Source organism: Neocloeon triangulifer, unplaced genomic scaffold (genome assembly GCF_031216515.1).
Source record: "Neocloeon triangulifer isolate White Clay Creek 2 clone unplaced genomic scaffold, ASM3121651v1 ptg000022l, whole genome shotgun sequence".
NCBI classification, from domain to species: domain Eukaryota; kingdom Metazoa; phylum Arthropoda; class Insecta; order Ephemeroptera; family Baetidae; genus Neocloeon; species Neocloeon triangulifer.
Genome location: NW_026775562.1, coordinates 6,428,024 through 6,664,621, shown reverse-complemented (window position 1 = coordinate 6,664,621; position 236,598 = coordinate 6,428,024). Strand labels below are relative to the sequence as shown.

General features: G+C 36.8%; 18 protein-coding genes and 2 long non-coding RNA genes across 30 annotated transcripts in view; 13 read left to right on the top strand and 7 right to left on the bottom strand.

Annotated features, from left to right (window-relative positions):
• Positions 1–5,978, bottom strand: part of LOC132204281 (tubby-related protein 4) — a 6,532-nt gene extending 554 nt beyond the window's left edge. Inside the window, exons 1-16 of one of the 2 annotated variants that reach the window (XM_059632682.1) lie at positions 5,774–5,978; positions 5,390–5,554; positions 4,928–5,110; positions 4,435–4,705; positions 3,954–4,213; positions 3,659–3,892; positions 3,125–3,353; positions 2,857–3,074; positions 2,706–2,798; positions 2,512–2,647; positions 2,049–2,381; positions 1,451–1,869; positions 794–1,020; positions 464–647; positions 176–364; positions 1–111 (exon numbers count right to left, since the gene is read on the bottom strand). The exon at positions 1–111 is cut by the window's left edge and continues 554 nt beyond it. In XM_059632682.1, the coding sequence (XP_059488665.1) occupies positions 1–111; positions 176–364; positions 464–647; positions 794–1,020; positions 1,451–1,869; positions 2,049–2,381; positions 2,512–2,647; positions 2,706–2,798; positions 2,857–3,074; positions 3,125–3,353; positions 3,659–3,892; positions 3,954–4,213; positions 4,435–4,705; positions 4,928–5,110; positions 5,390–5,554; positions 5,774–5,869 (3,348 nt within the window). In that variant the 5' untranslated portion in view covers positions 5,870–5,978. The remainder of the gene's footprint in view (positions 112–175; positions 365–463; positions 648–793; positions 1,021–1,450; positions 1,870–2,048; positions 2,382–2,511; positions 2,648–2,705; positions 2,799–2,856; positions 3,075–3,124; positions 3,354–3,658; positions 3,893–3,953; positions 4,214–4,434; positions 4,706–4,927; positions 5,111–5,389; positions 5,555–5,773) is intronic. The other variant, XM_059632683.1, reaches the window with a different exon arrangement.
• A 2,935-nt stretch (positions 5,979–8,913) lies between these two features.
• Positions 8,914–11,437, bottom strand: LOC132204816 (zinc finger protein 226-like). The gene is made up of 7 exons (XM_059633606.1): positions 11,034–11,437; positions 10,817–10,961; positions 10,417–10,754; positions 10,200–10,352; positions 9,698–10,082; positions 9,318–9,646; positions 8,914–9,227 (listed from the first exon to the last, which is right to left on the bottom strand). Coding segments are annotated over exons 1-6 (1,296 nt in total). The 5' UTR covers positions 11,036–11,437; the 3' UTR covers positions 8,914–9,227; positions 9,318–9,373.
• A 246-nt stretch (positions 11,438–11,683) lies between these two features.
• LOC132204815 (5-phosphohydroxy-L-lysine phospho-lyase) lies at positions 11,684–16,670 on the bottom strand. The gene is made up of 11 exons (XM_059633605.1): positions 16,443–16,670; positions 15,142–15,260; positions 14,626–14,860; positions 13,805–13,898; positions 13,339–13,547; positions 13,160–13,287; positions 13,015–13,112; positions 12,554–12,798; positions 12,352–12,499; positions 12,194–12,301; positions 11,684–12,145 (listed from the first exon to the last, which is right to left on the bottom strand). The coding sequence occupies exons 1-11, from the start codon at positions 16,505–16,507 to the stop codon at positions 12,122–12,124; spliced, it is 1,473 nt and encodes a 490-aa protein (XP_059489588.1). The 5' UTR covers positions 16,508–16,670; the 3' UTR covers positions 11,684–12,121.
• Positions 16,671–16,781: 111 nt separating this feature from the next.
• Positions 16,782–18,356, top strand: LOC132204817 (ras-related protein Rab-18-B-like). The gene is made up of 6 exons (XM_059633607.1): positions 16,782–16,937; positions 17,067–17,177; positions 17,239–17,356; positions 17,416–17,607; positions 17,664–17,789; positions 17,842–18,356. Exons 1-6 carry the CDS (start codon positions 16,933–16,935, stop codon positions 17,965–17,967), a joined length of 678 nt encoding a protein of 225 aa, XP_059489590.1. The 5' UTR covers positions 16,782–16,932; the 3' UTR covers positions 17,968–18,356.
• On the bottom strand, positions 18,309–85,726 carry LOC132204814 (probable cytochrome P450 303a1). Of its 2 annotated transcripts, XM_059633603.1 has the most exons (10): positions 85,548–85,726; positions 38,638–38,677; positions 21,182–21,269; positions 20,865–21,122; positions 20,632–20,795; positions 20,041–20,416; positions 19,575–19,755; positions 19,400–19,517; positions 19,205–19,346; positions 18,309–19,107 (listed from the first exon to the last, which is right to left on the bottom strand). In XM_059633603.1, exons 3-10 carry the CDS (start codon positions 21,264–21,266, stop codon positions 18,926–18,928), a joined length of 1,506 nt encoding a protein of 501 aa, XP_059489586.1. In that variant the 5' UTR covers positions 21,267–21,269; positions 38,638–38,677; positions 85,548–85,726; the 3' UTR covers positions 18,309–18,925. The 2 variants fall into 2 exon arrangements, with proteins under 2 accessions (XP_059489586.1, XP_059489585.1); XM_059633602.1 differs by lacking the exons at positions 38,638–38,677; positions 85,548–85,726 and adding an exon at positions 22,856–23,027.
• On the top strand, positions 27,612–54,854 carry LOC132204810 (plasma membrane calcium-transporting ATPase 3). 6 transcript variants are annotated; one of them, XM_059633593.1, is made up of 21 exons: positions 27,613–27,902; positions 35,169–35,233; positions 35,537–35,909; positions 36,161–36,390; positions 36,458–36,593; positions 36,644–36,778; positions 37,448–37,483; positions 37,654–37,815; positions 37,876–38,078; positions 38,137–38,243; positions 38,305–38,440; positions 38,941–39,179; positions 39,231–39,495; positions 39,701–40,075; positions 40,182–40,388; positions 40,554–40,752; positions 40,964–41,172; positions 41,275–41,426; positions 41,632–41,758; positions 50,432–50,500; positions 51,547–54,854. In XM_059633593.1, the coding sequence occupies exons 3-21, from the start codon at positions 35,558–35,560 to the stop codon at positions 51,766–51,768; spliced, it is 3,561 nt and encodes a 1,186-aa protein (XP_059489576.1). In that variant the 5' UTR covers positions 27,613–27,902; positions 35,169–35,233; positions 35,537–35,557; the 3' UTR covers positions 51,769–54,854. The 6 variants fall into 6 exon arrangements, with proteins under 6 accessions (XP_059489573.1, XP_059489575.1, XP_059489576.1 ...); XM_059633590.1 differs by lacking the exons at positions 50,432–50,500; positions 51,547–54,854 and adding an exon at positions 46,769–48,382 and having other exon boundaries at positions 27,612–27,902; XM_059633594.1 differs by lacking the exon at positions 50,432–50,500.
• Positions 69,350–70,869, top strand: LOC132204525 (uncharacterized). Its single transcript, XM_059633071.1, has 5 exons — positions 69,350–69,816; positions 69,871–70,086; positions 70,138–70,194; positions 70,320–70,451; positions 70,548–70,869. The coding sequence occupies exons 1-5, from the start codon at positions 69,394–69,396 to the stop codon at positions 70,650–70,652; spliced, it is 933 nt and encodes a 310-aa protein (XP_059489054.1). The 5' UTR covers positions 69,350–69,393; the 3' UTR covers positions 70,653–70,869.
• Positions 73,237–74,791, top strand: LOC132204454 (uncharacterized). The gene is made up of 5 exons (XM_059632966.1): positions 73,237–73,364; positions 73,422–73,524; positions 73,580–73,708; positions 74,212–74,456; positions 74,515–74,791. Exons 1-5 carry the CDS (start codon positions 73,310–73,312, stop codon positions 74,706–74,708), a joined length of 726 nt encoding a protein of 241 aa, XP_059488949.1. The 5' UTR covers positions 73,237–73,309; the 3' UTR covers positions 74,709–74,791.
• Positions 75,426–79,951, top strand: LOC132204811 (chitooligosaccharidolytic beta-N-acetylglucosaminidase). The gene is made up of 8 exons (XM_059633597.1): positions 75,426–75,501; positions 76,133–76,450; positions 76,870–77,015; positions 77,449–77,795; positions 77,921–78,014; positions 78,344–78,777; positions 79,002–79,259; positions 79,642–79,951. Exons 1-8 carry the CDS (start codon positions 75,455–75,457, stop codon positions 79,855–79,857), a joined length of 1,860 nt encoding a protein of 619 aa, XP_059489580.1. The 5' UTR covers positions 75,426–75,454; the 3' UTR covers positions 79,858–79,951.
• On the top strand, positions 80,058–83,030 carry LOC132204813 (cytochrome P450 9e2-like). Its single transcript, XM_059633601.1, has 7 exons — positions 80,058–80,483; positions 80,640–80,797; positions 80,851–81,057; positions 81,375–81,724; positions 81,816–82,040; positions 82,159–82,410; positions 82,531–83,030. Exons 1-7 carry the CDS (start codon positions 80,307–80,309, stop codon positions 82,731–82,733), a joined length of 1,572 nt encoding a protein of 523 aa, XP_059489584.1. The 5' UTR covers positions 80,058–80,306; the 3' UTR covers positions 82,734–83,030.
• A 4,213-nt stretch (positions 85,727–89,939) lies between the features above and the next one.
• On the bottom strand, positions 89,940–93,492 carry LOC132204328 (ankyrin repeat domain-containing protein 13C-B). Its single transcript, XM_059632783.1, has 9 exons — positions 93,337–93,492; positions 93,136–93,177; positions 92,906–93,010; positions 92,712–92,843; positions 92,349–92,560; positions 91,993–92,289; positions 91,512–91,661; positions 91,329–91,458; positions 89,940–91,270 (listed from the first exon to the last, which is right to left on the bottom strand). The coding sequence occupies exons 1-9, from the start codon at positions 93,449–93,451 to the stop codon at positions 91,137–91,139; spliced, it is 1,317 nt and encodes a 438-aa protein (XP_059488766.1). The 5' UTR covers positions 93,452–93,492; the 3' UTR covers positions 89,940–91,136.
• A 1,425-nt stretch (positions 93,493–94,917) lies between these two features.
• Positions 94,918–109,035, top strand: LOC132204327 (adenylate cyclase type 2). Its single transcript, XM_059632782.1, has 23 exons — positions 94,918–95,035; positions 98,909–98,979; positions 99,532–99,664; positions 100,320–100,487; positions 101,749–101,910; positions 102,485–102,685; positions 102,746–102,849; positions 103,379–103,490; positions 103,567–103,694; positions 104,252–104,410; positions 104,956–105,088; positions 105,145–105,285; positions 105,458–105,675; positions 105,731–105,935; positions 106,081–106,209; positions 106,260–106,429; positions 106,477–106,606; positions 106,659–106,769; positions 107,029–107,178; positions 107,235–107,342; positions 107,907–108,021; positions 108,179–108,303; positions 108,353–109,035. The coding sequence occupies exons 2-23, from the start codon at positions 98,951–98,953 to the stop codon at positions 108,482–108,484; spliced, it is 3,063 nt and encodes a 1,020-aa protein (XP_059488765.1). The 5' UTR covers positions 94,918–95,035; positions 98,909–98,950; the 3' UTR covers positions 108,485–109,035.
• Positions 109,036–110,729: 1,694 nt separating this feature from the next.
• LOC132204280 (uncharacterized) lies at positions 110,730–111,571 on the top strand. The gene is made up of 2 exons (XR_009442516.1): positions 110,730–110,794; positions 110,914–111,571. It is a non-coding gene; the product is annotated as an uncharacterized LOC132204280 (long non-coding RNA).
• A 1,747-nt stretch (positions 111,572–113,318) lies between these two features.
• LOC132204514 (high-affinity choline transporter 1) lies at positions 113,319–130,713 on the top strand. Its single transcript, XM_059633054.1, has 11 exons — positions 113,319–113,778; positions 121,965–122,138; positions 122,578–122,685; positions 122,854–123,009; positions 123,522–123,670; positions 124,309–124,458; positions 124,521–124,650; positions 124,883–125,100; positions 126,558–126,661; positions 126,790–127,047; positions 127,372–130,713. The coding sequence occupies exons 2-11, from the start codon at positions 121,973–121,975 to the stop codon at positions 127,682–127,684; spliced, it is 1,752 nt and encodes a 583-aa protein (XP_059489037.1). The 5' UTR covers positions 113,319–113,778; positions 121,965–121,972; the 3' UTR covers positions 127,685–130,713.
• Positions 130,714–132,489: 1,776 nt separating this feature from the next.
• LOC132204812 (vesicular acetylcholine transporter) lies at positions 132,490–146,537 on the top strand. Of its 3 annotated transcripts, XM_059633599.1 has the most exons (12): positions 132,490–132,732; positions 136,900–137,006; positions 138,944–139,135; positions 141,263–141,435; positions 141,490–141,667; positions 142,318–142,504; positions 144,244–144,464; positions 144,736–144,950; positions 145,065–145,187; positions 145,416–145,575; positions 145,638–145,832; positions 145,915–146,537. In XM_059633599.1, exons 4-12 carry the CDS (start codon positions 141,287–141,289, stop codon positions 146,122–146,124), a joined length of 1,638 nt encoding a protein of 545 aa, XP_059489582.1. In that variant the 5' UTR covers positions 132,490–132,732; positions 136,900–137,006; positions 138,944–139,135; positions 141,263–141,286; the 3' UTR covers positions 146,125–146,537. The 3 variants fall into 3 exon arrangements, with proteins under 3 accessions (XP_059489582.1, XP_059489581.1, XP_059489583.1); XM_059633600.1 differs by lacking the exons at positions 132,490–132,732; positions 136,900–137,006; positions 145,065–145,187 and having other exon boundaries at positions 139,000–139,135; XM_059633598.1 differs by lacking the exons at positions 136,900–137,006; positions 138,944–139,135; positions 141,263–141,435; ... (6 more) ...; positions 145,638–145,832; positions 145,915–146,537 and adding an exon at positions 133,009–136,806 and having other exon boundaries at positions 132,593–132,732.
• Positions 146,538–147,025: 488 nt separating this feature from the next.
• Positions 147,026–150,152, top strand: LOC132204247 (ubiquitin-conjugating enzyme E2-24 kDa-like). Its single transcript, XM_059632627.1, has 5 exons — positions 147,026–147,268; positions 147,667–147,811; positions 147,871–148,054; positions 148,110–148,257; positions 149,371–150,152. Exons 2-5 carry the CDS (start codon positions 147,669–147,671, stop codon positions 149,466–149,468), a joined length of 573 nt encoding a protein of 190 aa, XP_059488610.1. The 5' UTR covers positions 147,026–147,268; positions 147,667–147,668; the 3' UTR covers positions 149,469–150,152.
• A 325-nt stretch (positions 150,153–150,477) lies between these two features.
• On the bottom strand, positions 150,478–157,165 carry LOC132204504 (zygotic gap protein knirps-like). Its single transcript, XM_059633041.1, has 4 exons — positions 156,899–157,165; positions 155,472–155,549; positions 151,350–151,819; positions 150,478–151,059 (listed from the first exon to the last, which is right to left on the bottom strand). The coding sequence occupies exons 2-4, from the start codon at positions 155,547–155,549 to the stop codon at positions 150,795–150,797; spliced, it is 813 nt and encodes a 270-aa protein (XP_059489024.1). The 5' UTR covers positions 156,899–157,165; the 3' UTR covers positions 150,478–150,794.
• Positions 157,166–165,696: 8,531 nt separating this feature from the next.
• LOC132204660 (uncharacterized) lies at positions 165,697–171,173 on the top strand. Its single transcript, XM_059633286.1, has 10 exons — positions 165,697–165,831; positions 165,887–166,035; positions 166,092–166,328; positions 166,387–166,528; positions 166,645–166,838; positions 166,910–166,997; positions 167,067–167,288; positions 170,520–170,678; positions 170,735–170,978; positions 171,033–171,173. Exons 1-10 carry the CDS (start codon positions 165,797–165,799, stop codon positions 171,171–171,173), a joined length of 1,611 nt encoding a protein of 536 aa, XP_059489269.1. The 5' UTR covers positions 165,697–165,796.
• A 2,137-nt stretch (positions 171,174–173,310) lies between these two features.
• On the bottom strand, positions 173,311–200,610 carry LOC132204503 (nuclear receptor subfamily 1 group D member 2-like). 2 transcript variants are annotated; one of them, XM_059633039.1, is made up of 4 exons: positions 200,470–200,610; positions 200,197–200,348; positions 182,434–182,513; positions 173,311–175,476 (listed from the first exon to the last, which is right to left on the bottom strand). In XM_059633039.1, the coding sequence occupies exons 2-4, from the start codon at positions 200,297–200,299 to the stop codon at positions 174,817–174,819; spliced, it is 843 nt and encodes a 280-aa protein (XP_059489022.1). In that variant the 5' UTR covers positions 200,300–200,348; positions 200,470–200,610; the 3' UTR covers positions 173,311–174,816. The 2 variants fall into 2 exon arrangements, with proteins under 2 accessions (XP_059489022.1, XP_059489023.1); XM_059633040.1 differs by lacking the exons at positions 200,197–200,348; positions 200,470–200,610 and adding an exon at positions 191,070–191,351.
• A 923-nt stretch (positions 200,611–201,533) lies between these two features.
• Positions 201,534–236,104, top strand: LOC132204739 (uncharacterized). Its single transcript, XR_009442551.1, has 3 exons — positions 201,534–201,644; positions 201,776–201,937; positions 235,942–236,104. It is a non-coding gene; the product is annotated as an uncharacterized LOC132204739 (long non-coding RNA).
• Positions 236,105–236,598: the final 494 nt, after the last annotated feature.

Below are 236,598 nucleotides of genomic sequence, written 5' to 3'. Positions count from 1 at the left end.
GAGACGCTGAGTGACGTTTGCCAGGGCGACTGCAAAAGCTTGGAGAGCTGAGAACGGATATTGGAAATCAAGCGTGTAAGCGTTGCCGTCGATTCGGCCAAACTGCATGACCTGCGAGTCAAATTTTGCAATTTAAATTATTGTTCAGCAAATAATAATAATATTTTTTTTTCACCTGCTTGCCGCGGAATTCAATTTGGAAATTCTTGGCCGATTCTTGAGTGACCCTCCCGCCGAAATCCAGTTGATACACCTGACTGTTCTCATTCCACATAGGGGCCTTATTATGCATCACAAACTCCCTGTGCCTTGCAGCGGCAACTGGCACAGAAGGCGGCGGAGGGTCATTTTTTCCTTTTCTTAACTGAAAAAATAAAAAAAAGCAGTCAGAAAAGAATTAAATTCAAATTTTGCGCGATAGGCCAAGAACAATTAAAAAGTCAAATTATATATTTTCAATTACTTTCTGTCTGAGCTGAGCTTTTTGGAAGGTTTCAAGATCTTTGAAGTTGCGTCCATTGGTGATCTCCTCGTTGGTAGTGGCAACTTCGTCATCAGAACTCTCATTTGTGTTTCGATTTTTCCACACCCGCCTGGACAGAAGGGGCGAGTTGAGGAGATGTCGCCTGCAATCCAAAGCAAAGCTTCTAAAACAAAGCAAGGAGGAGAAAGAAAGTGTTAATCAAGAGTAAAGGTGCGTCTCAGAGGTGCGGTGAAATGTACAGAATAGCTCAAGGTGAGGAGTTATATAAGCAGCAAAATAAAAAGAGAGACAAATCAAATCAATACAAACCTGAGAGGCGATTGATTTCTCTTCTTCTTGCCCAGGGCCGGACTGGCTGGGGTGCTGTGCGGAAGACGAGTCGCAATGGCGTTTCGCTCCACGGCACTACTTGGCAAGCCGTCGTTTTGGTTGACAAAGACTTCAGTCTTCAAGTCCTTGATGGGCTCAGCTCGATCCGAGAGAGTGGTGGTGTTGGCTGGAGGCTTTTTGGTTGCTTGAGACTTTTGAAAGCTTTGCTGAAAGTATAAAAAATAAGTGTTGAGAAATTCGACCAAATTTATTAAAAAAAATAAAAAAATTAATGAAATACTTTTATAGTGATTGAAACTTCAATTATGGGTCAAACGAGCGTAAAACGTAAAAAGTGTAAATACTTTACTTTATTAATTTATTTTATCTTTCGTCAAACTCAGCGCATCACACACCATCGCACATCGAGGTAAAACCATTTTTTGCTCTTTTAATAAAAAAATTTTAATTTGTAATTAAAATGTAAAATGTCCATTATATACTGGTAATGCTGCTGAAGCCAATTAACCAGTTTTGTGAAATTTTTACATCATCAATTAATGACAATTTATTATTGTTTTCTTTAAAATTCGAATTAAAAATTTATTTTGAATACTCATCCAAATTGGGTCAATCGAATGAAAAATATGTAAATACCAAGTTAGCGGTTTGGTTTGCTCTGGTCTGCTTCTTCTTAGCCTCAGCCGAGGGGAAAATCTCGCTCGAGTCAAAGCTCTTGCTCTTGCCGCAGTGGGTGAGTTTTGGCTTGGGTTGCTCCTTCTTATGCACTAGGACTAGTCTTTTGGGCGGTGCAGAGTCGCTCAGGTCGCCGAGAGGGCCGTGCGAGTTGAGCGTCAGGTCCACGAGGTCCAGGTAGCCGACGCTGCACGATCGCACCATCGGGTCGAGCAGAATGCTATACGAGGACGGGTTGACCACTGTGGGCCCGCGACTGCACCCTAGCGAAAGCGCTGCCGCCACCGCAGCGGCGGACGGAGGCGCCTCCTCTTCCTTGGACAACGAGGAAACCACCTGTTTGTGGCCAGAACTTTTCTCTCTCCTCTTTGTTCTACAACCTGATCAGAAAATCAAAAATTTTAAGTAAGAATATTTTTTTTTAAAGGTGCGAAAATATTCCTAATTTTTTTTTTACTTAAAAAATTATGCCAAATATAGTTTTAGTTTAAACACTTTAGAGCGCCCATGATCACGTCATATTAAAAGAAAAGGAAAAATTGATTTTGTTTAAACAGACCTGAGTAAATCTCCTTAGCCTCGTCGGACTGGCTGGCGACCTTAATTGACGACTTGACCCTCATGCTGGTGCTAGGCTCAGTGGGCAGATCCTCTCTAGGCGCCACCGTGTGCTTTGGGGTCTGAGGCTCCCCGCCGCACAGAGGGGGCAACGAACTGGGGGCCCTCTGAAGTTGCCCAGGGGGATCGTTGGCCTTGGCACTCAGCCGAGAACTCCGCGAGTTCTGCTGCTGAAGGCGCCTCGACTCGTGAGCTGCAGGGCGCGGGGTCATCGGGGCAATGGGCAGGGCAAGGTCAGTCATTGGCAGGTTTCTGGTCTCCACTTCACTCACCACTTCAATTAAAATTTAATTTTTATTTTTTATAATTCAATTAAAAAATGATATGAACATCAAGAATTTCCAATCTCGATTTTTTTTAAAATTTATTCCATCTTTAGGGGATTTTATATAGATTTATAATACCTTCATCTTCATCTTCAGAAAAAAGATGGGGATTAAAATTAGGATCTGGCCCTAGGACGACGTCGTCGCCGAGCTCAGTCATTACAAGAGTCATTTGTCTCGGCTGGAGGTGCAACAGTGACGTTTTGTAAGTGATCTGCAATGTAGATTAAAATAAATATGCAAACGAGGCCACAAATAGAAAGATCGCTCACGTGTCCTAAATTTTCAGGCAACGAAGATGCAAGACCGTGTATTTTAAATTTCGTGCCCCAGATGTTGGACGTAACTTGAACTAGCCGAGCATACTGAAAATTTAATTAAATACTTATAAAAATTATAATTTCTCAATAAGTAAATAAAAACCTCTGGCAGAATATCTAAGTAAGTCAGATCGTCAATTTCCAGCAGTTCTCTTTTCTCCTGAGCCCTTCTCTTTCTGCACCTCTTTTGTCTCCTTTGCACCCTTGGACTGGCACAACCATCGTCCATGTCCGATTCCGACGAGTCTGTGGTCAACTGGCCATTCGGAGAAGTGTCCGAGCCGTGAGAATTCGCCTTCGAAGTCTCCAGCAAATCTTGTTCTTTAAAATTTAAAATTAATTTTGATTTCAAAGTTCATTTGACTTTCTACCCTCAACCTGAGGGTCAAATATCACAAATTCTGGTTTGATTTTGCTTGTTCTCTTCCCCTTGAGCAGAGGGACTAGTCCGCCTAGAAATTCCAAATAAAGAGTGTAACAAGTGCCAGCGGTCAGGTTTGTGTCTTCGTCGTGTCTGATCATAGTGCAGTAGAGCCGGAAGTTTTTGCTAGGTGGTCTGCTCACAAAGTCGCGCATTTGATTGATTTCTGGCAAGTAGCACTAAAATCAAATTCACCATTTTATTTTAATTAAAAACATTTTCTGTAGGTCAGTCAAAAAAAATCATTTAAGTCAGAACTAGGAAAAAAATAACAAAATATTATTATTCGCTGAACTTTATGTGCCAAAAAAAAGTGTCCAAATCCGGAAAAAGAAAGTTTCCGAAAATAATCTGTCATAATAACTTTCGGACAAAAGTTTTCGCACAAATTCCTAAGCGCACTTTTGGACTCAATTTTTTTCATTCGATATAAAAATGCACGGTGCATGCGTTCAGTTTTGCTATTTAAAATGGTGAAATTTACCTCACTGACCCTGATAGTCTGAGCAAACAAATTGGACACGAGGACCCTGATGCGCGGAGGCAGCGGCAGGGCGGCGACGTGGCTCTCGGACTTAAGCTGCGTGTGAGTCTTAAGACCGCTTAACAACTGCAGACTCGCAATGCGCCGTGAGACCCAGGCGATGTGCATTTGGCACCCGGTGGCGATGAAAAGGCGCTTGTCGTTGTGGCCCCACGTCAGGGCAGTTACGTTCGACTTGAGAATGGACGAAATATAAACTTAGAAGAAATATAAACAAAGTTAAGAAAAGACAAACCTGCTTGTAAGGGATTAAAGTGGAGTAGACGAGGGTGCCTGACTCTGAGTAAAACTGAAGGACGTTGGTTTGGCCGTCGGAAGGCGAGGTCGCCGGCCTGGTGCCTGCCACGGCCAGTAGGTGCCTTGAGTTGCTCCACTCGATGCACAAGCCGACCAGACCGGTCTGCAGCTGCACCGGGGACACGTCGTCGAAGCTTTTCATCAGCAGAATGTTGCCGTTTTTCAAACAAACGGCCAGTACAAAGCCGCGATTGTGATCTGCGAAAAACATAAATACGTGCAAATGATCAGTTCCAAAAATTTGAAAAAGATCAAACACCACAGTATATTATCAAGACCTGGTTTTCAGATGGAGATCGAGTCTAAAAATATTTTAAGGTGTATTTTTATTTGTTTTTAATGTGTAGAATTAATTCTAATTTACGAATTTTTATTAAAAAAAAATGGCAGAATTCCTAACAAGTGTTAAATTATCTTACATGGACTAGCTCCGTCAGACTCGTTCTCTTCCATTTTGAACTTCTCGCAGCTCCAGGCCATGGACACGATGGGACCGTAGTCCTGGCACAACTGGATTTGCGAAACCATGGCTCCGTGGACGTCCATCACTATCAAGCGGCCGGAAGTTGTGCCAAAGTAGACTTGCTGGTCGTCCGGTGTCCACAGTCCGCAGGTGATGGTCGACTCGAGACTCAGCATTGATGACCAGTATCTCTGACCCGCCACCGAACCCACCAAGACAAAACCGTCCTACAATTTGATTTTACAATTTTTAAGCCCAAAGAGTTTTGAAAACGGAACAAATTTTTAGTTTTTGGCGTTTAAAGGTTTGTGGTAATTATTGTGATGATCGCAAATCGCAAGGTGTCAAAACCCCTGCAAACGACTGGTTATGCAACCGGCGCGTCACATATAATTGGCAAGTTGCATAAGCCGCCTGCTGTATTGTGCAAACAAATTGATTGTTCGTACCTGGTAGCAAATGAGGGCCATCCGGCCGTCGTGCGACCACGAAAAGTGGGTAACCGGGGTGTTGCGGTCGTTGATCAGTTCGATGCTCCACCGGCCGTCGTATTTGATCCACACAAAGATGATGCCCGAGCTGTCGCAAGAGGCCAACTTCTGATACGGCTCGTTCCATTTCACTAATATTATCTATGGAAAAGAGAGCAAAATTAGTCCATTTCATGAGAAAAAAGTTCATATTCAGTACTTGTCACTGATGACTTTGATTTTAAAAATTTGTAATTTGAATTTCTTTAATTTCCAAGATCAGTAAGGTTTCTTAAGCAGAAATTGGATAATTTAATTGATCAAAGGGCAAATCATTAATTTAACAATAAAAAAATTTTTACTGGCAATATCCCGTATGAATATTTTAAGAATTTGTGGGCTCAAAATTTATATTTTCCTTTTGAAAAAAGTTATGCCAACCTCAGATCGGTGTCCTCGTAGGTTGTAGTTGGTCCGTAGAGGAAACTCTGAGTTCTTGCGCCAGTGGGACGTTGTGAAGGTGACGCCGACGATTCCACGAACATTTCCAGCAGCCAGCCACCCTTCTTGATAGTAATTTGTCCTGCTCAACTTCCATCCTTCATCCTAATGAATTATTTCCACAATAAAAAATTTAAAATAAAAATACCCTATTAACAATAAATTGCTTCGAATTTTTAGATGCCAAGGGATAAAAATTTTATTTACAAAAAAAATCTGCCTTTAGAAGTTTTGTCCTCAATTTTTGCTGTTGTGAGAATTAGGTTAAGGATATGTGTGGCATTGGTCATGCGAGTGAGGCGCAAAAGTTGAGTGTTTTGTTACCTCCGGCAGCTCATCAGGTACTTTTCCCATCCATGTCAGGGAAAGGATGGAGCAGTCGCACTTGGCGTTCAGGTTGCGCTCGAAGTGCAGGTGCATCTCGTGTCTCCGCGCCTAGTTCATTTTCGTGCAGCGGCTGTGTGTAGGCAACCCGTTTGCCAAAACATTTTACTACCGAGTACTGACGAGAGTAGAGCAAGCTGGCTGGCAGGCTCACACCTCCTCGGCTCAGCGCGGAAAATCAATATCGTCGTTATTTCCCGAGAAAGCTGCTGGAGGGAGAGACCTAGACCGTGAACACGCGCTCTCCTCCCTCGCCAGCAATTGCCAAAACGCAGCGCCGCACTTTCTCCCTCACACACACGCCCTTTACACGAACCAAATATTTGCCAATCGCCCTTGATGAATTTTGCAGTGCTGCGGGAATATCAATTTATCTAACTGACGCTTTGATCCTTCAGTTGTCCATAAGCGTCTCTTTAATAGTGCTAAAAATCATAATTTCTGAAAGCCATTAGAAATTCCGTTTGGAGCTCATCAAAGTCACGGAATTTACAATAATTTTTAAAGATTTCAAAAATTTTAGATTTTAAAATTATTTTTTTAATTTTGTATAAATATAGGAACAAAATTTTAATTAAGAACAAACAAATGAATTTAATAAATAAAGACAAATGCTGGGAAATCAATATGGATCCAGACGCCTAAATTTTTAAAATCATATCTTCAATATTATTATTTATTAAATTTATTTCTTCTTCACAGTCAATACAAAAAATTTTCGCACTTTAACTAAAATAAAAATAAAAATATCGTGTATCAAAATATATTTCATTTTATGCACACTGAGTATTTTGGAATACCAGTGCAATAATTATTTTTTCATTTTTTTCTCTATTTTATATCAACTTCACCTTAAGTATGTAATTAATATTTTATTTATATAAATTAGAATATTAGTAAGTTCTGAAATTCTATTTTCAGAAAAATAAAATCGAATTTCATAAACAGTTCTCTCTAGTTTTTGATTTGATTATATCGTAGAAAGAATATGTACTATTAAATTTTCAAAGCAAATTACGTGGTGCGACTCATCCTCTGCGCAATCCAGGGCAATACAAATGCAGGCTCAGGTGTTGCTATAGTAACGACGTCCCTGATTTAGAAGTTAAGCAATCATCCGAGAAACATGAGCAGCCACCAAGTACACGTTTTTTTATTCATAAACTAATCTAAACTTCACTTAATTTAATTTAGGTCGATCTGAACACGGCGGGATTCTTTCGTGACCAATTTTTCTCGCTTTTCAAAAGCGAGCAGAAACTCTTAAAAAAATTCAACAAAGATGACTACATTAGCGAACAGGTCCGCTCTTCCCTTTGCCAGGTATAAAAAGGGATTTCAATTTTCAAATATAAAATTTTATTGATGAAATTAGGAACTTGGGGTCCAGAGAAACTATGAGTTTTCAGCGCCAGAAATGGCTGCTAACGTGGAGCACATTAAAAGCCACGTGCTGCCGACGAGTTTTGTGGAGAAATTTCAAAAGCCGACCACCAGCCTACTGGACAGGCGAGATTTTACACTTCATTCTGTTAATTTTGGGATTGAACGCAATTTCAACAGGGCAATCGAGTTGGCCGAGCAGAAGGATGCGACGGAGAAGCGAGTGGCGCAGCTCGAGTTGGCGCACGTCGAGGCGCTCGCCAGGATGGTCAGCACCCTGAACAAGTGGATGTTCCACTTTCAGGTCAAGCAGATGGTCTGCAAATTGCTAAACAGGCACCACGATTCGCCTAAAGTAAAAAATCGACCGTCGGAGCAGCTTGCAGTGCTGCCGTCGACAAAACTTATGGCCCTTTACTGTGAGCTAAAGAATTTTTTCGGTGAAAAAAACGGTAAGTTTTGGAATTTTTTAATGACATGTGTGCAGATTTAAGTAGAAATACAGTAAAATTTAATATATGAATTTAATTTTAAAGATTGTGAGTTGGGAGATTCAAAGAGATTCTTCGATCTGATGCTGAATTACGAGTCCGAAGCCCGCGTGCGGTGCGTTCAGGCAAACAATTTGAAGCACAAGTTAGAGCAACTTGAGGGCCAATTTGCGGCAGACAAGGTATACAGAACGCTGATTATCGACAAGTTTTATCCTAATCAAATTAATGTAATTAGGTTAAAACTAAATTACTGATACGAAAATACGAGGAGGAGTTGAAGGAACTCAAATACGAGTCGAAAAATCTTGGAAAGATTACGACGAGTAAAAATATAATGAATAGGTGGAGATTAAAAAAATATTCTTTTTCATTGATGCTTTAACAGAGGTAATTTTAAGCAAATCAAAATCCATGACACATCAAGAGATTGAATCGCTGGTCACAGTAACCTCTCTATTTGAAAATGTCATGCACACCAAGTGGCAGGTATGAAAATATAATTTTATTATAAAAATCCGGGTCCATTGATTTTCTGTGTTTAATGTGTCCCATGGTTCATTCCAGACTCTGCGCCCAACAGAAATGGCAAATCTGATAGAGAGAAAAATCGGAGCTCTGCACAATGAAATATTTTGCCTTCGCAGAGGCGTCACCGCTACTGACCAAATTTTATTAGAAAAAGTAATTTCTGACTGTTCAAAATTTCCAAGAACTTAATATTCCCCTTAAGGAGTGGATTCAGAGAGAAAGCAGTCGTATGAAATTCTTAATCAAGACGCAGAGCATAAAACTGCGGGCCAAACGTTTGGAAAAGAAGTCCAAGTTGGCCTTGCTCCCAAGACCAGAAAAAGTACATTGGGATTTATTTTGTAAATTATTTATTATATATAAATGTTTATTCTAGATAATTATTGACCGAAAAGTAAGCTACAAAAGAAAAGAGAAAAGATCAAAAGAAGAGCCGAGTCCGTTGCTCGATGTCAAGCAGGTGGAAGATGTTGTCTGTTTCCAACCGGATATAAGCGAAAGGTGGATCGTCAAAAACTATAATCCTCGGCAGAAAGGTACCGAAGACAAATCACATCATGGCCCACAGTTTGCCGAGTGGATTGAAACCTCTTCTTCATTAATTTAAGGGTCACTCTCAAATATTTTAAAATTCATGCAGTACATAGGAATGATTTATTGTTTCAAAATTCACGAAGTTTAGGTAACACCGTTTGTTAGAAAAGAAAATCTGTCAATCGTTATTATAAATTTGTATTGCAAAAAAAATCGTTATTTGCTTTGCGCACAAGTCGAGTATTTCAGGAAAGTTTCCATATCACGCTGCTACGGGGGCAAATGTTTTTTCAACGTAGAACCAAACTGATGTTTCAAGGCGAAAAACACCAATATTCCACGAAATAAAAAAACTACTGGTACACAGTTTTTTCCAAGTTCATAATGTCAGTAATTCAAAGAGTGACCGTCGAGTTGATCTTCTTTTAGGCTGGTTGGATCTGACGAGATCGCATCTGGAGACAAAATTATTACGCAAATAATATTGCATTTATATTTTTTCCCATCAATCACGTAGTAATAATTTAAAAAATGAGAAAACTCACAGGCCAAGCAATTTTGGCAGAGGCGATCAGTGAACTGAAATGAGGACTAGCAGCCACTATAAGGGCTTGTCGTCCTCGGGTGGCCGCTGGCAGCCTGGGAACGCCACTTGGCCCACCTCGCATTTGTACAGGTCGACCAGACTCGGGCCTGAAGGTTCTTCAGGGTCGTGGTTGCTGTTGCTGCTGCTGCCGCCGCCGTTGGGCACAGCGCCGTGCACATTCCTGTGCCTCTTCAGCGTGAACCGGTCGCTGAAGCCAACGTCGCAGATGTCGCAACGAAAGGGTCGTTCCCCCGTGTGTACTTTTCGGTGGTTTTTCAGGTGTGTACCCTGCAAATTTAACCTTTGGACTCCGGCCAAAATTGTTAGATTTTACTGTACCTGAGAGAAGGCTGAACCACATATGTCGCAGCGGTACGGCTTCTCGCCTGTGTGGATGCGACGGTGGTTCCACAGGGTTGAGTGTCTTGAAAACCTTTTCTGACACACCTCACACACGTAAGGTCGCTCACCGGTGTGGATGCGCTCGTGGTTCTTGAGGTGAGGCCCCTGGCTGAACTCCTGGCCGCACGTGTTGCATTTGAAGGGCTTCTCGCCCGAGTGAACTCGCTTGTGATTCTTGAGGTACGCCTGTTTGGCAAAGGACGCGTCGCACTGGTCGCAGGTGTACGGCTTGTCGCCCGAATGGAGGCGTTTGTGGCTCCACAATGACGAGTACCGCGAGAATGAGTTGTTGCACAGCGTGCAGTGGAATGGTTTTTCATCCCTGGAAGAACAAGTTTACAACTAATTTAAAATTATTACTTTGAAATAAATATAAACTTTCCAATCTGAAAGTTGAATTCTCAATTTTGATATTTTAGCAATAATCTTTGGTCCTCACCTTCCTTCAAAAATAACACCTGATCCATTGCAGTTTTTACATTTTTGGGGGCAAGCTGGCCTTCTCTGGTACCGGCTTTTCACACCCTGAGCGGCCAAACAGTCGTCGATGCAATTCTGGCATCGGGTTCTATTTTGGAACCTTTTCTTGTTTCTATTCGAATTTTTAAATTGGTCACCATAAAAATTACTAATTATCAAACATGCTAGCGGCAAACCTGTTGTGAATTTCGCCACCACAGAGGTCGCAGCCCTTGCGAGTTGCGACTCCCGTGGAGGCCTCCAGCTCCTTGTGGTGAGCATGGCTGTGGTGCGCTTTGAGCTCGGAGCTATTGCCGAAGGCGGCGCCGCACTTGCACAGGTGCACGCCCTTGCCACTGGACTTTTTGCTGCCGCTGCTGGCTCCGCCAACCAACTCGCACTTGTATCCAGAGGGGTACATCTGGTTCATCAGGGAGTAATTGTAGCTGAAATGCTGGCTGGCGGCTGCTGCAAGATCGGCCGTCGTCGAACTTGAGGCCAGCAGCCCTGGAGCGGGAATGGACACGGGAATCGCCTGCTGGGACAAAGTTTCAGATTAGAAAGTTGGCAGATGGACAATGCGGAGATGGGCTGGACCTTGGGGTTCATTTCAACCGGGTGCGGGATTTTGAGCAAAGGGTTTTCGGCGGCAGGGGTCTTCAACACCCACGGCGGGTCCCCGTTGCGGTAAACAGGCCGCACATTGCTGCTGTTCGTGCTACCATGGGAGAGGTGAGAGTACCTGCCGACATTTGACACAGTTAATGATGTACACTTTCCCGTCACATTCTCTTTACTGTTTTTATATACGTACATAAGTGCCGAACATTAATGCCACTTGGTTGATGAAGACTTCTGCCAAGAGCAGATTCCTCGCAAATTCGGGCCCGCGAGTCTCGAAATGAAGAAAACAATCGGTGATTGAGATTAGTGAAAGAGGCAAGCTGGACCCTTTTGAGGCAGATGTACAACTAGCGAAAAAATCGACTCGACCCGAAGATCGATGTTGCGACTTTTTGTTTTCTTCAGAAAAGCAGCCCTTGAATTCAAAAAGACGAGTTGCAACTTAATCTGTTTGTTAAATAAATTTTGATACGAAGGAGATAAATTTGGTGAAATATTTTTTTAAAGGAACGGCTTAAAATAGTAAATAAAAATAAATCGAATTTGGTGATCGGGAGTAACAAAGCAAGTCCTTCGTACGCGATGTTTATTTACATCGACGTCACCGACAGCTACGCCCCCTTCGGAACGACCTTGAAACACTAGTTCTTAATTGGGCCGCAAAGAGGCGCCTCAAAGCGCAAAAAATTTTATTCTTTAATTTCTTTTAATAGTTCTCTGTATAAAATTCTTCGTAGGAGGAATTTATAATAAAATTTTGTAAAATTGTACAACTTTTAATTTGCTTTTCATTACATTTTCATTTTTGCGGGAAGAAAATTCAAACCCGTTCAAACCAAGTATTTTTTAGACAGTTTTTACCGCTTTATACCTTTTATATTTTATTTTTTTTTATCAACAAGACAATGGCTTAATAATAATAATTATATAGAACGTGAACTTGACCCCCAACCCACAATACAAAACAGTAATCTTTAAAAAAATCTAATCTTTAATTTTTTTTTAGGAAATGAGGATTATCTCATCAACCTCTAACGGTCTCGTCTTTCAAAAATCTCATTGTGCAACAAACAGAACAGGCTGTCAAATACTTTAACCTGGCCCCTCTCATAATAGAAATCATTTAACAAATAAACTATGATTAATATTTAAGGATATTGTGGGTCTAAATTTTAATATAAAATATATCTCTTCTTCGCACCAGCAAAAAGGATTATGTAGCCACAAAGTTGCTCGGTAGAGTTTATGGGAATGCAGGATTATTACGCCAGTAGCAAATCAATTGCTCATCATGCTCTCAGCCTAAAAACATATTATTATTTTTTTTTTAAATAAAAAAATTTAATCTACTTCATCGATGCTGATTTTATGCTCCAGAGGACCATTGAGGTACTGGTCGTGTAGATTTTTTGACATTTCCCTCATGTTTTTGCTTGCCATTATGTTGTCCGACGGAACCTATATAATAAGGGTTTGGACTGCAAAATAACTTCTAATGAATAACACACCTCTCCATTTTTAACCTCAGGTAGAAGTTCATCCAGGACCTTCACAAAGTGGTCCGCATTGTCCATGTTGAACACCATAGGTGGCTTTAGTTTTAAGACATTGTTGTGCGGACCATCAGCACTCAGAAGAATGAAGTTTTCTTTCATCCTAATCATGAAATTCACATTAAATGTATAAATGATTAGGTGTGTTTAAAAATACCTCTTGACAATGTAGAGAGCTGCTTCAGTTGCCGGTTCTCTGGTGTTCTGATCTTTGACCAACTCGATTCCGACAAAGAGGCCGATTCCTCGAACGTCTCCGACAACAGGATGCTTCTTGCTCATGATTTTAAGCGAGTTGATCAGGTGGTTTCCGACCCTAGTTGCGTTTTCACGCAAGTTCTGCTTCTCGATGGTTTCAATAACCGCAAGGGCAACAGCACAGGACACAGGGTTGCCTCCGTACTGAAAGGTTGACACTTGTATTAATATGTCTGATAGTAATATTTGTAACCGTAAAATATAAAAAAAGCCTTTTTTCAAATACAATCAAATTTTTAAACTTGGTTCCGTGCAGGTTTTTTTATTTAACATTTGCACCCTTGGTCCCTATTGACACTGCATTAACTTTTGGGGATAAAGAGCAAGCACCAGGTGGAAATGATTTTTTTTTACACATACTGTGTTGAAGTATTCAACTCCAGTGTTTTTAAAACTTTGTGCAATTTCCCTGGTTGTGATCACTGCCGCCACTGGATGTCCATTCCCCATTGGCTTGCCTGGCAATGTGTGATGAGCGTTTATAAGTATTGCAATCAATCCTTACCAACTGTCACTATGTCTGGAATAATGTCGTCGCCCTGCAGCTGGAAGGCCCACCAGTACTTCCCTACTCGCCCGAAGCCAGTCTGCACCTCGTCGGCAATACAGACACCTCCGGCTTCTCTGATGATCCTGCAGACAATTTAAGTTTAATACTGAAGTAAAATTGATAGCAAAAAGTACTTGTAAACGTTTCTGAAGTAGTTGGCGGGAGGAATGATTTGCCCACCGCAGCTTTGCATACTCTCAGCAATGAATCCAGCCACAGATCGGCCACTGTTTTTAGCCTCCTTGCAAAGGGCTCTGACTTCTTCAGAGTACAGAGAGCCCAAATCTTCTCCAGGATAGTTTTCCTTGGTGTACTGGCCTCGGTAGCCGTCAGGACTCGGAGCCTACAGAAAATAAAATTTAATTTTATAAGCTTTTTTTAATGAAACTTTATGTCTATTAATAACTATGTATCTACATCCAATTTAAAAATTTAATGTGTGGTTCGAAAAGCTTAATTTTAAATAAAAATTTTAAGAATTTTCGTCTTATAAGAATGACATTTAAACACTGGTAAATAAAGCCAGCTGTTACTTGGCTAAAATACATTAACAAGTCAAAGTAGGATCGAGTTCAAAGTTTAAAGTTCATAGGGCCTTACCACATGGACCCATTCCTGTTTCCCATCGCCACCGGGCAAATTAAACTTATACGGCGAAATGTCAATCAAAGTGGAGAGATGACCATGGTAAGCACTGTGAAAAAAAAAAAACAATCAATTAGACAAAAATTTATAATTACGCAGTAAAAAAAATTACATATTTTTTTTGTTACTTGAAAATTTGAGAAATTTTACTGCTGATATTCCCCAAAATTAATGAAAAAGAAAAAAAAACAATCAAAACATCTACTAGAGAGTTTGAAACATAAAATGCAAATTTTTGGATGGACTTATTTTATGAAATTGAAATAGAACGTATATTAAATAAAGTAAATTTACAACCACAATTTTAAAAGTATAAATAATAATTAAACTGTGCTGGTTATAATTAAGTTTTGAATTTTGTTTTTTAACTTATTAATATTTTATCAAAGTTGCCATTTTTTATTTGCAATAATATATTCTTGAAAATCGCTTATTCAGTTTCCCAGGCGGCGGCACAATTTGACCCCATGACGCGGCAATGGGAGGGCAATCGCCTTTTGCTGCCGCATGTCTTCTCTTCCAATTTTTTTTTCGAGATGTATATAAAAAATCATACAGAATTAATGTAATCTACAAACAAAAAAATCATAATATTCCCTTTGGAATACACATTCAAATTTGAAAGTTGAAATAATAAAATAATCGTTGGCATCAAATCATTTAAATTAGAACAATCAACTCGTCAGTCTTGTTAAAAGTCGGCCAAGCATACTTTCTATGGCAAGCCTATTTGCAGAGCTTTCTCATTATTTACAATTAGGGTCGTTACAACTTACTGGTCGAGAATGACGATGTCGTTGTTTTTGGTGTAGGTTCGCGCCAGCCGCAGGGCAAGGTCGTTGGCCTCTGAGCCCGAGTTGACGAAGAAGCAGACGGAAAGGGGCTCAGGCAGCAAACTGGTCAGTTTTTGGGCGCACACAACCAGGTTGTCATGGAGGAAGCGGTTGTTGGTGTTCAGGGTGGCCATTTGGTCGCACCCCGCCTTCACAACCTCAGGGTGACAGTGTCCAACTAAAACATACATAAATTGATTTCGATCAAATTCTACCGTAACTGTTTGCAATAATAATAATAATTTTAAGTATGGAAATTACAATAAAAAGAGAGAAGAATTTGTCACTGAAAGGACAAGGCTTATTTAAGTTGGAATGATGCAGTGTGAAATTTGTTATTATTTTCAGAACAAGTCAAACAATTGCTGGGATGAAATACAAATTGATGATTGTCATTTTTATAATTAATTGGTGAATTTATTTTTGCACATCTATGAAAAAATATATTTATTTAGTTACCATGGGCGACGTTGTTGATACAATCCAAGTATTTTTGGCCTCTTTCGTCGTACATGTACTGACCCTCTGCTCGCATAATTTTCAGAGGGTCCGATTTAAAGAAAAGTGTGCACGATGGACTGGAAACAAAGAATTCAATTTATTATATTTACAATTACAAAAAGATTGAGATAATTTACAATTATTTTCAAAAACAAAATAGCTCGGAAAAAAATTAATTTTTTTCTACAGCCTGTGATGGCTGTTTTTCACATTTTGTAAATACGGCTTGACTTTGAAAACAAGTGCATTTGCGAAATGTACTGCGAGTCCTTTCGTATTATTACTTTTATCAGTTCGCTTCCAATCTCTTTACCCACACGAACTTTGCTCGCAGAAAAGTCGTTGATTCTTATTATTTATTCTTTTCTTGTTTTTCGATTCACGGCACTCATCAAATATTTTTGCTTTGCAACAATCACCAAATATGAAATATTCCATTCATAGAAGGCTTTGTGAAAATTACAATCTTATCAGCCAAATAAACTGGGTGTTTTCTGACGCATTTGGCTAGACGTTGTTGGTCCTTTGAACGTCCGAAACCAAACAATCTCATCAATAAATAATATTACTCAGAAATGTATTTCTTTCTTACAAAAAAGTGATCACTCAAAAGTCATAAAAGCAATCAATCATTTCAGTTTTTCAATGAATGGAAAAATATTTGGCAAGCGCATATATTTTTAAACTTACTAATTACATGGTCATAGAAATACTAACTCATTATCTTCTAACTTTCCTTGTTAATTATTCTGTGCTTAAAAATAGCAGGAAGGAAAAAACAGCTCTTAATCAAGAAAGACAATGTCAAAATTACCTCTTTAGTATTTTTTATTAATTTTTTTGCCGCGGCTTAGGTCACTGGGTCCAATGAGGGGAGCGGTTTTGTCGTAAATAAAAATATTAATATATTGATGATAATAAATAAAAAGATGCAAAACAAAAATCGTCAAAGGTTTACTTCTCAGGGTTAACAGAGGAATTATTAACGGTTTAAACGAGTTTTGCAATTCAAGACTATATTTAAATATTGTGGGTCGTAGAAAAAAAGGTCGCTTCCGCTGACGCAAATCAGAAGGTGATGGTCTCTGTGTCAACGCAGCGAAAACTAGTTTGGCAAACAACGCACGGCCCTAGCCCGAGATTGCCCAATCAAAATTTGCATAAATGCGGCTCGGCTCTGCAATTTATGCACTGCGTCATTAAAAAATTCATTCAAATCCGAGTGGAATTTTAAATAATGAAAAAATCATTTTTCTCACCCCACGTATTTCTGCCGGAGGTTGATGGTGTCCGACTTGCACAATTGCTCAAGAGGATCCTGCATGTTTGATTCGAGAGAGACGGCCCGAATCGGAGGTGCCCTGTGCAGATGCCCTTCAACGACCTTCGATGTGTCGTGACCGTCCGCGGCAGTGCGAATGATTCGATTGCCTCTGCTATGATCAGCTTAAACGCATCTTTTTGGCACTCTCGCGACTCGCAGACTCGCACTCTCGCCCCACTGCCGTGCCGAAAAGGAGGAGGGGCCCGATCCAAGTCGCGAATTTTAAATTTCCCGCCCTATGTGGCGCTGATGTACAGGACAGGCAAGGCAGGAGACGCCCCCGTCCCCACTCCCCATCGCAACGGATGAGCAAAGATTTTGTTTTTAGTGCGTAAATTCGTATTTTTTTGCAATTTTGCAAGCGTAATTTGCGGATTTTGTGGAGCCACTCAAATCGGCCGGAAGAACGAAAACTTGATCTTGCGATGGTGTGAGTGGCCTTGATTGTTCGTTCTTTGGGAACGCGTGTTTCTTTTGTGTCTCTAAAGAAATGACTAATTGTTCAATACACACATAATTTCAAATTTCAAGGTTGGTCTTATGTTTTAATTAATTGCAGACGGCAAATGGCCAAAAGAGTGGACGACTACGAGGACGAGGAACCAAGGCAGCAGCCCATCACCAGCCTGAAAATTCTCGTCATTGGCGAGAGCAATGTGGGAAAATCTAGGTAATTAATTAAAAACAAAAGCAAAAGATCTAAAAATTTTATCTCAATTTTTTGTCATCAGCCTAATGAATCGTTTCATTGATGACGTTTTTGACCCGAATGTTGCCAACACAATCGGTGTGGACTACAGGAACAGGATCATCACTGTTGACGGACAATGTGTCCAACTAGGAATTTGGGTTTGCTTTTTATAGAGTATTTGAAAATTGACCTATTATGTATTATCTTAAATATCAAGGACACTGCGGGTCAAGAAAGGTTTCGGACGCTGACCCCCACCTATTACCGCAACGCCCAAGGCGCAATTATTGTTTACGATGTTACCAGGAGACAAACTTTCGAAAGGGTGGAGCAGTGGCTGCAGGAATTGGACGCCTACGTAAACAGAACGGATGTTGTCAAAATGATTGTGGGCAACAAGATTGACCTTGTAACATATACAAAATTTAAATTTGTTCAATAAATAGTAATTATTTGGTTTTGTAGAAAAATCGAGAAGTTTCTCGAGAAGAAGGCCAGCAGCTGGCTCGTAGGCACTCGACCCTGTTCATCGAAGCCAGCGCCCTTGAAAACGCCAACGTCCAAGTCTGTTTTGAGGATTTAGTCTATCACGTAAATTTTCATCTTAGAAAACTGAAATGTTATAAAAGTTTTTCCCAAACAGATCTTACAAACCCCTGGTTTGTGGGAGGCCAGAGAGCAGCCTGGCCGCATTCAGCTCGGAGAGGAGAGCCCCTCCTTATGTTCACAAGCGTGGAACTGTATCAGCCCCAACTGCAGCCTTTTGTAAGACTTGATGAATTTTGCAAGGGTCTTCTGTGATTCAAGTGCTGAAGGGCGAACATTACTTTTATAAGGGGGTCGGGGGGATTGAGAAATAGAAAGCATTGAGCGCACTAATATTATGTAATTGTCAGGAAACAAAATGCTACCATAGATTTTAAAAGCAGTAATAATTTCAAGATGGCCATTTTGGGCCTTATTTAATTCTCTCATATCTGTTTTGTTGCTTGTTTGTTTCTTTGTGTAATTTTACCTATGTGGTGCCTAAAGATAATTAAGGGGATTCTTTGAATAATTTCATAACTTTATCTGCTGTCTCATAATGTAAAAGTTCCTGATAATTAAATCAAATTTCTTATAAAAAAAACTAAATTGTTCACCCGTTCTTTATTTTGATAAAATAACAAAAAATCGCTTTCTACATGCTGCTTAATCTTGATTCAATTAAAATACCTAAATTGTTAAGAGCGGCATCAATACAAAAATAAAATTTATCTTAATTATATCATATAAATGGGCGCTTTTTAAAGTGCCTTGGTCTGATCCGGAGAGATTAAGATTGATAAAAAATATCCCACTTAAATTTAAAAAAAAAAGCATTTTGACCAAATATCAAAGAGATATTATTATTATGCCTATTTGAAAGGCATTGTATTGTTTCAGTCAAAGGCCGCATAAGGACAAATCCTTCCCTTCGCATTTAGGGTGCCTTTCAGCGTTTAGAATGTTATGGTGGGAGTAGACAATTTTAATGATCACAATTGGTCAGCAGTTCTTCTCGTATCTACTGAGCTAGGTCATATTACATCTGTTTGCTAACATGTTTGTAAAAACTCTAAGCACACTATCACACAGGCGGTAAAAAAGTAAATAACAAATTTCTATACAAATTCAATTAACTTAAATTTTGGCTCATGCCACACAGGTCCAATTATCCTTTTAAATTAAAGAGAAAATGAAAATAATTAAACTCGAAGGGAAATCTGTCCTTCATAGGGTTGGGTGAAAGGAGTGATTCCTTCGATAGGGAAGGGGTCGGGTAAAGGGCGTCCTTTGGGGTTCTCAAAATTGAACGTCTGCAGGAGATTTGCAATGAATAGGAAAATGTTCGTTTTGGCAAGAGTGTCACCAATGCACCTCCTTCGCCCTGAAAACACAAATTTTATGTTTGTCAGAGATATAAAAATTAAAAATTGATTTTTTTTTAATTCTATGCAAATAATAATATTCTGACAAGTACATACCAACTCCAAATGGGATGAAGTGCTCAGGTATGGTCACCTCGTTCTTTTCATTCAAGAATCTTTCTGGGTTGAAAGTCCAAGGATCTTCATACAAATCCTCGTTCATGAACAACCCGTTGAAATTTATTGCCAAAATTGTGTCCTAAATCAGGGATTTGTTACAAAGGCATCATTTTTACTGTCGAATTTAATTACTTTTGGAATAAAGTAGCCCATCAGAGTTGAATCAGCCATTGCTCTGTGCGGCACCGCAAGAGCATGTCCGGCAAAAACCCTGATCGCCTCGTTTACTGCCGCTGCAGTGTAAGGCATGCTTAAAAATGAAAAATGATTTAATTTTTTTTATCCTCGCCAAACACAATTAAACTACTTTGGTTTGTCTTCCATGGTAACTACTTTTCCTTTTCCAACAACTCTGTCGATTTCATCCTGAATTTTCTTGACAACGTGAGGTTGACGCAAAAAGTGAAGAAAGGCGAAACTCAGTGATTTGTTGGTAGTGTCCGAACCGGCCATGAACAAGTCGACGCATATTGCCATCAATTGTAACTCTGAAATTTAAATTTTTGTCATCTTAAAATAATATGCCAGTTTATGAGAACAACACATACTGGTTATTTCTATTTGATTTTATCAAATTCTGATCATGAGAAATTTAAAAAAATGTAGGAAACTCTAATTCTTCAAAAGAAATGAAAGTATATAACCGTAAATTGAATGCAAACACTCGAGGTGGATTTTATGAAAAATAAAACCCTAAAATTATAGTTTTTAGGGGTTGTTTTCCAATTTGTCCATTTTTAATAATAACAATGTTAAAAAAAATAAAATAATACCAGAATAGTAGGAGTTCTGATCGCCTCTGCTCTTGAGCTCCTTAATATAAACGTCCATGAAGTCCCTGGCAGAGCCCTCCATGTAGGTGGCCTCGTGGCGGAGGAGCTCTTCGTGCAGAAAAGCCCATAGTTTCTGGTGACACAGCATGTAGTAGTTGTAGCCAGAGGCCTCGGGCAGTACATAACGCAGCAGTGGGAAGTGGTTGAACAGGCAGCCGGTCATGTCCATGCTGGCGAACATGTCAGCCAAGATTTTCTGCAACTTGCGCAACTCGACGTCGTCAGGGTCGTACCTGATTCCGGCCAGCATCGCCCAAATTGTGTTCAACATGGACACGCCGAAAGCGTCATGCAGAGGTAAAGTTGCTTTGCCGTCCTTTACAACACAATTTCGATCATTAACAAAATATATGCATTTTTTTTTTATGCAAAATTAAAATCAACAGTAATTTAAGAAAGTATTAGAATTCTAGGTATAGTTTATTATTTCTCCCAAGGGTTCACTTTAGTTCTGCATATTCATTGAATGTTGAAAAAAGAAAAAAAATTACAAGTTCCATCATTAATGCGGTGAAAATTTTTTTAACCTACAATTGTATTGCTGATGGCCGTTTTGAAGTAATCCGTGAGTGCGTGCACCTCCCTCATGATAATCGATTCCATCTGACTAGATTTTCCCAAGCCAAAGTCCTTGAGGTGGCGCATCAGGAAGCGCCTCTGCTCGCGCCAGAAATCATCGTCCGTCAATAAAATACCTTTTTGTGTATGCAAAAGAAAATTAAAAATTATAAAAAGTTCTATTAAAGAGACAGGTTGAAATTGACCTCTGCGGAGGTTCCAGGTGCGGTAGCGGTAGAAGGGTCCCTTGGGACGGCCGTCCAGTTCCGGCTTGGTGGCCATTTCCTTGACGGCCTCGGCGCAGTTCAGCACCACCTGGACGTCGTTGCCGACACGCAGACCGACCAATTTGCCGTCGCAGTGCGTCTTGGCCAGGAAGGTTGTTGCCATGCATAGATTTCCGAGCTTTTTTCGCAGTCGCGACACGTCTGGAAGGCTGCCCAACACCGGCCACCAGGGGGGACCTTCCATGAATGGTTATTTTTGTGGCAAAATTAAAAAAGATGTTGGGCATGCAAGGTACCTGGTGGGAAGTTTTTGGGCTTCCTGGCATCTAGGTATAGGTAAAGACTAACCACAAATATGAAGAGCAATGGAGCCAGCCACATAGCCTAAAATAGTTGAAAAAAATTATTTGTATTATTTTTATAACGACCATATACGGAAGATAACGTGTGTGTAGAAATAAATTCCTTAAAAGTTTTGAAATTTATTTTGCATTTAAAAAATCCATCTTTTCCTGAGAAAGTGTGAGTTCATTGATCTCAAAATCCTCCGAGTTTTAATTTTTTTTTATTCTCTTGACAGATTTTTCGAGATAATTAGCCTCTCTACTAATCTTTTTTTGGGTGAAACATCGGTTACGTTAGGCCTTTCACTGCTCTCTCCGTTTCCCAAACAACACCACAAACAAATGTATCTCTCGATTTTTGAGTGCGTACGTGAGTTGGTCAAAGTCTTTACGTTAATATAGAAAGTGCAAGGAAAAAAGGGTTCCGTTTTGCACACAAAACTTACTAACGCAATAACGACGAGAGAGCTAGTCGCGCTGGGTAAATATTTGCAGGAATTCCCGACGAGGAGATGCATAGTGGATCATTTGGAAAGAGAAAGAAAAGTGAAATTTTAATGGGCCGTCTATTTAATAAGGTGGTCCAGTTTCAACAGAATTACTCATTGTTCCCGAAAAGAACGTGACGTTTCCAAATGATTTAGAATTTCATGAGCTTTAATGAAGTTTAGTAATGACTCCAGGAGTTTTGTAAATTTTATAACAGCGCTGATTGCAAAAACAATAGCACTGCCGAGAAACTTCTGGCAAAAAATGTTGCGGTGAGAAGAAAAAAAAGGGTTTTTACTTTAAATAAGTGAAATATCTAGAAATAAGTGTGAAACAAAGTTTGCTACTAAAATCAAAGCAATTAAGTGAAAAATACATCATAAAAGCGTAGTCATCGTTGAAAAATGGTTTTTGGTCTGAAAATAAATGGCTCTGCCAATTTCAGTCACGATTTTTTATGAGCAAGAATTCTTTTTTAAATCATTTAAATTCAAAAAACCGCTATAAAAAAATGAGATCTTTAAACTAACAAAATATCCTCAACCAGGTTATCTTTATGATCGTGTCCGCGAGTGCCAATTTCTCTATTTGACTTAAATAAAAATATTTTTTGTAAATAAATCCTAATTTTAAAATTCACAAACAAAAATTCAACAATAAAAAATCTACCAAATCTTTCTCCTAAAGAATATGTACTGTGATGCACTTCCTAAAAATAGTTTTTGTAATTTTGATACAAGCCGCATTATAAATTTTAGCTCTTAATTGTGCTCATTGTAAGAGCAAAAAATTTTCCAACAGACATGCTGGAAAAACAGTTCTTTGAAATGGACGAATTTTTCACCCAAAGTCATATAATTTCTCCCTTTCTGACTTGTTTTGCAAAAGCTTGAATGGTAAAATGTAGACGCAGACCAAAAAGGAAGTTCAGAAGAATATTGACTATTGTGTTATTAAAATTTATTCTGCTTCTACATGCAGCAAACAAAAAATGGTCTGATATTTTTGTATCTTTTTTCACATGTATTATTTTACATTAAACTTGATTGAATTCAATATCTTTTGCATTTTTCAATTTAAAAGAAAAGAACTGGAAAGTCTTTTATTCCTAATGAAAAAGTGAATTTTGTATAATACCTTTGGAGCTAGGGGCCTGTTTGTTGAGGATAGAGTGGCTGATGGTCCACGCAAAGAGTCGGGCGATTTGAAAAGGTGAACTCAACAGGTGCTTTCACAAAATGCTGCGTGCGTGATTTTGGGCGCGGGTAGACCACGGCCAGTCCTTTCTTCAGGCAGCACTGCATCAATATGAGAGAGACACAAAAAGGCTGCTGCTGCTGCTCGCCGGATCAACAAAAAGCAGTGCGGTTGGGCGTAGTGGGAAAAATCATATATGCAGGAACCGAAATTCGTCTCTAAATGTGTAACGTAATAAGCGGAAGAACTCGAAACCGGTGCGCAGTTCCCAGACCCAAAATCTCGCCTCACCATTTTTCCATTATGTAATTGTGACGTGACTGAGCTTAAAAGAAATTTGAGCAGCTCAATTAAGGCTTAGAAATTTTGTATTTTGCGGCAACCAAAGAATTATTTACATGCTTCCAATTCATTTCGTTATTTTCCTACAATGAAACCAATAATAAATGAGCAAAATAATTTAAATGATAAATTCCATGTCAAATTTGATAAAAGAGCTTTTGCTTTTGTGTTTAGATTGTACTTTGTTAAATTATTTTGTTTAATTTACTTACTAATTTCCTAAGTTGAAATAGGGAATATCGATTTATAAGGTCTTAACTGATTCATTATTGTTATTTCTCTGATACGAAGAATATTTATTTTTTTAATTAAAATTGCAAAGAAATATAGCAAGAGCTTATCCAGTTGAATGTGATTAAAAAAAATTTGTGTGCTAACTTTTTCACTTGCATAAAACAACTTTCTGAAATTTCTCCTTGCTCTAGTGAATAAATTTGTTTTAATTTTTTATTTTAAAATTTATCCGTGGAATCTCATCTTTTTTTATACATTCTTCTCATGTTTTGATTTAAATTCGATCTTGATGCATTTATGAAAGATATCGTGATATTTGTATGTATGCTAATGGAGAATTAATAAATAAAAGTAATTTTATGTATTTATGCAGTGATTTTAATCTCATAGATTGACACAAAAATCGTGTAAAAAAATTGCACAAGCAAAAAATATATGTATTAAAACAGAATCAATTTCGTAATGATGTTTATCTTTGCTTTTAAGAGTACCTTGAGGACGCAACTCAAAATACACATGTTACAGCACACGCGGGCGGCGCTTGGATGACGCGTGGGCACATAAAAACACAGAGTCGGAGATAGACATGACCGGGAGGAGGACCAAAAGTAATTAGCGTGCACCAAGGCTAAGGTGCTGCTGCTCCGAATGAGAGAAAGTATCACGCGGCACTTTCACTAGGAAGTTCAATCCCATCACCGGCCACTGCGCCTAATTGCCATCTCGGCCGTTTTTTCTCTCTCCTTTTAGGCACCCAATGGCCCCCTAAAAAAATAACCAGCGATGAGTTTTTTTCTTGTATTGTTTCCTAAGTTGAAAAGAAATCTGATTCACATAAACAGGGTCGTGTGTCGCATTAAATGATTTAATTGATGGTGTTTTTATTTTGAGAGAGAGATGAAATTCTTCGTTCCGGACCAGTTTTGGGCTGAAGAGGCTGCGGTTTCACTTTTTGGCACGTTATCCTCAGGCTGGGGAAAACGCGAACGATTACATAAAACAGAGGCTCCTGTGTAAATGTTTGTTTTTTCGCACAGCTCATCGGCCAATTTGAACGCGGCCCTGCACGCTGTTTACTCTTTAAATGTTATTAATATTTCTCTTGTTGAGCTCGCGGTTATGCAAAAGCTGCATACACTGTGGGAAAATTCCTATAGATTTGAGATACGACCATTTAATTCTTTATTTGCATCAAAACGGAAGTTCAATTTCAATAATTTTCAATTAATGTAAAATAAAAAATATTTATTTTCTAAATTTTGTATCACTTTTTAAAAGCTCACAAATATTAATGGATTTTTCCTTAAAATGTAATATTCAAAAACGAATTTTCAGCGAAAATTATACAAATTATTATTCTTGCGCTGGAAATTGATTATCATTCATAAAACATGAAAATTAAATATTTTTGACAATTGTAGAGCTTGTGAAAAAAATTCATCTGCTTTTGTGGAATATTTTTAAACTATTTAAATTGAGCTTTGCCAATTGAACTAATCTTCATGTTTTTCCTATGAACTTGGGAAAGCAGAGAAAAAATTTTATCGAGAATTTTAATATTTTTCTCCTAAATACATGCAACTTAATTTTAAAGCCGCTAATCTTAAATAATCTCAAATTTGCTAGTTAAAACAATTTTCACTATAAAAAAAATGATTTTTCAGAATCACAGAAGGAATAGAAATTCCATAGTTAGTGTGGAATTTGAATTATTTACCCTTTTGACCACACGAAAAGATTGCTATATATTTGAAAATTTTGATTTGTCATTTCATTGTGTATTGATGAAGGGTGTTGATGAATTTTTCAAATTCTTTCCCGTCGCCGAAATTTGTATTCCCGACTAGCGCGCAACAAATTAAGCGGCACGCGGCGAACGGGGCCACATAAATCAAGCGCGTTTGTGTGCGCCGTCGATTTTACGCCACAGAAAACAATCGCGCGCGCGACTGCATCATCGGACGACCCCACTGGTCGCGCTCCCCCCTGACAGCGAAATGTGCCTTTTGCATCTCTTTTTTTCGCATTAAAAGCCTCGGCTCGCAGTAGGGCGTGTTTGACCCAAAAGAAATAAAGAAAGAGCTTTATGGCGACGCGCAAAGGCAAAGGGGAATTTTTTGTTCTGCGTGGAAATAGATTTGATTTACTGATGACAAAACAGAATTGGAAATTTTCCAGAAGGGAATCAACACCGCAGCGCGCTCAACAAGAATCCATCCGAGCTCTCTGCAGAAACAGAGAGAGACACGGAGACGAGATGCTTTGCCAAAAGACACTCCAACAATAAAAGAAAAAGTATTCCCCGCTGGAAATTCAATTTTGGTTCACTTACGGAAAGCAGAAAAAATGCTCCAGACTAACTGTGTAACTCGTCGTAATGGTTATTTTGTTTAAATTAATTTGCGAAAAAATTGTTTCCTTGGGAAATCAATAAAATAGCTTGGAATTTTAAAAATATTTTGATCTTTTGGGGAAATTATTATCAATTAAATAAATATATACATCTCTAATATAGTAATTTATTCAAACTAGTTTTGTAGAATAAAACAGTACTATGGATTTTGATTACTGTGGGTAATTATTTTGCGTTAAAAATGAGCTCAAACACGATCGAGGTGGAGCGTTCATAAAGATCACAATTGAACTTTAAATAGAGATCTATATGTAATGGATATTCTCAAATTTTGCAAGTTTGATTTATTTTTCATCACATTGCATAATAATAGTACATAAAAAATTTGATTCTTCATGCAAAATTTAAAAAATTGAAAATTAAAATGCAATTGTGCTTGTGTGAAAAAATAAGGGATTTTGAATATTAAAAATTTGTTACGGAAACTGCGCGAAATAAATGGCTTAAATAATGGAATGAAGAGCCAAAATTTTGAGCTTTCAATTTTGCAATAATTATATCCACCACACATTTACTAATTATTAATTGAATTGAATTACTGGACCAGTGCTGGACAAATAATTAAAAATTTAAAGCCTCCTTTAATTATTATTTTGAGGGCCGTGTTTTTGATGAGTGTTATTTTTTAATAGAGATACTTAAAGAAAATGGTGGTTTGAATTTCGGCTTTTCCTCGATGGGTATTTGTGGTTTTGATTGTTTAAGAAAAAACAATATCCTGCTCTACATGTTTTGGCTGCGGGCTGCAGCCATAATTCATGAGCTGTGAAAACATTTTGACAATGTAGAGCAGGATATTTGTTTTTTACTAAACAATAAAAACTCACAAAAGACCCATCGAGGAAAAGTCGAATTTAAATTCAAATCACCATGAATCAACCCTCGAACTGTGAACTTCTACTGCAAAACTTAAAAAAAAAATTTGTCCGCACTTTTAATTTAAATAGGAATTTGCAATCAAATTGAAGTTAATCGATTCAAAAGATTTCCTGCTGTGACTTTTTCGTCCAACTTTATATGGCGGCACATTTGCCCCCGGAGCGCAGACCTTGAGAATTTATATCATTTTCCTTAACAGGCACACCGGCATCTGACACGAAAATGCAAATAAGCCCGGTGCTGTCGCACGCACGCTGAAATTGTTGGTGCTCGTCGTGCATTCGGTGCTGGTGGTTGAAGTGAGGCCGGGGTGCAAGAATGACGTCACGGTCAGCAAGAGTGACGTGCGTCGCTTTATGGATGTGCGGCGGCGGCGGCGGCTGCCGAGGGGCGGCGGCGGGGGCAAGGGCGGCGCACTACAAAAGTGGCTCTTTGGTGCTCACTTCGGCGCACCAGTCCTGCGTAAAATCGATCCGAGCACCAAGGCTGCCTCGGTCAGTGCTGCCCCTAGCTGCGAGCCACCCTCACTCTCCTAGGGCCCCAAATTGGGTCCCTGAACGTATTAGAAAAAATAAAAGGAAAATCCTCAAATAAAACAATTTATTTTGTGCAAAAATTTTCCGGCAGTTGAAAAATCCGAATTTGTCAATTTTTCCTGGGTTGATAATTATATCATTTCCTTTCGGACGAACTTTCCCGTTTTTGGGGGGCGAGTCTGTGAGGTTGGTTGCTAATTTTGGGCACCGGCGGTTTTTCGGTTTCGGGTCGGTCGGCGGGTTGCCAGGGGTGGGCGCATGCGCGCATGGGGGCCAGAGCGGTGCGAGAGAGTCGGTCTCTTTCTCTCGCTCTCTAGCTGTGCTTCTTTTGGCCTGGTTTAATGTACACACCCACGTACTAAAGCAAGTCTCATCCCTTGCTTTCTGGCGATCGGCGGCCGACTCGCTGCGAACCAAAACTGGGACGCATGGTTCCAATTGCGGTGCTTTTCTGACTGAGACGCTTTTCTGTGCGGCGCCGAGAACGCGTGCGAGAGACCGTAGTGTGCTGTGCTGTGCGGAGCCCCTGCTTGCCCTCGTCGTCCCGACCAGCACCAGGCAGCCGACCGACCCCGGCCCTGAGGTACGTCTCTTGCGGACAGAAACTTGACCAAAATCTGCTAAATCTCTCGATCCAGTTTGTTAGCAATTTTTTAATTATTCTCCGTTGCATTTTCTTTAATTCTCCTTCTTATTTTAATCAAAGGAGAAAATAATGAGTTGTGATGGAAAAGAATGAGATGAAAGCCGACTTGTGCCTCCACAGACATTATTATCGATTTTTAAAAGGGGCTGTTTCCACTCGTCGATCCTCAAAGCGAGGGCTCAAAGAACGGGGTCGAACGCTGCTCTCTCTCTTTCTTTCTTTCTTTGCTTGGTTCTCTCTCTTGGAGCCGCTCCCGTTTCATTTCTCTTCTGAATGATCTCCAAGTTTGCAGTTTAACTTGCCAAATTTTGTATTTCTTTTGCGTCATAATTGGACTCTGCGATTATAAGAGGGAGGTCTGTCTATCCCTCTCTCTCTCTCTGCCACATCAAAGCGCGAGTTTTTCCGATTCCGCCAGGGCGGAGTTCCAATAATTGCACGCCCGAGCTGCAGACTTGAGGCCCGCCGCTGACCGCCAGCCTCCAAAGTCAGGGCACCCTTCCAAAAACTAGAGAGGATTTAATTAAATGTGGATTCTATTAGATTTTAATAATTTTTAAAAAAATATATGCACTGCAAATGTGTCATTGAAAAATTATGTTCGTAACATTAATTTTTTTCAAAAATCTGAAAATAAATTTGTAATTTTGATTATACTTTGAAGAAATTTTGAGCATTATTTAAGTTTCACCAAAATAATTATTGGAAAAATTTCAACTCAAATTTTCTATTTTCATTTCATTTATTTTTTAGTTTAATTATCCACCTAAAAGCGTTTTCTGAAAATATTTATTCAAACGAAATTTAAAGAAAATTGGTAAAATTTCCAACTAATAAAAATACTCAAATTTTTTCTTTCCTTTTCTGTTACTTTTTATCCAACACAAGTGATTTTGATTGGAGTTGGTTGTGTGTGGCGTGAGATTGAAATTTTATGTGAGGATATTTTGGGATGCTTTGGCAGCACTGCCCGTTGCAAGTTACGGTTCGCATTGTCAAAATTTCTGGATTTTATTTTTGTACGTTTGATGGCTACGAGAGGCAGGTGAACGATTCCTCCTAAATTGAGTGGCAGCCGCCGCAACAAGAGAAGCCTTTACAAATCCATTCTCAAACTTATTATTGCACACATAAATCGTCGACCTCTCGTACATACGAACGAAGAGCCCGCGCCGGCCGAACGAACCAACCGAGTCGGGCACCGCGCGCGCTATTGATTGCCAGGCTCGTTCCGTGAAAACGCGCGCCACTTAAAGCGCCTGCCTGCCTGCCTTGCCTCCTTTGCCCGCCTGCCGAACGACCGATATTCTCTCAATCACAGGCGAATTTCAATTCAAAAATCAAAATCCGTTGAACGTTCACATTGAACGTCAAAAGCAGAATAACAAATACCGAGATTTCTTAATTTGGGTTCAAAATTATTATTGTTGGCAAGAATTTTATTTGAATTGAAACCTGAAACCGGTTATGCATGAAGGTTTTTTTTAATACTTTTTTTTAATTTAAGATACTAGATTGAAATTTTTTCTTAGTTTTGATTTTAGATTTCAATCAAACAAGTCACGTCGAGCAGAATCGATTTAGGAGCAACTGAAGATTCAAAGAATATTCTCCTCAATTTCATTGGCCGATAGCTATGTAATTTGCAGGTTCACCAACTTGGATTTAAATTGATAATTATCCGCTTTAAAGTTGTCCTGCGCACGCAGAAACGAGCCCGGCAGGTCGATGTCAAGTAAAAGAAGTCTCTGACTGTGTCACGGCTGAAAAATGTAGATGAAATCTCGTGGCCCCTGTTTTCTGACACACAAGCAAAAAGGGGAAGGGGTGTTTTAAGTTGGACTGACACGTTCACGTGGTGCTCTATTTCGAGAAATCTTTCTTCTGCGAGAGATAAATGGTCCCGCTTGTGCACGTCAATGGATTTATGAACTGTAAATTTCCGTCGGTTTCGCGTGGAAATCCCCAAAACAATCGGCCGAGATTTTACTACAGGCAGGGCCAAGACACGCGGGGGCAAGCGGTGCTCAAAAGTGCAGCGGTTTACATTGGAATCCGCGGCAGAAAGCGCAAATTGGATCATTTAAGTTAAAAGCCGGTTTATACACCCGCGAAACCATAGGAGTTTTCCATGTTATGAGTCTAATTTGTCCAGCTCCAATCTGCCCTCTGCTGTGTGTTGAAAGAAAATCGACGACACTCTCGTGCATAGGGTTGCTCTTTCGACTCAAGGGTTGCTCTTAATGTCAATCAAATTTTTTCAATAATTTAATTAACAAAGTGCATTTATTTATTTATTTGAAAACGAGTTTTACCAGTGGAGATATTGCCATGCTGATTTGATGATTTGAAATATACAAATATTGAATTTAATCAAATTCAAGAAGACATTTTCTTCTGATTTCGGGAAAAGTACAACCGCAATTTTTTAAATTAACCTAATTGCTTTTTTATCTGACATATTTTTTTAATAAAAAATTAGCATCACCATTATTTGTTTAAGAAATTTACTCTTGAAGTGGTTTGGGTATTAATTATGTCATTAATTCGGTAGGAATCCATAAAGAATTAATCGCATTATTCTAGAGTCGTTTTTTAAGACGTGTTAAAATAACTTGTTAATTAGGGTGAAATTTGGAAGGAGAATTATTCATCGGCGCGAGCTAATAATGATTATGAGCTGGTGTCGCGAGTGGCTGGGCTAGTGCATCAGTGTTGCTAGATCGATAAAGCCAATAAGTTGCATTAGTCACAGAGCAGAACAGCGTGATTCGAGGATACGAGACTTGGCCGGTACTCGAAGCTGTTTACACTTCGGTGAAATTGTTATGCAAGAGCATCTCAAACGGTGTCGCCCATGTGTCCGATTTGCCAGGCCATACATTAGGAACGTGGAAATTTTGTTTATATATGTGTTGTTAATTCTGCTGAGACATTTCACGATAAAAAGTTTCATGATATAATTACTTCGTGGTCAAATTTTTTTCCTATTTCGGGTGGATTACGTAACTTTTAAAATGTTTTGCAGTCTCTATTTTGCTCATAAGAAACTTTTTATTTGACTTGAAAAAATAAAAAAAATCACCTCTCCCTCTAATTATGAAAAGAGAACTCTAAAATACTGAAAATTTCCAATTATCAAAACCGGTAAAAATTGACAAAGAATAACAATTTTGAATTGAAATTATTTTTTGTGAAAAACTAGGGGTTTTAGTTAAATTTCATTTTCTAATATAACTGATTTCTGATTTGCAGACACAGCTCTTAATTATTTACTTTTGAAGTTTAAAACGTACTGCAAATTTTTTAAACCGAATTCCAATTTTCAGTTTTGGTTATTTTATTTTAGGGCTGTTTCTTGTGAAGACTTGAAAACTATCTAAATGTTTTCAAACATCAATTGCTACGAGAATAATGTTATTTCACCTGAAATTTTTACTGCAGAATCGATTTGACGGCAGAGAGGGCAGTTTCGTAGGGTTATTACCGCAGACCGAAATGAGCCCTTTCTGTTCTTTCCTGCTTCTGACGATTTTTCAACACGAACCGGGCAAATTTACAATTCATCGATCGCCTTGTAGTCCGGCGGTCATGCCGATATTCGTGCCTCGCGTTTGGCTGCTGGAGAGAAAGAGGCAATTTGGACGTGGCGCGGCTTAGTCAGCAAAGCTGCAAGCAGGTTGAGTGGCCTGAAGAATGTGTGCACTTGATCTGATGCAGCGCGCCAGGCGCAAACCGAATTAATAGAGAATCATCAGGAATTATCGCTGAGCAGCGTAGTCTCTCTCGAACTCTCTCAGCGCCAAGGAAGAAGAGCTTAATCGCGATTTAAGTAGTGTGTGTTGTGTAATGTGCGCCCGTTGATGCTGCAAAACACAATGGCCCCTCTCGAGGGCCGATCAATTAGAGATAGCACGGTTTTTTTTTCAATGAGAAATATTCAAGTAGTCTCTGACGAGAGCGCCACTTTAATATACATACTTAACAATATCCATGGATGAAAAATCTGTCCCAATTAATTTTTAAATTTGTTTTCCCGCAAATATAATTGGTTAATTAATTTATTAATTTTTAATTCCAGACACAAAATAAAATTATGGTTGTAGTTCTCTTTGTACAAGTTATGACGAAAACAGACGAAAATCGTATATTGAAAATTGAAAGGAAAACAATTTTTGGGACTAAATGCTGATGCATTTTAAAAAAAAAAAAAAAATTTAATCATTTCATAATTAGATTACTATCAAATTTTCTCCTCTGGTGGTGTTTAATATTTTTTCCAGTGTTGAAAGTTCAAATACAATATATTTGTAGAGAATTTAGAGGTGAATAGTCTATATAGGAACTAATTACAAATTAAGGAATCAGAAAAAAATTGTATATCTCGATTAGAAAATTCTATTCAATTGAATTATATTGAAGTTTAGATCCAAAATTCACAACGATCTTCAGCCTTAATAAAACAAAATAAAATTAAACACCATTATTCAAATTTCCACTTAACAAATGTTTGAAATTACCAAAAATATGTTGCTCATTTTTATATTTTTGTCTAATTTTATGTAAGAAATATGAATTAATTAAAAAAAACTATTCTTATATTGCAAGTAGGAACTTATTTTTCTTGCTCACTCCCTCTGAAAAGTGGCGTGCAAGCAGCCTTAAGTGAATTTATTTAATAATATTTTAAAAGTCCTTTTGTGTATTACTATTATTGTTTATTTTACTCAAGTCATGAGATGGAACGTGGTGTCTGTTTTATACAATTTATGTTTTCTTTATTTTTTCAAAAAATAAAAAAAATTAAAAAAAAAATACGGTGTGCTTCTGAATTTTGTTTCTTTAAAAAAATACAATAATTTTATAGAAACTCAAAATACTCGATGAGCGAACCATAATAGATGCCTTTTCATTGCTGAAAATGTCCTTTTCATAAATAAAATTGAATTCATTAAATTTTCAAAAAAAAGTCAAAACATACATAATATATCTAAGCAAAATTCTGAACTATGAAAGCTACAGATCATTTATCAGAATTTGAAAATAATAAGAAAAAACCAAAGTAAAAAACGAAATGAAGTGTGCTTAGTTAAAATTATAAAGGTTTTTTAACATATATTTTTACTTTTGACATTCAATTTTTATTATATACGTGAAAATTCTCACTTTCCGATATTGAAAATAATTAATAATAATGATTACACAATAGTTTCAATTCAAGCCGTGAATTTGAACCAGTTTTTGCATATATTTTAAGAATGGGAAGCTTCGGAAGCTCTTTGCCAATTTTGAATTTGTATGTATGAAACTAGCGATGATCGTTGGCAGGAAATTGAGCCACATATGAAATTTAATCTGATGGCGGCAAAACAAACAACAGGGGTGCTGTTGAATCCTCAGAGGTCCACACCACTTATTATGCAAAAATCTTACTTTGTGGCAACGGAAAGAAATTGGAACCGGCAACTTTCACCTGCTGTGTCCCGAAAGAACGACATTTCATTACGGCGAAAAAGTTTTCTTTTTTAGCAGAATACATACAATTAAATAAATTCCAAGCTGTTGGGGAAGGTCCTTTAAGATTTGTAACCCGTTTAGCCGCGGCGTGAGAACAATAATAAAAGAAAGAGAGAGAAAGAGCCGAAACGGCGGCGGCGACTGCATAAGCCCTTTTCGCTAGCAGCTAGGCGGCAAATATTGACCCAGTTTGTGGTGGGTGGACTCTCTCTCTCTCTCTCTCTCTCTCTCGCGCTCTCTCTCTCTCTCGTTACTTGCCAAAGGGATAAGCGGGGTACGAGGTGATTGCAGCCACTGCTGCCGCGCGCAGAGGTGAATCAATACTGCCTGCCTGCTCACTGCTTGCCAGTGCACGCCACTCGCTTTGTGTTCCTCTCGGCAGCCATAGCCTTCCGACCTACATCCATCCGTCCTCCCTCGCACTCAAACTTCTTCCTCCCTGCGCGCTGCTTCAAAGGGCAAAAAAATCTTCCCGAAAAGTTCGCCACTCTGAGGACAAAAATCAAACAGAAATCCAATCAATTATTGTTGTTGAGCTTCACCGACGCAAGTAGGAATTACATACGGAATTTGAAAATCCCAAATGGGTCAGCCGTACTCTGTACACACATTATTTGGATTTCCCCCAAAGATAGGAACGGATGACGAAATACAGTTTAAAAAGTAGAAAAAAGCGCAATAGTTTTTTTTCTAGGTATCATTAAATACAAATTTCTATTAATAAACTCGATAATAAAACAAATTTGATGAGTATTTAGAGACTCATATGGAGTTTTAAAAGCCTTTTATTTAAACCTACACCACAATGCTTGATTTTTTAATTTCTTTCATCTCAACAGCTTAAATTGGGTCAGGTCAAAGCAATTTGTATGGTGATTTTTATCTATCATTTTTGAATTTCTAATTTGATCTAACTAAATACAAATTCGTATTGTTGTTATTATATTTTATACATTATTTTTCCTGAAAATTTACCAATATTTCACATCAATAATTAATTTATTTTCAATCATCCCAGTAAGTACAGCAATCATTGTATGACTTAGCCTTAAAATATAAATTTATCTTCCGAATCATTTCCGCGCAAACACGTAAATCCAATGATATTATTTGCTGCTGTTTTGGAATAAAATTGCATTTCAAAATCCTGAACCACGAGATAATTAATAAAAAAATAGATGCATATAAACTGCAATATACTATCTTTAAATCTGATATACATTTGTTCCACAATAAATATTTTATATATTGACACTAGAAGACGATTTTGCAATTTTACACTTTATCAAATAAAGTGGCTTTTTGTTCATTTTCTTCTCCCCCCTTTGATTTTTTTTTACTTTGGCACTCTGCTCATTGAGAGTCAACACTGCTCCGGCCCCTCGTCCTCGATGCGGCCTGTTGAAAGATGTTGCGACTAGGTATGCAACACGCTCGACACCCGAGAGGCGCAGGTTGCTTTATTCTTCTTCGTCCTCCACCAACTATTAAAAATCGGCCCCGTCAGTCATAATTCAAGTGAGGCACCGCTCTCCGTTCCCAAAATAAGAATCGAGCCCGTAATTATTCGAAGCTGCCAACTGTCATTTCAAATCACCACATGCCCCTTTGTCGCGCGGCCTTTTTCGCCACGTGTGTTTCAAACTCTCTGACACGTTTCCAATCGTGATTTGCTTTCTGTTGCAGAGTGGCATTTTCAACCTTTTCAATGGCACTTAGATAAAAATTGGAAGCCGTGTCCACGGTAGAAGGTAAGCAACGCTCGTTTTTAATTGGTTAAAATATATGTTTTATATTTTATTTGTACAAATAATTTCAACGAATTGTTTGGGAAAAATTAACAAACAATTTTTCTTGTAAATTTAAGGTTGAAAATATATCAGATTTATCTTTGAAACTTTTTGAAATCCAAACTGTTTTAAAGAGTAAAAAAAACTTAATCCAAAGGTTTTTTTACTCTTTCTCTAAATAAATTCATCTTCGCTTGAGTAAAATGCCCAGTTTAAAGGTGAAAAAATTAGAACATATATTTGGGAACTTTGAACGTTTTGCAGCGACTGGTGGTAGGAGAGGACATGGCGACTATAGACGGGAGACCTGCCATGTACGGGGTCACCCTCAAGCACCTGCGGGAGCTCATGGAGCACCGCGGTCGCGAGGGGGTGGCCAAGCTGGAGGACTTTGGCGGTGTACAGGACATCTGCAGGAAGCTGTACACGTCGACCAGCGAAGGCCTGAGCGGCACGGAAAATGACCTCGAGCACAGAAGAGAGACTTTTGGCTCAAACACCATACCTCCCAAACCACCCAAAACGTTCCTACAGCTTATCTGGGAGGCGTTGCAAGATGTCACACTGATCATCTTGGAAATAGCTGCGTTAGTATCGTTAGGCCTATCCTTTTACCAACCAGCAGACGAACTGGAAGGTGAGTTCAAAGTTAATAATTACACTATTTTTTTAAAACTTTATTTTCAATTAAAATTAATTTACAATTTTGATGGTACAACTTCTAATTATGGAGTTGCAAAACTTTTGATTCGCTCTGTAATTCGAAGTAAAAATTTTTACATTGAAGATTTTCATTGTAACAAAGTAGAAAATTAAAAATATGTTTGATGTTGATGGATTTTTTGTTTGACATTAGTTGAATCAATTAATTATAAATAAATTTGACAGCCGGGCCGCTAGACGACGAAGAAGCCCACCATGGTTGGATAGAAGGGTTAGCGATTCTCATCTCTGTTATTGTTGTTGTGATTGTGACCGCCTTCAATGACTACACCAAAGAACGGCAGTTCCGCGGCTTACAGAGCCAAATTGAGGGAGAACACAAATTTTCTGTGATCAGAGGAGGGGAAGTGAAACAAATATTCGTGGGAGACATCGTTGTTGGAGACATCTGCCAGGTTTTTTTATTTACAAAAATAAAAATAAAATATAATTAAAAAATTTATATATTTAAAATTCAAACAGATAAAGTACGGAGACCTTTTACCGGCGGATGGAATCCTTATTCAAAGCAATGACTTAAAAGTGGATGAGTCTTCGCTCACCGGCGAATCAGACCATGTAAAAAAGGGCGAAAATTTAGATCCTATGGTGCTCTCAGGTAGAAATTTTTTTCTTCAATCAATTGCACAATTAATTAATTTTCGACAGGCACGCACGTGATGGAGGGTAGTGGGAAAATGTTGGTTGCTGCGGTGGGTGTCAACTCGCAGGCCGGCATCATTTTCACGTTGCTCGGAGCTGCCGTGGACGAGCAAGAGGCAGAAGCGAAGAAGCGCAAAAAAGGTGAGAAAAAACATGCAGCAACCAGAGTAAGATCGCAGGTCGGTGTGGTCGATGTAAAAAAATTTGTAAATAACATTATGCTGTGTCACTCATTTTACCACTCACTGTAGATTAATCGACCCACCTAATCAAAAAATGACACAAAAAAACTAAATAATAATAATAAATATACAACAGAGGATAAAAAACGACGAAAACGTATTGTTTTAACATTGTATAATTTTGATCCAGTTTTTTTAGATAGTAAAAATGAAAAGAACTTTAAACTCCAAATAAGTTATAATTCATGCACTTACTTTTAAAGTGTACAGCACAAACATTTAACTAAATAAATTGAAAAATATCAGGTGAAATAAAAAAAGGGATATAAACTCGCCGAATATTTAAAACAATGTTGAAAATTTACATTTCCAGCAAGTACAGAGCGGCTTTTTTGGCTTTTTGTGTGTTCCGGCTTGAATAGATTTACTGATTGTTTTTGGAAACAGAGCAATATTATGTATCAATGTGCTTCAAACACATTAAATCTCAAGAAATTGACAAGTTTAAACAAGCGGAATTGCATTTTCTAAATCATGTTTGGAAATTTTGATCTAATAACACCCCTAGGCAAAAAATAATCAGCTCTTCCCATCTCATTACTCCCTTGTTGCATGCCACCCTTCGCAGAAGAAAAAAAACAGAGGAGCAAGAAGAGTTTGACAGGTGACTATGATCAAACACGTTCATTTCCTTCTCATCCTCCTTGCATGCTTTCAATAAGAATTTTCTTATATAAAACTCTCTTTGTATTATTATAATATATACTTTTTGATGTTTAATTATATGCATTTTTTGTGCTTAATTTAATTAAATTCTGAATGGTCGGGGTGCAGGTGAAGAGAAAGCGGCGGCCATGGACAGCAGAAGCACTGCAGCTAAAAGCGAGCCTGTGGAAAGCGTTGTGGTGCCTAAAGAGGCGGAAGAAAGCCACAAAAAGGAAAAGTCGGTCTTGCAAGCCAAGCTGACCAAGTTGGCCATCCAAATTGGCTATGCTGGTGAGTTAAAAAATTCAATTAAATTGCAAATAATCCACGACGAAACTCTTCTCTTTGCAGGTTCTACAATTGCTGTGCTTACAGTGGTGCTGCTTGTGATTCAGTTTTGTGTACAAACTTTTATTATCGAGGGAAAATCATGGAAGAACTCGTATGCCAATCAGCTTGTGAAGCATCTAATTATTGGTGTTACCGTGCTGGTGGTCGCAGTGCCTGAAGGACTTCCATTGGCTGTCACCCTCTCCTTAGCATATTCCGTCAAAGTACAAATTAACTCGATTTGATGACAATTTTAAATGCAAATCGCCTTTTTTTTTACAGAAAATGATGAAAGATAACAACTTAGTACGGCATTTAGATGCCTGCGAAACAATGGGAAATGCCACTGCCATTTGCTCTGATAAAACAGGAACATTAACTACAAACAGGTACTTATAATAATTAATATTTATTTCCGAAATGATTCTAATTGGCCGAGTTTAATTACAGAATGACTGTTGTGCAGTCTTATATATGTGAGAAATTATGCAAAACCACCCCGAAGTATTCAGAATACCCCGAGGCAGTCATGAAATTGTTGATCCACGCTATCGCCATTAACTGCGCTTATACGTCGCGAGTCATGGTAATTTAAATTTTTTAATTATGAATTACGAACGGAGAAAATATATCAGCTTCAAGATCAATCTAAAGAAAAAAAGCATGTAAATTTTGTTTGTGTTTGCATTATTATCTAATTTGCACACAATTTGCAACTAATTTACTATTTGCTCAATGAGCGCCATTTCATAATTGTAATTAGTAAAATAATTATGTTCCTACCTTGATAATTAGACAGTCATAGCAGTTCTCAGGATCCCTCCTGAAATCAGAAATCGAGAAATTACTAAATTTTTTTACAAGTCAACCGTTAAAGGGAAATCAAACTTGATTATAATTTTCAATTGTGAATTTAAAAAGTGGTAGATTTGGTAAAAAAATTGAAGCCTATGAAATCAGCAACTCCCAAAGGATTTATATTCTCCATTCACTGAAAAAAAATTTGCATGAGCAAACTACACAAAAGAATACATAAATATGCTTTGATAAATGGAGAAATTTTTCAACTGGTTTTTTTTTGCACAGGCCGCAGATCCGGGCGAGCTTCCCAAGCAAGTGGGCAACAAGACTGAGTGCTCTTTGCTGGGATTCGTGCAAGCGATGGGCAAAAACTACGAGGCCATCAGAGAGACTCAGCCCGAGGAGTCGTTTACCAGGGTGTACACCTTCAACTCGGTGCGCAAGTCCATGAGTACGGTTGTTCCGAGGCCAGAGGGTGGTTACCGTCTCTTCGCCAAGGGCGCCTCCGAAATCCTCATGAAAAAGTATGTCCTCGCTTTTTATTAGTTACAAGCAATAAAAATTACAAATGGCAGGTGCGCTTTCATCTACGGCAAAGACGGCCACCTGGAGAAGTTCACGCGCGAAATGCAGGACCGATTGGTGCGGCAGGTGATCGAGCCGATGGCCTGCGACGGCCTGCGAACCATTTCGGTCGCTTACAGGGACTTTGTGCCCGGAAAGGCCGAGATCAACCAGGTGCACATTGACAACGAGCCCAACTGGGATGACGAGGAGAACATCTGCAGCAACCTGACCTGCCTCTGCGTCGTTGGCATTGAAGATCCTGTGCGACCTGAGGTGCGTTTTTCAACTCGTATTTGAGAAAATAAAAGAGTGTTTAAAGATGAGTTATTTAAAATTAAATTAAATTAATGGAAAAGAGGAAAATTACAGAACAAGTGATTCAAATTGCGCGAATATTAGCTTTCAAAATCGACCTTGTTAAATAAAAAGTGCCAAAACCCAAAACTAAAATAAAAACTATAAATTTTTACTTCTTCAGGTTCCTGATGCAATTCGCAAATGTCAGCGGGCGGGCATCACGGTGCGCATGGTGACCGGCGACAACATAAACACGGCGAGGTCCATCTCGATGAAGTGCGGCATCGTCAAGCCCGGGGACGACTTCCTCATCCTCGAGGGCAAAGAGTTCAACCGACGCATCCGGGACAGCAACGGCGAGGTTCAGCAGCACCTCTTGGACAAGGTGTGGCCCAAGTTGCGCGTGCTGGCGCGGTCTTCGCCAACTGACAAATACATCCTCGTCAAAGGCATCATCGACAGCAGAGTCACCGAGAGCCGCGAGGTGGTGGCCGTCACCGGTGACGGCACCAACGACGGCCCTGCTCTCAAGAAGGCCGACGTCGGATTCGCCATGGTAAGGCATAAAATGCATACCATTATCTAGTTTTAAGTAAATGGATAATTCCTTTTTGAAGCAATAATATTTAGGGAAATTATGTAAAAAATTTAATTTTTTCTAGGGCATTGCTGGCACTGATGTGGCCAAGGAGGCGTCTGATATCATTTTGACTGATGACAACTTCAGCAGCATCGTCAAGGCGGTCATGTGGGGAAGAAACGTGTACGACAGCATTGCAAAATTTCTGCAGTTCCAGTTGACTGTGAACGTCGTCGCTGTCATTGTCGCCTTCATTGGTGCTTGCGCGGTTCAGGATAGTCCTTTGAAGGTAGTCGCAGAGGGAATAATAATTGTGGACAAATAATTTATGAAAAAAAATGTGAAATTTTTGACAACTTTGATATATTTTAATTTTTTAAATGAAGTTGAATTTTGGAAGGTTTTTTATAATTTTTATTCTGATAAAATAATTCCACTGAATTAAATTTATTAGGCGGTTCAAATGCTGTGGGTGAACCTGATCATGGACACTTTGGCTTCGCTGGCCTTGGCTACCGAGATGCCAACCCCCGACCTCTTGATGCGAAAACCGTACGGACGAACCAAGCCATTGATTTCCAGAACGATGATGAAGAACATCCTTGGCCAAGCCATCTACCAACTTGTTGTCATTTTCACCCTGCTTTTCTTCGGTAAGGAAATTTAATTTTAGACCTTTTGGTAGAAGTCCAGCTCAGAAATTAGATTAAAATTGAAAGCCTCATTTACTTCATGAATTTTTTGCAAGACTAGAGCTTCCTTTCAGTTTTCTTTCAATGTGCGCAATTTTTAATCAATCTTTAATTTTCATTAAATTTCTTATTTTGTATTTAAATAACTCTGGTTCTATTTATCCATTCAAAGGTGACAAAATACTGGATCTTGAGTCGGGACGATCACTGCCGGACGGTGTCCCGGGCGAGCATTTCACCATCATCTTCAACACGTTCGTCATGATGACCCTGTTCAATGAAATCAACGCCAGGAAAATTCACGGCCAGAGAAACGTCTTTCAGGGGATTTTCACAAATCCCATCTTCTATTCCATTTGGATCACTACAATGCTCTCCCAGGTACACAAAGAAAGTTGTGAAAATAATTGCTAAAAAATAATGCATGCAAATTCTTATTCATGTATGAAAACGGAGATTGATTAACCCATTTTCCGTGTAAAGGTCTTCATTGTTCAATTTGGTGGAGTCGCATTTTCATGCAAGAGTTTGACCCTGGAACAGTGGCTGTGGTGTCTCTTCTTTGGGGTAGGAACCCTGCTCTGGGGCCAGCTCGTCACAACCATTCCCACCAGAACGATACCAAAAATATTCTCGTGAGTATGCAAAAAAAGTATCTCATTCTCCTGCCGACCAGAAACTGTGTCACATTCTCTCATTTGGACGTTTTACTAATCTAGTCGGTAGAGTAAATTCGCTAGAAAATCATTATTAAGCCAGAATTATATACATATTCTAACAAAGAAAGAGAGAAAAAAGAATGTTGGCGAACGAGCTGGTATGAGAGGAAATGAATTGCAGCTGGGGTCGCGGACATCCGGAGGAGACAATAGCATTGGGCGATGAGGGACTCGATTCTGACTCTGATAAGAAGCCCAGGGCGGGTCAGATCTTGTGGATCCGCGGTCTAACCAGACTTCAAACTCAGGTATTGAAAAGCGCTGCTGTTTTTTCGTGTCATTTTTCTTTTGTTTTTCCGTACGTGTCTCGACATGAACAAAGACTACTTTTTGCTACTTTTTGTTTTTCCAACTGAACTCTATTAACCAAAAAACAGTTCTCACAGTATTTTTGACTAAACTAAAAGTATCTTATTATTTTTGATTGGTATATTTGAAAAAAAAAACTCACAACTTTCTATACCCCCGGTTTTCCTCCTATGCTCCCTCGTATACTTCTTGTAGAGCTATATGCGTGGAAATAAGGCCAGGTGTGTGTATGTGTGTGACTAAAAGCGCTCGGAAATCAGTCTGTCGTCCTTTATTTGTCTCGCTCGTCATGCGCACGGATTTGTGTCTACTTGATTATTCCAAAATCCGTGCGACTTTGAATAATTGAAGGATATATCTCTCATGAATTTTTAAGGGCAGATTGATTCCGTCCGCACTAGGTCGTCGCTCGCAAACACACATTCAACATAAACGTTTCCGTGCATATCAAACATTTTTCTTGTGTTCTTTTCTCAAAGTGCAAAACTACATTACTGTGATTATTAAGTAAAAATCAGGCAAGGATCTGTAGCCTCTCTTCTCTTTACTCACTCTGTCTTCTGAAACGGCATTTGGCTGACCCCACTGGTTGGTTTAGTGCTTCTTATCGTTTAGTTTGTCACACTCACTTTAAGAGAAACCCCAAAATATGAATTTCAAAATAAATCCAAATTAAATTAATTGATATAGACCAGAGAAGAGCTTTTATTGATTAAATTTGATAATATTAGTCAAAAATTAGTGTTAAATTTCGTAATGAAAAGTAAATTAATTATTTTACTGCTCTCTCTCTCTCAAGCTTTTCTTGGCCCCAGAATGTTGAATTTTTCGAAAAACTCAATCTTTTTTGTAAATACATTTGTACATAATTTGCTGCCATGTGAACATCTCTTACCCTGATTCTCATTTTGACTTTCTCTCCTTTAATTATTACGAACAGCAACAATCGAATTAGTTTGAAACTTGCACGCGCGTATCTGTACATAAAAACTAACATTTACAACTATTCACTTATTCCTGAGTAGGACCCCGCGACAAACTAATTATATTGCTGCCATTCAACTTTTCTTAAACGTATCCTTTATTCTTTCTGAAGAAACTTGGAAAAAAAAAACACAATTAGAGCTCTGATCCTCTTTAGATTACAAAAATATTTTTCAAACTTCACTCTTCTTTGATTCTTCTCCCTGTTTCGATTCTTTCTATATTCTTTCTGACATGCGTTTTCTCGACAACACACCCTATTGAGAAGAGAACAATCGAGAGAAAATTTTACAGCGAACCGACTCACACGGTCCGAATTGATTTTTATTTGGAAAATAATTTTCGAACCATCCCTTTTTACATTGTGGTGCTATTGAATTTATGTATGAAAAGTGCGCAGGAAGTTAACACCTTGCCTGGTTTTTTGACCACTGCAGCGTCAAACTCACAAAACTTTAGATTTGGTGCAAACAAAAACAAAAAAAGAGAGAAAAACACCAAGCTAGTTATTTGTGGCCAACGTGGTTGTTTGTGCCTGCAAAGCCAGAAAAGTGACACAATCACGCAAATTTGTCTTATCAAGCCGCTGCTTTTAGTTTCCATTATTTGTATGGTGTGGGAGAGGCAAGCGCCCTCGTTGTATTAGATTCGTACTGCAAAATAATTAAAAAGGCACCTATATTTTTTATGCAATCAACAATATCTGAGTGTGTCTTTTAGTTCCATTGTCACCGCATATACATATTTGTGTTGCAGGCAAGTAGTTGATCGGACATTCCTCATTGTGCTAAAATGTTTCCCACACAAAGTCCTCAATCAATTTATGTCTCAATTATTCTACAACAGTATTGTATAACGATAAATGTGTTCCATATCCAAAGGTGTACACATACAATTAATATCAATTTACATATAACGAGAAGAAGCAACAGCATGAAACTCAAAACGTGTGTACAATTGTTTAGTGAATATTATCGCTATATAGCCAATGAGGATGACATTTTTTCTTCAAAAAAATATTAATAATGGATGCGTACATCTGCTAAAGAGACTTGAAATTTACAGTGGATTTGGATTTTTTTGTTTAATTTTAGTACTTCGTTTTTTTAATGAACACTCCATTTCAAGGAAAAAGAAATTAAATTAAATTCACAAAGTTTACATTAAAATGAAATAATTTACTTGGAATTTCGATCCACTTAAGCAAATAATTCACAAAAACACTTAGCTCTAATATACAGCGGAGGTGGCTGCTTTTAACCGTCAACCATAATAAATAAACCAAAATGATATATAAATAAATTTCTTTACTCGTCGCACGGATTTTGAAGCATGATTCAGTCATAACGTGTCTCTATCATTATTTGGCTAACTCACAAAATTAAACCTCTGTGTTAATTGCTCTGACACCGATCGCATACGTACATAAATGCTTCCATTTCCTGGTATGCAGACTAATAAACAAGTAGGTGTTATTGATATTTCAAAAAATTTTGTTCTCTGAGCAAAGCAAAACATCTATCTTTCAGTGCAAAAGTATCGGTGGCAACTGCGAATTAAAAAAAGCGGATGATAACGGGACGATTGTTGTTTTGTGCAACCCCTACTTGGATTTAAATTGCGAGTCGGCGGCGGCGACGGCCGCATCGTCGGAGCCTCTTCCCCCCGTGACCACCTCGCAGCCGCCTCAACTGCCATTCCCAACCTCCACTTGGGCGAGAGAAACTGCATTATGAAAAAAAAAAACACTATTTGCTATTTGCTGTGCAAACAAGCAAAAATATTTTAGAAAAAAAAAAACACGCACTGGTTGCTCACTGACGGCAGAGAGATTTTGCGTGTGCTTTAAAGGAGCTTTTTCTATCCTAGACTTTATTAAAATGGGTTTTGTCAGCCTTGAAAACTGTCCAAACTTTATCATATCACCCCTTTTTTGTTGTTGATTCTCTTTCTTTTTTTATATAAATTTAAAACCACACAATTTACAAGAAAAACTTGAATCATGAAAATTAAATTCACGGCTTTAATTTTTTGGCATGCTGCTTCAACATGAACGATTTGGTTTAGTTATTTGAAAATGCTCAAAAACGTTTAGTTTTACATTTCTTGGATGCCTATACATATATTTTGTTGGAATATATTTAATTGTACATTAAATTTGTCTTTATGGACACAATTATTTATTATTATATTTTAATTTTTAAAATATATTACATTATATTGCTGTTGGTTGCTTCTTAGCTGTTATTATATACACTGATATGGCAATAATTGTCCATCATCTATCATAAATATGGTGATTTGATGTTAATTACAATATATATTTTACTACAATATTGCTTTTTCCTCATTTTTGCTTCCGTACCTCAAAACCCCTGTCGCCAGAGCAGTGAAACTGTTCTCTATCAGAATTGTATGTGAACGCTTTTTTATGGGACACACACGCAGACCCGAGCGAAAACGGTTCATCTCAATCATACTGTAACATACAAAATTATCTCACATCGACACGCTTACTTTAAAATTAGTTTCATCACCGGGCAATCAAAATTCGTTCATTTTCAAACCAAAATCGAGCGTCCTTCCTCGTGCTATACTGCTTGAATTGTACAGACGATGTCAAGAACAAAAATGCTTCTCTAATTGTCACCGTCCGGAAATTTTTCAGCATCAATATGGGTGTGTGATTTATTTGTTTGTACTGCAACTTGCATAACTAAAATTGATTCTCAGCTGCTTTTGTCCATGCCGCTTAGTTTCGTTTGCCTTTTTTGATGTGCATCTCTCCTCTTTATTTTCTCCTTTCATCTCTATACATTTCTCTGTGTAGCAACAATCTTTCACTCTTTTGTCAAATAACCACCTCTCTCTCACATATATCATTGTTTCCACTCACTCTCCTTTTAACTGCTGCTTGCATACTTGCCTGTTTATACATATAATGTATTTAAAAAATTGCTATATAGCTGGTTATTTTCAGGAAAGTTATTTGTTCGAAAAGTCTCTAATTATATACATATTACTTTCGTTAACCCGACTTTAACCCAAAAATCCAATCAGAGATCGCTATATAGCTGTCATCCTTGATGATCTATGCAAGCTGGTAAGGAATCTCACCATATGAGACCATCCGAGATTCCTGATCAGTGAGTGACCCGTGGATTCCGTCAGATCGTTGCATGCAAGTGTGATTACCACTAAAAAATTGCGATCAAAATGGCATTTCAAAATTAGAAGAAAATCCTAAAAAATAGGGATGTGCACGCTCCTTTTAGAGAGTTTCCTGTTTTTAGTGAGAAGATCAAGAAGTGCTTTAATTCCAGACGCAAAATTTTTAGTTCAATTTAAAGAGATCAAAATAATAATCTTGTAAATAACACGAAAGAAATTGAGGCTGATAAAAAATTATTGAGGGACATCCACTACAGATATCCTCCCGGGCTAGCTATACTTATAACATGGACATCCCGGGAGGATTTCTCTAGTAAATGTCCACCGTGATTTTTTTTAGATTTTTATCGTTTCTGTTGCTTTACCTTTTTCATTAATAATCTTTCAGTTATTATTTTTGTTTATTTTATTCTACTTTCCGTCTGTAAAAACATTTAACTGTAATTATGTAAAAATCGTTTTAAGCAGAAGATATGGATCAATTTTGTATTATAAAAACAGTAAAAATACAGCTTAAGTTTATTGAGGCTTCGATGATGCGGAAATTTTGGGTTACTTTGTCATCAAGGACGGCGGCTATTTCTCTGAAAAACAAACCTAGACAACCCCGAGACGCAAACAAATCTCATCTCTCTCTTTTTCAACCGAAACCTTCTTTCAAGTCTGGATGAATCCCATTGAGCTCCTTCACAAAATCTAAAAAAAAAATATTAATAATTAACGAGACCGACCAACAAATGATCCAACCAGGCCCGGTGTGTGTTGAAATGTTTTGCTTGCCTCTGTGATTGCAGCTGCGCGTAATACGGGCGTTCAAATCGACATTAGAAGATCTCGAGGAACGCCGCTCGGTTCACAGTTTGCACAGTCTGCGAAATTCGCGCAGCATGACCGGCGGGCAGCGGCCGCTGTCGGACGGCGGCTCGTACGTCGACGACGCCGACCAGCTGTCGCCACTGTTCAGCACCAAGCTGACGGCCGACCGCAACAACCACTACCTGAGCACCTCGATGACCGGCGGCGGCAGCGTCGCCAAAACCATATCGCCCGTCGAGCATCCGGCAAACACAAGTTCGTCGGACCCCGCTGACGCTTCTTCGACCCAGCATGCCGGCCTGCCTGACTTTAGCCACGTAATCGCTGCCAATGCACCCCGCGTTCTCGTCACCGCCCCGCTTAACGGCAACCAGCAGCAATCGCCACCCGAAAACGATCAGAAAATTAAGCAACCCGTTAGGGCCTCGCCCGTCGGCGTCGTGCAGAAACCGCGAGTTCCGCCGCCCCCGCCCAGAAAAGCCTTATACCAGTCACTCAACACTTCGCCCCAGCCGGAACGAGCCGCTCAGCCGCAACCACCACCGGAACTGCCCGACCTGCCGAAACTCGTTCACGAAACTAGCATATAATTCCAAGGACTAGTTTTTTTCCGATTCGTATTTTCCTTCGTCGATTTTAGCCCTCATGTCTTTCACTATATATTGTTGATGGGTGTGTATATTTAAAACGAGCAAATCAAGTATAGCACACACTATACACTTATTTGTCTCTCCGAACGCAAGCCGAAATCGTGTACATATATGAAAAATTTCCTCGTTGCTCCGTGTTGTTACTGAAAATAATATTCGGCTGTTGAAAATGGACCTATATATCAGATTTAAATACGATTTCCCGAGACGAATCTTCGGGCATTTCGGGAAAGAGCTAGAGACTCGTCTTTTATTGGAACGTCTGTCCGCGCTAGACAGATCCCGAGGCAATATCTTCAAATACGCTTCCATGCCTTTTCTGGCTCCAAACTTGTAGATACTCTTCAGGGCGACTGTCAATCCTATTAGAGATAATTTAACAAAAGACACAACTTGGATTTGTTCTCTCAATATTATATAATATTTCTAGTCATCAATTCCAAAGTTTGACGTTCATGATCTTATTCAATTAGCTTTAAAAGCGTAAGTTCACTCCGTATTAATAAAAATTATGGAATATATATATTTGAACATTACATTTGTATGCATATATATATTAATTGAAGAAAGATTTTGATCAGCTGCAGGCCTCAGATAATGGATGATCGTTGCAAAACGGTTTTTTTTTTCAAGCATAATCAATCAAATTATTTTCTTTTTACTCTTACTCATTATTTATTTGGCCAAAACATTTCGCTTCTGAATTTGTCAAAAAAACAAATTTAGTAACGAAATTCTGAAATCTGATGAGAAACGCGTATTATAGGAAATGAATTTGTTCGAACGATCATCCTGTAAGTTAACGGCTCCAGAGCTTTAAATTTACTAGGCGGTCATGGGAATCGCTCGCTTTTTCAATCCCCTGACGATTTATTGAAAATTATTCAGTCCTGATTTTACAACTAAAAGTAAATTTCTAAATACAATTTACATAAATAGAGATTTTAATGTTAATAAGACTGTACTGGACGTGTTGTAAAAGAAATTTTCATTCACAGGGGAAACCCAGTGAACTGGCAAGATTAGCAATTGAGAGGGAACTTTTGCGATTTCACGGTGGTTGTATAGATAAGAGTAAGAAACGGATTTTCAGCTATGAGAATTTGAAAAAAAGGAGCTCATTGCGCATGCCCAGTGTGCGGGCATCACCACACTCCTATTTCACATTCCGAAAACAGTTTTTCTTATAGAAGACGTCCATTCCGTGTTTAATAGCTAAAGAAGTTTACTGTGTCGCACTTTTGCCGCAATAATTCAGTATTTTACATTTTTGACCAGTTGATAGATTTTTTATCCTCTCTTTCTCTCGCGCCCTCAACCGACGTTGGTGCTCGCGCGTGCGTGTTTTTGAACTACGAAAGACATTTTTATTTTCTAGTGGATTACAGTGTATAACACGTGCTCGGACAGTTACGGCAGGTCTGGTGTTTAGTGATAGTAGTGCAGGTGGTGACGGCTGAGTTTTAACTTTTCGAAATTAATTGATGTACGATCTGGATAATCGCGCTAAATTCCCGCGCTAATAAGAATAAGCAATCCCGAACTCGTCCGTGGAATCAAGCGTTAGAGAACAATATTTGCCCGGACTTTTCCCCCTCAAACGCCCGTTTGTTTTCATGTTAATTTTTTATTAACAAATGAATTATAATAGACATAGTGTGTTATTGTGTAGCTGAAAAAGACATTCTCCTCATTGTTCAGATTGGATTGACACCGATCGCGAATAACTATTAATTTCTGGAAAATCACCGAAGTAGCTAATAAAAATTAAATCGAGATAATAATAATAAAATATATATTGTTATTCAAGCGTTGCTACACTTGTCACATATATACAAAAACACACACACTCGCTCGCTATTACTTTTTTATTTGTAGTAGCAGTTGACGGTCACTTTTGGCAGTAAGCTCAAATTTTATCAATTTTGCTGCTAGCCACAAAAAGGACACCTTGGATTGGAAAAGAGCTGGTGCCAAAATTGACCTTGGAGGAAATTGTCCTTCTCTCACTGTAGAAAATTAAGAGTATTGAAACTAGCACTGCATGAATGCTATATAAAGGGACAAAAAAAACACAAAAGTGTGCCAAATGATATACTGCTTGCCAACTGGCTCTCCCCTCGCAGTGGAAACGTAATATTCTGTTTATTTTGAATCTCAACTCAAATTTTAACCCATTATTATTCCACTCATGAAATGGGGCGCATCATAACATGCAACAAAAAATTGAATTGATGAATGTCTTGCATTTTTGACGCGCTCTTCAATGTAATTAGCTGCGGGATATTCATTTTCAAGACGCTAAAGGTGTTATTTATTCCAATTCGTTAAAACAGTATATGACGTAAATAGGTTTGCAAAATATTTTGAGGCTCTTTAATAAAGGTTGTTAACCCATTTGCCTGGCACAAACACTACTTTCAGCAGTTTTGTTTCTCAATAAAAAATCCGCCTCCTCTCTTATTACCATTTCTATCTAATATAAGAAACTATTTCTAGAATGGGCTGAAAATAAATATACCTTGTTTTCCCTTTGGATATTAAATATACTTACTCTTTAAAGTATTATAAATCATATCCATGTATTTTACCTTGGACCTTATCTGGAACACCCGACCCTGAAAAATAAACGCATTCTGCTAAGTAGCCCCTGCTGCGTACGACCGCGTAATTTGCTGTTGCATTACATATTATATTTAACTCTCTTTCTCTCTCTTCACGCACTTTTCTCTATTCATTATGGTAGACTGATTGATTATTTGCTGCAGAAAAACCTTCAATCATTGATTATCATGTACCGAGCACCACAAATTTATGTAATTTGACGAAATTTCGGACCTTGATTGCGACCCCTAATCGTAAAAATTTGCTTATTATGTTTTGGTTGTTTTATTGGAAGTCGATCCGTATATATACTTAACAAACAAACAAAACAATCTATTTGGCTTTCTCCTTACCAACGTATTATACAGTTGCCATTTGCATTTAAAGGTGATAGGTGGTGAATTGCAAGAACGGTTGATTCCGGTGCCGTACAGCAAGAGCTCCACTGATCAAGCTGTAAGCTGCTCTCTTTGATACTTAATTGATTGGTTTAATTTAATTGTCTCGGCAATGTTTCAGTTTTTATATTTCTTTTTGTCGCCGTTCAGTGTCTCTGTTCTATATTTGTATGGCTTGCATTTTCACACAAAAGGTACGGCGGGAAAGGTTTTTTTTAACATAAAACATTCACCACTAAAAATTTCTAAAAATTTGGCAAATTACGCAAGTTTTTTGGTGAAATTAATTTATTTATATCTGAGGATTTTAAAAATAATTAACTTCCTTACAACAAGATGGATAATTAATTCACAAGCCGTACATTTCTCGGTGTTTAGGCACCTCTAGTGGTGGTTATATTGCTCGTTTCAACACAAATTTATGTGGCCAAACGCTTTTTTGATAAGTGTTATTTTTCCCATAAACGTGTAGCGTCGCCTTGTTTCACTTTATCGCTTCATCAGGGGTGAGAAGCATCCATAAATGCTTTTCACTCCCTTTAAATGTTCTTTGTACCTTACAGTAGGCGTAGTTAATCAACTTGTATGTCCCCACGTTGACCTGAATGCTTTCTTTCTTGTTGCTGGTGTATGTATTGTAGATGGTAGGTAACTTACTGTGTATCATATGTACATGCACTGTTAGAAAAATCCGCTTCACACAGACACTTCCCTCCCTCTTCTCTTTCATATCTTTACATAGCACAATCAAAATCCAGCAGGTTAATTTTTACGCGTGGAAACACCTTACCTCGTTCTCTCACACCTCTTTTCGATCAATAAAATCTGATTGTGCTTATTTTGATATTAAAATCCTCCTTCTCAAGTGCACTGCCGTTGACAATTTTGAAAACGAATTTCAGCTTTTTGCCAAATCACACAGTAAGTATATAAATGAGCGAGCATGAATATTTTGATTAATATCAATGACGGCGTCACCGAGGCGCATGCGGTGCCGCGGCCGAAATTAGCATGAATTTTTTCTCACGTGTTTTATTGGAAACACTATATATCGAAATGTGAGCGGTGTTGGTTATACAGATTGGCTCTGTGTGTTCTTTGCAGATCCGAGTAGTTAATGCTTTCCGACAAGGTCTAGACGCTCGTTATTGCGAGAGAAGCAATCCATCCCTGGCCGCGGTGCTGCAAAAGCAGTCGTCGCTCAGCAAGAGACTTTCACAGACATCTTCCATAGAGTACGCGGACAACGTGCCTGACGAACTCACCATTCCTGAGATCGACGTCGAGCGCCTGTCCTCGCACAGCCACACTGAAACCGCTGTCTAATGTTATGAATTGAAAATTATACCCCAAAAAAAGAAACACTATACCGCGACTATGTATAAAAATCACTCGTTTGAGAGCAGTCGAATGTGGTACATTACTCTCGCAATTGTATGCACAAACGCCCGGGGCGTTCGTTCGGTTCAATATATAAACTATAGCCTGCATGAGTTTGGTTGTGTCCGATTAGAACTAACTGCAATTGCGGCTCTCAAAAGACGCTCCTCGCTCGAGTGCTCAAAAATTTCCTCTCCACAATTTGTTGCCCGTTGCGTGGAAAATGATTTTTTTCACATATAATTGAATAATATATCTGGTCTTCGTCGGGTCGAGTTTTCCCGAATTGTGAGATTCGGCGGCCCTTTCTCTCTATCTCTCTCTGTGAGTGAAAATTCGAATTGCAATTAAAGACGCATGGACAACTATAATAGATGAATACAAGACCAATTCTGCCATGCTTTTCAAGTCTATTTTCTACTGCAATAGTAGATATTCTTGGTAAAAAAATAAACAATTATAATAATGAATAAATGGAACAAAAAACTCTATTCACACTAATTCTATTGTGCAGTAGAGAAACGGCGCATTTTTCTATTTTATCTTAAATAATATATTTTTCACTACTTGTTTCAACTTTCGATGGTTTCCTCTGGTGGTTCAACAAGGAAGAGTGAAAGAAACTTCAGGCTAGTGCATTTTGGCCGGTTTGAAGAGTCGTTATAGCTGTGAATTTGCATATTCTCCTTGGGCGACCGATATTATGCGATATTTACGTGTTTTGAAATCTATTTGCAATACTTGGTCTAGTAACAGGCCTTCCGATGAGATTGCGTTTGTGTTCCCAAATGGCCTTCAATTGGTGAAATGAATTTGAAAGATGTAATCAAAAAACATGAAAGATCAATTAAATTTAAGTAACGAAATTGGCTTCAAACGTGAACAGTCAGAAAAATGACGCCGTCCGTTACTACGAGAATTTGAAAATTTGGGAGTAAAAATTCATTAGATTTTCCCAGAACTTTTTCGATTTAATCAGAAGTGGACTATGACAAAATAAATTAATTAAAAACTTTCCGTAAACAGAGAGCAATACTTTCAGCGCTTTTATTCTAATTGGTGTATGTCTCGTGTTTGATGAATTAATATAATAATGCATTTTTTTTATTTATCATAAAATTCTATATTTAATTCCCTATATCCGATGAATGGATTTAAAGGCTTATTTAAACTCCAATGATGAAGAATATATGAACGGATGCCTCAATTGCAATTCAAGCAAAAGCACTCATACTAAATCTAAAAATTGTACCAATTGATACAAATATTAGCTAAATTGTTCATTATAAACCTCTTGCGCCAATTGATTAACGACAAAAAAATATGTAACTTTATAAGTCGCGATCTTAGCCTATTTCTAATTAACAATTTTTTTTACATTTCATAGTCGTTTCCTATGTAGATTCATATATAATTTTATAATAAATAGCTGCTACTTGATGAAAAAGTATGGAAGTCTGCTGATAAGAAAGGTGCAAAAAAAAAATAGATTTCATTTTTGTAAGAAATCAAAATTTTCAAAGAGAGTTCCTTTAAAAAAATCGTGAGTGTGCTAAAATTGAAAATTACAACGAATATTTGGCGGGTTCGGAAAAATTCTATGTAATTTAAATGTGTATGGATTTTTTTCGCTGTGCATGATTTATGGTTAAGTAAGTAAAATGACAAAAAAAAAGCATTATTTCCAATGAAGATGCAATATCTTGTGCTCAATGAGTGTTGTTTTTACCTTTTACTAAGAAGAATAGTGCCTTGAACCGATTGTTTTAAATATGAAATTTCCATCTGGACGGCGGACTTGGCGAAAATAATTTGAGCGAAAGAAAGGGATGAAATCAAGTTCGCCGGCCGAGATGCGAAATGCCGCGACTTTTCTTTGCAGTTTTGCATTTGGATATTGACGAACGAAAAATTGAACTTTCCGAACCCAAGTTGCGTCTCGCGGGAACTGCATTATTGGACTAACGTTTTAAAAATAACTAAAAAATGAAATCTATTTTAATCGCACCTTTCAAGTGGAATGCGTGTTACCTCTTCTTCTAACAATTTGAATATATATCGGTTGCCTATAGGAGTGTCTGTATATCCTTTCTACAAATATAAATTTTGCAAATTTACATCAAGTTGTTGCGGAAAAGCAAGTTAACTATCCAGTCGAATGGTGGAATGAAGTGCACAAAAGTGTTGTAATGTAAAATTCACATAAGAATTCCTCGCTACCACCGCTCACTAACTACTACTCTTGTTGACAAATTTATAAAAAAACTCACTTGTATCGTTTCGTTGTTTCAAAGGTAAACAAAAAAAATTAACTCTGTGTGCTGCATTCGATTGTAGATATCAAAGAAACTACTCCTTTTAGCGGAAAAGAAAAGGAAGTCTTTAGAAAGTTATTAAAAATATCCTCAGAAACTCACAAATGTAAAGATTATTGAAATTTGAGAGCGAAACATTACGCAGAAAAATCATCTCTTGCACGTGCTATATTTGAACAAACAACCATATTGTTGTATATAGTTACGGGAGAGTGCTTTTTCAAGACTCATATAGGCGAGTTGACTGTGTAGAGGAAGAATGATTAACAAAAGAGTAATACCCATCAGCGCAGCAGCATTTTCAATTTCCAAATGCGATTTGAATTTGGCCATGTATTGCACCTACAAGCACTATTTCAATAAATAATTAAAAGAATACGGTAGATTACGACTTACAAACTAAATTTACGGCATTGGCCTGCGCAAGAAAGGCTAAAATCGAAAATTTAGCAGGAGACAGAAAATCAAATTTCGTATAATAAGCAATTGATTAGTTTATTTGTTGGTCACAGGCCGTAATCTACTGCTTTTGTATGCATATAATAGTGTGTTTCCAAGAGAAAAGTTATGAAATAAAATTCACACAAACACACTGCTGCATACTCACAACATATGAAATCTCATTGTGTGAATAAGAAAGGCAAAGAAATCTCACAAACACTTACCCTATAACATTTAGCCCTTAATAAGACATATGAAGAAAAAAAAAACACATAATGATCCAATCTCTTATGTAAAATCCACACGACTGCAAGTAGAATATGTATTGAATTGTGTCTTGTCAACATGACACTTAAAACTTACACTTGTATTGCGCATTTTTATTTTCCATCAAGAATGAAAGCACTCAGCTAAAAAATTTCAAAATAATTGAAAGAAAGTATTAATTCTGGTAGTCCCAAAAAAAGGGCGGTTCAAATGATATGCTGGATCAAAATAGGAAAATTTGGAAAATGTTACTTATGTTTGCAGGAAATAGTAAAAATCCCAACCTATTTATCCAAATTCCATCAGCGGCACGATTCTGTTATCCAAAATAAAATAGTTTCTAATATTTTTACAGGCAAATCAAGTAATTTGCAAAAAGTGTTCTATAAAAAGCACGGCCAACCATCAGAGATTTTCAAAATCCCAGTCGTGTAAAAATGATCCTTACTTGGCCATCTTGAAGAAAGAAGGAATGACCTGGAAAAAGTATTAGCAAAAACTCACTTAGTGTCAAAAGGAAGATAAATTATTATATGCTTGTCCTTTCTTTCCACTCTCACTCTAAAAATTATGCTGCAGTTCAATAGGACAAATGTTATATTATCTCTTTGGTAATAATTTCCACGACAGTACGACAATGACTCTTATAAACAAAAAGCTCTCTGGCGCAACAGTTTATTGTATATCGTAAAATACACTCACTGCAAGATACGTTGTATAATAATAATTATAATGATAAAAAAAGTATTGAAAAAGTGAAGAAAGAAAGTAAGAAAGGAAAACGCTATGAGATAAACACGAAATATTTTTTTGTGTATGATGCCTTTTCGTTTGAAATACATAATGAAGATATATGTTCATAGCCACCATTATTAACCGTTTTTACAAAAATAAAATTTTTAATGTCTCAAATAAATACCTTGTTGAAAATCCAACTGAATTTCATTTCAATAATTTAAAACTTTTGTAAAAATTTTTGTATGATCAAGAAGAAAATTTTGCAACCATTCAGTGCGATGAGAGCAACACCAAGTTTTGCTGAAAATTGGCACCTTGGAGATTTTTTCATATTTTTTGTGTTTTTTTTTTGTTCGGCGTAACGGAACATTTTATTAGGAGAAAGGTTATTAGAAATATAAATTTGTTAGTACCGGTTTTTGTCCATGAAAATTTTCCACCTGGAAGCCATCAATGATTTTTGTTTCTGATTGCTGATTAATTTCTAGTATTTAAAATTCTAAAGGCAATTTCATATTTCCAAAAGAGTCGCGGCGACTTAATAGCGTTTCTTCGATACAAATTTTTATCCCCGGCCGAGTCAAGTTAAGACAATTTTGAGAAATGTGCTTTTTAGGTTTCTTTTGGCTTGTGTAACCTAAATAAGGGCACCTTTTCACTTGAATAAAATTTAGCTTGTTTCGAGATTACTTGCTTATTCTCTACTAGCTTTTTTATTAACTCAAAAACAAAAGGTAAATGCGCTGCGCCTTGGCTGGAGATCCAAATTGATGCCAATAGAAAAGTGCTATGCTCACTTTTTTTCAGACATGGCAAATAACAATTAATTACAAGAGCGCTATAATATCATAATTTTTATTTTGTAACGATAATTAAATCAAATAAGCAGATTAATCAATAATATGTATCAGCCCGCGTGCCATCTCTTTGTCCGATCAAATTTATTTAAACAATTAAACCAAATTAGATATTGTTTAATATTCATTCGCCGCCTAGACGTGCGACAAGTTTTCTGTAGTTTACAAAGCCCACAATAAACTGCAGGGACGCTCCCTCTCTCTTTCTCCAAGTAGGAGGCAAAGTGAATTGTGTATTTCTTTTATATTCATTCCACTCAGGTTCTCGCAGGCGACTTGACGACATTCGTCGAGCGCGTGCGAACCCGCTTCTCGGGTCGAGCTAAGACGCACAAGTTCGTCTTGCTCTTTTGCTTATATTCAATTAATTAATTTCATCAAGCCCAGCTAGACGGCCGCACCCGCGGCCGCCGTCGCGTCGTCCGAGTCATCGGCCGATCCAAATAATAAAAAGCATCCTCCGATTAAACCCCTTAAACCCCTAGACTACCGCAGAGCCGAACTACTCGTTTCAGTGGGGTCTCTTGCCGAGTAAAAAGAGGACTTTTTATTAAACAGCGACGCAGATTATCGGCGCGGCACCGAGCACCGTTTTTGCGGAATTTGCTCCACCAAGCCGCGTATCTTTTCTGCCGCCAGGCGAAATTCAATTTTTGAAAAAGCAACCCAAAAAGAAGAGGAGAGCAATGTCTGACCACGGTGATGACGCCCCGCAAGCCAAACTGCCCCCGGGCAATGACGGCGCGGACGGCAAACCACTGTCTGAGACGACATTTTTCTCGGACGGGACGGACGCTGGTGATGGTGACGGGAAAGTTACACCACCTGCGGGTGACGAAAACTCCCTAGTCGTACCACCAGAGTCCGCCGACTCCGAGAAAAAAGGCGAAAATGCCCAGAAAAAGGTCGAGGAAACAAAAACAAGCACTCCGCACCAACACCAATTCCGCGGCGAGAAACAAAGTCTCAGCGATCGGTTCGCTTTGAATTCTCTCATGCGCGAATTAGGTGAAATGGACGCGACGAAAATTTCTCCTACGGCTCCGCAGCCGCAGCAGATCATTCGCACCTTTTCCAACGCCAATGCAGTTCACGTGTCACCTTTCACGGCGCAATTGCAACAGGCACAAGATTCGGTTCAGTTAGACCGGGTGACCGCCGAATTAAATTTCATCCCGGACGGATTGAGGCATCCGCCACAGCCGCAACTGCCACCCCAAGCAGATGCAGCAGCCTCAAATTTGAATTTCGGTTCAGCGCCATCAGACCCATTCCAGCAATTAACAAATGCGTTAATTAATGCCACATCAAATAGAAATTCAAATTCACCTTTTGACCTTGCCAAGATTTACACCAGAATCTACATTCCAAATTTTTACGGCAAAAGCGACAAAAATTCTCCATACGAATATCTCACATTCATCAGCTGCCAAGCAAAAGCACACGCTGTGCATGAGCTAGATCTAATTAAGAACAAAATGCCAGTCGTTCTTAAGAAAGAAGCATTGCTCTGGTATAATTGCACAGGCTCAAAGTGCAGCAGCGAACGAGAATTTCGTGAAAAATTCATGCGAGAATTCGCCGCCGTGGATTACAAGAAAAGCCTCACGCGCGAGCTCGAAGAACGCACCCAGCACGAGAATGAGCCGCTCACCACATACGCGCATAAAATAAAAGGCTATTTTGACATCATTGACCCTGACGCGGATGAACAAAAAATTGTGGAAAAAATCGTTTCCCAAATGCACCCAATCTACTGCACGTACATGCGCGGAAAAACTTTTAAGTCTTTGCAAGAATTATTAGATGAAGCTTCAATGGTCCAGACTCTCATCTACAAAATGCAGACTTACAAGCCGCCGCCGCCGGCCGAAAAATCAATTGAGTTTTCATTGGCATACACCGGCCCGAATAAAAGCAGCGACCCGCGTGTATCTCATGTAAAAGAAGTGCCCCTGGAAGCCCTCAACCCGCAACTCCGCCGCTCTCGCGCGCGCCGCCGAAACAAATCTTTCTCTCGCTCGCAATCACGCCGCCGCTCGTCCGGCCGCGGAAAAAATTACCATTCATCTGGTAATCGCTCCAAATCGCGAGAAAAATATCGCAGCCACTCGTTTGGCAGTGATGATTCGCGCCGCTCGTTCGGCAGCAAATCACGTGATCACTCGTTTGATCGCAGCAGCAGCAGCAAATCTCGAGATCGCTCGTTCGACCGAGATAAAAATCGCCGCTCGTCCGGCGACAAAAATACCACTTTTGCTAAGAAAACGACTGAAATTTCACGCGAGAAAAGAGACAGCAGCAGCGAGAAAAGCTCGAAAAATAGGCGCAATGAGAAAAAATCACGCCAGCGCGACTCCACTCCTCACAATAGGAAAAAGTCGGAAAACTGAACGAGAAACCTGCTACTGATGCCTCGGGCAGAAGCAGGAATAAAAAACTAAATTTAGAGAATAAAATCAAAGCCTGCGAATTACTCGTTCAGAAAAACAAAATAAAAATGACAAAATTTTTCCGTGAGAAAGGACCAAAACAATTTGATTTTAGACGACCAACAATTCCACTGAAAATTCTCAATCGACACTATATTGGTATTTTGGATTCAGGAAGCGACGTTACACTCATTGGCTATAAATTATTTGAGAAAATGAAGCAAAAAGGAGCAAAAGTTTGGTACTCAAATAAAAAATTATCAACAGTGGGTGGAAGCGCAGAAGTCGTCGCAGCAATTGAATTACCAATAAAGTGGAGAGCAGGAACTGTTAACATGCCTTGCTTTGTGCTCGCCGAGCAAACAAATGAAATTTTACTTGGTCGAAATTTCATCGCGAGCGCAAAAATTGGAATTCTCCCTTCAGGTTATTTTCACACCAAGGACCCACAAAATGTTTTTCGCTTCGTCTATAAAAAATCAAGATACTTGCATTCTCTTCACGCATCAGTGCAAGAAAAACACCAATTACGAGACGAACTGCCAAAAACAATTAAAAATGACAAAAATGGTGTTCTGAAAAAATTGCTCTTGAAGTACAATAATTTGGGATTATTCAGCGAAGCGCCAGGACTTGCAAAAGATTTTCATCTGGACTTTGAAATAAAAGACGGATTGCCATACAAAGCAGCACTACGGCCAACCAATGCTCAAACACGAGAAATTATTGACGAGGAGCTGAATAAAATGTTACTGCACGGAGTAATTGAGCCAGTTGATGACGCACACTTTGTCAGCCCAATTCATTTAGTGCCAAAGAAAACGCCAAAAGGCGAAAAACAAAAATATCGCTTAGTCTGCGATATGTGTTTTCTCAATAATCGCACAGTAATTAGGCCCTACCCAAATGCTCTCAACTTGGAAACAATTTTCAGCCAAGTCAATGCAAAATTTTACACCAGAATTGATTTGAGTGGCGCATATTGGCAAATGCTAATTCGACCTGAGCACAGAAAATACTTTGCTTTCAACACGCATCGTGGACTCTTTGCTTTCACACGCGCACCATTTGGTTACGCTGGATCAGGATTCGCTTTTCAGAAGCTAATTGATAAAGTTCTACGCGGACTTAATTTTGATTTCGTCACAGCATTTTACGACGACATTTGTGTTTATTCCAACACGTTAGAGGAGCACGTTAAACACCTTGAAATCGTATTAAAAAGATTGCATGACGCCGGATTAACAATAAATCCAACAAAATTAGATGTCGCAGCAAAAGAAATTGAACTTCTTGGACACAAAATTGGCAACGGAGAAATGAAACCTCTCCCAGAAAAAGTGCAATGCATTCTGAATTTTCCTCAACCAAAGAACAAGCTCAACGTTCAACAGCTACTTGGACTTAGTGGATTTTTCCGCAAATTCATCAAAGACTACCAGTTAGTTGTTGCACCGCTTACTGCACTCCTTCGCAAAAATGCAAAATTTGAATGGGGAGAAAAACAGCAAAACGCACTGAAGAAAATTATTTCAGCTCTGACTTCAGAAAATTGCATGTTGAATTTGCCAAAAATGGACCAAGAATTTCAAATTTTTGTTGACTCGTGCAAAGATGGAATTGGCGCAATTTTGACACAAAATTTGGATGGAAAAGGCCACCGACCTGTACACTACATTTCAAGACAAACAAACGCCGCCGAGAAAAACTACTGCATCTCAGAGCTTGAATTTCTTGGAGTAGTGTGGGCAATATCAAAATTCCAAAATTACATCCAATATTCTAAATTTACTGTTTTCTGCGACCATCAAGCAATTCAGTATTTGATGAAACATCCAAATCCTGCAGGCCGACTCAAACGATGGAGTTTATTTCTCTCTGGATTTAATTGCCACTTGCAATATAAGCCCGGAACTCAAATGACGGCACCTGATGCACTTTCTCGCAACGCAGTTTTATCTGCGAGTGACTACAAAATGCCTCAAACTGACAGAAATAAAATAATTCCTTTAGAAGATGTGCAAAACGAAGGAATTGTCACTTTTGAGCAGGAAAATAATGAGCCACCCGAGCACAGTTGCATCAAATGCACCGACCAAAAGCAGCCGCCGAGGGCAAAAAAGCAAAAAGAGAAAGAAATTGACGCGCCGCCGCCAACAAAAAAGAGAGGCCGCCCGCGCAAAGAAAACCAAGAGAAAAGACGGAGAAAGAAAAAAGAGCCAAAACGCCGCTATTCTAGCAAGTTAGTCGTTCCTTCCCCGCAAGAAATTAAAATGGGACAACGCCTCAAAGTACTCCTCACCACTTTGGAAACACACACTAAATTTCCAGTTACCGATGAAGAATGGGAAATTGAGCAGCAAAAAGACGACGAGCTGAAAGAAATGAAACAGGCAATTCTCTCCGGTCGAAAACACAAATATACCATCAGCAACAAAGGAGTAATTAAATACACAGCAAAAGGAAAAAATTTAATTGTTCTGCCTAAACACCTTCGCAAAAGTGTTTTAAGAATTTGCCATGACGATGTTTTGAGTGCACATCCAGGAAAACACATCACACTGATAAAAATTTCATCTCATTTCGTATGGAAAAATATGCGAAAAGACGTGGATGACTACGTGAAAGGATGCGCTACTTGTCAAAAAGTAAAAGACAAAAATTTCGTCAAGTACGGACTGCACAACCGCAAATTAGACACGCACATCAACGAAGTAATTAGCGTTGACGCAATTGGCCCATTACCACGCAGCTCATCAGGTCATACCTGCGCTGTAGTATTTGTTGACAACTTTTCCGGCTACACAAAAATTTTTCCGCTCCGCTCACTCAAAAGCAAAGTACTAGTTGATAAATTAGTATTTTGGGTAACAACATTTGGATTTATGAAACGTATCGTCAGCGATAACGGAAGTCAGTTCGCATCTAAAATTTGGCGAGACACATGCAAACGACTTGGAATTGAACACACCCTAATTTCACCTTATAACCCAAGTGAAAATCGCTGCGAACGGAGTAATAAAGAGCTGAAAAAGAAAATCAAGTGCTACTGCGACAAACACAAAAATTGGGATCTGCATCTTGACGCAATTTCATTCAGCATAAATTCAAGCATCTCATCAGCAACAAATTTCACGCCGAATTTTCTTTTCCTAATGCGCGAAATAAGGCACCCCGCACTACCCTCAGAACAGCACGATGACATTCCGTACGCACAATACGTCGAGCAAATGATTGAGAGGATGCGCGCCGCGCAAGAAATAGCCCTGGAAAATGTTGCCAATCGCCGAGAAAAATATGCAGAGAAATATAATAAAAATCGCCAGGATCACCCTTTCAAAGAAGGTTTGTCAGTACTCAGAGAAAGCAACGTGTTGAGCAACAAGCAGAAAGGCATTGCAGCAGGCCTAAGCCCAAAGTACGAAGGCCCGTTCCGAATAAAAGAGGCAATCGGAAAAAATACTTTCCTCTTGGAGACCTTAAATGGAAAGGCAGCAGGCCGCCGCCACGCTTCTCAACTGAAACTCTTTCATGCACAACCACCTTGGGTGTATGCAAACCCGCCCGACACACCAGCAGCAGGCGCCCGAAACACCCAAACACAGCCCGTTCTCCGGGAAGGCCTTCGGCCACGGCGCCGAAATGAGCCCCCGTAGAGTGGCTAAATCAACTGAGAGTCATCACTCCGATCAATTTTGTTACCGCGAGTTCGCTAGCAAAATATTCTGCCACAGGTTTGGCAATTAAAATTTTCATCCGCCACCGCCGACAGCAACAATCAGAATTATAACAATAAAGCAGCAAACAAGAAGTGACTAAAAAGTGCAGTGACAATGAACTGCTCAAAACTTTTTCAATTTTTTCGTGTGATTTTTGATTTCATTATGCATAGATTTAATTTTGTTCAATCATTTTTTCACTTTGTCAAGTTCAAAAATTAAACAAAAATTTTTTTTCGCGCGGAGATCTGTAACGATAATTAAATCAAATAAGCAGATTAATCAATAATATGTATCAGCCCGCGTGCCATCTCTTTGTCCGATCAAATTTATTTAAACAATTAAACCAAATTAGATATTGTTTAATATTCATTCGCCGCCTAGACGTGCGACAAGTTTTCTGTAGTTTACAAAGCCCACAATAAACTGCAGGGACGCTCCCTCTCTCTTTCTCCAAGTAGGAGGCAAAGTGAATTGTGTATTTCTTTTATATTCATTCCACTCAGGTTCTCGCAGGCGACTTGACGACATTCGTCGAGCGCGTGCGAACCCGCTTCTCGGGTCGAGCTAAGACGCACAAGTTCGTCTTGCTCTTTTGCTTATATTCAATTAATTAATTTCATCAAGCCCAGCTAGACGGCCGCACCCGCGGCCGCCGTCGCGTCGTCCGAGTCATCGGCCGATCCAAATAATAAAAAGCATCCTCCGATTAAACCCCTTAAACCCCTAGACTACCGCAGAGCCGAACTACTCGTTTCAATTTATATCAAGAATAAATAATATCATAGTTAAAACAGACCATTTTTTTTTTTTTTATTTTTTTTTTATTTAGGGTCAGGCCAAGACAAAGTCTTGTCGGCCTGTGCCCTTTTTAGTGGCGCAGAAGGCGCCACTAAATTTTGTCTTTTTTTTTTATTTTATTTTGGGTTTGTCTTTATTAAAATCAAGCAAGTCAAGCAAATCGATCATATTAATTATTATTATTTTTTTACTTTAAAAAATAAAATAATACTATGAAGTTGTGTGTGAGCCGGACACTTGCCAGTCAAAATACAGTGGAATTGGAGATGCAGAGCAATCTGCATCGACTCGCTGCCGGCTGGTTTCCACCTTTCCAGCCGGGCATATTGGTATGTGGCGAATGCACAGCGTTTCAATTGCGAATCCTCGGTGGCGAGGCAAACACACTCTGACTGTCTTGCAAAAGGGTGCATCTCGATCGGCGGGCAACTCGCGATTCGCGGTGACACTCCATAAGCTCAAGACTCAAATGTTAAAAAATAAAAATAAAAAATAAAATTGGATATTAATTTTCTATAACGATTTTGTCCAATTAATTACAGCACAAGAATTAAGGCTGCAGCGCAGTGAAGCAGAACCGTAGAGCAGGATATTGTTCTTTTTTTTCAGCGTGTAAACACCAGCAAAAAAAATGCAATTCACTGAGAGAATTCGTTTTTTAATTCTGCAAAAACTGTTATTGAAAAAGAGTAAAAAAAAAAAAGAGGAACAAGAATTATTACAATGTGCAATGGTGCGCTAAAAAAAGAAGGAAAAATGCAAATAAACAAAATCTCCTGACCGCGGCGTTTGCATTTTTTTTTTTTTTTTTTTTTTTTTTTTTTTAGGGTCAGGCCAAGACAAGGTCTTGTAGGCCTGTGCCCTTTTTAATGGCGCAGAAAGCGCCACTCAATTTTGTCTTTTATGTCGTGGGCATTATCAGTTTTGCGGCCAGATCTGACGGTTTGAAATTCGCGTACGTGCTGATTGTTGCAAGAATCAACTCAATCAACTGCTAGGCCAACAATCCGATTGACATTTTTACTGGCCGTTTGTTGAGCGATTCATTTTAAATCATTCGAATTCTTTAATTAAACTCAAAATGGTTAGGCTGGCCGTTCACGTTGCTAGGAATCTGCGTAAGTTTTAAATTGGCAATTGAATAACGAATTGATAACAAACACGATTTTCTCTTTTACAGCCCGCGCCGGACTTGCGCCTCAAGTCATTCGATCACTGTTTGGACGGCGCCGACCTCGAATGGCCATCCGTGTCACAGCGGGAGGGCGCAGTCGAGTCATGGAGGTGCGGGAGGACTCAAGCCTGGGTGGATACGTAATCGGCCTTCCCCAGGACGCCGTTGCGGACCTGCGACGGACGTCCACGCCGTGCCCATCCTGCCAGAAAACATCGGCCCGCTAAGATTTGCCAAAGTGGCGGCCCCTCAGGACATGCCGCACGAAGTTCTGGTGGCAAATCTGTGCCGGCTGGGCGTCCTCGAGAAAGGCTGTCACTATCAGATCGGCGGCGGTATCCTGATTGTCATCGACTGTGGTCCGGGTGACTTCGGCTTCTTTGAGGATGGTGTGACCGTCATCGGGCAATAGCCTTTTGGAAATAAAATTATCTAGCAGAACATTTTCGGCTAATTTAATTTTCAAGTACGATGAGTATTTTTTGATAATTTTTAAGCCCGTACCCCTTCAACTTATAACGAATATCGGGATATTTAATTAAAATTATGAAATACACAAAAATATCCATCCCTAAAACACCCTGCCTTCCTTTTATTTTGCGCCTTTCTCTGTTCATCATTTCACTCAAAAGCCGTTTGTGCCTGCGAGAGCAGCAAGCAGAGAAGGAGAAGAAAGAAAGCCGAGTGTGTTTGTGCCAGTGAGCGCCTGCATTTATGCAACCAGCTTCACTTCCAGAGCAGCACGACGCACAGCAGCATAATTGCCAAGGGCAAAGGCCATTGACCTGGTGCGGTTTTCGTGTCAGTCGCCTTGCAGACGTCAAGTCTCAAAAGTCGGCGCCGCTCGAGGAGCGAGCGACCAAAATCCTCTCGTCAATTGGAGGTCGCAAGTGAATTGTTGGATTTTGATTGTTGGAATGTGATTCATCCTCAAAAAGCCCTCTCTAAATTTAGACCGACATAACCCATTCGGCCTTCTGACCGATCCATCCCGACTTTTGTAATGCAATTTAACTGACCGAAATTCGCGCACACCCTAGGCGCGCTGCGGGGCCGTTCGATTTCCACCAACTGGTCTGGCAATGCAGAGCCGTCCCCGCGAAATTGGGAGAAAAAAACACGATATTCAAAAGTATAGTCATGAATAAAGATAAAAAAGAAATCACATTGATTCAGTCAGAATTAAGAAACGTGAGAGGTCAAGAGAAAGACGTAAAAAACAATTATTTATTTTCAGGTTTGGGCAAAGGGAATGTTTTATGTTTCATGTTGTGTGTTCAATAAAACGATGCAGAGCCAACTGCATTACATTGATTGCATTCAATTTTGCAAATTTTTGTAGCTCATGTAAAAAAAATAATATTTTGCTATAAAAATGTTCGCGTGTAAAAAGATAATATAACAATAATTAAACGCCAGAGTTGCTTAGGAGTTTGCAGGTCGTTTTTTTGCATAAAATATTCTTTTATGAATATTAAGAAAAATAAAATAAAAAAAAACTAAAATCTTAATATGATGATAATCATAAAATTAAGAAAAAAGAGACGGTGTTTGCATTCAATCAATGTCATCATTAGTTTTTCCAGCCAGCTCTGGCGGTTATTTGAAGTTCGCGCTGATTGTTGCAAGAATCAAGTCAATCCAACAATCTGATGGCCGTTTTCATCGATCCATTGTTGAGTTCGTTGACCAAATTTGAAAACTCGTCGCAGCCAATTTTAAAAGATTTCCAATGGTTTGCCTTGGCGTTGCCCTTAACAGGACTACGAGTATGATTCCTGCAATTATAGACAACGGACAGTTAATTAAAACACCGATTTTAACTTCTAGCCCGTGCGGGACTGGCACCCCAAAGGATTCGCCACATTTTCGGTAGACGCCGAAGAAACTTGGTGGTCAAACTGTCCGCTCAGGGCAGGACACGATACATGCAGGTGAGAGAAGACCGACACCTGGCTGCCACCAGCATTTCTCTACCCATGGAGGCCATCACGGACCTGCGACTGAGACCGGCTATGGACGTCAAAGTCACTCCAGTCGTGGCTAAACACCTGAATTTCGTCAAGCTGGACTCCGTGGACGACGTGACTGTTGAGGACGCCATCAATCTGCTGGTCCGTGTGGGACTCGTCGAGAAGGGTGCGTGGTATACAGGCGCCGGCACCAACATCTTCATCGTGGACTGCGGCCCAAATCACGTCGGCTTTTTCGTCGAAGGCGTTACAGTTGTTGGTTTTTGAACTGCCGGCCGCGCAAATAAAGCATGTTCGTTGACTGATTAAATTAAGAGTTTCAAATTAAAAAATCAGACCTTGCCAGTCGGTAACTTTGAGTGAAAGTTTTGTGATTGCTGTTTATGCCATAACGCAATTTAACCTTAAAAAAATGAGCATAAAAATAAATCAATCTTATTCTTTAACCGATTATGCAATTTATTTCTTATTTATTTATTTTTTTTAATTGCAAACATTTTTCCTTATAAATAGAGGATTCGACTCGTCATTTAAATCCGCACAGATTTCAGATTTTGACCGACTCCGTCGGATCCAGCCCTCGTGCCAAAAAGTGCGCTAAATTCTGCTAGATTCCGCGCATCGTCGGCGCCCATCAATTGCGCCCATTGAAGTCTCTTGGCCATTAGGCCAATACCACAATTTAAAAGTTGTATTATTAATATTCATTATGTTATTAATTATTATGTTTTAAATCAAAAATTTTAACGCAGCTCAATTCCGCAAAATATGAACTCAACAATTTTCATGCTCTTTGAAAATTCATTTCTTGCTAGTTTTTTTAAGAAAGTTTCCATTTAAAAAGTCTCTCATGTTCCAATATAATTTTATTTTATTTAAAAAATAAAATTAAATGATGATTAGAATTAGAAAATAAAAATCAAGGGTAAAAGAAAGGATGCACCGATAAGGGACAAAATTTAAAAAAAAAAAAATTCAAGTGCAGTAACAAGAGAGTTGGCAAACAAATTATTATCAAACAGTGGTGAGTGTGGAGGAATATAAGATTCCCTGAGAAATCAAGAGAATGCGGCGCAGCCAGGTTGAGAATAATGGTAGGCAAGTGGAGGAGGAATTTTTACATAGAAAAATTCTTAGTGAAAATGCAGAGAGCAATGAGGTGATGTTCGTGTCACAAAATAGAATACAAGAGCCATCTGTCGAGAGCAAAAATAAAATGATCATTATTATTTCCGCAGAGAAATAAATTTTCCCTTTAAGTTAGATGAAAATGGTTGTGAATTAGCATAAAAATTATAATAATTAGATTAATGAATATCACGTGATTTGATTTTTTAATTTTACTTTTTTATTTTTTATAATTTTTTTTTCTACCATTTGCATGAGGATGCGCCGAATTTTTTTTAAGATTCTTGAGCTCAATCTTTGCCCTCAAAAAATAATTTTTTCCTTAAAATAGTTCTCTTATTAGTCAAATTTTTCACACAAACAAAACCATCAGCAATTGCAAAGTTTTTCATTTGGTACAATGCCAAGTTGATTGGTCAATTGTCACTTGTGTTTACATTGTCATTGTTCTTTTCTTTTCTCTCTTGTAAGTATGCAGCAAACGATTGGATTGCGCTGAGTGGAACCACGTCGTACAAGCATTTATAAAAATAATTATAAGTTTAACTCAATCACGTGTGAAATAAAATTCTAATGAAATTGTATAGTTCAGAAAGAATTTAATTTCTAAGTCTGCGGGAAAAAAATAGTTTGACCTCTTAGTAAAAAGTAAAAATATCCAGACCCTCGGAATCACTCGTTATTAATAGTCGGCGAAAATATTTCTAAGGTGTATACTTTTGGCAGGGTCAACCGATCTTAACCAAATTCTAGGACCTTAAAGACCATGCCAGGAGGTTTTCAATATTCAATATTCAGTATGAAACAAGAATGTTTCGATTGGAACCTCTCGTTATTATGACGAATAGTTTTGACAAATATTTTGATCGCACATTTTAATATTCTTATAACAGACTGCGGAATTCCTTGCCACAAAATCTTAAAAATCTGTATTCCAAAAATGCTGTTAAATTTAATATAAAAAATTGTTTCTTTCGCAATTATAAAAAATGCCATGTTCTTATTGTTAATTCTTGTATAAATTCACATGGAAAAAAAATGTTTGTGGCACTCAAGTATAACGTGATTGGCTTTGCCTTGCTCACCAGTCCCATAAGCACCAGCCTATATAACTCCGCTTTTTGTTGAGAACGATTTGCTGGAGAGCCGAGAGCAAATAAAAATTGTATTTAGGTGGTCTGTGTTTTAATGTAAATATTTTTCTATTCTTTTTCTCATATTTCTATTTTCCTCGACCCAATATTGTAAATGGGGGTAAATTTTGTCTGAGTGCACTATATTATGCAATATTTAGATATTATCACGCCATAAAACAATAAAAGGGATGCAGTAATAATGATTGTAATTTTCGTGTTTTTTCCCTTCAATTTTTTTTAGTTCTACGTCGCAAATGGGGCGCGTTGCAATAAGCCATTTATATCGTGGTGACGCTTCATAAATATTATTTTTGTTGATCGAATTTATTCATTGATAATAAATTATTTTATTGCAAAAAAAGGATTACTTTTGATCAAAATTTAAGCCTGCTCAGAGCGAGGGCTGAAAAAAAGCAAAAGTAATCTACACAATACGCGCCGTGAGAATCGAACACAATCAGAGCACCCCGTCACTGGCAGGCGTTGGTGGGGCAAAGTTGAAAGTGCGTGCACGCGTGGTGCCGTATACAGCTGCCCAGCCAGCGAGTGAGAACCAGGCGACCATCAAAACAAACAAAGCCAGCAGGAAAATGGAGCGAATGCCGCCCCCGCGGAGGCGGTCGAGATTTCCTACGTGGCGGCGCCTTGGCCTGCAGACCTTCAGGGACATAGTGTCGCGCATCCCGCGCTCCGTCAGCCTCACAACCTTCAAGGCCCCCGCCGAGCCCCTCGGAGGCCCCGCCTCGACGGCCGCGTCGTCAGGTCATGACTCGCGCATCCCGCGCTCCATCAGCCTCGCGACCCTCGCGACCTGCGCGGCCACTGCCGAGCCCCTCGGAGGCCCCGCCTCGACGGCCGCGTCGTCAGGTCATGGTTCGCGCATCCCGCGCTCCGTCAGCCTCGCGACCCTCGCGACCTGCAGGGCCTCCGCCAGGGACATGTCCGCCCCCCGCACTCCACAACACGTCCAACATGACCACACTCACTGCCAAATTGCCCTTGACCTCCTCAAGGTATTTTTTTCAATTTTCTAATTTTTATAATAAATTGATTGAATTTGTTTGCAGCGAGAGAATCAAGATTTAAAGAGCGCTTTGAATAGGATAAAAAAGGAAATTCAATGCCTCCGGATGGAATTTGGCGCGCACGGCAGGCGGGTGGGACTTCAAAGATCATCAGTAGACGACCTCCTCAGGTCGCACTCCTGCGTAGACCTCTTCGAGCGCGACGCATCCGAGACCGAGTCCGAAGACTTTGATGACATTGACCGGAGTATTTCGGAAGTATTTTTTTCATCTCATATTTTCAATAGTTTAATAAAAATAAAATTTCAGTTTTGGAGCAAACGGAGCCAAGCCACGGAAGTCCCTGGAGGAAAAGAGGCCTTTTCGGTAAAATCACTTCTCTTTATTTATTTCAATTTAATTTAATTTTAAAATTTCTTGTGAATTCTGTTGTAAATTTTTAGAAAAAATCAGACCCGAATCAAAAGCTAATCAGTGGCTTCCGTTTGCAGGATCTGCCCTCGGAGGACTCGCTGGCCAAGGTGCAGGCGAGCGGCGGGGAGGGAGGCGCTGCCCACAGCTTGGTGCCACCCTTCAAACCCACCAAAATCAAGAGGGCTTATTCTGAAGACTGCATTAGCAAGGTTCGCTTTTAGTTCTTTAATAATCTAAATGTGGATGTGCTTCTAATTCTGTTTCGAGTAAACTTTACACACTCAACTTCCTCAATTTGATTTCAGCCGATTTTGAAAATGCCGGAGAACGCGTTGCACAAGTTCCTACTGAAGCGCGCAAAGAAGCGCCGCCAAGCAAAGGAAGCAGGGGCGAAAAAGAAGCAAAAATAGCAACATACTACTGCTTTAAATCACAATGATCTGCCTTGACCCTACTCGGACTTTATGTGAAAAGGCTCGCTGTTTTTGGACCATGATATTAGGGGCGAAAATAATTTCACGCTTTTCCATTACTTTGCAGAGAGGTCACAAAAAATTTTACATGAAAGTTATCATGTTTAAGTTCACTTTATATTTTTAGCAATTATACAATATATATTTATTACAATGAAAATTTGCTCTAAAATTGTTTTTAATTAACTTAATTAAACCTTAATAAATATTTACATTTTAGTTTTAGCAAGAAACATATTTTCATGCTCAACATATTTCTGAAAAGAGAGCGCATAATATGCTTGTTTCACACCAGTTAGATTTGATAAATAACGTATAAATAAAAGTCTAAGCAATTGATAAATAAGAAACAGGTAATTAAAACATATAATTAACAAATCAACAAAACATTAAATAGTAAAAGTCAGCTCGGTAAAACTAATTCATTCTCACACACTCATTCAAGTCTCTCGGCCTATTCGACAATTTCTATGCCACCAGGTAGCTGCAGCGACCGGTTGTCGACGTGATATTCGATAAAATGAGAATTATTACAAAAGAAATAAAATATAGGCCGCGGATTTAATTAATTTTTAAGTCTGTATAAATTCGAAGTAATTCATATTTGTCTCTATTTTCCTTTGAATCCGCAGATAAATAAATGGAAGTGCAAAACATTTAATCTCACACGCATTTTTGTTGTTGTTAATTTCAGAATTCAGAAGTATTAATTTTTTTAAATTAATTCCAAATGCTATGAAACGTAATTTGACAGTTTTTTTTTATGAATTTTATGAAGTAAGCCTCAGAATTCTATAGTTTTAACACTATTTATGACTCAGCTAGATTTTTATAGCCTTTAAGAGTGATATAAATAAAGCAACATCAAAAACTTTTTCAGCTTGTTTGCAATGGGAAAAATGGCTTAAACAGCTTGCCAGCGTTACGTCATAGTTTCTTCGCTGTACATTAATCCATGACAAATGAGCAAGAAAATTAAATGCGTTTTGTTTGCTGCGTTATTATTATTTTTATTCTTCTCGGTCAATACAAAAATTTCAAATTGGCAAAAAAAGAGAAGAAAGGGTTTAAAACTAGCAGATGTGTCCTAAAACGCCCGACACTAAAAGAGAGACGGCCACCGTGGTAAACCCACTGAACTGCGCGATTTGCTGAAGGGCCTATAAAACAAATATAAGTTGAAATGTAAGTCTGTGTTTTAAGGTCCATGGATAAAAAATAAAGAATCTCAAATCACGATTCGTTTGAAGAAACGAATGTGGGTTCTGTAAATCTGATCTATACGAAAGCCGGACGTTTTCGGGAAAACGTAGCTGCTTAATTATAAATATTATAAAACCAAACAACGGCATCTGTGTAAAATTAAATTTAAAATAGAATAAGCAAAATCATGTTATAAGGTAAAATGCCAATGATTAGACTTAATTTTTAGCTTTTTACGCAAGTTTGAACATGCGCAGAGTCTGCATTTATGCAGTTCATTTAATTAAATTTCAACGGCATCTGACTACTTTGACCAGTAGGGGTCTACAAGATTGGGCCTAGACAACCTCATACTCAGAATTATATATCATGTCAAATGTTTGAAAGTTGAATTTTTAAGAATAAGAAATTTTCTATTGAATTTAACAAGGATTACCATAGAAGATGTAAATTTATATTCCAATCTTTGCCTATAATTTCAAGACAGAAAGCAGCATTTTGGCAAAAATTCTAGATAGTTTGAGATTTCAAGCAAGTGGCTTCAGTTAACCTTCACAGCTGAAACAAGTCGCAAGCACGGTTCTCTCCTTTGTGCCGCCTACGCGCAGCAGAGTAAAATAATTTTAAAATACATTTTTGTTTTCATTTCCTTACCTATAAAATTTTGCTCAAATTTATATTAATTCAATTTGTCTAAATTCAATAAACTCTTTTTCTTGGAACAATGTGTTAAAAAAACAGAAGGATGGAAAAAATCGCACATCTTTTTCTTTATTTTCGAGTTGAGCTCAAGAAGAGGTTTCTCGATCTGTCATTAGCCAAGGCAGTGAGATTTAGTTGATACTGTGTGACATTTTGATTTGCACGTGCTTTAAAAATATTTTGTGTCAGCTGGGGCATTTAATAAAATTATTTAATTATTATTGTTTATTCTTCCCAATGTTCTCACAAATTGTTAAAAACGTTTTTCCCCAAGATTTTGATTTGCTACTGTTAGTATTTTGTTAATATTGAAAATTAGCGACGTACGTAACTTAACCATGAAATAATAATTGCTAAAAGTTTGAAAACACTATAATAGTTCGATAAACTTTTTGTCAGTAAGAAATTGCAAGGAAATATAGGAAAATATGAATAAAAAAATTAATTTCTGAATGATATACACTTTGGATCCAATTATTTGATTTGAAAAAAAAAATGCCTTTGATCAAATAAAATCTGAAAAATTTCATCTATTGTGGAATGCGTGAGGCGCACGGCGTTTTGTCGTCGATGCACTGACACGCGTGAACACGACTCGCATTTCGCAGCACCGAGATCAGGTGGCAGTCAGACGGCCTTTGTTTGTTAGCAGTCGAAGCCTCGATCTCGTCCGAAAACCGTCAAACAAAATGGACATCAACGAAGCCGCAAAAAACTCGACCAGCGTCAGTGGTCAATCGCAAGGTGAGGCATTGTTTTTTTTATTATTAAATTTCGTTCCACTCATTTTAATATTAACAGCTGAGCTGTTTTACATCGGAATCCCCTTGCTGGGTCTGCTTGCGGCCATTTCCATTGTGTTTGTGGTGGTCTATCTTATGCGGAAAAGGCACCAGTCAACCGGGTAATAAGCTCAAGTCAGCTAAAGTTTATTTTTTTTCTAAAAAAAATATTTTTAGAGACACTGAACTGGGACCTCTGACCGGCGGCAGTCCCGGGCCGTGCAGCCCTCTGCCTTTGGCGCCGAAACCTGCAGCAAGTTCTCAAACTCAACCATCTAAAGCTAACAATTCATCAGACGACGCCAAGTAAGTTTTGTTTATTTTTTTTTGTTACACGTAACACATGAATAGTATTTTGATAGCAAAGCAACCATTTTTTTTAAACTTCTGGACCAAAAAATTTAAAAGAGTTTCACAGAATTCCTTTTTGTGCATTTCACACGCAGCAAGTAAATCAAATCAAATGAAATTGAAATTTCTTTTATTTATTTATTTTTTTTTTAATTTAAAATAGGCCTGATAAATTTTATTATGCAATTCAATCACCTCAGGCTCAGATGATTATCAGCTCTTCACAATTTAATTTATAGTTATGACAAAGATATGTTTAAGTATTTAGTTCAAACTAAAGGTTTTTAAAAAAAAAAAACTTTTTTAATTTTTAAAAAGGGCTTATTTTCCCATGCAGAAGAGGCTTAAGTAGGCTCACACGCTTTTGTATTATTATCACGTCTGAAGTGTTGTATTGCAAATAATATAAAACGACATTACTTTTTGATTTATAGGGATTTTGATTAATTTTTTTTCAGGTCTAATGTTAAAGAAAAAGCTACCAGAGAGATTAAAAATGCCTTAATGGCCACCCAGGGGGACTCCTGTTTCAACGAGTCGTTCGACCAGGCAGACTATTTTTACGATGCCCTGGATGGACCAGATTTGTCTAAAGACATGATTGGGTACAACCTCCAAAAGAAATTTAAGGACGTGGTTTTCATGAAACAGAAGAAGGATGTTATGGTGGCTGGTGTAAGAGAAGTACTGTTGTGGTGTCGAGGTATGTATTTCTGAATTTGAAGCAGTAACTTTTTATATTAGTAATTTTTCTTTTACAGTGTGCGAAGTCCTGAAAAATTACAGCGATTTTTGTCAATTATGCAAAAATGCCAAAGTCGTGTTTGTATTGAAATGTCCCCACTTCACCAGAGTTTGTCTCTCGTGTCTATGTGACCAGCCCTCCTGCCCAAAAGATGCATGCACTTGGGATCACGAAAGCGTCAAAATCATGAAAGATCAAGCTTCCATGTAATTCAAAAAAGAAAATTTTCTATCATATCAAATTTAATTAAACTGTTCTTGCATTATAATTTAAGAATAAATAAACATGAATCATATTAATTAATGCTCGTCAATTTTTTATTATGAAAATTTATTTGAAATTAAGAAAAAAATTAGCATTGACGAATGCTGGAATTCAGCCGGCCTCAAATGACTCTCGATTCATCAGACTTCTTTTTACTAAATTATGCATCAGATTTTTCACGGATGAATAATAATTTTTATCTTCAAAGGCCAAATAATTAAAGTGAGACTATTTTCGCACAGGAAATTTTTAAATTTCTAAATTGTAGTAAGAAACTGTAAAAATTAGTTGATATTTGAGTCAATTAAAATTTATTGGTTTTTTTCACCTAATTTGACTCAAGGTGATAAAATTAGACCACCATACTCTGTATTGAAAAAAAAAATTAATGAAAAAATGAAAGAAACACATATTTCCGCCTTGATATCTATGATGAAATTTATATAGTTACTCGCTGCGTCCATGATAAATGAAGTGTGCTGGTCAAATTTGGACTTTTAATTTAAATTTTTCATTATTTAGTTATGGGAAAACTAGCTTTTATCTGCGAGCGATCCCGATTTAGACTCGTTTTAAAAAGATTAAGAAAAGCCAGTAAGCGTGGAGTGGGGCGTACAATCTTGATTGAAGAAGAAAAGCAAGCGGCTTCAGCGATCAGTCAACCTTCAGAGCTGGACGAACTCGCAGGTGCAATGCGGACGGTTCTTGCGGTTCTCCTTTGTGCCGCTTATGTAGCAGGGTAAATTATTTATTTATTTACAAAATTTTGTCATCAAATTGGGGAAATGGTTGGAGATTGAAATAAAGGCGAGTTCTTTAGTCACATCCTAATGGAATAGCAATTTTATCACGAAATTTAGAATGATTATAATAATTCCCACAATATTCTATGTTGAATTACTTGAATTTAAAAAATTGAATCTAGACTTTAATCTTAAAAATTAAACTTAATTTAACCTTAAATTTTTTTCCATGCAACATGGAAAGATCGCGGATGAAGAATTTCGGCCTTTATTTATCAATTAAAATTAAATAATTAAAATGATATAAAGTCATTTATTTAAATTTAAATTCAAACACCCATTGATCAAATTCTTGTACAGAATATTTATTTTAAATTTCATCTAGTTTATAAACAGCAATTTTGTTTTAAATATGTAAAAAACTGAAAATCAATTAATATCGATGTATTTTTTTTTAAATTCAATTAGAGAAATTGTCAACCGAGGAGACAATCATGGAATTGAAGAAAACTGGCTTTGACCTCGTAGAAAATTTATTACTGATTTTTTTTATCTGAATGAAAAAAATTCTTAACGAGGACAAAGCCCGTTTTAAATTTCATGTATATTTTTTAATATTTTTACCAGACAAGTTCATCATTGGACTTATGAGTGCGGATCAGGCAATGTCTGCGTGAAGAAGCGTCTGAGCGCGTTGCCGGAGCAGAACGAATTGCCGGAGGCGCGGAAGGCGCAGTCCCTGGCCGTCTGCAAATTGCTGTGCGACCCGTACGCCGCCCTCTGGCCGCGACCGACGTCTGCTTTGAACATCACCCAGTCCTTGGCCTTCGTCGACGCTTTGAAAATCACCCTCAAGTCGAAATCCACGACTGCTGCGGGCAAATTCGCGTCCCTTGTCACCGGACTAGAGAGCTACGTCAAGGCCGTGGTCACAGCCCAGAACAAGTACGATTCATAAATAAACATTTAAGTATAAATGATGTCATGCGAGGTGTTGGCAGAGAGTGAAGGTGAATGAAAGAATGCCAGCCAGCGTGTTAGTTGCATTTTATAATCAAAATAATATGGAATAGGACAGAATATCTTTAATTAAAATTTTATCATAGAAATATCATAGTTTAAAGTACATTTATTGGCGTGCATTTAATTCTCTTGATTCCTTAATTTTAAATATAAAAGTAGCATTTGGATTCATTCCATATTCGAATACACAAGACAATAATTTCATATTGGTTTTATTAAAATAAAATTGATGAAGATATGAGAATAATTAAAGAGATTACTTGAAAGTTTTGAATGATTTTTAAGCCGAAAGTTTTTTTGTTTTTTCCTTTAAGCAGTTTGCATGACTTTGCGAATTTCAGACCAGGCGTGCTTTTGCAAAAAGACGCGGCTCGTGCGACTGCAAAGCGATCACTCGAGATTGTGCTGAGTGTCACCGACCCCGCAGTGGTGCGCCCTGGCCTTCAGGTGGACGAGAGCTACTCGCTCAAGGTTTCCACCGGCTCAGGTGAGGCTCGAGTTTTCATCTCTTCCACTTCATCAGTAAAAAGTTTTTTCCACCCGGTCATTGCTCCTCATTTGCATATTTTTTGCCGATGCAAAAAATAAAACTAACAAGCTGTTGCCTAAATCAAAACCGGTTTGAAGTCAACGCTTTTTAAAAGCGGTTCAATGCCAAAAGAAACAAAATTAAGTAATAAACTAGTAGAGCTTTTTTAATTATTAAAATGTTCTCAAAATTGAATGTTAACAAATTATTTTTTGTAGCCATGAGGAATATTTAAATAATTTACATAAAGGGAACAAAAACACGAAATAACTTTAAAAACCATGGCTTAAATTGCCAATTAATTGTAACAAATATTATAGTTGAATAATTATTTTTCAAAGTTATAAATAAAAAAAGTCAATAAACACGCAATTAATATATATTTTTCAAGTTGAGACTGATCCGATAACGGCCGAGGTGGATTCCGCCAACTTTTTCGGTGCTCGGCACGGCGTGGAGACTTTGCTGCAGTTGGTGGTGTGGTCGGACGTGGACGGCAGCCTGGTGCTTCCGTCCGGCGTGCAGGTGAGCGACAAGCCCAAGTACGCGCACCGCGGCTTCCTGCTCGACACGGCGCGAAACTTCTTCTCCGTCGAGTCCATCAAGAGGACCATCGACGCCATGGCCCAGGTCAAGCTGAACGCCTTCCACTGGCACATCACCGACTCGCACAGCTTCCCCTTCGTCGCCAACTCGAAACCCGAACTGCACCAACTCGGCGCCTACACTCCCGAAAAGGTTCATTTTTATTCAAAAATTGAAGCATACAATTATAAAAATTCTTTTCCAAATTTAAAACAATTCCAATTCAGTATTTTCTGTTTAAAACATTTTTACGGTTAATTTTTATTATTTTTGGATAGATTTACACTCCTGAGGCGATTAGGGACGTGGTGGAGTTTGCCAGGGTACGCGGTGTGCAGGTCATTCCTGAGTTTGACGCACCAGCACACGTAGGTAAGTGAAAGCGATCGCATGGTTCTGTTATATACGAGATTAAAATTGCTGATTAAAAAAGAGAAATCGGAATTAGAAAACAATCCAATTGATTAGATAAAATTTGTTTTGTGTTTTGCTTAGAGTTCAAAAATAGAGAAAAGGGCGTGTCTGCGGATCAAATAAAAAATACACCGAGGAAAGATTTTATTTTATAAAAAAAAAAAAGATTTCTGCGAAATTTTCACATTTCTTTTCCATGATTTGGATAGAATAAATAATAATTTTTTTTTTCCAATTAAAATTGAATAATGTTTGATAAAAAGAAATAATTTATCAATTTTATTTAGGTGAAGGGTGGCAATTTGGAGACGCGGACAACCTGACCGTGTGCGTCGGTCGCGAGCCGTGGACCTCGTATTGCGTGGAGCCTCCGTGCGGCCAGCTGAACCCTTTGAAGGAAAGGGTGTACGAGGTGCTGAACGGCATCTACAAGGACATGCTGAGCGTGTTCGACAGCGAGGTGTTCCACTTTGGCGGCGACGAGGTCAACCTGAACTGCTGGAACTCGAGCGAAGCCGTGACCGACCTGATGGCCGAGCAGGGCTACGGCCGCTCCGAGGGCGAGTTCCTCCGGCTCTGGTCCGACTTCCAGCAACGCGCCCTCGACGAACTCACCAAGGCCAACAACGGCTCTCGCATCCCCGGAATCCTCTGGACGAGCCACCTGACAGAAAAGGGAAAGGTCACCAAATACCTCGACTCCGGAAATTACATCATTCAAGTAATTATTTTCCAATCTCAGAAATAGAATTTAAAAAAAAAACTTCAATTTTTAAAAATTGAAGCGATTATAAAAAAAAGATGAGAACCTACAATGGAAAAATTTTTACCATTTATTCATCACTCCTTATTTCATTGTCCTTTTAAAAAAATTTAATTTTTAAAAGATCAAAACTTTTCTTAAAATCGTCACTTTATTCTAAATCTCTCGTCGATTTGAAACAGATTTGGACAACCGGAAAGGACGAAGTGATCGCCGAACTGGTACGGTCTGGCTTCAAAGTGATTCTGTCTAATTACGACGCGCTGTACTTTGACTGCGGCTACGGCGCCTGGGTGGGCGAGGGCAACAACTGGTGCTCGCCCTACATCGGCTGGCAGAAGGTCTACGAGAATAGGCCCAGCAAAATCCTGGAGGACCTTGGCGTCGGCCAATACGGCGATTTGGTTTTGGGGGCTGAAGCCGCCCTTTGGAGTGAGCAGGTGAGTGAGCATTTGATGGGCAATTTTCATTCTTAATAAAAATCACCACATAATTGACATAATTGATCAGTCCCTGCATGGTTCATTTTCGCAATTTTTTTTTAACAGAAAGCAGGAATTCCGATATCAAAAAGATGATTTCATATTTTGTGGTGGCACTTTGTTAAAAAATTATAAATTTTCCATTTCATTTTTCCACAATTTAATTATTCCTCATTGGTGAGGCTTTAAAATTTGATTTTGAGCGATTTTTTTGAACGCCAAAATCAATTTTAATCTTACTTAAATTCCCTATTTCTGTTTGGCATTTGCAAAAAATATTTGATAATAATGCAGTCATATTTGAATATGCGGAAATAAATTATAACGATTTTTATCTCAGGTCGATGAGCAAACCCTGGACGGAAAAGTTTGGCCGCGAGCTGCCGCCATGGCCGAGCGCCTGTGGAGCGACCCTGCGGAAAACTGGCGCCAGGCGGAGATGCGGATGATCAACGTGAGGGAGCGCCTGGTGGCCAGAGGGGTGATGGCCGACGCCCTGCAGCCCGAGTGGTGCCACCAGAACGACGACAAGTGCAAATTGTATGACGTGAAATAGTCTCTTTTTTGATCATAGTTTTTTTTCCAATAAAAATGATTTACAGAATAGAAAGACTTGATTTGTGAAAAATAAACATAAATTTTACAATTCCGTTTGATATTTTTATTTTGGCGGCGGAGGAGGCTGTTTGTTGATGTTCCCCTCTCCGACACAACCCACGAGTGACCTTCAAAGCACCATTTGCGGTTTATCTTTCAGCACAATACAAAAACTAATGCGCCAGTGCTAAATTTTGCTCCACAGAGAACACACTTCTCTCTTCAAATAAGTAAAATGCACGTAGCTTTGCTTGAAATTTTTTATCTCTCCGTGGTGGCAATATCGACTGAGTGATTAGATATCGATTGATACAGCACAAACTCTTCACCATTCAAGCCTAGGGTCAGATTACGAGTTTTTATTATATACGTCGTTAGCAGAAGAGGTCATTTGCATATAAATCAAAGATGTGGGTGGAGGTCTTGAGTGCAATTGCGGGGCTCTTGGGCCTTTACGTCGCTTATGTGTGTTGGTGTCACACTTACTGGCAGAGGAAAGGGGTGCCCACCCTGAAAAATACCTTCCTGCTCGGAAGCCTTGGACCGACAATTCTCAGGCGGAAATCTCTCATAGACACTCTGCAGGTTTATAATTTCTTATTTCTGTTTTCTTAATTCATTAAATTCAAAATAAAAATTATTAATAAAAATTAACTTTAAAATTAAAATTATTTTCTGCAACAATTTTTTATACCTTTAATTTACAACGATTAGGAGAAATGATGATTTTTTCCAATTCAGGACTTGTACTTTGATGCAAAAGCGAGAAACCTAAAATGGGCTGGTTTTTATATGGGAACAGTGCCGGAGTACCTCATCACAGTCCCTGAACTTGTGCGAGAAGTGACCGTCAAGCAGTTTGACCATTTCACTGACCGACAGCCGTTCGCCCAGAGCAAGTTAGATACTTTAAAATGTTTTTTTTTTTACAAATAACAGGATTGTGCTAAAGTGTGGACGACCTGCTGGCACGGTCTTTGCTGAGCTTGAAGGGCGACGAGTGGCGCAAGATGCGGCACAATTTGAGTCCTGCCTTCACCAGCAGCAAATTGAGGGGCATGATGGACCTCATGGTCCAAATTGGAATGCAGTACTCAAAATTTATCAGTAGCAGAACTAATTCAGACGAGGCTGTAGACGTAAAAAACATTTTCAGAAGGTATAGTCAATTTAATTTCTTCTTCTCATGAATTAAAAAATTCTTTTAATAAAAATATTGTGGAACATTTTGTAAAAAAATGATTTATTAAAGATTAGAAAAGGAGCAAATATTCAATGAAATAAACACCATTCCTTTTTTTCTGATGCCAGCAAATCTAATGTCGATTAATTTAACTTCATAGTTACATATTCCTTCTCCATTTTTATAAAAAAAAAAAAAATAAATAAATAAATAAATAAAATAAAACTGACTTATTTGACTTATCAAAAAGTTATTTTGTAAAATGCATGGAATAAATATTTTCTGAATTTTAGATTTGCTGCAGACGTGATAGCAACGACGGCGTTTGGAACACCGTCCAATTCTCTGGACGAGTCCAACTCGGAGTTTTACGACAAGGGCATGACCATGATGGACTTCAAGGGAAAGCGGGGCCTCGTCGTCATGGGCTACGTTTTCGCGCCGAAACTGATGCAGTTTCTACGCATTCCCTTCCTGCCCGTCGACCTGAAGGACTTTTTTAACAAAATCATCAGCGGCAACATCAAATTCCGCGAGCAGAACAACAAGTCCAGGCCAGACATGCTCCAGCTTCTGATTGACGAGCGAAAGGCTCAGTTGCGGAAACTCAAAGAGGCCAATTTGCCAATCGAAGAAGGCTCAGGTTTTTTTACATATAAATTTCAAAAATTCAAACAAATTGGCAAAAAAAAAATCATTTTTCTTTTTAAATTAAATTTTTCATTTTTTTCTAGTTCTAACCGATTTGGACATTTCGGCGCAAGCGTTCACTTTTTTCCTGGGTGGATTTGAAACCACCTCGACATTGATGGCCATCTCGAGCATCGTCCTCGGCGCAATGCAAGAGGTGCAGGAAAAGCTGCGGGCCGAGGTGGACGACGCCTTCGCCCAACACCCGGACGGCAAACTGACCTACGAGACCATTCAGGGGCTCAAGTACATGGACATGGTCATTTCAGGTTGAAATCAAATAATATACTCGGCTTAAAATTAAAAAAAAAAAAAAATGATGAAATTACAAGTAAAAAAAAACTCAACACTTAATTTTTTAATAAATAATCGGTTGTTTTTAATTAGAGGTGCAGCGCCTGGTTCCGATTGGAGCATTTGGTGACCGCGTTTGCACCAAAGATTTGGATCTGCCTGAATTTAATTTGAAGTTCAAGAAAGGCGACATTGTCGGCATTCCCTTTTACTCCTTACAAGTGGACCCGCAGTACTTTGACGACCCGGAGGACTTCCGACCCGAAAGGTTCAGTGAAGAGAACAAGAGCAAAATTCCGCCCTTCACCTATTTGCCATTCGGCTCTGGCCCCAGAAGCTGCATAGGTTTGTCCAAATTCCATTTATTGTAATTTTTTTAAATTAAAATTAATTTTGCATGCTTATTTTTAATAATTTTTATTTTTATTTTATTTTATTTTATTTATTTATTCTCCAAAATTCTAGCTAACCGATTTGGCCTTCTGGAGGTGAAAATCGCCATAGCCTACACGGTGGCCTTTTGCACCATCGAACTCAACTCGTCCGATCAGTACCCTATTAGGTTTGACCCAAAGAAAATGGACAACTCGCCGTTCGGCGGTTTCCTCCTCAAATTGCGCCCCAGAGAAAACCCTCCTGTCGACCCAGACACTTTTAACTGCGATTGATTATTGTACAATAAAATCGTCTGAATGAAATAAATTCAATCAAAACCACGTTGGTTAATTAGAGAGGCGCCGCGACGCGCTACTTCCGACGCGACGTGTGAAATAAAAGTGTTCACACTAATTTTACTCGCCGGCTGAGCGGCGGCAGCAGAATTTCCTCAAATTTAATATACCGTCGCCGCTGCCACAGATAACCCTCAACGGCCGTCTATAAAATTTGTTTGATTAATTCCTTCTCAAAAGTTCAGACGAGATAGTATTTTTAAGTTTCCATATAAATTTGAAAATTCCAGATTTTTTATTTTATTTTTCTTGCTTTAGCTGCAAAATTAATTGGGGAAAAATTATTCAATTTCTAATTTAAAATACTTTTTCATGATTATAAACATTATAAACAATTTTGTAATCCTGGTAATAGAAAATGAAGCTGAAGCTTTTTTGGAATATTGTCTTCTCATTTACATAAGCGATTTTCGTCATTTATTTCATTTGATTTTTTTAAAGTTTTCGTTCAACAAAGTGATTTTTCACCAACGCATGTTTTGCTACTACCTTCTTCTCTGAAACTTCATCCGCAGGGTAAACAGAGTTTATAAAAATGTCTGTTAGAGCGAGGGGAGCGCTTTGATTGAATTAAAAACGACGATTCTCTCGGCGGGCGCAGCTGGCAGCCAACTCGATCGCCGACTATTTCATTGAGAGAAAGAAGACCGTGCACGCTCTGTACCAAATAGTCTGTACGAGCAGAGAGCCGTGCATCCAACGGCTAAAGAGGAAGTCACAAATCTCTCATTTATTAATTTAATGATGTGTCCACCAAGACTGAACAAATAAAATCAACACCGCGCGTAGCAGAAAAGACCATTTCCACTTGATTTTCCGTGGAATTTTCAAAATATTAATTTAATTTCTCCATAATCGTTAAAATTAACTCTGACCCAAATAAAATCAAAACAAGTTTGATTTGATCAAAACTAATACTTCATTCATAATCAGGTAAATTTTGCAAAATATGCCTAATGTTTGTTCCATTAAAACGAAATTTTTATCCTCGCCTTCTATTTTAAGAGGAATGTTCACGGATATATTTATTTATGAATAAATTCACCCTTCATAACTTCGAAAATGGTAATGATCAATTATTATGAGTTATTTTAATAATTTTCTTATGTGTATTTTTCCTCCTCATTATTATTCTGCATTGTAATTTTTGAACAGTTGGCGTTGGGGTGCCTCGAAACTATGTATAATTATTATATACGCGCGTATTAAATGTCTAGAGGCGATGGTTCGTCATTTCTTATTAGTTTCAACAAAAGTGATTATGTGTTGATCGTCAGCGTCGCCGCCGCGTCACTCGCGCGACTCATTCCATCAACAGACTTAATAGCCGTCCTGGCAAAGCGTTGCGGTTGCCGCCGAATCGATTCATTACAATTCGAATGTCTGCAGAGACGCCGAACCAAAAACGAGTCTCAACACGTCTCAAATTCAATAAAGGCGGAGATTGAGAAATGATAAGATTTAACGGTAGAAGATCATACATGTAAAAAAATATTGCTCTCAAAATTTAAAAAAACTTTCCTGCTTAAATAAATCTCTGATTCGGAACTGTTTGATTAGTCGAGTAGAGAATAAATAGAGAATATTCACTTAGGCAATTATGAGGTTTTTGTGCTCATTTCAAGTTCAGAAGATATTAAATCGTGTATAAAGTCACTTGCCGTTGTAACGATTAGTTGAATTAAAATTCTTCAGAGATGCCGCATTAAAATGAGTCTCCAACGAAATTCGTCGATAAATTGATATTTTCTTGGTTAAGGCTTTTGAATAAACTAAATATTTTTATGACGATTTGTTTTGCGGTGATTGAGTTACATAGATAGACGAGCTAGCAAAATATAATCACCCTACCTTGAGATTACAGAATACAGTCGCAGCTTTTCTGGTTCTTACCTGAAAGCAGAAATACACACAAATTATTGTCAATTACAAATCAAGCAAAAATGATAATTTTTAGATAAAACAGGCAGTTAAAATAATTTCCAGAAGATTTGAGAGAATAATTTTTCGAAATACTTTTTCGAAAAAGTTTTGAATGCAGGATGAAAAATTGCCCTTACAAAAAAAAATGAAATTTTATCGATCTCATAGTCTATTAATTGTTTTCAAAAATTGAATGCAATAACAATGTGGTGTAACAATTGGAAAAATAATCAACAATAATGAATAATAAATAAAAATAGTTTAAAAAATTCTGCCTGATTGAGAGATTAAATTGAAATTTATTATAAAATTTATAATTAAAATTAATTTTTTAATGCTAAAATTATTAAGATATAACAAAAATATTTTATTCAATAAGAGAAATTGTTGAAACTACTCTGGTTAATTAACAAAAACAGTAATAATGTTTAGTTTTAATTCCTTTAATTTAGAAGACAAAAACGAGATTACTGGGTAATTTTGGATCTACATTCAAAAACTGTGGTGCATCAGCAAAACGCCAACACAATTATTGTGTGTTTGTTTTTGTAAATCCAGCGTGTTTGTATATTTTATTCCTTTGCCACACAAGTATTATTATTTGTGCCCAGCACTAGCTGCCGGACTCTGAACTTTCACCCCTCGTGGTCAAATTATAATACACGATGTGGGTCGCTCGCTCGAGTATGCATTTAGAAAGATGTATCACAATAACAATATTTAATTTTCCCACTCGAAGGAAAATAATGATTTAATTTCGAGAGCCAAACATGAGTCGGAGGCAAACAATAAAAAGCTTGGATTTTGGACGGTGCGTTGGTCGCTGACCTGCCCAACAGTTTGGCCGTTGAGTAACTGGTGGAGAGGGGAGGCGCCAGGGTGGCCCAGGTCGCGCGGGCCAGGAAGCGTTTAAATAGCGCCTCGGCCACTGCAAGCGTCAGTCACCCTATTGTCTTCGCTTGTGCCTTTTCATTCTCTCAATCAGTGCCACAACCACACTCGCCGCGTCGTCAACAGTTCACCGTACTGCACACTGGACACTCGACACGCGCAATTGCTGCGCAGTTTCTTCTATTATTTATGTAAGTTTGGTAGCAACAATTTTCCACTGTGTTCAAATTTTACGCCAATTTCGAAAATTTAGTTGTTTTAGAAGTGATTTTATTAAAAACTTTTTAATTTAAATGATCGAAATGTACAACAATTTCTATTCACTTAGTTTTCAATCAAAATTCATGTGTAATTTTATTCACTGGCTATTTATTTCTAAATTATGCAGTAATTGAATGTTAAATTAATTAATTCATCACTGTAAATTTTTGGTGCAAATTTTCAAAACAGTTGTTTCGGTTTGTGACCGTTTCAATGGGCATGTGCTTTTGACTCTATGCTCATTTGAGCGTTCACGTCTTGAAACTCCTGTGCGACCTCTCTATTGTTTTTGCGCCGAAAATAATGTAAAATATTCCTGCGATTTCGAAGAAAGAAGAGAAGTGCCGCATGTCTTAAGTAGTAGCGCCGATGGTAAAGATTTTTTACATTTACCGTCGGTGGACTGCTTGTCACTTGTGGTTACTTAACACTCCTCCGAAAATTCCATCTGCGCTTCTTTTGCAACGTCGCCCCATTCCATCGCTGGCACCAACATGCTAGACTTTTTGCCCTCTGCCTCTCTGATATACGGAGCAGATAATACCCGCCATGTGAGGCTTAACGAACTCTCTCGTGTCATTTGAATAATCAACATAACTCATTCCGCTCTTCTATTTCTGATTAATTATTTCGCTAATTTTTCATGGTGTTTTAGTGCAATTTTTATCCATTAAATGTAATTATTTTTATTCGAGTTTATTCTTGATTGGTCTGGATTTATTAAATTTAAAATTTCAAAATTTAAAAAAAATTTCGATTCACTAAAAATATTACACATTATTTTATTCAGCACCAGTTTCTTAAAATAAAAATTAGTCGATTTTTAATATAGCCAATTTTGTAATTTCATTATAAAATGCCTACCCATTATCAATTTCAAAAACTTGTTTAAAATTTCACTCCAAATGGGGTTAGCAAAAACCTTGATAATTTTATTTTGGTTGATCTATATTATGGAAGAATTAAGAGCTGATCACTTTTCTTGTACTTGGTCTTCTTGAAAAATTAGTCTGTTAGGCAAACTTTTTTTAACAATACATTTGAAAATTTTTATAGATACAGAATTTAATTTTAATTTCTACATAATTTATTTATCTATCATGTCAAGGGCGGTAATTTTTTAAATTTATTTTCCATTTACATAACAATTAACAATTTTGGATGTAATTTTTAATTATTGTCATTTTATTTTGACTGAAGCCAATTTTGAGAAGTGGATTTTTTTTCTTTTTTTATAACTTGAAAGAATTGATTTAGATCTCATTGATAATTAATTAATTGTACTTGTGCTGTGTATAAAATATTGAGTTTTCCCCCAAAATTGGCCAAATAATTTGATAAAAAAATTTGCAGTAAATTAACATTATAATAGAGATTTTCATTCAAGTTCTGATTTTTTTTATTGTAAAATTGTGTTTATTTTTCTCCTTTGACGCGGTTCACTGCAAAGCCAAAATCTATCCGCAGTGGCTGCTGAACATTTACTTTTGTATTGCCGAGCTCGGTCAAGTGGTCTGATTGCAAAATTAGGTGCTTCTTCTCTGGCGGACAATATCATTTTAATGCGAGGGCTCGGTCGTTTTGTCGGTCGCCGGGTCTTAAATTGGAATTGAGAAAATCGCCCCTGTCCATTCAATTGATTAATTACTATTTTTTCCTTTTGTGAATCTTCTTTCTCACATTTGTACATATTTTATTGTGTGCTGCGTGCAATGAGATGGATGCCAGTGAATGCATGTATGCGGGCGGGCGGGGTGTGGCGGGCGGCCACTATTTCTTTGACTCTCTCATTGCATCCGAACACAGAGCGGCGTCACGTGCGACCGCATAACATAGGGGCATCTCGCAGAAAAAAAATATTACATAATTTATATAATATAAAATTATTGTTTGTATGAACATTCCAAAAATTTGCATTTCAAAAAGAAAAAAAAATTATAATAATAGTAACGGAAATTTAATAATACTATTATGAAATGTATATTAACAATTTGAAATGAAAATAAATGTAAAAACTTGGAATTTGAATTTATGGGTATATTTTTTTTAAGATTTGCACAAATAAATTAACAATAATTCATTTTCCATCTCTCAATTGTTTCTATAACAATAATTTTTTTGTACCGATGTGATTTCTGATTCTTCAAAGGACCGCTTTAGATTCTTGCAAGGTGGCAATGAAAATATTATCAGAAAGAAAACAGTAACTTTTGATTTCAATCCAAAATTATGCAATATTTGAATTTCGCTATTTACTTCAAAAATTTTACCAGAATAAAAATTATAAAGAAATCTTCAAAAAAATTAAACTATTTTGTTGTTACGAAAAATTGACCAAAGGGTGGAAAGCGATAGGGGCACGGTAATGAGAAAAAAGAAGTTGTTGGAAACGGCCCTTTTTACTTTTCCCGGCGTGGTGGCGGCGGCGGCGGGTAGGGGACACTCATGAGGGCCGCCCGCCCGCCCTCTTAGTCAGACAAAACCATTTCTCTGAAGTACATAATGGCAATTGTGATCTAATTGAGCGCGCTTCGAATCTGCTGCGGCCATCATCTCCTCCGTGGATAGTCAGTCATATGGTTGATTTTTTCTATACTCTCATTTGGGCCTTATTCTGGTGGGGATAGATTCGAACAAGGGTTTATCTTGGTGCGCCAGCTCCACTCTCTGCCGCAGTTGCATCTGGACCGAAGAAGCAACAGTCGCACACACGCATCCGTCTCGCTCCAACAACACACAGAGGCCTCGGTTTGGTGAGTTGGTCTGAACGAAAATTGGGTCACAGCATTTCGCCAAAGTGCTAAAAGTGCTTTTTGACCATCTACCAGGATTTAAGGAATTCTTTACAATATAATTATTTAATTTTTTTTATAATTTATTAATTATTTATTCTTCTCGGTGTTTCCAACTGGAATTTTTTTAATAAATATAATATATAACAATTTATAAAAAAATTATTTTGAAATCGTTTATAGCTGTTTCAGTTCTAATTATGACGCTGGAGATCGGAGTTCAATTAGTGTTAACTTTGGGGTCAAGCGTCACTTGGACTTGGTCAGAAAACCAAGAAGTTTTTTTAATATTTACGAAATGTTAAATTTTTAAATGAAAATGTGATTTGTCAGTTTCAGAAGCGGGTAATTTTTAATCCACACAGATAAACTCCATGTCATGCCAGCGACTTTTTGATAGCGCTATCTACAAGTTCAATATGAGAGTTTGAAATTTTCAAATTTAATTCATGTCAAAGGACAATCAGCCGTTTGTTGAAACAATACAATTTCAATTTCAAAAGGGATTGATTTGAAATAAAGTTGCAGAGGGTGGTGGGAAATGACGGTTGGTTGGACCACTAGAGAGAGATTGGAATTCGGAATCTGTCCCCTTTAGCCGAGAGTTGCGCGGGCGCATGATCATTTTTTATTACACTACTTAAAAATCATCATCCGTCAAGGGCGAATTCATTGGGTCTTGTTAAGGTCTATCCGGAAGCGAGCAGGCATGCAGAGCGGCCTCTCGGCAATCTGCATACGCTTCTGTGCCACAGACAGACATGTCTCAAACGGCAATTTCTATTCTAAAACATGTTTAAATTCATTGATAATAATTTACAGCAGAAAAATTGCAACTAACACTTGTGTAAAAAAAAATAGTGCAAATTTAAATAACCTGCATTTTAAATATACTCTTATTTGGTTTTTTCTTTTATTAAATGGAGAATAATTTATATTTTTAGTATTTTTTAGTAGAAAAAAATTATTGAATAATTTTTATTTAATACATGTAAACCCCTCTGAAAGAATTGCTACATTCAGCCGAAAACCGCGAATTCACAAGTAGCTAAAAATTAAAATTTTATTATTACTTTATAATTTATAAATTTAACAAGTTTTTTTCAAAGAATACCGAAAAGGGATGGTTGCATCCTTCAATGCCAAATTGTACAAAATTATCAGATTTAAATTAAACTTTCAAAAGTTTATTTACCAAAATACTGCAATTTTCTAGCAATATAAAAAGAATTTGTATTTGAAACAGACAATGACTAACAATTTACTAAAATTGGGTGTTCTTGGGGGCGAAAAAACAATTTAACATCAAAAATGATTAAAAAAAAATCAAGATTAAACTAGAAATGCAAAACATAAATTTCTAAAATATTATATTTGCAGGTGGAGGACATATGCAGTGAAAGATCATCAAATTTGAAAACTGCCTACATCCCGTTCCTAAGTACTAGTGCCGCAGGAGTTGATCTCCGGCAACCTCCTGCTGCTCAAGTACTTATCAATGGGTAGGCACCCTCGACCCACGTCTCACCCCCAACAGGAACTTTTGAAATTCAAACAAACTCTTTTGTTGCAAGTGTTTGCTGAGCATCTATTTGCCTGAATATACAGTTTATTAATATATTTAACACACTAGTTTTTGTTTGTGTTTCACCAGTCAAAAACTGTTTGTGAAAATTGGACATCTGACCTGTTTTAATGCATAATTATTAAGTGAAGCGGACCTCTCTCCCATCTTACTTGTTCGAAACCTGTGGGTTCAGAAAATTTATTGATTTTTTAAATATGTGATTTTATTTTAACCCAATTGAAGGCAGATTGATCACCAAGGCTAACATCGGATGTCAAAGGCAAGATTTGCTTCTTATAACACTTACAATTAACATTAAGTGCAACCAAAATTCTGGTTCGAGCGCTTTGGCTTCCTTAAGTGGACTAGTTCTTTAAAATTGTTGGATTTAATTTCAATTATTTGATGTTATGGTCCCTAACATGTAACACTAAAAGATTTAGCCAGGTCGAAAGAAATGGTTGCTTCTTTAACAAGGCTACAATTATTGAAGCACTGCTTGCTGACTAGACAAAACACATGATTATAATATAATAACACAACAATTTTTCACATTGTATTATGACAATTAATAAATTACTAACAATTAATTACCCATTTGTTGTTTAACACAATAAGCTTAGTAATTTTGAATTGTTTCCAAAAATTCTCTGAGCAATTTAGCTAAATCCTTGGAAGCAGTAACTTTTACAAAGTAAATTTTGATTTGTCATTACTAATCCTCGTCCTGCAGCTTTCGAGCTGTTCAGATTTATTGCGATTTCCAAGGAGCGCAAATAAAATTGGTTGTCCCTGTTGTGTGAGCGAAAAATTGTGTCCTCTTGGTTTACAAAGACATCTAACTTCAAACAGGGAAAGATCATGAGAGAAATTAAATGCCACCTCTTGCAGTCCCAGTCGAAGAAATCACAAGTCCGGGAAGCGTGTTGGATCTTCGTGATAGTTGGGCGGAACCTCAAATAATTCTGGAGGAATGTCACTTTTGAATGTAAACTGCTGGAAGGTAATTTTGGCTGTCACCGTCGGCAAAATTGGAATATCTATGGAAAATTTCAATAAAGAAAAGCAATTTTATTTACTTTCTTTAATTTCACTCACCAATTTTAACTGGAAAACCAGTAGGGAGCTTCATATTTACAAATTCCCTAAGCTTTGTAAAGTGCTTGAAAGGAGCCACTATTTCCAAAACATTCAACAGCATGCTGACCGAGAGTGGAAATTCAGAGCTCTGAAAGACAAAAAATTAATCTTGGCATAAAGACAATGTCTAGAATTAATTACCATGGCAACAGTGGCTCTGAAGGCTTTGCAAGTCTGTTTGTACACCATTTCCCTGCCAAGAACCGGAGGAGTCGTTCCAGGATCAGACAGGTACTCCTCCCATGTGAGAGAACATGGGGAAGGTGGTGGTAAAGATGGCCGACGTATTGTCTGCAGATCAAAATAATGATAAAAACGTCATTCATTAAATTGAAACAAAGATTCTTATCATTAAGTACTTATTAAATTAATCAATCACATATTTATTAAACTCATACGAGTACAACATACAAAAATGGTTATACAATTTAAACAATAGTTTTTTTGTTTTTTTTTATATATATATATAAAGTAAATTATTCTATACTATTGTAATTTTATTACCATTTTTGTATGTTGCACAAACATGTGTTTAATAATTAATTAAATTTAGTTGATAACAAAGCTGCAGTTTCAAAATAAATACATAAATTGAAATCCAAGAGGGAAAAATAAAATTCACCTCTCCGTTGATGTCCACCTGGGATGTTCCTCCCTTGGTAAAACTTTCGACAATGGCCTTGTTCTTCCGCAAATCCTCTTCAGTGAGGTGCTCTCTGCGTTTTCGGGACTCAAGCACCATTCCATTAACATTATAAAACTCTGCGTTGAAAGAACCGACCAGCTCTTTTCGGTCCTCTTTGAAAAACCAGCCGGTCGTTGCTCGAGAGAAAGTGATAGACTTTGTTGACATTTGTACCGCAATTATGTCGCTGCTCATTAACAAGTCCACTTCGTCCTCTATTTCCTGCTCAGTCTCCTAAACAATTTTAATTTCTTATAAGTCGAATTGTGTTTAACAAAAAAGAAGCCAAATACCTCGTATCTGACTCTCTGGAAGAGTTTGTCCTTGTTATCAAGAACTGTGAGCGATTGAGATGGCTTCCGGTCCCCATTGAAAATAAAACTTATGTCACCCCGTTCCCATTTCATGTCATTGAAGTCGACCAAAGTTGTGTCCAGCCTCATCGATGAGCCCCTTTTGTGGATCCGACAAATGTCCGATGGCAGTATTCGAGACACAAGAGGAACTGTGGAATTTAGTTTCAAATTCAGAAATTATAATTAAATTTAAATAATTTACTTTAAAAAAAAAATAAACTTTTTAAAGATATATAACAGGGGGAAAAGAAAGGATGAGTGAGAAATAAGTTATATTCAATAAAAACTAAAAATTCGTACCCCAACTTTGGAAGTCCCATTTGAGCTCCATATAAAAGTCATCTATGCTGTGCAAGGCGGCGACCAAATTTGGCCTCCGTTCCTCCACCTGCTCTCGAGACTGCTGTTTCAACTTTCGTAACAAGGAAGACACTGCAAAAATTTCAAAACTCGATAAGTCACAGAACTTTTTTTAAAATTGTGTGAAAATTTACAGATTTGTCTGTCGCCGTAGCTGATTGCTTCCGACAGAGGACTCCATCCGGCGTTGTTCTTCACCTTGACGGGCGCCCCGTGGTTCAGCAGCAGGTGAATGCATTCTGCAAATTAGCAACATGTCAATAATGATTCCACAGTGTTGACTTTTGAGCCTCAATAATAAGTGGGCGTGTCCTCGTGGAAACGCAAATCGGTGGATTGAGGATTCGGACGGGAAAAATCTCACCTTTCCTTCCAAGCATGACTGCCAAGTGCAACGGCGTGTTGCCTGAAATTGAGAGAAACGTCAGTTGGAAATTTTAAAATCGTTTAAAATGGTAAAAGCGAGTTTATCTGACAAGGCGGCTTATCGCCGTGCGAGGTTTGGCCTCGTTTTCAGGCGGACGGGCGGCGCCACGGCGCCGAACGAAGGCGTCCGTCGACTCACCGTATTTGTCTCTGGCGCCGACATCGTGGTTGCGCAGCAGACTGGACAGTTTTCTCAAATTGCCCGTGAAAACGCACTCGTGCAGCGAGTAATCGCTGTCATCGCTGGCGGCCATATTTTTCTTCGCCGAGTCCGTTCCCGCCCAAATTCAAATTGAACCGAGCGGAACGATTAGCGCGAACATGAACGAGGTGGCGCTCAACACAATAGGCCGGCGGTGGAGTCTTGAAGGCGCTTGAAGGAATTGGAAATTGGACAAATTAATTAAAGTTGACAGTGATAATAATTAAACCGTATTACCTGAAGTCAAGCCAATTTCCTAGTTTTGATAAATTAACAGCTCATTTCAGATTATGGATTTTGATTGGATAAAAAAAGGACATAAAGAGAGAGAAGAGAGATCAAAGAAAAAGTTCATGAGCTATATAACAGGCAGCAATCATACTTGAGGCTATAAATAAATGATTCTTTATTTACGTTGCCGTGACTCACAATCATTGGATGAACTGACTCACTTATTTTTACACTCTTTCTTGATTGAGGTAAATGAAAAATGCTAAAGGTAAAGCGGAATTAAAAAAGGCTTTTATACACATATAAACTTTATTACATAACATCAGTCTTACAGAAATTCTTGCTCAGTGCAAGATAAAAAAAAAATGGTGCAAATATATCACTTTCCAAATAACAAAAGATATTTTTCAAAATGCTAGATTTTCTTCTGTAAAATATGAGATTCAATATAAAATTTATACCTTATTTTAATTATCAACTCGCAAATAAAACGTCGAATACTACTTTGCCAAAATGCTCACAGAATCAAAGATATATTTAACATTATGCGCCCAAATAATCATCATTTAAAATTAGAGCTCAGAATTAAACAGTTTTTTTTTTTTTTAATTGAGTAAAACCTAATTTTTCCAGTTTTATGTATTGGATCGCTGGTTCTTTAAATTTTTTCTTCCTAACAATTTAAATTTGACAAAATTCAACTACAAATAACAGAAATCAATTTAATTTAAGCAACAAGTTTTAAAACAGAAAATTGTCAACGTATAAAATAACATTGTAAAATTCCCTTCGCATGAAGATTCTGAAAAGTCTGTTGTCGATCTTAATCGCATAAAAGTTTATTCTAGATTCCCATACATTAATTTGACAAAAAAAATCAGCCTTAAGAGTTTTTTACTTACAAATTTAAATTTTTACTCTATTTTGCCTGAAAGGAAAATATTGGCGTTTGGTCAAATTGTTGCAAATTGAGCTGCAGAATCTAGAGTATTTCATTTTGTCGCCCTCAATCGACCGCACTCTGTGCATTCAGCTTTGCGCGGCGAATGAAGTTCATCTCATTAAGTCTTCGTCGTCGAATGTACGGAAAGTTAAAAGCGGCTCTTTGTGCGAGAGAGATGAAAAGAGCGCGGCGTGGCGGCGCGCAAATTCACTCACGCACGTAATAATATGAAAATCGCATCTCATCAAAATTCCCATGCATATGCGAGCGAGGTGGATGCTGGCTGCATTGACTAAGATATTGTATGTGTGCGTGTGGAGTGTGTGCGGGACTTGTGCATGCGCGTGGCGTGTCTGGCGCTTGCAAAAAGCTCCGCGGCTCAAACCCCTTGCAGACTCTGCAACAGGCTGTTTGCGGCCGCCGAGCTCGGCCCTTCTGCTCCACCATGCTCGCGGCCACAGGGTGAGTTTGACCCGCTCTTGCCCTCCCTCGCCCTTGCGAAGAACCGAGGCCGGCTCGGCGAAAAATTTCTTTTGATTGGCCGGATCTAAAGTTTGTTTGTCAGCGACCGGTGCTACTGAAATTGATATAGGGCGTATTTATATCGACAAATGCTTGTTTGTAAATGAACCCGCGATTGTGCGCGTCAGTAGCTTCCACAACACAAGTCAAACGGCGGTCAATTAGTCTAAACAGACGTAATTAATTCTATTGAAAGTCAAAAGCTTTTGAACCGTTGACGTTTTATAAATAATATTAAATTAATTTCAAAATGTTTTAATTTCAATTTTACTCATTCATGATCAGGAAAATTGAGAAGTATCTGAAAATTAAGTTGGAAATTAAATAATATCAATAGTTCAAATTCTTGACAAAATTGTTTTAAAAATTTTATGCATAACGCATTCTGAAAAAAAAATTTAAAATAAGTGTGCAAATAATCTCAATCCATTAAAAAAATTACTCACAAAAACCTGCATACAACAATCCGTGCGTTTTTATTGTCCTTACCTGAAACAAAAAAAAAATGAAACCAGAATTAGAACAGGTTGAACGATTTTCTCTCAAGTCACGGAATTTAATTTTGATAAGAGGGTGGAAGTGCTACTTGCGAGCAAATTGATTAAAAAGCTGGGGAAAGCAGGTAGCAGTGTGCAAAGAGCGTCAAAATTTTTATACGACCCCGCTGGTTCCTTCACTCCCCGATCTTATTACGAAACATATTCAAGCGAAGGCGCGCCATGTGACAGTTCTATATGTCACACAAAATACACATCTCGCCAGAGATGTAGCGGGATCCTGCCAGGATTTATAAATAGACATCAAAACATGAGAGCACCGCGACGAGAGCGTTTCCGCAAAAAATAAACTCTGACGGAGAAAGAAAGACAGAAAAATAAGAAAAATTCTTAAGCTGATTTGATCCGAAATCTGCTTGTATTTGACAAAATTGAACAAAAGGTTATTTGTTTAGACTTCAAAACTTTGAAAAATAACAACGTTCAAAATAAATCCGCATTTAAAATCACGTTAAATTTTATAATGGTTAAATTAAAAATCATATTATTAATAAAAAAAATTCAAAAATTATAATTTATGGCCAAATAACACTTGTTTTACCACGAAATATTTTTCATTTATTATAAGCTTATAGTCATGTCATAATTTTAACATTAAAATCAAAGTCAGCAGACAGTATAAGAAAACTAGTGGAGGTCTGCATGTCTTTAATTTTCATAAAAAAAAAAAAAAAATTAAAATCAACCCCTATAGAAAAGGATGAATTTGACCAAAACTGCTTCTTGATTTATTTTTTTTTTCGCGTTTTTAACTTCATAAATTAATTCATTAGTAACTGCATTTATTATTATTGTTGTTCTTTATTGTATTATATGGAATGTAATCACATGTAATGTCTCCCGTGCGACCCACCCATTTACAATTTTGTCAAATGAAACACACAGCAGGGAAAAAAAATTTAACATATTTACAAGTTATTTTTGTAATTTACATATTCCTCCTCAGTATAGAACTTGTGAAAACTAACAAACTTTTTTAACAAGCCCACAAACTGAGGGAATCTCAACTCCAATCGAATAGATACAGGCAAATTATTATTGATAACATATTTTTTTTTTATAATTTTTTGCAATTTAAAAGGCTGGAAAAACGAAAAGTGAAAAAATAAGACACTGCGTGAATGACCTGTATATCGAGATTGACGCTCACCTCGATATCCTCAATCAGAATCCAATAGTAATGATCGCTAGAATATTTAACGCACTTCCAGTAAATGTAAAAATGATTGAAGATAAAGCTGAATTTATCTATAAAATAAGAGAAACTGTACACAAATATCAGTTTTATGACTTGAATGAATTCTTTATCTGTAATTTTGAGTGAAAATTGTCTTAAGTGTAAGTTTATTTACATATTTCAAAAGTTTTCAATGCGTTGATAATTTAATGAAATAAAAAAGCTATTCTATTCTATTCTATTCTATTGTAGCGACAAAAATGAAACACAATAAAATTATTTTGCTAATGTAACCCGCTGAAAGTTTTCTACTAAAATTGAAAAAGAAAGTAATTAATAAGGGGAAATTAGAATATTTGTGTACTTTTTTCGAAAATGCTAAAATATAATATTTTATAGAAAATTTGCAAATTTAAATTTTATTTGCACACAATCCGATTAAAAAATAATGTCTTTGTTGGCACATTTTTTTAAAATTGAATAACCACGCTCAATTGCAATATGACGTTGTAAACGCCAAAATATGCTAAAAATAAGTAAATTTTAATTCTTTTTTCGTCGATGACAATGACAAGAGCACGGAAGTTAAATTTTTTCCTCTCTGCCAAGCAATTTCCCTCTGGCCCTTTTGGCTGCGGCGGTGAATAGACAGAAGAAAGCAGCAGCGAGGGTAGCATATTTTCTTTTGGCGGCAAGTGGTGCATGTGCGCGACTTCCTTGGGCCAAAGTCGAAGTTTAAACAAAGCGGCGGCGTGTGTTGACTCAAACGATTTGTCCCGCACAGCAGCCTGCAGATTTCAGCACTTTGTGTACATCTAGCAAAGGCGGGGAGAGCCCAAGCCGCACCGACCGGGCGGCTATTTATTGATTGGTTTCGAGCCGTCATTGTCACTCTTCGCGCCAATACACACAAAACACACCGAGGGCCCGACTGTCTCTCGCTCTTTCATTCAGAAAAAGTAATTAAAGAGTTCAGCGACGCGTGGCCCCGCGACCGAATTAGCTTTGCATTAATTCGCGGGGCGGCGGAGTAATCTGTGTGCGAAAGTCACCCAGCTGGGCCGCTGCATCACTTATTCAACAAGTCGTTAAAAGCGCCCCACCGCACAACCATGCATTGCAAATTACGCCGAAATGCGCGCCCCTGTTTAATTAATATACCGACCGACCACCGACGGGGTGACACACACCATACAAAATTGCCAGCACCAATTTATGACTTTTAATCAAAGGTGCGAAATTAATTTCAAAAGTTGTGTCCAATTAGTTGCGGTGACCGCTTTGGCAAAGGTTGTTCTCGCTTTAATGAGACGCGGCATATTAAACAGGGGGTTCGCATTCATTCGGCCTGCATTAATTTCAAGAGTTTGATGCCTTCATTAATTAATTCGGACCCCGCGAAATTTACCATTAAGGAAAACTGGAAATTATTAAAATCTAACCAAATATTTGTAAAAAATAAAAATTACTAAGAAAGTTGTATGTTTCCCAATCTGTACGGCAAATTTCACAATCATTTGGACCTATGAGTCTATAGAAATTTAATTGTACTTTTTTTCCTGAAATTTGATTTTTCATTAGAAGGCTGCAGAATTTAATCTCGATTTTCAGATCTCCTCAACAATAATTAAAATGTCTAATTTTTATGTAAAGGGATCTTGTTCATACCTACATTATTAAAATCTGATTATATTTAATTATAATTTATTCCACAACTTGTCCAACAATGTTGTTCAAAACCAGAGAAAGTTGATCAAAAATGAAAATAAGCGGACTTGATGAAATTGTCACAGTAAACAAGATTTGTTGTGGTTTTGTAACTTGTGAACCGCTAGTTACATTTTGTTTGTCCGTGCGAGGTGTGAATTAACTCCACTGCTCCCTGGAGAGGCTTCTTGAGAAGGGGAGACTCAAGAGAAGTTTCCTTTCCTGAAGTGGTTGGTTCCGACAGCTGTAACTTTACCAAACTTTTTGAATAGCGAATGCCATTGATTCTGTTACTTGAATACATATGGAATAAAATATCATTTCTATTACATCGAATTTTGCAGATTTGAATAATTTTTTTTATTTTTGCAGCTACATTTTCGTGAATCTATGAGTTGAATCACTGTTTCTACGATGGACGCCCAATCCGTGGACCTTCAAAGGTGATTGATTGTTGCTTGTACTTAAATAAATATAAAATTTATATCATATTCTTTTTTTTTCTAAATATTTTTTTAAAAAAGAAAAAGAAGTAGGCAGGACAAATAAAAGGGAATATTAAAATTTTTATTGATAAAAGAAAGAAAAAAATCTGCCCAACCCTGATTAAATTAACTTCTAATCACTTGTAACAAAAAAAATCACTTGAATAATTGTTTCAATTCAAATATTCCTCGAAGAAAAACAAAAATGTAATATATAATCCGTTGCCTGATTAAAACGATTAAAAGTCAGCCTGATAAAATTGTAATAAATTGATTCTGACAAACCCTGATATTGCATTTTTTTTTGGTATTATTATTTCATAGTTCATCAGAGAAATTACTGCCTTTTTGTCTCGGCGACTCTGTTCGGTGCGCCCCGCCTTTATTTGCCTGTAAATTAGAAGGCGCGACCCTGTACTTACTGCACCGAATCGGGGCCATTTATAATGTGCAGGAACAAACAGGGCGCCGTGATCGACCGAAAATTTTGGTTTTGATTTTTGCTTGCAGGGGCGAAGGCGAGCTGGAGCTGCTGTACCGCAATTACTGCGTGCGCCTGAAGCACTCGTTGTTCGTCGGCTGCGTCGGGGTGGCCGCCGCATTCACCTCGCTCCTCCTCGTCGCCCTGCTCGTCTTCTGCCAAGTAATCTCTGCCTTTTCATTATTATTTTCCCTCCAAATTGCTTCTTCCTCCGGCTCGATCAAACTTCTTCGGCAATGAAAAATTGCTAATTGCCTTTCGGCGGGGACACAATCGAGCCTCCCTATTTTCGACCTCTCCCCGGCCCAATCTTCTCCGTCTTTGGCCTTTCGCACACACGTGCAAATAGATTGCAGAAATTTTCTCAATAATGGTGGCTTAAAGGAGCTTAGGCGTTTTCGAAGAAGCAAACTCATTTTGTAATATGGAGAAGTGTCACTGAGCAAATTTTTGATGTGGATAATTCTCACGTCTTCTAGAATAAATTGGTGTATGAAGTTTACGGCTTAAATGTTCTCGAAATTAATTTGATTCATAATTAATATTTCTCTGATCCTTTGATGTAAATGCATTTAATATACTACAATTTATGGTTTATTATAAATTATATTTTATTAAATAACCTCCAATTTAAGCTTTCTGAATATTGATTAATTATAAAATAATAAATATCATTTAAACTTAAAAAATTTAATATTTTACTAAGCTTAGAGCTGAAATCAAAAAGATTGTAGCCGTTATGTTTTACTCCTAAAATGCTTTTTAGTTTCCGAAAATTGTTATTATTTAAAACATTCTTTTGAATTTTGAATTTCAGGTGCTGTCAGAATGCTGGCAGGAGCTGGTAGTGGCGTCGAGCCTTCTGGTGGTGCTGCTGGCGACGCTGCTGGTGGCGCACACGCCGGCCGTGCAGAACTCGGTGCGCTTCGGCGCCACCCTCGGCCTGCTCGTCTTCAGCACGGCCTTCGCCTCGATAATCCTGCTGGTATGTGTATTTACTCCCTGCTCGTTTCTGTCTCTCTCTATTATTTGCACCTCTCAGCTTCTGCTCGGCTCCTCGTTAAGACTCAAAGTGTTTGTTTTTATTTATTTGCGCGCGCGCTCCTATAAATATTTATACATTGCTTGAGTAGCAGTTTATTGAAACTCTCTGTTTGCAAAGCTTTTTGCGTTTCGCGATCGATGAGCATCAATTTAATTATCCCTCGTTGGCGAAATGCTTTGCCATCCAAATATGAATGGTCACGACACAAATTGCGACACGACTTTCAAGCCAAGCGTTCCGTGAGTGCAGCAAATTAATGGAAAAATATTAAGTTATTGAAAAAGTCTTGCACGGCACTTTGATTGAAAAGCGCCATTAATTTAGAGACCCAATTTCGCTAATGATATCTTAATGGATTGAAAACATTAAAGTATCATAAGGGCGGAGACTGAAGATGGGAAAATTTAACAAGACGAATAAACATCTTCGGATTTTATAGAGCAAAATTATTATTATATTGAGAAATGGGAACACGAACTAAGAATTAAATAGGATAAAAACAAAATGGTTATCTTTGGAATAAAACGAACAAAAAAAATTGCTCCTTCTTAATATGAAAAAAAAAATTGAAGTCTCTAAATATGCATATATATTTATTTTTTAATTTTTTAACTTTTCTCTCTTGGGGAATATTATGTATTTCCATAAATTACATAAACATATATTGTTTGCTCAATTTTTTCACACAATACAGCTCAGATTTAAAAAAAAAATCGATAAAATCAATCGAAATGTCTGAAAAGACTTGCAGATATTTCAAAATCAAGAATAGAAACTTGTGAAATGAACACAAAATACCGAGTGCATAATTATTTTAATATAAGTCGTGACCAAAAGCTCGATGGTCAACTGGTTCTCCTACTTTTCTTTCAACCAAAAACTGACTTTTCGATTTGTTGGGGGAAAATAAATTGAATTTGAGGCAAAATAGCAATCAGTCCGCCTCGTCGCGCGAATTTCCTTTTGGTTATACCCTCCCGGCCGACACGCATGCCGCGCACGGCTGCATAACTTGGGCACTTCACTCTCACGTGTGGAGCTCTTTCATTTCCGCACGGAAATCACTTTCGGCCGGCAGATTGCATTAGTTTTACGACTGCTTTGTCCGACCGAGAAAAACGCTCGTTCCGTTTCACGGCGCGTGCTTTCGGCCCCAAAGTTGTTTTGCGAGAGACTAACGAGAAGTGACTGCGAATTGCAGGTGGGCGGCCGCGACTCGAGCAGGGCTGTGCCGCTGTTCGCCCTGTTGCTCGCCGTCAACACCATGCTGCCGCTGCCTTGGCTGCTGGCCGTCGGCCTCTCGGTGCTCGTCGTCGCCACAAACGCCACCATCTCCATCGCCAATCAATACCCCAACCTTCACGTAAGACTAATTGTAAATAATTAAATTTTTTTTAAATATTTTCTTTGAATTTAAATTTGTAAGACTAATTGTAAATAAAAATAATTACATTGTTTTTTAATTATTTTCTTTGAATTTAAATTTTGAACAAAGCAGGTAAAGAGATTTTTAAATAACAAATTTTCAGGTTTAAAAATTGAGTATTTTTGAAAAATTTAATTAGAGATATTTTATTAATTTCATATGATAAATTTTCAAAATTTCATTGCATTCATTTTTTGTACTACAATTAAAAATCTCAACAATTACGTTTTTCTTTTAAATTTGTATTATGCATTCTTCTTTTAATCATAGTAATTCAGGAATTGCATTGTTAGAAATTAGTAAATATTTCCATGGAAAATGAAAGGAAAAATTACCTAATTCAATTTACAATTTATTAAGAATAAAAATTTTTGAAGACAGGTACTACCAAGTTTATTTTAATTATATTATTAAAAGGAGGAAATTTAAATTCATAAATCATTCTAAGGCAGTTTTACGAAATTTTTATAAAAAAAATTTTAACAAAAACTACAATTGCAATGTCGAACAGATCCAGTTGTTGGCCGACGCGATTTTCCTCGCGAGTGCAAGTGCGACGGGTGCCTATTATCGAGCGCTGACCAACGCGGCGCACCGCAGGACGTTCAAGGGCACGCGGACGTGCATCGAGTCGCGCGTCAAACTCGAGTGCGAAAAGGAGCAACAAGAGCAGCTGCTGCTCAGCGTCATCCCAGCCTACATCGCCGCCGAGGTTAGCAAATTATTGAATTAAAAAGAAAAACTTTTGGCAAATCGATGGGGGATTATTTAGGTGAAACGGAGCATCATGCTGAAGATGGCAGACGCGTGCCAAGAGGTGGGCGGAAAACAGACGCGCTTCCACGACATGTTTGTCCAACGACACAATAACGTCAGGTACTGATCTTTCATACAAATTTATAATTCATTAAAAATTGTTATAGTCATTCATGGTGTATTATAACATTTGAAAAAAGGGCAGGGGGATTATTTCCGAAATATTAATTTCCATTTTTACATAAATACGTTAAAGCACAAGTTTGAACTTTCAATTTTCTGCCACCAGAAATTCCACTCATCAGAAATGTGAAATTTTACATTTTTTTGAAAATTCACAGCAACCCATAATCATTTTTTTTTTTAGTATTATTATTAATTATTATTAAAAACAATATTTGACAATTTTTCTACTTCAATGCCATTTATCTAAAAAAATTCATTCCTTATTTAACCATCAAATACTAAAAAAAGAACATCAATTTCGTCATTTTCACAAAAAAAAAGTGAATTTTCCGATTTCCCTCTCTATATTTCTGTTGCTGGCTGTCAGAGCTCGTCGCCTTTTTTGTCACATTTGAAGGCACTTGAGTGTGTGTTTGCTCAATGTGTGCGGCCCGAAATAACGAAGTGTGTCTGTCTCTTCAAGCATCCTGTACGCGGACATCGTCAACTTCACGCCTCTGTCGGAGAAACTGACCGCCTCGGATCTCGTCAAAACCCTCAACGAGCTCTTCGGCCGCTTCGATCAAATCGCACAAGTAGGAAAAAAAACAACAACTTGGACATAAAAAAGAGCGCACGGGGATTCAATTATTTTCTCTTTTTTTGCAACAGGAAAATCAATGCATGCGCATCAAGATCCTGGGCGACTGCTACTACTGCGTGAGCGGGCTGCCCGTGTCGCGACCCAACCACGCGTACAACTGCGTCAAGATGGGCCTGCAGATGATCGAGGCCATCAGGTGACAAAATACATAATAAAGCTTGTTTGTTCAGCGAGAGGCGAATAAATTTTTACGCGCGCCCGACCACATGCCTTTCTGCTGGCAAACGCCGCATAAAAAGTGGTGCTAATGGGTTGCGGGGACATTATTCGGCGGGGCAAACTCATTTCCCAGCTAGGGCAGACTAATTTATGGAATGGCCCCTGCACTCCATTTGCTGGGTTTAACGAAGGGCATTCCTGACAAGAAACAGCAATTTATGTCTTATATTGCAGATAAATTAATTTCACCAAAAGTAACTTCACCAACTTTGGAAATAAAAAGGATCCCTCTTACTTTGTCAATTATTGGAAATTATATAATAGAACCATTTTATTTGTTGAGTTGTTAAAATCCTTTAAAAATAAAAAAATCCTTATCGTTCATAAAATTCAGTTTGCCCTGATAAGGTTTAATTTATTTTAAATTATTTAAACTGCACTCGTCAAAAAAAAAATTAAAATAAAAATTGTTTAATTGGTTCTTGTTCCATCAAGTGAACAAAATTTACTATTTCATGTTTTTATTTTCATTAGATTTGTGCGAGAGGCGACGGGTTTCAACGTGGATATGAGAATCGGCATCCACACCGGCAACGTCCTTTGCGGCGTGTTGGGCCTGCGAAAGTGGCAGTTTGACGTCTGGTCAGACGACGTCACCTTGGCCAACCACATGGAGTCGGGCGGTGTACCAGGGTAATTACTAACTTGATTTATATCTGTTTTTATTGAAGATAATTTTAAACTTTTAAATTTGTCGTTGTACTCAGTATCGGTTCTTCCAACCGATTTTACGTTTCTGTAGAATCATTGGTTAGGTCCGAATATCAGAGAAATGATTCTCGAGAAAATATTATCAAGAAACGATTCTCGCTAAGGATTCTCCAGGAACGTTTGCGCCTTTAAAATTCAACTAATGAATCGTTACTAGAGAATCCTTGCGCGAGAATCTTTTCCTGAGAATCGTTTCTCTAGAATTTTTTCTCCAAAATCTTTTCTCGAGAATCTTTTTTTTTTTATTCGGACCCAATCATATTTTTTCCCGCTTTATCCAAAATTTTATGAAAGTTATTAATTCTAAATTAATAATGAAGCAAAACTTCCTTGACTTCACCCTAATTTTTACTCTTACTTACACTTAGTTATATTTGGCTTAATTGAAATTTTTTTAACAAAAAATTACCTGCCATTTTTAACCAATTTTAAATCAAAATTATTTAACATTTTTCTGTGATACAAAGGCGAGTGCACATCACAAAGGCGACGTTGCTGCAGCTGGGCAACCGCTTTGAGGTGGAGCCCGGAAACGGCGGCTCGCGCGAGGGCTACCTGGACGAGCACAAAGTCGAGACGTTTCTCATCATTCCGCCAAAGGTCCTTAAGCGAGTTAAAAACTCGTTTCAACTAAACAAACTTTGCTCTCTTGGCAGAACTCGGGCGAGAACGAAATAGGTGGCGACAAGGCAAGGGGCGCGCACGCCAAAATGACCAAGTACATGGAGTGCTGGGGCGCTGACAAGCCCTTCGCCAACATCACTGAAAACACTCTCGCCAAAAATATCGGACTCACGGTAAAAAGAAGCTTGTATTTAATACCCAGAATTATATAAAATAAAATATGAAAAAAAATTTCCAGTGAAAGTAATATCGGTAATTGTAATAAATTTATTTGCAAAAGTTAAGCATTTTTGAATATTTCGGATATAATTAAAGCAATAAAATTAAACGTCATTCATTTTTTAGAGTATTGCTGCGATTGAATCAAACCTTCTGCCAGGAAGAAATTCCTGTCTGGACTGCGGAATTTCAGAAGACTTGAACCCCATTCTGTTGTGGTTCAAAAGCCGCAGTCAAGAAAAATCTTACCAGACTCAGAGCGACTCAAACTTCAAGTTCTACGTCTCAGGCGCCCTCGGCCTCTTCCTCTGCATTGCTGCCATTCAGATCTTGACTATCCCCGTGTAATTTTTAATTTGAACTTTTCAAACTCTTAATTATTAATTGTTCTACCACCAGGGACTTTCTTCTTTTGAGCACACTTGGCGCAACTTTGGCAGCTCTTTTGCTGATTCTCTTCTTCACGTGGATAAGGGAGCCTTGCGCCCTGGTAACTTTCTACGGGGAGGACTCGGAGGGGATTGTGGGCAGCTCTGAAGGACTGAGAATGGCCGTTTTTCTCATTGTGGAGGCCCTCATTTCTGTCTCCACGTTGGCCCCAGTGGTGAATGAAAATTTAAAAATTTAATTTTTTTTTTATATATTGCAGTTTTAATAAACATTAAATTACTTTTTACTAACTTCAGCATAAATAAAAATCAAGGGTAATTTGCAATCAAGCTTTATAATTTTTTTTCTTCTGATTGAAGTTTTACTTCTCCTCGGATCGGCAAGAGGAAATTTACATTGGACTGAATGAAACTAATGGCCAAATATATGAGGTGCTGAACGCAACCGCTCTAGACGCACCATCAAATTCAACCCTTAGCGTCACTCCAGTTAGTATAACAAATAATTTTTTTCTAATTGATTTTACTACTTCTTGCAGATTTATATCATGGGTTCGGTACTGAGTTTGGCCTCGATTTCCGTCTTCCTGCGGGTCAGTTTGCTTCTCAAACTTTGTCTGCTGGCGGCGGTCACTATTGCCCACCTGTTCACCTATATCACCCTGTGCTCCGCTCAGTTCACCCAGTACTACTTCAAGATAGAAGACGGGTAATAATTGAGATTGTAAAATAGAAGATTGTTGATTGTTTTGATAGCCTTTCCGAACTGCCGTTTGAGCTCCAGCTTGTACTGTGTATGACCTTGGTGGCGTCTGTCCTGCACATTTTGGACAGACAAATCGAATTCACGTCAAGGGCAGATTTCCTCTGGACGGCAAAACTCAAGGTGAAAACAATGCAGTTGTTCAAGGTCCATTATTAAAAATTTCTAAAAAAAGGTTGAGCAAGAGGAAGTGGAGACTATGAGAGGCATCAACAAAATTTTGCTAGAGAACATTTTGCCTGCTCACGTGGCGGAAAAATTTCTTTCACCCACTCCAGTCCAAAAGGTGATTGCCATTTTAATTCCACTAAAAATTCAAAACATAATTTTTTTTCATAAACATTGAAAAAAAAAATTATTTGGCTAGAGTTTTCGTAGTAATCTTTTTTTCTTTAATGATGGTTGATGATATGTTACATTTAATTTAAATAAATTTTTTTTTCAATAGGAAGAAAAAAAATGTTTGCTAAATTAAATTTTTAATTTAAATGTAAAATTTACTTTTGAAATATTTTAAAAACTGTAATTTAATATGTGATCGGCAGCAAGATTTGTATCATGAGCGTTACGACTGCATCGCAGTAATGTTCGCGTCAATCCCAAACTACAAGGAATTCTATGACGAGACCGACGTGAACAAACAAGGTCTCGAGTGCTTGCGGCTCCTCAACGAAATAATCTGCGACTTTGATAAGGTCAACATTTTACCTTGGAGCTGAGCGAATTCGCGCTAATTGACAATTTTTTACAGCTGTTGTTGAAGCCGAAATTCAGCTGCATCGAGAAAATCAAAACCATCGGCAGCACTTATATGCTCGCCTCGGGACTCAGGCCTGGCGAGTTGGGGCAAGGAAAGAAAGTAATTTAAAATTTTATAAAACAGAAAAACCAAAAATGGTAACTTTAAAAAATAATCTCATGTTGAAATTAACAATGAATCAAAGAAATTAATTCAGTGATAAAGAATATTAAATTATTATAATTTTATTTATATAGATACTTCCTTAAGAAAAGTTTAGAAAATCTCAGCGTTCATTCTGATAAATTTCATTATCAGAAATGAAATGGAATGTAATCACATGTCATGTCTCCCGTGCGACCCACCCATTTACAATTTTGTCAAATGAAATATACAGCAGGGAAAGAAATTAACATATTTACAAGTAATTTTTGTAATTTACATATTCCCCTCAGTATAGAACTTGTGAAAACTAACAAACTTTTTAACAAGCCCACAAACTGAGGAAATCTCAACTCAAATCGAATAGATACATTTTTCAAACCCAAGTAATTTAGGAAGACTTATAAAAACTCTTCAACATTTCAAAATAAAATATCTGACAATTTTTCTTTTTTTTTAACAAATTATAAGAATGCAACAAATATTCAAGCTGAATCTTCAAATTAATATATTAATTTCAAGGATGTTTCGCGGCAAGAGCACCACGTGGTGGTCCTGGTCGAGTTTGCCGTCGCCCTGATGAGCATCCTGGACCAGATCAACAAAGATTCATTCCAGAGGTTTCGCCTCCGAATTGGTAAAAACAAAAAACTAAATATTTTTTATTATTGTTTATTCTACTGAAGTCTATAAAAAAAAAAATTAAATGGAAATAAATGAGCGAAAATGTTTAAAATTTTGTGTCTTCGCAAATAAAATTTAGAAGTTTTAAATATTAATTTTTAATTTTGCAGGTCTGAGTCACGGGCCCGTGATCGCCGGAGTGGTCGGTGCCCAGAAGCCTCAGTATGACATTTGGGGCAACACCGTCAACGTTGCCTCGCGCATGGACAGCTGCGGCGTCATGGGACGTATTCAGGTTTTATAATTAGATCAAAATGCAACTGTTCTTTAATAAAAATTTCAAGGTGACGGAGGACACGGCGAGGGTGCTGATGTGCTGCGGCTACGAGTGCGAGAGCCGCGGCCTGATCTACGTCAAGGGCAAGGGTCAGCTGACGACCTATTTTGTCAAAACCCAGTTCGACTCGATCAAATAATAACCTGCAAGAAAAATCAAAATCTTTGTGTTCACAATGCACCGGCGCGTCGTCCGGCAGAATCGTGTTTTGTTCCTAATAATCCAAGAGATAGTGTTTTTGGTCATACACACGCTTGAATCTCATTGCATTTTTAGCCGTTAAGTCACAAAGGCAATAGAATAGAGGCGATTTTATCTTGTTGCGTCACAAAACGAAATGTTTAGCTCAGATATATATATTTGTCCGTTTGTGCTTTTTATATATTCGATTTTTTCTCTACGAATTTTAAAACACATAAATGTGTCGAGTTTGCCAATTTTTCGTGCGTCGCAAAAGCTATAAGAAATAATAATTCAAAGATCAAAATCTGTGTTAGAGAATAAAATATTATGTAAAAAATAAAGGCTTTTAGAGAACATTATAGGAAAACTGAAGGCAATAATATTGGTTGTTGTTAGGGTTTGCGATTGATTTTTGATCATTATATTTCTATATTTTCAGCGCCAACGCATCCATGGTTGTGTATTGAAATAATTTAAAGATAAATAAAATAAATTCGGATGTATATCAACAGCAATTATGACGCATGATTAGTTCAAAAGAAAATACCTAACTAAAACTAACCATCAAGGTTGAACAATGCTATAATTTTAATAATTTTATATTTTACAAAACATGATATTTTCACTTGTTAAAAGATAAGTCAGCAATAACAACACGCCAACTCGTTATCAACAATGCATAAATTTGAGAACATTGCACCATTAAATTGATTGCATCAGTTCAGAGTAATTAAGAAAAAATGTTTTCCACTCTATCTCTCGCGAATCATGTGACGTCAGGTCACCACTTTTCTCGCGTAAATTCCATTCATGACACGCAATGAGAGTATTGGTCAGTTCGACGCACAGCGCAGATTCCAGACTTTTTCCTCTTATCTTTTTCCGACGATGAGTTGGTTTGCCTATCAAACGCGCACCGTCAACGTCGGAGCTGAGAAAAAACACTCGAAATGTCCTGTGAAGTGCCGCCAACAACGCTATTAAAATGCAATCAAGATCACGCGAAGCAACGGTCAAGTGTTTTGCTAATTAGATTATAATTGATAGTCGCCAATCCAACTATAAAAGACAAATGCGAACAAGCCGATAAAAGAATCATTTTTCAATTAGAACTTGAATAACTTGGACTAAAGCGCAATCAAAGGTTTTTATTATTCATCATTTTTTTTTTATATTTTAACAAATTTTCTGTCAGAGATGCGCGCACACATTGCAGCATCTTTGGTGCTGTGCCTGGTGGCCTCGAGCTTTGCCTACGACCTAGAGCATGCGAAGCTCATCAAGCGTGGTATGAAACTTTTTCCATTTATTATTCAGAGAAAATTAATTCCCAATTCAACTTTGATGATCGTTGACGTCAAATTAAATTTCGAGTAGCATTAACGGGCTATTTTGGGCGCGGCAGATTAAGTTGAGATAATGGGCTGTTGCGCGCTTTTAGGCTCAGTTCATCGATTTTGACTAAATTCACCCAAATTAGAGGTGCAAAAGATCAGAAATATAAATATTCCACGGTTTGGAAAGTGTATGTGTTGCGAAAAATCCGGACAGTATTTAAAGTGGATGTCCGACTGATTAGAAAACAGCACGTTCTGGGAACGCGACCTTTGATCCTGATAACCGCACGCTGCAACAGTATTGAGATAAAATCTAACAAGCCAACAGCTAAAATCGGAGCTAAATAATTTAATGAGTGATTTACTTGTTAATTTTTTTAGAGGTAATTTCCATATATGTGTGAAAAAATTAATTAATTTAATTTGGAATTGATCCTCAAAAAGTTTGGAAATTGGCGCTATCAATTCTTTTAGGCACCGAAAAATTGAGCGATTTAAAATTAACTTCATATTAAATTCGGAACAGAAAATAAATAAGTAAAAGTTACAAATGAATATGACTGTATAATTTACTGTAATTAATTTTTTAAGGTGGTGGAGGAGGCGGAGGCGGTGGTGGCGGCGGAGGAGGAGGTGGAGGCGGCGGTGGTGGCTGTAAGTTTATTATTTTTTTTGCTTTTACTGATCCAAAAGCAATTTTTTTTTAATAATTGATACATTTTTTTCAACGTAAAACACAAAACAAAGGTTTTAAGACCAACATAGCAAATCGTTGTATACTTTTAATCAATATATATAAAATAATTAACCTTCTGTTTAATTTGATTATTAACAAAATTTGAATTTTTAAGGTGAAGGAGGTGGCGGAGGAGGAGGCGGCGGAGGCGGAGGCGGTGGTGGAGGTGGCGGCGGCGGAGGAGATTGCGAAGGTATGATACTCTCATTTTTTTAATTGCACCAAAACCAAAATGATAATTTGTACAGTGACTTTTACCAATAAAATCTTTCCTTTTCCATTTTATAATTTTTATAAATTAAAATCTTGCAGTCACGACGGAGGCGCCCGTACTAACGACAACCCCTGCACCATCAACCACAACAACACCTCCCTGCGTAACGACCACCGCGGCTCCACCCTGTGAAACGACCACAGAGGCTCCCCCCTGTGAGACAACCACAGAGGCTCCCACCTCCGAGACGACCACCGAGGAGTTGGTGACCACCGAGAGGGCGACACCCGCGACCTCCGAGGCGCCGACCACCGAAAGGGCGACGCCCGCCACCTCGCCGGAGCCCACGACCGAGCGCGCGACGCCGGCCACCACGGAAGAGCCGGAAACAACCACCGAGGAGTTGTTGACCACTGAGAGGGCGACCCCCCCTACCCCGGAGGAGCCAACCACCGAGAGGGTGAAGCCACCCACGCCGGAGGAACCCACCACCGAGAGGGCGACGACACCCGCCCTGGAAGAGCTTACCACCGAGAGGGTGCCGTTGGCGCCCAACCTCCGACCCAGACCAGTCCTGCACTGAGGTCCTTTGAGAAGCAATAAATCTTTGCATGTATTGCTGCCTGATTTCTTTCTCTTTCAACTCTCAGCGATCTAGCCTTTATTTAACTTATTTTTTCGACGACACGCTTTTGCCTTAATATATTGTAACTACCTCGGCGATAATAAATATTTAAGAACGCTACGATATCATTACATTTACACCTGCAATCATTAGTCATACACACATATTATCCGTTTTTTCTAGGTTCCAAAGGGATCCTTAATTGCAAATCCTTATCAGAAATCAATAGAAAACTTTGACGCAGTTCTTGACCAAAAAACGATAACAACAACAATTAAGAGATGCTATCGTTAAATTTCAATTGTTTTGGTATTTTAATGCAAAAGTTACTTGAAGTGTTTACGATTTTGAACATCGGTATTTCCCTTTGAATTATACTTAACACTTATAAAATGACTCTTGTCAACGAAATATTCAAACCGTATCATTGAAAAAATTACTCCCTCACGTAAAATGTGGTTCACAAGCTTTCATAGCGCTTGATCAAACAAGATCATATGTTATCACCTCTGATAATTTTTATGACGTGGAAAAATTATTAGCATCGGTCGGTACGCAACAGAAAAAAAATCATTGAACTTTTTTGATAAAATTTAAATAAAAAGTTATTGAGTTGCTGTTAAAAAGACTACTTAAAATAAGCGCAACATTTTTTTCTTGCTATTCTAAATCTTGATTCCGTGAAAATGAATTAAAAATTGGTGCTTAAAGGGTTTTTTAATAAAAATTAATAATTCAACGGAGATCAAGCATTGTTAGTGTTTGCAATCGCCACCAGGCAAAAACAGAGGAACACTTCATGCAGAGGTTAAGGCCAAGAGCTGGAATTTACAGTTCCCTCGAGATATTGCGTCACCCCTTTCCTTTTCGTGAATCGAAATTTCCATACACGCTTGGCGAATTTGCATGAAATCGATTGAAACTTCCAAAACTGGAGTACGCAACAAAAGAGGCAAACAAAAGTTGGCGGTGGGAAGCGGTTCGAAGGGACATGTGCGAGGCGGCAAAAGCAAGGAGTGACCCAGAAAGGCCTGCTGCGACCTCTTGTGCCCATCTCAACTCTTTGTCATAAAAAGAAGTGAAAGAAAAGAAAGAAAAGTGCAGAAACGTGTCAGATTGTTTGCATTTAAGAGAATAATGATGGAATTTTAGAAAAAATATATTTTGTAAGAAGAAACATTCAATTAAGGTCCAAATCATTTTTATTAAAAAGGCAACTTTTCCATTAACAGTTCAACTAATTGCAGCCGTATTTATCTTGAAAAAGGTTTGAAAAGGGAGAGAAAAAATACCCAGCGTGAGTAAAACTATAACAGAAGAAATTTCCATTTATTTATATTTTTTATAACATATATTATGGCTTTTTTTCAGGGGGAAAAAAATTAAATTGATGTTAAAAAAAAAAATTTTTATCGATCTAGACTGTCCTAAAATTTATTAATTTAGCATTTCAAAATTTATCTGAAAAAGGTGTTTAATTTAATTTTTAGCCTCAACAAGATTTAAATTTTTTGAATGTTTTGAAAAAAGAAATGGTTTTCCCCCAACTCCCCCAACAATGATTAGGGAGTTGTTAATCGAAATCTGCGTTGACAAGAAATCCATCAGAGGGCTTGTGCAGAAGTGACAGAAGGAGAAAATGCTGGTTCGGGGTGAGCTCGGGAGAGAGCACAGGTATGCGCCCACGCAATTAGCGTGCACGTACGTCACTAGATTTAGTGAGTATGGGCATGAATTGGCACCAGTGTCCACCCACACCGGGGGCGCATGGCGTTGGGCTTCGTCGGCGGCCAATGGGGCGGGCGGGGCGCGAGGGTGGCCAATGGGGCGGGCCGACGTCACCGGTGCCGCCGAGTCGATCAATAGGTCGCCCTAGTGCCGAGCTGTGCGACTCGCTCTCTCTCTTCACCGCCAGGCAGACTTGGAGAGTGGTGCACGCTGGTGAGAGACGGAATGCTTGTCCCATATGTGCGGTCTCGGCTTTAGGACCAGAAATTCGCCGTCACAAAAGACTAGCCTGCGATGGGGCGACTGTTGTTCTCGCCTGAAGGCCTGCCCAAGTGAACGCCGCCTCTGAGACTACTCTGCACGACCTCGAATCCACCCCCACACCCCCCATCTCTTACTCTGTCCGTTTCATCTCTCTCTCTCTCTCTCGTTTGTAAAAATATATATATATAAAATACACTTCACTGTGCGTTACCAAAGACTGAAATCCAACAATTCGTCGTCGACCTCTCACCGATGACGCCGCTGCACTGACATACCCCCCACACCAACTGCGAAACCACACTAATTCTCAACACACATCCTGCACGAGTGCGACTCTCCACAGCAGGTGAGCCAGCCACAGAGGTCGAAAAATCGACCTGACCCTTTTGCAAAAGTCCGCAACGGACGAAACTCTTTGATTGCTAGTTTAGACGCTGCCCTCGTTTTGCGAAAGAAAACCGTAGATATAAGACTCGTCCCAATTCACCTGAAGAAACCAAGAGAAAAATCAATAAATATGCTCGGTAACGATTAATTATTTTTATTATTAGAACTCGTTTTTACGGATTAGGTAGGCAATTCATTCATCATGAGAAGATAATTGATCGGAAATTTTACTTGTAACTATTTTTAAGGCTTTTAAAATATTTTTAAAAAAAATCTATAAACGAACATAGAAATGCATGAAAATCTTTAGCATTCTCATTGAACGGTAAAATAAAAAACATCAATCATTAAATTTGAAAATCTAGCTCTCCTTTAACGCTGGTCGCTGATCACGTGCAAAAGTCGTTGGCTGCAAATTTTGATGTATTTGAGAGTGGCCTGCAATAATTAGTTTGTTTTGATCCCCAATAAAAAAGTGGCGCGACCCCATTAAAACGCGTGCGTCTTGGTGAGACATGGAGACCACACGGCATAATCGCAGCGGTTCGCCGCGATTCCCCTCTCCCTTTTGTCTCGCGACCCACGCTCAACTCGCTACATTTGCACGCAGCTAGGCGAGAAAACGAGAAATAAGCAATAATCGGATGCATATTCCATTCCGAATCATCTGGAAAGACTTGACTGAAGTTAGCGATAGCGACAGCGTTACCAGCGACGGAAAAAAGCAGGGTGCCAACCTACGAAATTTGGAGGTTGATTCAAACACAATATTAATAGTTTAGGTCAAAACCCACCCTCTCAGTAACAAGTTATGTGGCTTAAAATGTTCCTCTTTGACCCTGTTATCAGTTTTCAATGTAAAAAACATTTGCATCCCCATACCAGAATTAAATTAAAAAATAAAAGATTTTCACCCTGCACTTTATCCGTGAAAAATCAAAGTTTTCTGAATTTAAATAAAACCCACCCTCTCACGGGGTTCATATTCACCATACTGACGTAAAAATTGACGAGAAATAAGATTTCGAGCTAAAAAATTTTTGCATGTCACCTTTTCATCCCCTAATTTCGTTTTTTTAAATTTGAAGGGTGGTTTCGGTCAAAACCCACCCTCTCAGTAACAAGTTATGTGGCTTAAAGTGTTTCTCTTTGACCCTGTTATCAGTTTTCAATGTAAAAATCATTTGCATCCCCATACCGGAATTAAATTAAAAAATAAAAGATTTTCACCCTGCACTTTGTGCGCGAAAAATTAAAATATTCTAAATTAAACTAAAATCCACCCTCTTACGAGGTTCATATTCACCATACTGACGTAAAAAATGACGAGAAACAAGATTTCGAGCCGAAAAACTTTTGCATGTCACCCCTTCATCCCCTAATATCAATTTTAAAATTTTGAGGGGTGGTTTCGGTCAAAACCCACCCTCTCAGTAAGAAGTTATGTGGCTTAAAGTGTTTCTCTTTAACCCTGTTATCAGTTTTCAACGTAAAAAACATTTGCATCCCCATACCGGAATTAAATTAAAAAATAAAAGATTTTCACCCTGCACTTTGTACGTGAAAAATTAAAATTTTCTAAAGTTAAATAAAACCCACCCTCTCATGAGGCTCATATTCACCATACTGACGTAAAAAATGACGAGAAACAAGATTTTGAGCTAAAAAACTTTTGCATTTCACCCGTTCATCCCCTAATATCAATTTTAAAATTTTGAGGGGTGGTTTCGGTCAAAACCCACCCTCTCAGTAACAAGTTATGTGGCTTAAAGTGTTTCTCTTTGACCCTGTTATCAGTTTTCAATGTAAAAAACATTTGCATCCCCATACCGGAATTAAATTAAAAAATAAAAGATTTTCACCCTCCACTTTATCCGTGAAAAATCAATGTTATCTAAATTTAAATAAAACCCACCCTCTCACGGGGTTCATATTCACCATCCTAACGTAAAAAATGACGAGAAACAAGATTTCGAGCTAAAAAACTTTTGCATGTCACCCCTTCATCCCCTTATTTCAATTTTAAAATTTTGAGGGGTGGTTTCGGCAATAACCCACCCTTTTAGGCACCAAAACTACGACCTTCAATGTTACTCTTTGACCCTGTTATCAATTTCCGTTGTAAAAAACGTTTGCATCCCCATACCGGAATTAAATTAAAAAATAAAAGATTTTCACCCTGCACTTTATCCGTGAAAAATCAAAGTTTTCTAAATTTAATTAAAACCCACCCTTTCACGGGGTTCATATTCACCATACTGACGTAAAAATTGACGAGAAATAAGATTTCGAGCTAAAAAATTTTTGCATGTCACCTTTTCATCCCCTAATTTCGTTTTTTCAAAATTTGAAGGGTGGTTTCGGTCAAAACCCACCCTCTCAGTAACAAGTTATGTGGCTTAAAGTGTTTCTCTTTGACCCTGTTATCGGTTTTCAATGTAAAAATCATTTGCATCCCCATACCGGAATTAAATTAAAAAATAAAAGATTTTCACCCTGCACTTTGTGCGCGAAAAATTAAAATATTCTAAATTAAACTAAAACCCACCCTCTTACGAGGTTCATATTCACCATACTGACGTAAAAAATGACGAGAAACAAGATTTCGAGCCGAAAAACTTTTGCATGTCACCCCTTCATCCCCTAATATCAATTTTAAAATTTTGAGGGGTGGTTTCGGTCAAAACCCACCCTCTCAGTAAGAAGTTATGAGGCTTAAAGTGTTTCTCTTTAACCCTGTTATCAGTTTTCAACGTAAAAAACATTTGCATCCCCATACCGGAATTAAATTAAAAAATAAAAGATTTTCACCCTCCACTTTATCCGTGAAAAATCAATGTTATCTAAATTTAAATAAAACCCACCCTCTCACGGTGTTCATATTCACCATCCTAACGTAAAAAATAACGAGAAACAAGATTTCGAGCTAAAAAACTTTTGCATGTCACCCCTTCATCCCCTATTTTCGAATTTTAAAATTTTAGGGGTGGTTTCGGTCAAACCCACCCTCTCAGTAACAAGTAATGTGGCTTAAAATGTTCTTCTTTGACCCTGTTATCAGTTTCCGCTTTAAAAAACATTTGCATTCCCATACCGGAATAAAATTAAAAAATAAAATATTTTCACCCTGCACTTTGTGCATGAAAAATTAAAATTTAAGTTATGTGGCTTAAAATTTTCCTCTTTTACCCTTCTATCAGTTTGTCCGTCATATCAAACATTTGCATCCCCATACGGGAATTTTGAAATAAATTTTAAATACATTTTAACTAATTATCGTATTGAGGTAGAACTTCTTTACGGAGGGTGGGTTCGTTGTGATTTTAAAGACTTTTTCCATGATAGTTTTGGTGATCTTCAAGCTATTAATTGTTTTAAGAAAAAAAAAATATTCTTCTGTACGTGTTTCGGCTGCTGGCTGCTGCCATAATTCATGAGCTGTGAAATTTTTTTGAATACAATTACTACACAAAATAATTTTTTCATCAATACAGTAATTTGTTGTAAACGCTTTTTATATCCATTTTTTACAAAAATTTGAATAATAAAATAATTTTGAAGCTCATGAATTATGTTTGCAGGCGCATCATAAACATATTGTTGTATTGTCATATTATTTTTGGCTAACATTAAGCAACTCGAAAAACACAATCCGACTTAAATTCAAATTATTTATCCGCACCTTCTCAATTTTTTTCGCAAGGAAACAACAATCAAACCCTTTTCACCTCAAATATCTTGTTTTATATTAGGCCTCATCTTCAAATGATATTATTACAATATTAATAAATTTTTTCCTCGTGATTTTTTTTTCAAATTTTTGGGTTAGAAGAATGAAAAAAAGAAATTATGATATTCTTATATGTTTCACGGAAAAATCAATCAACCAATTTCAAACCACAACGGTCCATTATTCATATAATTTTCAACCAAAATGAGAATTGCAGCCCAATTTCTTCTTTTTTTTTCATTATTGAAATCAACGCACATATCTGTTCAGCCATATTTCTAGATTTTTCTACGAAAAATCTGTTGCGTGGGCCCCATTTATTATTCCTTTTTTTTTTTATTAAATTAAGCAATCTCTACAAGTCTACAGGTTGAAAAATTTTCACTTTTTTTACTTTTAAATATTTAAATAACTGTAGAATGCACTCTAGGGTGAGATGGTATTCAATGGAATTTATGAATGATATAAATTTCTTTCAGGTTAAGAACGAATAATTTTGTATGTACATATTTTACTCTTGTCAAGATAAGTTTTTCTTGAACAGTTTCAGTAAAACCTTTTGCAGAAAAAATATTTAATAATTATTTATTTTGGTTGTTTAACAGTCCATTTTTGAAAGTAGATTAGTAAAAAATTAATACACGAACGAGGCCGTTTAAAAAAAAAGAATGCTATTTTAAGCAATAACAATAATTTACAGATTGATACAATAATTTCAGGTGTGGAGATGCAATAGATATTCTCTACAGAAACTGAAACAGGGGTCAAACTGTAACATTTTGAGTCAGTTTTTGGTTGCCGCATAGGGTGGGTTATTGACGAAACCAATATAAAAAATTTTTGGAATAAGCAGCGGAAGAGGTGAGATGAAATCATTTTTTTTATCTCAGAATCTTCTTTCTCGTCATTTTTTATTATGACAAACTTGTGAATATGAAATCTATAAGAGGATGGGCTTCACTAAAATTTAAAAAAAAAATTCAAAAGTGAAAATCTATAAATTTTTCTTATATTCAGTAAGAGGGATGCATTTGATATTCCCCACGAAAACTGATAAAAGGGTCAAAGAGTAACATTGAAGGTCGTAGTTTTGGTGCCTAAAAGGGTGGGTTATTGCCGAAACCACCCCTCAAAATTTTAAAATTGAAATAAGGGGATGAAGGGGTGACATGCAAAAGTTTTTTAGCTCGAAATCTTGTTTCTCGTCATTTTTTACGTTAGGATGGTGAATATGAACCCCGTGAGAGGGTGGGTTTTATTTAAATTTAGATAACATTGATTTTTCACGGATAAAGTGGAGGGTGAAAATCTTTTATTTTTAAATTTAATTCCGGTATGGGGATGCAAATGTTTTTTACATTGAAAACTGATAACAGGGTCAAAGAGAAACACTTTAAGCCACATAACTTGTTACTGAGAGGGTGGGTTTTGACCGAAACCACCCCTCAAAATTTTAAAATTGATATTAGGGGATGAACGGGTGAAATGCAAAAGTTTTTTAGCTCAAAATCTTGTTTCTCGTCATTTTTTACGTCAGTATGGTGAATATGAGCCTCATGAGAGGGTGGGTTTTATTTAACTTTAGAAAATTTTAATTTTTTCACGTACAAAGTGCAGGGTGAAAATCTTTTATTTTTCAATTTAATTCCGGTATGGGGATGCAAATGTTTTTTACGTTGAAAACTGATAACAGGGTTAAAGAGAAACACTTTAAGCCACATAACTTCTTACTGAGAGGGTGGGTTTTGACCGAAACCACCCCTCAAAATTTTAAAATTGATATTAGGGGATGAAGGGGTGACATGCAAAAGTTTTTCGGCTCGAAATCTTGTTTCTCGTCATTTTTTACGTCAGTATGGTGAATATGAACCTCGTAAGAGGGTGGATTTTAGTTTAATTTAGAATATTTTAATTTTTCGCGCACAAAGTGCAGGGTGAAAATCTTTTATTTTTTAATTTAATTCCGGTATGGGGATGAAAATGATTTTTACATTGAAAACTGATAACAGGGTCAAAGAGAAACACTTTAAGCCTCATAACTTGTTACTGAGAGGGTGGGTTTTGACCGAAACCACCCCTCAAAATTTTATAATTGAAATTAGGGGATGAAGGGGTGACATGCAAAAGTTTTTCAGCTCAAAATCTTGTTTCTCGTCATTTTTTACGTCAGTATAGTGAATATGAACCCCGTGAGAGGGTGGGTTTTATTTAAATTCAGAAAACTTTGATTTTTCACGGATAAAGTGCAGGGTGAAAATCTTTTATTTTTTAATTTAATTCCGGAATGGGGATGCAAATGTTTTTTACATTTGAAACTGATAACAGGGCCAAAAAGGAACATTTTAAGCCACATAACTTGTTACTGAGGGGGTGGGTTTTGACCGAAACCACCCTTCAAATTTTAAAAAACGAAATTAGGGGATGAAAAGGTGACATGCAAAAATTTTTTAGCTCGAAATCTTATTTCTCGTCAATTTTTATGTCAGTATGGTGAATATGAACCCCATGAGAGGGTGGGTTTTAGTTAAATTTAGAAAACTTTGATTTTTCACGGATAAAGTGCAGGGTGAAAATCTTTTATTTTTTAATTTATTTCCGGTATGGGGATGCAAATGTTTTTTACAACGGAAATTGATAACAGGGCCAAAAAGGAACATTTTAAGCCACATAACTTGTTACTGAGAGGGTGGGTTTTGACCGAAACCACCCCTCGAATTTTAAAATTTGAAATTAGGGGATGAAGGGGTGACATGCAAAAGTTTTTTAGCTCGAAATCTTATTTCTCGTCAATTTTTATGTCAGTATGGTGAACATGAACCCCATGAGAGGGTGAGTTTTAATTAAATTTAGAAAACTTTGATTTTTCACGGATAAAGTGCAGGGTGAAAATCTTTTATTTTTTAATTTAATTCCGGTATGGTGATGCAAATGTTTTTTACAACGGGAACTGATATATGGGTCATTAAGAAACATTTTAAGCCACATAACTTGTTACTGAGAGGGTGGGTTTTGACCGAAACCACCCCTCGAATTTTAAAATTTGAAATTAGGGGATGAAGGGGTGACATGCAAAAGTTTTTTAGCTCGAAATCTTATTTCTCGTCAATTTTTATGTCAGTATGGTGAATATGAACCTCATGAGAGGGTGGGTTTTAGTTATATTCAGAAAACTTTGATTTTTCACGGATAAAGTGCAGGGTGAAAATCTTTTATTTTTTAATTTAATTCCGGTATGGGGATGCAAATGTTTTTTACAACGGAAATTGATAACAGGGCCAAAAAGGAACATTTTAAGCCACATAACTTGTTACTGAGGGGGTGGGTTTTGACCGAAACCACCCCTCGAATTTTAAAATTTGAAATTAGGGGATGAAGGGGTGACATGCAAAAGTTTTTTAGCTCGAAATCTTATTTCTCGTCAATTTTTATGTCAGTATGGTGAACATGAACCCCATGAGAGGGTGGGTTTTAATTAAATTTAGAAAACTTTGATTTTTCACGGATAAAGTGCAGGGTGAAAATCTTTTAATTTTTATTTTAATTCCGGTATGGGGATGCAAATGTTTTTTACAACGGAAATTGATAACAGGGCCAAAAAGGAACATTTTAAGCCACATAACTTGTTACTGAGGGGGTGGGTTTTGACCGAAACCACCCTTCAAATTTTAAAATTCGAAAATAGGGGATGAAGGGGGTGACATGCAAAAGTTTTTTAGCTCGAAATCTTGTTTCTCGTCAATTTTTACGTCAGTAGTGTGAATATGAACCCCTTGAAAGGGTGGGTTTTATTTAAATTTAGAAAACTTTGATTTTTCACGGATAAAGTGCAGGGTGAAAATATTTTATTTTTTAATTTAATTCCGGTATGGTGATGCAAATGTTTTTTACAACGGGAACTGATATATGGGTCATTAAGAAACATTTTAAGCCGCCTGCTGCGTTTCTGAGAGGGTGGTTTCACTCTATTTCTATTATTATTGTGTTTATATCAACTACCACATTTCTAAGGTTGGCACCCTGCTTTTTTCTGTAGCTAGCATCGCTATCGCTATCGCTAACTTCAGTCACGTTGGAAAGCTACAAAATTTGAATGAGAATTTTACGAAAGTCTCTTGATAAACTAATTTATTCATTTTACGATTAATCAAATTATAACTTTTCTTGAATTTTCATAAATTTCAGTTAACAGATTTTAAACAAATAATAATGATAATTTAATATTAATAAAAAAATAAAACGTAATTTTATGTTAATAAAAACTTCCATTCCAAACATCAATCATTTCTGTAATATCAGATGAAATTTTTTCATCTCGATAGTTTATACGGTCAGCTGTTCAATCGAGTCAAAGTAATACACCTTCAAAAGAATGTAATCGCGAAATGTTTCACTGTGAGTGTTGCATCGCCTTACAGGCTGCAAGATGATCAACATTGCCGGAGTTGTGTCCATCGTGCTCTTCTACGTGCTCATCTTGGCCGTGGGCATCTGGGCCGGCCGCAAGAAGGAGCACGGAAATGACTCGGAAGAGGAAGTGATGCTCGCTGGCAGGAGCATCGGCCTCTTTGTCGGCATTTTCACCATGACAGGTAAGAAAAGACAAATCTCGACGACCTCTGACCTTTGCACCGTTTTCTAAACACTAAAAAACATCCCGTCAGCTTTGAATAAAAATGAAGGCTTGGGGCAATTTGCTGAAGAAAAAAATTCGGCAAATGTTTATTCTAGAGTCGCTTTTTTTAATGAACAAAAAAGTGAAAAGTCTGTTACATGTAAAACTTTCAATAGTTTGAAGTTGATTTCTGAAAATCAGCAACGTTTTCAATACCGTTAATTTTTGATAATCAGTTCTCTTATTAAAAACTTAAACTGTCAGATTTTTCAGTTGAGAATTGCTATTCCATGAGCATTAACGTTCACTTGTAGTAGAAAAGTATCTACTATCTAGGATTTCATTTTTAATAAATTCCATACAATTTATAACACTCTTGAAACTTTTTTCAATCAAACCATCTTTCTTTCATGCAGCGACCTGGGTCGGCGGCGGCTACATCAATGGCACCGCCGAGGCCATCTACACTTCCGGACTGGTTTGGTGCCAAGCGCCCTTTGGCTACGCCCTCAGTCTCGTTTTCGGTGAGTGTGTTTTCGTTGCAACAAGAATGGCGAGCGACCTGTTGAATTGTTTCAAATCCTTCAGACACAACAATTGCCTCTTTTTCTCGCATTTGAACAAATAAATGAAAACGAATACATAAGTTTTAAATGGATAAAAAGACGGAGGGAAATTTGTTTTGTCCACAGGCGGCATCTTTTTTGCTAACGAGATGCGCCGACAGGGCTACATCACCATGCTGGACCCGCTGCAGGACAATTTCGGCGAAAGAATGGGCGGTCTGCTCTTTTTGCCAGCGCTTTGCGGGGAGGTCTTCTGGGCTGCTGGAATTCTAGCTGCGCTTGGTGAGAGAAAATTTACTCCGCCTTAAATTGCAAGTTATATTGAACATTCAATGGCAAACCTGCTTAGATAATTTTGATGGAACAAATATGAAAATAATTTAATAATTTTAATTGCTTCAGCATTTAAAAAATAATTTGCAGGGAGTGAATACTAGTTGATTTTGAGATATTTAGCGCATTTTTAAAAAATTCTAATGCTTTTGGTTCACTGAAAAAAAAATGAGTTATAGTTACGATTAGAAATAAATTTGTTCTTATCTGAAACAAGCTAATTTCGTTGATGTGAGATGCAATTTATTTTTTGTTTCTGAATCTTTTCCTCTACGAAAAAGAGCCGTTTCGGCTGAGACTTGCTTGCTTGCCTGTGTGGGTAATGAAAAGAAGCCACACAAGTCCACCTGACTCATTTCCAACCAGATAATCTGGCCTGCTGTTTGGCAGCGGCTTTGTGACATATTTTGCTAAGCTCCTCGGTTACGTCACGTTTTAAAAAGTGAATGGGTGAATTGCAGGAGCCACCCTGAGCGTCATAATCGACATGGACCACAGGACGAGTGTCATCCTCAGCTCGTGCATCGCCGTGTTCTACACACTGTTCGGCGGCCTCTACAGCGTCGCCTACACAGACGTCATCCAGCTTTTCTGCATTTTCATTGGCCTGGTGAGACCATCATTTTTAATTCATAATTTCGATCGTGCGAATTGTAATAATTATTGATTTTAAGGTTGGAAAAATTGAAATCTCAATGTCATATAAAGTTTATTTTCCGAAAAAAAAATCCTTTCTTTCAGACTTTATAAGTATTAATCAGAACGTAATAAAGACAATTATAGTAGTATTAGAAAACAATTTTGTTGATTCCTTATGATCAAAACGTATAAAAACAATTCAAGACTTAATTTAATTAATGCAAACTATGAAGATGTTTCGACCAGGTTTTGATAATTTGGCCTTCAATATCTTCAGATGTTTTAAAATAAAAATGCGTGCAGCAAAGAATAAAATTATCCTAAAAAGGCAATCATTAACAAATCCTTTATGAAATTTTTTTATTTTTGCCTCAAAACAATTTTCTAAGAAATATACTTGTATTTTAAAATCCCTCATTTCTTCTTCACTGATTTAGAGTTTGGTGTAAGTATAATTGATTGGCCAAATAAAGCCAATCAATGAAATAAATAAATTGATGTTATGCAACCGGCAATGCACACGTGTTGCCCAGGTTGCCTAGCTCGGACCCGTGCAGGCGTTTTTTTTTTGTTGCTCAAATTATTATGTTGTCACACGTCAATTTGCAGTGGATGTGCATTCCGTTCGCGATGATGAACGAGCAAGTGGGCTCCCTTTCGCCGGCGGTCGTCGACTGGATAGGCGAGGTGGGCGAGGACCAGCGTTGGTTCTACATAGACTACGGTCTCCTGCTCGTTTTCGGTGGCATCCCATGGCAGGTCCGTCCAAAATGATCCCGTCATATTTGGATTTAAATCTCATCAAATTTTGTCTCGGGCAGGTGTATTTCCAGCGCGTGTTGTCCAGCAAAACAGCCGCTCGAGCACAAATTTTATCGTACGTGGCGGCTGCCGGCTGCATCCTGATGGCCATTCCTCCCGTCCTCATCGGCGCCATCGCAAAAGCAACGCGTGAGTTAATTCAATTCATTTTAACTATGACCAGAAAACTTCAATGCATTTTTCAGACAACAGGGTTTATTTAAATAATTTCTTTTTTGTTCAAGTTTATAACTAATTTATTTTCTGCATATTAATTAAACTCCAGGTATTTTTTTAACATTGAAATTAAAAAAAAAATTCATAGCATCTTCAATAGAAATATTTTCATAAAATTTGAAATTTGTGTCCGATTTGGTTTCAGCTTGGAACGAGACGGACTACAAAGGGCCGTGGCCACTGACAGAACAGGAGACGTCGATGATTTTGCCGATGGTGCTGCAGCACCTGACGCCCGACTTTGTGTCCTTCTTCGGGCTGGGCGCCGTTTCGGCGGCCGTGATGAGCTCGGCCGACTCGAGCGTGCTCTCGGCCAGCTCCATGTTCGCCCGGAATGTTTACAAACTCATCTTTCGGCAGCGGGTGAGTTGTTACGTGACCGTGCAAGGCCAGCGGCCCCTTTCTTTCCTTCTTTGCTCCGATCGATCGCTCGATATATTCCTCGAAAATAAAATAATAATATAATAATAATGCGCTGGACGGGGAAGCCAAACATCTCGTGCGCGCTCCCTCCACACACACACAATACACACACGCCAGTCTTTGTTTTATGCAACAGCTATTTTTGCCACCGGCGGTGCGTTCGTACTCTTTCTTAATCGTTGTCAGACGAACCGCATCGAGAGAAAATGAATGAAGCGCAACTCTGTGAACTACAAAATGAGAGAACGAGGGAAAAGTACTAATCCATCCATCACCGATTGTTAAGGGACTTTTGCGTGCCCGCGGTGATTTGCCGACCCAAAATAGAATCACAAAAATTACCAATCGCAAGCTGCCGAAGAATAAATTTATTCTTTATTTTGAATGAGCAAAACACTCATCTACTGCAGAGAGGCATTAATATTGGTGGAAAAAAATTATCCAAAAAATTTAATTCTGATACATTTTCGCTAAACGAGAAAAAAATATTAAAAATACTTTCAATTAACGGTTTTATAATGCTTCATGTTATGAATAAATATATTTATCCTTTTTTGTAAGTGGAATTGTTTAAATTTACTTTAAAAAAAACCTCATGAAAATAATTGTAGAAAGACGAATTTACAAAAATTTTTACTAACTTATTTTATAAATACAATGATGATTTTTTTCACAAAAAAAGGTTATGTAACGCATTTTTTATATCTTTATTTATTCAATTTTTAATTGAGTGTCCAGGTTGAATAATTGGATTGTACTTCTTTCCATTTGAAGTTAATTGTTTCTTTTCAAAGCCGTCAGAATCTCCTTCAAAGTGGCTTGCTTATTCTTATTAATTAATGAAATCAATACTGCAACCCACTTTTAAACACGGACTACTCTTTGGTCAGAAATTATTTTCTTACTTTTACTTTATCGATTAGGTTTTAATTATTTTAATTAGCCGAAATTCCGAAATTGATATAAAATTTTCACCACGTTTCAAATATTTTTGTTTGATAAAATTTGCCGAAAATCTGGCAATAACTCAGAGGTTGTATCAAGGTCATCGAATGCAACTCCGAAATTCACAACGCTTGAGCCGCCTTGCTCGCATACAAATATAACACTCACAATAAATTGCCCTAGCTAAACACGCACGTCAAAGACTAGGAAAGGTCAAAGTGAATTGATGCGCGTACGTGTGCGCTCCTGCAAATCGCACACCTTCCGAAAATAGCCGTTTTTAGCACGAATGTCAAAATTTTTGCAACATGCAATTCTTCCCGGCCGAAAAAAGCCAAAACGAGAGAACCACTTCCCATGAGAGACATTCGCCCATTACACTAACACGGCTTTAAAATAATACCGTGTTTTGGAAATGAAAACTTTGCTGAAAGAGATTCTTTTGTTGGCAGGCGTCCGAAATGGAGATCATCTGGGTGATGCGTGCGTCCATCATCGTCGTGGGCATTCTGTCCACCATAATGGCCCTGACCATCCCATCAATTTACGGACTTTGGTATGTTAATTTTGTTAATCGGGAAAACGTGAAGGTAAAAAGATTAGCAAATTTGTTAAATTAAAAATAATTTTTGTTTTTCACAATCTGAAAATTATCATTTTTCTAACTCGTTTATGTGGTTTCAGGTCTATGTGTTCCGACCTGGTGTACTGCATTCTGTTCCCACAGCTGCTGATGGTGGTGCACTTCAAACACCATTGCAACACTTACGGAAGTTTGTCCGCCTACATCGTCGCCTTCTTCGTCCGCATGACCGGAGGAGAGCCTATGTTGGGGCTGCCGGCCTTGATCCACTACCCTGGCTACAAGGACGGCCAGCAGCTCTTCCCCTTCCGCACCATGTCCATGCTGCTCTCGCTCATTACCCTCATCGGCGTGTCATGGTAAGATTTTCCTCCAAAATGGACAAAAATTGTACTTGAAAGTTGTGATTTTTCCTAAATTTGGTGAAGTTTAAGAGAGAATGCTTCATCTATAAAAAGGAATGAAGATTCAGCTTGTAAATAGTTAGTTTTTACTCTCGAAAAAATAGTTTGCCTCTAAGTATTTCATTTATTCTGAGTAAAAAACAAATAATGATTGATTTCTTACTTAGAAGTTAATATTCTGATCCGACACATCATTGAACAAAATTTGTAAACATAACTCATGTAAAATCAATTGAAAAATCGTTCAATGAATGTTTCAAAAATTTGAAATTATTTCAGGTTGACCAAATGGTTGTTCGAGACAGGCCGGCTGGCGCCAGGTTACGACTGGTTCCGCTGCGTCGTCAACATCCCCGAGGACGTGGAAAGGGTGGGCGAGCCAGCCGGCGAGGGTGAACTCGCCATGATGAACACGGCGGCGCAGAAGAACTATTCAAGTGTGGACGAACGCAACGGCCGCATCAACCCGGCCCTGGAGCCTGACGACGAGATGGACGCGGCCGCCGAGGCCATCAGGCTGAGGCGGCAGAGCGCCCAGCAGGCGCCGGCCATCGCTGGAGAGAGGCCGCGACAAGACCAGACCGCCTTCTGAGTGCAACCCTAGGCTCCCTAGGGCCCTACGGGCACCGAGTGGCCGCAACAAAGAGTAAACTAAAAAACCCTCTGACCTCTGAAGAATTGGGTTTTGAAATCAATTCTATACAAACAACTTTTTTTATATTGGAATAGTTAGTTTGTCATTTCGGATGTGCAAAATATTTTCTGGAAATTATTTGACCGAGGTGATCTTATTTTGAAACGCGTATTCAAATCAGCATCTCCAAACCCTGCAAGTTTAACTACTAAAAAATTTATTAAGTGCCAAAATCATTTCATAATTTGAATCTGAGCCCAATTTTTCAAGTCAGAATGCCCACTCGGAGTCAAAAGTGAAGCACAGTGCATGTTGTGGGAACCGTAGCTCAAATGCTGGTTTATTTTTATTTGATACACTACACGAACTGTCTTTAATGTCGAACGTATAAAATACCTCAGTCTCAATATTAACTCACTGTAAAAATCCCCCAAAATGAGAAATTCAGGGGACGCTCTCGATTAAGGGATTCACTTACGCTGATTAATTGGACGATCAGTTAGCTCGGTGAAGCAAAACGCACATACTAACAACTTTCGGTCGGTCGAGAGTGTCCCTCCATCTGTTCGAACAAGATATTATTATTTCCCGAGTCAATCGAGTGCGAAAATCCACAAAACTGTGTCTAAATATATACAACTATACGAAGAAGTGATAGCTGAGGAGAATTAACAAGAAGTGTTACATACGAAAATCATAAAGGCCATGTATCGAAATAGAAAGGAATTATGTAATCGACTAAATAGAAGAGAAGAAGATCTAGTCACGTACAAGAATTAAAAACAGGACAAAGAAGAATTAATTTCCCGAAAGTAATAATGCCTCGTAGGTCGAGACTCCAGTGAGAGCTTATCAATTACGGCCCTTCCCGTTGCATAAATGTCACGTATTGGTTTGCTAGCCAGACCACTCTTCAAAGAAAACAAACACACTGAAAGACGTGCATGAGAGAGATTGTCGTAGGCACTACACTGTTTTTTCGGGGCCACCACAAAATATAAAAAGTAAATCAGTTCAGCGGCAGCTCCATCGTAAAACAGGATCACATATCTATATAAATATGAAATCGAAGCTGTGTTATTACATAATTAGGATGATAGGTAGTCAAAGAAAGACAGAACGAGAATGAGCATCATGTATGTGTAATTCAAAGGGAAAGTTATATATTAAAATAGAAAGTACAGTTGGTGAGAGACGCATAATCGCAATTTCAAATTCATGAAAATATATATATATTTAATCAATGTTGAACAAGAGCAATATGGAAGCGCAGTTGTTAAATATGATTTGATTGAAATAATATAATATATATATTTAGAGATGTCTGTAAGATGCTGGACAGAAAATTAATGTATTTTTTCTCAACTTTCAGCCGCCTCTTGGAAGGTGGCTCTGAACTTGAAACATATCAATGGACACATATCACGACGCGAAGATTGAAACCCCAAAAAGTGCATCTTACAGGGAGACATACAAGCGGTTGCGACATAAATTATTACAAAAGTGTTGAATTTAGGAATTTAAAAAACCAAAAAATAATATCCATGTTGCATGATTAAAACTAAATGGTGAATGTCGTTAAAATATTAAAAAATTATCCAAAGGGAAGAGTTGATGCGTCTGAATAGGGGTAGCAACCAAAGGCACTTATTGATTTTACTGATCCAACTGGTCCCTCAAAACGTTTCCGAAACCAATTTCATAATTAACGTTGCTTATATGTATTTTGATGTAATGGAAATTTTCCAGTTCATTTTCTGAAATTGTAATTTTAATTAAAACAAAACAAAAATGTGAACATCAATCAATTGAGCCAGATGTTATTAAATATTAAAAAAGGCTTAATTGTCAATTGCCACCTATTAAAATGATCATTTTTAACAATCTAGGAGAGCAATATATCTTGTAAATTGACTACCGCATATAAATTAATTGTCTAAGTACATAAAATGCATAAATATTTTAAATATTCAAAGTGCAATATTTGATGAGCCAAAATTAATTCAGATCCTCGAGCACGCGGGACTTTCCCCCGAAAGGGCCAAACAAATTATAAGATGTAATTAATTTATTTTCTCTGTTTTTGGAGTTGGTTGTGAAGAGTGGCCTAATGTTGCTCTGGCGTATGGGGAAAACTTCACAGGGCTCTTTTGAGGTGGAAAGGGAACGCCGCAGTTGTTGCCTTGATTGGAAAAGTAAATAATATTGTGGGCAGAAGTGCAGGTTAGATGTTGACTCTCAAAATTCAATAAATTAATAATCATCATGCATAAAACAAACGCGAACTGATAACACATTAGTACGAAGAAAGTGTTCATTGAATAATTTCTTTCAAGCCAACCGGCTGCAGTGTTGGTTTGATGTCTAAATGTTTAAATAATTAAAGCAGCAGAAGTCCAGCCCCATTTTCAAACTTGCAGTGTTCAGAATATAATTTTCGTTTTCTAGACTCCTCACTGGTTTGTTTGGTTCATTAATTTCCATCACTAAGACCCAGACCAAACTGAAACAAAAAATATTTAGTCTATGTAGGAAAGTAACATATGTAGACAATCGAATAATATGCGGGGTTGTCTATGTATCAGAAACAATTTTCCTCGTTATTAATAATTCCTCTGGTTTTAAGATGTGCTGGTCACATATTTAATGTTTTCAATTTAGACGCTTCAAGTTGGAGTAAGTTATGTATATTTTTGGCCAATGCATTTGAAGATATAGAAGGTTTTGCCGCCGTTTTGCCATTTCTCAGTTCATAAAATTGATTTGATTTCAGCACATTGAAGAATTATGTGATATGTATTACTCCATCGTAAATTGTGGACTTTCTCCAACCGGTTGATTTATTTTTTGTTTTCAAAACATTTTTTAATTCATCGAGTTACCAAAAATGATTAATATGAATGGAGGGAATATATACATCCGTTGTTGTTATTTACTTGTAGGGAGGAAATAAATGCAAAATAAAACTGATGTTTAGCCGTTTAGAAAAACAACTGAAGCCTTGTTTCATTCTACGCCTCTCGACGAAGCGCCGGCGTGCGTATAAATATAGTTTCTTTAATGCCAAGGCGGAAAACACGCACTCCGCCGTTGGGTGGCAAAAATCAATAGGGCAGGTCACCTGCTGACCCAGTCAGCGCTCAGTTCTGCCAACTTCCACCACGCTTTACCACCGCCGAGATTCTGGATGTTACCAAAACTGCCAACCTTTAAAAGTGAAATTTTTTATAATTGACTTTAGCCCGGAAAAAACTGACGCTGGACCCAATAATTTAATTAAAATGCTAAAAAAATGTGGGATGAATAAGTTCAAATTGCAAGATTTCTTAAATTTGTTTTTTTTTTTCGTATAAATTATTGTGAAATACTACATACATTAATATAATTTACACTCATTGTTAGAATATTATTCAACAATTTTTTTAAATAAAAATTTCTACTATTTTTATTATTTATGAAAGCAAATATGCTGTGTATTTTAACTTTTGAAGTGTCATTAAAAACCTGGGCTGAAGGAGGATTTAAGGCAATGGCAAAAAATTGACATTTCTTTAACAATTGAGGAATTAAAGTTAATGTCATTTTCTCTCTTGATGAATAAAACATAATTTCAGAAAAAATGCAAATATGTTTAAGTACACATTAATAATAAATTTTATTTGTTAAATTCCTAATACGCTTTTAAATTTGAAGTTGAATGCCTTAGAGCAGGTGTGGCGTGAATATTGGATTGAGTAACAAGTTTTATTTTCCTTTGCCCAATTCACACGAGATCGCGGCCAGGCTCATCAGTCAGCAGTTCCTTCCTCCTTCTCGTAAAGCGGCGAGATCGATTTTGCGCTCGGCGGTGGGCACAACCGGCAGCTAGAGGAGGTTTGCCAGTCAGAAAATTCAATATTTGACCCGGCGGAGACGATGCCCAAGTCAGCGCGACCGCACGGCGCGTGTGCGATGCTCCCTCGTGTGCCCGTTCCCAGTCAGCATCCCTCTCGCACCCCTCGTATATACCATTCCAGCACGCTGCAGAGAGGAGAGAAAAGCCGCCGAATTACGCTGAACATACAAATCAACCACAGCCGTTTGCGTTGCTTAAACGGGCTTGCAAATAGAGACACATGCAAGCGCTGTTGGAAATAAAATAAGCTGTAGGGGATTGACAAGAGTAAAAAAGTTTTGATTGGCTGCATTTCTTAAGACAAAAATTCGTTGGAAATAAAAATTTGGAGGTAGAAAAATGAAAATAAAAATTATTATGAGACAAATATTTTACTAAAAATTTGGCTGTTAAAATTGTTAAAGAAAAATTAATGATTTTTTTTACGCCGAATCATTTGTTCAATTATTAAATAAAGAATTGTAAGAAACGATTGAAATTATTTTAATATTTAAATAAATTTAAATTTTAAATTTCTTCTGAGTAAGTTGTACGCTACAAATGGAATAAGAGCAAAAATTCAAATCCCCATTCTGAACCTACGTGAATGGAGAGCACCATGGAGTGAGAGCGCCGCGTACAAGTCAATTGCCGTTCATTGCAGTTCTTCGCCTCTCCTACCCCTTTTTATCAAGCAAGTCTTAAGATCGAACCCTTTGTATTAATATGCTTCTTTTCATTATACCCCCACATAATTTTTTAAAAAAAGAAAAACGTGAAAATATCTTCTCATCGGCGCCGGCACACCTGGACGAGAGGGCGCGTGCGTGCGGCACCGAGGGCACTGGTCGGGCAGGCAGGACGAGCCGAGACCAAGTCGAGCGCTGGCAGCATCGCGAGCAGGCTGCAGGCAGGCCTCCAAAGCGCGCACAGAGAGAAGAAACGTTCAGCGACTGGAAATTCGTAACCCTTAAGACGGCAGACTCGGAAGAGCAAAGGGGCACTGATGGCGCCTCACACTCCAGCTCGCTGGCGTATCTAACCGACAAGTTCGGCAACAGCACCGCCGCTACGGCCTCCAACCTGCGCAGCTTCATCTCCAATCGCCTGCCTTCCACTTTGCCTGACACAGGTGAGCCCTGACAAAACCTCTTCTCAAATTTCGTTTTTTCCTCAATATCTTCTCGAAAAAAATTATATCATTATATAACATTGGAGGGGTTGTGAAGCGGTCGATGGTTGCATTAAAAATTCAGGAGACTTCAACTCCTCCACCTTTACTTGAATTTGCAATCCCCACGAAGGAGTTGGTAAAGTGTTCGCGAGTCTGTCCTGAACGTGCAGCAATCCCTCTAATTAGAATTATGATCTCATTAGGCTAATTATGTTTTTTTCTGTCTGTTCGAAGGTGCCTGAGAAGTTTTTAAGCCAGGCCGCGCGGAGGGGGAAGAAATAAAGTGAATTAGAGTTAGCTCACCTCAGGACCGACTCGCGAGCAAAATGGCGCGGCAGATCCCTTTCATAAACATGGAGTGGAATGAGTTCAAGGAGGTGGCGTGGGCCAAGATTCGGGAGCCGAAAAACCAGCGAAGAATCATCCTGGTGATTGTGTCCATCGCCTTGCTGCTGGACAACATGCTCTACATGGTCATCGTGCCCATCATCCCGGACTACCTGCGGTACACGGGCGCTTTCGGGACGCCGCCCCCGGTTTTAGACAAGAATGGCACTCTCGTTCCAGGGCATGGGCACGAGGGCCAAGACCAGGCGACTGGCATCCTGTTCGCGTCCAAGGCCATCGTCCAGCTGATGGTGAACCCTTTTTCGGGGGCCCTGATCGACAGGATCGGCTACGACATCCCCATGATGATCGGTCTGACCATAATGTTCCTGAGCACGGCCGTGTTCGCGTGCGGCCGAAGCTACGGGGTCCTCTTCTTCGCCCGCAGTCTGCAGGGCGTGGGCTCGGCGTTTGCCGACACTGCTGGCCTTGCCATGATCGCCGACCGCTTCACCGAGGAGGCCGAACGCTCCAAGGCCCTGGGCATAGCACTCGCGTTCATCTCCTTCGGTTGCCTAGTGGCGCCTCCCTTCGGCGGCGCGTTGTACCAGTTTGCGGGCAAGGAGATGCCCTTCCTCATTCTGGCCTTCGTCTCGCTGGCCGACGGCTTAGGCCTCTTGCTGGTCATGAAACCCATCAAGGAGCAGATCAAGGACAGCCAGAGGGAGCGGACGGGTCCCACCATCCCCATCTGGCGGCTCTTCATCGACCCGTACATCGCCGTCTGCGCAGGCGCCCTCATGATGTCCAACGTGGCCTTGGCCTTCTTGGAACCCACCATCTCCTTGTGGATGGAGGACAACATGACTCAAGAAAACTGGAAGATCGGCATGATCTGGCTTCCGGCTTTCTTCCCACACGTCATCGGCGTCATAATCACCGTCAAGATGGCGCGACAGTACCCGCAACACCAGTGGCTGATGGCCGCCATCGGGCTGGTCATGGAGGGCCTGTGCTGCTTCATTATCCCGTTCAGCACCTCATATATCATGCTGATGATCCCGATTTGCGGTATCTGCTTCGGCATCGCCCTCATCGATACAGCTCTGCTGCCAACCTTGGGCTACCTGGTCGACGTGCGTTACGTCTCGGTCTACGGAAGCATCTACGCCATCGCCGACATCTCGTACTCGCTGGCCTACGCCGTCGGGCCCATCATCGCCGGCAGCGTGGTCGAGGCCATCGGTTTCACGGCGCTCAATTTCGGTATAGCGTTCGCCAATCTGCTGTACGCGCCGGTGCTTCTCTACCTCAAGAACATCTACGACTTCAAACCGTTCCCCAACGAGGCCAACATCTTGATGGCCGACCCGCCAGACAAAAAGTACCAGACGTACGCGATGCAGGAAAGCGCAGTCGAGGTCGCTCCAGATCTCACCTCCAACCACACCGCCGAATACCCTCGCTACCAGGAGACGAACGTTGACTACGACTCTTACCAGCACCAACAGCAGGGCTACCAACAGCCGCTTCCTCCGCAACCGCAGTACCAGCAACGACCGCCGCCTCCAGTGCAGCCCCCGCAGCCCTCAAGGGACACGAATCCCTTCCGCAGCGCCGCGGTAAGTGAACCGCCGGCATTGGAGTCGGCCAACAAAAACCCATTCAGACAGGGTTTCAACTATTAAATCTCCTAACTCCTAATTAAAATATGGTTGTTTCCAGAATTTTTTCATCAAAATTTTTACTTTGTGTTTCTATCTTGCGTCTGAACGTATGGGTGTGATTTCATAAGTCATTATGTACACGCAAGTGTCCCACTGATATGGAAAATAATTATACTATTGTTTCACGAAATGAACTGATTTTAAAGAGCAAATTAGAAAAGTTGATAAAATATATATAATAATATTTAACCGAATTGAATGAAATATTATATATCATATATTCAGCACTGCCATTGAATAAGAGCAGTGCTCTAATAAGGAATTTAAAATTTCCAAAAATTGTTTATCACCTTTGCTAGAGATTAAAGAAGCTTGATAATTCTAATTGTTTAATAACTTTTCACTTATTTCAAGTATAACAATATTATAAAATATTATTCCAAATGAGCATATGAATTATTATTATTATTTTTTCCCCTTGAGGATTTTAGTAGTAATTTAAATTAATGCGTTAAATTTACAAATTTGAGATTTTTAGTTATAAATAGATTTTGGGAACTAGCAAACTACTTAAATTAATTTGTTTTGTTGGCCTACTGGAAAAATTCTGTTTCAATTATTAATTGATTGTTGCGCAGAATTAGCGGGTCGCATCTATATAGCGGACTCGCGCCAGTTACGTAAAACACATATCTATATAGAAGACGTTGAATGAAATACTGAACGATCTACGAACAAGCATATAATATGTATATTTTCAATTGTTATAATTCTGTGATAACTATATCTGGCATAGTTTGATGGTGAATTCAAATGGTGTTCGTTCAGTGCGAAAAATAATGCCAGTTAGAATTAAATATGATTGTCTTCGGTTTCAAAACCGTCGCGGTGAATCAACCAAGATCATAAACATATCAAGCATCCACTTCAGTGGACGCGAAATGTAGTTGTAAAGAGTCGCACATGTAAACTTCTCTCGTGGAAAATTGCGAAACATACTAGAGACTGTAAATTAAGTGGTAGGAATAGGAAGAACACAAAAGATATAATCAATTTCGATGACCAAACTTGCGAGAGTTTGATAAATAACTTCAGAGGTAAGAAAGTGTTAAAAAAAGTAAAAACGTTATAATAACCATACTCGCAAAAATGTCAGATAAAGTTGTAAATTAATCAAAGTGTTCGAATGAAAATAAAATTAATTAAAATGCAGCGTGTTTGAGAGGAATTAAGGAACAAATGTGAAACGAAACCGCACTGTTAACGAATTACGCATCAATAATTATAGACCGGTGTGCATGAAAACGCTGCCTTTTGAATGCTTGCGGGATTTTTTTCCCCAAATTTAATTTTTCATTCGAGTGGATGTGCGTTTTAATGTTAATGAGCCCGTATGTAAATTAAAAATAAGCTGGCAAAAGCATTTTCATAATTTCAAATCCTAGCCGTCGATGTGATGTTGAGACTTTCGTAATAATTTCGAGAATGTCTTTGCCACTGTGTATACTCTCTCCTAATCTACATGTCTAAACGCACTGTATCTGAGAACAGTAAGAAAATCACTAAACTGTGTATCGATATCATTTGTAGAAAGTCAAATTGCTGTGTGTATAAACGAAGCGTTAAAAAAAATAAAAGTGGAAAAATGCTTAAAAAAAAGGATGCTGATTGAGCCGGAGTGTGAAGAGAAAGAAAATTGCTCAGTGCGCAGTGAGGTTAAACTGTTACTGTTAAACAAGAGTGAGTTATACAAACATTTTCTCTTCTTTTATAATAATATTAAAATTCCAAGTTAATTTGTGTTCGATTCATGTGTAAATAAACCGATCAATATCCCGTCAAAATTGATTATTTGCGATTTAGTTTTTAGAGAAAAGGAATAAACCACACGAAAGCAATAAACAGATTGTGTATCTGGGCGATTAGAGAAAATTCGATTACGAGGCAGAAAAGTGACGGGCGTGAGGCGAATGCCGAATTTAAATTTACATTGATGGAGGGTTCGGTGGAAAGTTGCATAAAATGTAAATGTAAATAAACGAGAGGAAAAAACGAAAATTGTTCAGCATTGTTTCATTTGAAAGTAAAATAATAATAGTAAAAAAAAAACGAAATTGAATCTTTCATTCAGGATGGAAGGATGCAATATGGAGTTTACCAAAAAGGCTCTTCGCCACGGCACCTGGAAAGGAAAATTCTGCCTTTTCATCAAACGAAGGCACCGGCGTCTTTGCAGAGGTAATTGTCTCAAAATCCTATTTTCTTCTAATTTGTGTTTTATTCTATAATTTTATTTTATTATCCTAATAATCACATGAACATGCCCAAATATTTTTTAATGACATTAAATAATGTCTAAATTCTGGTCTTTAACTCTACTAAATTTTTCAATTGAAACTTTGTCAAAACTTTTAACCTTAACAAAATATTTTGAATGTTTATTAATTAAGATTTAAATAGTTTAGTTTATTATTTTATTTTAAATAAATAAAAAATATTTCAAAAATATTTTGGGTCACGTAAGTATAATTTCATTTCTGCTGGGTTTTCCCTAAGAGAAATTGAGCGAGTCTTCGCGTGTCAGGTTTTCTTTCTCGTATTTTCCACTTCTTCTCGGCGCGGTGCTTTTTTTTTATTCCGTATGCGGCTCGAGAGAGTTTTCGTGTGCAAGCTTATCTCGCTGGCATCCCTTGGATCGGCTCGTCGCCTGCACAGCTAGAGGGAAAACGCTCTCTCGCTTGTGACTGAGGGGTGCGAGCTTGGCCAGGTCACTTGCAGAGGCGCTGGCGTGCAGCCGGCAAGGGCACCGCGATCAATACTTTGATGCCCACTGACGTCAGAGGGCAACGCTGGAAAATCGATCAAGCCAGGCTTAGCCAAAAATAAAACATTCACACATGCTCCTGCTTGAATTTACGACCTACCTGGGGTCTCATTCACAATTTATTTTTTCATAATCTCGCAAATCTCTAGCCGGCATTAATGAGACAATTCAATTAATTGGGTGGTGCCTTCTGTACCACCAATAAAGGGCACAGGCCGACAAGACTTTGTCTTGGCCTGACCCTAAAAAAAAAAAAAAAAAAAAAAAAAAAAAAAAAAAAAAATTATAATATGAAAGTCAAAACTTTAATTACCAATTATTAGAAAAAATTTTGATTTTTAATTTTGATAACTCAATTATTATTATTGATATTTATTTGAATTACAGGTTCCGTCACGATGTAAGAGTTATAATTAATAAATCTATTATGCATTATTTCTTTCATCAATTTGACACAAATTTCGGAAATAATTTTTCTGAATCGCGAAATTTTAATAACTTTATCAACAAATCTGATAATGACTTCCCTTTAATATTTTCGTATCATTTTAAAAACTGTAAACTGGTAACATATTTGTATTTCAATTTTTGAATTCAATTAAATTTTTGCAGCGAAAAATTTTAAATTAAAATTTTTTATAATTACTTCTCGAGATGATACCAATAAGTTTTTGATGCAAACGAAAACAATAAAATTGGAATTTTATCTACGTTCTACCACTCTTCACGCTTTGTTTGGTCGCACCAATTGATGGCATTACGCAATTAGAGTGCGGCAGAGAAAGAGCACGCGGCGCCGGCAGATGCTCTTCAGCCCCCGCTTTCTCCTCCCCCTCCCCTCGTATCGCGCTGAAATATTAATTATTTCGTCGCGTTTGAAGAGGTAGTTTGTCGCCGTCACGAATAGCGATTGCGGCTTCCCATTGCCCTGCGTTAATTCATTCATAATTATCATCCAGTGTATGAATTAAATATGGCCTGAAGGCGACCTTTTCAACTTTTTATATTTCATTGAAAATTCAAAATTTAAATAAAACTTTCATTTAATTGTATACATTAAAATGTTAATAAAGATTGCAAAAGATAATCGAAAACGTGAAGCAAAAGTTTTGGCATTCATTAGTGAATCGGTGATAAGTAGGTCACTTGGCGCTTCTTTCAATCAGAGGAACAATTATGCCGATCGCTTTATTGACTGTGCGTGCTTTATTAAGTTTGTAAAATAATTCAACGTTTTCATTTTCAAATAATATTGGAGCTAAAATTTGCATGTTTCAATTTCATCTCTTTCAAATAATGATTAATTTTTATGTTTCCATCTTTTAACGTCTACTTTTTGGCACTCACTCAGGGCGCCGATTTGCCGAAATTGCCCGTGCCGAACGTGGAGCAGACCCTGACAAAGTACCTGCAGTTTGCCAGGGTCATCTTGAAGGACGCCGACTACGATAAGACCAGGCGATGTGTGCTAAGCTTCCAGAACAACGAGGCGCCTCGACTTCAAAAGCTGCTGCTGGAGCGGCACCAAAACCATGACAACTGGGTAAATTATTTTTTTTATGAGTATATAACGATTTTCAAAAATTATTCTGCTTCACTAGAAACTTCTCAAAGTGTTACATAATTCCTCTAGTAATATCAAAATTTGATCATTTAATTATATACAAAAATCAGGTTCTCAGAATCATTTGACAGTCTTTCTGTCATTTTCTGGGCCGAAAATATTATTTAATTTTCTTTATTTTCGGATATCTACAATTATGATAAAAAGTTACTATTAACTTTAAAGCGTTATTCTCATTCTTCATTTTGCTCATTATAATAAGGAGTTAACTATGAGTAAAGTAATAGATTTGCAACTCTTTTGAATTATTAAGTTGGTTGGTCGATAGTCAAAATTTGTTATAAAATTTAATATTGATCAAAATTAACAGAACAGATTTTATGTAATTGCAAAAGAACCCTTGGCAAAAATTAATCTCTGATTTAAAATTCAATGTTTTAGCTAAACTAATAATAAGGCATACAGAAACCATAACAAATAAAATCTAGCCAACATAATACATAAAAATAAGTTTAGAGTTTTGAACATTTATTCATGCCATTATCTCGTGTTGTATTTTGATCAAGTTACAATACAAATTGTAAAAAAGAAATAGGCAAGACGGTCCTAAATTATATAAATTTCAAATGGACTATTTTAATATAAATAATGTTAAATTTGAATTATTTGATTGAAATTTGTTTTGTATAAAATAACTTTTTAATATTCATCAAAAATGGAATTTTTACAGTTTGACCTGCAAGAGATTGTTTTAAATGGGGTGTTAAAAACCACTAAAAAAACCGGGCGTTAGAAAAATTCAACCCCTATTCTGATTTCTGATAAATTTTGAATTCATAACATTTCTCAAAATCTTGAAAACATTTCTTCACAAACTCTCACCTGCCGCTGGAAGAAGTGCCGAGTTTACCCCGACACTCCTTATTGCCTTTTATTTAATTCAATCTGGTAAATTAGACAGAAAATAAATGGATAAAATTAGGTAAGAATTTTCCAGTTGAATGGTTTCAAAATAAAATTAAAAAATTTATTTCACATTAAATAAATTTTTGATATAAATCCGGTGAAATTAAAATCATTTTCCGCCACGCAGCAAAAAAAGGCGAAATTAAAAATTCAGACAATTTACGTAAACAGTGTCCGTGTGCACAAAAGGTGCGCCCCATTCAACAATTCTAATTCGGTGTTGGTGGGCAGGAACAATGGGGTGAATATAAAATTAGGCACGAAATCGATTGGGCGAATAAAATTCGCCGGTTTGTGCCCGTTTGCGTGGGTGTGTGGGCCGATTGATCGTGCAAACCAGGACACAGAGCGAGGGAGTAAAATCTCCGCGGCGGAGAACGTGTCGGAGGCGCCGGCGCCCGACCAATGATCAGCGCCACCCGCCCTCGGTCGCCGCCCTAAGCCCGCCTAAAGCAGGCAGGCAACCTGCCCGGCTCCGAAAAACACCCAGACGCGGCTGCCTAAAGGACAGCCCACCCACCAATTGGCCTAATCGCGCAAATGGGCCGCTTCATTTCCATCAATTAACTTCAGAGGGGCACTTCATTGCGCGCGAGACGGACACTTCAGAGTTGAAAAAATCCTCCTTTGCTATACAATAATCTTTCAAATTTTAAAATAAATCTAATGAGAAACTAAAATAGTGCAGAATTGTGGATGGCTCAAAATAAATTAATTTAAATAACGTGAAATTGGAAATTCAATTTGATTCAATAAGTAATTTTTTATTAATTTCTAAAAAAATTAAAACCAAACTTCTAATGGAAAATTCAGATTCTGCCAGAAATGATTTGTTAATCATTCCATTAAATAAATTTCAACCACTTAGTATTTATTTATTTAGTGCATTTTAAATTTAAATTTGAAAATTCTTTCTATCCTTCTAAATTTCTTAATATTGAGTTAACAGTTTCAACAACCAATAAGATCATGGATGTTGTTTTTGCCTTATTATGTTATCAATAATTTATAAATCTTTTAAATTTTTTCAAATAAAAATCATAAACTTCACTAAATTAGAAAAATATTTAGCCTGTAAAATTTGGAATTTGCTATAATCAATATTTAACATGAAAATTAATGATTTCTCCCATTATTCAGGCGTACGAGTGGTGGCTGAACGACATGTACCTGGGCAACACGTTGGCCCTTCCGGTCAACTCCAACCCCGGAATGGTGCTGCCGCCTCGCAGTCCGATGACCTTAGCCGAACAGTGCGCGCTCGCCGCCCGGCTCGCCACCGGACTCCTCAAGCACAAGGAAGTCCTCGACCAGTCAGAATTACTCAATTTTTGTAAATAAATTTTTCACGATTGAATTAATTTCAGCGGAGGAATTGCCCAAGAGAGGGCGACGAGCCGCGAGAAGGGCCAGCCGCTGTGCATGACGCAGTTCTACCGTCTGCTGACCACGTGCCGGGTGCCCTCGGTCCCCAGGGACATGCTCATCACGGAGCCGTGCTCCCCACGCAGCCAGGAGCACATCATCGTAGCTTGCAAAAATCAGGTTGGTTAACTTAGCGATCCAATATGAATAGTCTTAATCGAAAAACTTTTACAATCACATTCAATCATATAATTTAAAAAAAAAATTAAAATAGTTATTATAAACTCATACAATTATTTAAATTTAGATTTATGTTAAAAAATTAAAACAGAATAATATTTTTATAACCACACATTTCATTAATTTTTTTCTATTTGAAAAAAAAAGTTAAAAGAATTTTCCAAATTTATTCATCTATTTTGTGCTTCATCTAAATTAAAAAATAATATTTTTCCCAGAGTCCAAGAATTGGACAAACAATCCATTATTAATAATAGTTTAAAAATAAAAGCCTATTTGTAAACGATTAAATGCAAAATATGTCGAAAAACTATCAGAGTTAATTTTTGGTCAACTTTAAACCTGAAATGTACATTAATCCTGAGGCGCTTTTGATTAAAATACTATCCAAATTAGGTGAAAAATTCCTTGCTGTACTTGAAAACTATATATTATTATCTCTGATGAGCACTTTAAAAATAAGATCATTTCCTATCAGATAAAATTTTTGTAGCAGCAATATTTATTTTCTGTTCGAATTTTAATTTAAAATTTACGTACTGTTGTTCATAGAATGAAAAATAAGATAATTTCCATTGGAAAATTTTCAGTTCTACGTTATTTTCCTGAAGAAAGACGGATGCGCCGTGGGTGAAGATTTGATTGCTGCGGCCGTGCAGGGCATCGTCAAGGACGCGACGGCCCGCAGCTCGATGAATGGCCTTCAGCCGGCCGTCGGGCTTCTCACGACCGACAGAAGGGACACTTGGGCCCAGGTCCGGGAGCTTCTTGCCCAGAGTGAGATTTAAATCTTCTAATTTTGGCTAATCGTAATGAAATTAAATTTTACATTTAAACTACTTAATTAAAATTCCGTCGTTTTTCGAAGATAATACACAATTATTGAATGGATAATAAATTCATACATAAATAATTAATAGGAAACTGCGTAGGCCGATTTGTCGACAAGATTTCCATGTCGACGACAAAATCGCGTCATCGGTGGCTGTCACGTGACGTCAAAGAATTCAAATTTAGCGTAATTAATTTACCTAATTCAAATATTTTTCATTTATATGGATGTAATTAGATCGAATAGAGTATTTAAATTTAAATTAATGCATAATTTGAAGATAAATCAAGAATAAAATCATTTTAGCGCCAGAATTCCATCATCAAAGTATCCAAAATTACGCAACTCGTGAAATACCGGCAGTGATTTTCGTACTTTTTTGGGGAAAAAAGGTTAAAAATGGTTTGGGGGTTGGATAGGGTGAAAAGGTGGTGTCCACCTACCTTTAGAACGTCCTGAACCTGGTCCTGGCCTCGGGTCGACCTGCTCTGCTCACGGTCCTCACGGAATCCCCCTCGTAACCGGCCTTCTGCGTCTTCTTCATCTCGAAATCCGACGCACTTTCACACTTCACGTCGTCCGATGCACAAATTCACCTTCCGCGCACTCGAAAACTGCAAAATTCGCGATTTTGGCGCCGAAATTCGCGAAATCCGGGACCGAAACCGAAAGGCGCGCGCTGCGCTCGCCGCAGCTTGACGCGAACTCACTGGAAGAAGGTGGCGCGGACCGAGTTGCGACGAGTCGAGACAGGTTGAAACGTCTCTCGCGGAGGAAAACGTCGCCTGCGAGCGACGAGGGTGCGTGGGGAGGGAGGAGAAAGTAACAAAATTTCCTCAAGGCCGAGGTTGGCGCGCCAAATGAACCGCGTGAATTGCGCGCGTTTGCGCGAAAAGAGATGATTGAAATAGTTTTAAAACGAAATCGAGCCGACTAGGCGACTATTCTCAAGGTAATCTACGCAAATCCATTGTTCTACTGGCCCTTATCAATTTAACGACATGATAATTATGCATATTTGTGACAAACCCAGACGTAAGCATTTTAAATTTGATTTTATTGTTCAATTTTTGAATTTTAAATCTCTATTCTGTCGTAAAATTCAACATTTTTGTAATATTCGCCTCATTTAACATTCAAAATAAATATAATTTATTACGAAAAAGGTATCCACTCGAAATTTATTGCAATGCCAATTTTTTTATGTAAATCTTTTTGGAATAGATTTTAATTAAGCAAAAAAAGTGAAAATAAATGTATTAAAATTATTTTTAAATAATTGTTGGCCATATTTGGAAACTCAAGTCATTTGGCCTTAAAATAAATTAGATTCGCATGTGTTTTTTTCTCTTCAGAATTTTCCAGAACTTCAAATAATGAGTATGATTCTATTTACTAATTATTTTCTTTACACAAAACCAAAAACCTAATCATAAATATGTTGTATTTTTATTTTCAGCAAGCAATTATGAACCGAAAACCCAAATAAAAATTAAAAAATAATGATAATGAGAAGAAAATTACAGAATGATCATGCAGACCTAAATTTCTCACTTCATAAACGCCTCCTCGAGCATTAAAATGAAAAAATTTTCTGCAAAAATGAACAAGGATTCCTTGCCATGCATTAAAAACCAAATGATTTCAAGAATTATTTGCTAATTTTATATTTCCCAAATCAAAGGTGACAAGAACTGCGACAACATGGAGCTGATCCAGAGCTCGCTGGCCCTGATCTGCATGGATGATCCACTGCCGACCAGCTTCAATTACCGAGCCCTGACAGACAACTACAAAGGTCATAAGGTTGGGGCCAGGGACGAGACTAACATGGCTCATCAAATGATCCACGGCGGCGGCAGCGCCTTCAATACCAGCAATAGATGGTTCGACAAAACTATGCAGGTTAAAACAAAATCTATAGGTTTGAAATTGCATTTTGTTCTTCCTTCATTTAGTTTGGTTTAAAAAGTTTTTTTTTAATTTCTTCAAATTAAATTACATGTAAAATGAAATTAAACTATCATTCAATTTTCATCACCTCGTTAACGTTTCTAAGAAAGTTTTCACCTGCATGAAATTTTATTTTATTTTGATGAAATGAATAAATAAAATCAAATTTTATAATTCACACAATTTCAATTAATAATAAATTCCCTTTTTTTTTAATTTGCAGTTTGTGCTGAGCAGTGATGGGGTGTGGGGATTTTGCTACGAACACTCTCCGGCCGAGGGGGTGGCCGTAGTGCAACTGGTCGAGCAGCTTTTGAAGCAAACTGAAGAGCCGCTCACCTACCCAAAGACGTCCATTCCAGCCCCGCAACCCTTGCAGTGGCAGCTCAGCGGACCACTCCACCAGCACATACAAAACGCCGCCAGCAATGTCAACAGGTAAAACACTGCTTAAAAAAAACCTTTGTAACCTAAATTAGAAAGGTGGGAAAGAAAATGTTTCTTATTTCACTAAAGAAATTTTAAATTTTTCAACTAAATGTCCTTGTGCAGTTTGCTGCAAGACTTGGACTTGTACATATATCGCTTCTTGGGCTACGGCAAGGACAGCATCAAATTGTGCAAAGTTAGCCCGGATGCGTATATCCAGCTAGCCCTGCAGCTCGCGTACTTCAGGTCAGCAAACTTGTTCATGGAGCACGCGAATGCTGGAAATTTTATGTGTTTTGCACTTATTTCTGTATTTGTCCTCAGCACCATTTCATAAATCAAAATTTTTTGTTTTCAATTATAGAGTTTGGATTATTTTCAATGTTATTATCTACTGCGGAATAAATCTGCAAATTCTGATCGTTTAAATGTGTCAAATATTTTCAGATAAATTTATTTTTACTTTTAATACAGGCTTAATCAAAAACTAACGGCTACTTATGAAAGCGCTGGGACAAGAAGGTTCCGAATGGGCAGAGTGGACTGCATCAGGTCTGCGAGTCTCGAGGCGATGGCTTGGGTCGAGGCCATGTGCCGCTTAGAGGCTGAGGGAGCAGCCTCCAATCATTCCGAAGTACAAAAACCACAATTATAGCTGATAATATAGTTTTATTTCAATAATTTTCATAATTTTAGATGTGTCTGGAGTTGTACGACAAGGCAGTGGCAAAGCAGACCTTGGAAATGGTGGACAACATTTTGGGCCAGGGAATCGACATTCACCTGTTGGGATTGAATAAGGCAGCGAAAGAAAATCTGCACTCGGAGCCGGAGATTTTCTTGGACAAGGCCTTCTCCAAACTCAACCACTTTTCCCTCTCAACTAGTCAGGTATAAAGGAAAAAAATTAGTAAAAATTTCAAAATTTTCACAAATTATTACAATTATTACAAATTTTAAAATCATTTTCTAGGTGTCAACTGTTAGCGACAGTTTCATGGGTTACGGTCCAGTCGTGCATGACGGTTATGGGGCCTCGTACAATCCTCGGAAGGACAGCATAATTTTCTGCCTGTCCGCCTTCAAGTCGTGTGAATCGACCAGCACGTGGAAATTCGCTAACAGTCTGGAGAAGAGTTTACTTAGCATGCAGCAGCTGCTTGCATCCAGATCAAGGAAATAATTAAAAACTGTTATAACACAAAACGTTCAAGCGCAATGTTCTCTAAATGTTAATTAGATAAGAGAGATTTATTTAAAAATCAGCAGAGCTGCTGGATTTATTGAAATCAGAGCACAATATTTACACACAACAATATATTTATTAGATGTGAATTAGCTGAAGAGCAATAAATAAATTAAGGTAGTCGCTGAAATTAAAAGGTTGACTACCTGGAATTCGAAAAATAATCACATTCAAAATCATAAAAGGATATGTTTACTGCAGTTTACTGTTTTTGTGATATAGGCATTATTGTACTGGTTATGTAATGTCCTAATAGAAAGATGCAATATACATACTGGTTGTTATATTTGGAAAATGTGTGAAAATTCATCGTGATACAAAATTAATGGAAAATTGAAAATAAAATAAATGAAATTATTTACTATATTATGTTTCCACCACCCAATAAATTGGTTTTGCCACGGCCACTACTGATAGACCAGCACGTCCTTTTTTGTATCAACTAAAAATATTTTATTGTTTTAAATGCTGCCAAGCTCATTTCAATTATTTTTGTTAATTTTTTTCAGCAGTGGCCATCATTTAACGCAGCTTAAAAACAAAAAGAGTTCGTCGAATTTCGTATTAAACGTAGCCTGGGCATAGTGGGCGGATAACTTGGGGTGCAAAGTTCACCCTTATCAACACGAAATCCTGCGCCCCCGGCCGACTTCAGCAAAGAAAAACCCTTCACTCGCAGTCCCAGTATGAGAAATCACTCAGGTTCCCCCGAAAAACTTCAGCCCAACTCCACCTGGAGTGGGAATCGAACGCATAATCTCCAGGATTTGGAAAAGGAGTGGCACGTGCGATTGGCGCCGTTTTGCGGCTCAAAAACAAAAGCAAGTCGCCATGCGCAGGGACCTTTAACTTCTGTTGCTTGTAGGATGTTGCTCGCCTTGCCGTCGCTGTAAATTCAAGTTTTTCCCCAATTAAAAGGGTGACGATTTCTCCGGGAAGGTGCCGAAACGCTTGCCAAAGGTGTCTGAAGCTCGGCAAATCGGAAAAAAATCGCCGATTCGCCGCTGAAACGAATCAAATTTGATGCCGGTTGTGAGGCACCGGAAGGAAGCGTCGCTCATGTATTTTTATTCTTGCTAAGGTTAGTAGCCTTTTTCGCTGTTTGTACTTAATTTTGAATCTAAAGTTGGTACTTTTTATTTCCGAAATTGAGCTGAACGGCCTCTGAATTTGGTTGGTCATCGATTGATGACCCGTCGAGACTAGGGGCCCCATTGACGGTTCCTCAAACCAACCAAAATGGAGGCTGGATGTGCTCTTGTTTGTCAACATAAGCACGAATTTCGGGATAACTTTTCCAAAACCAACCCTTTTATTAAGCGGAACAGAGAAATTAATCGCTCGGTTATCCTTGAAATTTAATTCGGGCAAACGGCGAGAAATTGTTATGTTTTGTGCTTAGGCTTTGGCCAACTGTTTGCCCACTCACCATCATGACTATTGATTCATAAATACTTATTGCTCCGATCTTGTTTTTAGAAATGTCTACAGAAGCAGGAACTTCTAATAACAACACAGTGGAAGACAATTTGGAGTCTAGCCAGACCAGTGCCACTTCTTCACCTGCCTCAACTCCTCGCTGCAACCCTAAAATGTCCAAAGCACTTAGCACCTCAGCAAAAAGGTGATTTTCCTTTGGATCAATTTTATTTCTGAATTTTAAATTTTCTCCACATTCAAAAGGATTCAGAAGGAACTGGCTGAGATTACTTTGGATCCTCCACCAAACTGCTCAGCTGGGCCAAAAGGTGATAATTTGTATGAGTGGGTCTCAACAATTTTGGGACCGCCAGGCTCTGTCTACGAAGGAGGCGTTTTTTTCCTCGACATCCACTTTACTCCTGATTACCCCTTCAAACCACCTAAAGTATGGCTTACTTTTAAACTTCTGATTTTTCTATTAACATGCTGAATTTCAACAGGTTACTTTTCGCACACGAATTTACCATTGCAACATCAACAGTCAAGGAGTGATATGTCTTGACATTCTAAAGGACAACTGGTCACCTGCCCTCACCATATCAAAAGTGCTTCTCTCAATATGCTCACTGTTGACTGATTGCAATCCAGGTAGACCTTTCTAACTTGCAAATAATTATTTTTTACGATTTTGCAAAATTCTTGAGGGTCAGGCCAAATGATGGCATCTAGTCGGCCTTTCCTTTTTTTGGTGGTGCTTAATTTTAAAGCAGGGTCCAATTATATCATTTATTTCTGGTTTCAACTTTTCTATTGCAATGTTCGAGGCAGGAATTTAAATAAGTTTCTACAGACTTCTAAGTTTGATACATTTTCTATATCTTAAATTGCTTTTTTTTTCTAATTTAACTTGTAAGATTCAGATCTCTATGAAAGCAGCAATAATTATTTCAAATTTTTTTAGATTGGACAAAGTCTTTACTGTCTGTTCCCTTTTTTGGTGGTGCACAAGGCACCACCCAATTTTGCTGAAAGTTTTTTATGTTTTCTAATTGAATTTTCATTTATTTTTTGTGCTTACTGTACTCCTCATTGAGTGTTTGTAATAGATTCTTTCAATTACTCTAAAGAATTTATTATTATTATTTTTTTTTTAATTCAGTCAAGTTTAAATTAATAATTTTAAAAAAATTTAGAAATAAACAAGCTACTCTGCTTAAGAGAATAGGGGCAACAAAATGAGCTTCTTCATTGGCGTTGGGCCCCACGGGCTTCAATTTAAACAAACAGCACCATTTTTATCAAAGTCAACCAATACTGGTTTTGCGCAATTCCATCCCTTGTCAGTTATCCTGCCATTACAATGTGTTTGGAAGGAGCTTCAATGCGATAGGCGGGTGGGGCCCCACCTAAGATCGGACAATTTTCCGCGACAATAACAATATAAATTTACATTTTTAACAATAATTTCATCCAATTCTTTATCCTTTAAATCACTTTAAATTTAATTTAAATTGACAACAACAGTCAGCAATTTTAGTAGTTAAAAGGAATTTGATTCAAGAAGTATTATATAAGTTTTTGTGAGTTTATTGTAATCAAAATTTCTAGATTTAAAGTACTATGCAAAAGTAAAAAGTTAATTAAAAACCAGCATAATTTTATTTTGTAGGCTTGGGAATTTATATTGATCCAAAACGGTCATTTTAATAACCTTCAAATTTTAGCAAAAATTAGAAATGTAATTTTGCCAATTTTTCACAGCTGATCCTCTTGTGGGAAGCATTGCCACACAACTACTGCAGAACAGGGAAGAACACGACCGAATCGCTCGACTGTGGACCAAGAGGTACGCGACGTAAATCAACACCCGCCCACCTTCCAAGCCCGTCATCACATAAATCTGTCGTTACTTTGTGTAAACCCTTTCCACCTTCTCTACCCTCTGGAAGAAAGAGCAAGAAGGAATTCGTAAGTTTTCTTGTGAAAATAAGCAAAGATTCACTCACCTCCATCCCTCCAATTATTTGAACAATTGTTTCTGGTTGTGTCTTAAAGAGACGTCGCGGATTGAATGAAGTGTCAGTTGTTTTGAGTTCTCTCCATGCTTCCACCTCCACCAGTTCTATTTTCTAGATTAGTGGTGTGTTCCTACAGTCAATGCGGTGATTGAATTATGATTGCAGAAGACAACAAGGACTGTATAAAAATTAATTGAATGATTTTAAAACTGTGTTTAATCGTAAGTTCATTTACTGTGGCTGTTTCTCTTTGTTTTTTGCCGTAGTCCGAGTGGGACGAAACAGGCCCAGCCGCAAATACGAGAACTGGAAAGCTTAAAATTGTAATGCGTGGCATTTATTTTCATTTTTGTACTCGCGTATGTAATTATAATTGCACGAGAAGAAAGCAGTGTTTGTTAACAGGACGGACAATTTGATAGGTGCATATAAGCGAGAGGAGAATATATTATAATTATATGTGGCTACGTTGTAAATTTTGCTTATAAAATAAACAGGAGAATAAAATAAGTGATGTAAAACTAATTCATTTTTTTTCTTGAGCTTCTTCAGCTATTTCTCTGTAGTTGTCCAATATAGGAGTGCTTCTTTTTCTGGCCTTCTTGGATCCTTTGGTCCTGCTTTGGACGTGATTTCACTTCACTCCTGAGAGAGGCGCATCTGCAGGACCATGGGTAGTGGCAAGGCAAAATTGGGCTCCTCTTTGCTTCTGATTGAAGGCAATTTTGTGTTTTTTTTTTACACTGTTTTAAGCCTTGTTTTGATTGCAGATCATCTTTACTCTTGCTTTTGCAAAGAAGTCCATTTTACTGAAAAGTAATTTTATTTTGAGAGAATCAAGGACATCAAACGTTAAGCAATTTGAAAGTTTAAATTTAAACATGTTTATTTATTAATTAGCATATTTCATAGAAATTTTGAAATAATTTACACAATTTCATTCATTAGATCAAAGGAAATTTCATAGATTTAATGCGGTGGTAAAAATATAATTCATGACAAAATACATGATCTAAATCTAATTTTTAGAGTGCTTCCACTTGCTCGTTCTGACTGATATTTGTACATATATAAAATAGCACTAATTAAAAAAGTGTCACTGAGCACGTCACTTCATTTTTCAGTTACTGGCCAATGCTGACAAGAACGTTAATTGAGTATTTTTTTTTATGCTTCAACTCTTGATAGATCTAGCGGTGTGGCTGGCGGCGTCAGCGTTTTGCTCGATTCTTTGGCCATGCTCTGAATTTCGTCCTCATCAACCACCACTTCTTTCTCCTCTTCTTCGTTATGGGACGAGTCTTCTCTCTTCAAAGAAAGGTCGATCGCCTCTTCAGAAAAGTCTGTAGAAGGACGGAAGTCGCTGCTAAGCAGCAACGGACTGGCGCTTTTGATACCCTCAGGCAGCCTCATGAAGGGCGGGAAAAAAGATCTAAAGCAGAATTAAAATAAATTATCACCCAAACATTAAAAATTGGCGAGTGTCATGATTTGACGAAGAAAATTTATGACAGGAGCAGAATACCAAAACTAAAATTATGGGAAATAATAAATTATTTTCTTTCCTTTTTGAAGACGAAAATTGCTCCAACATAAATAAGAAAAAAAATCATATCTGGTCCATTCTAGTCTTAATTTAAAGAAGTATTTTTGCAATAAAAGCAAAAAATAGTCCCATTTTATATTAATAAGTTTTTGAACAATTTCAAAATAAATTTTTACCTATGGGCGGCCAGTGCTGCGGCCAGGTGATGAGCGACGAGGGGTTGCGGGGGCGGCAGGAAGGGGAGAAAAGGGTGGAAGTCAGCAGCCTCCGTACTGGTGTCGGACTGGAGGCTCTCGGGCGACGAACTGGCCGACGGGGCTCGGGACTCTCGGGAGGCCTCCGACTGGTGGAGGCGGCCGTGCAGGTCGAGCAGCGTCGGGGGCGGCGACGGCGAGTGAAGGTGCTGCTGGTGGCGGGAGGCGGCCGCCGCCGCCGCGGAGGCCTGCTCCTGCAGGAGGCAGTGGATCTTGAACCAGTTGGAGCGGCGGCCGTAGCGCGAGCCGCTCTTCGACATGCCCACCTCCAGGCACTTGCGGAGGCGGCACGCTTTGCATGAGGTGCGATTCTTCTTGTTGATCACACACCGACCGCCGTTCTTGCACTCCGAGATGCTCGATAGGTTGTTGTAGGAACGGCCGAAAAAGGACTAAAATAAAAAAACAAATTGATTTAAATTAAATTTCAAGGCAAATTTCGAGCATTTCCTCCTAATAACAATCTGTTAATAACAGATATTTTATTGTAACAAAATGCAAATTTTTATTTATACTATCTGAATTATTATTGATTTATTACATCCCAGAAAATTCAAATATGTCCGTTCAAAGTCCCTGTAAATAATTAATTTTTTTTTAGTCTATATGGTCTATATATAGCTGTATTGTATACTTAAAAGTTAAACTAAAATTTTTGTATTTTTGGGAAAATGTATTGTTGAAAATTCAAAATTATCAAGTATTGAATTCGGACCAAATTTTAATTGAAAAATTAAACGTTATTTCGCAATTAAAATTTTGTTCATTATTTGAAAAAATGTACTAATTAAATTAAAAGGTCATTTTGCTCTTGGGCTGTCGGCGACGTGCAAGTTTTAAATTAAATTTTATGCGTTGAGTTTTCAGTCGTAAAAGAAAATATGTCCGTCTAGTACCTATTATAGCCAGAAGTGACTGAAATCGGCAGACTTTTAATGACGTGTTTTTACTACTACACATTTATAAAGAGCAGCGAGTACGTGTGCGTGCACATGAAAAAGCAAGCAGCTTTAGGGTCTCTCCAGAAGTGCTCGTCTTTCTTATTTCTTTTTCTATTGTGCGTGCTCTGTCCTTAAATGGACCGGAATACATTTATTTGAAACATTTAAAGTGTGTTTGCTGTTTTCTCAGCGGCGAGAATATAATTTCGTGCATACATTTTTGTCTCCGTCCAGCACCGCACCGAATTCCCTGCTCTTGTGGCGAAATGTGTTCTTTGACCTCCTAAATTCACCCGGCGCACAGAAAAAAAAGCAGGTGCGGCGTCCTTTTTAGTACTCGAAAAGGAGAAAATTTTTGAGAGATGTTCAGCTCGTCTCTTCTCTCTCTCTCTCTCTCTCTCTCTCGTTTGAGCCGAAAAGTAGGTTCAGTACTGTTTGATCTCGTGCGAGACACTCGCCGGTGCTTTATCGAAAACACAGAGCGCGAGTAAAGTGTATCTCTCTCTTCGCCCAAAATTAGCGACCTTTTGACGGGTCTGCGCTCACCGGCCGATACAAAAGCGCCTTGTTGACCTAAAAACGATTTAAACGCCGCGATGTTCGTCCAATAAAAGCGAAAAAGACATGCTATATGCCAATAGGATCCATCAATAATTTATTTAAAAAAGAAATCAAGTTGAGCAAATTTATCCCCAAACATTTAAGCATTTTTTTATCCTACATATTTGGGAAAAATAATAATATTCCAATGCATTTGCCAGTACAAGAACGGGAAATTGTGTGTTAATAAATATAATATAATGTATTTGTCAGTATATATGACCAAATTAATTAATAATGTGCACTCTGTTTTGTTCCAATGCCTTTTAAATTTGCATGAAAAATATGATATAAAGTTGCATGCATTGATGAGAGCGAAGCATTTTTTTTTTAAATTAAAAAAAAAACAAACAGATTCAATTAAGAAGCAATTAAAATAAACACGTCGCAATTCCTAATTTTATTTTTTGTAAGCGGTTTTTCCGTGGATTTACTCATACTGTGCGAAAAGTCAATTCAGATTAATTGAAATTTTAAAAATTGAGCATGATTTCTGCAATTCGCAAAATTTTCTTAACAAACACATTGCAACAATATTCCATAAAAACGAGCTGCTGGCTCTGCTGCCTCACACTTCTTAATCCTCTCATTTTCTCATTGTCAACGTCGATAATAATTGAAACTGTTGTTATTGTAAAAACTCCCACATTTAAGGAAAATAATTAGTTTCATATTTTATGGACTCTCTTTAAAACCTGAAAATTAACAGGAAGAGATATTTAGGCTCGTTACCGTTTTGTTCCGAGGATGTGAATGATTTAATTTTGTTTTGCCAAAATGAAATCTATAGTTTTTGTTGTTTCTCACAGATGAAGAAATAATCGACTGCTGCAATAAAGTACCGAAGCACTAAAATGTATTTTTATGCTTCCTTTGTGGCAAAACGGTGTCAATTGCTTTGCCATAAAATTGATACTTTTGCATAGATGCAGATTGGCAATAAAAGGATTCCGTGAGAAATAATCAATGAGGCAGCGAAATAAATAAATGTCTTCATTTTATCTTTCGGAGCGAACATCCTGCCATATCGATTGCGAAAATAAGAATAAGACTTTAGTCTGGAGGTTCGTCAAAAATTAAATTCTGGCGAAAATGAATGAAAAATTCAGCAGTTGCTGCATTGTTTACACTTGATATGTACGCGCGATAAGAGAGTGCAGAAATAAGCAGAAAATCCTTCATGGGTAAATGACCACTTCCGGTGACCTTAATAAAGAGAGCAGCATAAGGTAAGGCGCGACGACGCAATACGCACGCCGTAGTAATTTATGATAAAGTGAACCGCATAACCTGTGTCGCAACAATTATTCTTGCGCCAATCGTAGCGAAAACTCATTCGGTGGCAACGCGAGCACCTCGTAACCATAAAGCAGCTTCAAATTTTGCGACCCACTTCTTCAAATGCATAATAGTGATTCTTTCGATTTCAGCTGTTATTATTTTCTTTTAGCAATTGAGAAAAGAAAGAATTTTGTAATTCTTAATTTTTGTCACCTCTAATTTTGGTTTAAAAAAAATTGCTGGAACCCAAGTAAATTAAAAAAATCTAGAGGAATCACTGTTTTAAAATACCAATTTGCATGATTTTTTTTATTATCTGTTTAATCTATTTGATAATTACATGAATTTTTTTATAATTTTTTTGTTGTGCATGGATTGAAGAAAAAAAATATCTATAAAAACTCAATAATTAACTCGTTGCACAGATTTTTTGAGTAGCTATATTTGTTGAAATTTGGAGTTTAAATTAAAATTATGTAAAAAAAAAGTGTAAAATATAACTGATTTTAATTTAAAATTTTTCCGAATTTTGAATTAAGGGATCTAATCAATCAGATGATGGATATTTTTTTAGAAAATTCAAGTTCAAATTCAGCTCCTGAAATTATCAACTTTATCTTGATCAAAGTTGCCAATTTTTAATAAAAATATTATAAATAATTTAGCCAAACTGTACATGTGACAATTTGCACGTTGCTAAATAGCTCGAGGCAAACTGCTATTTGGGAATTTTGAATACTGGACCCATCAAATCAACACACCAGGATTAATTATACGCGGCGCTCTCGTGCTGTAGACACATATAAAAATCAAAGCGCACGGGTCTATTGATAAAAAATAATAAAAACGGCTGGTTAGGAGGCATGTTACGGCGCGCGGCGTGTCGAGGATCCAACAGGGCGCGGCACCTCGCGACTACCTGAATTAATAATAGCCCTCTGGCGAAATGTTTTATTATTGTAAACTACGTCCAATTGCTTTGTGATTAGTGTGTAATATGGACAGCAGAGACGGCTGGGTTTTTTATATTCAATTTCTTTCCAGCTCAAAAATAAAGTGAAAAAGTTGAGTACGTATTTCATTTCAAATTCAATTTTAAGTATAGAACAGTTGATTCTTTTGGTTCTTTTTTGATTATAAATTATTTTAGTCAATAAAAGTTGTGTTTGAAGAAAAATAAAAAATAAATGCAAATGATTTAAAGATTTCATTAATTGCTCACCTTGCATCCCTCGCAAGTGAAGGCCCCGAAGTGGAATCCGGCCGCGGGTTCGCCACACACTTTGCACATTTGATTCATCTGCGGGGAGAGAGAGAAAAAAAATTAAATTCACTTTACGAAGGCAAATTACAGGTTTTGCTTTGTAATAAATAATTCGACGAAATCGCTCACAATTTATAACTTTTATAACATCTTGTGCTAACAATTGGACAGCTGATCGGAACAGAAATGATAAAACGGAGAGTGAAAAATTATTGAGCACGCGCGAGCGAGAGCGTCGTCTCTTCTTTTTGTTTCACACACAAGTACATAAAAAGCAAAGTTGATAAGCGTAGCTCGTGTTTCTGGTCGTTTTCAACAGCGCTTTCATCACGCTCCACTCCATTACCCGCCTCTCAAATCTAGATCTGGCCACACGTTCCTTAATCAACATTCCATTAAGTTTCCCAATAACGTCCGACCACCCCTTCGAAGGGGAGGAAAAAAAGTCGTATAAAATATATGGAAAAAAAGGCACAAATGACCTCTTTTGATGATCCCTTTTTTAAAAATTACAATCGATCATATTATTTTTTTTCCCACCAACAGATGTGTGAGGGAACTACAGAATGATCTGAAAAAGGTCGATTTGTATTGTTGCTCGCCCCACGCAGGTCGTTTCACATATAATAAAAGTTGCGGCATCGGAATGTGAAGGCAACAAGAAGTGTCATCCCTCATCCCTAAGGGTTTTAAAACCCCTCCCTTTCTGTACCTGGGACGAAATAAATAAACAAACCTGGCGTATAATAAATACTTAATCGGTCCACTTTTTGACGCTAAGGAATGCTCCAAATTAAAAACGGTGACCAGTTTCTATGTAAGGTCAAAGCAGCAGCCGCACATATGAATCCGGTTCGGAAACTCTTCAAATTCTTTCATTGGCGCATCACTCATCCAGTTCTGTCAAGGGCTTAGTACAATTTAAGTAAAAAGAAAAAATTTAAAAATACAGGATGGTGGTGGGGGTACATTTTTTTATTCAATTATTTAATACCATAACTGACCCAACTGTTCCTTCATCACGAGTCGCTTAACCTCAGTTTTCCAACTTCAAAAAAAAAAAAAATTTCAAATTTCTTATGTTATTAGCTCAATTAGAGTCAACTTTCAATGTGGATTTTCTCAAAATGTGAAGAGGTGACATAATTTTGTAAAGATATTCGGAATTTCTCCAGCATTGCACGATTTATTCCCGGTTGTTCTTATCAAATTAAAAAAAGTTATAATATGTAAATATTCGAGCTTTTAAATTGGTACATATATATGCAAATTGAATCGAAAATTTTGAATTGCACTCTCGTCAGAATTAGTATATTATTGCGAGCGAACAAAGGAAATATGATGAATGTGTTTGAATTTGGTTGCAATAAAATTTTTATTCTGACCGTGTGGTGTAGGTGTCGAGCCTCTTCTCCGCTCTAGAATGCCATCATTGCTGCCAGGGTGGTTCCCTTTGGAGAACAAAGTCCTGAGTCACCTGAGCATCTTGTGTGCGGAGAGAGAGGCCGTGCGCGAGGAGCACAAAAGGCAAAAGTCGACTGCGCGGCTGCTCTTCTCTCAGGTGAGCTCTTCCTGCCAAAGGCCACGACTGCCAGGGAGAGGGGGCGAAAATCAAACTCTGCTGCATTGCACACCTGAGTACCTAACTCTTTTTAATTCTCTGCAATTAACACAAAAGTTGAAATATTTTGCCTCTTTTAGGCCTAATTTTTATAATTCAGGAGAAAGAAAGAATTTTTCTGCTCCGCTGCTCCGTCTTGAGCAAAAAAAACGGGCGTTTGCCTTATTGGAAAAAAAATGCTAACGAGGAAAATCTCTCGAATGAATATTTCATATTTCCCTTCTCAGTTAAGAGATTTCGCCTCGTTAAATTCTGTACTATTATAGCAATTGTTAGTAAAAAGAACTCTCCGTATGACTATTCTTGAGCAATGCCCATGTCAAGTAGGGTCTAATTGTAATTAAAATAAGGACTCTTCAAATCCTAGTCTGTTTGCTCAACCGCGAAATTCCAAAAAAGTGGTCATTCTGTTTTTACGAGCATATTCATTTTTATTAAAGAGATCATTATACCAAAAGTTAAATTTGGCAGGCTCCAGACACACTTAAAATTTTGTTAATAATTTAATGACACGGTTTGAGAAAAATAAAAAAAATTAAATGCTACAAATTTTGGTATGCTTTTGGCAAAAATTAAATTTGAAATTGAATTCAACGTAATTCATTTTTCATGCATGATTTCTGATTGCGAATTTATACCAGGACTGCATTTTCGCATTCCCGTACCGCTGAAAGTGAATGAGTTCACATTTGGCCAAAAACCGAAAGTGCGGACGACGATGGCGCGTGTGAACGAAAAGCGAATGAGCTTTTTGTCCGCTGGCCAAAACTGCTGTGGCGCCACATCCTTCTAAAGTTGGACGTTCCTTATCAGTTGATCTACCAACTCGACTTGAAATATCATTTTTGTGGTAGAATTTCACAATCGAGGGTTGATTCATGGTGATTTGAATTTAAAATCGGCTTTTCCTCGATGGGTTTTTGTGAGTTGTTTATTGTCAGAAAATTGTTTTTTTCTGAAACAATAAAAAACTCACAAAAACCCATCGAGGGAAAGCCGATTTTAACTTCAAATCACCTTGAAATATCATGTTTGAAAAGCTGTTCTTCATGGCAAATTATAAATTATTTTAATTTAATCTCTTTCAAAAAGTGCTACTGTTGCTTGTAAACGTTGAAAATGTCAATTTCCATGAGGTTTACGACGAGGGTTAAAATTTTATTGACCTTTTCAAGATTGCCTAGTTTTTATTTCATTTTATATAATTGATGTTTAAATGTAGAGTAAAATAAATAGATAAAGGTAAAAATATTGCTGCGTAAAAATTTTTATATTTCATTTGTAATTCTTTTTTACCATAAAATAACTTACGGGCCCTATAGATTTTTTAACAGGATAGGCAAAGTTTTTAGCGAAGACAACAATAAAAAAAATTAATTGACACATTTTTTATACAGTTGAATGTTAACAATGTGATGTAACATGTAACAATTTGGGAAAATAAACAGCGATGATAATCTTTATCAATGATTGAATAAAATGGATTTTTTTACCTTTTTTAATTTTGAATTTCAATTAAATTTTATTTTTGGGATTAGAATTTGTTTTAGAGAGAGGACTTTGGAAATAAATAAAAATTCAAGTTGGTGCGTGGGCGTCTGTCTCTCTGCGTGGGTACAGAAATACTTTTGGAGCGCAGAGCTCATATCAATCGATCGAAATGAATTGTGGCACGTTTTTCTCTCTCTCTCTCTCGGTCTGGTCGCCGTCGGTTGGTTCGATTCTGATTTGAATTACAAAATGATTGAGTCGCAACAGAAAAGAGGAGCACACAAACAATAACACCGTCGCCCTTAATCGGCTGCTACCTGAAACAATGCGAAGGTCTCACGCACCGCTTGCGTGGCTTCTGTTTTTCAGCAGACGTCCCCTGAATTCAGAATATTAGATCAGCTCGCGCGGCCGCGAGAGGCGAGCAAAATTTATTATAAATTATTTCGATCACTCTCCTTGCGCGTTGACGCAATGCTCAATTGCCTCATTCGCGAAGTTCATATATGTATTATTTTTTTTTCTTAATACTTACATATTATAAGAGCGCGCGTGTTGCAACTCGCAGGCACCCGACAACAACTGCGCCGACTTTTTGCGCGCGGGGATCAAAAAGATTTGTGTATTATTTCACTTCTTTCCTTTTAACGTACGTGTCTGTCAATTGATTTACTGCATGATAAAACGTTTTTTCCTCGTTTTGCAATTTTGAACGAGATTTTAGATACAGATTTTAACTTCGTCAGAGCTTTATTTTTTAACATCATTCGAAAAACATCAAGGAATTCCAAAAATCTTTGTGATCCAAGATGCAAATTCGCTTAACTAAAAATTTTTAATATTTTGAAATTTCCATACTTATTAAAATTTTGTTATTCAGTTAATTCATTACAAAGCAGATTAATTGAAAACATAAGAAACTCTATATTAGGCTCAAAAGCATAATTGGTTTATCAAATAAATCGAGTTCAACATTTTTATTTTTATTTCACGGCAATGGGAAAAGCCGAATTTAAATTCAAATCACAATTAGCTTTTAATTAAGAAAACTGGTTTGTTTGCAACAAAAATTTAGAGATAATTTTCCTTCCCATACATCCCTTCATTTTTTAAACCTCCCAAATTTAAAAGTAAAAAATGATTTATATCTTCGTTGTATTATTATTATTATAAATACGAATTTTTATTCCATTGCGTTTTATTGACTTGCATGCTGCAAAAATTAAGAAAAATAATAAGTTGCTTGCTGTAAAAATTTGAATCGCTTTTTAATTGAAAATGCCACAGCAGGGAATTGAATTTAACATTTCATTCAATTCTTTGTTGAAATTTGACCGTGAAATCAATTGAGAATGGCGCCGATCGATTGATCGACAATAGACATAAATTGATAAGCAAGGTGAATCACGCGCAGGAAGTGACCGGAAACGAGCCGAGGACTAGGAGTCGAATGTAATCAAAAGTGTCCAACGGCGGCCAAGACGGCGGCGGCGGCGGACAGGAAATGCGTGCTCCTAATGCAAAACGTCATCCAGGGGAAGATCACCTTCTTCTATACAAGTGCTGGGTGTTGCTCGACCGATGCCTCGATTCACATTCAAATAACAAGACTGGCCTCACCGAGAAGGAATTGATTCTTGCTTTTGAATTAAATTATCAAACGCGCGGCGGACAGGAAGTATATATTGCTGAGGGAGAGACGCGCGCGAGACGAATTCGTAACTTATTCATTTACAAGCCCAACGCACATGACAATTGGTTTGTTGCTGTGTATAAATCGTTTTTATTTCGTGCAACGTGATACATTTAAAACGCACGCCAGGCCCGTCCGGTCTCGGATTTGAAATTTGAATAAGCCAAATATGGACACGTGAAAAGTAAAAGGCATCAGGGAGATTCACACACCTGCGATGAATTTTGAAACATAATTTTTAATAATTGCTACAAAATTATAAAGTAAAGTAATACAATATTCAATTAATATTTTGATTCTGAAATATTATATAACATAAGCAGAGTTGAAAATTCCTTAAAAAAAAACTCAAAAGTTAAATCAATTTGATTCAACGAGGCGTTATAATTTTTAAAATCAAAGATGACCCATTCTTAGCATTTTCACACACCGCCCAAAGTTGATGATAGAGATCTGAGAGTTTCACAACTTAATCTCCATTACTTGAAGGGAACATCCCTAAATTTTTATCAAAATATTTTCAAAATGGCGGATTTTACGGGACATTTTGAAAAAATAAAAAACTTCAATTATCTCGGCTTCTGTTGGTCAGAGAACAAAATTCCGGGTATGGTTGAACTCGCCTCATTAAACTCTACAACTTTGCCGTTGATCAAAAAATCATAGGTCGGAGGTCAAGGTCACTTCCGATGAACTTGTGTCATTCAAACTGGAATTTGAGCATCAAATGCAAACATTTTTGAAATTCTGAGATAGCCATTCGATTTTTCGTGAAATTTTACACACAATATGTGAAACTGGCGAAATGGTTTTTTCTCTTTAAATTTATATTAAAATAAAAAGATTAAAAAACGTGGTTTTTTGGTGCTCCGATCAGCGATTTTTAAGAAAAACGTAAATAACTCGTTTTCTGTGCGTCTGAGGCAAAAAATGATAATGAACAAAATTGGTTCCCATTAAAATTTCTATCTAAATATGTAAAGGTCATTGACCTTTTGGAAACTTGGGTCAAAGGTCACCTTGACCCTTGACCTTTAGTGAAAAGACCCTAATGTGTGATACATGGTTGGAAAGGGCTTGTCACTAGGATAACAATGGTCACCATATTTTTGTCTGTGGCTTTATTTACCTTCAATTTAAGCTGATTATTTAATTTATAATGAATGAAAATGCGCTTTTTTCATAATTAAACCATCATAACTAAGTCGAAAATGAAGTCAGATGTCTATATAATTTAAAAATTAGATTGTTTCATAAATCAGGATTTTTCAGTACTTTTTTCCATCCATTTTGACGCTTCAGCAAAGTAATTAAATAATTTTATTTATTAAATTGAAATATTTTATGCCAGAATATGAAGAGTTTATTACTATTATAATTTTAACAATCTGATTTTATTTTTAATTTTTAAATTAGAATAAAATGGAAATAATTGCATTAAAATACTAAAAGCTGCAATATGTAAAAAAATTGAGCATTATCGCAATGAAAACAAACGAAAATATCCGTAACTTTTATTAATTAGAATAAAAATTCCTTGAATAAATGTGAGTGATAGATTTGAATCGGAGAGGTTTCTTTAAAAGCATGCATTAACCAAACAAAATCTACCTTTTCATCGCTTTGATCGACACAAAGCGGCAGCAAAAAAGCGCTTTTTTATAGTTCACAGGCAGGCAAGGAGAAAGAGAAGCGGCGCCCTTCAGGGTGCTCTTCTTCATTAGCGCTGGCTGGAGGTGCGAGCTTCAGGTTGTATGAGAAAGAATATGTAACATTTGCTTCACGGACGCGCAGGTGCACGGTTATAAAATTCGCTCCCGCTTTGTCCTGAGCGCAGTTCAAAGGGTGAAAGGCTGGGATTTGGAACATCAGGTGGGGGATTTGTATCAAAGTCATGAGTCACGGCATGACCGGCGAGTTTCAAACCTTTTCGGCCGGGTTCGCGATGAAAAAATGTATATAAATCTCCCAACTCGCATAAATATTAAAAACATAAAAAATAAATCCGTGCGAGATCCGAATTATACCGAAGGCTGAAATTTATCCTCTGCTCACAGCAGTAGGCGAACACAAACGATGTAATATTGGTAAATTATTAAAAGGAGCAGAGAGGAGTTTTATTTAGAAATCGTTTTTCTTATTCCGAAGCTGGCGCGGCTGCTTTTTTCTTTTTACTCTCCTCGCATGCCAGCCGAGATCGAGTTTTAAAATATTCCACCGCTCTTATATCGTGACCCTTGACCCGGCTCGGAACGCTGATATGGGTGCGTTCATTAAAATTAACCTACGCTTATTTATTCTGACATCTCTTTGACCTTCTTTTTATTATTTGTGTTTCTTCTCAAGATTAATGCTCACAGCTTTTTTATGATAAACTCGTTTTTTAACTTACGAAAATAAAAATTAAAAAATTTCCATTACACGTGCAATTATTAAACACGACCGCCGGCCCCAGAGAGAAAATTTATTATTTTTTTGAGAGGAAAAAATGTCTTCCTAAAGTGAACTAGATTTCTATGATATAAATAATTCTCGGCGGTCGCCGAGGACCAGTTTGTTAATCTGTCATTAATTTATTCCAACAACCACTTCAGAGCTGCTCCTCTCTCGTTTTGAAATATCGCTTTTGCCCGAATATTTTCTTGAATGTCTTTTCAAATGAAAAACCCGAGAGCGCTTTTTCAAAAATGTAATAATGATCATTTCATTTCTAATGAAAGATTGAAATTTGAAAAAAATAAAATAAGATTCTTTTATAAAATTCGATTTCTTACATTAAATAAGAAAATAATTTGGGAGGAAATTACTGTCGAAAATAATATAAATTTGCAAAGAAACGAATTTCGCAGCTTGAAAAGTTTATTTCGACCCTTCATTTTTTACACTTCGGCGAGGATATAAAAAGCACGAAATGAATAATTTATCCGCGCGAGGGCTCTGATAAGCTTCTTTCTGGCCGAGACCGAGCGAGCGGTGAGCAAATAAAAATACGCGTGATTCTAATAAATTAGCCGGCGGCAGACGTAAATTAATTGGTATTCAACGCCCGGCGCAATCGGCTCTAACTTCCAGGGACAGACCAGTTTGAGATTCACTCGGAGACAAACGCTCTACACTCTCTCATATCATGTCTAATTTTTGAGTGCCTGCGTATTAATATTCCTCAACGTTCCGATTTGGAATAAAAGAATGGGAGGTCTTCAAAAAGAGGGAAAACGTGCAACGAGATTAATTCTCAACACTGATGAGAGACAAAGGGCGGAAAACTGGAGCGTGCTTGACAGAATTGAACACACGCATGGGGAGAGTTTCTTCATTTCCTTCTCATTTCTGAGTATCATTTATTCTTCTCTAAAGGTTGTTTATGCTTCATTGGATCTGCAGGTTATTTTTAATTAAATTTAAAAAAATCTTTTGGATTTAAGTGCTCTTTGAATATCAGTGCCGTTGAAAATAAGAAAAAAATTAATATCTTGTAAATTTAATTTTAATCTATAAAATTATTCAATTATAATAAAAACTGACTCATACAAAAATTCCCAATAAATTAAAAAAACAAGTAGTTTTGGAGATCAATATTTTTAAATGAACCAAATTTGAAGATTAATAAATAAACTTTGTAAGTTGTTTCTCTTATTACTTTAATTACTTTTGGTACTATTTTTTGAAAAAGATACTTTTTCACCACCAGCCATCATTTAATAAAAACTGCCAAAAACTGAATTGATTTAAATGAAAAAAAAAAACATCTAAATTTGCTTTTAATTTTACGCATCACATGCGCAAAAAAAATAAATTTGGAAACCACCCAAAGCAAAAAAATTAATCCTCTACTCATCTTATTGCGATTTGTTTTACTAACTAAACATATGAACTAAATTTTCACATAATTCAATTTAATTTATGACTATAAATTAAATATTAATTTCTTGGCGAGGATGAAGATGAAAAAGACAGAGAACAATACAAGCTTTGTTCATATTATTCAGCTTAGGAGGAGGGCAAAATTAATCCAGAAAATCCGTGCACTCTCTCAGTCAAGCTAATACATTTGTAATGACGTTGCTTTGAGAGAGACGAACAATAAAATCAAACTCTCGGCACAATAAAAAGATCGGCAATGCAAACGGGTACTACTTTTGAGGCCACCTACTTGGAAGCGCGCATATTTAAATGAAGCTTAGATGAATTCCACGTGATCCTGCATTGAAATGCCGAGTTATAATGTCGCGGCGGCGGCGGCAGTTTGTGTTGAACAATAGATTTATTTTCTTTCTGTGCGCGATATAATTGAAAATTATATTATAGCACTTGCCGCATGCCTCGAACATGACATTTGCTCAATTGTGTAGTCGCTGCTTGAGAAATGCATATAATGTGTTTATAAGAAAGAAAGAAAGAGATGCTGTTCGATGAATATGTATTGCGGTACATCTTCAGCCTGCGATCGGCCGAATATATAAATTATTTCTGCTTCCTCCTTGACGTGTGCGGTCGTGCATATGGATTAGCAAAATTGCATTACAAATATATAATTCATTCCACAGCTTATTTGTTTGCGCTGCAATTTTATTTCTAACCACAAGAAATTTTATTTGAGTTGAACATTTTGTCCGCAAACCCGCACAACATTCAGAAAACGCTTTAAAAATTGTAATTTAATTTTTTTTAAAGTACATTTTGTAACTCATTACTGAGTGGCATTTGAAATAGTAACATAGTAACAAAATTTAAATTGTTTGAATAGATCAATTTAAATTTAATTTAGAAAATAATAAAAAATTCAAAATAGATCCCTTAATTAAGAAATGTGTAGTCGATTTCCGCCCAAATATTTCACAGCAGTCTAAATTAGCATTATACACGGCTCTAAACAATATATTTTTTTTAATCAGTCCTATAGATATTGCATTTTTTATTTTTAATAATATAAAATGTGCATTTGTCCACGCTCAAGACAATTGTGGACTAAATTAAAAATGAAAGAGAAGTGTCCAGCACACATTATTTTTCATGTTAAAATTTAAAAAACAGGTAAAAAAGTTCCTCTACAAAAATGCCTTCAATTTCGTTTTTCATTTTAATATTGAACTCTGTCAAAATTAATAAAAAATTTTCTTTCAAACGTATCCCCTTAAAAACAGATTCGTCTTTTCATTGCAAAATTGAAATCAATTTGTTCTAAAATAATATTTTGGGTGTTTTTTTTTTTTTATTAATAATTAGAACCGGAAAATTGTAATTATTTTGATTCGATTTATTTGGAATCTTTGCTATGCGGGAGAGTATCTGATCTCGGAAACAAGTGTGTGGCGCGCGGCTGGAAATTCTTGCTCTGGTTGTCCGGTGCACCACTGGGAAGCGCAACCTTAAAGGATTTGGGCCGGGCGGTGCTCGGCAAAAACAAACCGACACAGCTGGATTCTGTTGACAGCAATAAAATCATTTGTTTGCAATAAAATTTTTCGGCTAGGAAATATGGAGCAGGAGCAGGAGGACGCTCGTCAACTACGGTAATTAAAGCTGAAACTTGTATTTTTCATCTGAATTGTGCTTTTGTTAAAACAGAGAGAAAAAGGAGCAAGACGAAATCGACAAACTTAAGGCCTTTCACCGCTTTCCGCAGCCAAAAAGCCTCAGGAAACTGGCCATGCGCGCCGTTATGTCGAACCTCCAGTTTTACGCCGACTTGCCCTACAACCCTTTCCTCCAGCTACGTATAATAATCCGCAAATCTCAAAATTTTCTTTAACTAAAAAAAACTTTATTTCAGCGAAAAATCTGCATGAAGAATTGTTGAAATTTTTTGACAAAAAGCAAGGTCGTTTCTTGCACGTGAAGCCAGAGGTCCGACAAAAATTCGGGATTCAGATGATGAGTGAAAAGGTTTCCACCCTAGATTGGCACATGGGCTGGGACTTATTCTGGCATGAGAATGGAAATTCATTCTTCAAACATGTTGCGCAGAATTGTCCTAACTTGACCACAATAGACACGTATTTAGTCGACTGTGAGTTTCTTGCATTAAAATTAATTTTACTTATTTATCTGTGATTTATAATTTGCAGTATCTAGAGTTCCTGATTTCATTGCCACACCAGAATATTTTCTATCTCACTTCAAGAGTTTGCAAGTACTAAAAATCTCCGACTATTGTTTTTGTACGGACTCACTTTTGACAGTGCTCATCGAGCATTGCCCGATGCTAAAGTAAGTCAATTCAATCTTCCATAAACTTTGCTCATTTATTATTATTATTATTTATTCTTCTCGGTCAACACAAAAATTTATGTAAAAATTTTATGTAAGCCCTTCTTTGATTGTAGGGAATTGGAAATCAAGTTGCCGCTGACAATTACGGGAGAGACCATCAACCTCTTGTCGAGACTGAAATATTTGCAAAACTTCGTTGGTCACAGAGAAGGCAAATTAGAAGAAGGAGGCGGGTTTGATTTTGAAGGCCTGGCCAATCTTGCAGGATCAATACCTAGCTTGCGGATACTTGGCTACACACAGCACAGTGAGTTGAATTTAAATCAATAGATTAATGTCAATTTTTCGTTCTCATATAAATCAAATTAAAATTTTCAGAGCAAGACTTCTATCAGCCTCTAAACAACTTTATTGTCAGATTTGGAAACCTGTACCCTGACAAGCCGCTCTTCATACGAGAGTTGCTGTAAGATCAATCACAGTTTTGTATAAATATGGACAAGGTATTTAAATTAAGTTGCTTTTGCAAAATTAGAGCTCCTTTCACTTCTGCCTGGCCAAAACTTTTGTCTGTGGGAAATGTCCGGCTGGATGGACCTTTCAGTTCAAAGAGAATTAATGAGATCATCGGTTCTATGCCTCTTCCTCCCTTTTCTCTAACTTTTCAACAAGTTTCTTTTTGCGACATCTACCCAGTCCTGCGGAAATTCGGAAATCAGCTTGATTATCTCAGCATTGATGAATGGTGTTTTTGCAGGTAAATAAAATTGTTAATTTTTTAATTGTATATCGTTTATTTTAAAATAAACAATATTATGACTGAACAATAATTTTTTGTTAGACACACATTTTGACTTTCACTGGATTTTTCAAAATGAACGCCCTTTTCGACTGTTTTGTAGGTCAGCAGGTATAGGGGAAAATGTAGCCCATCTAATTTTAATATTTAATATGATTTCCAGAAATTAAATTTTTTTGAATTTGTTTTTTTTTTTAATAAAAGACGAACAATTGTTAAATTTCATAATCTCAACTTACTTAATGAAAATGCAATTACAAGGGTAAATGACACAGGAGGAACATTGATAGATCATGTTTTTGCTAATTTTAAACTGGAAAGCTCATTTGAAATTATTCCCATGTTATTCTCTGATCATTGCGCTGTTTATGTATCTGTTGCGTTGCCAGTCGAAAAACTGAAAGATACTTTTAAGTACGTCAGAACCTATTCTGAAGAAAATTTCCAAAAATTTAACTCTTTCCTAGAGCAAGAATATTGGACTCAAATATATCATGCTAGTTCAATTGATAGTAAAAGTGAAATTTTTATGGGAACACTCACAAAGTACTTTGAACAATCGTTTCCAATGAAACGTGTAACAATTAGAGCTAACCAAATAGATAAAATTAAGTTGACCGAGGAGACAAGAAAATTACAAAAAGATATGATAGAACTCAGTAAAGAAATTAAACTGAACTTAGACCAAAATAAAATATTAGACATGAAGTCAAGATTAAAAATTATTAAGAAGAAAGTTGTTGATAATGTTCAAAAAGAAACTAAATTAAGAAATGACAGTAGAATATCAAAGGCTAAAAATAAATCTAGTGCAGCATGGAAACTTATTAATTCACAAACTGGTAAAAGAATGAATGTAGATTTAATTGATAACTTGAATATTGATGGTGCCAGTGAGTCAATTAAACTTAATATTGCTAACCATCTGAATAACAAGTTTGTTGAATTGGAGCCAGATACAAGCAATATAAATTTAGATGACTGTTCCAAACTGATAGATGATATCAATATAACGGCTCAAAGCCTGCAGTTTATGGAAGAATTTGAGATCTATAGTATAATTAATCAACTTCCGCCAAAATGCTCATCTGGGTGGGACGGGATTTCAACTAGTGTCTTAAAAAAAATTTCAATTTACATCACCGTCCCGCTTACACATCTTATAAATGAATCATTTCTGCAAGGGAGATTTCCTGACAATATGAAATTAGCTAAAATTATTCCTCTGTTTAAGAAAGGTGAAAAGGATGACCCCTCTAACTATAGACCTATAGCTATTACTTCAGCAATTTCAAAAGTGTATGAAAAAGCCTTTTTACATAGACTAGATACTCACTTTAACGTAAATAATATCTTAATCCCTGAGCAACATGGTTTTAGAAAAGGAAAAAGTACAGTGACCGCCCTATATAGTTATGTGACATCTTTGTATGAATCTGTTGAAGCCAGGGAGAAGGTTAATGTTATATTGTACGACTTCTCAAATGCGTTTGGAACACTTTATCCTCCCCTTCTTGTGCATAAACTTAAATTATACGGCCTACATAAAAATCTGTTATCATGGCTTGAATGTTTCTTGACTAATAGAAAACAATATGTGCAGCTTAAAAATCTATCTTGCGACCGATATGAAGAACTTATAAATTCAGATGTAATTGAGAGTAACATGGGAGTGCCTCAAGGTACAGTCCTCGGTCCAATTGGATTTACTACATACTTGAATGATATTGCCCTTGTAGTTTTCCTGGCTCTCTTAATTCTATTTGCTGACGACTCGTCAGCAATCGTAAAAGGTGTATCTTCTTCTGATGTGAACTCGAAAACAGTGGCCGTTAATGAAAGCTTTGTCGGTTTCGCAAGGGACAACTTTCTTAGAATCAATTCGAAAAAGACTAAAATTTTGCAAATACATACAAGCCAAACTAGAAACCTTATCGAACCTGAAGTGAATATTCACGACCAAAAAGTAGAAATCGCAAAGACTGGTAGATTATTAGGAATCCAAGTAACTGATACCTTAAGCTGGAAAGACCAATGTGATAAGGTTGTTAATCAACTACGAAGTGTTACACATGTATTTACAAGATTGAAATATAAAGTGTCCGATGATATCCTAAACTTAATATATTATTCCCATGTACAAAGTCATATAATGTACGGAATTGTGATCTGGGGGGGCTCTTGTCATTTGATTAATGTTTTTCGAGCACAAAAAAGAGCCTTAAGAGCTATGGCGGGCGTCCCATATTGGAGATCAAACGAAGCCCTGGATACATGTAAACCATTATTTATAAAATATAATATTATGACTGTGCCTTCTCTCTATATACTTGAATGTATTAAATTTCTAGTGCGGAATCGTCACCTCTTTCAAAAATATAGTGATAGTGTTGACACGAGGCGGGTGACACGAAAAAATCAAACCAATGTGTGTATAAACGATTTAGTGGTAAGGGATATTGCCCTAAAAAAGTCTGTAGAAAACCCTGATTATATGATTCCAAGAATTTTTAATGCGCTGCCAAAAAATCTAAAAACCCTCGAAAATGACGAGGAACTTGTGAAAAAGGTGAAAACTTTTGTACTTCAACACCAATTCTATGACTTAAACGAGTTTTATCGTTTGAATAATGCCATGTATCTTGACTTATTTTAAAAAGTATTATTGCTACCGCAAATTAATGCTTAACAAAATAAAGAATATTTGAAATTGAAATTGAAATTGAAATTGAAAATTGAAATTGAAATAAAAACATTAGGTTTTGTGCGTTTTTCAAGCGCTGAAAATACGCTTATGGTTGGAGTTGGTTTACTTAAATTTAAATATATTTTAAAAAAAGAAATACTATATTTTTAAAAATTACCATATTGGTAGGTTTGAAATTAGATGGGCTACAATTTTTCCTTTACCACCAAAATAATCAAAGGGGGCGTTCATTTTGGAAATTTCAGTCAAAGTTGAATTTTGTCTAAAAGTGGCCTTTAACGTGTATGAACACGTTTGGTCACTATGGAAAATTGTTGAAAAACTTAAATTCTATTTCCAATTTAATTTTTAGCGATAGAATTAACAGATGATTGAAGCAAATTCCAATATTTCACTCCTCACTTAGGGAACCCAAAACCTAACGTTTTTATTTATTCACCTTTTAAAAACTAATTTCAAAACAAAACAAAATTTCATACTAGGGACACACCTATGAATATGACGGAAATGTTGGACATTTCCGCAGTCCTCACGTTTTGCCCGAACCTGCAGAAGTTGCGGATCCGATACAAGTCGGAGAGATTCGTCCAGAATGCAGGTTTGGCCGCTCTGCCCAATGATTGTTTTAAAAACTGGCAAGAGTGAGTTTTTATTTGTTACAAAAAATTCCAATGATTTCATTTCTAAAAATTTGTAGATTCAAGTTCCAAGCGTTCTCGTACGAAGGTGGCGAAGAACAAGACATGATTTCTAACGGTGACCTGCTCTTCAAGAAGTTCCTCTTGGGCGCCCGTTGCATCACAGAACTGAATTTTAAGAGATTTGGTGAGATCAGAGCGGCTCAACAGGTGTTAAATCAAGACCCCCTTTTCCTCTTCTGCAATTTAAAATATGTCGAAATCAGGATTCACACCAATGAGATGATTTCTGCTGTTGTGGAGGTGAATCAATATTTTATTGAATAACAATTGTTTTAACAACTTTTAATTCCACAGTTGCTTACAACTCTAATCAGTCGCTCGCCTTTACTGAGGGTAATTAAAAACTGGGGAAGAGTCCATCTGCAAGAAAATGACGAGCGAATCGTCTGGCTGCTTAAAGTAGCCAAAGCTCTTAGTATTAAATTAGAAATGTGATCTGTTTGTTTATTCAAAATAATAATTTCGTGCTGTTCCATAGAAATTCATATTATTAAATTATTTTTCTGATATCCAAAACTCAATGGTTATTATTATTTATATTTCCCGTTAATACAGAATAGTTTATTTTAGATCTTAAAAAAAAATATTTGCTAAAAATGAATAAAAGTCATCATTTTCATCAAATATTGGAGCAAAACAAAAAAGTTTTTTTAAAATAATTATTTATAATATGAGGACTTCTTTTAAGAATAATATTTTTATTATTGATCCCAACAAAAATCGGTCAATGGGATAAAAATCCAATATTACTTGTTTGCAGAAATTTGTTAATTATGCCAAAATGAGTTTTTGGTACTACAAGGACCAAAAATTATCCTGCTCGTAGCTTTTTACGCAGCAGGTGTTGCTTAATTCATTACCAGGCGTGCATAATTTGTAAAGGGACGCGTTTTATTTAAAATACAATTGAAAACGCTATGGGTCCTGGTCGTAGCCGCGGCGATCGGTATTTTTTCACGCCGCGCGTCTCTCGGTCTCTCTAACGATAAAAATGAAAAATAACGAACTCTTAGTGTGTGACCTTTGGAATGCCTCCCAAGAAACAGCGCTCACAATATATATGTAAATAACGCCATTTTATCTCCAACTTTTAGCTGACCCGAGTGAGTGAGCATCTCACATTATTATTATATACCGCATAATAAAGGAAAGTTCACCGAAAAAGGTTTCCAAAAAATTGTTTTTCATATAAAAATTATTTCGCTCTCCTTACAGAGATGTGCTTGGCAATTCCTTAAAACGACCCTTTTACCTTAACCAGAGCCGAAATAATTGCAGTCCGAGTTTAAATTTTAATTTTCTCCCCACGTATACAAATAAAATGTAAATTTAATCCATTTTCCTCTAAAAAATTTTCAGCCAAAAAATGCTCATTTATCATATTTTTTGGCAGACACGCGAGAGAGTTTATTCAAAAGTTTATTTCACTTTGATATGTTTATTGGCGATTGTGCGGATTTTGCTCGAAACACTACAATACAAATAAATCAAAGCAATATTTCAACAATCAGCGGCAGGAATTTTTGAGTGATTCCTATCTGATTTATGTCGAGTGGAGATATTTTATATTCGAATACGCCCAAGCCGATGAATTTTGTAAAGTGAAATCCTGCCTCATTTATTTTCATTAATGTTGATGACACTTTGACCTCTCCTGGCGGTTTAAAAGAGCAGGCCGAACTCCCATTTTTTTTTCAGATTACCTCCAGATATGAAGGGAAAAAGGAAAACAATATTTACGGCTTCATAAAAATATATGATCTTTTATTATGGTCGCTTTTATGTGCACGCAGCATGTATATCACAAAGCGCTTGCTTCGATTTATCACGATCACCAAGCCAGCATAATGCAAGACCGCGCAACAAGTGCTTCGAGATCGCGTCCCTAATAAGAAAAAAGGCTAATTGTATCACATTCACCGCCTAATAGGCTACGGTCTTCCAAACTGAATGAACACGCTGCTCCTTATTTGGATCAGAATGGGGAAAAAACTCAAAGAATATCAAAAAGGAAATTAGGCATAAGCCATAAAGGATTGATTTACTTAATCATGAAATTCATTAAATTAACTATAGGCCAAAATGGCAATTTATAAGATTTGCTTGATTTATGAAAAATTAAATTTTATTTGGAGGCAATAGTTTGACGTCAGCAATAGTAGTGCCCAATGATGATATATTGAAAGCATAAATTTAGTATAGTAAAAATCAGAATATCGACCGCATATTTAATTTATTTAACATATAATCTAGTGAATAAATATTATATTCATTGAATAAGCACTTATTTTGTTGATTTCTTAAAAAAATTAGGGTGTAGTTTCTACGAAGTGATAAATTGTGGTCAAAATGTGTTGCAATTGTGTCCTTTTTTATTTTAAAAATAAAATTTTACAATCGAAATTGGATAATATTAATTTATTTGTTGTATTTTCTGCCGAAGTTGACAAGGAATTTTAAATTGCAAAATAGGAGGATTTTTTTTATTAATCCAGCAAACTTCATTTAATTTTTTTAAATTGTCACTCGTTTGAACTTTTTTGTTTTGTTTTCGGGTTGAATTAATTAACAGTTTTACACATTTGGAGTTCATATTTTTATTTTCAAAAGACATTTTATGTACAATCTCATACAAATACTGGCCTAAGCACTCCATCTTCTTCTTATACAAAAAACTTAAAAGCATATAGAACACTTGACATTCTTACACGAGAATATATGTAATATATAAAAAACACATTATTTGATATTTCACAACCATCATCAATAAGTTAAAAAAATATATAATTATATGCATATTAGCTCGATCGATTGTGCACGACGTGAGCAGGTAAATCGCGTCGCGGCAGAGAGAGAGAGAGAGAGATGGAAAGAATGTATGACATGTATAAAAATAATAATACAACAATTGTTCATGGTTGTCAAAACCAAAACTGGCCTACTAATCCCTATCGACAGTCTTAAAACGCTGAAACAATACAAAAGAGAAAGAGAGACGTGGCATTCAAATAATTTTCTTTCCTCCAAATCACGACCACTATTCATACAAATAAAAAGTTCACATCGAAGGGGTCAGTTTTTTTAATGCTGGGGAAAATTTCAATTTCGTTGTGTTCAGTGGACGCTCGGCTGCCTCTTTCTGTGGTAATAAATTTAACGGAGCGGAAAACGCGCCGAGTTTAAGGAGGAAAGAAAGTGGTGACGCCACTACAATGTGATGCTATCCATGCAAATGCAGATTAGTTGCACCTGAATTAGTTCAAATTATCGCAAAACATCCGTCGGGTTAGTACATACGCAAAAAAGAGCACAGAGCAAAAATTTAATCTCATTTTTAATCAGTGCTGGAATACTTTAATCTTATGTAGGTGTACAGTTGGCTTCATTATTTTTGTTTCCAATAATCAAATGGAAATCAAACACGGGAGCGACTCAAATTTGGCTGTTCAATTTAAAAAAAAAAAGTTTCAACAATTTTTTTTTAATAATTCGAATTGGGTTAAAAAAAAGCAACTGGTACATTATTTCTGATCTGGGCCGGCCCGTCAGAAATTATTTCAAAGACTGCTTATTTTTTATTTTAAAGACGCACTTTGGTGAATTTTAAAAGCAGATAAAATTCTTGATGAAAAATTAGCACCCTTAAGGGGCTTTTGACTTTTTCCGACAAAAGTATTTCAACCTCGGAGAAGTCAATATTACTGACCAAACCTTGCTAGCACATTGCTTTTGTAAGTAAATTAATTAATCAGGATTAACTTCCCTTAATTTTTAATTAATTTTGCGGAAAAAGCAGATGAATATTATTTGTATCTAGTTTGAAGTTACCTTCTGTAAATGAGAAAGAATAAAATTGCCGGTGCGGGTCAAACTGTTTCAGATACAAATTTTTGTTTACCACAATCTATATTAACCTTTTCCAGGTTAGCCAATTTGAAGTTTTTCTATTCAAAATCTATTTCGTGACAAATTTTAAGATTGAATTTTTATCCTATCATTGAGCAAGTTTGTAATATAATTGAATCGCTCTCAAAAGTTTTGGACTTTGGGTGCCAATACGAGTGGTGACGTTTTGATTTCATTTGCTCAGGTCGAGAGGGGTGACCTTGGTGGCCTCCTCCTTTTTGGTCAGGACGACCGACTTGACGGAGAGGTCGATGGGCTCGTCCTGCCCCTCGGCCACCCCCGCCAGGGTGGAGAGCAGGTCGGGGTGGGGGGCGAGGAGTCGCAGGTGGTCCGAGGTGGCGGCGGCCGCGGCCGCCGGCCGCAGGAAGGGCGAGAAGAGGAGGGGAGGGAAGAGCGGCGACGGCGACTTGTCGTTGCTGCTGGACGGCGACGGCGACTTGCTGAACTGCTGGTCGTCGTCCATCAGCGAGTCGGGCGTGCTGCGGACGTCGTCGACGGAGCCCTGCTTCAGGATGTCGTCGGTGCGTTTCGAGGGCGGCAGGTAGGTCTGCAGGGCGTTTTGGTACATGACGGCGTTCTGCAGCAGCGACTGCGGACTCAGCGCCGGCTGCTGGTTGTTGTTGTTGGCCTGCTCCTGCAGGAGGCAGTGGATCTTGAACCAGTTGGAGCGGCGGCCGTACCGCGAGCCGCTCTTCGACATGCCCACCATCAGGCACTTGCGCAGCCGACACGCTTTGCACGAGGTGCGGTTCTTCCGGTTGATCACGCACTGCCCGCCGTTTTTGCACTCCGAGATGCTCGACAGGTTGTTGTACGTCCGCCCGAAGAAGGACTGCGGACACAAACAAAAGCAAGACACGTCATTAGTAAACATGGAAATCAACATATTTTTTTGAACATAAATTAAAATGTCAAAATATAAAAAATTTTCTAATCAAAGCCATACGAAATGCTTTTTTAAAATTCTTTTCAGAAAGTCATTGTTCCGGAGGAAACTACTCTTTCTTTTCCATTTTCCTGTATTTAGACTGGTATAAAAATCTCATTACTTTATACAAAAATCAAGTAGCATTTGCTTAAATAAAAATTACCCTAATTTTTTCCAAATTTTATAAAATTGCTCTGATTTTAACTTTTATTCAAAAGGTTTTTTTTCTTTTAAATATTATGTGATTATTTATTTGTTATGAAATAAAATTCAAAGTCCAATTAAATTAATTGAATTAGTGAATTAAATTGAGGTTCCAAAATAGTCATAAAATATAAAAGATAAAAATGTTGATTGACATATTAGAATGATAAAATTTGCAAAATTTCAATTGGCAGAGTAAACATTGAATGGATTTTTATGGAGAAAAACCTAAAATTGGGTGGTGCCTTCTGTACCACCAATAAAGGGCACAGGCCGACAAGACTTTGTCTTGGCCTGACCCTATAAAAAAAGTCTTTTATTATAAGAGATCTCATCTCATTTTAGTTTCAATCGTTGATTCTCAATCAATACAAAATACACAACTATCAAGGTTTCCAATAATTCCTTTGTAATTTATTTTGAAATATCTCAAAAGTGATTACGAAATAAATCGCAATTTCATCACAGTTGAAGTTTTCCAAAACGGCAGTTTGCTTTTTAAAAGCTTTTAGGTTCCCACGTCATATAGTTCCAGTTTCGAATGAACTCTGATCTTGCCTTTTTGCGAGAGCATCTAATTAATTGGAGTTTCTCTATTTCAGGATAAATCACCGAAAAGCATCTCAGAGCTCAGCGCGATTCCTTTCGCTCTCTCGAAATAACAGCGTGTCAGCCAAGCTGCTCTTCTCCAGCTCATCTGGACAAGAGAATTAAAAGAAAGTTGATTTTGTTTCGCTCGCGGAGATGGACAGGGACGAGAGCAATAATTCACTTTGTGTGTAGAAAACGGGATGACACTCGCGAGATTGCGTAGGCGTTGTACATATACGTGGCGCAATTACACACGGTACAATAATGAAAGTGTCATTCCAAATACAAACTTGTAGCAGGTGAACTATGTGCCCGGAATAGCAAGATCGAGAGAGACTCGGCCGTTTATTTAACTTTTTTTTCCAAAGCACCACCTGTCGCCGGGGAAAATATGCCGTCGTCATAATTATGTTAATGCAGAACAAAAAGTACGTATAGTGTGTATAAAAAATTATTAGACAGAGACAGAGAGAGCTGGATGGGTTTTGTTTGTTGATGAGAGCAGCAACTTTTTAGCGCTGCCATAAACCTTGGCAGTATATTGGGCTAACCTGCAGGTGACCTTTTCGTCGCTAATAGCGCCATATTTGTGCTCGGATCTCTCACAAAACTCACGAAAAACTGCTGCGCTGATAAGATTCGAGAGAAATAATAAATCGCGCAGGTGAAAGGCCGCAAAATCGCTCATTCGGAGAAAATTTTGCTACCATGCATATTCCGCGTATTGCAATTTCTCATCTCTGGTTAGACGCGCCGTGATGAATTAAAAACGAATTACTTTTATTGGATTCAGAACTATTTCTTCGAAAGAGAACGCGGAAAATATGTGAGAAATATATATAAATCTGGGTTAAACAAATGCACTTTTGACGGTGTTGAAAAGGAGCTTGGGAGATTGGATACTGATTTTCTTATAATTTGGGTGAAATATTTTTCAGCCCCTTCCTATATATTCCTAACTTTTTTTTCCTTGATCAAATATTTGAATTGGATTTAATACTTTTGAAAAGTATATATTTTATGTGTTCTTATTTTTTTATAATTCCGGTTTTTCCGGCCGTGATTTTAATTGACTCCATTTGAATTTGTTTTTTCCTGATTCTTCGAATTGTGAAATGCTTTTTATGCAAATCAGTAGATTTGTCACGAGGAAAAATTTTCTATAGATCCTCTCTGTCTGCTCCGGTTTGCGAAACACAATCTGTCGGCGGCGCGCCTCTTTTGCTCTCTCGCGTTTTTATTGATTCGAACACAGATCGTTATTTCCTCATCGCACGTGTCGACGTCACCGTCTTAAAACAACTCATCTTCATTAGCTTTTCGAAATCGAAGAATTCAATTACGCTTTGTTGTGCGACGAGTCAGAGATCAGTAAATTGAAAAAAAGACACCGAGCAGAGGATTAGTTAGTTAGTGTGATCTAATTGGAAAGTGCAAGGTGGGCGAGGTCGCTAACACTTGATTTAGAAAACACCGCTCTGGTAATGTTCTCGGTTCGTCATCTCTCGATAGCGCGCCGTGTCGTGAGAACCAGGTCACTTTTATTTGCATCACTTTTTGTTAAGAGCGCGCGGACAGGTTGCACGGGGATCATTCAGGCCCTCTACATAGTCGCGGCGATTGTCAAATTGAACCGCGAGATCGTGCAGCCGCCACAAAATGCAGAGCCTCCAAAGCGTGCTTTTAATAAAATCATAAGCAGACATTAACAGTTTATTCGCAAATTACACTGCAGAAAAATTCCACACGCAAAAAAGACATCATAAATATATTTCCTGATTTTCTGGGGATACTTTTCAAAGTATGAATTTATTTATTTATTATTTCTTTTTCTTAGTCAATACAAAAATTTTAAATTTAAAAAAAAAATGAGAAGAAAGGATTTACAAGAAGCAGGTTGAAATCTAAAATAAAGTGTTTGTTTGAAGAAGTTGACACTCGAGGAGATGATCATGGAAATGAAGAAATCGGGCTTTACCTCGTTGCAAAAAATTGTTTGGTTGGTACTTGAATTTGTTAGTTTTAAGATTTTTTATTTTTATGTTAAAATGTGGTTTTTTCAATTTCGCTGATTTTTTGTATTTTTCTTGCTCATTTTTCTTTGCAACGAGGAAAAGCCCGATTTCTTCATTTCTAAAATAAAGTGATTAAAATAATTAATTGTTGAAAAAACGAGATATTTTAACAACATTTCAGGATTTGAGCGATTAAACAAAAATAGCTAAAAAAAAGGGAATATACTTTTTCCTAATTTATTCGGCAAATATATCATGATCGACATGATGAGAGTTTGGATCTTTTTGTCAGTCAGAATAATAAATTAATGTAGCAATAAATTTGAAATTTTTGTGTAATTTAATTTGCACAATGAATAAAACATTTATAGGTTAATTAATTTTTTTAATAACAAAGGAGGAGTTAAATTTTTATAATGTGGAGTGCAAATTGGCGGAAATCGATGCGAAGAGTGCGGATAAAGCACGGCCGATTAGCTCTCAGTGCGGGCATAAAAAGTGCTCAAAAGAGAAAACGGACCATTCAGAAAGAAGCGAACCGCGTGAGAAAGTAAATGAGGAAACGGCGCTAAAATATATTTATGCGTCTGTGACCTGTGACAGATCCTTTCTTGCGCTCGCGAGGAGAAATTCCATTTTTGCGCCGACACAAGGAGCGACCGACCATTCAACTCTTTCTCTCTTTATGCGTTCGTTTGAAAAATCGCTTCTTCCCATCGTTCACTTGCTAAGGCTCTTTTTACAGTTCGGATCATCTCTCTCGCTATGTTTTTCTTTCTGAGCGAGCGGTATGTGTTGAAATTGCAAAAAGAGGAGCGGGGGAGGTGCGCAAGCACGATAGATATTTTTGCACAAATGTGAGAAAATCAACTCTAATGAGACGGCGTTGCGAAATCTGTGCCGATTCGCGTGTTTACCACTCGGTCGACTGAAAACGGCGGATTTGATTCTGTGCCATTTCATTGAGCATTGCGACTTTTTGCTCTAAAAAAAAGAAGGAAGTTAGTGTTAATCGGGAGGCAGATATGAAAATTACTTGTCAAATTTCATCCAATTCAAGTTCGCGAATTGATCACTTAAACCTTTTGCATTTTTCTTCAAAAAATACAAAACCCTCGGAAAATTTTTTCACCAAAATGTCAGGCAAAGACAAAGTATTTTCGGCTTGATCTCTTTTTTTAGGGCCCCTCAATTTTGCCTTATTTATTTGCAGTCCAGACCAATAAACAAATGTAAAAATGCAAAATAAAACAATTATAATTTTTATTAAATATAATGATTTTTCTTATTTTTCATTTGAACTGTTTTATTATTTTTGTACAATTTAGATAATGCAAAATAAATTTCATTTTTAAGATGACTTCATCATCCGTTGGAAAAGTAAAAAACGCAGCAACTGATCTCATTGCCAGGGAATTCCTTTTGCTTGTAACATTTTTCTTAACTGATTACGCAATTTGCGTTCTCTTGGTCGCGGCGCCGAGCTGCGCTCGAGAGTAAGTGTGATGATTAATTGAACATAATGCGGCAGCCACCAGGAAAAGAGATGGGTTTCTCGGCGCGATGATTTTCAAGGGCGATCAGGTCACCAAAGTCCTTGGCATTTGCACGATTTTTTTTTGCGCGACCAATTTAATCAGCTCTTTTTATTTTCAAAGGGATCCACAATGAGTGAAATTTCGCTTTGTGAACGACCGATGCGAGGATGACGCAATTGGAATGAATTAAATATTCAGGGCGTGATGGAATTAAAGACAGAACAAAGCACAAAGTGTATCGAAAAGCGGCCATTATCGTGTATATGAAATGGGTGCAGGGTGTGGGCGGACAATTGTGTTTTCTAGAGCATCTTTCACATATATGCACGGAGGAAGGAAGCATGGATCACTTGCCGCTCAATACGCCACACCAACAAACACCTCCGCACTCGACCCGCCGCGACCGACCGAAAATAAATGAGAATTTCCCCACACAAAATTTGAAAATGTAAAAAATAAATGATTGCCTTTCATTGAGGAATAAAATTGTGAAACAAATAATTGATTTAATACAAGAGGATATGAATATATAATTTTAAGTTTCCATTAAATTTGAAGCAAAAAATTCAAGGCCCCTTTTTGTTTTCTTGCAAAATTTAATATTAATAAACTTCAATGATTTAAATTTTTGGGTGTTTTTTAATATAAAAATAAAATCAATTTTTGAGCCATAAAAAATTCTGACAAGCTATTTCAAGTATAAATTTTTATTTTGTAACAAATAAACTGATTAAATTTTTTGCGCTGATTGGTCTATTTGCTTTCGGTTTTCCTTTTCCTGCGGTTTCGTTTGCAGAAGCGCGTTTTGTTGTGAGAAATGCGGCGGGTAATTGAATTCAGTGTGCGTTGAAAGGGAATTTTTTGGTCGGCTGGGACGCGACACGCTCCAATTCCCATCACGGCGCCCTTGGGCACTTGCACTTTTGTTTGATATTGCGTGATGCCTCCAAATGAGCCATTATCATTTTTATTTCTCATCCTTGGCTGCTTAGGTGCCTCTCATTGCATCCGACCGTGCACTGCCTCTTTGCTCTGCTAACACATTTCGGGCCCGCTATTAAATTATTTATTTTTTTTTGTATGCGCCCCGAGGCTGTTTGCAAAATGTTATATAAAATAAAACGCGCTTATCTATATAAGGCAGGATGGGAATTTGAAATTTCAAGCAGGCCTCCTAAATGGGCCACATATTAATTTTGCCACCGAATTGCCCGCCGCCAGAGAAAGACGAGTCATACCACACAAAAGAGCACCAGAGGACGCTAATTTTGTCAAGGTCATCACGCATGAGAGAGAGGATGTGCACAACTGATTCAGATTGTTCTCATTTCACAGACGGCTAGGGGCTCGCAAGGTTTCGCAAGATTCACATGCGCATAAAAAAAGTAAATAAATACACCAGCAATTTGCTGCAGAGTAAATAGAAATTAACAACAGTTTAACAAAATATTAAATTACAAAATTGGACGGTTTTACAATAATTATCATAGGTTTGAGACCAAAATAAAAAATGATTAATAAAGATTAAATTTGCTATAATAATAATAATAAATTCAATCAATTTATAGACAAAACCCTATAAAAAAAAGCAATTTTGGTTTGAAATGGGGGAAAGCAAGTTTCATCGTTTAGTTTGTTACTCGCTCAAATTTTGATTAATAAATTTATTTTAAAAATTCATTATTTTGAAATTAATTTTAAAACTTCAATAATTAAAATTTCACACTGATTTCCCCAAGTATTTGTTTAGTAAAAATATTAAAAATTCATCTTAATCATCAAAATTTTGTTCTTTTAATTTGAAGAACTTGCGCCGTGTTTTGAAAATTTTGATTCTCATTGCCTTTGATGACCTATAACCGTTAACAACAATTGAAAGGATGTTGCCACACAATTCCAATTCGATTTGCAACGCTTCAGCTTGTGTTTCAGGTGATCTATAATTAGCGCAGATTCATCAATCACGCACGGGCCCTGAGATTCTCCGAATTGGCCTCCCCGCCGATTTTAATTGTTAAGTTCGAAATATCAGAAATGCTTTTAGGAAAAATCAACAACTCTTATAAATGCAAATTGTTCAAATTTTAAGCTGTAACCTTTAATTTTCATAAGTTCAGGACGGGAAAAATGTGAAGGAAAACAATTTGGAGCGCATAAACGCAATGACAATGCTCGACGTAGGTCGCTCTCGCGGCGAATTTAGAGGAAGGTCGGATTTAATTGCATTGTTATGTAAGGTTAACAATGCAAGCGAGTGTTGAGTCACAAAGGGCAGAATAAGAGCGGAAGCGGCCGAGCCGGTGCAGTTCGTCCGAATAATGCAAAACTCACCGATTGTCGGCCGCTTTCGCTGTTCAAAGAGTTTCGCACTCTGATAAGCACGGCTCTGACGTAACCTCATAGACTTTTGTTTTCGACGCTCGAGTGCATCGGAAATCGAGAGCAGCTCAATAAATTGTAACATCGGACAAACAAAAACCAAATTAGGTGAAAATAAAAGAAGTGAAGCTCACCTTGCATCCTTCGCAAGTGAAGGCCCCGAAATGGAATCCTGCGGCCGCCTCGCCGCAAACTTTGCACGTCTGGTTCATACCTGGAATTGGCGAAAATTAGAAAACTCATTGGACAAAACGATGGGGATCCGATCTATTTCAATATCAATTGCAAGTTGCAAAAGAAGTGTGTTGTTTTTTATACCAGATAGTATTTCGGTGCAATAAAAAATGGTTAAGATTTTTTTGAAACCCAAAAATTATATTTTATAGATTGAATGTTAGATTTGAAAGTCAATTTATTTATAAAAGTTTAAAAAAATCAGAGTTTTAAATTTATTCCTAAAAAATGCAGTAACAGTTGAAAATAGATTTACCGAAATTAACAAAATTGCCTAATTTAAATATTTAAATATAAATCCTTGCTTCTCTTTTTCAAATTTCAAATTTTTGTTTCAACTGAGGTGAATAAATATTAATAATTTAATTCGATATTTCCCACAAATTAGATAAGATCTGCCAAATAAAATTTCATATTTCTCACGGAGATGAATTTTATTTCAAATCAATTTGCGCCTGTTTAAATCAATTAAAAAATACCGCATGTGCGCCATAAAACGAGATCGGAGCCGAAAAATGCAGCACCTAGGGCTAACAAATTGGATGAGAACGGAATTAAATCGGTACGTGATCCCATTATGCCTGCCTGCCGATACACAAATCTCGCGTGATCCCAATAATAGTAATAAGAGAGGAGCTTGGTGCGTTTCGCCGCTTTTCACACGCTCTGGTCCAGCAAGTGAGGCATCAGCCGTCGGCGAGCTCATTTGATAATATGACTAATACACTCTCCCAAACCATTATGCTCAACAATGCAATAACAATTTTCCCCCTAACTAATCAGAGTGCGGTTTTTCTCCAAACGATACCAAAAAATATATAAAATTGTAGATCTCGTAATTTGCTTTCTGGAGCGGCGGCTTTTCGAGCTTTCTGGCGTATTTTTTTCACTCATACGGTGCGGTCAATTATTTGTAATTGGACCGAATTGAAAAATATATCAGAGGAAAGAAACAAAACACCGCGCGTGACTGCTTTAACAGATTTCGTACAAGACAACGAGGAGAGAAAAGAAGGAAAGATGAGCTGTGAATTGATGGAAGCTTCCGGATCTCCAAACAAATCATTCTTTTTCAGTCACGATCACATACACAATTTAATTTCAAAATTTTCCACCTTAAAAATTAACAAAAATATAACATCAAGGGTGGCAAGAAACAGAAAAAAAGGAGAAAAACTGATTATTAAACTTTATAAATTAATTTAACAAAAAATATCAGAAAAATTTTGTTATTGATCAAAATCAACTTTTTTGAATTTTATTCCGTCCTTTAAAAATTTCAGTAATAAAACCAAGGAAATTATTAAAATTTAATTTGTGTCTTCATCAGTTTCTTAATTTGATCCAAAATTGACTAATTTTGCCATCCCAATCCACATAAATAAAAACTTTGATAGCTCAAATTGAACCAAAAAAGTAGACTCGCTTCTTTCTTTTGTCGTTGTCAATCAAATAAATTATTTTTTCGCCGCGGCGGCACGTCCGAGCCGCGAAAGTGGTTCCAGCAGGACCTGTTTGTTCTGTGCAGTGCGTCTATCCAAAAGGGGTTCTGCTGCTGCTGGATCGGACACAATAAAAAGCAGATGGGAAAAAACGCGCAGTCGCGCCGTCGAGGCGATTTTGGCGAAGGCGCCGACCCGAGCGCCAGACGAGTTGCCCAAAACGGGCTCTCAGGGTCAAAGTGGAATTGTTAATTCGCATGTAATTTTCCGAAAAATTTCCAAAAAAAATATATAAATCAGGTGATTAGTGGCGGGATTAAAGTCGGCTGGGAAAGTGGCTCGCGAGATGAACTGCTTCTTCTAAAGTGTAAGGTCAAAAAGCATGCACACATGTATTAATATGTGGCTGTTTCTCTTTTTCATCTGTGTGTGTGTCGAGAGCGGGATAACGGGATTGCAGCAGAAGAGAAGAAGATCCGAGAGAGGATCCTCATCAGTGAATAAAGGCAGGTGACTTATTGCTCCCATGCAGGCAGGCAATAATGACAATCGGCCGCGCGCGGATTATGACCTTAGCAGCCGACACGCATATATCTGGGTCTCTCTCCGGCCAACCTGTTGCTTTTTATTTCAACTCGCCTCTCTCGCACTATGTATAATTCTTCTCGGCGCACACCATAAATCGCTAGAGCACCTTCAGTCCGAAAAGAATTCATCCAAATTTATTCACAACTTATAAGCTTTTTTAAAATTAAACAAGAGTACAAAAATTCTTTTTTTTTCTTTGAAATATTTGGAACGGCGTCGTAAAAATTTCCCGCTCATGCTTACGTTCATTAATTTTTATTAATTCAAGAAGCCTACGTGGAATAAATTAAACAATTCGAATTTTTAAAAACCGTTTTCCAAAAAAAGGGGCTTTGGGTTGAAAAAGTCTCTAAAATGGTGGCAGGCTTTTGTTTAAATTTCGATTAAAGCTCAATTTTATATTTTATCTATTTATAATTTATTTGCTATAGGATAAATTAGCCTCTCTTATTGTCTGCTTATCAGATTTTATTTCACCCAAATTTTTCATTTTATTTTTACCTCAATTTTTTCAGGTTGCTATGAATATGAAATTTTCATACATTTTGCGACACATTGCGGCGACCCGATGGTTTCTAAGCGTCTTTGTTCGGTCACCACATCTCTCGACAAAAAAAAAGGAGAAAAAAATCAGGAGAGAGAGAAAGAGCTCATTGTTTAAAGTGTATCACTCGGTGGCCTTTGCGACGGACCAAATTCCTGCAGGTCGATCTGCACGAGAGAGGAGTTTGAGAGATAAATAAGGCCTCCTTCTCTCTTTACCTTTGTAATTCGCAGTCGGAGCAAAAGGTAAGGTGCAGCGCGGCGAGAGATCAATTTTAGCCTCGTGAACTCTGCAGCGAGAAAGAGCTGCTTCTTCTTCTTCTTCTTCTCTATATATATACGTTTAGCTCGTGTTTTACATTCAAGGTTGCTGACGAGCTAAATTTGCTCTCCCAGAGCGCGCGCAATATTTCCCTTCGTTTTTTTTTTTAACTTCACCTTTATTATAAAGCAACGAGCAAAGGATGGGCGTGCAGAATTGTGTGTGTAACCTTTATTAGACGCGACTTTCAGCGTTGGGCCGCGATCGATTTTTTTCGCCTTTGATCTTGGCGAACATTACCAAATGATTCCATCAGATATGAAAACTGCCTTTAATCTAACACACAGGCGAGACGAGGAAATAAATTGCTTTAATTCCTGACAGAACCTCAAAATTTTCAGGTAGAAATAAATTTCCAAATTCAAAAATGTTAAAGAAAACGTAATTAATTAAATCTGGAAATAATTTTTTACTTATATGCAAATTTTAAGGGGTCCTGTCTCAATTCGGGTGAGATAAAATTTCATTAAACAAATTTTTATTGAGCAGATTTTGAGGGAAAATATACTTTTCTGCATTTATGAAAAAGCTGATGAGATTTTGTTAATTTCTTTTGATGAAAACCAGAGTAAAAATAAAAATGAAAGTTGCGTGTGCTCTTGTTAAAGCCGACCAATCGTCGTTTCTCTTCAAAAGGCAGTCCCTCCTTTGAAATCAGAGCAGATATTTCCAATTAAAGTCCTGACACAGCAGTCCTTAGTTTGTATAGTTGGCAATTAATTAATTAATTAATTCTCGTTTCAACATCGCCACACTGAACGCTTATGGCGTCTGAAGTTTTCTGTTAAACGGAAAAAATGGATAATAATCAAAAATGAAATTCCAAAAATTTGAAAAGTTGAAAAATAGTTCCTTCTGATAATTCTTTATAAAAACTAAAAACTTGATGAGAATGAACAATTAATTTCGAGGCGCCTCTTTTTGTACATTGAAAAAAAAACTTTTAATTTATTATTAATTTCACTAAGGTTCATTTTAAGGGAAATAATATAAATTTTAGTTTATGAGTCAACATGATCTTTTAATTTTATTTTAACTGTACCTATGTATTAAACTAAAATTATGCTAGATTCTAAGAGCGCATTTTTGGACGTTGAAGATTGCAGATTTGATCAAAATAATCCGGCAGATGCGACTCTCCGAGAGGAGAAATGAAAGTAATAAATATTTCACGTTTATATAGTTTGGAACAACAATAACGAAATTAAAACTGCCTTGTTGTACAAATCGGCAGATTATCTCCGTTGCTTTTTGGACAGAAGCTGCGATATCGATGTGTGCGATTGTAAAAAAAAAAAAATATATATATATAATCTGGTGTGTGTGATCGGCGCGCATGAAAAGAGCTGGAGCAGTATATATCGCGCGGCAGTTATCTCCCGACACATTTTTTTCCTCTGTCGGCGGCGGCGGCTGAGGCGCACGTAGTTGGCTATGCTCTTTTATGCCGCAACACATACATGTATACAATTGCACCGCGCGAAGAAGTAAAGCAGAGAGTCATTAATCATTGCACAATCACTCCGATTTATACACACATACCCAACAACAGCGGATTCTCCACCATAGAGAGACGGCGGAAAAAAAATTGAATTTAATAGAATTAAATAAAAAAAATCGCTGGTTTTGATTAAAAAAAAAAAACAGATTTGCATGAAGAAAGAACTAGATTGTATAATCAGTAGTTGAAAATTTGGAGCCAAATTAAATAATTATTTAAAATTTGTTTAAAATTTTTGGGAAAAACAGCAGAATTATTAATTATGTCAAATTGAAGCTGGATTTTGTAAAAATATTAATAATGAATGTGATATTTTGCTTGATTTTATAATAAAATCAAAATCGGACGAATTGATCGAAGTCTTTTTATGATAATTGGGTTTCAAGTGTCGAAAATTTGATCTTGATATATATCAAACCGCTCAGGGCAGATCTGCTTCTCGCGCCTAAATTGCCGTAAAAACTTGCACTCGCGGCACGCGATTGTTCTTTTTTTGCGCTGCACTTTTCGCAAAAGGAATATTTATATAGATGATATATAAAGCAGGCTAGTTTTTGCAACCAGGAAAGATTATATTACGTTCTGAAGACAATGTGAGTTTAAAGCTGGAAACGAAAAAGTTGTCAGAATTTTAAGTAGAAAGGTTTTTTCAAAGAATCTTTTAATTTTATTTCTTTCTCAAAGACGGTTAATAATTAAAAATAAAAATAATTTTTTTACCATTATATCCCTGTTTTGATTTTAACTGATTTGTGAATAGATTTAATTTCTGCAAAAAAAAAATTGGAAAAAATTAGCGGATTTTTATATAACCTATAAAATATGCTAACGTCTGTTTTGCTTCATCTTTAACAAAGTCGGATATTGTTGTACCCGCTCTCAATTGTCGCCCATGTGCAAGCTGGAACTGTCAAGTTGGCCGCGTTTTATCCGCTTCAAAAATCATACCGAGCAATAATGATAAATAATCGCGGACCGCACGTTCCGTAGCTCATCTTATTCTTCTGCACTGAAAAGATATATTTCTGCGGCTGCACCATTTGAAAAGCTGCGCTGCATTTCTCGGAGGAGGATTGACGGATAAAAATAGGTGCGTCTATTATAACTACAAGTCGCGCGTGGAACATCATTAATTTTGAATAATACCTCGCGGGAGAAAAGCTGGTATTTATTTTTTCTCTCTCGCTCTTGTCGCCCGAAACGACAATTTCGCTTACTCTGATTTTTTTTATTTCTCATTCGTCATGTGTGCAGCGCGACCCTAAGGGGGGTCGGAAGTGTAATTTGAATGGGATGCTTTATTTTATTAATGGGCTCCGGCTGACACGGCAGAGTGCCGGATCGGATTTGCCATTTGAAAAGCTCCGAAAGGAATATCTGGCCAGGATTTCGCTCACGGCGCAACTCCCAAGCGGCAAAAAAAAAATAATAATTCAAATATGCGCTTGCTCTGTTGTGAAAATTCAACTGTACGGGATCACGGATATGGAAAATTCGTCACCTCATGGTATGCAGATTACTCAACGTTTTCAATTTCTCAGATTCAATTCAGCTCCAAATGATGGATCATATTTTAGACATTTCAAAATTCTGACGCTAAAAATGTTGTTTGAAAGAAATTGCGAAAAGTGAATCGCAGTGAAAATTCAAATTCAAGATTTTATTTCAGTAGAATGTATATAATTTTAACGGAAAGCGCATAATATATTAAAATCATATTCTTTGAGCTAAAAATTTCAAAACATATTTCTTTTAGAAAAAAAGTTCATATTGCGCCTAAAGGCTAAAAGCAAATTGATATGACCAAGGTTTTTAAAAAATTTTTATTTTCTTCCCTTCGCTTATTTATTAATTTTAATTTAAAATACATTTTTACCATACAAAAATTATACAATAGACATCTGAAATAAAAACTGATCAAACAATTATTATTCCTTTATAAATTATTTCCGGTCTTCCCCTTCATTGACCATTTTAATTTAAATTTAGTTTTCCAATTTATTATTATTTATTCTTATTTGAACTACTTTGGAGCTATTCTAAAGCATTATAAAAATTTTATTAGAAAGCAAACATTAATTAATGAAATCATTCACGAAGAAATCTGATAAATTTTGCTTCAAATGACTTCCGAAATGATAAACTTCGTTGAGTCTTTGGATTTTTTTATATAGAGAAATCAAATGAAGCTTTTAAATCTGCGACAAATAAAAAAAGCCAAAGCTTCTTATTTTTCTGGGTGACTTTGTTTGTCGCCCCAGCAACGCTGCGACAACGCGCGGTATCAATATTTGTCAAGAGTTAATGGTCCTTTTGACACTTGAAAGGGTGCAGCAAAAAGGGCCCCACTTTCATGAGGTGACAATTGAGAAATGCACTACTTGTAAAAGAACCCCTTTCCGCTTCTTTTTCGAGTGCGTTCAACGCGGAATGTAAATTGTATACAGAAGTCAATTAAATGTAATCGATTCCAGAGGGAAGGAGAGGAAATTGGAATTCCTGCGCAAAAGTGCATTTTAACGACAATTTAAGAGCGAGCGAATAAATAAATCAGAGCCCACGGGATTAAGTGAAATTAATGTTGTCCGAAGGCAACGGTGGAATGTGCAGCAGCGCAATTTCACTGGAAAATGTTATATTTTATGTTCACATTTATTTTAAACGGAGCTGCGTCACAAAAGAATTTTGACCTCCCAGCATGACACCGCGCGCGGCCAAACTATTTTCTACAAGACGGAATTATTTCTTCTCGGTTCTCCACAAATACCTGCACCTCTGCCCTTGGATTTCATTAAATTTATATCTGTGTGACCGACCGAACAGCAGAAAAAGCTCTTTTGGTGTGTGTCGCGCCGAGAGAGGATTCATTGTTCCAAATCGAAATGGGTCAAATAATTTATCATCAGAAAGGTTAGCAGTTTTTATAAAAAAAAACATACCCGTCAAGCTTAAGAGATAGAAATAAATAACCGAAAAAAGAAAACTCTCCTCTCTCGCAATCAAGAGATAAATTTTTCATTTTCCTTATTGGGTCTGCTCTGATTTTGAACTGATTCATCATCCAGAAATCCATTTCTTTTATTTTCGGTAGATCTTTATTTAATATGGAAGGGCCGAGAGGTGCATGTCAACACACTGGAGAACGTTATATTCCGAATCGCACACACAGACTGACAGATTCTCTCTGCCAGAGTTGGGATTACACACGTCAACGTCAATTATTTGAATCTCGGCGGTATAATTAAATTAATACATCCGAAAGATCGACGAGTGGAAAAAGCAGAGCGGCTCCATCAATTATATAATAACAGACAAACTGAATTAATAATCTAAAAATTTATCAATCCAAAGAAATTAAATGATGATTGCTAATTTTAAAAAAAAAGTTGGATCAAAGAAAGAAAGAAAAAAGTCACTTAAAAATCTTGAAAAAAAAGGATAAAATAAAATGTTGAGATTGAACTAAATAAAAAAGGACGAAAATCATAAATTAAAGTAATTAAGACATAATTTTAATTGGTATTTGTGTTTGAATTTGAAAACCAATTATGTTCCGTCCATTTTTCTGACACGTCCAACTAAAAATTACGAAAATAAATCTCTCGTCATTTAAATCGGTATGGGACTGGTTTTGAATTGTAAAAGGAGGATTCATTCCGTGTGTGCTGGAAAAGGGATTGGCGAATCGTAATTCGGCATAACGCGAGGGCGCCAGAGGTCACCGTTGACCAAAATGCCGCGGTGACGTCATTTGCCGTGTAAATCACACGCACGCATATTGATCGCGCGAGTTGAAATCTCCGGCGGGCGTCATTTTTAATCCAGCAACAGTTTAAGAGTGACAACATTTAATTTCCACTATTATCATTAAACTCAAACACGTGATTGATGCAATATTAGGCTTGCAAAATTGATTATTTTTTCAGGAATTTTACAAATTAAAATATTACATTGAAAAAGTATTGTTTTGTTAGCAATTTAAAATTTAACTTTGAAGCAAATTTATTAACAGAGAAAACACCTGTCGTAATTTGAAGAAATTTAGCGCTTAATTAGCACCCAAATAAGACTTCATTTCTTGTTCACACAAAGTAATTTTAAAATTTTCTATGTACAAAATTAGGCAATAAAATTACTCACTGTTTTGTGCGTTTTGTTTCAGGTACTTGTTGAGGTGCGTCCGTCTGACGGTCACCGGCCGGCAGGGTCAAAGGTGAGTTCGGCTCTGGGGTCTCAGATTCGGCCCGTCGGCATTTTTCTCGCTCTTTTTTTCGAGAATTTTCGGCGTCCGAGAGAGAAAAAGGGATTTTCTTGCGGGCAGCCCTAGTTTTGAGCCAAAAGCAGAGCTACGCGTCCAGGTCGCGAGGTGTGCTCCGTTTGCGTGCCTTATTTAGAGTGAGATCATTAAGTGCATACTGGCTTCTACCTATGAACATGCCGCAGCTGTTATTGCGAGCGCCAATCACTCGCCGCTCAGCAAACCCACACTCGCACCGCCGTAACTCGCCACAGCCAACCAAAATACGATTTTTTCCTCCGTCTCGCAAGTGAAATTTTCCATTTTTGGGCTATCATTTCTTAAGGTAAACCGGAGTGTCATTTTTCCAAAGTACGGAAACATTGAATTTAAATTGAGGTCAAAAGTTATTATTTATTTGATGTTTGCAAAAATAGAAAAATATAATAAATATTAAAAATAAAAATATTTGTTTGAAGAAGTTGATTTTTGAGGAGATGACAGAGCCATTTGTTTATTAATAGAAAACAATTTTACTGCAATGAGGAAAAGTCCGATCCAAAAAAATATTATACAACTGCAGTCCAAACTTGGAATTATTTACAAAAAAAATTAGTTTAAATTCAATGGAAACAAATCAGCTGAACCGAAAATATTTTTGTGATTTCTGCGGGTTTGCTTAGTCTTGCTTTGCATATTATACAAATATAAAATATTAAGAATGATTATATTTTACTCATTAAAATTGATTAAAACAATTTTAATTTCTTAAGTCTTTTTTAGATCATTGGTTTCCAAAAACTATAGCTGGATTATTAATTTTTATATTCGCCAGGAAAAGATTTACTTAAACAGAGCTAAAAATTTAAATCTGAAACGTGGAAACTCGCGCAATTATAAAAAAAAAAATACACTTAAAATGTCTATAATTTAATGAAATGTTAGCAAAACATATTATTATTTTTGAAAGTCCAGGTGGATGCTTTAAATATTCTTCTTAACAACAAAAATTGATTGATATTTTTACCCTCTGATTTTTATTTCCTTCGCAGATTCGAACTTTCCTATTAAAATTCACTAATATGCAAAAGTCAAGTTCCACTTCTGGACCAATCTCAATTTCAAAATTAAAATCAATTATTTTATTCTGGTTTCTAATAAGTGATTAATTATTGTTGCTTATTTGTCCACATTGTTACAATAAATTGTTGAAAAAACGCGAATTTTTGGACAAAACGGCACCACTACTAGCAAGAATTTTGCTAAAACCTCTGAAATCACGCAGACACCATTAGCGCCGCATAAATCACTCAAAAACTTTTTGAAGAGCAAGCGAGCCGTATTTCATCCTGACTTGGTTGAACCAGAAAAATATTTTTTACTTGGTGTTATTATTTACATTCCAAGAACTGCTAAATTTGTAAGAAAAAAGGTTCAAAATTGAAATTTGTACATATTTTGTTCAAGATTTTTTGTAATTATTAAAACTCAACGCTCAAAATCAGTTTAAATGTTGTCAAAGCATTTTTGGTATATTTTGTAGTAGAAGCTCATACAATCGAGGGTTGATTCATGGTGATTTGAAATTTAAATTCGGCTTTTCCTTGATGGGTTTTTGTGAGTTTTTATTGTTTAAGAAAGAAATAACAATATCCTGCTCAATATTGTTTATTCTTGATCAATAAAAACTAACAAAAACCCTTTGAGACAAAGCCGAATTTAAATTCAAATCAACATTTTTGGTAAATTGTAAAAATGGGGACATATATGAACAACAACAAAAATAATACCAATCGGAAATCAAAATAAATAAATGAATATTGGAATTAGTAAATTTAATATAAATTTCAGATATTGAAAAATTCAAATTTAATTTCATTTTAATTCGTAATTTTTGTCTAGAGATTTGTACGACCGGCGTTTCAGTTTGGAGAAGTTACGGCGGTGCGAGTGTTGTCCCCTCCTCCGGCGGCTGGTCCCTCCTCGCGATGCTCCGCATTCCCCTCAAGCTTGTGCAATACCTGCCGACTGCAAATGCCACGGCGGACCGATAAACTACATTGATGCAGTCGCAATATTATAAATAAATTCGTTCTCTATATGCACACCTACCTCCCTTTTCGTCGACAAAGGAGCGGCGGAGTCCATAAATTCCCATTGTCGGCCGCACTGAATTAAAAAGGAAAAATTTACACCCCGAATGGAAATAGGGGGATGATATCAACACCAATGACCGCAAACATATCCCTGACAGATTTATTGCCCCTTGAATTCGTCGAATCGATTTTCTTTTTCTGCGTTCGCCACATTAAAAGGCAATAAATTCCAAAGTTCCGAAACACGTCCGCGAGCGCGAAAGGGCTTTCCTATTTAATAATAAGCTGCTCTCTCTCCCCCGAACACAAAAGTCAAAATTGGAATTTGAGCGAGAATCCCTTTTAATGCCAGCAACTGCTGCTCCTTTTCACGGATAAAGGACTCGCTGCCTCGGAAAAGGTTAATCGCCCGTGAAAAAAAAATATATATATTTGAAGCAAGGAAGGTAGAAAAAAAACGAAGTGCTTTTGGGTGTGTTTTGACAGTTCACAATAATATCGAGTGGATGCCAATGGGGTGCGCAGTAAACAGATTACAAGAAGTGCTAAAAAATAACACACACCTTTTCCAATAATGAAATGTGAGCTGCGGATTAGCTTTCGGACGCACTGGACCAGAAATTGTGCTCGCTGCAGTCGCTGCGTGACTTATTTTTTTCTACTCCAGCAAAGATTCTCTCTGGCTTTGTATTTCGGGTTTGGAAAGTTCTGGGCATTCCTTTAAACCCTTGTATAGGGGTTGACAATAGGAAGAAAATAGAAAATAAAGCGTTTCTCAACAAATAAAGTGTGATCCTTTCCAGGGCGATTTTTAAACTATACCTTTAGGATCGAAACGGATTATCTGTTTTGAAATGCAGTTCAGGTGTTAAAAATTCTAGATTTTTTTGTACTTATAGCAATAACACATTATTTATCATTTCAAGAACCAAATTTCATTTCTAAATCAGATTGATTGGGACAAAATCTCAGCCGCAGTTTTGTAGATGAACGTTTAAAACTAAATAAAAATTAGCAGTCATTTGAAACTAAACTACCAAATTATGTTTTTTCACGTGGTTCTTTTTGTAATTAGTTTTTGTGCAAAAATAAAAGTTGTTTTTTAAAATGATTTCTAACTGAATCATTTGGAAACTTTTATTTTGTTTACTTGTTGGAAAATATTTTGAAGAGCAGGGCAATAACATTTGATTTGAAAATAAAGAAACGTTGTAAATTTGACGTCATAAAATTGCAAACATTCTGCACGATTTGAATGAGTTTCTAATTTAATTTGATCTGCGCGCCGAGGAAAAGGTAGCAGAAATGAAAATTCCTGTATGTAAAGCTAACCTCCTACACGCGTGCACTCTAAATAAAACGAAAAAACGGAGCGCGAGCAACATTTTCCCACAGACAGACACACAGAAATATGCCTCATTTTTGTGTAAATGATAATGAGAGAGTCGAAGGTCGTGATTTTAAATAGTGCCTACCGCCGTTTTCTCATCGTATTATAAAATCGGCGCGCGTTTTAAATGCTCCACTAATAATAAAATCAATTCAGTGAAAAAACCTGCATCACGAGAGATGGCCTGACATTTGATCTTTCTAGCGAGTGAAGCACCGAAAATGAGAGCTGCACGATGAGAAATAAAATATGCCTCCGCGCGCCGTGTGATCGCGTTTTTCCCGCCGAATATACGCGATAATTAATGCATTTAATTGGGTAATTGCCGCGCCGCTATAATTTGTTTTTATATATCACGCGCCGTGCGTCGATCTCACCGCATGCGTTTCCCAAAAACCAAACATTTCACGACTAAATTTCTTTCTCATCGCGCTAATTAATAAAAATTTTAACTAGATAGAAATTTTTTAATGTATAGGTTTTGAAAATTTATATCAATCAATCAAATTAGTCTGTTTTTATTTTAAATGAAAAATATTTTTTAGGTCCAAAGTCATATGCGGCATGTCATAAAATTAAAAAGGGACAAATGAAAAAAATTGATGAAAACCTTTTCATTAATTTCGTATTATCTATAACTTTCTGAGTCGCGAATTCGATTTCATACTTTGCAGCCCATTAAAATCCAAAAGTGTCTGTTTACTGTAATTTTTTATTTAATTTGTTGAAGAGAAGTGACTCAGGTCTGTGAGTAAAAATCAATTAAGAATTACCTCTGCTTGGGAAAATAGCATTAGAGTGCGAAAATTAAATGATGATTTTTTTTTCAACGCCACAGGTTGATACAAATATTCAAAGAATCATTAAAAATTAAAAATTTTTATAGTTCATTTGTTTTCGGTCAAATTCTTGCAAAAATTTCATTGATATTCCTCAAAATATTTTTAGTTTATAATTAACAGAAACTTTTGTTTTTCATTTCTTATAATTTGCATCTTCCTTTTCTGAAAAAAAAAATCTTTTCGATTTAATTACTCTTAAAAAAACTTATTTAATAATTATTTTTTCTTGTTTAAGATTAAAATTAATACGGATCAGAATCTAAATATGATAATGAGGTGGAAAATGACCAAACTCGTGTTAATATTTTTGCAGCAATATACGAATTTCAACTTTTGCGGCTAAATATGATTCGTGCGGGCACGCTAAGTTTATATAAATTATACGCGATGTATGTATGTGCACTTACAAGAGGTTTGCTCTCTGGCGCGTCGGTCGCTGGGACAGCATTCTTATTTGTGCTTTGCTGATGTTTATTAACGGCGTGCCCTTGACACGCGGGTTACGAAACGTTTCAAGAAGAAGAGTAGAGGAAGAGCAGAGCGCTGTGAGCGCGCCGGCATTTCAAGATCATATATATTGCAACTATATCAAACACACTCGCCTCTTATATTATGTACACTATACTGCTTTTTTTTTAAAGCACAAAAACGCTTTATCATCTCCGCCATTAATATTAATTTTTGGGGTCGGGACGAGCGAGGAGAGAGAGAGAGAAAAAGATGCAGAGACGCTGCATGAATTATCGGTTGGTGCGATACATACCCATAAGCTCTCATTGTTATTTTTTAATAATAACATTCAGAAAGTAACGAGCAACCATATAAGCGCGTGAGCACCATATTAATTACCGCTCGCCAGATAATTAGCACCGCCAGATGAAAGGCAATCAAACCATTTTTCAAACTGAAAAAATGTTATCTTAATAAAAAAAGTAATCTTTATTTATTCACGTCAAAAACTGAAACTTCAATTAATGTTTTGATGGTGAAATTAATTTAAAATAAAAGAGAGTTTCCGCAACTTTAGCTTAAATTGAAATCAACCTCTGAAATTCTTTGGTAAAATGATGGAACTTCCTTTATTTCATTCAAATCCAAATTTTGTAGCTTCTGCCTTTAAATAAGCGCGTTATCTGTCATCTCAAAATGGCACTAAAAATTATTCTTCTGAAATTTCATTTGCCAGTCCATTAAGAATTTTACTGGAGAAACGAGTTGACTTTCTAATGATTAATTAAATATAAAAAAAATGCAGCTAATGTATAGACTTAAATTTTGTCTGTAGGTCCCAGAGGTTGAGCAAAAGGCTTTCAAAATGTTTTTTTTTCAAACTAACAGAAAATTATAACTCCTTACTTATTACTTTCTTAATACATTCATGTAAAAATCAATATTATCAAAGCATTTCAATTAAATTAGCAATTAAAATTAGCTGGCACAACTTTATGAAAAGAACTAACCGTTTTCATAAAAGAACTGATTTTTTTTAGAAAAATAAAATCCCTAATCATTTATTCAGACAACGATGTAAATTTTACTCATTTTCCTTTTCTAGTCCTCCGCGAGGCTCCATAAATGTGTGTTTAAAAAGAAACGAAATATTTAAATCAGAAAAGGTCGCGCACATGAAAAATTTGACGCGTCGCATACATCACACAAAAAGTTGGTCCAAGGAGGATATGCTGTTCCAACGGGCTCTTTGTGCCACATTTTTGCGCACACACAGACTCAGCTCTTAATTTATTTATTATTTTTTTCTCCTCTTCTCTCAAATATCCTGTTGCGCGGAGAGCATCTCACAATTTTATTGCAGATCTCTTTTCACGCGGGATTTGGTTCGGATTTTTGAACCGCACCAGGTAAAAAAATTTTTAAGAGACAAGCCACAAGAAATCAGAGTCATAATTCTTATTCCTCCCCCGAAACGACTTTTGATGCTTTTTCAAGCAGGCCAACAATGGGAATTTTATAAAGTGTCTGACTGCACCCCCGTATTGTTATACCTGAACCTGTCAGGTCGAAAGTAGATCACGTTGAACAAAAGAGCCAGAGTAAAAAAAAGATAAAAAAAAACCTTCCTACTCGAGAGGACAGTGGGAAAGAAAAATTTAAAAAGTGACCCAAATAGAAGCAAAAATCACAGCCCAAATGTTGAGAGGGGTGGATTTTTTTCACCATATAGGAAAGGCAATAATCTAAAAAAATTTATGGTCGTGCGCGCGATCCGTTATGATCTCATTCACTGATCTGTGAAATGCACTCTCTGTTGTTGTGAAATATCTCGCGGCAGCTCGATTTGTCACGTCACCCTGAGTCACCGAAAATCTATAAATTCCATTTTTCTTCTTTTACGTGATGTCGCTCTTTTGTGTGCCTTTTTGTCAGCAAAATTTGGTACAATAAAATCATATCTGATCGGTCACCGAGATCAGTAAAAAATAATTTTTTTCAGCCACCAGGCTAATCTCAATTCTTGATAATCTCGGCTCGCAATCCAAAAATAATTCACTTTGCTGCATGAAAGGGAAGTTAACGAGCTAACAACAGAGAGTAAATAAACGGACAAAATATGAGGTACAGATTTGGAATGAAGATAATTGGTGAAATTTACCGATAAATTATTGATTTCTGGAATAAGTAGATTTGTTATACAAAAAAAGAGCGAATTAAAGATACAAAATTGCTGAAATAAATAAATTGAAAAGTTTTGACGAAACCCTGGATAGAGTTTTCGGGCAGATTCATTTTACTAAATAATAAGATTTTTTTTTACAAATGATGATAGCAAATTTAAAATTGAGAAAACGCATGTTTTTTAATGTCTTGAATGCCATTTTATTCGTATTTTTGCTAAACTATTCAACAGCTTCTGAAAAAATTTAAAAAATTATTTGAATTTTTGTGAGTGGATTTTAAGTTTAACTTTCCGTTCAAATCTTAAAGCAATAATTGTCTCATAAGTTTGAGACTTGTAAATTGCTTTGCATCTGTAATAATCACTGACTGAGCATGCAATTGAAGCTTCCAATTAAATTAAAGCGTTCGAGAAAACCTCTGTTTAAAATTTAAACCCGACTGGATGCACATATAGCGCGTGTAATAAAATCTGAAGGCAAGAGTGGTTTACTGGTATTTGCATTCGCAGAGAGAGATTAAGAAGATGCTCTTTTGCTGGCGCGGTGTGTTGTGCTGAAAATAATTACCCGCTAGTGCTGCACATATAACCGCCGACGACGACGGCGATATATGAATAAAAAAGTGTGTGTATGCGTGCGTGATTTGTGCAGCCAAGTTACTTCTGCGGCTATTAGCGATGGTTGTCGAGTTGCGCCGCCGGTGATAAATATGCACGCGCGTTAATCATTACATTTAAAAATGACATGCACGCAAGTAAAGAGATGCTCTTTTTTCAATGGGACACTCCAATTTGAATGCGTCCTCTATTATGTGAAAGGAGGGGCCGCGCCTCTCCCGAAAGATACAAGAGCGTGTTAAATTTTAATGAAATAGATAAAAAGGGGGCTTTGAAGATGAGAGAGAACGTGTGTGGTTTCGTGTCCTTTGGGTCTCACCTTTGTAGTAATGGATGGCAGATACACATAAAGGTTTAAATTTTTTCGATTACAGAGGGAAAACAGAAAACTTTATAGCAGGATAATAAATTTTCTTTAAAAAAACGATTTTTACTATCCTATATATTTATTTAAATTTAATCAGAGTAAAATTGGATAATGTTACACAATGAATTTGCATTTTCTGTTCTTAGAGGAAGGTCGTTGCACGCCTTTGGCATTTTATAAATCAATCAATGCAATGAATTGAGAAATTCTAAAAATTAAACAAAAAAATTTGTTAGAAGAAGATGACACTCGAGGAGATGATTATGGAAATGAAGTATAATCTGGCCCGATTACTTCATTTTTATACATACAAAAATAAATACTTCAAACATTTATATTTAATCTATTCCTTGAACTTAATGAAAAAAAAATATTATCACACTAATTGGGTTGAATTTCATATGCATATGTATAATTTATTTAGAAAAAATCGCTCGTTATATGCAATCGCAATTGAAATGGATCATTTGTAGCAAATTATGTAGGATTATAGTGTTAGAAAATTTAGATCCTCTTCTATCTACAGATTTTGCGTTTTGAGAAAAAAAACTATCGCCTGTAAAAACTATCGTCCGTATATCGTCAGTATGTATAGTCCAAATATTCAGAAAAAACTACATATTTTGATGAAATTTAAGTTCCATCATCAAAATTAAATTTCCATGAATCGATTGGCTACTTCAGATAAAATCCAAACTATTTTTATTATAATTTTGGTCATTTTTTTCGTCGACCATGTAAGAATTATTAGACAATTTTAATTTGCTACATTTTTTTGTAAGGTTTTATATTTTAAATTCTTTTCTCTATTCTGCAAATTAAAATTACAAAACTCGTGGAAATGTTTAAGGAGGGCTTACCTTATATTCCTATCTCCTATGCATTTCCATATTCCATAACGCTGTCAAAAGTCAAAGTACACCTGTATTTCGACTCTTAAAAATAAAAAATAATTCCCAAATTTACGGCAGGTAAGACTGATTTGGCGTTTTGGGCCAAATTAAACAAGTGAATCAGACTTAATTGCGATAATTAAGAGCCTCGTAGGACAATTGAAAGGCGAAAACGAGAAGGGAACTTACTTTTCCGTCGACTGGTCCAACTGGCTTGGGAGCTGCTCTGCTTCACTGCAGGGCAGACTGAAGAGCTTCTTCTCACGTTGCATTTCGGCCGATTTTCGCCCATTTCGGGCCGAAGTTGGGCTCAATCTTGACCCGGCAAGACACGATGCACTCTGTCAACAAAGAAAGCCATTACTAATCATGTGGGTCCGAATGTCTTGTGGGGGAGAAAAGAGCGGGAACGAGTTTGGCAACCCGACAAAGTTGTGTGAAATGACCGAAAGAAGGGCTTACCCATCCTTATCTCCTGCATTTCCACATTCCATTATGGTGCCAAAACGCACCTGCAATCGGTCGGCTGAAAATTTGGTGGATTCGTCGTCGAAATCGGCGATTGAAATTTCGGCCAAGGAACATTTCATGCGCATTCGCCATGTTGGCCCGCTCTTTTCTGAAAGTCTTCCCGACTCCCTCGTCCGCTGCCTGGTGGATGCTGCGAAGACGAGAGCGAACAAGTCTCAACAAGTCTGGACGGCGGAGAGAGACAAAGCGAGAGGCAGGCAGGACAAATTATAATGAAATCGCGCCGATTAAAAATTTAATTATAACGCTTTTAATAATCAACTTCACAATTGCAGCATTGATAAATGATGAACTGACGTAACTTTTCATTATTTATTTTAAAATATATCTGTATTTGGAGCTGAGTTATGAAGCATTTTTCAGCAAATTTTTATATTTTGTATTTATCAAGAAATAATTTTAAGACAAAAAAAACTTTCATTTAAATCCATGTTTTTAATATTTAAATGTTTAGATCGGGGAAAACTTGATTGCAGCTTTTATCGTGATTTTCATTGATTTTTTTTTTTTAAATTTTGATCCAAAGATGTAAAATTTCACGGGCTACATTTGTTCTAATGTTGCTGAAAAAGTGAAGGGGGAGGAGATCATGAATCTTTGAAAGTTTCTTTATATTTAAAATTATTTCTTGATAAATATGAAATATAAAAATTTGCTGAAAGATGCTTCATAACTCAACTCCAAATACAGATTTATTTGAAAATAATTAATGAAAATTTACGTCAGTTCATCATTTATCAATGCTGCAAATATGAAGTTGATTATTAAAAGCGTTATAATTAAATTTTCGATCGGCGCGATTTCATTATAATTTGTCCTGCCTGCCTCTCGCTTTGTCTCTCGCCGCCGTCCAGACTTGTTAAGACTTGTTCGCTCTCGTCTTCGAGGACAGAGCAGCAGCATCCACTAGGCAGCGGACGAGGGAGTCGGGAAGACGGAAGACTTTCAGAAAAGAGCGGGCCAACATGGCGAATGCGCATGAAATGTTCCTTGGCCGAAAGTTCAATTGCCGATTTCGACGACGAAACCATCCAATTTTCGGCCGACCGATTGCAGGTGCGTTTTGGCACCATGATGGAATGTGGAAATGCAGGAGATAAGGATAGGTAAGCCCTCCATTCAGTCATTTCACACAACTTTGTCGGGCTGCCAAACTCGTTCCCGCTCTTTTCTCCCACAAGACAATCGAACTAGCCCACATATCATTAGTAATGGCTTGGCTTTCTTTGTTGACAAGAGTGCATCGTGTCTTGCCGGGTCAAGATTGAGCCCAACTTCGGCCCGAAATGGGCGAAAATCGGACGAAATGCAACATGAGAAGAAGCTCTTCAGTCAGCCCTGCAGTGAAGCAGAGCAGCTCGCAAGCAAGTCGGACCAGTCGACGGAAAAGTAGGGAAAAGTAAGTTCTCTTCTCGTTTTCGCCTTTCAATTGTCCTACGAGGACGAGGCTCTTAATTATCGCAATTAAGTTGATTCACTTGTTTAATTTGGCCCAAAACGCCTAATCAGGCTTACCTGCCGTAAATTTAAGAAAATTTTTATTTTTTAGCGGCAATACTGCAAAATATCTGCAAAAGATCGAGTGAAAATGATGGTTTGCGAGGAGATTAAAAAATTCATTAACATTTCTGAGTGAGATTGTGAGGTTTTGGAAAATAATAACTTGATTCTTATTTTAACATAATTATTATAGTAGTGGGTTTCTTGAGGGGCCTCCGCTTCGTAAATTTTGAGTGATTTTGAGACCTCAGAAAGGGGCCTGTCCCGAAATTTTGGGTCGTGAAAAATGAGCCGGTATTTTTATTTTTTTTTTAACTTTGGAACGGTTTAAGTTAAATCAAAGATATTAACTGTTCCTCAAGTAACCGTTTACGCTGAAAATCTGCTGTTGACATACAAGTCAGGGAAATGTCACTTTTTGGCATTTTTTTTGTAATTACAAGTCAAATTTGTAGGATGATCACTGCCTCCACTTTTACTGCAAGATTATGAGAAATGTAGCCCGTGAAATTTGGATCAAAATTATTAATAAAAACAAAAAAAAATTAATGAAAACCTCGACATAAAAGCTGCAATCAAGTTTAGCTCGATCTAAACATTTAAATCTTGAAAACAAATAATGAATAAAGCAAAGTCTGTGTTAAAATGATGTGTGCTCCGTTTTAGAATTTGTTCTGCTCCGTGTCTAGATAAGTTTGCTGTCCATTATATAGTTGGACCGTGAACCCCAAAACAAGACCGTTTGTGATATTTCAATTTGGTCGGGACGAAAATTATTAATCGCTGCAATCATGGCCGGGCCGCGGCCGGCCGGGCTCAAGAAAAATGACGCGCGCGCACACCTCCTTTTCTTTTAAGAGCCTCGATCGCTCAGCACTTACAATTAGGCGAAAATAAATACATTTCCGTCAGACGAGAAGATGAGATTTGCCCCGGCGATTAATCAGCTCTGGCGTTTCGAACCGAATGTATATCACGTGCTGCATACTTGAACGTATTCAAAATAAATATATTTCTCTCGCGCGTCGTGATTTATAATGGACGACGATTGCGGTTGAAAATCGGGAGAAAATCACGCTGTGCGTCGCTTCCACTTATAATAACGACCAGCGTGAATGTATTCATATTGTACTATACGGTCCGAATTCAATGCAAGGTGCCCTTAGCAGGAGGAAAATATGAAATGGATTACAACTTACATCTCACGTCCTGACCCTTACAAGTTGCTTCGGGAGGCTTTCATTTGAAAAATTAGGAATCGTATTTTTTATGACATGATTAAAGAAGGGCTTCATAAACTTTTTTTCATTTAAAAATGGCCAAATAAGACTTTGATTAACTCTGGAGATTATTTTGTATACGCTTTGTGAATAAATTTGACCTTTTTTAATATGTCCAGTTTATTCATTTTATTCTTACTCCGCATTAAATTTGATTTAATTTAAAAATAGCAATTATTGCAAATACGGGAAAAAATTTGTTTTAATTTTATATCAATGGATAAATTTATGCTTAAAAATCGATACTACATCCTTTGTAACGTAGGATGGCAATTTTTCCCTTTTAAATTCAAATTCAATTCACTTAACCTTCCGCTCTCACTTGAAATTTGATCATGCATGTTTATTTATGCTGAGAATGGACACGGCATGAAAAAATACCATTTAAATTGAACTGAAATCTATTTTATGAATAAATTCAAATTTAAAAAGATTGCGGTCTATCTAAGGTTTCAATAATAATTCAATTTTTTAATTAAGTGAGTACTCAATAAATTACTAAGACATTTTTCTTTAAAGAATAAATCTAGGATTTTTATGTACAATATTATATTTTATAGAAACTTAACCACCCAGTACAATTATATTTACGCCTTTGAAAATTTTTATGTTGTTCTCACCTCTAAGCTGTCACAATCGCATTTTTACCACATGTTTGTTCAGTCACAAAAGTTGTTCTCGCATCCCCGCATTTTAATTCGAACAAGCACGCATGACAAAAAAAATTGATATTCGTAATTTGAAGCACTTAACACGCAAGTTGCATAAATTGAATTGAAAGGGCTTTGTGCGGGAAAATAGAATCGCAGACACTTATGACGGGTTTAGCGATTGGATCCGCTTCGGACTTTTTTTCCGCATGTACACAATAACGCGCCGCCTCGTCCGTTGACTCGTTCGCTCATTATAAGAGAGCAGTGCGCGCGGGATAGAGCAAAAAGAGTAGCGAGCGAGCGTGTCTAGCAATTACCAACAACTGCTCCTGCAGCTTCGTATTCAAGAATGGCAATCCTTTTTTGGAGCACGTAAAATCCAATAAGCGCTCCTCGTCTTCAATGGAACAAAGGCAACAATGAAAAAAGCGCAAAATCACAATTTGCCCGCGATGCCGATTTTCCATCACAAAAGCTAATGGCCTAACAGATTGTGGCCTGTGTGTGTATCAATCAAGGCGGCTTATTTGTGGAATTCCGAGCCATTCGGCAAATAGGTTAACTGCAGCCTGGGAGAAATCTATTCAATTTTATTTTTTACAGCTTTTGTTATTTACCTTTTATGCAAGAAAATCGGTGAAATTTGTAGCAAATGACAGGTCATTTTCTTTTTATATAAAAATTGAGTTGTGAACTTGCAACTTTTTTAGATGTGTAAACTGTAAAATAAATCGCACATTTTTTTATTATTATTATTATTTTTTTTAAAGAAGAGAAAATTCGGAAAATTTAAGTACTGCAGTAAAGTTCATTTAATTTTTTTTCGCATAATTTGATAAAACTTTTAGGCTATCAAAAGTTATTCTCAGAAGCATTACAGGGAAGGCAATATCTGCATTAATTCACGTTTAACAAACAATGTAAATGTAAATTTAGTGCAATAATTAGATAATATCTCACTTTATATGACAAAATAAAAACAAAGGAATAAAAAAAGATGCAGATCTTGCATTCATTTCAAATTTGTTTCCAAATTATCTCTGCCAGTTTCTGTCACGATCTGCAACGCAAGTAAAAATCAGAAAAATTAATACAAAATAATGAAATTTTGAAAACTAAAAAGGCCACAACGTTTGCGCTGATATTATTCACGAAATTACGTCTTGAAATGGAGCAGCAAAAAGTGGCAGCGGAAGGGTCGTGCTGGGAAATGTGTGGATAAAATTAAAGTGCTGCGCGCAACGTGTTAATTAAAAGGCGCGGCGCTGCCGTTCCCTTTTAGTTATTATTCGAGCGTTGAACAAGAAGAGCAGCATCTGAATAAATAACATTATCCGACTTTCAGCGCGGCAGCGCAGAGATGTGCAATTAGCACCTCGCGTTCCCCGCGCGCACACACGGAATGAGACGATAAAGCAAACAGCAGTAAAAGCGCGCGCACAAGAAGACACACTGTCCACTCACGCACAAATAAAAAAGTGTGTTAATTGATTTGATCATCATTAAAAACAGCACCCTGCCAACATCCTCCTCTGCTCCATTTCCACACTCATTCTCTCACGGCTTTTTATATATTTACACTTTTGCTCTGGAATTTCTCCGTTATTAACTTTTGCTGTGCCGTACCCGCGCCGCGCGTTTGCAGAGGAAAAAACGGAACTTTCTTCGCATATTTGTAACTCGCTCGCTCCCACTAGCTCATCTCACTATTATGCATCAATCGCATAAATCAGAGTCAATCCTTTGATGGAGAAATCTATTTATCATTCATTTATTCAGATGTTGATTTATCAGAAAGAAATGGGGAAAAAACACAGTTTCTTGATTATATGGGAATTTAATAAATAACTATTTAACTGATTTAATTAAATTTTAATTTTTTTTTTTTTTTTTTTTTTTTTTTTTTTTTTTTAGGGTCAGGCCAAGACAAAGTCTTGTCGGCCTGTGCCCTTTGTTGGTGGTACAGATGGCACCACCCAATGAATTTTTTTATTTTTATTTTTGGGTTCAACTTTATTTAAAAAATCATCATTTTTTACTGGCATATACTTTATTTTGGTCCACGCGATGATGACAAACAAAGCTGAAAACTAAAAGAGAGAAAAAAGATTAAGAAAGGATGTGGATTTGGTTGGGGTAGGGGAAGGTCAGATTTTGATATCTTTTGGTGTTAAGGATTTACTGCATAATTTTTTGTTTCAATAATTATGTCTATTTTTATTTTTATTTGTGCTGCAAATTAAAAACAAAAAGGTTTTCATTTAAGTTAAAATCGTGAGGCTGACAAGAGCGTCAAAATAGTCATTTTTATTAGCAAAATTCTTTGAAATTTAGAAACGGGTTTTCAAAAAACCCTTTGCTGAAGAAAATAGAACCAGGATTTAACAATTTTGATATCTATTAAATTATAACATAATATTTATTCAATATTAATTGAAAATCTTCCATATAAATTTTCCCCCTCGTAATTTAATAACAGAACTAAATCATCCAATATCTATTCATCTTTTTGGATCCGAGATGCAAGCACGATTTGCTAATTATTGAGCAACATAACTGGCTAAATTTTCACGGCACCGCGTACCGAAATTGGAAGAGAGCTTTTTGATACAGAAAAGGAAAATTATTTTAATTATAGAAAAATTCCCATTCCGCGCGCCAGCTTGATCCCGCACCTTTGACCGCGCTCCAGAGGTCACCGAGGCGAACTCGCCGCGGCCCCAGTTAATGGAAATCGCCTTTTTATCACTCCAGATGCCTCTTTTCTTTCTCCCAATCCGGACAACATTCCGCCGAATAAGAATTAATCAATTAAATATCCATCCGTGAGAACTATTTTCTGAATAAATTTATTTATATATATTTTTCAATAGCCACGTTATAATAAAAAAAATATACACACAAGGGACTAATTTGTAGCGTGTGTGTTATTAGCGGCCGCGGCACCGAGCAATAAATAATCTATATGGTCCGAAATTAAGAAGAAGTACGGACGGATCTCGAGGCGAAACAATTAATTTTACTGTGCGAAATTTCAACAGCACGCGGAAAAATGGACAGCTCGGCCGAGTAATTAATTTTTATACGCGAGAGTCGAGAGAGTGATGTCATGAGAAAGAAGCACACACACTTGGTACTTTATTATTATTATTTGCAACACACAAATCAAGCCAGATTATTATTTAAAACACAATATCTCCACACTGGCAGTGCCGGAATTTAAATGGAAAAGACGCTGCGTTAATTGGCCACAAGGTCGGCGGATTTTTTTTTTCCTTTTCGCAGCTTTCTTTGTTGGCAGAAAGAAAATCATGGGAAGACACACACGTCGCCGGACGGATATAATTCTTTTGACTCAAGCGACGGTTCGGTCGTGCAAAAACGCATAAAAGTGACCATCAAAATGAAAAATGTATCAACTGTGCCTTAAATATTATTCCGACGCTCTTTAGGGGTCTGCGCGCGGCCTAGAAACCTTTCAGATAATCTTGATGATGCCACAGACACCTTCAGGGCCTCCTCATAGGCGGGCTGAGCAAAGCAAATATAAAATATTGTCCCTCTAATTGGATGTCATTTATTTCATTGATTTTAATCTAATGCACTGATATAGGTCGAGATTTTTTTAAACACGCTTAAAGTTAACAAAGGTCTCAAAAAATTAAAATAATCTCAACATTCCTTTTTTCGGGAAAAAAAAAATCATAAAAATTACTAAGTAATTTGGGATCAATCTCTGTGCTCTGTGAATATTACAAAATTAATAAAATGTAAGAAATATCATAAAATTTGCGCATATTATTAGTCTAATTAAAACTAAGAAGCGACAGTATAAAACGTCTTTACGTTTTAAAATTATTATTTTAATTTTTGGTTTTGTGATTTTGGTGTAAAATTTCCGATAATATTTAAATTTTTAACTGATGAAACCGATCTTATACATATTTATTAATTTTGTTAGTCTTCAAAATTAAATAATTACTGGAAAATGACTGATAATGACTGAGCCACTCTCATATCATATGGAAATGAATGGCTAAAAAATTTGTGTCACAAACGGTTGCAAGCCCTTAAATCTGAGATCCGCTCCTCTTGTAAAAAAACAAAAAATTAATGTTCTTTAGGGTCAGCCAATAATGTAACCAAACTTGTAGAGTGCTAATTTTGATAAATAAACAGTTTCAAAGGATGAGCCAAAAAGTTTGTCAGGAGGAAACGTCAAACTTTTTGATCATTTGCGCTTTAGTCGCATAAGCACCGGCCGATAACTTGGCCGGACTTGTAATTACTTCTTCGTCATATAAGCCTTAAGAATTTTCAAAGTTTAAGAGAAGTGCAATTCTCCATAATTTTACGTCATAATAAATAAATAAATAAATGAATAATTTATTCAATTAAGCATATGAGCTTTTTGGTCTGTTTTAAAGAATAATTAACTTGGAATTACTACTATGTTTTGCCTTTTTGAAAAAAAAAATTGTCTCAAATTGACAAAGTCTTGACTCATTTTCAGATATTCAAAATTTGTAAAAGTTGAACACAATTATTAATATTACTATTTACTTTTGTTCTTGTTTAAAATTCAAAAATTTATGACAAATTTTATTTTTCAAAAGGCAAAGCAATTCGAAGTTAATTATATTTAGTTTTATACTTACAAACAGACCAAAAAGCTCGTGTACTTAATTGAATAAATTTCTCATTTTTATTTATTTGTTTATTATTTCTAAAAATTATGGAGAATTTAATTCTTTTAAACTCTGAAATTCTTTAGGCTTGCATGAATTTATAATTAAAAAGAATAACTTGAATGGTCCAAATTAAACAATGCAAATATATAAAGACAGTTTTAATTGATATTATTTTCTTTTCTTGCTCAGTTTCGTGCATCTCACAATGTCTAATTGCATCGCATTGACTCTGCAATGTCTTCCTTGGTGTTCTGAACGTACACGTTGTTCTCGCATAAAAAGCTTTTAACGCGCGCGGCCTCAAAGTGTGAATTACAAAACGCCAATTAAGCGCCGGCGAGAGCACATCTTATGCATTATTTACCCAGATCAAAAAGACGGTGAAAGATAATAACAAACTATTGTTTATGGCGCGCGATAAAGAGCCCCATTCTGCACACAAGCGGCGTCAGAAAAATTTGAACCATTGTGCGCTCAATCACCGCATGAATACAAGAATTTTGAAACGAACAAAAAATAATGCACCTGCGCGCCGAGACGTATAAATAGAGAGAGACAGAGAGGTCGCGTCATTTTCACTCATTGTTACATTATTTAACCCGGCTGGTAAATATTGGTAATGAGCGAGAGGTGGAAAACAAAAATAGGCAAGGTAATGACACGTGATGGCTAGTAATTAAAAATCGATTGTTCGCCGCTTGACAGACTGCTTTTTGTTGCTCGCCCGATCGCTGCAACACAGTTTGGACAAGCGACTTTTTATTTTCGAAAACATAAACATGAAGAGACGAGACCGGCCGGGCGTAGGTGTTTGTATTCACATTGAGAGAGAAGAATGGACAAAGGAATAAATGGCATTACAATGAGAGCGCCGGCCAGGACCGTCTACAAGACCGGCCACTCCCAAAAACCAGCAAATCCTAGTCAGATGAAACCTTCTACAAAATGTTTTTCAAATCCTTCAAATTTTAATGGAATACAATAAAACATACTCAATTTGTTTCAAATATGATTAAAAAAGCATCATTTTCTAATTTTTAACTCATCCGAACGGAATAATTTCAGTCATTCGGACCATGTTTATAACTCAATAATATTTTCTAAACGGCTTGTTCAAACATTTTAAAAATTTGTATTCGGATGCAAAATGACAAGGCGCATCTAATGGCTATCTTGGATTTTTTGTCAGATTGCCTATTTTCAAGGGGCATAAAACTTTATATTTTGACCTTTGGCCAGGGTAAATGACCTTTGACCTAGAAACTTGCTGACCATTGAGAAAAGATACCTTGGTTCATTAACTCAAACTTCCTCTCAAGGAAATTAAAAAATCTTCACCCAAATTAATTTGGCAGCAGTTTTAATAAACCCTTATGTTTCTCCGGCAGCCATACTGGATTTTGAAAAATATGAAAAATTTTCATTACTTGAGAATTTTACGAACCAAATTATGAACTCTCATGATATTTGATTTTAGAAATCAATAAATTCTAAGCGCTCTAAAATTGTAATGATTTTCTCCGAAACGAGAAAAATGCAAAAAAACACGGTTTTTAACATTCAATTAAACTTTTCTCAAAATTTTATGGGGTGACCCCCAATTTTCTGGTGCCAAATCTGTAGCAGGGTTATCGAGGAGCATGTTGGTGGGTCACACACCTTTGCCAAAGTTAGTTTTGTTTACTTAAAATGGAATTGAATGATTTTCATAAAAATTGTCCATAAGCGAACCATGTTAAATTCAAACGCGTTTTTCTCAAAAATTTATGGGGTGACCCCCAATTTTCTGGTTATCAAAATGATCCTTATGGCCTAAACTATCAGTTTCTGTGGAGGATAATGCTGCCCTAAGGTGGTACCATCCTCTTCAAAATTCAGATGTTACAAAATTTCACCAATTTTACTAAATTGAAGATGGAATTAAACAATAGAAAAATCATTTTGATTTATTTTTCAATTAATAACAAAATTAAATCAGGGAAAAATAATAAATCAAGCTAAGTTTTATTGAAGAAAAGACAATTTTCCATTCAGCTTTCTTTTTATAACCAATTTCTCTTTTTAATTGCATATTTTTTTTTTTAATTTGGTAGTATTTATTTTTGATAGATGCCAAATTATATTATTTTGTAAAAATTTGAAACCTTTTTTTTATTAGTTGATTTGAATTCAATCAGTTTTGCCGAAAATTTCCAAAAGTCTATTAGGATTTTTTTCATATAATGCAGTTTACTTTCTTTTGTTTGGTATTTGGGATTCTTTTTCTTACAGTTACCAGTGGATTTTAAGTAGAAAATATAACATGTCAGCAACTGGTATATAAAGTTCAAAAACTGAATATAATAATATTTAGGTTTTGCTAAAATTCAAATTGAATTTTCCCTTCACTTCGATGAAAAATCGCAATTTTTGATTAATATATTCAACAGTAGTAGACATATTTTGTCAAACCGCCGCCGCTGCTGGCGAGGCCGTATTAAAAGTCGAGAATGCATTTCACGCATGAAGTGGTGCTGGACACACAAAGTATTAGCGAAATAATTAATTAGGATTAGGCTGAGCGGTCAGTTATGAATTCGAGGTGTTACAAGCGCGCACTGGCAAACAAATTCAAACAAGAAAAGTCTGTCCCGATGTGTTCGGTATAAGTTATGGTAATTTTTCTCGTGTGTCGCTTCTGGAATCGTTATTATTAATAGCCGTGCTGGTCGCGGCTCGAAAAAGGAAACATCAGACGGGATTTAGAGCGAGCATAATGCCTAAAAATTGCCATGCTTAAGACGCACAGGGAATTTTAAGATAGGGATTAGAGGTGAAAGAGAAAAATATCCGTTGTGTTCGTTTTTATTATTAGGAAAATGGTCTGCGGCGCGCGGACCTTATGCGAGCAGGAACTACCTCGATCTTCTTTGGTTTAATTCTTCCGAGGCCAAACACAATTAATACAGTGTAACAATAGACGCACAATGTTGCTTCAATGATTCTGCACTTCTGCTCGTCTTCAATTAAAAAGAAAAAAGTGTATAATTTGGTCCAGTCAGCCGCGAGCGAGCGCCGCAGAGCCACAAAGAAAACGATGAGCCGCCAAAAATCAAAGGTTGCGCCATTAGCGTGCAATTGACGGCGACGCGCTGTTTAAATTTTCCATATTGTTTTGTCATTAAAATAAAAAAAATATGAGAATTTCATTCGAGTTTGATGCAATTTAACTTTATAATCCACATCCATTGAAAATTACAACCCAAAAAGTGTTAAAATCATTCAGGAAAAATACGAAGAGGAAGAATTTGAAATAAAAATTGCTTAAAAACTTTCGAAGAAGTCATAAAATAGAATTTCTATAATTTAAAAAAAGGGGTGTTTTCAACCGAACAAAGGAAGACATTTACTTGGAAATCGATGCTAATTTATAAACCGACAAAAATTATAAGCAAAAAGAGTGGATTCAAGGGCAAAATCACGCATCCCTTGGCGATTCTAACTTCCGCTCTATTATTTTTAATATTCAAAATGTTGTATGAAAAAAAAATATCACTACTTTGCCGGTGTGAACTTTTGCTGAATTTATTTTTAATCGCTCACTTATCATCTTCTACATAAGAGCCATGTAATTTTTTTACCAACTCTATAAAATCTAACGCGGCTTTAATAAATAAAAAAGTGCCAAAAACATTCCCAGCGAATTAAATTTTTTTGTCGCTTTTTACCAGTACAAATAGAAATTAAAAAACAATTAAATCTTCATTTTAATCGCCGTCATTTGTATAAATGTTGGCTGCCAGCCGAAATTTCGCATTTGGTTTCGAAGCAAAAAAGATGGAAAAAAATCGAATCCGGGTCAGCGCCGGCGATCCATATTGCATGACTAAAAGGCTAATGTTTCCAGGCAAGAAAAAGGTGTATTTAATTACTATGGTGTGTGAAAAATTGAAGCATATTAAGCAATCATCCTCCTCGGAGAGTTTTGAATGACCCTTTGAAGCAGAGAGAAAAGCGCCTCTCTTTTGTGTAAAGTTTTGTGAGAGCCGCGTGCGCCGTTGGAATGAAAAATAATACCACGCGCTCATAATGATTGCGCTTTAATATCAAAATATCATATGAAAATATTTTCGAGCACACACACACACACACATCAAACATTCACACACACACGGCCGGTGTAATTACAAGGCGGTCCTTTTATTATTGCACGTTGCATGCAGCGGTTATACCCAATAATTAGACAGCTATAACGTAATTAATAGCATAACGCGCGCGCCAGCACAGCTCTTTTCGAGTCAATTATTTGGCGAGAAAATATACTTAATCCCATCCGCCCTTAATTTATATTTATCTCCGTCGATTCATCTTTCAAACTCGGTTTTCGCGCCGCATTAAAAAATATATATATATATAAAATTTTGCAGCTCGTAAATGAATTAAAGATATCAAACACACCTTTGTGCTGAGACATCGAAATTATCCTATTAGGATTTTTAAATTTTGGAATTTGAGCCTACGTTGATTTTTAAACATCAATTATTTATACAAAATTAAAATTTAAATTACAAAAAAATATCATTTTGTGCGCATTTTTTAGTGGAAATTTGAATTTTTCTGTTCTTTGGTGTCTCATTTATGCTACTTGATTTGCTGTAGTCACAAAAGAGGGGCAAGAATGACCAATTTTGTTAGTTTTATATGAAAAATGAATTTTTGTTTTAATTATAACAAAGTGACCAATCTGATCTCTGCAGCCAAAATTTCTTCAAAGAAAAACAAATATTGAAAGAAATCAATTCAGAAAAATATTCAATTTCACAATTTTACCCAACCTTTTTTTACAAACAGAAGGAGATCTAAAATTTCTGTTTAACGCTTTCCATAAAATCCAACTCAACTTGACCTATCTGAAGAAAAAATTTCCAGCGAATTTAATTTCTCTTGTTTCTAAAAATGGACTATTTTCTTGCTTTTTATCTTGAATTCGAAGATCCTCGTTGCTATACAGCGTGTTATTTTTCCCAGAAATTCTCTGCTTTTTTAAAATGCATGTGTGCGCGCTCTCGGTGCGCTCTTTAATTGGGCCGTTAATTATAAATACACGGGCGACAAACTGCTTACATTATGCAGCACGGTTGTCGTGTCAGTGTTGCATCACTGCTGCACATGCACAAACAACCCGGCCGACTCAACAAGGAGCCTGGCTAATTAACCTCTAAGAACGCACAGATTAATCTTATTTCGCCTGGCGCATGCAACAGCAATTCATCTATCGAACCTGCAACGACCGGCCATTCAGCCTCCTAGAATTGCACTCACTGGGAACGACCTGTACGTGTGAATGAAAATACTGCACATCGGCAGGTATGGTGCAAGTGGGAAATTTATTCACCGCCAGTATGAACTTCATTCAACATTTTTTCATGATTAAGACCAATGGAAGAATAAATATTAACAATAAGATTGTAATGAAAAACGCAGCATAAATGGAATTTTTGTGTTCAAATTAAAATCATATAATATTGATTGCATGAATTTTGAATTTTCACCTCATTTCAATTTATAATTTAAATTTAAAAAAATGTGGATTTTAAGGTTTTAAAAATTTAAAATAAATGGAAATGTGCCTTATTTATTTCTATTTTAAAATAATATTAAATAATAACAAATAATTATAAAATTATAAAAAAAGTTTCCAACAAAAATGGTGGATCATTTTAGCCCAATTTTATATTTAAATTTGAACTGTGCAATTTGAATATTTTTCGAGGAATTTTAAGTAGGAGCAAAATATCTACACACTGAATATACAGAGGAAGATTTTTTACCTGCATCACGTGCATTTTTTTTTTATTAGAACTAACCTGTAAGTTTAGGCAAGTTTTGGTAGCACCCAAGGGTAGTGCAAGTTGCATATCAGATTATCAACTTTGATAATAATAATTATTATTTATTCTCCATTCGATACAGTCATGAGTCATGAATACAGCAAAAAAAACTATACATAAAAGTACAGAAAAAGCTGAAAATACATTTGAAAAGAGACATATTAAACACATTCATGGTGTGTCTTCTAAAAAACATACTGAAGCATACCTAACAAAAATGGGCAAAAAAATGATTTTTTTTTTATTCAATATTTTACTTTCTATTTCATATAAATTAAAAACAAGAATTTATTTCATTAAAAGTTTTTAAAAATCATGCCAAAAATTGAGCGATGGAGATTTATTTCTTATCAAAAATGCTGTTATGAAGGGAAGTGGTTGGAAAAATTGCCCGCGGAAATTATTTCTTTCATTATTTTTTTTAAACAGGGTCTCAGCCGTAATCAAATGTAGAATCAGAAACTATAATTTTACCTATTCTTGTTTATTTTTCACTTATAAAGTCGTAAGTCCTGAGTCCTGAGACAGGAGTTCGTCATCAGGTTTTATTCCTTTTTGGTACTTTACGTATCAGGTTTATTAGGACAGCAAGTCTCCAGAAGGAATTTGTTTCTTCCAAATTCAGCCACAGAGCTCGCTCAAGTGAGAGAACCACGAGTTTTTAAGTTCAGCCGATAGGTAGCGTTGAACCGAACCAAAAATCCCATAATAAATCAATTCAAAATTTATTGAAAACACCGTGTATGCGCCCGAATTTGAAAGTTAAGGAGAGTAATTTTATTTCTTTATGAAATAATAATGCTCTTTCTTCGTATGCAGTATCATTTGGTTTGTATTGCTTTTCCACTGATTAATCTTTTTCGAAACAAAATATTTTCCTAGACGTTATATTTTGAAAGATAAAAAGCATATAAATCCAAATTGTCCAGTCTTGTCCATATAATAACAGGTGACAACATTTCTGCCAATAATGGTAGGGCGCCTCTGTTTTCTAAGATTTATTTTGATACAAATTATTTTATAATAGGAATTATAATTTTACATTAACATAAAAACTACCAATTGGCGTTGATGAATTCTCAAATTATAAAAGATATTGCAAATGTTATATTAATCCACCACGTATCATGTCTCCATTATATTTCTTTAACTACACGAGAAGTTCTGTTTTTGAATTCCTTGGAAAAAAAACTAATTTTAGTGTAGTTCCTCTACTGATGAAATTCCAGTCTTAAACTGCAGTCGTATAGACATTTACAATGCCCCCCTTTTGATTTATATTCGAATACGTTTTCAAACTTCGGAGGTGTGGACGGAGCCTGATCCGATTAATCATCAAAGTCGATCATTATCGACGAGCGTGAGTAAACGTGTCGGAGAAAGACAAGACACACACACTCAACACTTATAGAGAAGAAAAGTGAGATCTAATTAAGCATCAGCGGTGGGAAATTAACAGATGTAAAAAGAAGCAGCGTGCGTGCAGCTCTTCTCGCGCGCTGCGTGTGAATCAGGAATTTGACTAATTCATTAAATGTGCGCTGGGCCGAGCGAGATCAAGAAAGAAAGAAAGATGCTCTGCATGATAAATTATGTCTTTCATAAAGACGGATACTTTTCTCCGGCGGGTGGTTGGATCGGAATTATTCAGATATCACATATGTATATGCGCGCTTGTCTGTACGGATTTAATATATTGATGAGAGATTTTGGTTTTTCCTCGCGCAGTGATTGATAGATTCGCCTTTTAATGCGCAGCACGCCAAATATACACTCAGAGAGGTAATAATCAAATTTGTATATTTATTATTGTGTATATACATTTTGAAGCAGCTTTTGATATAATAAATGATGGCGAGTCGACCGACTTACAAATTCATCTTTCGCGTTCTCGCGCGCGCATTGTGTCGCTGCGTGTATAAATGACAGCTCCGCGCTGAGAGGCAGATTTTTCATTCGGTGAAACTCGAAAATCAACTGCTGACCCCGGCCGGCATTTGCATCCAATTTTTATCGACACACGTACACAATCTTTCTCGTTTTCCCGCGAGACCTGTGGAGCACCGCAAGATGGATCACAACCGAAATGAGACTTTGATTAGTGTGTCCTGTCATAATTTCGCGTCCATGTTAATCAGACGCTCTGGCATTCGCCATTACTCACAATCGGTTTTCAAAACGAAAATATGATAATGAGTGCCTGCCAACTAGATCTGCAACCTCCATGCGGCCATTCCGACGCGCCATTTTTCTTTTCTTTTGCTCTTCTGTTTTCATGTAAAGTTATTATTCGTCAGAAAAATCACTGTTTTGTTGTTTCTCAAATTTAAACATTTAAATTTAATTTAATTTTATTCTGATGTCATACAACCATTTAAATCAATGCATTAAGACAAAAGGATCCATTATTTGAATTAATTTTGGGTGTAAAAAATTACAAAGAGTTTCAAATTAAAAATGTATTGCTATTAAAAATGTCCATATTTACTTAAAATCATCAACTTTATTGTGAATTTAAATTGATTGCTTAATTATATTTGAAACGCAAATGTTCCAAATTGTTAAGTAACCCAATATTAATATATTTTTTATAATAAAGCCTGAATGAAGTATATTTCCAGTTGAAATATTCCATTATTCCTGATGCATTGTCTTAAAACCTGATATTGCAATTGGATTTTATTATTTTTATTGTTGTTTATTTGTCCAAATTGTTACATCACATTGTTTACATACAAATTGTTGAAAACATTCATTTTTAAAAAAGAAATTGTTCGACAAAACGGCACCACCATTAGCAAGAATTTTGCTAAAACTTCCGAGGCCAAAAAGACCCTATCAAATTAGTCATATTCCGTACATTAATAACTTTCATAATTATCCATGGAATCATAATTTTATTGCGAATTAATTTTTATTATGACTAACCATCCCTGTTAATTTTAAAATTAAAATTAAGAGTAAGGAACATTAATATAATTTCCGTGTCTAGCGGGTTGCGTTGGTTGCGCGGACAATAAAATACTTTCTTAACTGCACCTGTTGTTCTGCACAACAAGGTGGATCATCGCTTGCTCCATGAATAATAATTTTTACCTTTGATGATTCACCACAAATGCATTTGTAGCCGGTGAACTTTGACTGCTCCGATCGCAAATTTCATTACAAACCGCTAACTCGGTTATACAGCTCTGATTAATCTTTGTGGATATTTTTATTAACCTTTGTTCTGTCATTCAAAAGTCTGTCTCTCTCGCCGGCGTTACTCGACCTCTATGAGCATATAATATTATTAGGGTACGCGCCGAGAGAAAATCTTGTGCTGCAGCGGATATATTTTAAACTGCCGCTTTTTATTGCTGTGCGTCTCTCTCTCTCGTTTATTGATCAGATATACGCACACGGCGCACAGAAGTAGATGGTACTGAACTTCTTGTTGTCAGTAAGGTACGGCCTTTTCTCCCGCCGCAGCTGCATATTAAGTTTCAATTTTTGCTAATGGCCTATCTGATATAAATTTGGCCGCTTTATTGCCTGAATAAATCGGATTCATTACACGCTGCTTAGTCGGGGAGAAACAAAACAAAATACTAAAGTGGATGTAAACGCACCGAATAGGAACTTTGGTCCTTTAGAAATAATGATTACTTTTTAACAAATAATCGAATTAAAAGATATGATTTTTAAATTTTTATCAGTTAATGTAACTTTTAAAAAGTGAGAATTAAGAATTATTAATGTGGTATTATTTTTTATAATTGTTTCTGATTTATTTTAAACTTGTGATTTTTTGTTTATTCTATTCAAAAAAATCATCTGAATATCAAAATCAGAATTATTTCTGTTTATATATATGATTTAAAACATGTGACAAGAATAATATTTTTTACTTTCTTATATTTTTTCTTCTTCAATTTTTTATTTAAATTTTAGCACACTCTCTATGTTGGAATTATTATGTTAGTGGGAAATCTAAATGTCACTATTTTTTATGACTGGCTTAATGATATTTAAGTATACAAAACAAAAATAACCTAAAACAACCTATTATTCTAGACAGAATTTGATAATATAGGAATATGAATGAAAGCTTTTTTTAATAAAAAATCGCTTTTAACAAATTCTTTTTATCGCAATAAAAAAATTATCAGCTGAGTGTGCAATGTATTGTGTTTATCAAAAATAACTGGCAACAAAAATCAAGAGAGCGAAGATGTGAAGTGTTTACATCCACTTTACCATGCGGTTTTTCGCAACCGAAAAACTGCGCATCAAAACGCTCACCACATACTTAAGTTTGAGTTTTATGATAATTCGCGCCACTTTTTATTCGCATAATAATTTTTTACCACCAAAATTCGTTGTGACAGTGAAAAATTTGTTGCTTTTGCCGCTCTCGGTGCGCGATGAATAGACGAAAAATTAGAGAGACCTTGTTCTCTGGCTGCAGGTAAATATTTCACAGGCCACTGTGTTGTGCATTCATCTCTCTTTCCTGATCCAGATCTCCGCGCGCGGGGATATTGCGTCAACATACATATATGATAGGAACAAGATAAATAGCAGAGCCGTTGTGTGCGGCGGGATGACACGGCGCATTTCGGACGAGTGGATGAAATCAGACAAAACGTTTTAAGGATGAATTTATTTTTCGAGCAACAAGAGTCGCTCCTTCACCAAACCGAAGAGAAGCTCTGGATTTGTATTTTTACACCTGCAACCTTTTAACATTCATTTATTGAGATGCTGCTTGAGCATGTGTTGACCCAAGCGGCCAAGAATTCACTTCCACTCCGCCATAGAAATTTGGGATTTATATTACGCACACACCCGTGTTGTTGCCCAAAAGCGTTTTTACAAAATTTATTTCATTCATGGAAAAAAAAAATTTAAAAAATTTTCAATTTTGGTATTCTATAAAAAAAATTCTCTAAGTTTTTGTAACAATTCTATTCACTAGTCATTCATAATTTTGAAATCGGGCGAACCTCGTTGCAAAGAAAAAAATAAAGGACAACTGACCCCAAAGGTGACCTGCGGTCTGCTAATACTTTAAAAACCTAGGGTTTTTCATGTCCTAACTAAAACTAAGTGGGAGGAATTAATAAAAAAATTATAAATAAAAAAGGGAGAATTTAATAATTAAAAAAAAAAAATTAAATTCTACCCATTTTATTTATTATTTTTTTTTTTATTAATTCTCCCCCTTTGTTTTAGTTAGAACACGACAAAACCCTAGGTTTTTAAAGTACGAGCAGCCTTTGGGGTCAGTTATCCTTTATTTTTTCTTTTTCTTTGCAACGAAGTTCGCCCGGTTTCAATTTTTCATGAAATCCACCTCGAGTCTTACCATTAAATTCATAATTTTTTTTATTTAACTGTGCTTTAAAATGGTTCTGAGCACGAAAAATACTTATTTCTTACGAATATAGCAACAAAATTAAGTCTGAATTGTATGGAAATACAATTTTTAACCTTCAGAGACGACTTCGAACTTTGAATTACTTGGAAAATTTTAATTTTCAGGCCATTACTCGATTATCAATTCAGATTGTTTAAAAATAGCCTTATTTATTGTTCCTTTTATACTAGTAATTAAATATTTGAAAATAAAAATGAGCATCACTGTAAATTTTAAATCATGATATTGAAACAATCGATCTTCCCATCGTATGATATATACTTTTTTTGCTTTTAAACCGGAATTCAATCAATGAGATATCAAAACTGATCGGACTTATTCAAAATAACTTCAAAGCAGAAATTAGTCACAATTAGTCAATCCAAAATATTGTAATTTGATGATGGAAGTAAAGAAAACGGGCTTTGTCCTGTTTAAAAAATTATTTTTATTAAAAAACAAACGGTGATCTTATTTCATGAGCAAGAAAACTGCAAGTAATCAGCAAATGTTATTCGATGGTTTATCATGAATTTGAACTACGGTAATTCCACCTCTAAGATTCCGTTTTTGACTTAACTTCAGCAGTAAAAATTTAGACTTCTAGCAACTTTTTTGGATACAAAATGATCTAATTTTTCTATTATCAATAAGAAGAGAAACCCGGTTCCAATTTTTTAATAAATTATCCATTTAAATTTCCATTTTACGTAATTTTTTTATTTTTTAACGTAAATTAGAAATAGGGAAGTAAAGTGATTGACAATGTCATGATTTTATTTTCTTGTGTCTTTCTTTTTCAGTCGGGTTTTTAACCGACTGACAGTGGATTATGAGGCACAACACTTTGAAATTGCCCACGGTTGAAGTTGCCCAGAATGACTCTAATCGCAAACGGCTCGAGAGCACGTATGGTTTTATTTTCCCATCCCATATAATATCTCTGGTGGCTTTTCGAAAAGAGAGAGAAAAAAAAACGGCGCAGAATAAGGAGATGCGAAGCGGAGATCAACAATGCATTTCATGCGACCGATGATGTCAGCATTGAGATTATTTACCTCGGCGCGCTGTAATGTGGCAATAATTAAGTATAAATATAAGCGACAAGTTGGTTTGCTGCTGACGATCCTTTGCTCTGCACCGTGCGAGCGAGAGCGCATCTCCTAGAATTTATGCGCGAGCCTCTCAATCCAGTTTGCGATAAATCCCCTTTGAAGTAAGAAAAGCGGAGAAATATATGGTTTTCATTCTGCGCATATAAACGCGCGAACCCGTTTTTGTTTCCACCGAGAGTGAGCGATATTTCACAACTCGCTCGTTAGAATGCAACAATAAATTACTAATTTCATTGAACTTTGTGCACCGCATGCATAAATATAGCTCACTCGCTCAGCTGGAGGTCTTTTCTCAGAGAAAAAAATTGTAATATATTTGTTCTGATTTGAAATTATTTATAAAAATAATCATCAGCTCTGTGCAGCCAAGAGTTACAAAAGGTGCGCCGATGTTAATTAAAATAAAGTGAATAAATTATTTTCTATATCAACTGAATTGGTAAGAATTTGTTCTATATAAACCAAAAAATTATAAAATAACTTATTTTTGCCAATAAAAAAAGATTGTTATTGGGGTAGGAATTTGAATTTTGAAAAAAGTCCAGAGATTGTTTTATAAATTATCAATAACAAAAATTTAATCAAGTTAACAACTTTCCTAAGTAAATCCGAAGTGAGTTTCAATTACAAATGAAAACAGTACTTAAAATTGGTCATCGTTGGAATTTGGAATTATTATTATTATTGATAAAAATGGATCAGAAATATTTGGTTACAAATCAATTCAATCATCAGTAAATTCTGCAATTTTCATTCTAGACACAGACTGACACAGACTAATTTGAATAAATACTGCCTGAATCAGCTATGAAGACAAAGTATTTGCATAAAATAACTGTCAAATATTTCAAAAGACGAACTAATGAAGTTTTCAAGGTCCACTTCTGGAACCAAAAGTTTCCAATTAATTAAAGTACAAACGCAATAATATATTTATTCCTTTATGAAAATTAGCAATGCGTTTTAGAAATCAGATTCGGAATTTCTGTGAGTTTCGTAAGAGGCAACAAATCATCTCAGTTATGCGGATGAAGAAAAAAAAGAAACAACGGGTTCGTTAAATATTCAAAGGAGAATCGGTCGGTCGGAGATTAGATTTGAGGATGGATAAATAAAAAATGCATTAAATAAATATTGACGGCAATAATGCAAGATATGGGGAGAGTGTTTTGTGAGTAGATTAATGCGAACAGCGGGAGTTGGTGACCTCTCAGGTCAGCGCTGTGTGTTGTGACCTCTCAGCCGCGCAGCTCTCTTCTTCTTCTTCCTCTGATTTTCTCTTTTATTTATATGCACTCTGAGATAATAGCATACCTTTAATTATTTTTCAAATGCCTGGTGTTACCTTGTTGAGAAAAAGTGCACTTTAATTTAACAAGCCATTCTTCTCTTATTTCAGCGCATCTTTCTTTATTGGAGAGAGAGAGAAAGAAAGAACGCTGCTTCTCTTTTGCATTCATCTCCTTCCTCTTCGGGTGAACTTTGTTTTTCCCATCTTCACATTCATTTGCTTCTTTGAACCAATTACGTAGGCTTGTGCTCGCTCTGCTCAAAACACGAAACTCGTTTTAATTTAATTAAAGAAAAGGAGCAGAGCCTTGAGAGATTTCTTTCATTTCCCAGAGAGACCCAAGTCTGCTCACTTGATTACAAAAAACTGTAACGACCATTCACTCTTGATGGTAAATTACACAAGACTTCTTGGTTCAATTTATGAAATAATAGATTTAAGATTTTGAAGTAAGCTTAAAAGTCTCATCATTTATTAAATTTTGTTTTGAAGAAACTCGGTGTTTTCCATATATTTGCACCAGATAAATTTGCACGCTGGAGAGAGAGTGAAGTGCGTGCCGTGCCTGATGCGACGTTGAAATATGCTTCGCGTCTTGAGTGGAAAAAAGCAGAGCCGGAAGGTTGGGGCTCTGATTATGTCACGTTAATTTAATATGGCCAATATTTGTCCAGCACTTTTGGCCCAATGAATGTCTAAAGAGGTAGCTGCCTCTGCGCACCGGTTGTACACACAGACACGAAAAAGTGCTGATGTTGGAGCACTTAAAAGACCCTCTCGATCACCGTATGTTGGTTGGTCTTTGCGCTCATTAAATAGCAACCGGATGCGAAAGAAAAATTCCCAATCTTCCACCCATAAAGCTTTATATGTGCGTTTTAATGGATTAGTAAAATTTTTATTAATATTTCTCGGTCAATTATTTCCTTGCTGTCCGTGTTTTCTCCAAAAATTGGGACGCTTTTTATTGTGTAAATCAAGTTTTTTTTTTTTAATAAAGTTTTATTAAATCATACCAATTCTTAAATTTTAGAAGCTTAAAAACTTCTTTTAAATTAATTAAAAAGAGAAAATGAAAGTCAGAAAGTAATGGTTGAAAAAATAAATTATCAATATTTCAAATTTTACTCAAATACTCTCCAAGCATAAGTACATCTCAGATTAAAGAACTACAGTCAAAAATTTTAATCAAAGTCCCTACAAATGGTAGAAAAGACCTAACTGGTCTCACAAATATTGCAAAGATTTATTTTCAGAATTAACCTTGGAGCGATCAAAAATAAACTTTTTCCCATCAGATTATTAAATATCGAATCTTTAATTATCCTTGGTAACATTTTGATCAGTTAAATTTAATATGTATAATATTTCCACTTGTGAATTAAGTTTTTCTTTTCAAATTACCGCTTGTCAAAATAGATAATGATCGATTTTGCGTGTCCGAAAAGCGCCGGGCAGTCTCTTATTTATAATGTCGGCGGGCGCGTCATACTTTAATTTTTCATTTTGATCGAATGAATGCGGGCGCATTTGTCACACTTGCGAGTGATTTATTCGTTTATTCGGCTCAAATCAGACTCCACCCGCGCCAAATCGCTTCTTTTCCTTTTCTTACATCGCACAGCTCGCGCGTCGATAAATCAAAGTTTTCAGATTAAATCGGCGCGTCTCTCGCGGATGATAAGGCGGCGTGACGAAATCATCATATCATCATCGCGGCCTTCTCCTCTCTCACAAGATAAATTGCTCCAGTACCGAAGCACCAACAATAAGTCAATTTCACTCTCTCGAAAATTTTCTTCTTCTCTCCACCGAGGATAATTTCGCCTCAGTAAATATGGTAAGCCGGCGAGAAATTGGATGACCTCTCGCTGGTCCTGGACATTAACTTTGTGTCAGGAGAGGGAATATCTTTTCCAACAGGTGGTTAGCCCCGGTGATTCGCGCGAATATGTTTAAGCCGACGAAAAATATAAAATTGATTTTTTTTCTGTGCAAATTGCAATATCTGCTTAATAATCTTAAAATTTAAAGAGGCAAACGCAAGTTTATTTTAGTAAAGAGACAAATTACTTAAAATTCATGAAAAATTAAGAAAATTGTAATTTTTTTAAATAAAAACTTGCATTGTAAAAAAATCACTCGTTGTATGGAAAAGTCAATGTAAAGAATAATTAATTTTAATAGACTAGCAACACTTGCAACATCCTTGGATAAAAATTAATCAATTATTTATATACATAAATTGTTTTCAACAATTGAATTAAACAATGATATGTAACAATTTGGACAAAAAAACAATAATTATTATTATTTTTTATCTTTATTGACTTATGAGGCGTCACCACGATGTAATTACTCATTGCGACGCGCCCCATTTGCAACATGGTACAAAGCAAGTAAAAAAAGAGAGTAAAAAAAATCAACCAAAATATTACAATTCATTTAAGAAGTTAAAAAAAAAACTGCTATGAAACTTATAGACATGAACAAAACGCCTCTAACTATTTTCAAAAGTCTCGTACCGAGGCTCTATTATCTGTATTTTATTTTTTAATAATTGTGTTTTGTTTGCGCTAATTTAGCATTCATTTTTTTTCAATTTCTCCATAAATTTTTTATTTTTAAATGAGGTATATTTATTTGAAAGAATTAAGTTACATAAGTCCAGCCAAATCCAAACGGAGTTATCGGCCGGTGCTTATGTGACTGGAAAGCAAGACTTGAAAGCCGAGCAATCCAGTTCGATACATTATTTTACATGCGAATTTTTACAAAGATTAAAATTGTCAACTAAATGTCAACTAAAAAAATCACAATTGCTTAGTAAAAACAGTTTGTAATCAAAATTTTTGTGTTGAATTTCATGCTTTTTGTGTTTGAACAAAGCAACTCCAAAACTGTGGTCAACAGCCTATGATAATTTTTAAAAATTCTTCCTGGAAAATTTGAATAGAAAAAAATATTGAACTAATATTGAAATAAGATCAAATTGCTATTTTAAAATTGGTTTTCAGGCTTGAAATGATAATATGTAATTATTTGATGCTTTTGGTCGTCTCACAGAAATAGACTCATAAAATAAGTGATGTAAGAATAAAGCCTAAAAGTAAAATTTAGTTAAATTTTCCAGAATTTAATGATTGAAACAATATTTGAGTTAAAATTTCCAGAAAATTAAATAAGTCAGCACTGGTTTTTATCACTCACTTGAATGAAGAAATCTTCTAAGAGGTAAAAATTGTATAAGACATAATCGAAGTGTAACGTACAACAAAGCCAAAGAAGTTTTTTTTATCCCAACATCGAGGCGGACAAATGCACCATAAAATTCCGATTTGGCACAGCACTTGGGCTAAAGAGGCGATTACCGCGCAGCCGACGGAGCGCAAAGGGGTCTCTAGAAAAATCGCACCCTGATCGTTTTCGTCGGCGAGCATTAGAAGGCAAACATTATATTGCGATCGATGCTGGGTCGAGGAGGCTTAATTGCGGTTTCACGAAGGTGCGAAAGGTGCACTTTTTGAGTCGAAACGCGCAAGGTGTGCAATCAGACTGAAATTGCGAGAGACGAGTTCGTGCCGGCCGCGACAGCAATTTTGAAAATAGTAATCAATTGGTTCCGAGTCGAGTGTCTTCGGGAGCAGCGCAGGACTTGAGGCTGGCTAGGCGCAGTGATAAAATTTCTGTGCGCGAACGAAGCAAAGGTCAGCGCGTTTCTCGCCGATTATTCTTGCCATAAAGTATCTCCACGCACCGCGCGGCCCCGACAGTTAAATCAACGCTCAAAAGCCTGTGCTGTGTGTGATGCAATCGGAGGAATGAATAAAAATATTGCCGAGCCGTGTACGCATCTCAGCCGGATTTTCAATTTAATGAGACTGCGCATGGGAAAGAGACACCCTGCGACTCACTGCCCTACCCTGCGCAAGCACAATTATATGCAAAGGCTTTGATTCGTAATTTGCTGATTGCGCGTGAGAGGCGCGGAAAGATTTATTGCTTTCGATTTTTACTTTTCACAGGGCTGCGAATACAAGTATGGAAAAATGTCTGGATTGAAATGGAAACAATAATGAATTAATTTTCTGACATTTGAGAAAAATTTTCATTGCATTCTTCTTTGGATCTATGTAAATTGTGTCGTTTTAATTAGATAGTTTTTAGAGTTTTTTCTAGAGAAAGACTTTTTTTAAGACTTCTGAAGAGTTTCAAATTATTTCCAATATTTTCATTCATAATAATAATAAATAATATTAAGTTGTGGCAGAATTTTACTGTCTACTTTAAAATTATCGCTGTGTTTAGAAATAGTAAATTAATTTTAGCTGTTGAAAAGTATTTTTTATTCCAAGTAAAAATTACAATAATTGTTCCTCGCCTTCATGAAAATCAGTGAGAAAATCAAAACAACATAAAATTTTATTTACTTCCACAGAATTTTGGAAAATTTGCTCCATCTAAAAAAAAAGACTATTTTTATTTTAATTTTTTTGCTCTTGAGAATTAATTAAATTTTCTAATACTATTGTTCATATTATTGAACATTGAACTTTATTTTAATAAAGATTCTTAGGCTACATAATTTTCCGCACCTGCAACTGATCTCAAATACACATTTATATTTATCTTTAAAAAAAAAAGTTTTTTCTCAAATTGAAAATTATTCAGAAAAATTTTCAAGCAATGCTATTTGATTTCAATGTGCACTTTTTGTTTCTCTTACTTACGACGTGTTCAAATCTTAAGTTATAAAAAAAGGGAGAGAGAAATCGAGCAGATCAAAAGGTGAGATAGCAATCGAGCTCGATTCTCCGGTGTTTAAAGGGAATTCGGGCTGCGCTCGGAAAATTCGTGAAACACGACGAGAATTCTCGCGGCCAGGGCGTAATTTGAGTTCAATCAGCGCGCGCGAGTAACGATGTGTTGAGCATTTTAACTGGTCGCGGCCAATATAATCCAAAGTGCCGCTCGCTCGTTATTGGACCACAATAAATCAACGCCAAATTAGAAGACGCTTATGCTGGTTTCGTGAAACAATTTTAAAACTGTGTGATACAACCCATCATTTATACCGGCTTTGCTCTGCTCTCCTCTAAATCTTTCTCTCCGAAGTTAGAAAAAAAAATACACGCGCGGCGGCCTCGGCCGAAATTGAATGTTTCACTTCATAAATTTGTCGAACGAGCCTTTTTATTGTTTATACTTAATTAGGCGCATGTCATACATCTCTGTATAATGTATTGGCGTTTAAAAAGCAAGCAACGTTCGTGCCCGTCTAAATTACTCATCCGGCTTTTTTAATTTGTTTTAAACTTGCTGCTTTCTTCAGAGGCATCCTGTTTATTGAAAAACTTCATTAAATTAAAACGCGATAAGTGATTACTAAATTTTAAAGAAAATAATTATATATTATTTGCATTTTTAGTGTTTTGGAAAAGTAAATTACAAAAAAATTAATTAAAACGAATTAATTTGTTTTGATTTTAGCTCCAATTTAAGAATTTGGATCATAATTCTTAACGGTTTGGAATAATAAATCTGCAACTTGAAAGAAATGCTTCAAATTTAATTTATATCTTTTCCAGTGCAATTCTTCAAACAAATTCCAATTTAATTTGAGTATTAAATTTCTAAGTGGTGAAAAAAATAATCTTAAGTAATAAAAATAATAATTTTTGTCTAAAATTGTACGCAGTGAATGAAGGGGAACGAAAAATCAATAAATAAAATTCGATATAAATCTTTAAGAAGAATTTGAGGAGATATTAGAGGAAAATTCGTTTTATATTAAAGATGTCAGTTTCTATGAGTCTAGAAACATTCAATATTTGTGCAAATTCCTAAAACCTAAAATTCCTAAAACTAATGTTTACTGCTCTCTTGTTTTAATCTTTTTATTTTTGTCATTCATGTTGCTGAGTTCATGCATGGGGCATTCGAACCAAATAAAGTATAAACAAATTCTTCAAACTAAAACCAAGAGTGTGCATTTCATAGCAATTTTTGAGCCGTAGCGATAATTCTTTTTAATTTTAATTCTTCGAACTAATTAATTATTTATTGTCTTCAAATGCAAACTGTTTAAAAAACAATCTCGGGCGACGACGCGTTATTTCTTTAAAATGTGACAATGACAATTTATAGTTTCCTGATCACTATGCGACTTTACATTCCGAAGGATTAAAAGGATTCCCCGTGGAAAAGGAAATAAAAATCAATTCCTTATGGGTCGGCACGAATCGGACGGCGCAGGTGGAAAACGATTGGGCTCGTCCAATAAAATTTGGCTCGGTCGAGCTCTTTTGCGGTCGGAGGTATTTATTTCGAGGAGTGACACGAGAGGTTATATGAGTCGCTTTTATCAGATCGCGCGATGGATGCTTGGATATAAAAGAGCGTAAGAAATTTAATGGTTTCTTTCTTTCTCTCTGATTATTCGCGCGCATTAGCCGGCGAGAGAAAGAGCGAGCGAGCGAGATATCTATAGAGTGTATCCGCCCTCGCTCACAATACGGTTTTGTTCTTTCCGTGCCGAGAGTAATTTAATATGTGATTATGGACGAAATGTACCGAAATTTGTAACCTTTGTGCGGCGGATCGCGGATCACGCCTTCGCCCATAATGCATCTCTGATTGGGCCTCATTTGAGAGAGATCGATAAGCATCGTCGTGATACAAATCAAGCCACAGAGAGAGAGAGATGGAGGCGTGAGAATCTCCTTTATTGTTATCAATAAGGGGCGTAAGGTCGTGATATAAAAAATAATTTAATAACACTATTAAATACAACGCGCGCGGCGCGGAGAGTCGATCGCCAGACCAATTTCTCCAAAAATGTCAGCCACAAAACAAGTCTGTAATTTTCGATGGAAATTCACCAGCAAAACTTCAAAGGCGGAATTTTGAAGAGATACGTGAGTGCGCTGAATTTCCGTGCGAAGAGAGAGAAACAGAAGTGTCATATTATTACGGACAACATAACAGTTTTTTTTCTGCTTCCACAGAGGATCTCAAAAGGCCTGCAATTTTGACAATTGATCCAAATCTAAAGCTCAGAAGAAAAGTGATATCGGTTCCAATAAATAATTTTTTTCTCTCTAGATAAAATCAGAAAGGATTTTATTAATACCAAAGGAATCTACAGTCTTACAGAAATAGACACAACTGTCCAGTAAATCATTTGAATGTTATTCCATAAATAAAGACTAAAAAGCATTTTATATTATATATTTTTTTTTATAAGGAGCTGCAGCTGATTCTTCTCCATTCATTGATATTTAGAACAAACTGTACAAAATAAGATGCCGCGAGAAAGACAGTGTTTTGTAAAAGATAACTTATTAATTTTTAATAAAAACCGATTGATTATAGACAAAAATTCTTATCATGAATTATGCAAAATTTATTCCATTTTAAAATATGGTAAATGTATGGGTCCTTATAAAATTAAGAATCAAATTCAATCTTTATTGCTTAAACGACGTTGATTTATTTATTGAGTGAAAAGATAAATAATTTGGTGACTTTTGAGTTTCGTTTTTTGAAATTTAATTCCTTCTCATACTTGATTTTGAAGCAAAAAAATTCAAACGGAATTCCCATGTTCAAGTTAGGCTCAACATTTTTAATTTAAATTTTTTTAATGTAAAAAAAAACAAAGATTAAGTTCTTCTTCTTTTTGCGTTCACCCAATTTACAACCGCATAACCTCCCAAAGGTTATCCTTCTTGCCCTTTTTGAGAAATTTACACCCGTTGCTGGATTTCCAGACTGCCGCTTAATTCCTTTAGTTTTTTTTTTTAATCGAATGCAAGTTAAAACTTATTTCTGTAAATCAACCGGTTGTTGCTCTCCCTGTGCTGTGTGTCCAGAATTATTTTGCTACACGAAATCTCAGGTGCTTTACTCTTTCGTAAATGAGAGAAAAATCCACCCTGCATAGTTGTTAAATCCAAGCGAGCGAGTCTCTCTCTTGTGTGGAAAAAAAGAGAGACGCGTCCCAATTGTCACTCGGCGTGCCCAGACACTTCAAACGCACTTCTCGAATTTCATGCGGCCGCGCAGGAAAAATTATACAACCAAAACCTTTTTAAATTCTTGCAGTAGTATATATCGTGGAGGTTCACGGAAGGCAGGCAGGCAGGTCTGTCTGTCCATCGATACCTTTTAAATTCACTAAATCGCCCACCTACCTGGTCCGTTTTTTATCAGCGCAAGCCAGTGAACTTTATTGGGTTACAACCGACATAAATTTCTCTCTCTCTCTCTCTCAGCCGACCTTTTTCCAGCACTCTCTGTGTCCCACCGTGTGTCATATGGATCGCCGAGTTTTTATTTTTTTATTTATTTTTTTTCTCTCTCTTTCAGGAAAAATTATGTGCGTTTATAGAGAAGAGACACGCACTGGTTTGAATTCCAGCTCAATTTATCAAGCGCGCGGCTCTTTTTCTCCGGCTCTCCGAAAAGCATCACGGTCGCTTTTAAGTGTTCAATAAAAATGAAAAATTGCTCTTTTGCCTTTTTGTTGGCTGCGAGATCATAAACAAAGAAAAGACGCACACGCGGAACACTTTCGGGGAAATGAGAAACAATAAAGCGCAGATTAAACTCCTTTGACGAGAAATTTGATATTTTTCAAGCGCATTAAATCTCCAACTTGCTGTTTTATTGAACGACAAATGATGTGGTGTAAAATTAAAAATTTCAGTATAAATTATTACCCGGGCTATTAAAAATTTATTTGATTGACTTGGAAAAAAACTCTGTTGTACTTTTCTACAAAATTAATAATAATTTAGAAAACTACAATAAATTAAATTATCAAATAATTAAATTTGCATTGGATTTTTATAATTATTTAATTATTAGTAATTAATTAACAAATCAGACGATCTGATATATTTACATGCATTGCTAGGCCGCGCAAAATGAGGAACATAGTCTTATGCACATAAATTTTATAGAATATCTGGTTACAGCGCGTGAATATTTTGGAAAATAGGTTTGTAATAGGATCTTTACAATGATTTCACCTATACTATAATCCTGTCACCAATTGGCAAAACGGTTATTTTGATGGCATAAAAGCGGTAATGACGTAATTACGTATTATTATTTATCTTATGAATGGCCCAACCTTCCTAATTAAACAGAAATTTGAAAAATTTTATTACAAAAATCTCTAAATTTAAATGGATACAGATAAGCTTTTATTTTCATTTAAAAAAATCTCTGATTTAATTTTATTTATCAATAATAATGAAAAATAATAATAATATCGGCTACAGATAGAAATTTTAATAATATCCCAGCTAAATGGAAAAAATTTAACTACTTTCTTCGTTTGGAAAATGAAAATTTTCTGCTAATTCTTTTATAACTAATTAATACCAATTTTTAAGAGAAACTCCCTGCACACGCATTTTTTATCTGAATTTATTTGTAAAATCACTGAAATTTTTTGCATTTATTTACACTTATTTAAATTTTAACACCTTAGACAAAAAATGTATGAAATAAAAAAATTGCAGGCAAATCTCGACGAGCTTAAATTAGGCCTTGCAATTAGAATGATTACATTGGTTTGTTATTGTTTGCCATTATTTTGCAAATTTTTCGCAATCATCTCGGAATTATCTCCGAATCTACACCATCTGCGTTGTAAAAACCTGTGATTTTTTGCACGTCGTCAGCAAGTGTGTGTGTGCATGTTATTTTGAAAATAATTAACTCGTCAGCGAGGTGCAAAGTGGAATTATCGGCGAGGCGCCTTCTTTTTAATTCGGGCCCGTCACAAAAATAGCCGCGGCCAACAATATATCGGCACAATACGGGTTAAATAATTGCGAGGCCAATTTTCTCTTCAGCGCAGCAGAGGTGGGAAAAAAATGATAAAGTAAAATCAGAGCCCGAATTGCTTTGTCACTCATTATGCTGTCGAGCGGCTGCTTACTTACATAATTACGTCTCAAATTATATAACACGCCATGATTGCGGCAAAATAATACAAGAGACGTTCGAATGTAAATTTTCATAACTGTCAGATATTCAAATTTAAAGGCTCCCTCCGATAATGATTTTTATTATATGGAATTGAAAGAAAAATATTCATGACTGAATCCGCCATCATCGAAGTTATTTGCACCAAATAAAGCAGCATTTTCACCAGCTGAACATTTGAGATGAACAAAACTTTGGGTCCTTCATTCGAATTCAAGAATAAAAATCTTTAACTGGAGAGGATCTTTAAAAAATATAAAAAGATGTCACGGCGAATTAGTATTTATAGAAAAGTGGTTTTCCATATTTCACCTTTTTCTGTCTCCCCTCCGCTCTTGTGCTGAATTGTTTTTTCCAACCTTTTATAAATTTTTTTCACAATCTATTAATTCACATTCCAGTTTAATGCACCGCTCGCTCTCTCCATTATTTATTGCGTGTCCACGTGTTTAACATTTGACATTATATCGCCGGTCTGTTATATTAATAATTTCCAGCGCGCCGAGCGACCGAGAGAGAAAGAAAGAGACGCTCCTCTTCTTTTATTCCACCTGACACCTGAGAGCGAATAATTTTCATTCGCCGGCGTGCTTTCACTGCACATCAATTATATCATTAATAATTTATTGTATCCCTTCGGTCCGTCGGTGCAGCGCGCCATTGATTGAAATTTTCATTGTTTGTCTCGGTCGTTAATGCCACCGCACAACCTTTTTGCGCCGCCAGTAAGAATTAAAAAGAGAAAAGTCGCTGCAGATTGCACGGAGAAATAATATAATCTCGGCTCGATCTCGATCTGGCACTGCACACGTACAATTACAAAAGCGATGCAGACAAAGCCGACGCAGAAAAGCCCCCGGTTGTTGTGCGAATTCGATAAACGCTACATGGCATATTTATCATGTATGCAAAATCGATCAATTGAGAGCTTATTTTTATAACTAGAAATCTGAGATTTTTTTGTTGTTTATGTCGTTTATTAATTTTTGCACACATTAATTAAAAGAGAGAAATAAAACAGTAATTTTTTTCTTTGTTCTAAATTAGAGTGTTTGAAAATTTTCCCTTCCCATTCCCGAATTTTTTTCAAACAATTTCCCGAGTCTGGTCCCGTTCCCGGGAGTGCCTAAAACGAAATTCCCGGACCCGTCCCGAGTCCCGATTCATGCAATCAGCTATTAATCGTCCAGTTTTCGTGGTATGCAAATAGCACTACTCGTACGTACTGCGGGTTGCTTAATTATATCAATACCTCAAATGTCTAAATATTGTCTTGATTTCTTAATTTATTTATGATTATTTATATTTCTTTTTAAAAGAAAGTGCGAAAATAGGAGTTTGCGATTAGAAAAATATGCTATTCAAAAACTTTTAATTTTGACTTGGCTTGAAAATTATAATTCATTTGACGGAACGGGGAATTGAAAACTGGTTTGTCTTTGCAACTAACTTCAATTTCCCGGCCCCCGTCCCGTCCCGTTCCCGCTGCTCTTAAAGAAAACGGTGCCGGTCCCGCGGGGACCCGTCGGGACCGAGTCCCGTCAAACACTCTATTCTAAATAACACATTTCTGGCTTCTAAAATCAATGAGATTCTCACGGTCAATATCTATATAAATAAATTAGGATATTTAAAAAGAGAAACATTGTTTACTCTTTGTTGAAGCAAGAGTTGAATATAATTATTTAAAAAATACAATGAGCGCTTAATTAATTTACTCGAGTCAATTCAAATTACAATTAAAGATTGTAACAATGTGGAAAACTCAATACAATATGTAAAAGCACAAAATAGTTTTCATTTGATACTGAAATTATGTGCACGTTATTAATGATTTTTAACAGATTTTACTGCAATCTCGTTTTCTTATTGCTTTTTAAATTTTCAACATAAACACAAGATTAATTTTTAGTTTCTGCTTTTCAGAATATCCTCCTAAATCCGGTTACGCTCAGAATACTGGTTATTACGAATATTTTTTGTAGCTTTTCCTCGTTAAGCGTTTTGCAAAAAAATTCAAACAAGCCAAATCATAAAATTTTTATCGCACAATCGATAAATTTTCGCGCAAATACGTTTTGCTAAACGACGGTGTGTCGAAGCGTGATTAAAAAGCGATATGTATGAAAAGTTGAAAAGTTGGCGGCGAGTCGAGGAGGTTCGACGATAAAAAAAAGTTCGCCGATCGCAATGTCAAAGGCGGACCATAAATTTGCCCGGCATGCAATGCTAACTGCGGTATTGTACAGGTTAGGCGCGCTAACTAGACGCAAGCCGGGCATGATATTTTTCATTATCAATTTACATTGGCGGCTATCTTAAGTGTTTTCCCCCATAAAACGCGCGCCTCTTGTGTGTGTGTGTGTGTGTGTTGATTAAAATGCGACGAGGCAAATGGCTCGGATTATTTTTTAACACTTTTCTCTCTCTCTCGGACCGAGACGGACTTCTTTAATGCCGCCGTAATAGCCTTATTTAATAATAAACCCGAGCCCTTCCACATCTGACACCTCGAAAATATGTGTATGTTTATACACGCGTTGAGCACCAAAAGCAGATTTCACCTTAAAATATTCAGAGTGCGCGCGGCGGCGACCATCAAGCAAACCGACTCTCTCGGACGAACAAAATAAAGCAGACAAAAAATCCAATGCGGTGCGGATATGATCAAACAAAAAATGAGTTGATGAAATTACGCAATTGATCAAATATCAGTTAACTTTAAAAAAAAATCGTAATTATCTCTTAAATTCTAACACTACAAAATCCAAAATAATGTGATTTATTCAGATCGAATTTTACTTTAGCATACTATTTATTTATTTTATACGCTAGTGACCAAAGAGTTGATGATCATATCGGAATTTTAACAAAATTCAACGTAGAGTGGCATCAGTGGCACTTACTTTTCTATAACATGAACTTAAACGAGTGCAATTAAATGGAAGATAACTTTTCTTTAGTCAAAAGCTCATACTTAATTTCTGAATATTGCCCGTCGTAAACATCCGCGGTCTTTCGTCGGAAAACTCCTTTCAAATTCTGAATCGTGGATGGATGCGCTGCCGAAAAGTTTCTGCTGATTCATGACAAAAAGAGATCAAAGCAAGACAAACAGAACAGAAATTGCTGCAAAACGGCCACCCCTTCAGAGGATTTAATTAGCAGAGGGAGTTGGTTTATCAAAAAATCGTTTTGTTGCAAACCAAATCTAAAATCAAGTTTATATAAAGGCTTTGCATTTATTTTTATCACTCTTTTCCGAATTCACATGTTTTGAGATTAAAAATTTATTTGCTTTAATTAATTGAGCAGATTTTATTTTGTCCGGCGATTACGAAATTTTTACTTTTGCCAAGATTTTACAACTATTAATATATTTGTGAATGAAGAATACCTGCAAAGTCCTTTTAATATCCGAACAATTTTATTCAGGTACGGTAAAAATATTTGCTTAACTCACCTTCTCATTTCTGAGCATATTTTATAATGTTCGTTAAACATTTTCTCTCTTATATTTTCTCCGTTGTGTTATTGGTGTTTTAATTTATTTATATCTCGTTGGATGGAAGAATTAGAGATGGTTTGTTATCTTTACAGGCGTGAAATGGGCCGCTGTGCGTAAAATCAAAAGGAGAATTTTTGTGACGTGCGAATCTGATTTGCTCGTCGCCGCGCGCCAAAGAGATGAGATGAGCGTCAATTTGCTAATCGAGAGAAAAGCGGCGAAACAGACAACACGGAAAACAACCTAATGGCCATCCAGGTATGTAAGTTAATTTTCACTCTTTAAATATAAATGTTTCCCACATCACAATATTTTATTCAAAGATGTGGTTTAACGTTTAAAAAGTAGAATCAAGACATAATTATATTAATGAGAGTGGCAAGTAAATATAATTATGAATTATTTTTGCTCAATTAAGTTGTTATTTAAAATTTATTGTTTCACCTGTTTATTTAGTTTGAAATCACCCGCATAAAATTAAAACTGTTTGCTGCCAAGTCATAGTATGTTTTCATTAATATTATTGATTATTAAATGATAATTTCATTAAACAGTTTCTTGCATTTTTGCGGTGAAATCGGTCGTATTCGTGTAATTCAATAATTTGATAATCTTCAAAAAAGAGGAATTTATTCACAGCCAAAAGCATTATTTCATTTTTGATAAATACTTGCATGAATATATAATTTAATACAAATGTGTTCGGCTGGGGATTAAAAAAGATTTTTTCTAATTTCAAATTATTAAGA

What these genes read in the sequence shown, in the direction of transcription:
- LOC132204816 (XM_059633606.1), bottom strand. An exon ending in GGTGGCGAAATTCACAACAG is followed by an intron (nt 10,353 to 10,416) that starts GTTTGCCGCTAG and finishes AAATTCGAATAG; the next exon opens with AAACAAGAAAAGGTTCCAAA. An exon ending in GGTGTTATTTTTGAAGGAAG is followed by an intron (nt 10,083 to 10,199) that starts GTGAGGACCAAA and finishes TTGTTCTTCCAG; the next exon opens with GGATGAAAAACCATTCCACT.
- LOC132204815 (XM_059633605.1), bottom strand. Translation starts at nt 16,507, where the DNA reads ATGCAGGATCCTCTTGAGCAATTGTGCAAGTCGGACACCATCAACCTC. An exon ending in GCTCTCTACATTGTCAAGAG is followed by an intron (nt 12,500 to 12,553) that starts GTATTTTTAAAC and finishes TTTCATGATTAG; the next exon opens with GATGAAAGAAAACTTCATTC. An exon ending in ATAAAATCAGCATCGATGAA is followed by an intron (nt 12,146 to 12,193) that starts GTAGATTAAATT and finishes ATATGTTTTTAG; the next exon opens with GCTGAGAGCATGATGAGCAA.
- LOC132204817 (XM_059633607.1), top strand. An exon ending in GTGTCCAACTAGGAATTTGG is followed by an intron (nt 17,357 to 17,415) that starts GTTTGCTTTTTA and finishes TTAAATATCAAG; the next exon opens with GACACTGCGGGTCAAGAAAG. An exon ending in TTGAGGATTTAGTCTATCAC is followed by an intron (nt 17,790 to 17,841) that starts GTAAATTTTCAT and finishes TTTCCCAAACAG; the next exon opens with ATCTTACAAACCCCTGGTTT.
- LOC132204814 (XM_059633603.1), bottom strand. Translation starts at nt 21,266, where the DNA reads ATGTGGCTGGCTCCATTGCTCTTCATATTTGTGGTTAGTCTTTACCTA. An exon ending in GCCCAAAAACTTCCCACCAG is followed by an intron (nt 21,123 to 21,181) that starts GTACCTTGCATG and finishes CATTCATGGAAG; the next exon opens with GTCCCCCCTGGTGGCCGGTG. An exon ending in TGGGCTACTTTATTCCAAAA is followed by an intron (nt 19,347 to 19,399) that starts GTAATTAAATTC and finishes TCCCTGATTTAG; the next exon opens with GACACAATTTTGGCAATAAA.
- LOC132204810 (XM_059633590.1), top strand. Translation starts at nt 35,558, where the DNA reads ATGGCGACTATAGACGGGAGACCTGCCATGTACGGGGTCACCCTCAAG. An exon ending in TTGTTGGAGACATCTGCCAG is followed by an intron (nt 36,391 to 36,457) that starts GTTTTTTTATTT and finishes AAATTCAAACAG; the next exon opens with ATAAAGTACGGAGACCTTTT. An exon ending in TCACTACAATGCTCTCCCAG is followed by an intron (nt 41,173 to 41,274) that starts GTACACAAAGAA and finishes TTCCGTGTAAAG; the next exon opens with GTCTTCATTGTTCAATTTGG.
- LOC132204525 (XM_059633071.1), top strand. Translation starts at nt 69,394, where the DNA reads ATGGAGCGAATGCCGCCCCCGCGGAGGCGGTCGAGATTTCCTACGTGG. An exon ending in TTGCCCTTGACCTCCTCAAG is followed by an intron (nt 69,817 to 69,870) that starts GTATTTTTTTCA and finishes ATTTGTTTGCAG; the next exon opens with CGAGAGAATCAAGATTTAAA. An exon ending in CTGAAGACTGCATTAGCAAG is followed by an intron (nt 70,452 to 70,547) that starts GTTCGCTTTTAG and finishes ATTTGATTTCAG; the next exon opens with CCGATTTTGAAAATGCCGGA.
- LOC132204454 (XM_059632966.1), top strand. Translation starts at nt 73,310, where the DNA reads ATGGACATCAACGAAGCCGCAAAAAACTCGACCAGCGTCAGTGGTCAA. An exon ending in AATTCATCAGACGACGCCAA is followed by an intron (nt 73,709 to 74,211) that starts GTAAGTTTTGTT and finishes ATTTTTTTTCAG; the next exon opens with GTCTAATGTTAAAGAAAAAG. An exon ending in AGTACTGTTGTGGTGTCGAG is followed by an intron (nt 74,457 to 74,514) that starts GTATGTATTTCT and finishes TTTCTTTTACAG; the next exon opens with TGTGCGAAGTCCTGAAAAAT.
- LOC132204811 (XM_059633597.1), top strand. Translation starts at nt 75,455, where the DNA reads ATGCGGACGGTTCTTGCGGTTCTCCTTTGTGCCGCTTATGTAGCAGG. An exon ending in TGTGCCGCTTATGTAGCAGG is followed by an intron (nt 75,502 to 76,132) that starts GTAAATTATTTA and finishes TATTTTTACCAG; the next exon opens with ACAAGTTCATCATTGGACTT. An exon ending in TGACGCACCAGCACACGTAG is followed by an intron (nt 78,015 to 78,343) that starts GTAAGTGAAAGC and finishes AATTTTATTTAG; the next exon opens with GTGAAGGGTGGCAATTTGGA.
- LOC132204813 (XM_059633601.1), top strand. Translation starts at nt 80,307, where the DNA reads ATGTGGGTGGAGGTCTTGAGTGCAATTGCGGGGCTCTTGGGCCTTTAC. An exon ending in GTAAAAAACATTTTCAGAAG is followed by an intron (nt 81,058 to 81,374) that starts GTATAGTCAATT and finishes TCTGAATTTTAG; the next exon opens with ATTTGCTGCAGACGTGATAG. An exon ending in CATGGACATGGTCATTTCAG is followed by an intron (nt 82,041 to 82,158) that starts GTTGAAATCAAA and finishes GTTTTTAATTAG; the next exon opens with AGGTGCAGCGCCTGGTTCCG.
- LOC132204328 (XM_059632783.1), bottom strand. Translation starts at nt 93,451, where the DNA reads ATGGCCGCCAGCGATGACAGCGATTACTCGCTGCACGAGTGCGTTTTC. An exon ending in TCCAGAGAGTCAGATACGAG is followed by an intron (nt 92,290 to 92,348) that starts GTATTTGGCTTC and finishes AAAATTGTTTAG; the next exon opens with GAGACTGAGCAGGAAATAGA. An exon ending in TCAGAGCCACTGTTGCCATG is followed by an intron (nt 91,459 to 91,511) that starts GTAATTAATTCT and finishes TTTGTCTTTCAG; the next exon opens with AGCTCTGAATTTCCACTCTC.
- LOC132204327 (XM_059632782.1), top strand. Translation starts at nt 98,951, where the DNA reads ATGGACGCCCAATCCGTGGACCTTCAAAG. An exon ending in GCTTCGATCAAATCGCACAA is followed by an intron (nt 103,491 to 103,566) that starts GTAGGAAAAAAA and finishes TTTTTGCAACAG; the next exon opens with GAAAATCAATGCATGCGCAT. An exon ending in CAGATGATCGAGGCCATCAG is followed by an intron (nt 103,695 to 104,251) that starts GTGACAAAATAC and finishes TATTTTCATTAG; the next exon opens with ATTTGTGCGAGAGGCGACGG.
- LOC132204514 (XM_059633054.1), top strand. Translation starts at nt 121,973, where the DNA reads ATGATCAACATTGCCGGAGTTGTGTCCATCGTGCTCTTCTACGTGCTC. An exon ending in TCTGCATTTTCATTGGCCTG is followed by an intron (nt 123,671 to 124,308) that starts GTGAGACCATCA and finishes GTCAATTTGCAG; the next exon opens with TGGATGTGCATTCCGTTCGC. An exon ending in CGCCATCGCAAAAGCAACGC is followed by an intron (nt 124,651 to 124,882) that starts GTGAGTTAATTC and finishes ATTTGGTTTCAG; the next exon opens with CTTGGAACGAGACGGACTAC.
- LOC132204812 (XM_059633598.1), top strand. Translation starts at nt 133,101, where the DNA reads ATGGCGCGGCAGATCCCTTTCATAAACATGGAGTGGAATGAGTTCAAG.
- LOC132204247 (XM_059632627.1), top strand. Translation starts at nt 147,669, where the DNA reads ATGTCTACAGAAGCAGGAACTTCTAATAACAACACAGTGGAAGACAAT. An exon ending in CTTAGCACCTCAGCAAAAAG is followed by an intron (nt 147,812 to 147,870) that starts GTGATTTTCCTT and finishes CACATTCAAAAG; the next exon opens with GATTCAGAAGGAACTGGCTG. An exon ending in GTTGACTGATTGCAATCCAG is followed by an intron (nt 148,258 to 149,370) that starts GTAGACCTTTCT and finishes AATTTTTCACAG; the next exon opens with CTGATCCTCTTGTGGGAAGC.
- LOC132204504 (XM_059633041.1), bottom strand. Translation starts at nt 155,549, where the DNA reads ATGAATCAAATGTGCAAAGTGTGTGGCGAACCCGCGGCCGGATTCCAC. An exon ending in TCACTTGCGAGGGATGCAAG is followed by an intron (nt 151,820 to 155,471) that starts GTGAGCAATTAA and finishes TTTTTATTTTAG; the next exon opens with TCCTTTTTCGGCCGTTCCTA. An exon ending in GCAGCACTGGCCGCCCATAG is followed by an intron (nt 151,060 to 151,349) that starts GTAAAAATTTAT and finishes ATTCTGCTTTAG; the next exon opens with ATCTTTTTTCCCGCCCTTCA.
- LOC132204660 (XM_059633286.1), top strand. Translation starts at nt 165,797, where the DNA reads ATGGAGCAGGAGCAGGAGGACGCTCGTCAACTACG. An exon ending in GAGGACGCTCGTCAACTACG is followed by an intron (nt 165,832 to 165,886) that starts GTAATTAAAGCT and finishes TTGTTAAAACAG; the next exon opens with AGAGAAAAAGGAGCAAGACG. An exon ending in ACTTGGCTACACACAGCACA is followed by an intron (nt 166,839 to 166,909) that starts GTGAGTTGAATT and finishes TAAAATTTTCAG; the next exon opens with AGCAAGACTTCTATCAGCCT.
- LOC132204503 (XM_059633039.1), bottom strand. Translation starts at nt 200,299, where the DNA reads ATGGGCGAAAATCGGCCGAAATGCAACGTGAGAAGAAGCTCTTCAGTC. An exon ending in TTGGACCAGTCGACGGAAAA is followed by an intron (nt 182,514 to 200,196) that starts GTAAGTTCCCTT and finishes CGCCAATTCCAG; the next exon opens with GTATGAACCAGACGTGCAAA. An exon ending in TCACTTGCGAAGGATGCAAG is followed by an intron (nt 175,477 to 182,433) that starts GTGAGCTTCACT and finishes TTGTGTCCGCAG; the next exon opens with TCCTTCTTCGGGCGGACGTA.